Below are 288,358 nucleotides of genomic sequence, written 5' to 3'. Positions count from 1 at the left end.
ATCCTGTAAATAAAAGGCTATTAAATAAAAAAAAAAATGTTAAAAAAAAAAAAGAAAGAAAATGAGAGAATTAGATGTTCTAGGATAGCTGTTTTAACTTTTTTTTGTTGTTGTTCTGTATTTTTTCTGCCAAAATACATGGCATTACAAAGGAAACCAATTATATTGAAATGGTTATCAATTTATTTTTAGCAAGTTCACTAATCCCACGTTATGAATCCCTATTCTTGATTAAAGTAGCTACTTATCCTTGAAGGAATAATAAAGTAGAACTGTAGGTATTATAAAGTAATAGATCATCCAGTAAGGGTTAAAGAAAGAGTAGTAGTGAATGGTGAGTCACTACTAAAGTATACAGGATAGCTATTTCTTAATTTAATAACAATCAGTTGATAAACTAAGCATTTATTAAACTATGTGCTAGTCATTGTAAGTGCTGGAATATGAAGAAAAAGTAAAGACAGTCCTTACCCTCAGAATGATTTTATTCTAATAGAGAAGTAGGGGTAGAGATATCTATAAATCAGAACATACAAGTTAAATGTTGTCTATTCTTTGATTTCAAAGGTCTTCACTTGCCCATGAACTGGATTTAAGTAAGGCAGAGTCGCACAAAGTTGTCAGCTTTACTGTCTCTTCCAAAGTCATCAAAATCTACCTGTAAGACAAAAGTCGAGATGACTGGTAACAGCCTGGGATGCAGTGGATTACATTTGTGTCCTTGATGTCTGATCAACATCTAAACATTCCACAGGATCTACTTCATTTGCCTTCAAGGTCATCAAAGCAATGTTCTTATCCACCCATTCTGTTAGGGAAAGTCTAACTTACCAACAAGCTTAAAGCCTGCTGGTTACCCTCAACCTGGTTTACCCCATCTGCAGAGAGGGTGTACTGGGCTGTGGTCACTGGGCATGGGAAAGCTTTTGGGAGCCACAGGTAAGAGCTGGGTGAATCAGATGAACACCAAAGATAGACAAACAGTCCTGAAAAAGGCTCTGCAAGACCTCACAACAAAGGTGCTAGTTATCCTGAAAAGCTCACCACCACACTACCAGATAAATAGAGTAGACAGAAGGTTGACTTAGAAGGGAAGGCAATATCATGGATTGATCACTGATACAAAATAAATTGACAAAACCTTATTAAAACAACACAAAATAAAGTGGGGCATCAAATTCAATTTCACAGTATTAATGCATTAAATATCAATGGATATAATTCACATGAATAAAAGCTCTTTGGGTAACCTCAAAGATTTTTTTAAGAATGCAAAGAAATAAATTTGAGAATAGCTGATCTGTTTAGACACAAAGGTTTCTTCCAGCTCTGAACTTTTATGATTTTGGGATGATGTGTATCTCTATAAAACTTTATTCTTCAGGGTTCCCAAAAATACAATCCATGATGTGAAAGATTTGTGGACTCTATCAGTGTCTTCCTCTGTCAGCTGCTTGCTTTTGAGATATCTTTATATTTCAGATTCAGTAAATATTTGTGGAAATATTGTACTTTACAACCATTAGTAACATAATACAAGGATGATTTCTAAGTCATGCCCTAAAAATAACTGCTTTTAAGTAACAAAATCTATTAACCCAATCTTAGCACTACCAAGTATCTTAGTGCTTCCAGGATGGTAGGATCATCGATCTAGTGCTAGAAGGGATTTTAAAGATTGTCTCAACCAACTCTCCCATTTTTACAGATGAGAAAACTGAGTCTTGCTGAGGTTAAGATCACACAGGTAAGTAAATGGCAGAACTGGGATTCATACTCAAGTTGTAGGACTAACTACGTAGTCTTTCCAGTTCATCATTCTGCCTCTGCTTTTAGCTAGTTATTCAATGGCCAAAACACCCTGACCCTACAAGATTCTGCAGGTCACAGTACAAGAGTCAGAACAGAATTTAACTCCAGATCTGAAATGCTAACAGTCTTCCACATGGAAGACTGAATGTGGAATTCAGAAGATCTTATTTCCAACCCAACTTCTGCCACTTCCTTTTCTGTATGACCATGGGCTAACCTCCTAATCTTTCTAAACATGTTTCCTCATCTCTAAAATGGTAATATTGGCACTTATAGAATCTGACTCATGGGGTTCCAGGAAGACCTAGGTGAGATAAAGTTTTGCAAACTAATTACTAATGTAGGTGTTAGTTACTCTTCTTATTCAATGAGTCAAAAAACATAAAAGGCTCTTTCAGCTTGGTTAAATGTAGGAGATTTTTTACTCAGCCCAGTATATGCAGGGCACCAAAACTGACAGGTTCCTACGGTGTTGTTTCTTCTTTGAATAATTCTTTTTAAACTTGTTTTACTGTATTTACTTATTTATTTGTTTACTTTTTGATCTTGGCTTCTGTGTTCAAGTAAATAAGTCTTGCACCACAGAACGCTAATCATCTATTTAATTGATAAACATGACACGGATCCCGGGATGCTTTCTCCATATCTTTAAGATTTGATTTTATTCTTCCCCTCAAACAGATGGAGGCACCATTGTTCCATTCTAGGTTTGCTTTTAGCAAGCGTGTTTCAAGGTTTGCACAATTGTGGGTGGAGAGAAAAACACATTTCTCTCCAATAAGAAACATCTGTGTTTATCCTTTTGTCTTTGAAGTCTATAATAATAAGCTGCTTTTCTCACATCAAAAGACTATATGATTAACCTATTTTAGAGATAAGGAAATTGAAGCCTGTAACAATTAAACTATTATTCTTACATAAATATTACACCATGGAGTTGTAAATAGCTGACATCAGCATCTGCAAGACATGGGACCCAGTTCTGTCTCTGACACACTACTGGTGGGGTCTCCCCTCTGAGACTCTCTTCCATTCATACCTCATGGTTCTCATTGAGACATAATTATTTGTACTAATAAGTATCTCTTCCATTAGAATATGAGTTCCTCAAATACAGGAACAATGCTTTTGCCTTCTCTTTGTATCCCTATGGCTTAGTACAGTGTCCAGCACATAATATGCCCTTATTAACATTTGCTGACCGACTGAGCAGATTTGGTAGATTATTCTCTATCCTACTGATTCATTGTCTAAATTACATTTTAAAAATTCCCTTTGCTCTAAGTTGTAATAAAAATATATACCCTCTATTATGTAATACTCCATAATGAAACAATGGCCAAAGGTATTATTATTAAAAAGTTATTTAAAATATTTAAAAAATTATTAAGATATTTGGGCATCTTTTCCTGTGGCGAATCACAGGAATACCTTAATAATTTTTAAATGAAGCTCAAAACAGCCTAAAACATCATACGCCTATTAAAATGTTAAAAATCACCAAAAATTTATAAAATCCAGTGTAGGCAAGGCTATGGAGAAATAGGCATGTTAACACATTTTGGGAGGCCTTCAGACTGAGGCAAATATTTTGGAGAGCCTTATGACAACTGGTAATAATAATGATTACAGAACTAATTATATCTTTTAATCTAACAACAATTCCATTGCTAATATCACAAAAATATAATAAGAAAGAAAAAGGACCTTTTTGGACAAAGAAAAGTTCATAGCTGATCTATTTAAAATAGGGGAAAAAAATCTGGAAATAACATATATTTAGCAATAAAAGAAAGATTGCACAACTAACTTATGGTACATTAATGTAATAGACTATTGTGATGCTCTAAGAAATAATGAATACAAAGCCATATTTTGACAGAAACCAGACAATGAGGCTCCTCCAAATAGCATGATCTGCCTGGACCAGTCTAGAAGTAGTGGAGATTTTGATTCATCCACTGACCAAGCAATATTTGCAAATGGACTTGGTATGATTAATGTTATATAGAAAGTACATTGAGTCCGAGCCCATTTCCCTCAGGCATTGAAATGGTGTAGGAGAAAATATGTCCCTAAGGTATTGGGAGAGATGATTTGCATTTCCTTATCTTACTAGATCCAAGAAGAACTATCTAGCTTTTCAATGAAGATTTAATATCAGTAGAAACAATAAAGGGATCTATCCCCTTACCCAATACACCATTTGAGAAAATGAAAGTGGTTTTTGAGGTAGAATAAGTAGATCACCTTTTTGGCCCCTTTCCATTCTAAATTGTATGATCTTAAGAGTAGTTGAAATTGACTATAAAGAAAGGCATGTTAAAGATGATCAAGGGATATATCCATTTATTGGCTTTTTTCTCCATTAAAGTAGCTCCTAGTTTTATCTATTAGTTTAATGATGTTTTTATTTTCAATTTTATTAATCTCTCCTTTGATTTCCAAAATTTTTTATGTAGCATTTAATTGGGGATTTTAAATTTTCTCTTTTTCTAGATTTTTAATGGCCCAATTCATTAATCTGCTGTAGCTGCTGCCTCTACCTCCAAGGCTAATGTCACTTTTGTTGAATAGAAAATTTGACTTTCAAATACTCAAGAAAAGCATAAAAAGTAAACATGAGTGAGAAATTTGTTTTTTAAAAAAGAAAATCAAATTATCAGTATCAAAAATGAATAGGGTGAGTGTATAATCAATAAAGATAAAACTAAAACAATTATTCAAAGCTATTTTGCCCAACTATATGCCAATAATATTAAATGAATAAATATTTACAAAAACACAAATTGCTCAGATTAACATGAGAGAAAATAAAATATTTAAGATAGGGTTATCTGTCTTAGAAAAAGAAGTTTAACAAATCATAATTTCTCAAAGGGGGAAAAAAAAACTCAGGACCAAATGGATTTACAAGTAAATTCTACTAAATATTTGAAGAACAATCAATTCCAATATTATATAAATTATTTTTTTTAAATAAGTAAAGGAACCTTAGCAAATTCCTCTTATGACATTAATATGGCTTTGATATCTAAACCAGAGAGATCAAAAGCAGGAAAAGACAATTATAAACCAATTTTCTTAATGAATATTGATGCAAAAAATTTAAATAAAATATTGACAAAGAGATTATGTAATATATATAATATATGTATATTATATACTAATTATACCAAGAATGCAGGACAAATTCACCACTAGGAAAACTCTAAGTATAATTGACCATATCAATAAAAAAAATAACAAAAAATATATCAATTATATCAATAGATACATGAAAAGCTTTTGACAAAATTCAATATCTATTCCTATTAAAAGCATAGGAATACATAGAAACTTTCTTAAAATGATAAGTAGTATCTACCTAAAAGCAAAAGCAAGAATTACTTGTAAAGGCGATAAAAATAAAATCAGGGGTAAGCAATGGCATCCATTATCATTATTATTATTCTATATTTCACTAAAAATATTTGCTTTAGCAATGAGATAAGAAAAGAAATTAAAGGAATAAACAGAGGTAATGATAATGATATATAATAATGATAACACACTTTTTGCACATGATATTATTTTGAAAACCTTGAAGAATCAAACAAAAAAAATGATCAAAACAATTAACAACTTTAGCAAAGTTGTAGGATATAAAATATGTAAAGGGCTGAAACTCTGAGTAGATGCACTGGAATCAATCAAACGACCACTTAAGGCTAATTACTGATTGGACAATAAAATGGCCCTTCCCACTATTCTGTGCTGGCTCCATCTTTTGGTGTATACAGATAATTATAGGAGGGATTAGGGGGTGGAGTAAGACAAACCAGGGTCACTTTGGTTATGGATGAGGAGAAGGGAAGGCGGTGGAGAGCTTGCATCCATTCCCTTCACTTCTACCCCTAAAGACCAAGAATAAAGACCAAGGACTGACTCTGGCTGATTATAAGGCATCCAGGATGCAAACTTGGTCTACAAAAAAATAAACCTACAATATTGATTATTTAATCAGTATTTCTATATATGATCAACAAAACCCAAGAGAAAGAAATAGAAAAGAAATTCCATTTAAAATAAGTGCAGACATTATAAAATCACATAACTATATGAACACAATTATAAAAATTCTTTATACAAATACAAGTCACTTAACCACAATTGTCTCACACAAAAAAAGAAGAAATAATGAAGGGAATTATTTCAGAAAAAAACTGAAAAGACTTATATGAACTGATAAAAAGTGAAGTAAGCAGACCCAGGAGAATGATACATAATAATATCAATATTGTAAAGATTATCAATTGTAAAAGACAATGACTGATCCATACAATGATTCCCCCATAATTCTAAAATACTTGTAAAGTATTTGCATATGTTAAATAAATTTGTAAAGTGGAATTATTTGAAGGTGGCATACAATATATATACATAAATTTTGTTACTATGTGGAATTCCATAATATAATTATTTTCTTAATGTCTAATGAATGATTTTTACACCAGGATGAGTTTAAACTCAAGAAGAAAAACAAAAGATGTTGGGTGAAATTTTTTTAAAGACTTTTAAACTTTTTGTTGTATATATTTATTACAACATAAAAAAAAAATAACTATCTAGTCTTAAACTATGATTAGTGAAATTTGCTATTTGAGGTAAAATCTATTGGGACCTCTAATCTGATCTTGTTCTGAGTTTTGAAATCAAGTATAAATGTCTAAGTGAGTCAGTATTCAAGGAAAATGCCACAAGATGCTCAAAGGGAGTACAATCCAAGAACTGCTACTGATATATGTCTGTACCTGGGAAGGTTGAAGCAGCAACTTTGCATGGACAAAAAAATGATTCATCTTCCCCATTATGCTATTTCTTTTTTTGAAAAGGAGTGTTTGCCACCTGGTTACTCCTGAACTTGTGAATAATATGGAACTTTGTTATATATTTGGCTATTCCAAAAAGTTAACTATATAACTATAACTTGAAATCCAAGAGAAGAAGGCTGCTTTATCCTGTTATAACTACATTTAAGTCACTCTGTGCCCTTAGGCTTAGGTCTGAAGTTACAGCCTTGATGTTGTTAACAATCATGTCCTTCTTTCTTCCATTCATAGCAAATTTCTAACCATGAAAGATAAAACTGCAATTTAAAAAAATTGAATAGCACTTCTGAACTGTTATAATAGGATGTGAGTATAAGGTACCTTATTGAGTAGCATACTTTGATGTTCTTCCTATAACTCTGTTGTTTATAAGACTTGTTTTATAAAGTGTGAACTGATTTAAACCACATGAACTAATTAATGGACAGCCAATCTGATTAGATTTTTTCAGATTATACTAAATTATACTAAGTCTTATCATTAGAATTATCTAGAGAATCTCTACAAGTGACCTGGAGCTGGTAAGTTCTCTCCACCAACCTACCTCTATACATACAGATATGTAAGATATATTCAGTTTTCAGTCAGCACTCCAAGACTCATTGTCTTCCTCCCAACAGTCACCAGATACCTGAAGGAACAGATCACTGGCACTAGCCAAAGAACTTGACATCCTAACCAAAAATGAGAAAATCCCCAGGACCATGGTTATAAATCCCTGCTTGGTCCCTTTGCTTGCAGGCTGAGGTGGGATCTGCACCCTCCTTACCTGCTCCTCTGTATGTGAATAGATTCTTCCCATAAGGTTCCCAAACCCACAGCAGTTTGAAGAATGAGTGGGTGGGTGACCTCATAACTCACATTCACTTCATCTGCCCAAGTCACTGAATGACCTGCTTTCCTGAGTCCTCCCTGACAATTGGGTAACTTGGGCAGGGAACATCTTGGAAATGTTGATGATCTTTATCTTTTATGTGTAAGAATTAAGAGAGTATGGTACTTCTTGCATGTCACAGGGCCTTCTAGAACCTAGACAAGTCATTAAGTTAGGTTAATTAGGTTAAGATCCTCCTCTTCCTTTCTACATGAGTCACTGTCTCTGTGAAACCCTCTGACCAAAAGGGACTGTCGCCAGCAGAATTTGTCAATGACCAGTCACAAGTGATCTCCAGGACTAAAGAGTGGATTGTTCTAAGATTGGATTTTGCAGTCTCAAGACCACCATGACAGTTTCTCCTTAAGGGAGGTTGCTCATAGAATTTATGCTCAGATATCTTTGTTATAAGATTAACCCTGATGGTTTTGAAGCCATCATGACAATCTCTCTTTAAGAGAGACCTTACAAAACTTACTCACGGAAAAATACTGACAATAACATTTTTCAAAGGTTGGTACAGCTCTGCCTACCAAATAATACTTTGCTTGCCACTAGTTTCTCTGGGTATTTTCTTCTCCCCAAGTCCCCTTCCCAATCCTTATTAATTTCTGACTTTACTCTTCCTTTTGCCTCTAAGTTTCCTATATTCTAGGGTAAGAGCCCAAAGGAGAAGGAAGATTTTTTTTGGAAGAGGTAGATTATTGGGTTGAGGATTATATGCAGGATACAAAAAAGAGAAATATAGCAGATGGTTTTATCGTTGGGTAAGAATATTACTTTTTATTCTAATTCTGTCCATCTCCCTTTTTTATTTTTGTCACCATTTGTCACATTTGTCCCCTGAGGCAAAAGCCTTGTCCCTCATCCCTAGCATGTCAAAACAAACAAACAAAAAAAAAATTCTCTATCCTTTCTCCCTGGTATTTGATAACTTTTTCTTGCTGATGGTCGCTCTCCCAAGAACTTAAGAGGTTACCCCTGTTTTAATTTCACCCAAAGATAAACAGATAAGATTCCATCCCAATTCCCATCCACCCTATCCCAACTGAGTTGAATCTTCTCTCTAATATTCTTACCCAACGATAAAACCATCTGCTATATTTCTCTTTTTTGTATCCTGCATATAATCCTCAACCCAATAATCTACCTCTTCCAAAAAAAATCTTCCTTCTCCTTTGGGCTCTTACCCTAGAATATAGGAAACTTTTCTTTCCTCATTATCCCAAGGAAACCTTCAATAATCCCCTCAGCAAGGTCTAACCCCTTCTTATTCCCTGAAGAAGACTTGAGCAGCTGCTCTTTTATAATACCTCTGCCTTTAACACCAGGATATATATATTAATTTTCCTGGAAATGGAAAAGCCTTTTTCCCCTCCTTCAACTTCTTCATCTGGTGGAAAGAGGATTCTTTGCCACACCCTTCTATCAGCAATCTCCTCACTTCTCCCCATGCCCTCCCCTAGTTATCCTTCCTCCAACTAATGGAGAAGGTCATTGAAATCAAGGATATATTCTATTGTGGTCTTAACACGCTGCATTGAATGTTGTGTTTATGGGGAAATCACATGTTACAAGAGAGATGAGAGAAAAGGAGAGGGGAGAAGAGAGAAGGGGAGGGAGAGAAGAAGATGGGAGATGAAAGAGAAAAGAGAAAAAAGAGGGAAAGAAAAAAATCAATTCAACTTGTTCATATCTTTTGCTCAATTATAAATTTGAATCCATTCCTTAAATATCTTAGATATGACAGTTTTATCAAAGAAATACGTTGAAAATATTTTTCTCTCGTGATGTTTCCCTTCTTAATTTAACTGCATTGGTTGTAAATGTTTGTGCGAAAAATCTTAATTTTGTATGATCAAAATTGTCACTTTATCTTGCATCATCCCATCACTCATTGTCATGAACTCTTCCTCTAGCCAAAGATCTCACAGGTCATTTCTTCCTTTCTTCTTGAATGTGTTTATGAGGAGCTACATATTTCTTTGGAACTTAGAACAATTAATGAGAGGAATTATACATAGTCAATACCTAATTTCTGCCAGATAGCTCTTCAATTTTCTCAGCACTTTTTTTCAAATAGTGAATCATTCCTCTAATAACTGAGATCACTGAAAATTTGTTGAAAAAAACTTCCATGCTCAGCCTAGAGATGATATATAGAGAGTGGCAAGAAAATGGCCAATGTCCTATTTGAAATGTGAACTATTTTTATCCTATGCTAGGTACTGAAGGAGATAACAAAGATAAAGGATATTAGTTGCTATTCCCATAAAGCTCACACCTAATGATGAAATAAGATATACAGACCAATAATGTTCTGTTTTAATTTGTGAAGCTTTAATACAGTGCAATAATACTGCTGTAAACTATGCAGGTAAAGATTCCATAGGATAAGGGTATTCAGGGAGAGGTTGTGATCTGCACCAGTGGAGGAAGTGGTGATAAATAATAATGATGATGATGATGACATTTGTAGAGAGCTTTAATGTTTCATCATAATTGTCATTCATCATGTATGACCCTTCATGACCCAGGTACCATACTTGCCCATGAGGTTTTCCTGGCAAAGATACTGAAGTGCTTTGCTATTTCATTCTCCAGTAGATTAGGGCAAACAGAAGTTTTTGCCCAAAATCATATTTTATGTTTTAGGTTTTAATTAGAAGTAGGTTTTAATCATGACTAATATGGAAATATGTTTAATATGATTGAACATATATAACCTATATCAGATTGCTTGTTGTCTTAGGGATGGAAGGAGGTGGTAAAGGAGAGAGGGACAAAAATTTGGAGTTCAGAATCTTATTAAAAAGGAATGTTTAAAACTATCTTTACATGTAATTAGAGAAAATAAAATATTATTAAGTGCAGGAAGAGTAGGTTTTAGTTATAGAATTTGGAATTATTCATTTAAATGAGACCCACAAAATTCATGTCACCTTATTTGCTATAAAGTCTCTTTTGCAATCAAGAAATACATCTTTTTTAAAAAACATTTTCAAGTCTCCACATGGAAGCAAGTGATGAGAAAGAGAAAACATAGTCACATTTGAACTTAGTTCTTCCTGACTCTATCCACTGAGCCACCTAGTAACTGAAGTTTTAATATTTAAAGCACTTTACATGCATTATCTTATTTGTTCTTCACAACAATTTTGAGGTAGGCAATAATAGTATCTCCATTTTACAGGATGAGAAAAACAGTAGCTTAAAGTGCCTTGCACAAGATTGCACATCTAGTCAGCATTTGAGATAAGATTCACATTTGGCTCTTCATGACTTTTAAATCTAACACCATCCACTTTGCCACCTACTTGCCTACACCAATGAGATAGATCTTCAGACATCCCTTTAACAAGCAGAAACATTCAAGATCATTCTGATGACCTTCAAGCTAGATTCATAGCACTAGAAGTTGTTATTAATTTTTACCCCCATCCCCCAATAAGAAAGTACATGTGAAGTTATGCAAAACATTGCCATGTGTCATGTTGTAAAAGAAAATATAGATTCTCCCCCCAAAAAAACCCAAACCTTCAAGAAAAATTAAGTGTGAAAGAAAAAGACAGAGACGGAGTTGGGGGGCAGGGGGGAAATAGAGAGAATGCTTTGATTTGAATTCAAACACAATCAGTTCTTTATCCATCTATGGATAGAAATTTTCAGCAAAAGTCCTCCAGAGTAGCCTTGGATCATTGTATTTATGCCAGTTTCTATTGTCTCTCACATGCATTGCCAGCTCTGAGTATATTCCAGCTTTTCTCTATTCATCGAAGAAAATATGCTGCCTTATGATCCTTAGAAAAATCCTAAAAAAGAAATTGTACTTCCCCTTTCCCCACCTATTCTGTACATTTGTTTACAAAATCAAACTAAGTTGACCAGCTTTTATAACAAACATGAAAGATATCTTTCATACAGCAGCCATAGTTTTTTAGTTTTTTAATTTTTCATCATTCTGAATTTGATCAAAAAAACCAACAAACATGAACATTTCCATAGAGAAAGAGAAGAAAAAGAGGGTTGTATGTGAGACTGTGAATCCATTGTGTATAGATTTTTTAAAAAGAATATAATGAATTCATCATGTTGATTTCAAAGCTGTTCTGCTTATTGATATCTCCCTCTAAACTTTCTTCTGGGTTTTTTTTTCAGTGCATTTTTTAATGTCCCATGATATTTATTCTCTCTTTTTTTTTTTTTGTCATCACTATCATTAGTCCAGATCTCCCATCTAAATCTCCCTCCAGAAATAATTTTTTAGAACCTTCCTTATATCAGAAGTCAAGCAAAGGGACAGCTATATAGCATAGTGGATAGAGTGCACTGACCCTGGAATCAGAAAGACTTGAGTTCTAATTTGCCCTCAGAAACTGTGTCACTATCTATGTGACCCTGAGCAAGTCACTTAACCCCAACTGCTTCTCAAAACAACAATGAAAAACAGAAGTTAAGCAAAATAAATCCACTCACTGGCCAAGTCAAAAAAATATATGTTTTATTATGAGCTTTATAACCCATCATCTTTCTGTCAAAGGTTACAAAGAGAAAGTTCTCAAAGGAAGAAATCCCAACTATTAATTACCATTTGGGTAGACATGGTTTATTACTGATCCTCTGGAGTTGTGCTTTGAACTAATTTTCTATGCTTGTGACTAATTTTCTATCATATTAATAAGTAATTGTTAAAGTAAAATTGAGATTTCTCCCCTTTATTTCCTCTTTCAAGTGTCATTCAGTCAGTCTCTGAAGGACTTTGTTGATAGATGAAATTATCCAGGAACCTCCCCACCCAGAGAATATAACCTATGGGAATTCCAGCCCTAAAAGCATTAGACTCACACCCTTGAAATCCACCATTGTTCAATTGGAGAGATGTGGGTGTAGATGGATGACTTTGTCTAGATGGCTGGAAACAGATGAATCTCAGGATCAAGAGAGCTCTAAGCAAGTGGAACTAAAGCTTTCAGCCCATCTTCTTATCCACACCCTCATTAAGTGCTCATCAAGTAGGATTGATCTCTGTCTGCCAGGGGCACCCATTTTTCCAAAGGCATTTAAGCATAAGGTGATCTCCATGATTCTGTCTTTGGTTACTGAGACCACTGACCATCATTTAATTATTTCTAATCTAGTTAATAAATTGTTAATTATCTAGAAACTGTCACTAAGGCTTATCATTCATCTCAGTTTGGTCATTGCATTTATTAGAATTCTTAGTTTTTCAAAGATGTTTTTCTTTACAATGTTATAATCATTTTATAAATCATTTTCCTGTTTTTATTCACTTAACTCTGCATTATTTTATAGAAGTCTTCCCAGTTCCTTCTGAAACTACCTTGTCATTTCTTAAGGTATAAGAATATTCTATTACTTTCACATATCTATATAGGAACTTGATTAAAAAAAAACTACAAATGTTAAAAACAAATTACAAGCAATTTAGAGGAGTTTGAAAAATGATACTTTTCTTATCTATGAAGAGGGAAAGTTTTTGACTGATCGAGAGGTAATAAAAAATCATAAGAATTGAAATGGACAATGTTGATAATATAAAAGCCTTTGAAAATATGAAATATGAAAATTATGAAAAGCCTTCATAAAACAGAATTAATGCATTTAACATTACAAGGAAAATAGTTAATTGGGAAGAAAAATCTTTGTAGCAAATTTATCCTATAAAGAACTAGAAGCCATGAATTATAGGGAATTGACTCATATACTAACAAGACACATTTCCCATATATAAATTAAGTGCACATATACTATATAAATTTATACCTTGGACATTTCTCAATTGATAGATTCTCCTTTAGTTTCTAGTTCTTTTCTATGACTAAAAAGAAAAGTGTTAATATGAATAATCTTATATAGATGAATCTCTTCCCTCTTTTTTGTTATCTCTTTGGGTATATGCCTAGTAGTCGGATTCCCAAACCAGGGAGTATTCACAATTCAGTGGTTCTTTTGTTTTGTTACAAATCGTTTCCCAGTAATGCTAAACCAATTTATAGTTCCCCCAAGAAAATATTAGTGAGCCTGCCCTCCCAAAATTCTCCAACAATTCTCTATTCCTTTTATTATAATCTTTACCATGCTAATAGGTATGAGGTAGAACCTCAGGATTTATTTGTATTTCTCTAATAATTAGTGATATGAAGCATTTTGCCACATTTGGTGATAACTTGTATTCCTTCTTTTGAAAATTGTTTATTTGGGGCAGCTAGATGATATAGTGGATAGAGCACTGGCCTTGGAGTCAGGAGAACCTGAATTAAACTCCAGTCTCAGGTACTCAACATTTCCTAGCTCTATGACCCTGAGCAAGTCACTTAACCCCAGTTGCCTCAGCAAGAAAAGAAAATTGTTTAATTTATATACTTTGACTATCTATGTGAAACGTGTCATGTTAATATATATGAATCACTTCCCTATATTTCATGGCTCTCAGTTCTCTATAATTTAAATTTGTTACAAAGATGTTTCTTCCCAATTAACTATTTTCCTTCTAATGTTAAATGCTTTAATTCTGTTTGTACAAAAGCTTTTCATATTTTCTCTGTCTCTGTGTGTGTGTGTGTGTGTGTGTGTTTGGGACTTACTGTAGTGTCTGGTGTGAGATATTGGTCTAAACAATTTCAAGACTGCTTTCCAGTTTTCCTAGTAGATTTCATTGACTAGCAAGTCCTTCCTAACCTTAATAGTTGTATTCCTTATTACTGTTCTGTAAGAAATGACCAACAGGATGATTTCAGAAAGGCCTGGAGAGACTTACACGAACTGATGCTGAGTGAAATGAGCAGGACCAGGAGATCATTATATACTTCAACAACAATACTAGATGATGACCAGTTCTGATGGATCAGGCCATCCTCAGCAACGAGATCAACCAAATCATTTCTAATGGAGCAGTAATGAACTGAACTAGCTATACCCAGAAAAAGAACTCTGGGAGATGACTAAAAACCATTACATTGAATTCCCAATCCCTATATTTATGCACACCTGCATTTTTGATTTCCTTCACAAGCTAATTGTACAATAATTCAGAGTCTGATTCTTTTTGTACAGCAAAATAATGTTTTGGTCATGTACACTTATTGTGTATCTAAGTTATATTTTAATATATTTAACATCTACTGGTCATCCTGCCATTTAGGGGAGGGGGTGGGGGGGTAAGAGGTGAAAAATTGGAACAAGAGGTTTGGCAATTGTTAATGCTGTAAAGTTACCCATGTATATATGCTGTAAATAAAAGGCAATTAAAAAAAATAGTTGTATTCTTTATGCTTATTGAACACTATGCCACTAAGTACATTTGTTTCTGGATCTTGTATACCTAATTTGTTCCACTGATTAACCAGTCATTAATAGTTTTGATGATTGTGTCCCAGGAAAAAATTATTCTGAAAGCTTTCATTGATTAATATTAGATTCCTTGGATAGTTCTAGTTTCCACAAACAACAGAAGAAAAGCTGTTTTTTAATATTTTAAATACAGCTTTATCAACCACAATACAATATAATTAAAATCAATAAAAGACATTTGAAGAAAAGATTTGAACCAAAACAGAGACTAAATTGCATAATTCAATGGCATACATGATTTAAAAAAAATCATAGGAACCATAACTGTAGTGTTCTTCTTTTCTAAAATATGATCATGCTCTGGGAGCAGGTTTCTTGGGGGACTTCTGGAGGCAGCCTTAGTTTCAGTTCAAAGTAATAATCACCCCAAATGCAGCCAGGAGTTAAAATCCAGTCCTTTATTGTCTCTTCCAAAATAGCCCAGTTAGCTTTCTTAAAGGCCTATCTCTCTCCTTGGTTCTGAGAGCTCTTGTTGCTAGTCCTTTGCCTCTTCCAGCTTCAACCTCTCTTCTCCCGAATCCTTCATTCTGCCCAACTGACTCCTGGCTCAGGCTCCAAGAGCTTCTTATATATGATCTCTTAAAGGCATGAACTCAAAGGCTGACTCCTCCTCTGAGAGAGTGGGATTGTGGGAGCTGTGACTTGTGAATCTCCAACGCTAATGTGTGAACTCTTAAAGGTGTGAAAGGTGTGAACTCTGAACTAGAGAAATGCTAAGCACGATGCTAAAATTAGACAACTGACTTATCACTTTGTAAGAATCCTAACACATAACCAAAAAGAAAAGTTCATCAAAGAAAAAGACAATGAGACGAAACTCCAAAACCTTATTAGGATTAAAGATTACAGGGAAGACCTGTCACTACCATCAATACTTAATAGTTGGGGCAGCTAGGTGGTGCAGGGGATACAGCATCAGCCCTGAAGTCAGGAGGACCTGAGTTCAAATATGACCTCAAACATTTAATACGCCCAGCTGTGTGACCCTGGGCAAGTCACTTAACCCCAATTGTCTTAGCAAAAAAAAAAATTAAACTTCATAGTAATGGCATGTATATCTGACTATATCTTCCATGATAACTAAACTCAGGCAACAATCATTCATGGGAAAAAGCTGAAAGTGTTTAATTTTATAGGAATTTAGTATCTGGTTGTAGAGAATATTGTGTCACAGAAAAGACAAAAAAAAAAAAAGAAAAGAAAAGAAAAAAAGACAAAAAATCAGGTGGAAAAGACATATAGGTACAACTTCTAGGAAGATGGGAGGTAGAGAAAGCAGAGAGCCAAACAGGAACATCCCAATATTGTGACACATGGTCTGCTGATTGGAAAGGAGGGAGGGAACTTCCTTTATCATGTATGCTGGGAAGAGGATAGTAGAAATGCCTTTATTTGGGTAGACTTGCTGAGAATGTGACAGTTTCTGTTTGGTTTTTGTTTTTTAGGGAGCAATAGTCATTTCTACTCCACAAGACCCTAAGATATTAGGTGTTCCCAGCTTTACATTTTCAGTGGGACCTAAAGCATCTACAATATGCTTACCAGAAAATAACTTCAATGAATCCAACTTAAATCCTTGAGAGAGTTATGCTGTTCATCACAAAGATGACTGGGGTCCATTACAAGTCTGAAGTGTCAACTTATCTCAGTTGTCTTCAGCTAGTAGGCGACATTGATTTTTTTTTTAATGTGTTTTTATTTGATTTTTTGTGAGTCAGGACCTCTAGGTTTTAGCACAAATTTGTTCAATGAAAACCTTGCAAAGACAGTCAAATAAGAGGATAGAATCAATAAAAGCATTTAATTGGAATAGAAAAGGAAATGAGTAATATTAAAAACATTCTCAACAACCATTTCCCAAATGAGTGCATCTCAACTTTCTTCTTCCTCACTACAATGTGGAATTATCTGAATTACTATCCAAAAACAAAGGTAAATTGCCATTAGAAGCTTTTGGTCCTCACATTGCAATCTCTATGTCACTTGACTAAAGCTCTCCACAGCTAACTTAACCAACAGTCTGCCCAAGTTCCTGATTAACTTAATTACTTGTCCTTAATTGCCTCCTCTCCAGTCCCAGGAACTAAAAATGAACCAGTATAACAAGGAAGCATCATTGTGTGGCAAGCTTTAGCTATTTGAAAGTTTTCCTTCCCACACTCAGCATTTCAGTCACCCCAGGGTGTGGCTACCTTTTCCAGACCTTCTCTTCCTACCCAGCAGACCTGGAGGGGTGATCTTCTCTTTGCCCTCATTTCTACCTCATTCCTTGATAAGAGATTCTCTGATAAATCTGCATTCTAAATAATATTTGAATACAGTTCAGTGAATTGTTTCTTAGCCTAGAGCTAGGGAAAGAAAAAATACCAGAGCCAGTTTAGTTCAGCTTTTAGGAAGTTTATAAAATATAATCAAAACCAAAAGATTCTCTCTCACTTTCACCTCAAAGACCCCAAGCCACAATAAAATCCTAGTTATATTTGATTGATATATAGCTCTTTGTCCTGTTTTTTATTCTTTTTATTTCTATATATTCACTTACATTCTCCATTACACTTTCCCTACACATACAATTAATATGCATTCTCACATTACAAAGAAAATATAATCTTAGTTTTTATATGATGTAAAATCAATAAAAAAGAAAAGAAACAGATTAAAGGAATAGAGAAAATTATACAGAATGCTCCTATCAGCAATAGAGATGAGTATGAGATTTTAAGAGATTAGCATCTCTGGTATGAGAACTGCTGAGCCCTTTTCAGGACTGTTTCCCCCTTGGTGTCCACTTGCCACCCAATTCTCACCTGTGACTTCAAGATGCTGTAGCATGTGCTTCATCCCAGTAAAACTGTTTCAGCAGATGGGAAAATCCTGGTTGAGGGTAATAAATAGACCTAAAGGGAGTCTATCTAAGGAGATGTCTACTCCAAGCATGTTAAAACTTCCTCTGAAAAAATATAAAGATGTGAACAATTTGTTCCAATAGGTCATGAAGGCAGTGGAAGCAAGTGCTGTGGAGGGCTTAGATCTTGATTTGACATCGAAGACCCCAAAGTCATCCACCATGCTGGGCCATCACTATTTATAGTGTTCTTCTTTTCTAAAATATGATCGTTCTCTGGGAGCAGATTTCTTGGGGGCTTCTGGACGCAGTCTTAGTTTCAGTTCAGATCAATAATCACTTCAAATGCAGCCAGCTGTTAAAAGTTCAGTCCTTTATTGTCTCCTTCAAAACAGCCCGGTTAGTTTTCTTTGGTTCTGGTTCTGAGTACTCTCGTTGCTAGTCTTTTGCCTCTGCCAGCTTCAGCCTCTCCTCTTCCGAATCCTTCATCCTTAATCTCCTGAACTGACTACTTGCTGAGGCTCGTCCTTTTATATGCTCTTTTAGAGGTGTGAACTCAAAGGTTGATTCCTCCTCCAAGAGTGGGATTGTGGATTCCTGACTTGTGACTCTCCTGGACTTGTGAGCTCTAATATGTGAGCTAATGTGTGAACTCTCAAAGGTGTAAACTTAAGTACATAAGCATTGTTTCTATCAATTCCAGTGAGTTAACACCTTGTAACGATTCTAACAACTATTCATCTTGCCTCTCTGCTTGTCACTGGACTTAGATGATTCTAGAAAAGAGAGGGAGGCTGACAACTTTATGCAACTCTGCTTTAGTTAAATCTAGTCAAAAGACTATTTTACTATTTTTACTTGCCTTGAAATCCAGTGGTGATGGGCAAGGAACAAAGAAGCAGGTACAGAAACACAGAAGCTGAAATCTCAACCCTACACAGGAAGCCCAGGCCATCGATAGGGTCATCTTCACATTGGACTGCAGCAGCAGTGAGAGTATCTGAGCAGCCTTTTGGGGGGGATAACACTGATCATCTTCTAGGATGAGGAAGGGGCTACAAAAGATGCCCTAAAGACTGTCTTCACTTAAACTAACCCTGACTTGCTTACTGTGGTGGGTAAGGATCCTATCCTGCAGCCAAAACACCAAAAAAATGTACAAAAACTTTTGCAAAGATAGTTCCACTCAGCATTAGTAAGTGGAATGTGTGTGGGTTTATGGACAACAAGAAATCTACTAGACCTGAAAAACAAAAAGCTCTTGTTGCACAAGAGCTCAGGAATGATTGTACCCAAATAGCAGCCTTGAATGAAACAAGGTTGTCAAATGAAGACAAGCTTACCTAAAATGGAGCTGGACACACATTCTGAAGTTGATGGAGAGTGTTATGAAACTGTTATAGATTTCACAATCAAACCTAATCTATTCAACAAGCTTGTAAGCCTCCCAAAAGAAATGAATGACTGGCTCAGGACATTGTGATTACCAGTTGCAGGAAAGTACCACACCATCACAACATAATATGCTCCCAACATGATGAACCCCCGATGAAATCAAAGAAGAATTTAATGAAGATCTGCAGAGCTTCATCATCAACATGCTAAAAGATGACAAGTTTATAATTCTGGGTAACTTTTATTCAAGGCAATAACAATCTCCCAGACATGGTCCATCTGAAAAAAGAAACAGACTGTGCTGTGACAATCACAGGGAGTCTCTCTCTTAGTAATGTCAAGATTCTTGCCAGAATCCTCCTTCACCTAGAAGATTGATCTTCATCTAGAAGATGGCCAACCACACAAAATTTAACTTTTTTTCTATGGCTTATAGAAATGTACATTTACCTTCATTGTATTCACACATTCCTTCTATGCAGAAGCCTAATTAAATATTTGGGACAAGTTTTAAATCTAAAAAGGAAAAAAAAAAGTTCTAATTAAGCCAGCATTTCTCAATGGAATTTATTACGGCAATAATAACAACATAACTGTAGGTTTATACTATATGAGCTTGGAAGAATCATCAAAAATTTATGCTTTTGTTTATTTTTTTAAAAGATACTACCTGAGAGCCAGTGTGGCTTCAGAAATGGCCAAGAAACAATTGATGTGGAGTTTTCTGTCTGACAACACAAGAAGTGCCAGGAACAAAACAGAGGTCTGTATACAATTTTGTCAATCTCACCAAGGACTTTGATACTTTCAGTCAGGAGGTTCAGTGGAAGATCATCGCAAAATTTGATTGTCTGGAAAAGTTCATCAATATTGTACACTAGTTTCATGACGTCATATTTACACAGTTCTGGATAATGGACTATACTCTCAATCTTTCCTGGTCACCAATGGAATGAAGCAGGGTTGTGTGCTTGCTTCCATACTATTTTTAGCATGATGTTTAGCAGTGATGTTGTCAGACGATTTCAATGAGGATAAACCCAGCATCAAGGTCAAGCTACTGCATTGATTGTAAATTAATTTGAAAAGGTTATAAGCTAAGATTAAAGTGAAATAAGAATTGGTGCCTGACTTTTTGTTTGCAGATGATTGTACACTCAATGTAGCCTATTAGGCTGAGACATAAGAGAATATGGATCAATTCTCTGTTGCTTGTACTAATTTTGATCTAATACTTAACACCAAGAAAACATAGTTGCTCCACCAGCCAGCACCATACCATCTATACATGTAACCATACATTATAGCACATGGAGAAATCCTGAATACTGAGGATAAATTCTTTTTTTTTAAATATGGTAAATATAAATATAAATCCAATATATATTGGCATACATTATACAATTATCTTGCTGCATAAGCAAAGTCAGATCAAAAAGGCAAAAAATGAGAAAGAAAATAAAATTCAAGCAAACAACAACAAAAGAAGCAAAAATACTATGTTGTAATCCACATCAGTTCTCATAATCCTCTCTCTGGGTGTAGATGGCTCTCATCCTCCCAAGATCATTGGAACTGGTCTGAATTGTCTCAGTATTGAGAAAAGCCACATTAAGGATAAATTCTAAGAGAAATTGTTGATAATAAATAACCAGTGATTTGGAATGACGCAGACTTCCCGTTTTTTCTAAAGTTCTCATTTCAAAATCTCAGTCTTTGCCAGAGCCCACTCAACTTTACAAGGAATTTAATCTAAGATGCGGAAGACTATTGTGCTCTACACAAGTTTGAATAGAGATAAATTCTTTAGATTGGCCCAAGGTTGGGCATTTTGGAAGTAAATAACATAATCAAAGTAACATTCTCCTAGCCCCATGTTAGAACACATCTACCTCTCATTGTGATATTCATTCTTCTTGTTAATGGTTAATCAATCGATTTAATTGTTGATTTCTGTCAAACCCACGTAGTTAGGGGCATATAAGCTTTAAGGAGTGACTATGATTCCTCTTTGATGTTGGAAAGGGCAATGAGCCCTTTTTTTCTTCTTTTTAAAATATATTTTAGGTCATACATATACATTCATTTTTTAAATATTTCCATGTGGGTCATGTTGAAAGAGAAAAATCAGAACAAAAAGAAAAAACCTTAAGAAAAAAAAACAAAAGAAAAAAAAAAGGTGAAAATAGCATTGATCCACATTCAGTGTCCATAGTTTTCTTTCTGGATGTAGATGGCACTTTCCATCCAAAGTTTATTGGATCACTTGGATCACTGAATTGCTAAGAAATACCAAGTCTGTCATGGTTGATCATCAGGCAACCTTGTTGTTGCTGTGTACAGTGTTTTGCTGGTTCTGCTTGCTTCACTCAGCATCAATCATGTAAATCTGCCCAGGCTAAAATTAGCCTGTTCATCATTTTTAATAGAACAATAATATTCCATTACTTTCATATACCATAACTTATTCAGCCATCTCCCAATTAATGGGCATCTACTTATTTTCCAATTCTTTGCCACCATAAAAAGAGCTGCTACAAATATTTTTGCACCTGTTGGTCCTTTTCTTCTTTTATGATATCGTTGGAACACAGACCTAGTAATGACACTGCTGGATCAAAAGTATATACAGTTTTATATCCCTTTTATCATAGTTCCAAATTGAATGAGCCCTTTTTTCTTAACCATTTGCTAGCCAGGGTTGATAAAACTGATTATAATTTATCCAAAATATTTCTCCAAATTATTTTTTACTCACTACAGTTTATTTACTCTGGCAGTACACATACCAGAAAAGTATACATAAATGATGAGATTGATGCACACATTGCTAGAGGTTGCTCAGCATTGGGAAGGTGCCAAAGGAAAAGTGTGGGAAAGAAAAGTTATTAAGCTTTCTACTAAACTGAATATCTATAAAATCTTTGTGCTGATCTCATTGTTGCATTATATCTGTGAAACCTGGACAGTATACCAGCATCATGCCAAGTAACTGATTCTGAAGATCACTTGACAAAACAAGACAGTGGATACAATTCCTTCCTCAAACCAAACTGTCAAGCATTCAAAGGCTAGAGCAAAAAGTACAACTGTGATAAGCTGGACACGATGTTTGAATGACAAAAATACATTTGCTTACATGTCTGTTTTACAGAAAATCCACACAAGGAAAGCACTCATACAAGATCAGAAGAATTGATAAAAGAACACTTAAGGTCATTTTGAAGAATTTTGGAAATGATTGTGAGATATGGAAGACACTGATACCGGACCACCCACATGATGTGCCCATGTCAAAGAAAGCATTATACTCTATAAGCAAAACACAATTACAGTAGTTCAAAAGAAACTTGAGATGCATAAATGTAGAGATATTTCCATTGCAAAAGTTCAAATGGAATTATTTGTGCCTAATCTATGGTAAAGCCTTCCAAGTTCATACTGGTCTGAATAGCTGCAGTCTGATCCCAACATAGTGAGAATATTTGGTCTTCTTCAAGTATACAGGACAAGAACTCACCAGCAAGAGTTAAGAGGGAAGGATTTGGGAGAACTAACCCTTTCAGTTTTTCCTTCCAAAGGTCACAGCCAGTAGCCTTCCAGCCACCCAGAGCGCTTTTGTCAGGCAGAGCAGCAAGCATTGGAAAATTCTAATTCAATCAATGATCCATTATTATACTCTGCTGAAAGAAACACAGTTCTGTACCAAACTCCAAACTTGAATGTCTGTTGTTGCAGTCTAATTCAAAAAGTCTTAGCTTAGGAACTCTAACCTTCACACAATGTTCTCAGCACTCTTGGTCCCTCCTAGAATCGATGAGAAAGCTGTATATCTAGAATCAGTATTTCCCTAAACTCACAAATATTTTTCTGAACTTCCCCCCCCCCCCATATGTAATTCCACAAGTATAACCTGAAATACCAGTGACTAAGCAATCTTTAAGCTATGTCAGTGTGCTGTAGGAATCTGGCTGTCTGCCCTTGACACCTTGGGATGTCAAAAGATTCCTTGGGATATATCCAAGACCGTCACCACTTAATCATCCTTTTTATTTTACTCTTCCCAGGGTTTCTCTCTTTCCCTCAAGAACCCTCTCCACTAACTTCCAGTCTCCTGGGAATTAAAGAAATGGAAACTTCTCCCAATGAATGATGCTTCAGTGTAAGCATTCTGGGAGACACAGTCAAATAGCCATGTCCCTATCATGAAAAAAGAGATCAGTATCTCCATTAGTTTCAATAAGGTCACTTACAAGACAAACAATTTTGAGTTATTAGACAGCAAAAGCTCTCAAAATCCGTTTCTAGAAGACAGCTTCCACCTCCACTTTTCCTTCCATCAAGGTTAGCAAACCTGGAATCCTAACTAGTTTCCCTGAAAGTTTCCACTCCAGCTTCATGGTAGTGATTCATAATTGGGTGGGCCCTTACAAAAATATAAGACGTTGCTTAAAATGGGGAATAGTCATTTCTAAACCAACCTGCTTGCTCTTTGTGCTATTTGTCTTAATCTTCTCTGCTGGTTTCATGCACATAGTGAGGCACAAACTTCCTACTGGTACAGATATAGTAGGGCCATGGCTAAATCCAGGCTAGTTTCTTCCTTCACCTCTCCTTTTTCTTCTACAGGAATAAATCCTGAACAAAAGACTCAATTCTGGCTGCATAGTCAACGCAAAGAGGCTGCTCCCGTCACATGGTCCTAGGAGAATTGTCTTCTCCCAGAAGCATTGATCAGTGAGCGATTCCATCTTAGTTATTTGGGCATATGCCAAAGTGCTTTTACATCCATCTGTTTCTTCTCCCTAAAGCAAGTACCTAGTTTAAGATCATATAAGCGTTCATAGACTACTAAGAAATAGGAAATACAAGATAGTGTTACAAGATGTCTTTAAAGTATTGAAACAGTAGCTCACTTTTAAGTAATCTCCTGAATTTTGTAAGAAGAATTACAATAACAGCCAACATTTATATAGCACTTGCACAAACCCTGAAAAATAAATGACCAAAGTGTTATGCAACTGCTGTCAATTCTGAAAAATACCAGCATCGCTCAGAGGTGATTCCCTACCATTAACTCTGAAAAACAAAATGCAGCAAAATAAAACCAAAGCACTAACAGCCATTAGAGGCAAAAAGCATTCTTTATTCCATTGTGCACCAAGGTCTCCTCCTGTGGTGTAGCAGCAGCGGTGAGGCGCATGAGCAGCAGCAAAGCAAGGTTGCCTAGTGACAAAAAGTGCATTTATAGCAGGGCTTCATGTCTGGGGTGCTGTGTTTGTCAAGCTCTGGGACGTTTTAGCAGCATCCAATCAGCTCAGAGACTTGTTGTTACGCAAACTCGGGGCGCGGCTTGCTTGCTGGGCTTTAACAGGGTGTCTTCCAAGAGTAAAAAGAAAGCTATGAAAAAGGAGGGATGGGGAGCCTCACAGTACTATTTCATCCCCATTTTACAGTTAAACAGGTTAAATGGCTGACCCAAAGCTAATAAGGCAAATTTGAACTCGGGGCTTCCTGATTTGGAGCCCAATGCTCTATTCACTGTACCATATAGTCTATATGGCACTTTACTTCCAGAAATTTGGAGACTGGGGGTGGGGAGAGAAAGGGAATTATTGTTTCCTTTTTTTTTTTAATGGAGGGGAGAATCAAACCCATGGTTTCACTTCATTTTTTTATAGGAATTCCCTCTGGTAACCTTTTCCCAAGAAAGATCTCCTGCTCTACCATTTCATCTCAGATTTGTTGGAACATTGAGAAGATACATGACTTGTAGAGGGTCATAAAGCCACTTAATCACAGGCTCTCCAGACTCCAGAATTGGTGCTCTATACCCCTACACCTTTTCATGCCCATTTTACAGATGAAGCAGCTGATATTTAAGGAGATTTGGTCAAAGTTACACAACTCATTGGAATCAGAAGTAATACTATAACTCAAGTCTTCTGGGTTCTTCCAAATCTGGAACATTTTCTAAAATCCCCCAAATCTTCCAGCTTCTAAGGATCAATGTTGTTGAGAATCCAGGGCCATGGAGTATGCAGGCACTAATAGTGGGTGTTTACATCCACAGAGGACTTCAGGAAAAATTAGTATCTCAAAGGGTATCTCCAAAGAGGTCATGGATATCGTCTTACTTTTCACAGGAGAAGAATTTTAAGTCAATGATTAACAATGGCTCCCTTAGGACTACCCTTTATCAGGTAGGCTTTAGTAACTTTGAGAGCAGGAATCCACATTTGCTAAATTGAACCTTGTAAATGTCCAAAAATCTAAGTCAGCCTCTGTGTAACAGTCACATCTGGATCTATGCAGCTTGGACTCATTAAGATCAACTGTGTCAGGATCATTAGTAGCTATTAGTAGAGAAAAGCACCAGTCCCATAAGTAATATCCAAGATTTCAAATGACCCAAACAATAAGACCTTCCTCTGCCAAATGCTATTCTCTAGCGAATAATTTCCTGTTTTAGAAAAGCAAAGGGGAGTTTTTGTTGTTGTCGCTGTTGTTTTGATTTGTTTTCAGAGGTGATGACCTAAGTATACAATATAAGACACATGGTTTGGACATTCATTTGGAAATTCATTTGGTGACCTACATATAATACATACATGTTTATATTTATGCTTTGTAGAACACAAATGTACATCACACATGTATATGCATATATATGTGTATAATACACATTTGTGTGTGTATAATATATACATATATAATGCACACACAATATGTTACATGGGAGTTTTTCTCTAAAACAAAAATCTGATATTCTATTAGCACAGCCTAGGGGAAAAGGGGAAAGGGGGAAAGGAGGGGCCTCATCGGAAGTTTTTCTGGCTACAAAGAACCTTTGAACAAATTTTTTTATTATTCTCCGGCTAAGAACAGATTAAGTGAACATGTGTACATTAAAAAATTACTATCTGTCCTCAGAGTTTATGGTCCAATGGGCAGGAGATAGGGAAGTGAAACCACATATACTCAAATAAGTCTAACAATGGAAATAGGTTCAAAAGAGGAAAAGGCATATATTATAAGATCTAGAGCCTGGAGTCCCCCATGCACATCTGAGCCCCACAGGAAACCTATCCCAAGTTCAAAATGCTCAGTGAAGTAGCAGTCAGTTATTCAATAAACATTTATTAAGAATCTATAGCACCCACTCAAAGTTATTTATGAGAACTAATTGAAATGTTCTCTTTTATCAGTCAGTGGACACATTAATTCAAAACAGAAAACATTTCATCAAATAGCATCACAGATAAAAGTCAAGAAAATAGCTCCCCAAAGCCACCTATGCTCATTGTCTCCACTTCCTCACTTCTCACTCCTTTATGATTTGACTTTCAACCTCATTACTCAACTGAAACCACTTGCTCCAATATTCTCAGTTATCCCTTTATAGCTAAATACATACAAAGGCCTTTTCTTCTTGAGCCAGAATCTTGACCTCTCCTTCTCTGCCATATTTGACTGCCTCTTTCTTCCAGATTTTCTTTTCTCCTTGCTGCATTTTTTTATTGGTTCTCCTGCTACATGCCATGGCCTATCTCCTAACTGTGGTTGTGGCCCAGAGTTCTGGCCTAGACCCTCTTCTTTTGCTTTAATCTTTTTTTTTTTTGTCAACTAAGATAATGAATGTCAAGAGCTTTATAACTGGTAAAGTGCAGTATAAATATGAACATGTACTATTATTGATGTTAGCAACTTCATTGGCTCCTGTAAGCTCAGGTATTATCTCTAATGAAGATGACTTAAAATTTACACTTCTATCCTTCATTCTTCTCTTATGTTTCAATTACACATCAACTCTTGCCCATTGGACATTTACAATGGTCATCTGAAATGCAATATGTCCAAAGCATGATTCATTTTTTCCTACAAATCCATCTCTCTTTCTAACTTCCCTATTTCTTTTGAAGTGACTATTCTTCTAAATACCTAACTTAAATAGCATCTGTTAAGTCTTTCTGGCTCTATCTCTACTATATCTGTTGGTGTCTTTTCCCTGTAATTGCAAATAAATTGTAAGGTAGTGAGGTGGTGCAATGAGTAGAGTGCCGGTACTGATCAGTCTTCCAGAATTCAAATATGGCCTCAGAAACGTACTAGCTGTGTGCCCCTGGGCAAGGCCCTTAACCCTCAGGTTTCTTCATATCCAAAATTAGCTGGATAAAAAAAATGGCAAACCACTCCAGGATCTTTGCCAAGAAAACCCCAAATGGGATCATGAAGAGTTGGACTCAACAGCAACAACAAAGTCTTGTTCCTGAATATAATTCTCTATGTCAGTAATTATTTTTCCTTAGCAAAAAGTGATAGCCATAGCTATGGGAGTAAATGAGATTACCAAAAGAAAGGATTACAAAGAAAGATGAAGTTGTGAGATAGGGAAGCTTTTATGATATATAGCCAAATTTCTCAATAAATTAGGAGGGTAAATTCTCTATTAAGAAAGAAAAGTCTGATTTCTCTTGTTCAGTATGACAAATGTAAAAACATATTTAGGAGAATTGCTCATGTTTTACCTATACTGGATTATTTACTATCTAGGGGAGGGTAGAAGTGAGGAGAGAGAAAAATTTGGAACATGTGATTTTGCAAGGGTGAATGTTGAAAACTATCTTTTCATGTAATTGGAAAAACAAAAAGCTATTATTAAAAAAATAAGATAATTGAAAAAAGTGATGTAAGAGAACATTGTATACAGTAGCAACAAGATAATGTGATGATCAACTGTGATGGACTTGGCTCTTTTCAACAATGGGGTGATTCAAGGCAATTCCAATAGACTTGGGGTGGAAAATGCCAATTGAAACCACAGAGAGAACTGCAGAGAATAAATATGGATCAAATCATAGTATTTTCATCTTTTGTTGTTGTTTGCTTTATTTTTTTCCTTTCTCATGGTTTTTTTCCCTTTTGATATGATTTTTCTTTATGCAGCATGATAGATATGGAAATATGTTTAGAAGAATTGCACATGTTTAACTTATATCTGCTTAATGTTTTGGAGAGGAAGGAGGGAGAAAATTTTGGAATACAAGGTTTTGCAAAGGTAAATGTTGAAAACTATCTTTTCATGTATTTGGAAAAATAAAATACTATTTTTAAAAAAAAAAAAGTTTGAGGAAGATATTGAAGGTCTGATGAGAAAAATTCACGTTGGGTTTTGATTTGAGATTTGATTTGAGATTTTGAGATTCAACCTGGGAAGAATGTTATGCAGCACTGAGACTTCAGTTAAGTTTAGATTATATGGCATAGTTGTATTTCATCCCCCAAAACAAATAGAAGCAATAAAGATAGGAGTTGTCTAAGGCTGAGGATTACAGTGTGGGTGTTAAAAGAAAAAGAGGGGGGGAAAGATCATGATATAATGTATTTCTAAGTAGAGCAAGACCACCAGTTTAAGTCTGGCCTCAGATACTTAGTAGCTGTATGATTCTGAGAAAATTACTTGAACACTATTTGCCTCAGTTTCCTCATCTGTAAAATGGGAATAATAATAATACCTAACTCTCAGAGTTGTTATGAGGTTCAAATGAGATAATCTTTATAAAGCGCTTACCATAGTGGTTGGCATATAACAGGTAGGTGCCTAATAACTGCTTGTTTCCTTTCCCCTACCACAGAACAGATCAACTAGCCAAGGAAAGAACTAAAAAGACCAAATCAGTACTGAATATATAATGAAAAATAAGAAAAATTAAAGATCACAGTGAGGTGAAATAATAGCTTTAGAAAGAATAAGAGAGAGCTGGAAGGACAGGTGATTGTTTATTAATTCAAATTTTGTTTAGTAGATAGTAGGAAGCCATTACATTTTAGAAGAGAGAAATGACATTTTTATGCATAAAAAAGATTATTCTGGATTATCCAGTCCATTAAAAATTGATTAGCAGGAGTAGAGCGTAGAGGTAGAAAAACATGGTAGGAGGATGTTGCAATCCTCCAGGTATGGGGAAAATGAAAGCTTGTGGTTACAACATCAATCATTAGCCTGACAAGAAGGAATTGGTTCAAGTGATGTGCAGAAATAGAATTGGTAGGAATTTCTAATTGATTAGATATGAGAGTCAAGATGGAAGAAAGGCAAAGATTGCCTCAAGATTCCATATATGGAAGACTTCTCCTACATGGAGAATAATTATCTTCCTTTTTCGGTAAACCTAAAGAAGGCTCTCTACAAGTTTTTCCCTATCACACAAACAAAAAAATAATAGCCTTGAAAGAGGCCCCTTTCAAGACTCAGATTGGGAGAGTGATGATATCTTCAGTAGAAATAGATTAAGTAATTTTTTGGGAAAAGATAATGAGCCCAAATTCAGAAATGTTGAGTATGAGGTGAAAGCAAGATATGAAAGAAAGAGGTCCTTAAGGCAGATGGAGATGTGGGTGAGCATTTCAGAAGAGAGGTTGGGACTAAAAATGTCAATTTGGAAGCCATCTCCTTTCAAGATAGCAAAATCTCTGGTTCTTAACTGAGGGCTGAGCTTTATTTTAAGGAAAGATCAGATGGTCTCAGGAACCAATGCTTAAAAGCTCTTTGTTCAAACTATATAAGACTTAGGCTAACAATAAAAATATGAAAGATCAGTTTTACCTTTCCTTTGAAGATACTCTTGTCTCACTCTACAAATTATACATTATTTTACATTGATAATATATTTACATTTACATGGGCATAAAGAAACCTCTTTGTGAAACTTATTCATTGGGGAAAGAATTCTAAATTTCAGCTTCCCTGTCTTTCTTCCCAGTAATTGCAATAAAGTGCCTTCTTCCTGCATATAATTCTGTGTTAGATTTTTTTTTTCTTATCAAAAAATAGTAGCTACAGCCTTGCAAGTGAATGAAATTGCCAAGAGAAAATGATTATACAGTGAGAAAGGGAACATCCACATTAAGGAATAAAGAAAATTGGCGTGCAGTAAAGGAAATAGACAAAGCATGATTATAGAAAGAGGTCACCCTAGAAAGCTAAATATCTCTGAAGCTGAGAGAAAGGAGTATCCGGTAGGAGAAAATGCTCTGGATTACATCAATCAAGATGAATCTTGGCAGGAAAGGAAGGATTTTTTTTCAGTTCACCTTTCTTTGTCTATTTTATCTGGAACCAGATTTAGGCCTCCTCAGATAAAAATAGAAGAAACCCCAGTTCCCTACAAGTACTTAAGCTGATAATGATTGTTTTGTACTGGGTCACTTTTATTTTATCTGACAGTCAGAATACAGAAATCAAAAAAAAAAAAAAATTAGTTCAATTTTTCTGCCTTTCTATTATGTAAACTTCCTCCTTCCCCACTCCATGTGGAACAGTACAATTCTCTAACTTTACAACATCAAGAGTCTGGATTCCCCTTGTAAGGTAAACAAACTTGAGAGATTAGAACAGCACCCCACACTGGACTTGGGCCAAAGTTCAAGTCAAACAACTCAAGTTCCTTGTGGCTCTTCTAGGTCCCAGGCCACATGTTTTACCAAATGAGATAATAGTTGAATTCTGGACATTTCCCCAGAAGAAAAGAATTCAAATTTTCCACAAGTTCCATTTCTTAGACCAAGAGATTATGTTGATTCTTTTCTACCATAGGACCCAGGAAATTCCACCTCCTCTCGACAGGAGGCAAGAGATATGACTCTTTTCTCTCCAAGAGCTACATGATAGAGAGACTTTTCATCTTGTAGACATTTCTACTGGGTGATCAGAGAGTAGAAAATTGAAATACACACATACACACACACACATCTACATACATCTAAATGAAATACACACACATACATGTACATATATAAATCTATATATAGATAGATATAGATATATGTATCTATCAATCTGTATATATACATTTATTTATATGTATACACACATGTATATGGTGGTATTGCTCAGTTGTTCCAATCATGTCTGACTCTATGATCCCATTTTTTTAAATTCAAGCTTTTTATTTTCAAAATATATGCATGAATAATTTTCCACATTCACTTTTACAAAATCTTGTGTTCTAATTTTTTCCCTCCCTTCCCTGGACCCTCTCCATTATACATCAAGTGAGCTAATATATGTTAAACATGTGAAATTCTTCTAAAAATATTTCCACAAATATCATGCTGCACAAGAAAAATCAGATCAAAAAGAAAAAAAAATAAGAAAACAAAACACAAACTAACAACAAAAAGAGTGAAAATGCTATGTTATGGTCCCATTCAATTCCTACTGTTCTCTTTGTAGATGCAGATGGTTCTCTTCATTATAAGGCCATTGGAACTGACCTGCATCATCTCACTATTGATGAGAGCCATGTCTGCCAGAAATGATTATCATATAATCTTGCTGTTGCTATGTATAATGATCTCCTGGTTCTGCTCACTTCACTTCACATCAGTTCACGTAAGTCTCTCCAAGCCTTTCTGAAATCATCCTGCTGGTCGTTTCTTACAGAACAATAATATTCCATAACATTCACAGACCATAACTTATTCAGACATTCTCCACCCGATGGGTACCCACTCAATTTCCAATTTCTTGCCACAAATATTTTTGCACATGTGGATCCCTTTCCCTCCTTTGTGATTTCTTTAGGATATAAGCCCAGTAGAAACACCATGGGATCAAAGGGTAAGCACTATTTGATAGCTCTTTTGGCATGGTTCCAAATTGCTCTCCAGAATGGTTGAATCAGTTCACAATTCCACCAACAATGTATTAGTGTCCCAGTTTTCCCATATCCCCTCCAATATTCATCATTATCTTTTCCTGTCATCTTAGCCACTCTGAGAGGTGTGTATTGGCACCTCTGAGTTGTCTTAATTGGCATTTCTCTGATCAATAGTGATTTAGAGCACCTTTTCATATGACTAGAATTTCATTATCTGAAAATTGTCTATTCATACCCTTTGACCATTTATCAATTGGAGAATGACTTGAATTCTTATAAATTTGAGTCAAATCTCTATATATTTTAGAAATGAGGCCTTTATCAGTACCCTTGAATGTAAAACTTTTTCTTCGTTCATTGCTTCCCTTCTAATCTTCTTTGTATTGGTTTTGTTTGTACAAAAACTTAATATAATCAAAAGTATGCATTTTGCATTCAGTAATATACTTGAGTTCTTCTTTGGCCACAAAGTCCTTCCTTCTCCACAAATCTGAGAGGTAAACTATCCCTTGTTCTTCTAATTTGCTTATAATATCATTATGTCTAAATCATAAGTCCATTTTGATCTTATGTTTGGTATAGGGTGTTAGATGTGGGTCAATGCCTAGTTTCTGCCATACTAATTTCCAATAATTCCCAATTTTTGTCAAATAGTTCTTATCCCAAAAGCTGGGGTCTTTGGGTTTGTTAAATACTAGATTACTATAGTAATTGACTTATTTTATCCTGTGAACCTAACCTATTCCACAGATCAACTACTCTATTTCTTAGCCAGTAACAACTGGTTTTGATGAACACTGCTTTATAATATAGTTTTAGGTCTGTACAGCTAGATCACCTTCATTTGCATTTTATTTTTTTCATTAATTCTCTTGAAATTCTTGAGTTTTTGTTGTTCCAGATGAATTTTGTTATTTTTTTCTACCTCTGTGAAATAATTTCTTGGGAGTTTGATTATTATGACACTGAATAAGTAGATTAATTTAGATAGTATTATCATTGTTATTATACTAACTTGGCCTACCCATAAGCACTTGATATTTTTCCAGTTGATTAGATCTGAGTTTTGTATGGAAAGTGTTTTGTAACTGTGTTCATATAGTTCCTGATTTTGCCTTGGTAGATAGACTCTGAAATATTTTATATTATTTACAGTTACTTTATTTTTTATTATAGCTTTTTATTTACCACATATATGCATGGGTAATTTTTCAGCACTGACAATTGCAAAACCTTTTGTTCCAATTTTTCCCCTCCTCCCCCTCCCCAGATGGCAGATAGACCAATACATGTTAAATATGTTAAAGTATATGTTTAATTCAATATATGTATACATATCCATAGTTATTTTTCTGCACAAGAAGAATTGGACTTTGAAATAATGTAACATGTGAATTAACCTATGAAGGAAATCAAAAATGCAGGCAGACAAAAACAGAGGGATTAGAAATGCTATGTAGTGGTTCACACTCATTTCCCAGAGTTCTGTCGCTGGGTATAGCTGGTTCTATTCATTGTTGAACAAATGGAACTGATTTGGTTTACAATTACTTTAAATGGAATTTCTCTTTGTATCTCTTACTACTGGCGGCTGTTGTAATATATAAAAATGCTGATGAGTTATATGGATTTGTTTTGTATCCTGCAACTTCACTAAAGTTATGAATTCTTTCTAATAGTTTTTTAGTTGATTCTCTAGGATTCTCTAAATATACCATCATATCTGCAAAGAGAGATAATTTGGTTTCCTCATTACCTACTCTAATTCTTTTAATCTCTTTTTCTTTTCTTATTACCAAAGCTAACATTTCCTCCACCCACTGAGATCAAGATCCAGGACTGCAACCAAGTACAGGCAATGCAAAAGTCCTGCCTCTGGTGACAGCAAAGGGAGCCCTGTAAATCTCCTTGTGACCCATAGTTCAATCCCCTTACCACCTGTGGCCTCAGAGGTCTGAAAGCTGCCACTATTGTCACTGATTCAGTTACCCAAGAGTTATTCCTGGTTTGCTAAGACCCAGTCTACACTGGCTCAGCCTACACTGGACTGCATTCCTCTCTCGCCCTAGTGCAAAAAAATCTTTTCTACCGACTTTCTAAACGGTCTTGGGCTGGAAATGTTTCTTCTTGACTTGGTGTCAACACATTTACCTTAATAGCTCCAGTGAAAGTACTACCTCCACTGGATCTATTCCAATGAAAGTACTATCCACACAAGCATTTGCTCACACAGTGGGAATATATAAAACCTATGGGACATTTTTTTTTATTATTGAAGCTTTTTATTTTCAAACATATGTAAGGATAATTTTTCACCATTGACCCTTGCAAAACCTTGTGTTCCAATTTCCTCCCACTCCCCCCCCCCCGCAGTAATACAATATATATTAAAGATGATAAAAATATATGTAAATCCAATATAGGCATATACATTTATACAATTATCTTGCTGCACAAGAAAAATCAGATCACAATTATTGGAATTGACCTGAATCATCTCATTGTTGAAGAGAGCCATGTCCATCAGAATTTTCCTGTAATCTTGTTGCCATGGATAATGATCTCCTGGTTCTGCTCATTTCACTTAGCATCAGTTCATGTAGGTCTCTCAAGGCCTCTCTAAAATCAGCCTGCAGATAGTTTCTTATACAACAATAATATTCTATAACATTTATATACCATAACTTATTCAGCCATTCTCCAATTGATGGGCATCCATTCAGTTTCCAGTTTCTCGCCACTACAAAAAGGGCTGCCACAAACATTTGGCATATGCAGGCCCCTTTCCCTTCTTTAATAATCTCTTTAGGATATAAGCCCAGTAGAAGCACTGCTGGATCAAAGGGTATGAACATTTTGATTAATTTTTTGAGCATAGTTCCAAATTGCTCTCCAGAATGGTTGGATCAGTACACAATTCCACCAACAAAGTATTAGGGTCCCTATGGGAAATTTCTGAAGCTATAGAATTACATTTTGAATTTTACAAAGTTTTTTCTTCATAATGTTGAGTGGTGCAAGTATTATTGTGGATATTTTTTATGGATTAAAAAAGTGTGAAGTTCAGAAAGATTAAATGGCTTGTCCTCTGAGAGCTAATAAGTGCTAGAGTCAGGATTTGGCTCCAAGTCAAAGCATTATAGCTTTAGAAGAAGTAAAGGTTATCTAGTTCCCAGTTTTTTAAATTATGGTTCATAACTCTTTATGGGGTCTTGTAACTGAATGTGGGGGTTATGATTTATTATCGGTAAATGTTTGATTTGTATATCTATTTTATATCCCTATATACCTGGGGTCACGTAAAAATTTCTCCGGGGCAAAGGGATCATGAGTAGAAAAAGTTTAAGAAGCCCTGATTGGTCTAATTTCCTCCTTTCAATCATGAGAAAATGAAAGCCAGAAAAGCTAATACTTGCCCTAGATCACACAGTTAATAAAAGGGAGCATTCAAACTGAGGTCCTCTAGATCCAAGTCCAGTTTACTTTGTGCCATCCTATGATGCCTCATGTTCCTCCTGGCCCATCACACTGCCTCTGAGGTGAGGCTTTAACATATTTTTCAGAATCATTCCCCAAGCATTCCCTCCGATACTGACACAAGATTCAGTCTTTCCAAGTCTGGGTTATTACTGAGTCTTCCTATTGACTTGGAAGATTAGATTTCTCCTTCCTCTGTGTAAAACTCTAGGATAATGAAGTATTAGTATATGTGGGCCCCAGAGGCTGGCCTAAGATTCATGAATACTCAAAGAAGCACTTGAACATTGTGTTAAATGAGGTCAAAAATTAGGTAAGAGCCACTTTGTCATGGTTCTCCTCCCCATCACCTCATTATTATATTATCAACTGATGGCAGGGACCATTTTTATTCCAACTTTCCATCCCCAGCACGTAATGCCATGCACACAGTAGGCATTTAATAAATATTTGTTCAATTAAATTAGCTTTTAGGGTCTTCCCTAATACGTCCTGAAGATGAAACCCTTTCTTAATAGGCCTTTTTACCACTTTCCATCTTATTTCTCTGTCTTTATGTCAAAGGTCTCTGGACAAGACATCTCCTGCCATTATAATTCTGTTTTCATGTCCTCTCACTGCAAGCTGTGCTTCTGCTTTCAGGCTAAAAGAGCTCAAATTTGGGACTGGCAGGGCTCCTGTTGGATTACCAGTGTTGATCTCTGTCCTCTATCCCACTCCAAACAGATCCATGTAAGTGTCTTCTATAGGAATTTATCTTGGTCATATTACTCCAATGCTGAATAGCTGAATTAGCTGAATAGTGGTACCTTGCCCCTTCTGTATTCCAAGAAGAGATCAGATGTCAGCCATCATAATCACCAGTTCCTATGGCTCCAGGTCAAAGGTGAGTGTAATCTAAATGAAATAGGGTATAAAATAATAGATTCACAGATACACAGACAATTACACAGATGGACAGACATATAGATTCACAGACACACACACATAGACGCAGAGGGCCAGGCACTGGTAATGGAATATAATGGGTAAAGCCACTGGCAGAACAAGCCTGGGCTTGAGAACTACTCAACTCTCTTAAAATCCAGATTTCCACATCTCCAAACAGGATTAATCATTGTTGAATCACTTACCTCATAGCATTGTTGTGAGGAAAGTGCTTTTTAAAGTTTAAACGTGAAAACATGTTTTACTACAGTTAAGACCTATAGGAATCAGTGTCCTAATTTTCTGAAGGGGAAATTAGTCCAAGAGCACGTCAGGAGTGATGGTCTAAAAACCCAGCCATAAATGATTCCTAGAAAAAGAAAAGAGAGCCTAAGAATGTGGTCAGTTAGGGAAATCATCAACCAACTAGATTTTTTTAAAGCTATGTATATAAAATGGGAGCAAAGGCAAACGAATAGAAAAGAGAAGCCATGCCCAATAATAACTATGTCAAGTATGATGAAACTCAGAATGAGCTGAGGCACCTAAATGCTAAGGACAATAAAAAGGGCTTTTTTTCTGTTGATTTAGCTGAGGCGAGAGGAGAATAAAAGCGGTTAAATAACCACTGTTTGGAACAGATGGAATAATCATCATGGTTGGGAAGATCTAACTATTCAAATTTGACTTTGCTTCTGTTTTCTCTTCCAAATAAAATGGTTAACAGTAAGTTGAAACCCAAGACCAGTAAGCAAGTAAGAGAACACCTGGCTACCTTCATCAAGTTTGTTGTGGGACAGGAAACAGGTGAGTTAACCTACCACATTACCACAACACTAGCTAGAACTGTTGTGAGCAACTGGGTTGCAGGCTAAACCTGGAGCAATGTGGCATAACATTGCCTCTTAGGAGATTGCTCTGCCCACCCCGCCTCTACTCCCATCCCTGGCCCAGAAACATATAGAAGATGTTTTAGACTTTGGTAAGAATTTCTGAGACTTTGGTCATCAGTAAAGAAATACCGACTTACTTTAACCTTACTAAGTACTAACAACTAGTTTCTATCTTCGGGAATTGGTTTGGTTTTTTGTTTTGTTTTGTTTTTTGAGTAAAGGCTCAATTTGTCCTAACCTTCAGTCTCCAGTAATCCATTGCAACGAATACTAGTATTAAAGCAATGGACAGGTGATTTCTTAGCCCATGTTGGTGATCTTTGAATGACAGAAGAATAGACACTTAAGGGCTACAAAAGGGCAAATGCTGTCCCTATTTTTAAAGGTGGGGAGAAAAAGAGAGAATCTACAAATTGAAGTGTGTGAGAGTCATGGTTCATAGTTTGAAAGAATTCAGAGATCTCTTAAAAGTCACAAAGTTCATTTATGCCATAGCTGACAGGGTAGTTTCTAAAGGAAGTCTAGCAAATTAGAAATAATAGTTCGAGGAGTTTTATATATTGCTCACTAGCAGGCTAACAGTCTACAAGGCTGTAAATTGCAAAAGAGAGATAAGAAAAAGTCAGGCTGTTTTTTCATCCATATAGGGAGACAGGTTGATTTTAGCAAGGTATTGTCAGACAGGATGGGATTTTTCTTGCAGAAAACAATTAAGGAGCAATAGGTAACTTATTGCTCCACATTCCTTAGCTAGGTATGCAATTTTAAATAGACCCTTAGCTTGACCCATCAAAACTATGGATCAATGTGCCTAAGTATTTCTAGCATATATTTTATTTGTTTTTTCCAATTATACACATCAGTTTTTAAAATAATATTAAATTAATATTAATAATAATATTAAAATAAATAAGTAATAGCATTAAAATGATAATAAAATAAACTTTAAAAACATTTTTTTGAAATTTTAAGTTCCAAATGCACTTCCTCATTTCCTTCCCCTCGCTGCACAGCAACTTTATAGGTTACGCATATATAGTCTTGCAAAACTTGTATGAAAGTTTTGTGAAAAGAAAACACAAAACCAAAAAAAAAAAAAAAAACATGAAAAAACCAAAGAAAATAAAAAACAATATGCTTCAATCTTCATTCAGATTCCATCAGTTCTTTGTCTCGAAGTGGATAGAATTTTTCATCATAAATCTTGTTGTTGAATTGTTTCAATCATGTCCAACTCTTTGTGATCTCTTTTGGGAATTTTCATAGCAAAGATACTGGAGTAGTTTTTCATTTTACAGATGAAGAAACTGAGGCAAAACAGGGTTAAGTGACTTGCCCGCAGTCACATTGCCCTAAGCATCTGAGACCACATTTGAACTCAAGAAGGTGAGTCTTCCTGATTCTAAACCAGTGTTCCACCTAGCTGCCCTAAAGGCATGTCATTAAAGAGAAAGTGTATTTGAATTTTAAAAAGGAAAGCTGCTATCTCTAAAAGCCAGTGTGGTTCTAATCAAGATGAGGTTAGACCAGTCTTAATCTCAATTCCTTATTGCCCAGATATTCAAAATTGAGAGATAAAATGCTCAACCAGTTAACAAGTTTTTGTTAAATTTTAATTATACTCCAGGCTTTGTACTAAATCAACTAAGCTTTGGTTCAAAAGGAGGGTACAAAGCATCAATAATTATGTGCATGCAACAGATCTAGGAGTAGATAAAAAATAATCTCTAAAGGGAGACTGAGAAATAGGGGATTGGGAGGTAGGGTCTTTTAGAGAAGTGTAATTTGAGATGAATGTGGAAGGAAGCCAAGGAAGTCAGAAGGTTGAGGTGAGGAGGAAGAGCCTCCAGGCATGAAGAACAGCCAATAAGAAGAGGAGGGGCTGAGGGATTGAATGTTGTAAAGAGCAGTAAAAGGATTAGTGTCACTGGGATTGTAGGTTATAAATCCTTTTTTAGTCATGTCCTACTCTTCTTCGGGTTTTCTTAGCAGAGAAACCTGCAACAGTTTGCCATTTCCTTCTCATTTTACAGATGAGGAAACTGAGGCAGAGAAACATCTGAAGTCGGATTTGAACTTCCTAATTCCAGGCCCAGCATCCAATCTGCTTTGCCACTTAGTTGCTCCTTGTAGAGAACAAGTAATGGAAGAAAAAGATAAGAAAACTGTAACAATAGGAAAAAGTTGTAAAGAACTTTAAATTCCAAATAGTATTTTATACTTGATCTTGGAAGGGATATGAATCCACTAGAGTTTACTGAATAGGGCCTTTTATTGGTTTATTGGTCAAATCTCTGCTTTAGGAAAATCATTTTTGGCAAATGATTAAAGATGTTAGAGAAGCAGAGAGGGGCTAAATGTAGGGAGCACTTCTCCCACTCAGAGACTATTGCAATAGTCTAAGTGAAAATGTTGAGGTTCAAAGGAGACCCCAAAAGGTTGGGGTTGCAGACCAGTGTCACAAAGTGTCTTAAAAGAATTTGCAAGCTTGAACCCATCTCCAAGGTAAGGGATAAAGTTTATTGTAATTGTAAGGCCAGTTGAAGTGGGCTAAGTTCCAAAAGGATTCAGCGAAGAACCAGGAGCAAGAAGATAAATTTATAGGAAATGATGGAGAAATCCAATTCTTCATGTCACTGATATGCTCATTTTATGGCTTAGAGGTAGAACTGAAGAGTGGGGACAGCTAAGTGGCAGGCAGTGGATAGAGCACCAGCCTTAAGTTCAAATCTGAACTCAGACATTTCACACTTCCTAGCTGTGTGATCCTGGGCAAGTCACTTAACCCCAATTGCCTCAGCAAACAACAACAACAACAACTGAGGAGTGGTCTGGTATGCACCTCAATGTTTAATTTTATAGTTTGGAGGTAGGGTTAAGGAGTAATCTGGTATATATCTCATCATTTGTTTAAAAAACCTTATTTTCACTGACCAACAGACTGTTATTTGGCCAACTGCAATGTTTCTAAGACTATAATATAGAATTCCTAAAGACAGGAGACTTTAGGATCACTGACAAACATTGTTAGAACAATAGCATCCTTAAGGGCTGGGGGCCTCTGCATCCTATCAAGGTGATGAGGTCTGCATCGGAGTGATGGAAATGTTAAAGGAAAGAAGGGTGAGCATATTTTGATAATATTACAAAGGCAGAAGTGACAAGACTGGCTAACAGATTGGAGAGGTGAGGGTGGTGAGAGAGAATAAGCAATTGTGTCTGATACCTATGTTAAGAGCCTCAGTGAGTGGGAGGAAAGTGTGCCTTTAACAATGAAATCAAAGTTAGGAAGAGGAAAGGATTGGGGATGGGGGGAGGATAAGAAAATAGAAATATAGTGAGGTAGTGACTTGCCCAAGTGACAGAGCCAGCATTCAAACTCAGGTCCTACAACTTCAAATTTAATGTTCTTCCTGTTGTACCACATTGTCTCCCTGAGTGAGATGTGAAGTAAAAAGTATCCGGTTTACTCATGGAATGTCATAATTTCCTGAAAGATGCTTTAAAAAGATTAAGTAATGTGCCACTAGTCACATAGGCAGTAAGTAGCAGTTGGAATTCAAACTACACCCTCTGACTTTAAATATTGCCAGGATTTCATAAACTGAGGTTAGAAAACTGAGCCTTTGTTCTTATGTAAGGTATATTACCATTCAGTTCAGACTCAAGAATTTTTGGTCTCTGCCAATAATTAACAAGCCCTCTTCTAACTTCAACAACTTCAATTAACAATTGCTTCATTCCACAACCGTTTATTAAGCTCTTAAAATGCAAATCATTCTCAGCCACTTGGTGACTTTGATTTTCTTGGCTTAACTGTTAGAACAGAATTTGATGACATTTAAAAGAAAAAAATAGGAAGATTTCAGAACATTGATCAGTACTATGATCTACCGAAATTTTGAAGTTGTGAAAATGAAACTTCCACCTGCCTCCTTATCAGAGGCCCAGTAATCTCTAAGTGTGAGATGGGGCAAATGTGACCTACATGTTGATTTATTGTGGGCTAAATATATTTCTTTACTGAGTCCAATTTACAAAAAAAAATAAATAAATAAGAGCCATACCCCAATTGATAAATGATCAAAAGACATGCTGTGTGCCCAAAGAGCTATAAATTCATGCATATCCTTTGACCTAACAACTCTACTACTAGGCATGAATACTAAAAAGAGATTAAAAAAAAAAAAAGGAAAATGACCTACATTTTGGGGGAAAATATTCTTGGCACCTCTCTTCTCAGGAAAAAAAAAAGGAAACTGAGGGAATGCTCATCAATTGAGGAATGGCTCAATAAATTGTGGTATGTGTTTGTGAAGGGATATTATTGGTCCATAGGAAATGATGAGCAGGATTCACTCAGAAAAAAAAAAAAATTCTGGAAAGTCCTTCAAGAATTCAAGCAAAGTGAAATGTACTGTATACAAAATAATAGCAATGTTCTAGGATGACTATCTGTAAATGACTTTGCTAGTCTCACTAGTAAAATCATCTATGACTACAGATACAGCTTCTAGGGGAAATATAGCAATGATTTTAAGGTCCCCTGACTTTAGAGTGCTTCTATTCTAACAATCTGTCAATGAGTCTAAAGTCTTTTGGCTTTAGGATAGTCCTACAAACATTGCAGACTGTCAGATAGAAAATCTGCTAGTCAGTGATAACCAAATTCCTAAAACTACTTCTAATCCATAAAATTAGCATATCAATGACATCAAGAACTGGATAAAATTGTTCTCTAGTCCCTGGTTCTTTGCTAAATTCTTTTGGAATTTAGCCTGCTTCAATTGTAGTTAGAATTAAAATAAACTTTGCCCCTTGACTTGGATATGGGTTTAATCTTGTAAATTCTTTTTGAGATACCTCACAACACTGATCTGCAACTCCAACATTTTTGGTTCCTTCTGAACCTCAACACTCTGAAGGACTTATGATGAAAAAGCCTACCCATACCCAGAAAAGGAATTGATCATGTCTGAATGCAGATTGAAGCATTCATATTCATTCTCTCTCTCTCTCTCTCTCTCTCTCTCTCTCTCTCTCTCTCTCAGCTTCTTCTTCTTCTTCTTCTTCTTCTCCTTCTTCTTCTTCTTCTTCTTCTTCTTCTTCTTCCTTCTTCTTCTTCTTCCTTCTTCTTCCTTCTTCTTCTTCTTCTTCCTTCTTCTTCTTCTTCCTTCTTCTTCTTCTTCCTTCTTCTTCCTTCTTCTTCTTCTTCTTCTTCTTCTTCTTCTTCTTCTTCTTCTTCTTCTTCTTCTTCTTCTTCTTCTTCTTCTTCTTCTTTTCTCTCTCTCTCTCTCTCTCTCTCTCTCTCTCTCTCTCTCTCTCTCTCTCTCCTCCTCTCCTCTCCTCTTCTCTCTATCTCTTGTCTCTCTCTCCTCTGTCTCTGTCTCTCTCTCCTTTTTCTCTGTCTCTCTCTCCCTCTCTCTTTCTTTCCCTCCCTCCCTCTCTTCTCCCCCTCTCAATTTTTCTTGAGGGTTTTTATTTTCATTAGAGTGGGAGATCTGTTTTCTTTCACAACTTGACTTTTATGGAAATGTTTTGCATAACTTCACATGTGGTTTCTTAATTGTGGTAGGGATAAGAGAGAAACTAGAACTCAAAAATATTAAAAACAAATGTAAAAAAAAAGTTTTGAATGTAACTGTAGGAAAATATTAAATAAAAATAAATATATATGTATATTGTTACAGGAATGATTCTGTTGGGGTGATGGGGAACAGTAAAGGATGACTGGGTGTCAACAAAAAGTGACAGCAATGTTGTTTAAATAAAACATTTAAAAATGAAATTAAAAGATTGTTGAGCAAAATACTGTCTTAATAGCTCTGAGTTTTTTCATCCCATCCCCAGCCTCAGCTATTTTTCTTGTCGCACATTCCTTGGGGCACATGATTTGATAGTCTACTGAGCAAGGGTTGGTTGGGTTTGATTGTTATTGGATTACGAATTCTGCTTTATTTCCCTAGAGTGGAGTCTCTTGACAATCTTGCTGCTCATTTTCAGTCTAGCGATTCTGCAGAGATATAGAAAAGGGAGATCATCCTGTCCTTACTTTGAGTAGCTACTATTGAGAATCAGTTTGGAGTTAGGAAACGATGTATCTTATTAGGTATAGTCAGTTAGTGACCTATTCTCCATTTCCTGTGAAAGACTTGAGAGAGCGCATTAGCCACATTTTAGCCTAGGGTTTCTGGATCTTCCTCCACTGAAGCTTTTATCAGAGACTGACAAATTGCGGAATTGGCAAATCTCCTTTCCTTAGCCTTAAGTGCTAATGAACAGTGGAAAGATCAAGAGATAAACAACAGGAGGTAGAAGCAAAGACAAAACAACATTTCGGGATTACACAGAAACTTCCTTACCACTTCTCCTGAATAGTATGGATTCCCCTCCTATCAGAGAAGGGAAGAGGATGTACTACAGAGTGGCTACCTTGAAGAGACAGAGGCATGACACTGTGCAAAACCTTACTCTGATAGTCCCTTATCTGCTCTGGGTCTCAGTTTCCTTTTTATAAAATGGAGACATTGTCCTAAATTATCTCTAAGATCCTGGGACCCCTAAGAACGAAGCACCAGCTGAAAGAGGTGACTCGAAGGAGGTTGAAAGGACTGATTCACAACTCTCGGGGAGAAAGGCAACCCTTGGGAATAAAGGTTCGGGTGGGGCTGTAGTCCGGCTTACTAGGAAATGCCAGGCGGGCGAATGGGAACCAGGGAGGGAACAGCTTGAAGCCTTTGACATAGTTCCTGCTGGAGGGGCGGGGTGAGCGCTCACCCTTTAGTTGCTGCCAAGAACCGTGTTTGCTTTGGACCGCTCCCTATTGCGCTCTCCTCTTTCTACTAGGAGGATACCGGCTGTAGCTGACTCAGTTCGACCGCACAGGTAGGGATCTCCGACTTGCTGCCAGAGGAGGAAACGGAGGGAGGGGAGGGAAAGGAGAAAGGGACAGGGCAAAGTGGACAGGGAGCCAGAGGATGAGGGGCGTCATCTCTGGGGTCAGGGGCTCCCAGAAGAGAGTAGACCAAGCTGTTCGGGTCAGAGAGCCCCTCTTTGGAGGATCGGGAAAGAAGGCGCAGCCTCAAGCACGCAGACAACCCTGAGACGGTTGGTAAGAACGCACCTGCTGCTACCGCTTCCCGTAGGTGTCCGGTGATCATTCTCCCGCCATGCCCCTGGAGTCCTGCTCGCACGTCCTCACCTGGCTTCCCCACCCTTAACTCTACCCCGTTCCACAACCGACAACTTCCTCCCCACCACACACCCCACACCTTCCACATCCATCTCCGGACGCACGCACTTGGGCTGGTTGCCGCTTGCTAGCCAAGCTATGAATGAATGTTCCGTGAGATCATAGATTTAGAGATAGAACCCCATCCATCTTACAAATGAGGAAACTGAGGCTCACAAAGTTATTAAATAATTAATAAGCACCTACTGTTTGGCAGGCACAATGCTAAACGCTTGAAACAAAAGGAGGCTCTCTCTCTCTATATGTATGTATGAATGTATACTTGCTCTCGAGGATTTCACAGGCTAAAATTCGGGAAACAACACGAAAAAGACTAACAACAAATAAGTGATATAAAGGGAAAATGATATATAAACCACAGAAGGGAGGCATTAAGGGTATTTGGAAAAGCTTCGTATAGTAAGTGGAACTTTAGCTGAGACTTGAAGGAAGTCAGGGGTAAGCCAGGGAGTGGAAATTAAGAGGGAAGGAGTTTTTAGGCACTCCAGGACACCCCGTGAAAATTCCCAGAGCCAGGAGTGTTTTTTAGCTAGAGTTGGGAAGCCAGTTAGCACTGGATGGAAGATTACATGGAAGGGAATAAGATGTAAAAATAAAATAAAATAAAATAAATTGAAAGGTGGTAGTAAGGCAAGTTATGAAAAAAGCTTTAAAGGAGAAATTTCTTAAGTTAGGAAAAGATGTGGGTTTGAATAAAAAGTTAATGAGTTTGATTTGGGACCTGAGTCTTTCTCACTGTCACACAGTATCAGAGCCAGAATTTAAACTAATATTATTAAATTAAATTTAAACGAAAGTCCTCTGACTTTAAAGACTTTTGTTGTCTTCTTCTCCCCAGCCTGCTTACACACCAATATATGCTGTCTGATCTTCATTCTTGCTTCTGCTTGGCAGCAATGAGAGATGAATGGAAAGGTTTCAAAAGGTAGAAATTGAAATGTTAGGAGAGGTAGAATGTCAGCTTCGTTAGGGCTATCAAAGAACTGAAACGGTCCTTTTTGGATTTAAATAGTCCAAAGGACCTCCAAGTTAGTCTTAGATTTTATTAGAAGTTCAGAAAATGGATATTTCCACTGCATGAAAAGCAAGATAAGACTCAACTTCCCCCGCCCCCTTCTTCTCCACCAATTCTCCTTCTTGTGATCTGGCCCAGGAGTCAAGGACTTACCATTTGGCAAGAGTTCAGAGAAAGGATTTATTTATTTATTTATTTATTTTGCCCTTTTAGCTTTCAGACTCAAAGCTCTTCTGCTCAGTCCTGGTGTTTTGACTTAATGCTTTCTTGTGAGTTCCTAAGGGAATTAGGTTGAAGTCCCAAGAACCCCAGGCCTTGCTAAAGTCTCTTCCAAAGAAAGAAAACATTACTAAGCACAAGTCCTCCAAATTAGGTGGGTGTTTTTGTTGTTGTTTGCTTGTTTGTATTTTATTGCCCGAGGAACCTATCATCTCCTCTTCAGAGACAAATTATAACTTGTTTTTCAGTTGTTTTCAGGCATGTACAACTCTTCATGAACCTATTTAGGTATTCTTGGCAAAGATACCGCATTGGATTGCCAGCTCATTTTACAAGTGAGGAAACTGAGGCAAATGGGATTAAATGACTTGCCCATTGTCACATAGCTAGTTAGTGTCTGAGGCCATGTTTGAACTCGGAAAGAAGAGTCTTCCTCAATCCAGACCCTGAACTCTTACCTACTTGGCCATCTAGCAGCCCTTCATCAATTGCTCCATAAATACCATAGATCTGCAAAAGAATGTGTGTGTATGACCAGACATTCTAAGTGGAAGGATAGGGAACAAGATATCCTTTTGTCTAGCAAGACAGATTTAGGTTTAGATAAGAAAAACTGAAGTGCAGTTCTTTGTAAAGGTTAGAGGATGGCTGAGGCGACCTGCAGGGGGATTTCTGGGCCATAAGGTCATATACATAAAAACTGTCCCACCCCTCCCCCAACCCAACAGAAAGATAAGGGTGTTTGAGGCTGAAGGTTTAGGATCCCTGGATCTTTGAGCAGGCATGTATATAACATTTTCTATCTTCTCCTTTGATATATATTATGTCTTATCTCTCTAACTAGACTGTAAAACCATTCAAGAGAGGGACCATCTTAAGATTTCTTTTGTCTATCACCCAGTAGTATGGAGCACTGAGTACTCAATAAAGTTTGAGGTGTAATGATCAATTGGCTCCATCTTATAAGATATGGAAACTAAGCCAGGTTCTTTTGGTATGGCCCCCAAATTTCTTAGGCTGCTTTCAGCTTTCTCACTGTGAAAATAAGTCTCAAATTGGATCCATTCGGTGAAGTGCCGGGTTTTGGTGATAGTGAAAATTTTCCCAAGCAACACAGGCCAACTGTCATTTCTTTCTACAAACTGCCATGTCTAAAGACTCGGGGATTTGAATTGTGTCATGGCCAGAGTTCCTGTGAGTAGAGGAAGAGAAGGAAGAATTTGCTAATAAAGTTTCTCGTTCCTTCAAGATGACATGAGGAATATGTAGTGGTGTAATCTGACTTAGTTTACCTCTAGAACCTATTTAATATGATTTATCTCCTTAGGGGATGTTCAGCCAATATGACATTGAAGGAAACCTGGGATTAGGATTTTATAATACCCATGGTTTGTGGTACTGGTACACAGGCCCTCTGTGCAGTTTTTAGCTACCTTCCTTGCCCTGAGTTTTAACTCCTCATGGGGGAAAATTGTGAGAGGGGGATAAGAGTTGGTGGCCTACCATTTGAACACACATAATAAGTGACTATATTGAACTGCCAAAGTCTATGGGCTACAGGTACAGGTTCATGAAGAGTTAGACAAATAAGCTTTAGGGTACAGAACTGCCATTGACTAAAGGATCTGCTTTTGGGTTTTCTCTCGAGTGTGCTTATAAGAAATGTGGGCTATTTATGTTTATAATACCTTCCTTGGCACAAATAGCTGCTCTCCAAGCCAATTCCCACGTTTACAGGCAACAGAAATTGGGATGTTGCAATGGAGAATAGAGCACTAATATAGATCTATTTGGGTGTATGGTTAACACCAAGTAAGGGATTGTTGTATAGAATTTAGCTAGTTCTGAGCAAAGCCATGATCTCCCATCCCTCTTTGCTAGGTGTACATGTCAATCCTGTCATAGAGTGATTACAACAGAGTTGTAGTTACAGACCAACCTGAATATAGGAAAGGGCTTCATGCATTTTGATCTCTGAGATAAAAGGTCATGCAAAAACACTGATTAGCACCTTACCTTCCTAGTGTCTTGTATCATCTGTTCATGTGCTTTTGAAATTACCAGTTTTCTTTACCCTCCCATTTACTTTATATGAACTCCTTGTATTTTTTCCATCCCTTTGGATCCATGTCAGATCTGATCTGCTGCCCTAAAATGCCTTCCTCTTTTTTTGATATGACTCACTTTCCTCTTTTCTACCTCTTTAGTTCAATTCAATAAACACATATTAAAAGTCCTCTCTTTGATCCGCCCTATAGCTGCTTCCTGGCTTTCTATGCTATCTTGTGGGTTCTTGAACAAAGTCTGGCATTGAATCAGGGCCAAGACAACTTCATTCAATCGCATAACTATTTGATCTAGGAATATCTAGATTTCTGATCTAGATATTTGGTCTAGATATTCCAGAGCTGGTCCCTAATTTCGATGTTGTTTGCTTTTATATAGGAAGCACTGAAGCCAAGACTTAGAAGAAGCATGTCATAGTGGAGAGATCTTTGCATTTGCAGTCAAGGGAAATCTAGATTCAAATACTTTATATAGAACTTACTAGCTATGTGATCACAAATCAGTCACTTAACATCCCTGAAATTCAATTTCCTTACATTTAAAATAGAGATGATAATTAATACACATAGTGCCTACTTCATCAGGATTATAAGGCTTCCACAAAACAATGTACATGAAGAATCATATAAATGTTGGCTACTGTTATAATTGCCTCTTTATATTATAATTGTAAGAATAGAGGCTAAGCTCCTCAGATAGAGTGGAAACACACAGAGGGCAGGGATGCTTCATCTGTGTATTTTTATCCGTTATTGCCTGGAAAAGTGCCTTGGGTATGATATATTGCTGTTTTGTTCTCAAAAAGGACCACAATGACATCACTATGTTAGAGTCCAGTTACAGTATGTCCAGCTGTGGTTGATGAGACCAATAGGAGCTTGGAAAGCTCTACCACAGATTTGACACAAATGATCCATCTGAACATTTGGGGTGGATTCTCTGAATTTGTGCATCTCACATTTCTTTTGACCTACTTCAAATCTGCTTTGGCTTATAGTGCATAGCACTTTTTCTGATGTGGGGATACCCTGCTCGACAGTCCTTTGCCAGCATCTTTCATGTCATGCAACCAATTCCAAAGTACCTCAGAAAAACCATGAAAGCATCCTTGTATCTTCATGTGAGCTTCTGCTTTGCGTGAGTTTCCCATAAAATAATCTTTTAGTCAAGTATGCATTTGGTATTCAAATAATGTAACCAGCCCATTGGAGTTGCACTTTGTGTAGCAGAGTTTGAATATTTGGCTGTTTAGTTCAAGAAAGGATCTTAGTGTCGGGTGCCTTTTCCTGCTAGGTGATCTTCAAAATCTTCCTAAGATAACAAATCAAAATGATTCAGTTTCCTGGCATGGTGCTGGTATACTGTCCTGGTTTTACAGTGAGGTCAGCACAGGAGCTCTGTAGACCTTCAGTTTGGTAGTCTGTGTAATTACTCTGCTCTCTCACACTTTCCTTTGGAACCTCTCAAATACTGAGTGAGCTCTGGCAGTGTGTCTTCCACTATCAGTATGTACTGGCAAATGAACTTATCCACACTATTCAAAACTTCTCTATTTGTTGTAACCAATGGTTCCACTTATGGATGGGGTGGAGCTGGCTGAGGGAGTATCTGTGTTTCCTTGGTGTTAATTGTTAGCAAAAGCATCAGAGAATTGATCCACACTTTGTTGCATCTCAGCTTAAGAGGCTGCATTGAGTATACAATCATCTGCAAATAAAAAAAAAAAATCAAGCACTAACACTCCTTTCACTTTTAGGCTTGGCTGGTAGTCTTTTCAAGTTAAATAATTTACTATTATTGTGGGAGCTGACCTTGACGTTCTTCCTTATTGAAGGCATCTGACAAAATCACTGAAAACATCATGCTGAGAAGCAGGGGAGCAAGCACCCAGTCTTGTTTCATTCCACTGGTGACTGGAAAAGCACTAGGGCATTGTTCATTATCCAGAACCTGGGCGAGCATGTTGTCATGAAATTGATGTACATGTAATACTGATAAACTTCTCTGGCAAGCAAATTTTGAAATAATTTACCATAAATCCTAACAACTGACAATATCAAAGGCACTGATCAGATTGACGAACGTTGGGCACAGACCTCTGTTCTGCTCCTGGCACTTCTCCTAACGTTGTCAGACAATAAACAGCATATCAACTGTTCCTTAGCCCTTTCTTGTGAAGTCTGGGCTAGCTCCCTGGATGCCTTAGAATCAGCCGGAGTCAGGAAAAGCAAAAGTCCTTGGTCTTTAGGGGAAGAAGTAAAGGAAATGGACAAAAATTCCACAAGTTCTCCACAATCTCCTCTCTCTTCCTTGTCCACAGCCAAAGTGACCCTGGCTAGTCTTACTCCACCCCCTAATCCCTCCTACAATTATCTGTATACACCAAAAGATTGAGCCAGCACAGAATAATGAGAAAGGACATTTTCTAAGCATATACTAATAGAGTATTGTCCAATAGGTAATTAGCCTTAAGTACTCGGTTGTCTGATTCCAGCGCACCTACTCAGAATTTCAAACTTCACACTTTCTGAAGCCATATTGGCTCTCAAGTAGATGTCATCTTCCAGGTATAAGAGGACTAATAAGAAGGATTCTGGCAAGAATCTTGTCAGCAATGACGAAGAGAAAGAACCCCTATGATTGTCACAGCACAGTCTATTTTCTTTACCTTTATAGAAATGATCAACATAGGCATTCTTGAACTCCCAAGGGATAACCTCCTCTTGCCATATAATCTAGAAAATTTCAATCAGTTTTTGTGCAAACAGTGGACCCCCTGGAATCTCAGTTGTAATAAAATCAGCAACAGGTGCTTTGCCACAGGAGAGAAGCCTAATGTATTCAAAACCTCTTCTTCAGTTGGAAATTTGGCTAGAGAAGTTATAATAGGTAATAAATGCTTGTTTGTTGATTATAAAATTAGAAGATTTGACTAAATGATCTTCAGTTCTGAAAATGCAATGATTTTTGATAAGTCTACAGAAATCTTATTGATCATTAGGATTAGGACACAGTTTACTTATGATTTTGGGTTAGCAGCAGGGTTAGACTGTTCCAGAAGAAATTTAGGCACTTCTCAGAATCCTAAAATCTCAGACTTTAAAGAGAACTCAAAGATCATATAATCCAACCCCCTTGCTGGTGGTGGGGATACAGATTTTGAAAATAACAATATAATTTCTCCTCTCAACAAGCTCATATTTTATAGGGTAGATATTATGCACACACATATAACACACAACTATATTAAGAATTAATACAATTTATACCATGTTTAACATATATTGGATTACTTGCCATCTAGTGGAAAGGGGTGGGGAGGAGGGGGGGCATTGCAATATAAGGTTTTGCAAGAATCAATGTTGAAAAATTATCTTTGCATATGTTTTAAAAATAAAAAGCTTCAATTAAAAAAAGAATGAATACAAAGTAAATTGTGTGTGTGTGTGTGTGTATATAATTAAATACAATGTAGACCAGAAGTAGGCGAGCTGTATAAGACCCATAAAATCATTTATCATTTGCATAATCAACTGCAGGTGACGATGAGCTAAAACTAGGTACAGCAACTTCCCACTGCTTGAGTTCTATAAGTTGATAATTTTTTTTTTGCCTATAAATGATATTCATTTGGCTCTTGACAGAAAAAAAAGATTTCCCATCCCTCGTGCAGATCATCAGCAATTAGGAGGTATCAAGGAAAGATTTTCTATTAAAGGGATGCTTAAATTCTATTGAACTTAAATCTTGAAAAAAGAAAAGGGATTCTAGCAAAGAAAGGTGAGGAGGCAATGTATTCCAGGCATGAAAGATGGTCAATGAAAACAATGTGAAAATTAGAGATGAAGTGTCATTTTGAGAAAAAGAAAACAGGCTAGTAACAGAGTATGGGACAGAGAGCTATATCCAATGAAGTTGGAAACAAATGCTGGACTCATTTTGTGAAGGGTCTTAAAAGCCAGACAGTAGAGTTTATATTTCATCTTAAAGACAATGAGGTGCCACTGGAACTTACTGCATAAAGAAATTATATGGGGGCATCTAGGTGTCTCAGTGGATAGAGCAGCAGCCCTAAAGTCAGGAGGACCCAAATTCAAATCTGGTCTCAAACACTTAACACTTCCTAGCTGTGTGACCCTGGGCAAGTCACTTAAGCCCAACTGCCTCTTCAAAAAAAAAAATTTTTTTTTTACATGGTCAGATATATGCTTAAGCGAAAACACTTTAATATATGCAAGAAGGATTGGAATAAAGAAAGATTTAAGAGAAGAAGACTGATTAAAATGACATGAGGAAGGTAAGAGATGATGAAGGCTTGAACTAAATGGTAGCTGTATAACTAGAAAGAAACGGTAAGAAGCAAGAGAGAAGTAAAGTAGAAGCAACAAGATTTGGCAACATATTGGATAGGTGGAGAGAGGGGAAACAATACTAAGGTGACAGAGCCAGGAGACTAGGAAAAATGGTGTTGCCTTTGACAAAAGAAAAAGGAAAGCTTGAATGAGAAAAGAGTTTGGAAAGGAAAACTAATGAGTTCCATTTTGGACATGTTAAGATGATCTTGCTTTTTCGGCCACTCCTTCTGGCATAATATCATTCATACATTTGAAAAGTCTGCTATATATCAAAACGATTTTTTTCTTAAGTGTAGGATAAATTCCATATATTAGTTTCAAAATTATCCTACCTATCTGATTCCCTCTGTGTTCTCTTCTGTGCATCTTTTCGTTATGCTTCAAACAACTTTTCCTTTTCTTTTCCAACAACATTCTCCAATGTAACTTTGGAATTATTTTTTGAATGTTTGATCGAATTTACAGATAAAATCATCAGGTTCCAGTTTTTTTTTTCTCTGAGAATTCATTTACTTCTTGTTCTCTATTTCTGGTTCTGTTATTTGGAGCATTTTTGTTCTTTGCAAATATCCATAAATATTCATCCATATTATTAAGTAATCAATTTTGAGGAATATATTTGACAAAATAGTTTCTAATGATTTCCTTTATTTCTTTTTAAACTTAAATGAATTCTTCTTTCTCATTTTTGATATTGGTAATTTGAGGGTTTTTTTGATCAAATTAGCTCCCAGTTCATTTTTTTCCTCCCCAAAACAGTTATTTTCATTTAATTTTATTCATCTCTTTTCTGATTTTCAGGATTTTTTTAGTTTTTTATTTGCTATTTTTATATTTTTTGTTGCATACCCATAAACTTTGTAATATTGTCTCATATTGATGAAGTTATTTATTCTTTCTAAGATATGCTTTCTCACCCATAAATTTCTTAGTATTAAATTATTTAGCTTTCATTTAAAGTTTGTATCTTTTCTTCAAAGCTTCTTTATTAATACTCTATCCTATATGACTTTTCTAAAATTCTATTCTTTCTTGCCTATTTCTAATGAGTGGTTTAATTGGTACTCACTCCTTCCACTTCTTTCTTAATGTCTATATACACATACCCCAAATTATTAAAAATATGAATTTCTACTCCCTTCTTCCTTTGTTTACTAGATTCCTTTTCCTTCTATTTTCCTCTCTTTTGACCACAAAAACAGAATAAAACCACCCCCAAGGCTCATTCTTATCCTATTTAATTCCTTCTTTATGAACACTATGTTATAAAGGGATAATTGTTTCTTCTCTCCCTCTTAGAATGTGAGCACTTCTTCATTATATAGTTCTTTCCAATTACTCATAGGTATTTATCTTAGTTTCTCTTGATTACTATGTTTATATTTTGGTTTTACTGAGTTATGATATTTTTACCAGCAATGCTTTAAAGTCTTCTATTTCTTTAAAGATGCACTTTTCTTCCTATAATTTTATATCCAGAACAAATTAGTATTGATTGTAATCCTTATTTTGTGACTTCTGTAATACGGTATTCCAAGATATCCACTTCTTTATAGTAGTAACAACTAAGTCATGTGTGATCTGTAGCTTCTTAACTCTTTTTTTCTCTGGCTACTTCAGTATTTTTTCTTTAACTTGGTTTCTCTCAATAGATGATCCATAAGTTCTTTCTACTTTTCACTTTACCTTCAAGTTGTATTTCTTAAATGTCTAGCTATTTCCCATGATGGTTTTGAGGGAGTTTGAACATTCAAAAATCAAAATGGCCTATTTTCTAGATGAACTGTTTTTGATAAGAAATACTTTAGGTTTTCTTCTATATTTATAATTTTATTTTGTTTCTAATATTTGTCACATTGAGTCATTGATTTCTGTTCCACTCATTATAATTTTTAGCATTTTTCCTACTTTTGTGAGATTTTCCACCTTTTGTTTTAAGCTAATAGTTGTTCTTCAAATTCTTTCTAACAAGGCATTTATTTCACTTGTATTTTGCTGTTTTTATCTCCTTTCATTTCTCCTAGGTATTGTAGTTCCTGTTGCTGTCATTGTTTTCTCTTAAGCTCTGCTTATAGATGTTATGTAGTTACATTCTTCTGGGTCTCTTGAGTGCCTCTGAATTCATCCATAATATTTCTTCATAGTATTTGGCAACTTCTGTTTACTACAACTCCTACCTCAGCTCCAGATGTGGAATTTTGGATAAGGTTTAGGCTATTAAGCTTTTTCAAATTTGTTTTTACAATATTGTTCATGTAAAAATTGTTTACCTTATTCTGCTCACTTCATTTTGTATTATTCGTGCCAGTATTCCCAAGTTTTCCTAAAATAATCTTCATCATTTCTTGTAACAAAAAAATATTTCATTACATTCATGTACTATAATTTGTTCAGCCTTTCTCTAACAGATAGGCATCCTCTTAGTTTCCTGCTACCATTAAAAAAAAAAGCTAACTATAAATGCTTTCTTACATATGAGTTCTTCTCCTCTTTCTGTTTTGTTCGAGATTTAGACCTAGAAGTGCTAGAGGTAGGTCAAGGATGTGAACAGTCATAACTTTTGGGGCATAATTCCAAATTGTTTCCAGAGTAGCTGTACCAATTCACAGCTTCATAGTGTATTAATATCCCCGTTTTCCCACAGCATTTTTCACTTACCTTTTTTTTTGTCAATTTTATCAATTTGGTAGATTAAGATAGAACCTCAGGGTTATCTTAATTTGCATTTCTTTAGTAAGAGATTTGGTGCATATTTTCAAATAGGTATTGATATCTTAAGTTTTTCCTTTGAAAATTGCTTATATTTTAAAAACAATTTTTTAAAAATGGGGCAACTAGATGGCACAGTGGATAGAGCATTGACCCTGAAGTCAGGAGGATCTGAGTTCAAATCTGGTCTTGGACACTTAACACTTAATAGTTATGTGGCCCTGGGCCAGTCACTTTACCCAATTGCCTCACCAAAAAAAAACAAAAAAAAACAATTGCCTGTATTTTTGAAAATTGCCCATATGTATTTATATACTTTGAGAATTTATTAATTCTGGTCATTTATCAATTGGGGAATTGTAATGTTCCCTTCTCTAAAATATAATCGTTCTCTGGGAGCAGGTTTCTTGGGGAGCTTCTGGAGGCAGCCTTAGATTCAGTTCAGAGTAATAATCACCTCAAATGCAGTCAGCTGTTAAAAGTTCAAATCCTTTATTGTCTCTTCCAAAATAGCCCAGTTAGCTTTCTTAAAGGCCTATCTCTCTCCTTGGTTCCAAGAGCTCCTGTTGCTAGTCTTTTGCCTCTTCCAGCTTCAGCCTCCAGCTCTCTCTGAATCCTTCATTCTGCCCAACTGAATGCTCGCTTCTCAATCTTTCAAAAGTCTCCAGTGCTCGTCCTTTTTATATGCTTTTAGAGGTGTGAACTCAAAAGTTGACTCCTCCTCCAAGAGTGGGATTGTGGAGCTGTGACTTGTGAATCTCCTCCACTGAACTTGTGAATCTCCTGGACTTGTGACTCTTGAGTACTAAATACATTAGTGAGCTAGAGAACTGCTAAGCATGTTGCTAAAATTAGACAACCGACATCACTTTGTAAGAATCCTAACAGAGAATAGCTCTTATTCTCATACATTTGAATCAATTCTTATATATTTTGGACATGAAACCTTTATTAAGGTCTGCAAAGAATTTTTTCTAGTTAATCATTTTCCTTCTAATCTTAGCTACATTGGTTTTGTTTGTACAAAAATCACAATTTTACCTTCTGTGATTTTCTCCTTCTCTTGTTTGGTCATCAACTCTTCCCCCAACCATAAATCATAAAAGGAATTTCTTTCTTGCTCACTTAATTTGTTGATGTTGCCCTTTATGTCTAAACCATGTATCCATGATACCAAGTTTATAGTGGTATGCATTATGAGATATTGATCTATACATTGGTCTGTCAGACTGCTTTCCAGTTTTCCCAGATATTTTTGTCAAATAATAAGTCCTAACCTTAATAGCTTGAGGTCTTTGGTTTTATCACACAGAAGGCTACTGTGTTTATTTGTGTAGGAGGTGTATTTAATTTCTTCCACTACCCATCTTTCATTTTGTTGACCAGTATCAAATCATTTTGATGATTGCTAATTTATAATGCTTTGAAATTTGGTATTATTGAGCCCTACTTCATCCTTCCCATTTTTTTCATTTGAGATTATCGACTTTTTATTTTAATCTTTCATATTATTTTTTCCTATTTGGAGGTTTGATTGCCATGGGCATTGAATAAGTAAATTAATTTAAATGGTTTGTCATTTTTTATTAAACTGACACAATTTATCCTCCCCTTAACTGTAGCAAGAAAGATCAGAAGACTTTGGGTTTCCAAATGCTTGATTCAGCATCCAAGCTTTCTGGTCTTTTATCTTTCAAGAAAAAAGTGCTATAGGAATTCTGACACCCCTGTATCCTCTCTGGATCATAATGATTGAAAGGCTTTAGATTTGTTTACCCACGGTTGCACTGTGTTTTTCTTAGACAGTTCCCTCTCCCTGTGCCTGAACTTTTTGGCCATCTTTTTGGCAGTTCTGAACTAGATTTTAGTACCTATTGGGTTTCTTAGTCCTTGTGTAGTATGATGCTCTTTTTATATTTTGTTGGAATACTGAGAATAGTGAGAACTGGACTGTGCTGTGATCATTCATACAGTCATCATAAGAAAAAGTCTCTGCAACTCCCCTTTTCACAATTTTTATTCTAATTTTTATTAGTCTGAAAATCATTCTCCTATGAGATTTATGTGGTCCAGTGGAAAGAGTGTTGGGCTTGCAGTTAGTAAGAACTTCTTAAGTTTGAGTCCTCTTTAAACACTAGCTGAGGGATATTGAGCAAACTATTTAAACTCTTTTAGCCTCATTTCCATAATCTTTTTAAACAGATTAAACAATAAAAACACTTACCCAACAGGGATGTTATAAGGATAAATATAAAGTGTTTTGCAAATCTTAACATGCCATATAAATGCAAGCCATTATTTTTTTCCTCAGTAGTATTTTATTTTTCCAAATACATGTAATGATAGTTTTAAACATTCATTTTTGTAAGATTTCGTGGTGAAAATTTTTCCTCCCCTTCTTTCTTCTTCCTTCCCCAAGACAACAATCAATTTGATATAGGTTATGCATGTATATTTTAAAATATATTTCCGTGTTTGTCATGTTGTACAAGAAAAATCAGACAAAAGGGAAAACCAAATGAGAAAGAAAAAGCTAACAATGAAAAAAGGGTGAAAATACTATGCTTCGATCCACATTCAGTCTCCATAATTCTCTCTAGATGCAAATGGCATTTTCCATCTCAAGTCTATTGGAATTGTCTTAAATCACCACATTGCTTTAAAAAAAAAAAAAAAAAAAAAAGCTAACTATCATAGTTGATCATCACATAATCTTGCTATTACTGTATACAATATTCTCTTGGTTCTGCTTGTTTCATTCAGCATCAGTTTATGTAAGTCTTTCCAGGAATTCAGCCTATTCATCATTTCTTACAGAACAATAATATTCCATTACATTCATATACCATAATTTATCCAGCCATTCCCCAATTGATGGGCATCCACTTGATTTCCAATTCCTTACCACTACAAAAAGAGATGCTATAAATGTTTTTGCACATGTCACCCTTTTCCCTCTTTTATGTTGTCTTTGGGATACAAATCTAATGGGGACAGTGCTGAATCAAAAGGTACATACAGTTTGATAGCCCTTTGGGCATAGTCCAAATTGTTCTTTGGGCCAGAATGGCTGGCTCCGTTTTCCTGTCATCTCAGCCAATCATATAGTTGTGAAGTTGTTTTAATTTGCATTTCTCTAATCAATAGTGATTTAGAATTGGAAATTATGATTAAGAAATTAGCATGATTAGTAATAGTATTAATAGTAAGTAAATAAATATTATTAAGAGGCAAAAGGAAAATAGGAGTTTAATTGATAGTTTTCTCTTGGTTATTATCTTCGACATATAGTGATCCTCTTTCTTTGTTGTTGTTATTGTCCTGAGTATATCTTTTGAAACTTCAGTTATCCTTCATATTATGCAGCAATCTCCACTCATTCTGCACTTTACCTTCCCCAGACTTTTCTTAGAGGTCTATACTATTCTTTTATATTTGTTTCCACACATTCTCTTTATGTCATTTTAAAATTTGCACTCATCTGGAAGTTTATTTGTCTAATGATTCATGGTCTGAGGTTTTGACACTTTTTTTTATACTTTTTCAAGAGCTAGAGTAATTACATAATGGCTTGAGCAATCAAAAATCAGCTTTATGGCAGATCCATCAGCTGCAATTGTGGATTAGATGTGGAGATATAGAGTAAACTAATCCCTGACTTCCCATACTTTTTGAATTTCAAAAACAAATCCATTATCTTGGCATTTCTACTCAAATACATGTTAAAATTGTATCTGATTATCTGATCCTTCCTGGGGGCTCCTCTATCCCCAGTGAATTTAACTATTATTTTCTCCATCTCAAGGTTATGGTTATTTGCCATAGCAAATAGAAATTTCCCCTAAGAACTTTGTTCTTGTGTTTTGAGGTTCCTGATCCCTAGGGTATTCATTGACATAGTGCCTGGTGCCTCGGACAAATTGCAAAACCACTGCCTCCGCCTCCTTTGCTAGATACAATCAAAATCTCATCTTATTTTTCTTTCTACCTCCTTCCCTACCACCCCTACTTTGCTATAGCAGACTCTGAAATTGCAATTAGTGCCGAAGGACCAGGGCTTTGCCCCAGGAGGCAAAACTTTAGAATAGTTGAGCTGGGCCTCTCGTTAGCTAGAATAAATAGCTTTAAAAGGAAGCAATCAGCTTCTTTCTGCCTCCATTTCAGCACAGCCCTTCCCCCCAATACCCAATGTTTCTTCTCTTAGAACCATATTTCAGATGTTCCCCCCCATAATTCCAATGTACCTGAGATTTCTTCCCTCTAGAGCCTTGTGCCCCAAGATCTCCACCCCCTTGAGGCAGGTAGGTGGCCCTATGGGTAGAGCTCTAGGTCTAGAATCTCAGTGCAAATCCAGCCTCAGGTCATTCTATTTGTGTGACCCCAGGCTAGTCCTTTTACCTCTGTAGTGTCTCAGCTTGCTCACCTGCAAAGCTAGGATAAAAATACCAGCGGCATCCCAGGGTGGTTGTGAAGATCAAATGATCTAGCATTTATATGTACAAGGTGCTCACCACAGAGCCTGTGGTGCCATAAATGGGCACTTTTTGTTTCCTTCCTTTGTTCTTAGGGTGTTTTCATTCATAAGACCAGAGTCCCGGGGATTTTCTCAGCACATATCTCAAGGTCAAGGTCTCTCCATGACATGCCCTCACCTTCCCTCGAATGAAGGAAATTGAATTAAGGGTGTGTCTTATACTTGAGCCAAACATCCTAATTGCTAGTCATGGCTCAGATGAAAATTAAATTGGCCTTTAAAAATTAATTGGTTTCCAGAATATTTCCCCCTGCGAAATCCTCTATGGGACTGGCTCATGGCCTCTTCTCCCTGGTTTTTATCTTGTGCTTTCTTGAATGACTTCTTTGGCCGCCACAAGCAGTCGGAGCAGTTAAATTATGGTTGGATACAGGGGAACAAAATCCAGAATCCCAGAATACAAGTCAATCAATAATTTTAAGTGCCCACTATGGATCATCCCCTGTTCTAGGTGCTGGGAAATGAAAACGAAGAGTTTCTGACATCCAGGAGTTTATAATCTGCCAAAGAGAGAGGCAAAAGTCAGGGAATATAGAGACATGTAAAAGATATGTAAACAAAACTAACCTCAGCCTTATGCATCATATAAAGTGAAATGTAATTTTTTTTTAAGGCAGAGAAGGTCCAATCTAAGCCCTGCAGGAAACTTGTGGAAGGAGTGCTCATTTTCTACCAAAGGGTTCAGGGAAGGTTTCACAGAGCAGACGGCACCAGAACTGGGCCTTGATAAAACACAACACACAGAAGGGAGGAGGAGGTGCACTCAAGGAATAAGAAGGTTCAGCCTGTGTCGATGCACCATCATGCTAAAAGAGAACAGGATGCAATGATGTCATTGCTGGAAGAAAAGTAGCATAAAACAGGGCTAGGAAAGGGAAGGCCACATTTAGAGAAATGTCAGAAGGCCTGGAATCAGGAGGATCTGACTTTAAATCTGATCTCAGATACTTCCAAGCTGTGTGATCCTGAGCAAGTCACTTAATCCCATTTGCCTCCAGTTCCCCATCTGTAAAATGAGCTGGAAAAGGAAATGGCAAATCACTCCAGCATCTTTGCCAAAGAAAACCCCAAATGGGGTCACAAAGAGCCACTCAAGTCTGAAAACCATTAACAACAATTACAAAGTAAGGGGTTTGTTTTATCCTGAAAGCAACTGGGAAATTGAAAAAAGTTTTTGAGCTAGAAGGGTTCTCCAGACTGCTCCAGAGCAGAAATAATTGGGATTGAATGAAATCCAGGGTTCAGCCCACAATCAAACTGTGTGGCAGGTGCAATGGGGAAAATAGAGCATGATGGACTTTTCCAAAAATTCCATTTTATATCCATTTCTAGAGGAGGGAAACGTGATGACAGCCCATTTGCAAACAGTCTCAGAATAGAAAAACAAGTCAATAAATGGCCTGGCAAAATTACAAAGGAAATGATGTCAAAAGACAAGCAAATGATCCTACTGTAAAGGAGAGACCCAAGAAGTACAAGGTACCAGCATCTGAAAATGAAGGGTGGGCCCTGACCTTGGAAGCTTATCTCCCTCTGAGCTTCATCTTTGCATAGTTTTGAAAGGAAACCCTGGTCCAGGCTCATCTTGCAATTCTCCCAGACCCCCTCCACTGCACCCCTCCCATCCTTTCTACCTTCCCCACTCCCCACCCCGACCCGCTCCAGGGAGTGATGGAGAAGCAGATATGACTATGTGGAAGGACAGTGAAAGATTCTCCACGATGAGCCCAGGTTTCCCTTATTGGTTCTGTTGTTGAATGTCTGCCATGATCAATGATAGATTGAGGCTTTCCAGATTGAGCCTCTACATATAGGCTTCTAGGATCAAGATCTAGAACTGGAAGGACCTTAGAGGCCGTCTGCCCAACTCCTTCATTTTACAGACATGGAACCTGCCCCCCCTCCCCCCACTGGCACACAAAAGTAGGTACCAAGGATGGGATCTGCACTCATCATCTCACTTTAGAGTCATCCCAGTTCTCACTTTGGCCCAAGGTTTATCCAACTGATCCTTCTGTAATCCTTTCATATATCTATCCATGCTCCCCAGCCAGACTCCAGGCATACATACCCTGTCACTTATGAGTTGGTGAGTTCAGGGAGAGGAGTGTGTGGGAATTCCTCATTTGCTTCATTTTGTTAGACTTTGTTAGACATGAGACTAATGATATATAGGAGAATCCCCCAATCCCCTTCCCATAGTTGTTGTTGAGTCATTTTCAGTCCAACTCTTCATGACCCCTCTTGGTCTTTCCTTAGCAAAGACACCAGAGGCGTTTGCCATTTCCTTTTCTAGTTCATTTTATAGATGAGGAAACTTAGGCAAACAGGTTAAATGGCTTGCCCAGGGTCATACAGCTAGTAAGTGTCTGAGGTCAGATTTGAAATCAGATTTTCCTGACTCCAGATCCAGCACTCAATCCACAGTGCTTCCATTTAACTATTTTGTATTTATTCTCCTTATAGTTCTTGTTCTCATATTCTCTCTTTTCCTGTCTCTGGCTTTCTCTGTCTATATATATATATATATATACATATATATATATATATATATATATATATATGTATGTATTCTCTATAGGAATATATATATGACTATATATCTATATTATATATATGTATAACTATAGTTATAGTATAGAGATAGGTATAAATATGTAGACATATACATATATACTCTCTATAGGAATATATATATCTATGTCTACATATTTATACCTATCTCTATAGGTCTATAACTATAGTCATATATATATATATATAATTCTCTAAATAGAGCTATATCTGTATATTTACATAGATATACTTAGTGTATGCTTGTAAGTAGGAGTTTTTTCATTTCTTATATCTGTATCACCAGCACCTAGCACAGGCTTTTAATAAAAACACTTGTTCACTGATTGATAAGCTCTAAGGTTTCTTCTGGCTCTACTTATAATCATATTATCTAGTCCAACCTGTTCATTTTAGGTGATTTGCTCAAGAGCCACATCATTTCATAGTTGAAGGAAATGAAACTTATTAAGTAATTTTCTATCACAAAGGTGCTTGGCTCAATTCAGTAACAATACTTAGGTTCAAATCCAATTTCTTTGATTCCAAATCCATTTATTTTTGAGAAGGGGAGAGTGAGAAAAGGGAAAGATAATTTCTCTAATAGTAGCCTTTTCTTCCATCCATAAATACCAACCTAGGACCCATATGCTTTCTCTGATGCCTCCCAGCCTATTCATTGCAGCTGTAATCATTCCTGCTGACTGTGATACCTCAGATTTAAGGATTCTACATCTCAGTTTCCTCATCCACAAAATGGAAAAATTGGCCTACATCAAGAATTATTAATATTTTTGCGTCTTTTGGGTTAGTCTGATGAAGCCTATGGACCTCTTCTTAGAAGTTTTAAAAGTTAAAAAGTTTTAAAATAAACTTTGGTTAGAGGTTGATGAAAATAGAGATATAATTTTCTCCCATCTCATGAGTGTGGGACACCACATTAAGAACCTCTAGTCTAGATGATATCTAAAGGCTCTGCCATATTTAAATTAATGATCTTACAAGGAGATACACATGCTGTGGTTTTTTTTTCTCTCTCAATAACAGACTCCCACTGTGTCATGTTAATTTATCATAGGAAAAGGGGGGGGTAAATCCCCCTATTCTAACCAAGGTGCTTCTTTCATCCAATTTCCTTGTAATAAAATAAACTTTAGAAATAGAGTTCTGGGTGCAGTTAGATGGTGCAGTGGATAGAGTACCAGCCCTGAAATCAGGAGGACCTGAGTTCAAATCTGGTCTCAGACTCTTTTAGGATAAAGTTTGGAACCAAACAAACCTTTCTCCAACCCAATATTGTTCAAGAGCTAACTGTTGTCCTAAAAGATAGAGAACAATAATCACATTTCATTGAGAAGCTGCTATGGGTAAGGCACTATCAACAACCCAGACAAGAAATATGATAGGTAAATGCCAATAAGAGGGCTAAAATATGAGATGGGAAACCTCCAATTTCCCTTCTGAAAAACCCTGATGAAGAAGAACCAGGGTATGATTGTGACTTGGACTCCTAGATGAACAGACCTTCTCCAAAGCAGGCTGGATATAAATCATTATCATCCAGGACACATAGGCTAAGTATGCAGGAACCCTGTCAACTGCTGTTTTAAGTACAACCAAATAAAATTCAGGGTTGCCACTTAGGCAAAGGAGTAAATCCTCTATTTCCACATGATATAATCCCAACACTAACATGCATCTCTAGCCATTTTATTGAAAATGAACACCTTGAGAATCAGCAAAGGTTGTACATTTAAAGAATCAACAAAGGTTATAAATTTAGGCAGGATTCTTGGGAGATATAAACAAAAAGAAATTAATATAGACCATTGTTGTGTGGTAGTAGAAAAAAAATCTGTGATCGAACTGTTTTCTGAATAATTACATGAACTAGGGCCAAGGCTGAAGCAATTTCATTCTCTTTTCAAAGTACCTGGAAATGAAATGTAATCTACTGTAAAAGACTGGGTGAAAGGAATTGTGGAAACCTTCCCAACTTTATTAGAAGCTGTGCTCATGCATAAGCAGAGGGAAATGTTTAAGCATTTTTTCCAACAAATCCTAATTATCCCATGCATATAAGTTATTTCATTTATTTTCATACCACAGATTTGTGGCATATGATGAGTACATATACTTATTGATAGCTGAGATTTCTTCGCTCAAATCTACCTTTCTGTATACTTTGACTAGTTAGCTATTGGGGAATAGCTCTTGTTTTTATATGTTTGTGTCAATTTCCTATGTGTCTTGAAGATTAGACTTTTATATCATAAATTGGCCACAACACTTTTTCTCCAGTTCATTGTTCCCCATCTAATTCTAATTGCATTAATTTTATTAGTGCAAAAACTTTTGAAATTTTGTGTAATCAAATTTTTTAGTTTATTATTCATGATCATTTCTGTTTTTTGTTTGATTAGGAACTGTCCCCTTTTTCACACTTGAAAAGGCCTCTTCTTTTTACCTATAATGTGTTTATGTCAAATATATATATATATATATATACACACACATATATATACATATATATAAACTTAGATATTAGACCCTTAGAAATTTTTTGTTCAATTTTCAGCTTTCTTTTTTATCCTGTTTGCATTGATTATTTGCATGTTTTTCAAATTTGTGAAATTTAAATAGTCTACATTCTCTATCCTTGTTTACTTAAGGGTTCTCCCTAGTCATATTTTTTAGATACCCGATCTCATTCTCTTCTATTTTTTTTTAACATTGTTACCTTCCAAATTATCAAATTATACATCTGTTTTGATTTATTTTGGTACATGGTGTAGATTTCCACAATATCAGATTTTCACAAGATACATATAGAAGATGAAAGCCAAGTATAAGTAATAAAAGATAATTATGAAATCTTGGCAAAATCCTGTAAGTCTAGTGCCAAGAGTAAAAATGTCTAGAATGAACTGAGTCTAGGAGACAAAACTAACAATACCAACAGCAATAAATCTTTATATTGGAGGAGAGGGGGGGTGTATCATGGAAAGAATCATGCAGCTATACTGACTGGATCCACTACAAATTATCTAATTTAAACCAGGCCCTAACCAGTACCAAGACAATCCTCTTACTCCTCCCTAAGTGATTCTCTCTCAGTTCCCATAGAGGTTTCTCTTTCTTCAAACCTCTGAGAGGGCACACTCCCCTGCCCTCCTCATTTAAGAATCTCAAACTCACAGGGAAAAAAACCAGGCCATTCTCTGAAAGATGCCTCTTCTTAACTTCCTTACATCTCCCAACCTTTGACATCATCTCACATTCTTTTGTCCTCTAGTTTCTGTTGAAGATATTGTCCTTTCCCTCACCAAGGGTTTGCCCTCTGTGTGCTACTCATCACCTCCTGTCTGCTGGGACACTCTACAGAGGGAGGAAGTAATTACCAGGAACAAATCCTGCAAAGCCTGTTCTGCCTTTTTGTCATCTCACATCTGTTCCCCTATCACACAGCCACCACCCTAAGATAGACTTTCATCACCTCTCCCTGGATTATGGCAATAAACTCCTAATTGTTTCCCTTCTTCAAGGCTTTTCCCTCTCTGATCCATTTCCTTTTTTTCTTCCATATAATTCATCAAGTACTTTATTAAATGTCTGCCATTGTGACATGAGTAAGGGATACCTAGAGAAAAACATTCTGTTCTCAGGGACTGTGTATTCTACAATTTGAATTCAACATTGTTTTTTATTATTATAGCTTTTTATTTACAAAACATATACATGGGTAATTTTTCAACACTGACCCTTGCAAAACCTTCTGTTCCAATTTTTCCCTCCTTCCTCCTGCCCCCTCCCCTAGATGGAAGGTAGTCCAATACATGTTAAATATGTTAAAGTATATGTTAAATATAATATATGTATACATATCTATACAATTATCTGATCCATTTTCTACATGAGTCCAAACTGATGTTTTTAAAACACACTTCTGACAATATCAATCCTCAATAAACTACAATGGCTCTTTATCATCAACGCAATCAAAAATAAACTTCCCAGTTTGATATTCTAAATGCTTGATAAATTGGGACCTTGTGCTCAGAGGTTTCTTTCCTAGATTATGTTTGGAAAGGGAGAAAGCTTGAAGCAGTGTTGGTGAACTGAAAGATACCACTATTTCTAAAGCTTTGGGGCTTATCTGACTACAGGTAGTAGATGGATAGCAATTGCTGTAGAGGGTGGTAAGATGATAAGCTCTTCTGTGGGTCTTAAGAGATCAAATAAAGGGGAAGGTACCTGGAGTTATGCTATAGAAAAGTTAGAGTAAGGGGGGGAAACTTGATATTGCTTAATTTGATGTACATGAAAAGAAGGACATATTAACATGAAGTCGGTATGGAGGGAAGATAATAGTGGGGAATGAAATGCTCACAAATAAAACACATTTCCTGCTCTTGAAAAGAGGATTAAAAAGAGGAAAAAAAAGCGGCAAAAATCTGAAAAACTAAATGGATTCCTATCGCTTGGAGAATGGCTGACAAAATTGTGGTATAAAAGTATAAATGGAATGTGAAGGTTTTCTGGAGACAGCCTTAGTCTCAGTTGAAATAAATAATTACTCCAAAATGCAGCTAGCTGGTAAAAATCCAAATGTTTATTTCACCTTACAAATTAGGATGGTTAGTTGAGGCCTATCTCTCTGCCTGGCTCCAAGAGATCTTGCAGCTTTGTCCTTGGCTTCTGCCTCTGCTTTCTTCAGCCTCCAGTCAGCACCAAGTCAGAAGATACGATGGATCTCTCTTGCCTCGAAGATAGGGCTTGTAGGCTTTCTTCCAGAGTCTCCTGTCTTCGACCCCCTTCGATGATCCGGAGAAATTCCCCTTTTAGCTCTAAGAGCTTCCTCCATATATATCATCTCCCAAAGGTTAACTCCTCCTTCTCGAGGCAGGGATTATGGGTTATCTCCCAGAGTGCTCTCTGGTCCTAAGAACTTCAAGGGAGGTGTGAATTCAGACTAAGCCAGCCCTGAATTCTCCCAAACGTGTGAACTCCATTGAGTACTTAGATACTTATGAGCTCTCTAAAGGTGTGAACACAAGCATTGTTTCCATCAGTTCCACTTAGTACCTAGTTTCAAGTTCTGGCCCAAAATATTTTCTTCTAAGATTAAATCAACTCCAATGGCTTAACAGTTTATAAAGATTCCAACATCTCCCCTTTTCTTTTGATTTAGAACATAGGCGATCATAACCTCCTTGACTTCTTAAGGAGGTGAGAACTCCAAAAAAGTGATCATACCTTCCCTGACATCTCAGGAAGGGAGATGAAAATAGCAATAGAAAATCAAATCAGATTAGGGGGTTTCTAAAGGGGCTCACTTGAAACAAGGTGAATACATAAATCCATCAATATGGGAGGCATTACACATAATTACATAAGCACATAGCAATATAACACAGGCTAGTAGTAATGTTAACAAATAACATGAATTAACATGAGAATTTACACATTTACACATTGTCCATTAGTTCATGTGCCAGGAATCCAATGATTCCTGTAAGCTTTGAAACAAACAATTTTTCATAACATGAATCAACATACAGAATTATACATCTCCATAAGTCCTAAAAATAGTCCCAAAGAAATCCATTGTCCATTAGTTAATGTGCCAAGAATCCCAGATGTTTCTTGAATCTTCTCCTTTGTTTTGAAGAACTTTAAAAAGTCTCTTCTTGTGTTAATACTGCCCTGTTTGATTAAAAGGCCTGTATTCTCCCCAACTGTAATCCGGATTGCTTTTCTGTTGGTTGATAATATCAGAGTCCTGAATTTCTAAAGACTCTCTGGGTGTAACCTCAGCTGCTATCATGCCCCACCTGTCCTTTGATTGATACTTAGGAGCTGGGCCCTGCCCCTCATTTCTCGGAGTCAGTCTACATTCAGAGGCCCAGTGAAAGCCTCGGATGCATTTTGGACATGGAGTTTTGGGTTTTCTCTCACCCTGTCTTCTCATTCTATCTCCATATCTGCATTGGGCCCTCAAATGTCCAACTTTTCCACACTGAAAACATCAACGAGTTTCTCTAGAATTCTGTTGCCATTCTGTCTTTCCATGTTCATCATAGTTTGGGTATAATAAGCATTTGTGCCCACTGTGGCGCAGTGTCTTATGATCTCCTCTAAAGGAGCATCTTTGTCTAGTCCTCATTTAATTCTTTTGCAAACTTCATTGGCATTTTCCTTAACCAGATGTCTCGTCATTATTTCTGTAGCAGCATTATCTCCAATGGTTCTGATTACAGCTGTTTGCAAACGTCCCACAAAATCTGCAAAAGGTTCACTGGGACCTTGCTCTATTTTTGTGAAAGCTTTATTTCCATCTTTCTGTCCAGGGAGAGAATTCCAAGCTTTTATTGCAGCCTTAGAAATCTGCTCATACGCTGTTATGGGATAATAAATCTGTTCTGAATTCTCTGCATACTGACCTTCACCAGCTAGTTGGTCAAAAGTGATTTGTCCAATAGTTCCTGTTTGCCTATTGCATTGGGCTTGAATCCTACATAATTCATGAAACTCTGAAAGCCACAACAAATTTTGTCCTGGTTCTAAGCATGTTTTCGCTATGGATTTCCAATCATTCGGGGTTAAGATTTCATAAGACAAATTATCTAGCAACATCTTCACATAAGATGATGTAGCCCCATAAAGAATGCAACCCTTTTTCAAATCTTTAAGTTTTTCCAAATTAAAAGGAGTGTATTGTCTTTCTTTTTGACCTGAAGAGTCAATCTTTTCAATCACAGAATATGCATTTATAAAATCAGATATATCTTCTTCTTTATTTTTTGCTTTAATTAATGCTTCTTCTAATCTTGTCATATTCTGCTTCACAGGAGAAGCTGACTGTGTTTCTGCCTCTCTCTCTTCCTCTTCTTCCTGAGATGAGGAATGATCTAATTCCTCCTGCTGTGAAGTATCACACTCAGAATTGTACTTAACTCCATTATCTGAATTTTCCTTCTTATCACCTAGTTTCGTTGGCACTTTTTCATTTTAACACTTAAATAACTTCTTATAGCCAGCTGTATTAAATTATATGTATTAAATATGTCTTTAGAAATTGAGTTAGGGCCATTTTTATTACAAAATTGACAAAGATCCTCTCTTACTAATTCCCATTCATCCAGATCTAATTCTTTCTCCAGAGAGAAATAAGGACATATATTCTTAACAGTTTGTAAAAGTTCATTGATCTGCTCCATAATTATAATCAAACCTTCACTTTCCATAACTTTAACAATGCTCTCTAAACATTTTCCTTGTACAGAAACAGAAGGCTGTTTTCTAAAGATCTGTCCCATCTTAGCTGAAATTCTACTTTAATTCTTTTAACAAAATTTCTTTGTTGTACTCACTCTAATTTCTGACTTTGAAGAGACTTTTCCACTCAATCAGGGTCACAGGCTTTTCCACTTAAATCAGGATCAGAGGCTTTTCTACTGAAATCAGGATAGGAGCTTTTCCACTGAAATCAGCTGAGGGTCCTGTCAGTCTCACATTCAGGGAGCCAAAATGGAATATTATTGTACTGTAAGAAATTATGAAAAAGATGATTTCAGGCAATCCTTAGAAGAAAGTACTCGTAAAGAGTACCACAAACAGAACTATAGGAAAACAATTTATAAAATGAAAACAAAATTATAAAAATAACTCTGAAAGACTTAAGAATTCTGATCAAAGCAATGACATCTCCAGAAAACCTATGATGAATCCAGAACAATAGAAGTAAAACTAAAATAGAAGGCAAACCTTCCAAGTTTCAGAATAGGGAAGAGAACAGAAGCTGAAAATCATGAGTTAATGAGCTTGCCTGAAGTTACTGGAATAATCATAGAATATGTTATTAAAGGGATGATTGGCAAATATCTAAAAAAGGAAAAGGTGATCACAAAAAAATCAGCATCATTTTATAAAGAATAAGTCATATTAAACTAACCTAATTTTTTATAGAGTTATTAAATTAGTGATTCAGAAGAATGGTATAGAAATAATTTAACTAGATTTTAGCATTATCAGTTGACCAAGCAACTTATACTATCTAATCATATGGGAAAGATTGAGAGGTGTCGATTAGTCAGTATTATACATAGGTAGTCCTAGAATTAGTTCAGTGACCAGGCCCCCAAAGTATTAATAATTCAGTGTGAAATTGGAAGAAGTGTCCCAGGGCTCTTTACTTGACCATATTATGCAGCTTAGCATTTTTATTGGGGCATAAATGGCATGCTTATCCAATTTGTAGATGGGATAACCATAGCCATATGACAAAGTAACAAAAGAATGTGAGATAATGTCAAGGGGTTGGGAGATGTCAGGAAGGAAAGAAGAGAGGCCTTACAAAGAATAACTTGGTTTTTTTTTTTTTTTTTCCCCTGTGCTGAGTCAAAGTTCTGAAGAAAAAAAGAGAACCATAACCATAAAGAGATATGGCTAACATACTGAATGATTCAAAAAGAACTTGAAAATTGAATGCTGAAGTGATTCATAAAAATAAATTTAATTAGGTTCAATATAAGGTACTTCATTTGGGTTAAAAAAATCAGCTTCACAAAAATAAGATGGGGGAAGCAAAACCAACAAATAGTAGTTAATCTGAAAAAGATCTGAAAAACAGCATGACAATGACAGCCAAAAAAAGCTAATATAGTCTTAACCTACATAAAGAGAAACATAGGACATCTTTTTCCCAATGTGGGGGGACGGAAGGAGGCTAGTGGTTGGGACTGGGGAGAAATGAGAGGCCTTTGTGAAAGCTGGCACCATGGTAAAGAAAATGAGGGAGTTGACAGCACTATTGTTGGTGCCCCACTCATGTTTGCTGTTTTGTGCTTTGGCTTTGAATTTGGGGGGGGGGGGGAAACTACAACAGAAGAACCCAGATGATAAGTTGAATTATCTCTAGCTATTTGCAGCTGTACTGTTAGCTAGTATATTCACAAGAAGAATTAAGTGTCTTAGAGATTCAAGCTTCTTCAAGAAGTCTTTGGATTTTGGACTATGCCAAAAACAAAACAAAACAAAAAAAAACCTATCAGGAAGCTGGAATAAGAAGCATTTTCAAAAGAACTATACTATCCTCTTTTGAGATGTTCTTGACAGTAGGATATGACTAAAAAATCTGAAGCTTTGAATCTTCAACTGGATCATGATTATCCCTCCAGAAGTGCTGAAGTCCCTCTCCCAGACTGCCCTACCTAGAAAATACCCTAATGGGGTTCCAAGATGTGCTGAGAAAACTGATCCAAGAAAAAGATATCACACCCCTATATAAAGGTTTTACTGCTGTAATGATCTGTGCCTTCCCAGCAAATGCCATCTATTTCCTTGGCTTTGTCATGAAGTTTCTTAATTGAGTCACACCAGATTTGTGAAACTCAGAAATTTTAAGTCCTACAGACAACAGGAAGAGTACAATGACAAGTGAAGGGATGGAACTGAACTCAATTTGACAAAAGGTTCCATATTGGGGGAAGGTAGGGAAGGAGGCAGGGATGGGGGCATGAAGAAACAAAAGCACTTAATGAATTTTAGGAGGCTTTTGCCTTAAAGACATCCTCTGGCTGTACAGGATGTGCCATTTGGAAACATGAATTCAGTTGTTTTTTTTTTAAGTTTTGAGTTCCAAATTTTATTGCTCCTCTCTTTTCTCCCCAGATAGTAAACAATCAGATTAAATTTGGTGCAATTATGTAAAATATTTCCATATTAGTCATTTTGTGCAAAAATCAAATCAAAGAAAAAAATCAAAAAAAGTGAAAAACATCATGCTTCAGTCTATCTTCAATCAATATCAATTCTTTCTCTGGAGGCAGATAGTATGTTTGATCATTAGTCCTTTTTTATGTCTTGGGTCACTGTGTTGCTGAGAATAGCTTAGTCATTCACAATTCTTCTTCAGACAATACTGCTGTTACTTTGTAGAACATTATACTGGTTCTGTTTACTTCAAACTTCATGTAAATAATTCCAGGTTTTTCTGAACTTATCCCACTTGTCATTTCTTATAGATCAATAAATATTCCATTACCAATATCATAATTATAATGCCACATATGATACCAATGTGGGTATTACAATTTCGCAGTTTGTTTAGCTGTGCCCTGATTAATAGGCCATCCTTTTGATTTCCAATTCTTATCCATCATAAAAAGAGCTGTTAAAAATATTTTTGTACAAATAATAGGTCCTTTCCCCCTTTTTTTTGCATATGTCTTTGGGATGGAGACCTAAAAGTATTGCTGTATCAAGGGATATACAGAGTTTTACAGACCTCTGGAACTATCTAAATTGCTCTTCAAAATGGTTGAATTAATTCACAACTCTACCAACATATATTAAAGTCCAGTTTTCCCACATCCAACGTTTTTCTTTTTTGTCATATTACCCACTCTGATAGGTGTAATATGGTACCTCAGAGTTGTTTTAATTTGCACTCATCTGATCAATAGTGATTTAGAGCATTTTTTCATGTCATTATAGCTTTGATTTATTTGCCTGAAAATTGCCGGTTCATGTCCTTTGACCATTTAACCAAATTTGGGAATAACTTGTATTTTTATAAATTTGACTCTGTTCTCTATCTATATATTTGAGAAATGAGGCCTTTATCAAAGATTGTTAAATCTTGTTAAAACATTTTTCCTGGTTTTTTGTTTTCATTATAATTGGGGTTGCCTTGGCTTTGTTTATGAAAACATTTTTAATTTTATATAATCAAAATTATCTATTTTGCATTTTATATTGTTCTGTATTTATTCTTTGGTCCAAAATCTTTCCCTTATCCATAAACCTGATAGATAAACTATTCCATGCTCTCTTAATTTGTTTATAGTATCACCCTTTGTGTGACTCATATACCCACGTGACCTTATCTTGGTGTGAGATATTGGTCTATATCTAGTTTTTGCTATACTGTTTGTTCTACAGTTAATTTTTGTCAAATGATGAATTTTTGTTCCAAAACCTCAGATTTTGGGGTTTTATCAAATACTAGATGACTATAGTATTTATTGTAATGTAATTTGTGCCTGATCTCTTCCACTGATCCATCACTCTATTTTTTAGCTAGTGCCAGATGTTTTGATAATTATCACATTATGATGTAGTTTGAGATGTGGTATGGTTAACTCATCTTCTTTCACATTTTTTTCATTGATTCTTTTGATATCCTTGAGCTTTTGGTCTTCCAGATGAATTTTGTTATTATTTTTTCTTGCCCTATAAAATAATTTTTGATAGTTTGATTGATATGGCACTAAATAAACAAATTTAGGTAGAATTGTCATTTTTATTATATTCACTCAGCCTACCCATTAGCAAATAATATTTTTCAGTTGTTTAGATCTGGCTTTATTTATGTGAAAAGTATTTTAGTTGTTTATAGTTTCTGAGTTTGTCTTGGTAGGTAGACTCCCACATATTTATATTGTCTACAGTTATTTTAAATGCAATTTCTCTTTCTATCTCTTGCTGCTGGATTTTGTTGGTAATATATAGAAATGCTGATGATTTATATGAGTTTATTTTGTATCCTGCAATTTTGCTGAGGTTGCAAATAATTTCTAGTTTTCTAGTTGATTTTCTAAGATTTTTCTAAGTATAGCATCATATATGTAAATAGTGATAGTTTTGTTTCCTCATTGACTTTTCTAATCACTTTCATTTTTATAGCTAACATTTCTAGTATCATATTACATAATAGAGTTGACAGTGGGCATCTTTGCTTTACTCCTGACTATATTGAGAAGGCTTCTAGCCTACAAATAATGCTTGCTGCTGTTTTTAGAGAAATATTATTTATTGTTTTAAGGTAAGCTCCATTTACCCCTCTGTTATCTAGTGTTTTTAATGGTGTTTTATTTTTCCAAATATATGCAAAGATAGTTTCAACATTACCTTTGTAAAACTTTGCATTCCAGATTTTTCTCCCTCTCCTCTCTCTACCTCCCTCCCCAAGACAGCAAGCAATCTGATATAGGTTACATGTGTTCAAATCTTCTAAACATATTTCCATAATTGTTATGTTATGCGGGGAAAAAAAATCAGATCAAAAGGAAAAAAGCACAAGACAGGAAAAAAAACCAAGCAAACAAACACCCCCATAAAAGGTGAAAATACTATACTTTGATCCACATTCAGTCATCATAGTTCTCTCTCTAGATGTGGCTGCTATTTTCCATCCCAAATTTGTTGGAATTACCTCGAATCATCTCATTGTTAAAAAGAGCCAAGTCCAGCACAGCTGATTATCATATAATCTTGTTCCTATATACAATGTTCTCTTATCTCTGCTCACTTCACTCCGCATTACTTCATGTAAGTCTCTCCAAGTTTTACTGAAATCATTCTGCTGATCGTTTCTTATAGAGTAATGATGTCCCATAACATTCATATTCTATAACTAACTCAGCCATTCCCCAACTACTGATGGGCATCCACTCGGTTTCCAATTTCTTGCTACTACAAAGAGGGCTGCTACAAATATTTTTGCACATGGCTTTCCTTATTTTATGATCTCTTTGGGATACAGACCTAGTTGTTCGCTAGTATTTTTAATGGTAATGGGTGCAATATTTTGTCAAAGGCTTTTTCTGTGTCTATTGAGATAATCATATAATTTCAATTGGTTTTGTTATTGATACAGTCAATTACAGTGATAATTTCCTTAGTCTTGATTCCTGGTCATAATGTATAATCTTTGCTATAATCTCTTTGTTAGTATTTTATTTAAAATTTTTGCATCGATATTCATTAGGGAAATTGGTTTATACATTTTTTTCTCTGTTGTGGCTCTTCTTGGTTTTTCTATTCTATTCTATTCTATTCTATTCTATTCTATTCTATTCTATTCTATTTGTATTGTAAAAGAAATTGACTTAAAATTCCTTCTTTGGCTATTTTTCCAAATAGTTTATGGAGTATTGGGATTAATTGTTCTTTAAATGTTTAGTAGAATTTGCTTGAGAATCCATCTGGTCCTGGGTTTGTTTGTTTTTTTTAGGAAGTTCATTGATGGATGTAATGGGCTGAAGCTCGAGTTGATGCACTGAGGTCCCAAGCACATGAGGCTAAATAGTAATTGGACTATACTCTATTAATATACATGCTTGGAGAAAGAATGGCCCCCACCCACTCTCTGTGCAAGTCCTGATGTGTTGTATAGGAAATGACGATTTTGGTGGGTGGAAACAGAGGGGCAGAGAGAGAAATGGAGACTGCTGGCTGGCTCTCTCTTGTTGCAGCTGCTCACATTGCTAAGAGGTGGTTTGACTTGTTCAATTTCTTTTTCTAAGTTTGTGTTATTTAGTAATTTATTTTTTCGGTTAATGTGGATGGTGTATATTTTTGTAGATATTCATCCATTTCATCTGAATTGAATCTTGTGATTTAAGGTGATGTCATAAGGTTTTGCAGGTGAAAGCCAATAGCTACCTTCAAAACTGTATCTGCACCGATGCCATCACTAGTTTACTCTTATAAGCCTGCTATCTAGGATATCTTCTTTAGTGCTAAAAGAGATACAAATCTCACAATCAGAGATCTATTTTTAATATCATCTAACTTTCAGTTAAGAGACTGTTCAAGCACCAATGAGTACTTAATTCTCAGGACATCATTTAACTTTTAGCTGCATATGTTGCAATGTAACAATAATTTACAGTATTCATTTTTACTGTCTTTGAATGTATGTTTAAGAGCATATCACTAGTTTGTCAACACTCAGGTTTTAATTTTGTGTGTCAGTAATCATGCAGTAGACTAAAATAGCCTAATTCTGATAGGATTGTGTAGGAGAGTGTCCTCCTCCCTTCCCCAACTCTCAGAGAGAGAGGCATAGTGTTGCAGGGGTCCTCAGACTTTTTAAATAGGGGGCCAGTTCACTGTCCCTCAGACTGTTGGAGGGCCGGTCTATAGTAAAAACAAAAACTTTGTTTTGTAGGCCTTTAAATAAAGAAACTTCATAGCCCTGGGTGAGGGGGATAATCGTCCTCAGCTGCTGCATCTGGCCCCAGGCTGTAGTTTGAGGACCCCTGGAAAAAGAGGTGAGAGTTTACCTAAACTCTGACCTATTCATATTACACTTAAGGGTATTATATCCAGTTTTAAACATGACATTCTATGAAGAAAGTCAGAAGCTTAAAAAGGTTTCAGAGGAAAACTACTAGAATGGTAGATCACATGAATAGTGACTAAAGAATTTGGAAATATTTAGCCTGCAGAAGAAATGTCTAAGGGAGACATTCTCCCTTAGAATGCGAAAATTTTCTCACATCTGTCACATCTGAAGGTCTATGCCATGGAAAAGGAAATAGACTGCTTCTACTTGATCTTAGAAGGCAAAATGAAAACCAGAGAATGAAAGTTGCAAAGGGACAAATTTAGGCTTAATACAGAGACATATAAGTTAGAGCTATTCAACAGAACAATGAGTTTCCTCTAGTAGTGGATTTCTTCTAACTGAAGATCTTTAAGCAAAGTGTGTGTAGCCACCTGGTAGGTTCTATGCAGGGGGGGGGTGATTCTTATTCAGGTACATGCTGGATTAGATGGCTTCTTAGGTGCTTTCAGACTCGGAGCTTCTTTTGATTTTATAATTTTCTAGTTTTATTATCAAAGGTTTAGTCTTCCTAAGAGTAGTTGTATAACTCTCTTCTTCCAGATAGTTCTATTTCTAAATATACTTTAATGTTTATTGTAATGAGATCAGCTGGCATTATGTGGAAAGAGCTGCTGTAGGTGTTAGGTAAAACTATCTATTGGCAGGTTCAGCCTGAGGTCTTCAGAGCCTGTGACATGATTACATATCTGATCCTGCTAACCATTACCTCCTTGTAACCCAGGTCTCCTATGCCTGAGTATATTCCTCACCCCTAAGGTTAAAAATATTTTTAAAGGCCTTCAATTAAAGGCTCATAAATATTCCCCCAAATTTTTAAATTTGGGCCACTATATATCATGCCCAGCACTATATTTACTTGATCATTAAAAACCATATATTGAATGCCCTTTACTGTACTTCACTTATAACTGTCAAACTGGCCAAATAATTAAAATGGCTCTAGTTAGCAGAACTGGGTTAATCAATCATAACTGGGCTTGTCTCTGGACCCATCTACCTCTGTGTTCATTATTCTATGTACTGTCAAAGTGAATCTCAGTTTTGTCCTTCATTCTGTTACCTAACAACGCTTTCTTCATCTTTTAGGTCCCTTAACACTGAAATGGCAAACTTCCAGGGCCATGCCCTCCCAGGGAGTTTCTTCTTGATCTTTGGCATCTGGTGGTCATTGAAATACTCATTCCGATACTTAAATCAGAAAGGAAAAAGTAGAAAGATGAACTACTACTATCGGAAGATTGAAATCATCGATGGAGGAATGAGGGTCTTCTTTGCTGCAGTTGGTAAGGGGAGGCAGGGTTCTTAGCTCCTAGGGTTTCTCTGTCATATCCAGGAACTTCTGTTGTAATACGTACTCACACAGAGACCCTGCCCTTCACTCTACCAAGGTCTAGAAAATAGATGTTCCTCCATGAAAAGAAACAATGAAAATAGGAACTGCCAGTCAATCAGTGATATATTCCTAGCACTTAACATAATGCGTCTAAATATTTGTTAGATTTCAGCTATACTACTCCCTGAGAAAAAATTTTAGGGTTTCCACACAGAGTACCAAGAATAAATATTCCATTTCTCTCTAAAGTAGGCATTAGATGCTCCTTAGAAAACAGAAATAAGGACCCTGTTTCTAGCAGCTCATTAATTTCTGATACCTTTTCCCCATCCCCCAGCTACAGGATCACTCTTCTATCCTTTGTTCCTTTCCTTGTTTCCTATCAGGGATCCTTGCAGAGCAGTTTGTTCCAGATGGCCCTCATCTGCACCTGTACAATGACCATGACTGGATAAAACTGATGAACTGGCAACATGGTACCATGTATCTGTTCTATGGGATTTCTGGCCTCATGGACATGCTCACTTTTCTTTTCCCCGTTGTTCCTCTGGGGCTGGACCGGCTTCTGATGTCTTTGTCTGCAGTCATTGAAGGCAAGTAGGAAGAGAGAGAGGGGAAGGAATGAAGGATACTTACCTATGGGGGTCTCCAAAGAGACAAAACATCATAGACCCCATGGATTTTTCACAAAATTGTTGTTGTTACTCCAGTTTTAGTTGTGGCTAACTCCTTGTAACCTCATTTGGGGTTTTCTTGGCAAAGATACTTAAGTGGTTTACCATTTCTTCTCCAGATCATTTTATAGATGAGGAAACTGAAGCACACAGAGGTTAAGTGATTTGCCCGGGCTCACACAGCTAGTCTGAGGCCAAATTTGAACTCAGGAAAATGCAACCATTACTCCCTAGCTGCCCCACCCACAAAATATTGGACTAGAAAAATCCCATTTTCAGGACTCACAAAGGGCTTAAACAGTAGGATGTACATCTTAACACAGTAGAGAAAAAAAAAGATAATTTCCGGGAACTCGGGCTACCAGGTCTTTCCTCCCATCTTACCTCAATTTTAAAAGAAAAGGCAGCAAGTTGAAATCACTTCAAAGGTCACTAAACAAATCTGATTACTTACTGGAAAAGAGCATCCTTAAACACACTTCTCTTTTACAAAGGAAGATGTTTTCTTGGGGGCTACCTGTAGGAACATTCTTTAGGGTTGAGACCATTTAATATTTTTGAAAGGGATATTTAACAACCAGGTTTTCTTACAACCTTTCAAGTCTCCAACTTCCTAGAAGTCATCCAACTTTCAATGAAACTCTATTCCTCTTTCTTTTAGCCAAAGCAGAGAGAGGAACATTAAGAGAAGCCTTAAGTTCTTGCCCTGATTTTAAAATTGGATAGATGTTAAAAGTTCTTTAAAACCCAACTGCTAGGGCCAAGAGATCATTATATACTTCAACAACAATACTATATGATGACCAGTTCTGATGGACCTGGCCATCCTCAGCAATGAGATCAACCAAATCATTTCCAATGGAGCAGTAATGAACTGAACTAGCTACACCCAGAGAAAGAACTCTGGGAGATGACTAAAAACCATTACATTGAATTCCCAATCCCTATATTTATGCCCACCTGCATTTTGGATTTCCTTCACAAGCTAATTGTACAATATTTCAGAGTCTGATTCTATTTGTACAGCAAAATAATGGTTTGGTCATGAATACTTATTGTGTATCTAATTAATATATAAATTATTTTAAATAATTTTAAAAATAAATAAATATAACTATTTAACATCTATTGGTCATCCTGCCATCTGGGGGAGGGGGTGGGGGGTAAGAGGTGAAAAACTGGAACAAGAGGTTTGGCAATTGTCAATGCTGTAAAGTTACCCATGCATATATCCTGTAAATAAAAGGCTATTAAATAAAAATAAAATAAAACCCAACTGCTAGTCTAGAAAGAGCTCTCACTCAACACAAGAGAAAATTAGATAAAGGAACCAGAAGGATTCTGTGCCTATACCAGACTTCTGTATCAATATCAAATCACTGGAGGAGCTTGTGAAAGGGGATTGGAAAGAATAAATCTGAGTCCTTGAGTTTAAGTTTCACTGCTGTCCATAAATCTGACCAGAACATGAATGTAGTGGGCAGAGTAGCAACCCTATACGAAGTCTTGTGCTGTCATCTTTGAGTCTTAACAAAAGGGTAAACTGAGACAAATCTCTGAGCAACTTAACATTTATTAACAGACACATGCTGCCTGCAAATAAAAGGGTCAGTGGCTTGCCTCCATCTATACCAAAGACCCTGAGCAAAAGGACAGTTCTCCTTATATAGGTTTTGAGAAGCACAGAACAAAGAAGATGACATCATGGGATAAAGGACAATATGATTGGTTATAGAAGGGAGACACAGGAAACACATGATTGGTTAGAGACTTGATAACTGGGGGGGAGCAGGGCGGGAGCAACCCCTGCCACTATCTGAGTCTAGCTATGAGATAGCAGGCTAGACATGTCTGCTAGACATGCAGGCTAGCATAGCAAACCAGACATCCTTGAAGGACTGGTTGGTGATATAAAGCTATTAGCCTCCTTTTGTGCTTACATATATTCTCCAGTTAAGTACTTGAGGCAGGAGAGCCGGATTTTAAAACTTAACTCATTTACAAGCCTTTCTGATTTAAGTTCAGAGACAAAGAATCATGACTTAAGGGGTTATGGGACAAAATCAACTACTTGTAAATAAGATCAAGAAGAAAACCATACAGGTTCAATTAAATCTTTTCCTTGAACAAATACAAAGAGAGAGAAGAAATGATTAAGAATGAAGGGTTGGATTGATTAGGCAAGTTCAAGCTTGGGATGGTGTTAGGAGAAAGAGTGGACACTTGAAGAAGAGCAGAGTGGGAAGGGCACTGGTATTGGGAAGCAGCTCAAGTGAAGGCTTGAATGAGGAAACAGGCAGCTCATTAGTGGTTGTGATTCTGTTTTGTGTCAGGAATTCTCTTCTATTATCACGTCCATAATCGGCTACCATTGGACCAGCATATCCACTTTCTTCTGTTAATTACGGTGATTGGAGGAGCCACTTCCACCTTGATTGAAGTTTTCCTCAGGGACAATATAGTCCTGGAGCTCTTCCGAGCCAGCCTCTGCATTGCCCATGGCTCCTGGTTCTGGCAAGTAAGTCCACAGGAGAATGCTTGCAGTAGGATCCCCATGGTGGGCAAGGAAATTAAGGACAGGCATTTTAGGGGAGGGCTAAAGGAATCATGACAACTGGAATCTCAGATCTATCTGCAGCTGTTTGGCAGTACCAACAAACTGAAGTTCAAGCCTATCCCTTGTCCCCATCCCATTTGAATCTTACTTACAATCAGTCTACCACTGTACAGCTAAGTGAGAAGTTTGGGCAAGCCATATAGTTACCCGATCAATATTTACCTTGTCCATGAGGACAGTAATCAAAGACACATCTGTCTTTTCTGAATGTTACAAATAAATTGTTATTCAGCTCAAGGAAGTGACCTTGGAACTTTCTTTTAAATAAGACTTAATTAAAGCTAGCTTCAGAATAAAAAAGTGGGTGGCCTTTGATGATTGGTCCTTGTGTGCTAGGGACAAATATTCAGCAGGTTTCTGAGGATGAACTGGTGATGTGGGTTTTCTCCCTGTGATTTTCCCAGATTGGCTTTGTGCTGTATCCACCTTCTGGGGGTCCTGCGTGGGACCAAACATCTCACAGTAACATCATGTTTATCACCATGTGTTTCTGCTGGCACTACCTGGTTGCCATAATCATTGTAGCCATCAACTATTCTCTGGTTTGTGGGTACGTATAAAAGGAAACATGCCGAACCCAACTACTCCACTACTAGTTGCCTCCCAAGCCTTTTTTTTTTACAGGTCTAACTCCTACCCTGGACAAGGTACCCTTGTCATTCAGCCATAGAAATCTATTAGATGGAAACATTTGTGTTTCTTATTACCTTGCCCCTATCATAAATAACCCTATGTTTAGAGTTTTTATCTGGCTTCTCATGTCCTCAATGCAATGGATATACACCAAATTCTCTTCTAGATCCAGAGTCCCAAGAAAGATAGATAGAAAGGAATAACTGTGGACATTCTATTTTTTTTTTCTTTACTACCTAAGTTCCTTAAGGCCCCTTAACAAATGAAATATTTGTAGAATGCTTAGCACAGTACCTGGCACATAGTAGGTGCAAATGCTTATTCCTTTTCCTCCCTTTGGTGTGGAAGCCAAGGTTCATTTTTCTGGTTGATTTAATATTTCTTATGACTCCTCTCTTGTAGTTTAGTAAATCGTTTGAAGAGATCCAGAGGTGAAGAAAACATTGGGATCCAAAAGTTGACATCAGGTTCCAATCTTCATGAAGCACTTCTGAATGACACAGATGAGGAGTAAGGCTCAAGGATTGAGGAGACCTATGAACACAAGCAGTTGGAGCAGATACCTTCCCTTCCCTCCATGTATCTCATTCTCAGCCATGCAATAACTGTGCAGCTCACAGGAAATGTACAGCCCTCACAGTTGCCCATCTTCATTCTTATACTTTGCAAAATTGTGGAATCCAAAAGGAGAACACTGGCTTTTGAAAGACAAAGACTGAAATTATTCTTGTCTTCTTAAAACACACTGACACTTGTTTGTGGACTGAGACACAGTACAGAAATGGTTACACCTTTTGCACTCCATCTAGTCCTTCTGACTCGCTGAGTCATTGGGATAGGGGCTATTTTGTCTAGTAGAAAAATAGGAATTGTATTTATACTCAGGGATAGAAAGTTTGGCTACCTAATGTGTATTTTTATTCCCAATTATCCAGGACCAGCTTAGGGGCCTTCTGTATGTCTCAGTGAGTTGATTTTTTAAAAAATTACAAACCAAGTCTCTATTGGTGTGGTATCATTTGTATTCAAAGGTTAAAGAAATTATTTATATAAAGAGTAAACCACAGTATGCTGTTTGGGAAAAGAAAGTATTATATTTGGGCTCTCAAAACAAAGATTAGTCAGTCATTCAGTAAGCATTTATTAAGCACCTACTATGTTCTAGACACTATGCTAAGTGCTGAGGAAGGAAAAAAATTCTTTGACTTCAAGGAGTTCACAATCTAGGGGGAAATAACAGCAAATATATACCAACAAGCTATTTATAAAGATAAATAGAAAATAATTAAAGAAGGGAAGGTAAAAGAATTAAGAGGAGTTGGGAAGGCTTCCTGTAGAATTATGGAATTTAAACTGAGACTTGAAAAATGCTAACTAAGGAAGCAAAGAGATGAAGATAGAGAGGGAGAGCATTCCAGGCATTGGGGACAGCCATAGAAAATGCCCTAGAGATGGATATTGCTAGAAATAAATTGACGTGTTCATAGAATAGCAAAGAGGCAAGTGTCCCTGGATCAAAGAATATCCATCTGGCAGTGAATAATTGCAAAAATAGGTGAGAACTAAGTTATGAAGGGCTTTGAACACCAAACAAGATCTTGTGTTTGATTCCAATGGTGACAGGGAGCCAATGGACATCTGCACTTTAGGGAAATTTCTCTGGTGGCTGAATGGAGAATGGGGATAGACTTAAAGCAGGCAGTCCTATCAATAGGTTATTAACAATAGTCCAAGCATGGGGCAATGAGGGCCTACTCAATGTGGTGGCCTTATGAGAAGAAGCCATATTTAAGAGACGCAGAGGTGAAATCAGCAGACCATGGAAACAGATTGGTCATAGGAGTAGGTGGAATAAGAGACTGTGAGAATTTAAGAATGTTAGGTTTTGCACCTAGAGAACTAAAATGATGGTGCCCTCAACTGTAACAGAAGTTTGGGAGAGGCAGAGGCTTTAGGGGGGAAAGACAATGAAGTTGGTGTTGAACATGTTGATATGGATGGATATAGGATGTCTAAAAGGCAACTATAGATGCAAGACACAGATAGATCAGTAGAGAGTTAGGACTAGATAAATATATTTGAAAATCATCAATATAGAGATATAATTAAAACCAGGGGAATAAATGTCATCACCAAGTAAAATAGTGTAGAAGAGAAGGCCTAAGATTCCAGATCATGTGAATAGCAAGATGGGAGACTAGAATTTTTATGATCACCATAATCTCTCATACCTCTTCAAAACGGAAATTATATGTGAAAGGCAAAGCAACTTCAGCAGTCCTGAAAGCCTAGGGCACCCATAATGCCAAATACAGTTAAAGAAAACAAAATATCCCATGAATTTACACTCAGTGACCTCAAACTAACTTAATCCCCTTTCCCTCCCACCCATGACACTGGGAAGGAGGAGACATTAGTAGAATGAAGAACTCAACACATGGGTCAGAGCATGCAACAATCCCTCCCCCATTACGAGCCCCCCTTCCCTCTTTCCAGTGCCATGAAGATACTGCTGCAGACTCTAGAAATTTGGCAGTAATAACTCTACCACAACCTTTCAGAAATAAAAACCTGTCAAGAACCATAACTCTATAGTTACAGTACGGCAAAGCTCTGAACCAGGGAAACAACTCCGTAATACCAGAAAAGCTAGTCCTGGGACAAACAAGCCCATAGTACCAGTGCTGCAAAGCTCAGAACTGCCAGTGCTGGGCCAAAGAACTAAGGAAGAAAGGGAACAAGATAGGACATGACAATAGAACATTGTGTGTATGAAGGTTGTATGGCACTAGACTAAGCCAGAGGAAACCATCACAGCATTAATCTGGGGACAATTCTTTCCATCCAAAAATTATTTGGGGCAGAGACGTAGGCTGGTGAACCATGAATTATTCAGCTATGGCAGAGCCTGGGTCGCTTTGAGATTTACCCCTTAGGTAAATCAAACCCAGAGGAGAGACATTTAGAAAGTGAATGACTAGGGAAATAAGGAAGTGGGAACTGGAAGACTGAAATTTCAAGAAAAAGAAAAATCAAAGACCTTCAACACAAGCAAATAACAAGGAAAGCCATAATAATAGAAGGAGATACGGATTCTAGATCTTGTAAAAAACGTTCAGGAACCTAGAATTGCAAAACATAGGAAAAATGATCCTCCTCTTGATGACACAGAGAACCCTGTGGAATGTGAGAAGAACATGGAACCACAGCACACTGTTCCCTGAGTGGTTTGAAAAAGAAATGAGAATTTAAGAGCACAATTGATGGCTTGCACAGAAAAAATAATGCACAGAATAGAAGAACTGGAACTTGCAATGGCAAGCCTGACAAAAAAAACAAAAACAAAGAGGCAACCATAGATTGGGAATGCAAAAACACAGAAGTAAAATATTTATCTTAGAAGAAGAGAAGCAAAACAAAACTACATTAAAATAAAATATATTCACTATACAAACAAAATGTACTGATCTCAAAGATAAAATGCGTAGAGATATATAAGAATTCTAAGTCTCCCGGAAGGACAGGACAAGACAAGACAAAAAAACAAAAACAAAACACTGTAATAGAGAAAATAATATAAGAGAATTTCCCAGAACTTCTGAACACAGAAAATGACATTCCAATGGAAAGATTTCACAGGTTGTCTGCAGAAGAAGAAAAAAAGTCTACACCATCCAAATTACATAGTGGTTAAATTTAATTTGAGGTTTTATTGTTATCCTTGAAAAAGATGAAAATGATGTCAGAATGTGGAGGTCAAGGACTGTGGATGATCAGACCAATACAAGCTTAGAATTTGTGCCACAGGTCAGGCACAAACAGTCCATGTGAACATTTGGGGTGGATTCTCTAAATGGGTGCATCTCATTTCTTTTGAGCTACTTCAGTTCAGCTTTGCTAATAGAGAAAGTACCTTTCATTGATGAGAGTACACCATGCTGGGAAGTCCTGAGCCATTGTCTTCCAGATCATGCAATCAATTCCAAAGATCTTAAGAAAAATCTTAAGAGTATCCTTATATAACTTCTTCTGACAATCATGTGAGTACTTTCTTGTATGAGGTCTCCATAAAATAGATTTTTAGGCAAGCATCTGATATTCGAACAATGTGGCCAGACCATCAGAGTTGTATTCTTGGCAGTAGTTTGAATGTTTGGCAGTTTTTAGTTCAAGAAAAAACCTGCCAGGTAATCTTCAAAATCTCCCTAAAACAATTCAAATGAAAATTACTCAGTTTCCCAGTATGGTGCTGATATACTATCCTGGTTTCACAGGCATACAACAAAGAGGTCAGCACAATGTTTCTGTAGACCTTCTGTTTGGTAATCCTGTCTAATTCTCTGCTCTTTCACACTTTTCTTTGGAGCCTCCCAAATACTAAGCTAGCTCTAGCAATGTATGTGCCAACCTCCTTTTTTAAAAAAGCTTTTAAATATATATATATATATATATATATATATATATATATATATATATATATATATGCATGAATAGCTTTCAACATTCACCCTTACAAAACCTTGTGTTCTAATTTTTTCTCTCCTTTCCCTCCACCTCCTCCCCTACACAGCAAGTAATCCAATATATGTTAAACATGTGCAATTCTTCTACACATATTTCCATAAATATCAGAATTAGAAAAGAATCAGAAGAAAAACCAGATTAAAAAGGAAAAAAAACAAGAAAACAAAATGCAAGAAAGAGTGAAAACACTATGTTGTGATCCACACTCAGTCTCCATAGTCCTCTCATGGCTTTCTTCATCACAAGACCATTGGAACTGGCCTGAATCATCTCATTATTGACAAGAGCCACATCCATTAAATTGATCATTGTATATAATCTTGCTGTGGCTGTGAATAATAATCTGGTTCTGCTCACTTCACTTAGCATCAGTTCTGCTCCAGGCCTCTCTGAAATCATCTTCCTGATTGTTTCTTGTAGAACAATAATATTCCCTAACATTCATACACCATGACTTATTCAGCTATTCTTCAGTTGATGGGGATCTACTCAGTTTCCAGTTTCTTGCCATTACAAAAAAGGGCTGTTACAAACATTTTTGCATATGTGGGTTCCTTTCCCTCCTTTTTGATCTCTTTAGGGTACAAGCCCAATAGAAACACTCTTAGATCAAAGGATATGCACAGTTTTTGATAGCCCTTCAGACATAGTTCCAAATTGCTCTCCAAAACGATTGAATCAGTTCACAATTCCACCAACAATGTATTAGTGTTCTGGTTTTTCCACATCATCTCCAGAATTCATCATTTTCTTTACCTGTCATATTAACCAATCTGAAAGGTATGTAGTGATACCTCAGAGTTGTCTTGATTTGCATTTCTCTGATCAATAGTGATTTGAAGCACCTTTCTAAATGATTAGAAATGGTTTTAATTTCTTCATCTGATAATTCTGAAATTTAGCTATGATTATCCTTGGAGTTTTCATTTTGGAGTCTCTTTTAGCAGATGATTGGTGAATTCTTTCAAAGGCTATTTTACCCTCTGGTTCTAGGATACCAGGGCAGTTTTCCTTGATGATTTCCTAAAAGACCATGTCTAGATTTTTTTTTCATCATGGTTTTCAGGAAGTCCAATAATTCTTAGATTGTCTCTCCTAGATGTATTTTCCAGGTCAATTGTTTTTCCAGTGAGGTATTTTGCATTTTCTTCTATTTTTCCTTTTTTTTTAGTTTTTTTTTTTTAACTGATTTTCAAGTCTCATTGAGTCATCACTTCCATTTGTTCAATTCTAATTTTTAGTGAATTATTTTCTTTAGTTAGCTTTTCTATTTTTTTTTTGGCCAATTGAACTTTTAAATGAGGTTGTTTTGTTCATTGGATTTTTTTTCCATTGCATAAATTCTGTTTTTCAGTGAATTGGGTTTTTTTCATATTTATTTTATAAGGAGTTACATGCTTTTTCCGTTTCATCAGATCTATTTTAAGGAGTTTTCTTCAGATTTCTGTTTTTCCTTTTCCAAACTCTCTTGTAAAGTTCTCATTTCCTTTGCTCATTTTTCTTCTAACTCTTTTTAAAGACCCTTTCTGAATTCTTCCAACAGCGTCTTGGAGATGAGGACCAAGTCATATCACCCCTTTGGGACTTCATCTGGAGATAATTTGTCTTTAGGATTCTCAGGGTTTGAGATCTGTTCTCTTTCTCCATAAAAGCTATCTATAGTCAGAGTTCTTTTTGCTTTTTTTGCTCATTTTTTTAAAAAAGATTGAGATCTGCACTTAGGACAAAGAGGAGATTATCCCAAGCTTCCTCTAAATGTGACAATTGCTTTAGGCTGCCCTGGGCCAGTGCTGCTGACTGACTTCCATCCTGGCCACATCCTGCCTTATTCTGGGGTTCAGAGGCTCATTATTTGTCTTTTGTATTTGCACTGGATTTCTTACAGCTAATCTGCTGATCCACTGGCTTATGATCAGGACAGAGTAGCCAACAGTATTGTATTTTGACTAAGAGCCTCCCAGTGGATTCCCTGGCATCATGGCTTCCTGTGTTGCGCCTGTGCTCTGCAGAATTTCCCCATTGTACACAGATCTCTGTTTTGTTCCTGGCATTTATCACTTGTCAAGCAGAAAACAGCATATCAATTGTTCCTTGGACATTTCTGAAGCCACACTGGCTCTTGGATGGATGGCTATCTTCCAAGTAAAACATCAGCCCAGTAAGGAGTACTCTAGCAAGAACTATGCCAGTAATGACTAAGAGAGAGATCCTTCTGTGATTATCACAGGTCAGTCTGTTTTCCATTTTCTTTATAGGAATGGACCATGGAGGCATTCTTGAACTTCTCAGGGATAACCTCCTCTTGCTTTCATAAAACCCAGAAAATTGTAGTCAGCTTTTCTATGAACAATGGAACCCCCAAATTGTAAATCCCAGCTGGACTACAATCAGCACCAGATGATTACCACAGGAGAGAAATCTAATGGCATTCAAAACCTCCTCTTCAGTTGGAAATTTGCCTAGAGAAAGATTGACTTTGACCTGAGGTAAAAAGTCAGTAGCTTCAACATTGATTTATGATGGTCTGTGGAGAACACTATGGAAGTGGTCAACCTATCTTTCCAGGATCATGTCCTTGCCAGTAATCAATGTGATTCCATCAGCACTGAGTAGTTGTGATGTACTATGTCTTTGGCTCATAAATAACCTTCAGGGCATCATAAAAGAACTATGGATTGTCACTATCGGCATAAAACTGAATTTCACTTGTCGCCTTATTGAGCCAAGAATTCTGCATTTCTCTAACCTTCACTCGTACTCTTTTGATGGAGTTAAATGCTGCCTTCTAAAAGATGAACTATTCTGATAGTAAACGCTATGGAGTTCTCATTTTTCATTTAGCAGCTTCTGAATTTCCCCATTTTCATCAAGCCACTTTTGATGTTTGGAAGTGTTCTGATCCAAATGAGCAAATGCCTTGCTGGATACCAAATCTTTGAAAATTGTCCACTCTTTTTCTGCTCTGCTGTTGCCAGTCATTTGTCGACTCAATTTCCCCTCCAAATTCGCATGGAACTGTTCCCACTTAGAGAAGTATTTTAATCTTTTGTCATTAAGTCTTCTGATAATCATTTTACCTTGAAGCTGTTGCTTTTGTTGAATGCAAATATTTAACTTAAAGAGTTTAAGTCTATGATCAATCCAGCACCAGAGACCCATCACACATTGCCTTTGTCATTCTCACATCTGTCTCTTCCCCTTACAATTTCATAGTCTCCTAAATGCCTATGTTTGCTATATGGGTACATCCACAAAGTTTTATCTCATTTAAGTAAATGGATGTTTACCTAAATGCTGGGGATAAGGTCATGAGATGAACAAGTCTCTGGTACTAAAGTGACCATTGCTATTGCTGTTTCCAATTCCAATCCTCCCAAGGACTACCTGTTATGTCTGGTAGTCTGAGTCTACTGTAGCATTAAAGTCACCCTGATTTATATCTTGTCCCTTTTTGGCACATCAATGATAAGGGTCTTCAAGTCTTCATAAAATTTTTCTTTGACCTCATCAGGGTTCACCATGGTGACAGCATAGGTACAGATAGCACAGATGATATTGATGTGGCATTTTCCTGCAAATGACAATTGCATTGTCATGAAGCTGTCATTTGCTCCTTTTGGGAGGTATACATACTAGATAAGTTTTGATTGCAAAACTTATGCCAGCTTCATGGCACTCCCCTTTACTGTGGTCACTCTAAAAATTGACGTCTTTAAGCTGGTCTTCTTTTGCCAGCCTTATTTCACTCAAGGCTACTATTTGGATGTGATACCAGCTGAGTTCTCTCATAACCAGAGCTATTCATCTTTCAGATCTATTGGATTTTGTACTGTCTATTTGTGTGCACACTTTCAATGTACTGATGATGAGTAGAATCATCTTCGCAGTTTTTGTACATTTTTTCTATTTCAACCTCAAGATGGGATCCTCACCTGCCATGGTAAACAGGCCAAGTTGGGTAAGCAGACACTTTTTAGGGCATCTTTTCTAGTCCCTTCTTCACATCAGGTGAGCTTTGCAGTCCCTGAAAGGCTGCTCATACACTCAGAAGGCTTCTGAATCCCACTGTTGCTTCCACTGAGAAAATGACATGACCTGGGCTGCCTGAGTACAAGGCTGTGACTACAGTTCCCAGTATATCCATACTTGCTGTTTCATTACTAGCCTGCTCCAATAGGACTTTAGATGAAAATGATAAAATAGTATGGGTGATATCTTTTGATTCATGCATAAATCATATTTAAGTCAGGTAGAGTTGCACAAAGTCATCAGCCTCTCTCTCTTCTCTTTATAAATATATATATATATATATATGTGTATGTATATACATATATATGTATGTATGTATGTGTGTGTGTGTGTATGTAATGTGTCTACTGCTTGTAGGTATCTGATGTTAACTAAGTTCTAAACACTTCACAGCACTGCTTCAGCTGTTTTCATGGTCATTGGAATAAATTGTTCTCATTTGCCAGTCCTACCAAGAGAAGTCTTCACTAGTTTGGAGTAGATACCCCACAACTCAATGATGGATTTGAGATCCCTCAGTTAACCTCAACCTGGTTTAGCCCATATCCCGAAACAGTTTACTGGGGTGTGGTCCCTGTTACAGCTTTTTGGAGTCACTGGTGAGAGTTAAGTGGATCTTGTAGACACCAAAAATGGAAAGTAGTCCTGAAAAGGGTTCAGCAGCCCTCACACCAAACGTCTTCCCTGAACATATCCTACATAGCAATTTGGGGTATCTATGAGATAATGAAGGGCAAATAGATGGCACAACAGATACAGCACAGAACTGGACTTCAAATCTGATCTCAGACCTTTACTCTGTGATCTGTTTCCTAATGAGCTGGGAAGGAAATAACAAACCATACTAGTATCTTTGCCAAACAGGATCACAAAGAGTTGGACATGACTGAATAACAAAAAGCAGACAGCATTCCACTTCTTGTGGAATAATATATATATTATATGTGTGTGCGCGCGCTGCTTCCTTTTGGGATTTTTTGGTAGTGAATCAAATGATTAGTGATTGCCCATAATAATCATATAAAAGAAGCAAATAAACATCAAAGTCTAACTTGAGTATATTTCATCTTAAATCTTAAATCACATAATTCATCTTCATTCAACAGCTTCAATATTTCCACCAAACTCATGAGACTTCATTACAATATCACCATCCAGTGTCAAAGCAACAAAAAAGTCAACACATAACACCCCTCTAGTTTGCCAAACAGGATCACAAAGAGTTGGACATGACTGAATAACAAAAAGCAGACAGCATTCCACTTCTTGTAGATCACAAACTCTAATATAACATTGTTACTCTCTCCTTAGGTTCCTATCCTTTGTATTTCAGCGACTACTTCTTCTAGACTTCATAGACTTGTCCTACAGCTTATGAACCATCAGAGTCTTTACTATCTCTAGACTAACATTGTTGTGTCACTGACATTACCAATGAAATTAAGTCACAACTTAGTATTTCTTATAACTAGAGTTATGAAATAATATTACCCTTTTATTCCTAAAAAAGGAATAAAACATTATGGAAGTATCAAAGTAAACAATGATCCACATAATTTTGGTATATAATTTAATTAGGGAGATGATAAAGCTCTTTTCAGAAAGAAAACAAAAATACCAAAACATTTCAAACTGACCTGAGTAAATGTGAAAACTGAAATTTTCAGTTAATTTTTTAACTGAAAAAAAATTCTCTTTCCATGTATCATGTACATATGGGAAGACTGAACTAGTAATCATATACATGGTAAGGCCTATTGCATATTGTTTCCACAAGGATCTTTGCATAGTAAAGTTTTCTAAGTCCCAGGTTGTTAAGGGGTAGGTCAATTCTCCGAGAGTCTCCACAGCTGTGGATCATAGCATCTGAAGGAGTTGCAGGGCATCCTTTGTTGACATAGGTGTTGCTTGTGGACTGCGAATGAGATAAATTGGAGGCAGAGGAAAGAGGAGAGAAGTCAGACAATGCAACAGCCTCTCAGTCAGGTCAGAGAACAGCAACTGCTTCTCAGTCTCCTTGTATCTTTCTCTCACAAGAGGAGATCCATTCTGAGTTGGATCTCCAGCAGCCACTGTCAGTGGCTCCTGTGTATTTCAACACCAGATGATATAATTACTCCAAGTATCGTTCACTACAAAAAAAGTATCTGGATATTTGTAGTTGGGGGAAGGGAGCTTTTCAGATTTATGAAAGATTGTGCTGACATCTATCTCAGGAAAGCAATTTTCTTATGAACTTGCCAAATTGTTTTTGTCTAAAGAATTCGCAATACTATTTTTGAAAAAAATCTTTTTTTCTACATTCTGAAGATTATAAATAACATATCTGATTCATAATTTTTATAGATCTCAAATATTATGAAACTTTGCTCTAAATCACAAAGAATAAGTGATTTCCATGACAGCCTTGAAGTCAAGACAACTTGGGCCCAAATTCTGCTACTGGCTTATGCTACCTCTGTGACTCTTGAGCAAATCACTCAACCTCAGAATGCTCTAGGACACGTTCTGTTCTCTTAAGTTACAGAAAAGATGCTAACCTACACTGATAGAGGGAGTTTCTCCACCAAGGAATTTCCTGTAATAGTAAAATCCCTATCACTGAACAAAATGGAAAAAAATTATAGAAATGGTAAATGTTGCAGGCTTCGCAACTTAAGGATGGAAAGATGGTAGAAGAGAGAAAGGGAGGTAAGAAAGACAGAGACAGTGAGAGAAAACAGATCTAGAGCTAGCTGTCACTTGTTCCATTGCCCATTGAGAGGAGAGACATTTAGAAAGACATGCTTATCCTCTTAAGGTCAGCTAGGTAGTGTAGTGGATGGAATGCCAGGCCAGGAATGAGGAAGACTCCTCTTCCTAAGTTCAAATCTGGCCTCAGACACTTGCCAGCAGTGTGATCCTGGCCAAGTCACTTAACTCTGTTCAGTTTCCTCACCTGTAAAATGAGCTGGAGAAGGAAACAGTAAATCACTTTAGTATCTTTGCCAAGAAAACCCCAAATGGAGTAACAGTCAGACATGACTGAAAATAACATCCTCTTAAGATCTTATTATTTTGACATAGATCATAAATATCATTCTTACTTGTCTTCAAAGTCTGTTCTTCACTACTGTTTCCCTCCCACCTCCACCTCTTTCACACTAACACACAAGATCTTTTGTAATCTAAACTCTTGTTTCTACAACCTTTATTAGGGACAAGTCTATTTTTAATCAAAGTGATCCAAGAGAATGTTAACAATGTTTGAATTCCAAGTAACTAGAAAATAATACAGTATCAGTTGAAAATTGTTGTTGGTAGGATGATTTCAGAAAGGTCTGGAGAGAATTACACGAACTGATGCTGAGTGAAATGAGCAGGACCAGGAGATCATTATATACTTCAACAACAATACTATATGATGATCAATTCTGATGGATCTGGCCATCTTCAGCAATGAGATGAACCAAATTAGTTCTAATGGAGCAACAATGAACTGAACCAACTACGCCTAGCAAAAGAATTCTGGGAGATGACTAAGAACCATTACATTGAATTCCCAGTCCCTATATTTTTGCCCGCCTGCATTTTTTATTTCCTTCACAGGCTAATTGTACAATATTTCAGAGTCCAATTCTTTTTGTACAGCAAAATCACGATTTGGACATGTATACTTATTTAGTATTCAATTTATACTTTAATATATTTAACATGTATTGATTATCCTGCCATCTAGGGGAGAAGGTGGGGGGAAGGAGGGGAAAAATTGAAACAAAAGGTTTAGTAATTGTCAATTCTATAAAATTACCCATGCATATAACTTGTAAAGAAAAAGCTATTTTAAAAAATTGCTGTTGGGCCAATGTTGGGGTCAGGACACAGTGGGGTTCTATTGTAGTTGATCAATCCATTACAAGTTCAGAAGACTTTACCATAGGTAGGATACAAAGAGTTCATTAGAACATGTCTCTAGATTTGCACAACTCACATTCCTACTGCAATTTTGCTTTGTGTGCTAGTATCTTTCATATGTCTCACAAATGATATTAAAGTTTTTCAAAGAGATCTTCAGAGTGTCCTTGTACTACTTCTTGCCATTAGGCTCAACTTATGTGGAAAAATACCTATGCTGATTCTATCTCAGAGAGATCTACAAAGTGCAATGTCTACTGCTCAAACAGAAGGTGACTGAAATTTTTCAGGTTATATGGTAAGAGGTGCTTATTCTCCAGGAGTTCAAGGATGCCTCCATTGTCCATTTCTATAAAGGAGGCTGTACTGTGAAAATTATAGGAGGGGTCTCTCTCTTACTCACTGCCAGCAAGATTTTTGCCAGAGTCCTTCTTAATTGACTGATCCTTCACCTGGAAGACAGTCATCTACCCAAGAACTAGTGTGGCTTCAGAAATGGCAGAGGAATAATTAATAAGGCATTTGCTGCCCAGCAAGTCCAGGAGAAATGCCAGGAGCAGAACAAAAGTGTGTGCACAACATTGATGGACTTGACCAAGGCCTTTAATATTGAGGAAATACTTCATTTCAATCAAAAAGGCTTGTGGAAGGTCATGGTGATATTTGGTTGAAAATTATACTATTTCAAGGAAAGCTCTTAAAGAGGTATAAATCTTCCAGAGATTATTGCCTCTGTTTGGGACAAAAAGACCTACCCAAATTGACTACTACAGAGATCACTCATAGAAAGTAGAATTATTTATTAGAATCTTGAGAAGCAGACCCCATCCTGGTCTGTGAGCCAAATTTCACAGCAGGATAGGGCCAGAGCCTTGAAAATGTTTACAGCTTTTATACATTTCAGACAAAGAACTTACAAAATCCCACCCTCTATATGTTGTGATTGGTCACATAAGTCTACTGTTCCCCTAGTTGGTCAGTGGAATGCAATAGATGAGGTGATGTATCCCTTCTTTGGACAATGGAATGTAGTCCAGGCCTTACCTAAAAATCACGTTACTCCAGAGAAGCCAAAACTGAGGCCTATAGGCTTGATCTACTTTACCTAACAGTCTCTGATCAATATGTGCTTCATCTGTAAGTCCTTCACCTTTCCACACAATCCCTCCTGTTATTCATAAATATATATTATATATATATATATATATATATACATATATATTATTTCTTCATGAAGAACTTACATTGTGGTCAAATTCAATTAACATCTCTACATATTTCTTGTTAATCTCCTCATCTGGTTCATCTCCTATTACTGCTTCCCATCCCTCTTTCTGTAAAATCATCATTTTAATGGCATCCTCTATATGTAAGATTCTTGACAATGATCTTTGAATTATTCTTGTTACCTATGTAATTATACAGGGTAAACATAGTTGCAACAAAATATTACCACTGATTGCAATAAGTCCATATTATAAGAGCTATTTCCACCAGCCATCAAACCAAGACCACCAGCTATTTGTGAAGGGAGATTTCCAAACTTATACAGGCTCATGAACTATCCTGCAAATGCCCTTAGTAATTTCTTTTACTACCTGTCCATTGTCATCAATTTGCATACAAGAGGTAGACAGGTTTTGTTTCCCACAGACCTTTCCTTCTTCTGCTAACAGATAATCTAAAACTAATCTATGTTATAAAATCACTTTTCTTGTCTGGGTGGCTTGATCAACTAATAGATTAAGAGCCTGATCAGTCTGATTAGTTGTTACATCTAAGACTGCTTGCAGTTGAATTAATCTGTTTAATATACATATATATTGGTATCTGATATCCCCAACTACCATATTGGGCTCATGTCACTGGTCCATATCCCTTGATAATCTGTGCTGGGGGCCATTAATAATCTGTGCTGGGGGCCAGGCAGCTCCCCCACCCATTAGCATCACCAGTTTGTCCTCATTATCCCGTAATGAATACTGGTAGACACAATTAAGCACTGACCCATCATTATAAACAATATTTGACTTGCTCCATCTAGTTCTATGCTCACCACAATATATAATATCTACCCTCTCTGGTCAATGAGTAAAAGGTTCATTCGCACTTATTGTCTCCCGTCGATGGCCCTGCACCTGTTTGATTTAGGCAGTGCCCCAATAAGGTACCCCAGATCAATACCACTATCAAGATTTCACATGCACAGTTCATCAGTTCCTTTTCAATGTTTGTCTCAGCTCGTTCTCTGGATTCAGTTTGGAAGTCCACACCCTCGGAGTGTCTACCAGTCCTTTAATTCTGGTATGCTCACCCTCTTTCCTGTGTAGTACTGCTATATCTGATGTCAAGAGGATCTGGAACGGTCCTTTCCAGCTCAGGGTCAGCTTATCCTCCTTCTACATTCGAACCAGGACCCGGTCTCCAAGCTAGAACTTATTCCCTGTGAATCCTAAGGGAGGAGTCTGAGTAATAAGCCCTTTTAGTTGTAAAGTTTTCAGATGTTACAGTACAGACATGACATTTCCCTAAAAACAAATCCTTGGTCTCAAATATTGGCTCCAAGGAAGAATTTTGAATCCCTTTTGGATAAGGGACCATACAATAATTCATAAGGTGATAATCCCACATTCCTTTGGGGTTTTGGTCTATTCTTAATAAGGCAAGGGGAAGGCACTTGGTGCAGGACAATTGTGTCTCAGCCAATTTAGTCAGTTGCTGTTTAATTTCCTTATCCATCCTTTCCACTTTACCTGATGAGGGTGGATGCCATGGGGTATGTAAATTCCAGGATATTTCTAGAGCTTGGGCCACAGATAGGAGGATCTTAGCCGTGAAACGGGTGCCTTGGTCCAAATCTATCTGCTCCACCAACCCATACCCTGGAATGATATGCTCAAGAAGTACTTTTACGATTACTGAGGCAGTTTCCCAGGCAAGGGGGAAGGCCTCCACCCATAAGGTCAGATGGTCCTCTACAACCAACAGGTATTTGAGACGCCCCACTGATGGCAGCTTGGTAAAGTCCACTTGGTAAATTTCACTTGAATGCTTTGCAAAGGCCTGATACCAGGGAGCCTTCCTCCTTTTTGGACTTGTCGTTGGGTCACCCTATTCAGCCTTTGACAAACAAAACAACCGCTGGCAAGTTGCCTGCTATTGTGTACAAGCCAATGCCACCAACTTAGTCAGCACCACATCACACAGGTCTCGGATACCCCAAGGACTGCCCTGATGTAAATGTTGGAGCACATGTCTCATAACCTCTGTGGTCAGTACCTCTCTGCCGTCTGGGAGGAACCAGTGCCCCTCTTTATCCTCCTGAGCGCCAAGGCTTTGGATTTCCTGCTTCTCTTATGGGGTAAGGGAAGGTGGAGGCATTGAAGGTGGAAATGCCAGAATTAGCACCATCATCTCCTCCAGACTTACAGATTCCTCTTCTCCAGAACATTTCACCTCCTCATCCGCTAAGCAGTTTCCCCTTGTCTCAAATGAATGTCCTCTTTGATGCCCCTGCACATGAATCACTGCAATGTTCTTAGGTAACATAAGATTGGTTAAAATTTCAGTGACCAATGCCCTGTGTGACAATCCCTTACCTTTACTGTTTCCATTCTTTCCCTCAAGTAATTTACAGGATCTAATTTCTTTTTCCCTTCAAGGGTCCTCAAACTTTTTAAATAGGGGGCCAGTTCACTGTCCCTCAGACTGTTGGAGGGCCGGACCATAGTAAAAACAAAAACTTTGTTTTGTGGGCCTTTAAATAAAGAAACTTCATAGCCCTGGGTGAGGGGGATAAATGTCCTCAGCTGCCGCATCTGGCCCTGTGGGCCGTAGTTTGAGGACCCCTAACTTATACAATGACCTAAATATTTTACCTCACATTTCACAAATTTCAATTTGTCTTAAGAAATTCTCAGTCCCTGTGTTCCTAAATAATTTAACAAACTGATAGTGACTTGGACAAGATCACTCTTTTTTCCTCCCTGCCACAAGGAGATTATCTACATATTGTTAGACTTTTAACAGTAAGAAATTTATCCCAAAATATTCACACAATTCTTACATACCCAAGTAGATGTTCCATAAATTGAATATTATATCAATCATTTTGCTTTTAAAATACCCAATATACAGAAAAATCCCAAACTACATACTGTCCATAACAAAAACATTTTCAAAAGGACAAAGGCAAAAACTGTTATACTTGGAGTCCCTTTAAATAATTGGCATCAATACAGTCAATTAAAACTTCCTATTTTCACATAAAAGAATCTGAAAAGTTCTTAAAAACATCAATTAAACTTTTTGAAATAATCCTTTCAAACTATAGATCACATTTATGATCCTATCCTTAAACAAGAAAACCATTATGTTTCAAAGAAATAAATATTCAATCAATTAACACTCTATGAGAGCAGCCTGTCCTTTTAAAAGATTAGACTGCTTTCTTCAGCAGTGCAGCTGCAGCATGAACAAAGGCCCCTTTCCACTGCTGCCCTTCCCCCACTCAATTTCCTACATAGGAATACTTCTCAAGATTTAGGCAGTTTATTTACTTTCTCCCAATATCAAGTTGCTTCCCAAGTCTACCACACTTCCCAACTTTCTCTTTCTTGCTTGCTACATGTCTTAAACAATCTCCAAAAACTTTCCTAACTAGATGCTCCATTGCTAAAATAGCAGAAAGTAGGGGGAGAGGGGATAGTTTAATCTTTACCTCTGAAGACAAAGGATCCTCTTCCTGTTTCTCCCTCCCCCACCTTTTCTTCCTACTCCCAAATACCTTACCAATACCTTCTCTTATTCCCTAAAATCATCCAAACCTTTAATTGGTCCTACAAATCAATCTTCCCTAAATCACTTGCATTCTTCTTTCCAGTTTCCTTCAAAAATTTTAAGATTCACAATATAGCAAATAGCTAGATAACTCCATAAAACATAACTTACAGTGTTAACAAATTACCCAATATGTTTTAGAAGGTAACATACTGAATCAAACTAAATACAGCTGTTTTTAAAAGTTGTTTTTTTCTTTCTTCTGCCAGATTTCTTCTCACAGCAATTAGCATCTTATCTCCAGAGATTTTTATTGCCCAGGCCAGCCTAAGCTTGAATTTTATTGCTTTTTCCCCCCCTCTAACTAGAGCAGGCTGTTTTTTTCCCATTCTTAAAATAGACAGAATTTCTTTCTTTTTCCTCTTTAGTAATAAAGGTATCAATATTCAAACAAATTCCAAGATCTTATACTAAGAATAAACAAATCTAGCATGTAAAGGCAATAGCAAAATTATTTCCCAATAATTTCTGAATCATCCCAAAGTTCCTAATCAAATGTTTTTCTCCTGTCTGAGTTTCAATCAGGTAAGGTTTTATTGTCCTTTATTCTAGCAGGCTCTGAAAACTCTTCAGTCCAGTTTTTCCTTACTTACAAATTAGTACATCAGGTTAAAAAGTTTAAAATCACAAGCAAATTTTATACTAAGTAACATTAAAATAACCAATTTCCAAATTTCTTAATCATCGTCCTTAAAACTTAACAGAGCCTTTAAATCAACAAAACAGACTAGGAGCTTTTCCCAGGACCTCCTCCCCTGGAGAGAACTTTATTTCACCTTGAACATTCTTTCCTCCCAGAATCCAAACAGAGCTTCTCTAAACTTTCAAACCCTTTTAGTGCATCTCTCTGCCTTCACAGAGAATGCAGTCAGTCAGAGACAGAGGGAGAGAGAGAGAAGGCCAAATTAGTTCCCAAATTACTTTTTCATGATTTAAGAGCAATACATTCTGAACCACTCTGAAAGAATTACTACTCTGAATAAATTCCCACTCCCAACAATTCAGTCTGATATTTTTCTAAGTCTGTAACACAGAGGTTGAATTCTTCTCTCTTACAAGCTTGTTAACTTTTTAACACGGAACACAAAATGCAAAGCACACACACACAGACACAGAGCTCTATTTTTCCCTTTTATCTTGAATTCCCTAGTGAACGTCCTGATACAAATTCTTGGACTGCTTTTATACCACCCTGGACCCAGTCCAGGTGTTTGGCAGAGGCCCTCCCTCATGCCTCACAGCCACCCAAGAGCTTCCTCAGGAAAGTCCTTTCGTTGGGGTCTAACGCAGTCCCAACACAAAAACAAATTTAGGAAGGCTAATCCCTCAGGTTCTCCCTCTACCCAGCCAATAGACCCCCCAGACTGCTGAGAGCAGGTACCTTGAGTTTACATGTGTACATATCTTTCAGGCTTGCAGTCCATCAGGACTCTACTTCCTTCAATCTTCAGTCTTCAATTCTGCCTTCCACTGAGTACCTCTGCCTTGGGTCATTATCTAAGAGGGAGGGAGGCTGCACACTCAGAGCCAGAGACCATGGAGAAAACTGCTCCATGGGCTCCTGTCCCTGTCTGGGGTGCACAGCCATCTCCCCCAAAGACCCCATTACAGAGAGCCCCCTGTTGGAATCCTTACAAAGTGCTAATTTAGCATGGTACTTAGCAAATCCTCTAGCTCACTAATGTATTTAAGTACTCATTGGAGTTCACACGTTTGGGAGATTTCAGGGTTTAGTATGAGATATCCAAATTCACACTTCCCTTAATCCCTCCCTCAGGAGGAGTCAACCTCTGGAAGATTATATATATTGAAGCTCTTAAGAGCTTCAAGTTAGTTACTAACATTGCCAGAGGTAGGAGAGGAACTCTGGGAGGAAGCCCGCAAGCCCGCAAGCCTATTCTCAGAGGTGGATTCAGATCCATTCCATTTTTCACCTTTGTGCTGGCAGAAGGCTGAAGAAAGCAGAGGCAGAAGCAAAGGACAAAGCTGCAAGAGCTCTTAGAACCAAGGAGAGAGAGAGAAGCCTTTAAGAAAACTAACCGGGCTATATTGAAGGACACAATACAAGATCTAAACTTTTAACACCTGGCTGCATTTGGGTGATTATTACTTTTAACCAAAATTAAAGCTGCCTCCAGAAAACCTCCCCAAGAAATCTGCTCCCAGAGAGAACCATTTTATTATATTATTATTTTAAAGAAGAAAAACACCACAGCCCCCAACTGTTTGGGACAAAAAGACCTACCCAAATTGACTTCTACAGAGATCACTCATAGAAAGCAGAATTATTTATTAGAATCTTGAGAAGCAGATCCCATCCTGGTCTGTGAGCCAAATTTCACAGCAGGATAGGGCCAGAGCCTTGAAAATGCTTACAGCTTTTATACATTTCAGACAAAGAACTCCAGCTTTTATACATTTCAGACAAAGAACTTACAAAATCCCACCCTCTATATGTTGTGATTGGTCACATAAGTCTACTATTCCCCTAGTTGATCAGTGGAATGCAGTAGATAAGGTGATGTATCCCTTCTTTGGACAATGGAATGTAGTCCAGGCCTTATCTAAAATCATGTGACTCCAGAGAAGGCAAAACTGAGGCCTATAGGCTTGATCTACTTTACCTAACAGTCTCTGATCAATATGTGCTTGATCTGTAAGTTCTTCACCTTTTCCCACACACCTCCCAACTCCCCAGGAACACCAAGAATGATACAGCTGTTAAAAAAAAAAAAAAAAAAAAAAGTTAGGTTTCCAAAATACTCAGAGGTTGATGATTTTCTTATGCATTGGCTTAGAAGCTTGGAGGAAAGTATTCCCAATTTAGTCGTTATAAAATGCAAACAATTGAACAAAATATTATGGTGTCCATATGGCCACCCCTCAACTACAACCCAATCATATCTGTCTCAATCTTACTGCCGCCTCCTTCCTCTTCTAAAATCATAGAAATAGAAAGACTAGATTCAAAGGTTCTCAAAAAATCTTTCTGACTCTGATTTCAGAGAGGCCTGGAGAGACTTACATGAACTGATGCCAAATGAAATGAGCAGAACTAGGAGATCTTTATACACAGCAACAAGGTTATATGATGATCAGCTCTGTTGGACTTGACTCTTCAACAATGAGATGATTTAGATCAATTTCAACAGACTTGTGATGGAGAGAGCCATCTGCATCCAGATATGTATCCATATTCTTATATGGGGATTGAATGTGGATCACAACATACAACATAGTATTTTCAGCTTTTTTGTTGTTTGCTTGCTTTTTTTTTTTCTTTTTAATCTGATTTTTTTCATGATAAATGTGGAAGTATGTATAGGAGAATTGCACATGTTTAACATATATTGAATTACTTGCTATCTAGGAGATGATGTGGGAGTAAAGAGGAAAAAAATATTTGGAACACAAGGTTTTGCAAGGGTGAATGGTGAAAACTATCTTTGCATGTATTTTGAAAATAAAAAGTTATTATTTTTTAAAAAGTCAGGATGACTCTAGGTAAAAGGACATCTGATCCAGCCTAGAACTAAAGTGAAATATAGTTTAAAGAGGTTTCACAGCCTTCCTAGATTACGACTCATTGGACCCATCTTTATCAGGAAAAAATTTTCTCACCTCTATTTCTCTTCTTTTATTCAAGCTTTTTTCATTTTGGATTCTTATTATATTCCAGATATTGGTCATATCCCTGTAAAAGTTTTTTTTTCTTTTTTATTAATACCTCATTGTTATTCAGCCATGTAATTGTTATTCAGTCGTGTCCAACTTTTTGTGACAACATTTGAGGTTTTCTTGGCAAAGATACTGACTGGAGTGATTGTCATTACTTTCCAGTTCATTTTACATATGAGAAAACTGAGGCAAATAAGGTGAATTGACTTGTTCAGAGGTACACAGCTAGTAAGATTCTGAGACTAGACTTGAACTCAGGAAGATAAATCTTCCTAGCTCCCTATTAATACTTTGGCACAGTATAATTAAGCTTGTGAGTTTTTTCTAGGAAACTGCTAAAGTGGGAGCCCAGCAAAAGTCACACCAGCACAGCCCCAGGCCCAGTGCTAGCAATTGATTTAGCACACTAGATCTTATAGCTACAGTGGAGTAGGGATACTCCTATAACTCCAGAGCCGAAAAGAATGCTTGTGGTCAGATTCCTAGAAGGAACTCTGAAAACAATTATACAAAACCTCTGAAGCTTACTAGGACAGGTACCCTCTGCCCTGGAAACAGAGCCCTACTTTAGTAAAGAGCTAAAAGACAAACAACAGGATAGGAAAATGAGTAGAAAACAGAGTTTAAGTTTCTGACCATAGAAAGTTATTATGGTGTCAAGATTTAAAAAAAAAAAAAAACATTCAGAAGAAGATAACAAAGTCAAAGCTCCTAGAGTCAAAGCCTCCAAGAAAAATAAGAATTGAGCTCAGGCCATGGAAGAGCTCCAAAAGGATTTTGAAAATCAAGTAAGAAAGACAGAGGATAAGGAACAGAGTTGAGAGTGGTGCAAAAAGAAATACAAAAAGCTAATGAAGAAGATGCCTTAAAAACAAAATTGGCCAATTGTGAAAGGAGATACAAAAGCTCACTGAGGAAAATAATTCCTGAAAAATTAGAATTTAATAAATATAAGCTAAGGACTTTATGAAAAATCAAGATTCAATAAAGCAAAAAATAAAACAAAAAGAAAAAGAAAGGAAAAGGGAAGGGAAGGGAAGGGAAAGGAAGGGAAGGAAAGGGAAGGGGTGCATGTGTTGAGTCTCAAGTATTTCCTTCTATAATATGACTTTCTTAGACAGTAAAACTATAATAGTGGTAGACCTCAATCTTGCACTCTCAGATTTAGATAAATCAAATCACAAAACAAATAAGAAAGAAATTAAAGAAGTAAATAGAATATTAGAAAGACTAGGTATGATAGATCTCTGGAGAAAACTGAGTGGTGATAGAAAGGAGTATACTTTCTTCTCAGCAGCTCATGGAACCTACACAAAAATTGACCATATATTAGGACATAAAGACCTCAAAATTAAATGCAGGAAGGCAGAAATAGTAAATGCTTTCTTTTCAGATCACAATGCAATAAAAACTACATTCAACAAAAAGTTAGGTGTAAATAAATCAAAAAGTAATTGGAAACTAAATAATCTCATCTTAAAGAATGATTGGGTGAAACAGCAAATTATAGACACAATTAATAACTTCCCTCAAGATAATGACAACGGTGAGACATCATACCAAAATTTGTGGGATGCAGCCAAAGCGGTAATAAGGGGAAAGTTTATATCCTTACAGGCTTATTTGAACAAAATAGAGAAAGAGAAGGTCAATGAATTGGGCTTGCAACTTAAAAAGCTAGAAAAAGACCAAATTAAAAACCCCCAATCAATTACTAAACTTGAAATTCTAAAATTAAAAGGAGAAAATAATATTGAAACTAAAAAAACTATTGAACTAATAAATAAAACTAAGAGTTGGTTTTATGAAAAAACCAATAAAATTGATAAACCTTTGGTAAATCTGATTAGAAAAAGGAGGGAGGAAAATGAAATTAGTAGTCTTAAAAATGAAAAGGGAGAACTTTCCACCAAAAGAGGAAATTAGAGAAATAATAAGGAGTTATTTTGCTCAACTTTATGCCAATAAATTTGATAACCTAAGTGAAATGGATGACTACCTCCAAAAATATAGACTTCCCAGACTAACAGAGGAGGAAGTAAATTGCTTGAATAGTCCCATTTCAGAAAAAGAAATAGAACAGGCAATTAAACAACTCCCTAAGAAAAAATCCCCAGGACCAGATGGATTTACATGTGAATTTTACCAAACATTTAAAGAACAATTGGCCCCAATGCTATATAAATTATTTGATAAAATAGGGAATGAAGGAGTCCTACCAAATTCCTTCTATGACACATACATGGTACTGATACCTATACCGGGTAGGTTGAAAACAGAGAAAGAAAACTATAGACCAATCTCCATAATGAATATTGATGCTAAAATCTTAAATAAAATATTAGCAAAAAGACTACAGAAAATCATCCCCAGGATAATTCACCATGATCAAGTAGGATTTATACCAGGAATGCAGGGCTGGTTCAATAGTAAGAAAACTATCAGCATAATTGGCCATATTAATAACCAAACTAACAAAAACCATATGATCATCTCAATAGATGCAGAAAAAGCATTTGATAAAATCCAACATCCATTCCTATTAAAAACACTTGAGAGTATAGGAATAAATGGACTTTTCCTTAAAATAATCAGCAGCATCTATTTAAAACCAGCAGTAAGCATCATATGTAATGGAGACAAACTGCAACCATTCCCAATAAGATCTGGAGTGAAACAAGGTTGCCCACTATCACCATTACTATTTAATATTGTATTAGAAATGCTAGCTATGGAAATAAGAGCTGAGAAAGATATTAAAGGAATAAGAATAGGCAATGAGGAAACCAAATTATCACTCTTTGCTGATGATATGATGCTATACTTAGAGAACCCCAGAGATTCTACTAAAAAGTTATTAGAAATAATCCACAATTTTAGCAAAGTTGCTGGTTATAAAATAAACCCACATAAGTCATCAGCATTCTTATATATCACTAACAAAATCCAACAGTCAGAGTTACAAAGAGAAATCCCATTTAAAGTAACTACTGATAGTATAAAATATTTAGGAATCTATCTGCCAAGGGAAAATCAGAAACTTTATGAGAAAAACTATAATATGACTTTCTGTTTTGTTAAATAACCTGAAGAAAACAAAATTTTACAAGGATTAAATGTTCAGGAGGAAGAGAATGTTTAAATTTCCTATAAGGTGCCATTTAAAATACTGATATTAGTTGATATGAAAGATTTTTCTTCCTATTTGATAGGTAAAGATGGAGTAAGGAAATGCCATTTGTCATTATCAATCATAACAATTTACATGTAATACTTTTTAACTACTTATATGTAATATTTTAAGATTTGTGAAGAATATACACACACACATACAGACACATACACATACACATTTCATCTCATTTCATCTTCACAGTAAGATAGGTGCTATTACCTTCATTTTACAGATGATGAAATTGAGGCTGCGAGATATTAGGTTACTTGCCAACGTTCCCAAATCCATTAAGTAGATTCAAACCTAGGTTCTCCTACCTCCAAGGCCAGTGCTCTTGTAGCTACATTACACTGCCTCACACACTTCTGTACTGTCTCCTTGGAATAGGTAGTTAGAAGGGACACACTTGCATTAATGCTGGAGATTTGCCTTCCTGTAAACATATGTAATAAGAATTCACATGCACTTAGCTTTTCTGGATGTGTTTCTCCTCCCATCTTTAAACAGAAATGCATCTGGTCAGCATCTAGGCCAATCCGGTCTGGGGAGACCTGTCTTAGGTAAAACCATACCATCTTGTGGTTTGGGGGAAAGAAATTGCATCAGGAAAAAGGAAAAAACCTATCACATATCCCCTATCACTTACCACTTCTTGGTGGCAAGATCCAAAGGATTTCTAGAAGATTTTTTATCGTTTAAATTTTTATAGTGCTTTTATTGAAATCATCCTGGCATGTGAAGTAAAAGGGGAGAGGGAAAAAAATGTAAAGAAAAATCAGTCAGATATCCTGAACCTTTCTTTCCACTTTTGCAGACTCACTTCTCAATCTCCTCCATGTGGTGAATGCTGCCAAATCTCTGCAGAGGGTCCCCTAATGGAGAGTGATGACAAGGAAACAGAGCAGCACCAGGAACACAGATGGCATCTCCAGTAGAGTGGCAGATTTCTTCCCCCCATGTGCGCCTGTGAGCAGCAGTTATTCCAGGAACATCAGGACCATAGCAGAGACACTTCTACTACAACTACTCATCATCACCAGTCAAAGTTGATTCCAAGGCTCTCCCTCTACCACTGCTTACTCTTTTTCCTTGGACCACACACCAAAACCTGTTCCTCCCTGAGAACCATAAAAAGAGATTATAAAATCTTTGTCCCTTAGAGAGGCAGGGAAGGGACTTGTCTCTTCTTTCACAATCTAGTAATTTATAAACCCCCCAAACTCCAGCTTCTGGAATAAGAACTCTGGAATAAGAACTATTTGACAGATATCTGGGAAAACTGGAAAATAATATGTAAGAAAATGGCATAGACCTATGTCTCACACCCTATACCAAAATAAGATCAAAATGGATACATGATTTGGGCATAAAGGATGATACAATAAACAAATTAGGAGAACAAGGGATAGTTTACCTATCAGATCTTTGGACAAGGGAGGAATTTATGACCAAAAGAAGAACTAGAGCACATTATGAAAGGCAAAATGGATAACTCTGATTATATTAAAAAGTTTTTGCACAAACAAAACCAACAGAAACAAGATTAAAAGGGAAATACAAAGCTGGGAAAAAATCTTTACAGCCAATGTTTCTGATAAAGGTCTCATTTCTAAAATATATAAAGAACTGTGTCAAATTTGTAAGAATACAAGTCATTCCCCAATTGATAAATGAGCAAAGGATATGAAGTTTTCAAATGATGAAATTAAAACCATTTATAGTTATATAAAAAATGCTCTAAATCACTATTGATTAGAGAGATGCAAATTAAAACTTTGAAGTACTACTTCACACCTCTCAGATTGGCTAAGATGACAGGGAAATATAATGATAAATGTTGGAGGGGATGTGGAAAGAATGGGATACTAATGCATTGTTGGTGAAGTTGTAAAATGATCCAATTATTCTGGAGAGCAATCTGGAACTATGCGTAAAAGACTATAAAACTGTGCATATTCTTTGATTACCCAAGGAAATCATAAAGGAAGGGAAAGGACCTCCATGTACAAAAATGTTTATAACAGCTTTTTGTGGTAGCAGAGAATTGGAAAATGAGTGGATGCCCATTGCAGGGGTCCAGCCTCTACAAGGCATCCAGGTGGCTGAGCAGGAGGAATAGGGTCAGCGTCAAAGAAAGACAGGAGTTGTGGGGTAGTTTGAGTGAGGAATTGATGGAAGTGATGCTCCCACTTCTCTCAGGCTCCTTTGGGCTTTATTTTTATACTATATCATGATCATGTACTTTTCTTTAGGTCAACAGTCTTCAGACATGTGTCTGACATTGACCTTTATGTTACTACATTTGACATTTAATATTTGAGTAAGTTTTTTATGATTGTGTTAATTATTGATTACATTACTCGAAGCCAATAATGAAAAGGTAAATGTTATACAAAGTTAAACGTCAGTGAATTTTGTTAGTTTACTTGTCTTCTTTGTCAATTCTATGGATTGTTTGATTCCTCTATTTCCCTGACTTGAAATTGTGTACATAGGAATTTAGGGCAATTCCTAGTTATACTTTAACCATCTTTTGGTTCCTAGGTATACTGAACTTTTCTGAGTCTAAGTTGATAAACGCCAAGAAATCTTGGACCTTTGGATTCTCTCCGATAGCGACAATGCTTTCCATGGTGTTCTCTCCTTTATCATTTGTCTCAGTGAAAGATTAGTTTTATTAGGACAGAACATGCATGTGGAATCATTTCTAGTTAACTTGCCCAATTCCCCTTGTCACCAGATTTTTTTTAGATAATGTTTAGTGCTGTAATTAAGCCAATTATAAATAATAGAGGAAATAGTAGTCTACTAAGAAGAATCAGAGAAGGAAATGTTCCTGCATAAGTGCTGTGCACTTTTGATCTCAGTCCTGGGTTTTGCCAATCAGCTTAGAGATTGCAGCTCCCAACAACCTATCAACTGGGGAATGGCTGAACAAGTTGTGATATATGAAGGGAATAGCATATTATTGTTTTATAAAAATGATGAACAAGCTGATTTTAGAAAGGCCTAGAAAGATTTACAGGAACTGATGCTGAGTGAAACAAGCAGAACCAGGAATACATTGTACACAATAACAGCAAGAATGTACAATGATCAACTATGAAAGGCTGGTTCTTCTCAGCGATTCAGTAATCCGAAGCAATTCCAATAGACTTTGAACAGAAAATGACATCTGCATCCAGAAAAAGATCTAAGGAGACCAAGTGTGAAACAATACATATGTTCACTTCTTTTTTCTGTTTTAATCTCTCCCTGATTTTTCTCTCCCAACATGATGCATAAAACAATGTGTATTAAAAAATAAACTTAGCACAATAAAAAAGAGAAAAAAATCTCTTTGGGGTTACATGCTTAGTAGTGGTTTGTTAGGTCAAAGGGTTTGCATGCTTTTTATAGCCCTCTGGGTATAGATACAGAATAATTGGATCTGTTCACTATTTTCTATAATGCATCAATCTCTCATTTTTTCCTGCATTCTCTCCAATTTATCATTTATCATTTTCTGGCCCCATTGGCCAAACTAAGATGTATAATTGTTTCCATTTGAATTTCTCCAATCAACAGAAATTAGGGTTTTTTTTCCACATTTACTATTTCTAACTGTATTTCCCTTTCTTCTGTTTTCCCCATACCTATTTATTCTATTCACTTTCATTCTGCCTCTCAAAAATGTTTTGCTTCTGACAACCACCCCCTCCTCCAATATGCTCTTTTCTATCACCCTCCCTCCCACCTTTTCATATCCTCTTCCCCTTCTACTTTTCTGAAGGGTAAAATTGATTTCTATGCCCATACTGAGTGTTTACTTCCCCTTTGAGGCAGTTCTGATGAGAATAAGATTCACTCACTTGTCCACCTCTCTCCCTCTTTTCCCCGCCACTGAAAAACCTTTCTTGCCTCTTTTATGGCAGGGACCATGCCTTTCCACCTCTCCCTTTCCCCTTCTCCCAGTACATTCCTCTCAACCCTTAATATTATTATTTTAGATGTGATTCCTTCATATTTAACTCACAGCTATGCCTTATGTAAACTCTAATTTGCCCTGTTAATTAGAAAGTTCTTAAGAGTTACATTATCCTCCTTCCCTTCCCTAATTACCTCCTTATATTTCTCCTGAGATCTGTATTTGAAAGTCAAACTTTCTATTCAACTCTGGTCTTTTCATCACGAAAGACTGAGTCCTCTGTTTCATTGAATGTGTAACTTTACCCTTGAAGGGTTATATTCAGCTTAGCTAAATTGGTGATTCTCTCCAGAATATGATATTCCAAGCCCTCCAATCTTTTAATGTAGAAGCTGCTAAATCTTGTATTATATCTTGACTGTGGCTCCATTATACATGAATTGATTGTTTCCGGATGCTTTTTTTTCCTTTGACCTAGAAGTTCCAGAATTTGACTATAATATTCCTGGGAGTTTTTATCTTGAGATTTCTTTTAGGAGGTGGTTGGTGGATTCTTTCAATTTCTAGAATATCAAAAGTTTTCCTTGATAATTTTTTGCAAGATGATATCTGTTCTTTTTTTGATCATGGCTTTCAGGTAGACCAAAAATTTTTAAATTACCTCTCCTGGATCTACTTTCTAAGTCAATTATTTTTCAGGATATGTGTGAATAATGGTTCTGGGAGATTTGAAGGTCTACCTCCAAAGATTCCTTGATTATTAGTTGCCTGAGTTTATATATGTATACATCAGGAGCTATATTAAACTTAACAACAATTTTCCTATCTGTTCCCTCTGACAAAGATATGCAACATATCTGATCTCTCCTTGTTCCCTGAACTGTAATCTAGATTTTTGTTTCCACTTTTTCACTAGAGAAATAGGTTACATTTGAATTGCTAGTGCTCTCTCTAGCATGTCATATCCTAGCCCTTCCTTCTTACACACACACATCTTGAATTATATACATATATACAATTATACATATATGGAATCATTTGTTACATTCTACCCAGGTTTGTTTTTAATTTGTAAAAAATACTCTCTTGCCAGACAGAAGTAATATAGCCATTTGTTTTGTTTTACCTTCCTCATTTCCATTTAGAAAAACTTAACACTTGGATCATTTCTCAGAAATCTGATCCTAACAGTACTGCTGTCTAAGTTTCTGATTACATAAAGCAAAGTGCTTTGTGTACATTTCCTTTGTTTCATAGACATATCTTTTAATCTTCCAGTCCAATCTTTCACCAATAAGAATGACTAAATGCTCAATCTTGTGCTTATCATTTAATTCTTTTATCTAGCCTTGATCTTTTTATAAATTCATTCTCATCGTTATGTACCTCTATACTACCTCAAGCTTAGATCTGCTAATAAGCCATTCTAACATTTCAGAAAATACTCTTAACTCTTAGTCACTCTCCCCACAAGCTCTAGATTAATGCTAGTTCCTTATCTTGTCGTACCTCATCTCAACTGGGTTTGGTTCCCTGAAATTCTTACATACCCAATTATAATTCCACTAAGTGACACCTCTCAATTTTCCAGGTTACAAGTAACTTTAAATAAATATGATCCTTTCAGAAAAAGATGAAAAACGTGGGAACTAAATGACAAAGATGTTGAATATACCAAAATATATTTTAGCAACACTCTTGTAGTAGCCTAAAACTGGAACCAAATGTGGATACCTATCAATTGGGGAGCAGCTAAATAAACCACAAGACATGAATGTAATGTAATATCATGGCATATGGCATAATAATATTACATCAATTATATTAATGTACAAAAAACAAAGAACCTGAGAAACCTAGAAGGATAAATTCATTTGGAAGGGATTTATATTATGTAGTATTAACATTCTAATAAGGGGAGGAAAAATACATTTCTTCAGAAACTCAATGTCATCAAAGAGTACTGAAGAAAGTAGATAAAACAGAGTTCCCAAGGGTAGCCTGGTTCAGATCTGAAGGAGAAAAAACATAGGTAATAGGAATAAATGTGTGGAAAAGAGATAGGATTGGAACTTGATATTTCTCATAGCTGAGATATATGTAAGAAGAGTATAGAACAAATGGAAGGGATGAAGGGAATAAGATTCAGATGAACCTCATTGTAACCTGAAACCAACAGATAGAATTTGTGGTCGAATTATAATAAATTCAAGGTAGCTAGTAGTAACAGTAACAAGAATTGGGCCTAGAGTCAGGTAGATTTGAGTTCAAATCCTACCTAGTAAAACATTTACTAGTACTGGGATACTAGGCAAATCATTTAAACCTCTATTTGCCTCAGTTTCCTTCAGCTGTAAAATAATAATACTTTCCTCTATGAATTGTTGTGAGAATTAAGTGAATTAATATTTGTAAAAACCACTAAGCATAGTGCCTGACACAATGTCTACGTATAAATGTTTACTCCCCTTCCCTTCAAAAGGCCAATATGTAAGCACGAATGGGCAGGAGAAGAGTTAAGAAGGAGGGTAATACTGGAAAGGGAATAGTCACAAGCAAAATAAACCTTCTCATCCTGAAGCAGCATTTAAAGTGCAAGGGGAAGGAGGTGGGATAGGGAGAAGAAAAGATAAGAAGAAAAATAAAGAATAAGAACCTAAGGAGGTGACTGATTACCTATTAAGACATAGGAATGGCTGAACAAAGTGTGGGGTGTGACTCTTAGCCTCCTTCAAAGCTGAGGACTAGCTCTAGCACCATTTTCTACACAGGCCTTTCTGATCCCCTAAGCTCCTAGTATCTCCCCCCATTAGCTTACATGTAATATAATGCCTGATATAGGTGTCAGTTTGCTTTACTTAACTGTTTTACTTTGTTATAAGAAAACTGGATGTGGGCAGACAATAAATACCATTATTGGAAAATAATTAGTAAAAAAACATCAATTAAATAATTTTTTGAAAGACAGGGAGTTCAAGATCAAAAACTACCACCAAATCAGTAGCTACCACAAGAAAATGCATCCACACAAATCCCAAAGCAAACAACAAGGCATATGTTATTAACAACACATTTAATTATATATTACACTTTAAAAATTTTTTTTAAAAGAGCATTGTCAGGCAGCAATAGAGACTCAGGAAGGAAGCATGAGACAGCCAGTATTAATAAAATATTTTGTAACTTCAGGTCAATATATATAAGATCAGTCCTTGCTGGATAGGCTGCTCCTTGGCCCTGTGCCTCCCACTTTCTTCCATATTCCAAGACCAGAAGTGATAGCAGTACCACTAACATGGAATAAAGTTCAGGACCTGACACAATATAGCAAAAGCAGTATAAATGGTGGTGTTACCCTGGAGCCTGCTCACTTTTTCTGGGTCACTGTTTGAAAAGAGGAGCAAAAACTACAGACTAAGTCTAGAGACTTAGTAACAACTTGCACCGTGTTTAAAGTCCTACCCACTATTTTATAGTATAGGCAGTTTCCAACTTTTATCTCATTCAGGAAATCCACGGTAGGCCTTCCATTACCTATATTTTCTGCAGCCATATATCCTTTCCCTCTCCATCATAGTTATAAAAAAAAATCTGTACTAACTTGCTGGGATACCAGCTATTCCCTTAAAAGAGAATATGTGATCTATTTAAGGGCTAAAGCCCAAGTTTTTGTTTTGAGAAAAAGGTGCAATAATGGCATCTTTAAAAAAAAAAAAACACAACACAATAAGTTATATAAAATTATTTTCTGGACACAAAATGTCACTCTAAACCTGGTATCGAATCCACCCGTCACATAAGTGGCTAAGGAATACCATGGAAGGCTAAAATCTATTACTGAAGAACTCCACATACAAGGTAAGGCTTGCTCACAGAGCCTGCATACTCTAAAGTCAGGAAGTCTCTCCTCCAACTTGACTTCAGTCAATACCAAGAAAGAAAATTCTGGTCTGTATGACACAGTAATGAACTGCCTTCCCCTAGATTAATCCACAAAACAGGCTCAGGAATGAGCCAGGGCCCTTTTTAGTATTTTTCACTGGATCCTGTGACTACAGAATCTAGTTTACTGACACCAACCCACTATCTGGTCTCTCTCTCTCTCTCTCCTTAAGAAGGAGAGTTTGCAGGTGTGATGTAGCCCCTGTTTGCTTCAGCTGGGAGAACAGACCCCCAAAACAGTCCTTGAGAAGCCATCTTCTTTCCCCTTCCATGTTCACTGCTGTTCAGGCACCTGTTTGGGGGATGGGGCTGTGGTCACGACAACAGTAGAGACAGCTTTAGAAGATCCAGAAGCTGTTCCTTGTTGGAGGTGGGAAGCCGGGACTGTCTGGATGCGCACCTGTTTACAAAGAGATACTATGAGATGCTGAAAGAACACACAGGATTCAACAATCAGGTTAAACAAGGGGTGGCAATAAGTTTGCTATGACCAGCAGGATTTCCTGAGGTTTTACCTGAGTGGCCTGTCCTTGTTGCTGAAGCTGCTGCAGCTGCTGAGCAGTGAGGAAGCTAACAGGTTTGTTACCAGTGATAAGCTTGGTGCCAGCTGGCATGGTAGTGAGGATGATATTCCGACCCAATCCACTGATACTGTGGAGAGAAAACAGGGACAGCTGCAGTGTACTGATGAACTATTTCTCTGCTCCACAAAAAGAAGCCCACTAATTTAGAACAGTGTAACAGTAACAATCTAAGAATAACAAAACCAGGATCATGTACAGTTTAACTGGTTGAAAAGACTATGTGTCTTAACACAAGGAGCCAGAATATCAAAAAAGAGAATCCTAAGAAATCACCTACCTCCTCCATGATTTTCTTTTTCCTAACTAGAAAAGAGAGCTCAAGCCTCAACTCTACTCTCAAGCCTCCCTACCACCACTCACTTGGCTCCAATGTTGCCCTTGATGATAGGAGCCGTAACCACACTCTTGCCTTTCATGGGTTGGCTAATCACTGACAGTGGCACTGTAATCCGTGTAGGCAGCTTACCCTGTAGAAAGAAGAAAGAAACAAAAATTAATTAAGGACCTATCACATGCCAAGCACTGTGCTAAGTGTTTTACAAATATGATCTCATTGAAAGGAAGAGAATTTTTGTGGGATTAGGGACAGAGAGAAGTACTAGGACAACGTTTTAAAAAAAAGCATAGAGCTGGGGAAGCTAGGTGGTGCAGTGGATAGAGCACCAGCCCTGAAATCAGGAGAACCTGAGTTCAAATCTGCTCTCAGACACTTAACACTTCCTAAATGTGTGACCCTGGGCAAGTCAACCCCAATTGCTTCAGCAAAAAAATTTAAATTAAATTAAATTAAATTTTTAAAAAGCATAGAGCTCAAAGCACTTGGATTACAAGAAAGCACTTGGGATAACCACTTTCATTACCCCTTCCTCTAGGTTTCCAATGAGCCAAGAAACTTAGGTCAAAATCAAAGAAGTCCTAAAATGTAGTTATAACCTATACAGAAAGGTCCCAGTCCTACCCTGCTCCACTTTACCAAAAAAAACAAAAACAAAAACAGAAACACAAGAATATAAAAATGGGTTTCCCACTTAAAAGCCTAAGGGGAAATAAAAAGGAGCTAAAGAGTTAATAATATTGAATGCAATTCTAGTGTTCCACTGGAATGTAGGTTCACTGAGGGGGAGCCAGCAAAAGGGTTGGAGATGGTGATGGTAATTTAATCAAGTACAAGGCAACAGATTATGCATTTCTCAGGCATTTTCAGTTTCTTCCAGGGATATACATATTAAAATAAGGTTTTACAATCAGCCAAGTGAAGGAAATATAGTTTCCAAAGCCCAAAACTAATATAATGAAACTGAAAATGTGTAGTAGGCCTAAGGTTTACCTTCATTTCCAGTACTCATTACTAGAATAAGAAGCCTCCCTAACTTTCCCTCTGACAGAAGCAAATTGGGTTGAATGATTTTAAAAGGGAGTCCAATGAGACAAGCTACACTTAAATCACAATAATAATCAGCTACTTGGCTTTTCTACATTGTTATTTTTCCTTGTAACAAAATTGCTATAGGTATATAATTTAGACAGATACCTCACTAGGTGTTCATGAGTGGCAGCAACATTTCCCCTGGGCAGAAAAGCAAGGATGGGAACAAGCCACCAACACATCTGTATAGCTTCTGCTGTACCTAGTTTTATTTTCTCTTTGTGGCTCACTAGTCAACAAAGAGCAATAATAGCTAGGGATGGTGCCCTGAAGAGATTCACATAAAGTGTTAATTTCCTCTCAAAGATGGGTTACCTGATTAAAACATATTTCAAAGAACCACTAATTGGAACCATTCCTTTCCCTAAACAAATAGTCTTTCTGCTAAAAGAAAGCAGCAAAGTCAATGTCTTCAATCAATTAGCTGCCCCAGATTGTCTATTTAGTTGTTTCTATGAAACACCCTATTAGGGACTACCTTTTTATGTTTAGTAAATCAGCCAACAAATATTTATTAAACATCTATTATGTGTCAAGCACAATGTTAAGCACTGAGAATTCAAAAAAAGGCAAAAGTCCCAATTCTCAAGCAGTTCAATCTAAGGAAAGAGCTCACTGACTCAAAAAACGAAGAGAAACAAATAGCATAAAATTTCCTTGTTAAAAACATCCTGGAGCTGCAAGTGAGACAAATGGTATAAAATCACCTTAAAAGACTTTTCACTCATTAGGAAAAGCCATTCTCAAATCACCCCACCTGCATTCTGACCCCTGCTGATCTTCATACCAAGTTACCTAAGAGTTATAAAGTAACACTAAGACCCTATTGCCACAGTATAATATACATAAAGGGGAAGATTTTTAAATACTATGAATGAATTAAAAAACAAAACTGCTAAAATCAGGTTGAGTAGTGTGGAAATAAAGGATACTTTATCTCCAGTCTTCATCACTAGAATAAGAAGCCTGTCTAACTTTCCCTCTGACATTAAGGATGAATGGTTTTAAAAGGGACTTCAATGAGACAGGTTACACTTAAATCCCAATGTTACTCACAGCCTGGGAAGTAGATACAACTGTGGTGCTCACAGGGACCTGTCGCACAGTGGTGGCTCCCGTCCCGATGCTGATAGGGGTTCCTGTGGCCCCAGAAGCTACTGCCACAGCCTTTGATACAGCAGCACTCATACTGGGCAAGGACACAGTGGAAGTATGAACAGCTCCAGGGCCACCTGCTGAGGAGGAGCCTTGTTTGGCATGAGTGGCAACTGTTATAGTCTGACCTGGCTTAGGAGGCATCACTCCCAGTCCTTGCACGATGCGGATTGTGGCAGCTGGCTTTGCCTCTGTTGAAGCCACTGCAGCTTTGCCTTTTTGGTCTGCCACACTCACACCAAGCGCAGGCATCAAACGGAAAGCTGAACTAGAGGCTTCTGCAGGCTTCAGATCAGGGGCCACTTTGACCACAGTGGTGCCTGCTGGAGTCGATGAAGGGGCACTAGCCGAGTTGGCCTTGACCGGGGTGTCAGGTGCATGCACAGGGTTGGATGTGACATGCAAAGTAGCAGAGATGCCCTTTCCTGCAGCACCACTTCCTGCCCCAAAGAGGTCCTGGGTCAGTTTGACTGTGGTGACCTGGGACTTGGCCAGGGTAGCCATCATGTCAGGAGTTATACGTAGCACTGTCTGGCCCTTGGCATCGGTGGTGATGGATGAAGGAGGCAGGCGCAAAACATCCTTACCCTGGATGCGAAAGTTAGTGGCTGTTAGTGGGATGCTGTTGCTTGTTTGAGGCTTCATGCCCAGCTGTCCAGTAATTGCCACCTGGAGAAGGGAAGAAAGGCACTGATATAGATTGGAAAGATCTCTGCTAAATGGGGGCATGTAAAGACTACCTAAATAATACTATCATGCAAAATTTACAAAGTTCATTTTTCAACAGAAATATTTCCTTTTTATTCAAATCTACTTAAGAAGGTAATACTATTTTTTTTACATTCATTAGCAGTAAATAAAAAGTAGAAAAGGCCTCATTTTTCAAACAAATAACGGATAACTTATAAAAATAAGAGCCATTCCTAAAAACTGGAAACTGAATGGATGTCCATCAGTTGGAGAATGGCTGAATAAATTGTGGTATATGAATATTATGGAATATTACTGTTCTGTAAGAAATGACCAACAGGATGATTTCAGAAAGGCCTGGAGAGACTTACACGAACTGATGCTGAGTGAAATGAGCAGGACCAGGAGATCATTATATACTTCAACAACAATACTATATGATGACCAGTTCTGATGGACCAGGCCATCCTCAGCAACGAGATCAACCAAATCATTTCCAATGGAGCAGTAATGAACTGAACTAGCTATGCCCAGAAAAAGAACTCTGGGAGATGACTAAAAAACCATTACATTGAATTCCCAATCCCTATATTTATGCACACCTGCATTTTTTATTTCCTTCACAAGCTAATTGTACAATATTTCAGAGTCTGATTCTTTTTGTACAGCAAAATAACGTTTTGGTCATGTATACTTATTGTGTATCTAATTTATATTTTAATATATTTAACATCTACTGGTCATCCTGCCATCTAGGGGAGGGGGTGGGAGGGTAAGAGGTGAAAAATTGGAACAAGAGGTTTGGCAATTGTTAATGCTGTAAAGTTACCCATGCATATATCCTGTAAATAAAAGGCTATTAAACAACAACAAAAAAAAATAAGAGCCATTCCCCCAAATGATAAATGATCAAAAGATAAGAATAATTTTCAAATGAAGTAATCATAACTATCTATAACCATACGGAAAGATGTTCTAACTCACTACTGATTAGAGATATGCCAATTAAAACAATTCTGGAGAATTACAACATACCCATTAGATTGACAAATAGGAGAGAAAAGGAAAATACAAATGTTAGAAGGGATGTGGAAAAAATAAGTAATGCACTGTTGGTAGAGTTGTGAACTGATTTTGTAGAGCAATTTGGAACTATGCCCAAAGGGCTATAAAACTACACATACCACTCTACTAAATCTATATACCAAAGAAAATTAAAAAAAAAAAAAAATATTTATAGCAGCTCTTTTCTGAGGGCAAAGAATTGAAAAGTGAGGGGATGCTCATCAATTGGGGAATGGCTAAATAAGTTTGGTTTGCAATTATAACAGAATACTCTTGTGCTGTAAGAAATTATGAGCAGAATGCTCTCAGAAAACCTGGAATGGTTTCCATGAGCTGATGCAAAGAGAAATGTACCATGTATAAAGTAACAGCAATATTGTAAGATGATAAGCTGTGAATAACATAACCATTCTCAGCAATACAATAATTCAAGACAACTCTGAAGGGCTTGTGATGAAATGCTTTCCAAATCAGAGAAAGAAATGATGGTGTCTGAAAGCTGATTAAAGTATATATATATTTTTAAATTTTTTATTTTTCTTGAGGTTTTTTTTTTGTTATTTTCTTTCACAACATGACTATTATGGAAATGTTTTATTACACATATATAACCTATATTAATTGTTTGCATTCTTATTGTTAATTGATGCATTGCTGGGGAGGGAGGAAGGGAAAGAATCTGGAATTCAAAGTTTTAAAAATGAATGTTAAAAATTGTTGTAACCTATAACTAGAGGAAAATAAAATACTATTTTTTTTAAAAGCAGAAAAGGAAATGATGTATATAAAGGTACAAATAGAAACAATTTTAAAAGGCCTAAATCCCAACCAAGTAATCCAAATGGATCTCTACAAAAATAAACACTTGCAATGCTTGCAACTGCCTTCTACTATGTAGTGGCTTGAAATCAATGATAAGTAAAAGATCAAATAAACTTTTCACATCCCTATTTTCTTCCCCAAATATGTCCTAGGTTTCTAGATTTATGGGCCAATTCCATCCAAGAATTGGTAACCTGTTTGATGATATTCTGGCCAGGTACATTCTGGATAACAGTGGTTGTGGAGGAACTTGATGCAGAACTTCCAGGAGAGCTGGTGGCAGGTTTTGCTGCAGGGCTAGTGGTGGCAGTGAGACCTGTCACTGTGAGTCCTGCCTGGCCTTGTCCAGGCCTTTGCACAGGTGCTGGGGCTGGGGTAGGCTGAGTTTTCACTGGAACAGTTGTCATCACTGTCTGGCTCAAGATAAGAGAAAAACATTCATTTAGATATAAAATAGGCACTGGCACCAAGAAGGGTTCTATTCTTAGAATATGCTATAGCACAAAGGATCTTCTGTGCTAAAATTCATTTCTTCCAACAAACCTAGTTGGAATATATCAGAATATTTCATTTCCTCACCACAAAAAATTGAAAATATTTCATCCTGAGGCTACAAATGTCTAAACTCAATACTCAAAGGACATTGAGAACTATACCAATATGGTGCTAAGTTTCAAAATATTTTTAAACCTCATTTTAATGTAACTTTTTGAAATAATAAAGAGAGATTGTATTTTTCCTATGCTGCAGACAAGGAAACTTAAGATATGCAGGATAAAACTTCAGACAAATCACAAATTAACAGATGAACCGGGATCAAAATATAGATTTTGTATTTTCCAGGCTTGACGATCTTTCCAGTAGAATCACTAGCCGTGCTTGGCTCTCCTGCTATCTAATGCCCTTTAGCCTTCATACTCACTTGTGGTATGACTTTGGTCTGTGTAGCAGTGGCTGGAACCCGGATTTGTGGACCCACTGGCATCTGTGGCAGTGTCTGTGTTGAATTTGTAGGCTGTTGAGTGACAGCAGGAAGGCTGGTCTGTGCTACTACCCGTACCTGAGGAAGTCCAGCTGAGCCAGAGTGGGTCACTACCCGGCCAGTGGACTGGGAATTTGGTGGAGTTTGGTTGGTTGGAGCTGGGGAGAGCAATGTTCCCAACTGAGGCATTGTTGGTGAAGACACCAAAAGAACACTATAAAAAAAAGGGGGGGAGGGGGGAGGCGCTTAAAACAATGTCCAAATAAAGAAGCATGGAAGGAAGAAAGTTAGAGAAAAAAGGGAAAAATATACATACCTTGGACTAGATTTAGTTGGCTCTGGGCCCGTACTAGGTGCATTCTTGCCAACTGCTGACACAGGTGGAGGTGATATAGGAGTAGCAGGTAGGGCTGGGGTAGTGGGGGTGACAGGGGTGACAGGAGTAGCTGGCATGCTGGAGTCACTAAGATTTAGCTGACTTGGTTCTGATGTACCACTGTTAAGCATCTTCACAGAGCTCTCCTTATTACTGGACTTCTACAACCAGAGAAAAAAGAAAATATATAGGTTTAACCATGAACTCAATGAAGGAAGGCATAGTTACTATAGCTTCAAAGGCATTTAAAAATGAGTAGTAAAACATATTTGGCTCTTGTTATCACCTCTTAAAATTCTCTTGAAGTCCATAGTCACTTACCACTTTGGCAGGAGGCTTAGGTTTTTGTTGAAGGGCTTTTCTGGCTTTTGCTGCAGCTGCTTGTGCTTGGTGAATTCGCTCTGTGAACAAAAGTTAACTAGTAAACTATGCCAGAATTTCAGAATCCTAAGACTAATATTGTTAGAATTCAACCCCTCAACCTGTGGCAACCACACTATCCTGTCCTTCAACCATCTAACTCTTGTATAAAGTCAAATGAGAATAAAGAGATCAAACTAGTAATTCAGATGATTCTCCACTTGTAGTCTAACTCAGTTGACCCAGAGGCCTCACACACCAAATTCTTCCTCGCTCCGATCACGATGAAGGTAGATCCACAACTTTCGTCCAATATCATATTTTACACATGGGTCTTTTTCATAGTGCAGTCGGTCCAGGGCACCACTTACTACTGTATTCACCTGAAAAAGACAAGCATAACTCAAGTAGGGGCAAAAACCAGATCCCAGGAAGCAGTTAAGCCCTAGAGATAATTTCTTGGTTTTGGCCAATCTGTGGGCCTAAAGTGTTCTCAATAATTCCCTCTAAACTATTCAGTGCTTTTACTCCCAATATCTATCTACATTTATTAAGCACAGTATTCAATAGCTGCCTAGTGTACCGAACTGAACAAGGTCTCAGAATAATACACAATTGTTGAAATTCTAGCAAAAGTGAATCTGAGCTTTCCCAGTAGATCTTAAAAATGTAACAATTGGGGTAATCTCTTCTCCATCTCACCTGAGTGCTGGTAACATCTGGCGCAAGGAATTGGGAATCCTTCAACAATTCACAGATTTCAGCCCGAGTCCCTTCTCCATTGGGCAGTCGGGCTGCAGCATCCCTGACTAGAAAGTGATTATAAAACAGAAGAGGAGACAAGAATTCCAATGCAGCACAATACTTCATTCATTTCCACTTCACAGAAAAGGTCTCACCTTCTCTTGATACTTGTTTAGTATCAAGGACAGTCTGCCCCCTAGTGATCATAGTGATCTCCGACCTTTCCTAGGCTACACATTCTAAATAAGGTTGAAGAATTATTGGCAGAGACTCCTAACTGCTAGCCTCACCAGCACTTTGCTCTCAATTCCTACAAAATAATTTTTTAAGAAACAGATTCAGAAGAAAAAAATAATTCAAGTATATAAGTCTGGGGATAAACCTAGTTCCTCTACCCCACCTGCTCCTCTCACACATACTATAAAATTCCCAACATTCTCTCCCTCACCTCACCACTCCCCATCCTTACCTCTCTATCCCTATGAAAGGTGATATAATTGTCTCAGATTTCTGATGAACCAAATGGCAAATGTCTCTAAAGTCCCTTCCAAGCTCTAAATCAAATTATCATATAAAAGAAAATGTTCCCCAGAAAAAAAAAAATCTAAGTGTCTTACCGAGAGACAGGATGGTGACATAAGCAGGGCGATCTGAGCGCAACAAGGAATGCTCACGGGCCTTATTAAGCGAGGTTTCTTTATCAAAAACACCTTTGACTGGCCCCACCACAGATTCAAAACCATGCATTCGGAAGGTGAAAGCTTTGTGGGGCTGGCTATAACGGAAACGTTCCTGGGGCAAGCAAATAGAAGAGGAATGAACTTCTGTTCCCCATCAACTGAAAGTGTTATCAAAGGTAGCAATTATCCCTTAATTATCAATTAATGCCTTTTTCTCAAATGGCATCTTTCTTGACTCTTCTACAACATTTGTCACTGTTAGTCACTCTCTTCTCCCAGATATCCTCCCATCTCTAGGTTTTTATGACACTGCTCTTCCTAGTTCTCCTATCTGATTGTTCCTCAGACTTCTTTGCTGAATCTTTCTCCAAGTCACAACCACTAACCATGAATGAACCTCAAGGATCTGTCCTCTGCTCTTTTCCCTCTTTAATATGTTAAAGCATGGTGAACACATCCGCCTCCATAGGTTCAATTAATCTATACAGATGATTCTTAAACCTATTTCTCCAAACCTAACCTCTCTTCTAATCTCTACTCACATATCACCAATGGCTTACTGGATCGGATATCTTAAACTTGATGTCCCATAGACATCTCAATGTCAACATATCTAAAGCAAAACTCATAATCTTTCCCCTTAAATCCTTCCTGCTTTCTAACTTTTCTATTACTGTCAAGAGAATCACTATTTTCAGTCCCTTAAGTGCTTGATCTTAATTTTATTTCTAACTTCTTCACTCACATTCACTTTATATATCCAACCTGTTGCCAAGTCTTATTTTGTTTCTTCCTTCACATTTCTTATATTTAGCCCCTACTTGTTAGTCATGGAGCTGCCACTCTTGTAAATCACTTCATACCTAGACTTCTGCAACATGCTGATTGGTCTCTCTTCCTCAGCTACCTCTTGACTCCAGTCCATTCTCCACTCAGCTGCCAAAATGATCTTCCTAAAAGCAAGATCTGATCTTGTCACCCCCCTACTCAATAAACTCTGGTAGTTCATCAAATATTAAAATCCTGTTTGCCTTTTAAAACCCCATAACCAAGCTAGGTGGCACACAGGTGATAGAGCACCAGCCCTGAAGTCAAGAGGACCTGAGTTCAAATGTGGCCTAAGACATTTAACACTTCCTAGCTATGTGATCCTGGGCAAGTCATTTATCCCCAATTGTCTCAGAAAAAAAAAAAAAAACCCACAACCCAAGCTATTCCTACTTTTCAAGTTTCCTCCAGGTAATCTACAATTAAGAAACACTGGCCTTATTGATGTTCTTCAAATATAACACTCCATGTCTCAATTACTTGCCTTTTTCATTGGCTGTCCACCATGTCTGGAATACTCTCCTCACTTCCACCTGGATTCCCTTCTAGTTTCTTTCAAGTTTCAGTTCAAATCCCACTTTCCACAAGAGGCATTCCCAATCTCCATCTCTCCTCTATCCACCATTACCACCACCACCACTTTTGAAATTTATCTCCCAATTACATTGTAGAAGCCCTGAGAGAATTAACCATGTTTTTGTCTTTCTTCGTATCCTCAGCACTTGATATAATGACTAACATAAAGAAATAATATATTTGTTGATAAAGGTTAGAACTGCCCTCAAAAGACCGACTAAAGTAACAATAAAACAAAGGGAGAGGAGTTGATATCATGAAACAGTAAAGAAGTACTGGATTTGGATGGAAAAGATCTTGGGAACTTGTGTAACAAATTAATCTCTAAAGGCTCATTTTATTTGTAAAGTGTTTATTTAGCCCAGTGTTTGGCACATAGTAGGGATTTAATAAGCATTTTGTTTCTTTTCTTTTTCTCCTGTTTTTTCATCTGTAAAATGTGACTAGATAAGCTCCAAAAGTCTCTTTTAGCTCTAAATCTATGATATGATTCTAAGTAGCTTGCTCAATGAAACACAAAAATCAACTTCTTAATCAAAAATATTTCCTTCACTGACCTTTGCACAGCATTCATGCTCTATATTTTGGTAAGCTATAACTCCTTCTTCCTGCCACCCACAAATGTTTTACTTCTATAGGCTCCTTAAGTGAACAGCTTGTGTCTTTTTTTTTTTTTTTTTTAGTCTTGGTATATCTCTTAGCATTCTAACACAATGTTCTTGGCATTTAATGTCTGTCAAAGTAATTTAAGTAGCTATACAAACACTTTTTTGCTGCTACAGATGAAGAAAAAGTGATGAGAGCATTTTCACTTCTAACACAGTAATAGGAACTAAAAGAAGCCATAAAAGACTAGATTTTTCAAAATGAACTTAAGATACAACAACTGGACCTGAGGCTTTTTTCATAAATTTTCACTAATCCCAGGGTTCACACTGTTTCAGGTTCTTCCTTACCTGTTCCTGAAAAACTCGTTTCTCTTCCCCTGTGCTGGGCCGGACCACATAGTCAGTTCTCCTGAAACACAGTTTTCAATCAACTTTAAGTGGCAGGTTCATCTCTATCCACAGTACCTACCAACTATGGACTCTACAATCTTCCCACATTTTCTACCTGAATTTTTCCCATCTCCACGACCCCTCTTTCACAACAAGGACAGAATCTCCCCTCTTCCAAGTCCCACGAAGTATTGTCTCAATGACTTATTCTACAATCTGTCTAACAGATGGGAAGACTGATTTTTGGCACTTATAATAATAGGTAAATCATGTTTTATATCTTTGGTTCCTTATGTGTACATACATGATTAGTATTAAACACATTTTGAGGGCTATATAGAAAGGTTCAAAGAATAATGGGGCTTTAGGCAATACATTTTTTTTTTAAGTTTAGATATTTAGTTCACAAGTATCTTCACTGTCTATTCCTCATTGGGGAAAATTCAATTACACAAGTATAAGATGCAAGAAAGATAGCTAAACCACAATGTATACCAAAAAACTCTTGAGGCTTTTAGTGGACTTTAAAAGCACAATGAATCAACATTGTTGTTCCAGCATTGTGTGGACAGTACCTAAAGGACACTGAGAAACTAGAAAGCATCCAGAGGGCTGGCTTAGAATGGCCATAAGACTTAAAAGACTAAAAGTAAGGCCTTATAAATATCAGTAATACCCAAAAGAGTTAATTATTCTATACTTACACTCGGGGACCTGGTGTTGTGGCATCTGAATTGTCTTCATTTTCCTGCTGGACAACAAAGCAAATGTAACTACTAAAGGGACACTTCTGAAAACTTTGAATAACCTCAAGAGTCAAGAAAATCTTGTGAAGAGATTCTGAAACTTCTTGAAAGTCATACCTTACAGAAAGTTTGGTCTTTGGTTTCTAGCCACAGTTGGAATAAGGCAGATAATTCCTTTTCATTGTCTTGAGATGAACCTATTAGTAGAATCAGAAAACAATAAACACAATCAGATCTAAATACAATACTAAAAATCCTAACTATTACCATTTCACTGAACAATCTGCAAGAGACACTCAAGAGCAATATTCACCAATTAATCAATTTGCTTTTCATGTGTCTCCTATGAGATTTAAGAAATGAGAAAGGGAAAAATTTCCTTCACAAAACAAATATCAATACCATAAACCCCTTTCTTTAGTAAAATCAATTATTGACTTTCCCTAAAATGGATTATTCAAATACAAACCTAGAGTTAAAACTAAAAATTTTTATGTATACATATATTAGATCTATTATGTATTTCAACGTATTTACTATGTATTGGACTATCTGCCAGCTAGGGGAGAGGGTTGGGGGAAAGGAGGGGAAAATTTGCAACAAAAGGTTACGCAAGAGTCAATGCTGGAAAAATTAGCCATGCATATGCTTCAATAATAATAATGTAAAAAAAAAAAAACAAAAAAAAACAAATTTTTTTTTCCACATAAGAGTAAAAATAATTAGGATCCAGAAGAGAGAAAAATGATCATTTCACTTCAATCCACCAAAACTTTTCATTTTCCAGGTATGTGTCTTAAAAAGAATGGTTAGAATAAATCCTTGTAAGCCCAGCAAGGTATTCAAAATGCTGCCAAGATTGGTGAGTCTACTGTACATCCAAAAGCTTCCCTATCTTCCCTTCTGATCCCCAAATCCCAAGCAATCAACCTACCCATTTCTTTACCAGTCCTCTCTGTCAAATTATGAAAGATTAAAGGGAGTAGGAAGATACAACTCAAGGAGATTGAGGGATAAGGAAAAGTTAATTCTTGATTTCTCCAAGCCTCATTTTAGCAATGGGACCTAAATAAAGGATTTTGTTCTTTCCTTCTAATTTGATTCCTGTAGAGTTATACAGGTCTTTTTTTTTTTTTTTTTAAATATAACTAATACACATTGCCCAATATGTAGAATTTTTTTGTATGCTGATTTCCCCAAAATTGGCATGACCCTCTGGCAAGGCAAAGCAGAGCAGAGGCTGAAACTATTCCTTAGAAAATAGATAAATTCATTGTTCTAGAAAAGTTTCTTTTCCCTCAAAAGGATAAAGAAAAAGAAGTTGTGGTTTTTTTGTTTGTTTAAAAGGGAGGGAATTCATCTGGGTTCCTCTCTCATTTATTTTCTCGGGGTTCATGTTTCATTTAGGAACCTACTACGTTTGGGCAAGTTATTATTAATTTTGGGGATGTGTATGAAGCAATTAGGGTTAAGTGCCTAGAGTCACATAGCTACTTGGGTAAGTATTCAAAAGACACCCCTTATGCTCAAACTAAATGAAGGGGTTTTTAAGACCCAAAGGAAAAAAAGGGAAAAACTCCCCTAATATTCTGAATAAACTCCTTGTAATAAGTGGTCAGGCCTAATATTAAAAACTGGTAAGTATATATTTTGCACACAAATACATACACAAAAAAGTTAAGGAGTATTGAGTTCATTCACTTATAGGAAATTGCCTTCGCATGACCTTAATTTTTTTTTTTAATTTTAGGTTTTTATTTACAAAACATATGCATAGGTAATTTTTCAATATTGACTCTTATAGAACCTTCTCTTCCAACTTTTCCCCTCCTTCCCCCTACCCCACCATGGCAGTTGGTCCAACACATGTTAAATATGTTAAAGTATATGCTAAATACAATATGTATATACATATTTATAGTTATTTTGCTGCACAAGAAAAATCAGATCTAGAAAGAAAGTTAAAAAAACCTGAGAGGGAAAACTAAAATCGCATGACCTTTAGAAATATAGGAATGGATGCTGATCCTGCTGAGAACCCTTAGCAAATTCCATGTTTAGAAAATCAAACAAGCCTCTCACAGACCAGTCACACCAGGAAAAGTTCAGCCTTCAAATACCCCACACCATTCCCCAATGCCAGTGAGGGCAAAGAAGAAAAGTGGGTCCTGGAAATGGGTGACACAGGGACAGAACCTTGAGAAGGATGTTTATGTGGGGAGGGATGGGAGGACGATGTGAAGTGAGGGAGGAATTCCTCCTTCAAAAGTGATCCTGAGATTGTGGTTAATATCACAAAAGCATCCTGAAGACAGCAGCTGCCATATACAGCAGTTCAAGTGAGGAGCAATAGAGGACCAGGAGAGGAGACAGCAGCAATCACCACAGGGATTGCTCCTCCTAGTGAGGTAACGTGCTCTACTCTCAAGCCTAGATTTCACCATTCTAGGGCAAAGCTATCTACCCTATGCTAATTTCATAATAGTTTCACTAAAAAGAAAATTCCTACAATTAAGAAAAAAACAATTCAAGGCAAATTCTCTGGGCTGAATAATCATTACAATCCAGTGTTCTAACAGATGGAACAATTAAAAGATGTTTATGAATTCAAAAAAACCCCAAATATTCAGTATAACAGTAAAGCTATAATTAGTCTATAATTGAAGAAATATTTATTAAGCACCTATTTGTGCAAGGCACTGTCGTTTAAACAGAAGGAAAAAGGGACAAAAAAAAGGACAAAAAAAAAAAAAATACAAAAAGCTTCCAGTGAGAAAGACTGAACAGATCAGAAAGATTACACTAGTGGAAATTTCCACATCGGTAACTAAAATCTAAACAATAAAACTCCAGCCTGAAATTATGAGCATACTCTACCAAGCTTGAAGCACTAAAACACACACAAAAAAGTTTTCTCTGGACAAAAAAGGGTTGAGACCAATTATTTTACTCAGTCTTCAGAATTTCATTGATTAAATAGGGAAAAACAACAAAGAGAAAGTGAAAGAGCAAAGGCCATGAGTATAAAGAAGCTAATATACTACTTACCAATCAATTTCCATTGCTGGGTCTTCTCCTTGAACTCAACAAATGGAGAAAAGCTAGAAGGAACAGCTGTAAGGAGACAGTTCAAATCAGCAAATTGCACATGTCAGAAACAGTCTTTTACTTTCTACTGACCCAGAAAGAGGTGAGCCAGACCCTCAGAGTAGGCCAGAGTGGCAATGTCAAGAAGACTTCAAAGGACTGCTATGGAAGCTTATAGGAACATAGCACTGGAATTGGAAAAATCAGCCAAAAATGTGCAGCAGTGCACTAAGGCAATTCAAACCTAAAGCAAAAAATATAAACATATATGTTGTCTCTACTAGAACAAACACCTCACCTCGGCTATCTCCAGCAAGATACTGCAGGGATGGTAACACTAATTCTGCCCAGTTGGGAGCTGAGGAGAACCAACTATTAAGGGTACTGGCAGGAGATGACTGCCAATCGAGGACTCGCTCTTCCAGCTGCAAAAGGAACAAAAGGATCAATCACTCCAGGGATTCTGAGAGGGCAGACAATTCAAGAATAATAGAAAAGTTTGTCCAAAGTCACAAAGCCAGCCAGAAGCAAATCTATATAGAGACTGCTAGAGTTGGATCTCCCAAGCAATCATCTGGTTACTGCTTCTTTCCTCTTTAAAATTGCTTCTTTACATCTCTGATTTCCCAGACATTCTTACCATAGGAAGACTAGCCTGTCCCTCCATGAGCAAGATCTCCAGTAGGAGAGAGAAGAAACTAGATGATATTTCATTGATTCCAAGGCAGGGCTTGAGATCTTCAAGAGGCCTATGAGGAAGTAAAGATAAAAAGCAATTGCAGAGGCCATCATGAATTGATTCCTAGACTGGTCCTAATCCTCAGTACTTCCCACAGCTCTCCAGGTGCTCATTCAAAGACCACAAATTGTGCATAAAGGATTGATCTAAGCCACAAATCCAAGAATCACCAGAATTTCGCATAACAGACAGCTCTGAGAATTAGAGGGTAATAAATTCAGGAGAACATATCCAAGTAAAATTCATTAACATGTCTGTTTAACATTCATCCTTGGGGAGTTACTGTCTCTTTCTTACTCTTCTTTGATGGCAGAGATTGGCAGTGGGGATGGGGCCTCGGATAGGGGTGGAATCCCCTCTGGATTACTCAAAGGTTCAGCTAGATCATCTATCTCGGATTTTATCATTTTCAGCTTCTTCTTCTTCTTCTCCTCTTTCTCTTTCGCCTTTTTTTTGAGGATAGCCAAGTCAAACAGTGCTAGTAAGAAAAAACAAGAGAGGAAGATAAAAACCAATGGTCTCTACATGAGAAAATGAGGTACATTATCTGAAGGTGATATGCTAGTATAAGGAAAACAAATCAGAGGAAGGAGACCTTTAGATTCTAATACTGGAGGTTAGCAGTTTAGCTTTAACACTTATAGAAGTATATCAAAATATAGTTTGCTTTAAAGATACATGAGGTTTTTCTTACTCCCTCCAAATTCTAATTACATTGTGTACATAACTATATAAATACATGCTATATCTCAGGATGCCAAGTGTGTCTTGAACCCAATGACCATTTCTTTTTTGTCTGTCTCTTCAGAGCCTATCATTAGACAATAAATAATAGATTATATTATCCATCATAGTAATTCTGCATTAACTTTTTATATGCATATTTATGCCTAAGGAAGAAGCTGAAAGTTTACTTTTGTAGAGGCTTATTAGGCTGCATGCTATTTAACAACTTAGAAGCACACTTATTTTCACTTTGACAGTTCAATCCCATCATGAAAACTCTGGAAGAAATACAAAGTTATTTACCTGCAAGGGATCCCTTCCTGCCAGCATTCACTCGTGTCATGATGTCATTGAGAGTCAGGTCCCCCGTCAAAAGATCTGGGTGATCCTGGATGAGAATTGTAAAGACTAAGTGATGGTGGGCAGGAAGGAGTAACTTGAATTGTAATTTTTACCAGCCCATTCAACAGATGACTTTAGACCTCATGTTTACTCTGTTCTTAAAGGAGGTGCACAAGAAAATCAAATTAGGATGGATGGGATCTTATATTATAAGCTGTCTAGATGTAGCTAGATGACATAAAGGTTTAAAGCTCTAGGTCAGAGTCAGGAAGATGTGAGTCAAACCTAGCTTCAAACACTTATTGTGTGACCCTAAACAAGTAATTTAACTTCTGCATGGCAGTTTCCACATCTATAAAATTGGGGATCATAACAATACATAACTCCCAGGATTGTTGTGAGGATTAAATGAGATAATATCTGAAAAGCATATAATAAGCTTAATAAATGATTGACTTCTTCCTTCCTTCTTGCTATTAAGACAATGAAAACATAAGAAAGGATTAACTCTCATATTTCTATACTTTCTCTGATTTGTTCCTCATATATGTTTTCTGTCAATGAACTTATTTGTAGCTGTTCTTCTTACCCTCTCTCCTCTAACAATAAAAAAATATATATATAAAAGAATGGAAACTTCTAGGCCTGTGTTCTCCACAGGATTTCATGTCCCAAGAAATTAAATTGATAACCATAGATAATCCCCATGTCTTACAGGTTGGTGTTTCCGCTTCTCATGGTGTTTCTTTAACATCATCTTCAGATCGTTGTCCCCCAGCTCTAGTTTATCTGAGCAAAATGAACCAAACCATATTGGGTGCTTTACTAACAGAGTGCTCAAATTTTAAAATGTTAATGAAATATTAAGTTGTCCTATTAGAAATATCCAAAAAAGGGAAGGTAAAATAAAAAACATTAGGTAAATCATTAACCCAAACTGAGACAGATGGGATTAGATCTACAGATTTATCACATGCCACAATATACTTCAAATGGATCAATAACCAATTTTTCTTATACAATTAATCTATTAAATGAAATATCTATTGTAATTTATAGAAAAAAGAAAAGCACTTATGTAGGTAATAAAAAGAAGAAATAATAGGTTACAAAATGGGTATAAAGGATCTTTTGTACAATACATAGCAATTCATCTGGAATAAAAAGGATTTAAGAAAGAGATCAGGGGAAAATATCTTTGCCATAAATATATATGTGTGTATGTATATATATATATATATATATATATATACATACACATATATATATTTTTAATCTAACATCTAAAACTCTAACAAGAAATTTATACAAATGAGTAAAAGTCATTCCCCAAGAGAAAAGTCTGAAGCTGAATAGACAATCCTAGAAAAATAAATTATCAATAGCCATCTGAAAAAAATTTCAGACTCAAATGATCAGACAAATGCAAATCAAAACAACTCTTAAAAATATGACCTTTCACTCATTAAACTGGTTTTAAAAAATTAGCAAATTTCAGTCTTGATGAAGTTATGTAAAATGCAAATATTATATTACTACAACTATGAATTAGTATACCTTTTATGAAAAGCAGTATGTCATAAAATATCACCTAGAAAATTGTTGATGTTCTTTATCAAAGGATCTCATTACCAGAACTGTATATCATGAATGTTATTGTCAGGAAAAATCTCTTAAGTCCAAAAATATTCATAACACAGATCAAACAAAATGATTAGTTACTAACTTACTACAAATTATTGTATACTTAAAAAAAAACAACTAAGTAGAAAAAGCCTATAGTACACGTGCAATATTCTGTCTTAATTGATGGCTACTAATTTGTTTTTATTAAAATATTTCTTCAATCAAAAATATTAATATTAGCATAATTTGTAAGAATAATGAATGCAAAAATAACCATATAATTTCCAACATTAAGGAATGGCTAAACAAGATGTAATAAAAAAAAAACATAACGGAATATGATTCCATTCTAAGCAATGACAAATAGAATACAAAGAATCTGGGCAGTTCCACATAAACTGAAGGAAATAGAATATGTATTGATCCCAACTATAAAAATAACAGCAGCAACAAAATAAAAAATACATAGAAGAAAAATTCACATGGGGACACAGAAACAAGTATATTAAAACTTAAAAAAAAAAACTGCAAAGAATTTATGATTTCTCAAAAGATCATTTTTTTTTTCTTATTTACATATTACGAATGGCTACCAGGTTTAGACTAAATGAATGAAACATTAAGTAATAATCATTTGTACTCTGTCCTAGTCGGACAATACTTGGTATATGTTCTGGACACTGAATTTTAACAAAAATAAGCTGAAGTACAGTGCAAGAAATCTGACCAATATAGTACTGTGAAGGATCCGGAATTTATAAAATTATGAATATTGTCATTATGAAAAACTGAAGAAACTCAAAAGGTCTAACCTGAGAAAAAGAAGGCTAGGATGGACATTATCACAATCTTCAAATATATGAAGCACTATTACTCATAAGAGGGACTATTTTATATATATATATATGTACTTCAGAAGCCAATATAAAGAAAAGATGGAAAAGCCACAATTCACTATCAAGAAAAAACTAGGTTTTCATTAATGCAAAGAACCACCTTATGAGAATGAGCACCCCCCTTCATCAATTAAATGTTTAAGCAGAGACTAAATCACTCTCTATAAAGGGACAGTGAATTTGTATCCCCAGCGCATTCTACAATGCTTGGCACTACTAAGCCATAATAAATAATTGATGATATTGTGAAGAGAATTCCTACAGTAGGTAGAAGATTGACAATGAATTTGAAGGCCCTTTAAACTAAATTCTATAAAAATGAAAAAATAAAAAAACTAAATTATATAAAAATGTTTCTGCATAATTTGTCAAAAATCTTGTATTAAGAGGAACAACATTTCACCAACATGGCTCAGTATCAGTAGATTTGTGGGCCCAAAAACCAACTGGATAATTCTTTCTAAAATGTTGCTCTGAGTAAAAAAAATAAGAGCTATTTCCCAAGTAATAAATGATCAAAAGATATAAACTATACCCAAAGGGCTGGAAAATCATTCATATCCTTTGACCTAACAATACCCCTACCAAGCATAAATCCCAAAAGAGATTCCCCCCCCCCCCCAAACATATATATCTATTTTCTATATATACAAAAATATTTATAGCAGCTCTCTTCTCAGGGCAAAGAATTGCAAATTGAGGGGATTCTCCATCAACTGGAGAATGGCTGAATAAACTGTGGTATTGGATTATGATGGAATATTATTGTTCTATGGGAAATGATGAGCAGTATGCTCTCAGAAAAACCTGGAAAATACTTCATGAACTCAAGCATAGTGAAATGTACTGTATACAAAGCAATAATAATGTTGTGTGAATGATTTTGCTATTTTCAGCACTACAATGATCCATGATTTCTCTGAAAGATTTATGATGAAAAATGCTACTCAAGGGCAGCTAGGTGGTACAGTGGATAGAGCACCAACCCTGAAGTCAGGAGGACCTGAGTTCAAATCTGGTCTCAGAAACAACACTTCCTAGCTGTATGACCCTGGGCGAGTCACTTAACTCCAATTGCCTTGGCAAAAAAAAAAAAAAAGACTGACTTGGAAAAATGCTACTCATACCCAGAGAAAGAACTGATTGTGTCTGAATACAGACTGAAGCATGTTCTTTTTTTTTTTCTTGAAGTTTTTTTAGGAAGAGGAGGGAGGAGGATATATTACAACATGACTTATATGGAAATGTTTTGTATAACTTCACATGTGGCCTTCTTAAAGGGAGATGAAGATGGGGAGGAAGGCCTCAAGTTTCAAAAACAAATATAAAAAAATTTTATATATAACTGGGGAAATAAAAATACTAAATATAAAATGCTCCTTATTGCTTAAGAAATCAAATAAAATTCATTTTCATTTCACAGATACCTTTAGGAATGATTAAATGTATAGCAATTATTTCTGCTATAGTTAACTTTCAAAAGAGAAAATACAAATTTAAGCACTTGAAAAACATTGGACAAAATCTAATAATCAAAAAAATACACATAACAGAAATAATATGAAAAAATAGTTTAAAATAATATAGAGCAAATTACAAAATTAATTATATTTTAAATCATTGGTTCCACTTTACTAGGAATATTTACTAAAGGGAAAAGATTTTTTGTACAAAAATATTTACATCCGTAATGCTGAAAAACTGCAAATAGACTGTATGTGCCCAATGGGTAGAGAAAGGCTGAATAAATTTTTATATCTTAATGTGGCTGTGGACTCTAATAAAGGAGACTGGGTAAATGGCCATTTGGGTTCAACAGGGCTAAGGGTTCAACACGGAGACCAGGGTTCCACCACTATAATTTTTAAAATTACACATAAGTAATAGAAGGTAAAAAATGTGGAATTAAAAGTACATGTTAACCATGACTACATAAAAAACATTATCAACCAAACTAACTATATTAACTAAAAAAGCATAAGCAAACAGCAAAAATGTTATTAATTTGTTTATTCTGTTAGCCAAATATAAAAAGCTAACATTTTATAACTTATTTGGGTTTTCATTATTTATTTTGTATTTGTCAAAATTACTGCTAAAAAAATTATCTTGAAAAGACATCTCATTTATAGTTACACTACATTGGGCTTTTTTTTGCTTGTTTGCTTTTTTTTTTTTAAAGAAACAGCAAAGCCTACTATCATTCCAATTTCATTAATCAGAGTATGATACTAACACATCAGATAATAAGGGTCAAAATAAAATGGCTGTCTTTTACACTCCAAGATGACAAAATTGTTCTAAACCCTTTCTCAAAACTATTTCACAAACACTATTTACTATTATGAATCTTCCAAAGAAATTCTTAAATTAATACAGTTGTGAAGCTTGCTCCCCAGAGTGCCAAGATCATTCTCTGTTCTCACCTGCAGTTTTCATATCCAGGGTTGAAAGCGTGGGCACCACCCTCAGGGGCACCGCAGGACTAGGAGAACGGGCTGGAGAGCTCGGAAGCCATGAGCTGAGATCTTCAAAAGAAAATTGTTCTTGTAAATCCAACGTGGCTGTGGACTCCAATAAAGGAGATTGGGTAAATGGCCATTTGGGTTCAACAGGGCTAAGGGTTCAACATGGAGACCAGGGTTCCACCATTTCTTTCTGACCCTTCCCCAGATGGACTGGAGCACACTTAGATCATTTAAACGGCTCTTCGAGGAAGAGAGACTTCAATTCAACAGACTGATGGAATCGCATTGCAGCAGGCCAACAGCTACTACTACTCTCCTGTAAGGGGAAAAGCAGTTCTCTCAAGGGGCACAATAGGACCAGACAAGCAGGAAAGGACCCTGCCAAGCAGGGAGCTGTCCATTGGGAACCTAGACTAAACTCAAATGTTAACTTAAGTAAAAAATAGAAAAGATGTAGTAATTTTCCACCTAACAGGAATTTCCAATAGCATCCTAGAGCTGGAAGAAGGTCCTCAAGTCCCATTATCCACCCACCAGAGAAGAAGTTTCTTAGCATGAGAGATCCATGACTATGTCTGGCTCCAAAATGCAAAATAGGCTGCCAGTTTTAAAAGTCCCACCTCCATTTCCCAAAGAATTAGAAAATACTCACCTTCTTCATCAGAAGATAAGGTGCTATCTCCACATTCTTCCTTAACTTCCCGAAGCACCTTCAAGTAGCGCTGCTGAGTGCGTCGCTCTCTTTCCTCAGGGGTACAGGACAGTGAAGGTCGTTTCCTCCGAAGAGGAAGGGCAGGACCACTCGTCTTAGCCATCTCCAATAAATCCTGGAAAGAGAGTTTCATCTGGTGAGTACATAACCTTAAAAAAGTGCTTCATATTAGTTGAGCTGACCATTGTCAGACCCACCAATGAGTCCAAGATGCCAGATGCAAGTTTTGGTCTCTTTCTGGAGGTATGGGGATCATAGCTTATTTCTGACACCCATTTTTGAGACAGCTAGGCAATGTAGTGTACAGAGTGCTGACCTTGAAATGTGTAGAGACCAGAGTTCAAAGCCTATTTCAGCTGCTTCCCAATTGGGTGACCTTAAGTTTCCCTATTTGTAAAATGGGGATAATAACAGAACTTACCTCATAGGCTTATTGTGAGCATCAGATGAGATGAAGTAAATGTTTTCGCAAACTTTAAAACTCTATATAAATGCCACTTATTTTTATTAGCTATTATTCAAGCTATCCCAATTTCTGATATACTACAATAGATGGGGCTATTACTTTTCTCCTTAAATACTGTCTTCTCTTATGGAAAAAAACCCTCAAATGTTAATTACCATTAAATATAAAAGGAATACTTTCTTACAAAATTAAATTCCCAAACTAAACATTTTAATAATATCCCAAAGAAGCTAAATAAAGAGATTATTTATATTCTATTATTTGTATTTGTGAGATAAAATATTTTCCACACCAAGAACTGAGAGGGTCATTTAGAATCAAAACAACTTTGGCTCTAAGAAATGTCAAATGAAAACAAACTATAATAGTCCATTTATTTTGGAGTTCATATCTCTAATAACAGTGGCTATAGGACTTGTTGAGCCTACTAAAGAACAAAAAGTCTTTCTTTATATGGCAACCCCACAGGTTAGAGACATACCACTGAAACATCCTGGTTTTCTTTAATAAGCTACAATGGATCTGATAATCATTCATTTGAATCAAACACTCTAAAAACTACTCATAGGTGTCTAGTAAATAAGCATTTATTATGTACTGGTGTCAAAAAGAGTCAGACATGACTGAGAAATGACTTAATGTACCAGAAACTGTGCTAAGCGGTGGGGCTTCAAAGAAAAATAAAATACAATCCTCAAGTAGTGAGCAATCTAATGGGAAAGATTACATAAAAACAACTACGTATAAACAAGATATAGACAGAACAAACTGGAAATAATCAACAGAGACAACAGAGAAAAGGCACTAAGAATTATGAGGAATTGGAAAAGCCTTCCTATAAAAAGTGGGCTTTTAGCTTGGAACTTGAAGAAAGCCAAGAGGCTTTCTTGATGAGATGAGAAAGAAAAGCATTCCAGGCAGGGCAAAAAGCCCATGAAAATGCTTGAACTGGGAGAGAGGGCATCTTATTCAAGGAATAGCCAAGAGGCCTGTGTCCCTGTATTTAATATATGGAAGGATATAATGTATAAGAAGACTGGGGGAAAGGAGGAAGGGCTAGTTATAAAGGGTTTTATATTTGATCCTAGAGATGACAGTGAGCTACAAGAGGGAACAGAAGGAATAGGGAGGTGACATGATCAGAATGGCTTTAGGAAAATCAATCTGACTGGAGTAGAGTGGTGAGAGACCCAAGGCAGCATATTCAAGCTGTTACTACAGACTAGTCTAACAGGAGGATTAGCACCTAGGGGCAATGTCAGAAGAGAGAAGGGGGTTTATGTGAAGAATATTATGAAGGGAAAATCAACAGGACCTGGCAACAGACTGGAGACAGGGACTGAGGGAATAACAAGAAGTCAAGGATGACACTAGATTACAAGTGGGGATGACTAGAAAAATGATGGTGCCCTTGACAGAAATAGGGAAGATAGAAAGAGGGAGGAATGAAAGGAAAACATAAAAAATTCAGTTCTAGACACACTGAGTTAAAATTGTCAAGAAGACACCCAGTTCAAAATGTCTACTAAACACCTGAAGATACAGAACTGATGGTCAGCACTGAGACAAGGGCTAGACAAATAAATCTGAGAATGATTGACAGAGAGAAACAGCTGAATCCACAAACTGACGAGATCACCAAGAGAAATAGTAAAAAGGAAGAGGATCTAGGACAAAGCTCTGGGGCATACCTATGTTAGTGGGTTTGACCTGGATCAAGATCCAATAAAGTAGACAGAAAAGGAACAGTCAGATAGGTAAGAAGAAAACCAGGAGAGAGTGGTATCAAAAAAACCTAGAGAGAAGAGGGTGATCAATAATGTCAAAGGCTACAGAAAAGTCATGAAGGTTAAGGACTGATCAAAAGTCAAATTAGATTTGGCAAGTGAAAGATCATTAGTAACTCAGAAAAGAGCAGTCTTGGGTGAATGAAATCAAAGCAAGTGAAGGCAAATGGACTCTGCAAATGATCTTCTCAAGGAGTTTAGCCAAAAAGAATAGCAGGTATGAAATACCTGAGGGTTTTTTTTTTAAGGAGGGGGTGGGAGAAAAGAACACAGTTATGTTTGAGGACAGAAAGGAAAGAGCAGTAGATAGGGAGAGAATGAGGATAAGTGAGAAAGTGAAGATGGAAAAGACAGGGTGGGAAAAGATCATAAATGCACTTTTTGTTTTTCTTCCCAGGTTATTTTTACCTTCCGAATCCAATTTTTCTTGTGCAATAAGAGAACTGTACAGGTCTGTACACATATATTGTATGTAAGATATACTTTAACATGTTTAACATGTATAAGACTGCCTGCCACCTAGAAGAGAAGGTGGAGGGAGAGAAGGGAAAAGTTGGAGCTGAAGTGAGTGCAAGGGACAATGTTGTAAAAATTACCCATGCATATGTTCTGTCAATAAAAAGCTATAAGAAAAAAAAGAAAAAAAAAGATCATAAATCCACGTCAAGAGAAGGGTTACCTCTTTATGAGGCAGAGTAAGAGGCAGAAGGCATATGAGTGACAGAAGAGGAGGCTCTCAGCCAACAGCCTCAATGTTTTTCAGTAAACACAAGTCAAATTTTTCAGCTAAGAGGATAAAGAAGGAAGAAACCCTGAAGGATTGATGAAAAATGAAAAGTTCTGGAAGAGCTGCTGTGGTAAGTGGGATAATGAGTTAATGAGCCAAGGATAAAATGATTACCAAACAGCAAGAAGGGGCCTAGTTGAGGTTATATAGGTAACAAAAACTTGCAGTGTGCCCAGTTAGCAGTTTCATGATTTTCTCAAACTTCAATCAAAAATACATGAAAAAAACAGTGAAAGCAGTAAGTGGCAGAAGTGAGGCTTAGCAGGGAAAAAAACTGGCCATGTGAAAAAGAAGTCAGAGACTTAAGGGAAAAGGACAGCAGAGACCTGACCCAGTTCTCCAGGGAATCAGGAAGAAGAAAGGAACAGAGTACAGCTAGTACATGGGTGATGGCCTAGAAAAGAACCTAGAGGTTGAGGGATCTGGAGGTCACAGTGAGGAAGAATTGGGTTTGAGATTGAAGCGAGAAATGGAATGAAAATAGTGATCAGACAAGGGAATTTTAGATTTTATTAACTTGGAAATGGTGCCATTTGTGGGTGATATTGCAAGATGTTAGGGCCACCTTTATGTATGGTTGAGGTGAGGTGATAAGGCTAAATCAACTAAATAAACAATAATGAATTCTTTAAGTTTATTACCTCCTATGTTGTTGTTGTTCAGCCATTTCAGTCAAGTCCAACTCTTCATGATCCCATTTGGGATTTTCTTGACAAAGATACTCGATTGGTTTGCCATTTCCTTCTCCAGGTCATTTTACAGGTGAGGAAACTGAGGCAAACAGGGTTAAGTGACTTGCCCAGTCACACAGCTAATAAAGAAACTCAGGAAGATGAGCATTTTAACCTTTATACCACCTAGCTGCCCTTACCTACTATAATATACACAGTGAAACAGTATTAACCTGACTCACTAAATCCCAGATTTTAGAACTTTAGTATACTCATAAAGTATAAACTCATAAAGGTAAACTTGGGACTAACAAAAGGTACTATTTATTCCTACAACATAGATATCCAAACCTATAATGTAAATAATTCCTGTTATTAATCCCAAATTTACTTCTTGTTATGAATATAAGCATCTGAAATCTGGGATTTAATAAAAGGTTAACACAGTGCCACATTCCTTGCAAGTATTCAAACACTTCAACATATTAAAACTTCCTATACTAGTGGACTTCTAAGATGCATATATTTGCTATCATCAGTATTTAAGATAGAGATGTTATCATCAAGATAGCTACTACAGACATGCTGTGAAAGAAATATATGTTCCAGAGCCATTTTTCCCCCCCACTTTCTGGCTCCCCATGACACTTACGGTGCGTGAGGCAAGAATCTGTTTCAGCAGTCGATGGAAATATTGCTGCTGGGAATTGAGGTAGCGTTTGTACTGAGACTTGAAGCATAGCTGCCGATACTTCACTACTTCTGGGTTAAAGTGCCCATCTAAGGAACAAAAGGAGAAGGACATTAAAAAGCAGAATAAGAAATGAGCTACAGAACAAAGAATGATGGAGTACAGACTCATCCAGCCTCTTGGAGTACAGACTCATCCAGCTTCTATTTAAATATTTTCAATGAGGGGTACCAATCTTATCTCAATTCTATTAGGGAAAATTCTAATTATTAGAAAATAAAAACAATAGGCAATAGGTACTAAGAGCCCAATTCAAATCTCTTAGTAGTGGTATACTGCTCTTTACTTTTCTTTTTTCTTTTTTTTTTGGGGGTGGGGGGGTGGAGGATAATGGGATAGAGCAAGGCAATCGGGATTAAATGACTTGCCCAGGGTCACACAGCTAGTAAGGATTAAGTATCTGAGGTCCTCCTGACTTCAGGGCCAGTACTATATCCACTGTACCATCTAGCTACTGCAGTATGCCTCTCTTTAAAGCTTCACTCTCTAACAACAACCTGGAGGAGAATCACTCTCCTCTCAAATGTGATAAAGGTATAGAGGAAGAAAAAAAGTGTCAAATTTGTATCTTAGCCAAAGGTGATGAGGGGTTTAAATCCAATGAATATGCTTCCTCTACAAGTCAAGGCAGCCAAACAAAAAAACTTATAAGGGTTGGACAAGATGTTTGTTCATGTTGCCACTAGAGCAAACTAATTACCAATTAATATAAGTGGGAGAGAAAGTACCCTCCCTCAATCTTCATTCCTACAACAGATGAACTTCTGAGTTTAGAGAAGTCAAAAGCTTGAGAAATTTAAGACATAAACATATTCTCTTTTGCTATCTATTTCTACAAAAGTGTGCTAGAGAGATTCAGACAAATCAAAGATAATAGAAGATTCCACAGGAATGAAACATGCAAAAAAAAAAAGGATATTCAACTACAGACCTCGAAAGAGTTTCTGGGCAATATGCAATGGGTTCCCAAAACGAAAGTTTTCCCCACTGAATAGGGCTAGAATAAGTTGATTTTGCTGCTCGATGTTATCTTCAGGGAAGTGAGGCAGGAATTGCTGGAGGTGTTCACGCTGAGAGTCACTTAGCACATCTTGCCATGTTGAGAAGCTAACTACATCAAAGAATATCTCAGGCTGGAAGAGAAAAAAAAGGGGAGGAAAAAAAAAAGCTAGCAATAGGAACATCAATTTTATTTTTATAATCACAAGAGCTTGACTTAAATTGCACATTTTCTGGATTGAACAGTGTGACCAAATACAATGTTTTCTATTCAGTAAATGGCTAAGGTGTGTCAGAGAGAAATCTGGCTAATGTAAGAGAAGGACTAGGGAGCTGAAATGGAGAATTATTCAATACCATTCAAGCAAAACTAAAACAAACAAAAAAAGTTATCAAATATTTCATCAGCATCTATTGTGCATAAGACATCCTACTATGGATAAAATGAATACAAAGATAAATAAGAAAAACTCCTTGCTTTCATAATACATAAAATCTAGTTGTAAGACACATAAACAAATAACTAATTCAAGACATGTGACAAGAGTCATTAAAAAAGAATTCAGAGAAGGAAAACTTACTAAGGAGATTAAGGAATGTGACATTAAAGGGGTGATATTTAAGTTGGGCCTGGAAAAAATGAGAATTTTGACAAATGGAGGGAAGGAAGAAAAGTGGTAAGAAAGTTAAAAAGATGTATTTACAAGCAGTTCAGTTTGGGTAAAGCACAAGAAAAGGCTGGAAAGAATGACTGGGTCCACTATTAACAAGGCCTTAACACATTAAGGAGCGAAGACAAGCAGAGAAGTATCAGGATCAGAATGATGCTTTAAGAATGTGAATGAATGAAAACAATTTATTAAGCATTTACTAAGTATAAAACACAGTATTAAGCACTGGAGATACGAACAGAAAGGCAATACAGTACCTGCTCTCAAAAAATGACATTCCAACAAGAGGAACAAAATATTACGTGAAACTGTAAGTCAGATGAAAAGAACTGATAATCCTTGAATACAATGGCAAAATGGATAGTAAAGGAGCATCTTTAATGTTATTTTCATTGATAAATCCCCATCTCTTTCTGATGTGGAACCACCTGAAAGTATCATGCACTTTGGGTATTAATTTTCTATTCTGTAACTTCAATAATTGCTGAGAAGGAAGACTTTAAATCCTTAAATTACTGAAACTCCAGAGATAGCTGACAGGTCCTTGCATCTATACAAAGGTTATTCTCCAAAATCATGGCTGTGGGTGTCATTCTAAAAACAAGATTGGTAGCCTTGGGAAGAGGAGTCTCACTGACAATAATTATAGGGACTGGACCAAGGAATCTGAAGGTGCATCACAGTTCTTGGAAGTCTGAGTCCTGGGCTGTCTCAGAGAAGCATTACTAATTAAGTTGGCACTAATGGTCTGACCATCCCTGTATCTCTCACAATGTCTTGCTATTTCAACTAGGCTGATGTCTGCCCAATCAGTGGCAAGTGAGTCATATTAATAGTAAGGATAGTAGGTCCCTTATCCACAAGATTTGCTCCCATGGTTAAGAGCTGCCAGGCCAGATTGGAAACAGCATGAAAGAGAGGAAATATAAGAGTTAAAAACAGAGAACTCAATTAAGAGGCTATTGCCTAAGCTGAAGCAAAAAATGATGAGCAGCACCTAAAACTTGATAGTGACAGAGAGAATGGAAAATAAGTGACAGATGAAAAACACATTTTAGACACAGAATAAAAAAGATTCAATGATTAAATGGACATGGGAAGGAGGGAAAAGGGATCGAGATAGTAGCGATGGGCAGTGTGTATAAAGGGCAGGGACTTAATCAACGCAAGCTTATAATCTGCACTTACTGGGAATTCCTCGTTCATGAGGAATAATTGCAATTTCCGATCCCCATCACAAATGGGGTTCAATGAGTCACCCATGCCAGCTGGTGTAGGGCAGACACACACTGAGCCAGTCAATGTAGCGCATGTATAGCCCAAAGCACACTCTTGACATTGCTATGAATTAGTCCCTTCTTAGGAAAACAGTTTGGAACTATATCCCAAAAGTAGCTAAATTGTGTATACTCTTTGGCACAGCAATATCATTAGCAAGTATATAGCCCAAAGAGATGAAAGAAAAGGTAAAAGACCCACATGTACAAAAAAATTCAGAGGATTTTTTTTTTTTTTTGAGTAAAGAAATGGAAACTTAAAAGGTAGCCATAAACTGGAAAAATGACTAAACAAATGATAGTATAAGTATGCAATAAAATATTATTGCACTGTAAAAAGAAATTGATTCAGAGACCTGGAAATATTTGTACAAACTAATTCTAAGTGAAAGGAACAAGACCAGGTGAACAATTTGTACAATGACCAAAACATTGCAAAGAAAAACAATTTTCAAAGATTCAAAAACTCTGATCAAAGCAATAACCAGCCATGGCTCCAGAACAATCATGAGAAAATATGCTTCCCACTTCTGGGGAGAGTTATAGTAAATGGGGCAGAAGGAGATAAATATTTTTAGAAATGAACAATATGTGGATGTTTTTTGTTGACTATACTAATTTGTTACAATAGAGGACGGAGAAGGAAGGAAAGGAGGTTAGAAAATTAGTGGGATAGAGATACAAAAAAAAAAAAGGTGAGGAAAAAAAAGTATCAATGAAGTATATTTTTAAAAAGCAGAAAAGAGGTTCAAAGAAAGTTCAGAGGACAACACAAACAAGACAATTTTGAAACTAACATGTGAAATCTAGTATAAACTTTTCAAAAGTTGTCCATATACTGGAAACTGAGTGGAAGTCCAACAGGTGGAGAATGGGTAAACAAGTTACAGTAAATGAATGTTATGGAATATTAGGTTCTATAAAGAAGCGATCAGCAGGATGATTTTAGAGAGGCCTAAAGAGACTTTCATGAACTAATGCTAAGTGAAATGAGCAGAACCAAGAGAACACTGTACACAGCTACAAGAAGATTATGTGATGGGCTTGGCTTTCTTCAACAATGAACTGATTCAAGGCAATTCCAAGACCTGGGATGGAAAGTGATATCGGGATGCAGAGAGGATTATGGGGACTGTATACAAATCAAAACATAATTTTTCACTTTTTGTTGTTGATGTTTGTTTGCTGGGTTTTTTTTTTTTCCCTTTTGATGACTTTTCTTGCACAGCATGATGAATATGGAATCATTTTTAGTAGAATTACGCATGTTAAACCTATACTAGTCTCAGGGAGGGAGTAAGGAAAGAGAAAAAATTCAGAAGACAAAGTTTCGCAAAGGTAATTGTTGACAACTATCTTTGCATGTATTTAGAAAAATAAAATACTATTTTAAAAAAAGTTGTCCATAATGAGATTCAATTTCAAATGCAATTTTCTTTTGATTTTCTTTGTTTATGTAATTATTCATGTTTGTTGATGAATTTTAAACAATGCCTACTACTAGGGCAGCTAGGTGGCTCAGTGGATAAAGCACCAGCCCTGAAGTCAGGAGAACCTGAGTTCAAATCCAGCCTCAGACACTTAACACATCCTAGCTATGTGACCCTGGGCAAGTCACTTAATCCCCACGCCCTTGCAAACACACACACAGAAACAAATAAATTAATTAAGACAATGCTTACTAAGCTTCTATAGTCTAGGAGATGAGGAGTGATGCCAAAAAGAAGGAAGTCAGGAAGAAAAATGCTGGTTTTGAAGGTGAAGATGGTGACTTCTATTTTGCACATGTTCAATCTAAGGTGTCAGCAGAACACAGAAGTATGTAATATTACAGCTCAAGAAAAAGGTCTAGGATGCAGATAAAGATTCAGGAATCAACAAATAGAAGTGAGACTTGAAGCCATTAGATATAATGACTAAGTGAGAAAATATAAAGAAAAAGGAGGATAAAAGACAAAAATCTGTTGAAAAACCTTTGTGTGGAATAGAGAGATAAGGTGAAGAACTTAGAAGAATATGTGAATTCTTTTTCTGTATTTTATTTTCATTATTTCTGTGTTTCCCCTATGACCTGTATAATATGTGCAGGGCCATAAGTACTTGAGACTTAGCCAACTATATTTGAAGCCTGAAGGACTGATTTTCTGTTTCCTAGAAATCAGGAGATTTTGGAGAAACATAAACCTTCCATTCCAATCTCTCCGAATAGCAACAACCAATTAGATGCCTCCCCCTCCCCTTCTCAATGCTCTCTTACTTGTAATGTAATCTCTTGTATAAAAGCTGTGTATCTTTACTATTTCTTTAACCCTCCTACCATGAGCTTTTCTCTTTCCTTATCTCATGATAGAATGGCTCATCCTCCAGAGGTAGAATAAATGACCTTTCTGCTTTCTATTTTGAGTGATCTCTGAGTAGTCATTTTGGGTAAGGGTCTTCTACATCCCACAAATCTATAATTCAGGAGCAGAAGGAAGAAAAGTGAAGAAAATGATAAAGAAGAGATCAGAGAGGCAGAATGTAGTGTAATAGAAACCAAAGAAGCAGAAATTCTCAAGAAATAAAGTGCAATCCACATATATTGTATCTAGGATATACTACGACATATTCAACATGTATAGGACTGCTTGCCATCTAGGGGAGGGGGTGGAGGAAGGGAGGGGAAAAATCGGAACAGAAGTGAGTGCAAGGGATAATGTTGTAAAAAATTACCCTGGCATGGGTTCTGTCAATAAAGTTATTATAATTTTAAAAAAAAAAAGAAGAAATAAAGTGCAATCAACTCTGAAGCAAGGTCAAGGTCAAGAAGGGCGAAGATTGAGAAAAGTCACTGGATTTAGTAATTATAAGCTCACATCAAAAGAACAATTTTGGCAAAGTAGTAGTTAAATTTTTAAGTGTTAAGGAATGAATATAATATAAAGAAGTTGAGCAAAGCCTGCTTATGAAAAGTAAAAATATATGCAAGCAAGATAGAAAGAAGACAGTGAATAAAGAGATCTATTAGATTTTTTTTTTTTTTTTTTAACACAGGGAAGACCTGAGCATGTTTGTAGATAGAAGAAAACAAACCAAGGAAAGGGAGAGACCGAAGATGCAAAAAGAAGAGGGAGTAACTGTTGTAGCAAAATCCAAGAGGTAACAAGAAGAGATATAACTAAGAGCATAGGAGATGATCTTGGAGAAGGAATACTTCTTCCTCTGTGACAAGAGTAAAGGAAAACAGGATTAGTAAAAATCCAGACATTTTGAAGTTAAGAAGGAAACTTGGGAGGCTTCTATTTGGAGATTTCCATTTTCTCAGTAAAATAGTAAACAAGTAATCTACAGAGAATGGATGAGTTGACATGATTTTTTCCCCTTTGATCAGATTTTTATTATGCAGCATGCCAAATATGGAAATGTTTAGAAAAACTGCACATGTTTAACCTATATCAGATTGCTTGCTGTCTTGGGGGAGGGGAGTAGAAAAATTTGGAACACAAAGTTTTACAAAAGTGAATGATCCTAGCATGTATTTAGGAAAATAAAATACTATTTTAAAAAGATAAAGAGAATGGATGATTTAAGATTAGAGTTAGAAAAGTAGAAAAATTCTGGAACAACCACTGTGTACAAGTGAATAGAATAGGAAGATTATAAAGAATTCATAAAAGGGTTACTTACATCTTCTAATAGGTCCTCAGGCAAGCTAACCCTGGTCCCTCCTAGCATGCAGTCCTCCATAATTCTTGTGCCATGGCCATCTCCACATGGCCCCAGGTCCAAAGGATCCGTAAGCATATGATCCAGAGCATCCATTGTTTACTCTTCACAAGTACACTAGACAAAAGCATTCAATAACAAGGGATAAGTGGTCTACCAGTAATCTTAGCTGGCTCAAAAGTTCCTCTATAATTATTAGACTTAAAAAAAAGTTAAGTTCAATAAGACCATCTATATTCTTAAACTCCTTAACTTCTCTGTGGCATTTTAACAGTTTACTTAATGTCTCCCAATGCTACTGATTCTCTAACCACAACTATTTCTTCTATTGTCCAACAGACCTTTTGATTCTAACTATTCCTCCAACAACAGGAGGACAATGAGATGCAACAGAAAGAGTATTGAATTTGGACTTAGAAATCTTAGTTTCAAATCCTAACTCTCCCAATTACTATTTGTGCAATTTTAGGCAAGTAAACCTCTGAGCTTCAGTTTCCTTATCTATAAAATTAAGGAGGAAAGTGAAATAAATGTTCTAAAGTCCAGTCTCTTAAACTGTGGGTCACAACCCCATATGAATGTGTGGTTACAAAATTATGATATGCTATGAGTAAATATTTGATTTGCATATATATTTTATATACCTATATATCTGTGGTCGTATAAAACTTTCTCAGGTGCAAAAGAAACATAAGGATAAAAAGTTTAAGAAGCCCTGGTCTAAAACATCTTTCTAACTTAAATCAATGATCTGACCTCATTTGGACATTAACCAATAGCTTCATTTTCAAAAAGATGGTAATTCCCTACAGAATCTTTGAAGAATCTTACACTTGGGAGAACGTAAATAATACTTCAGTTTCAAGACTATCTAAAGTTGATAAATTCTAATATTAATAAATTCTACAATGAGAATGAACCAAGTACTAAAGCATGTCCCTTTTAAGTTGATTTGACTGAAATTACTGAAAAAGAGAAGCAAAATTTTAATGAAGTCTGACAAGGTGGTATAGCCATGGAACTCTAAATTTCATTAAATTCAGTGTGATCTGGAATATATGTCTCTTTGGAAGCCAATTTTAATGAGAAAAACATTATTATTCCTATTAGGAGCAAGACTTAGGCAAAGGTAAGTAAATAAAGCATGTCTTCAGCATTATGAACTTCCTCTAACCATCAGAATTATGTTCTCCCCGGATTTGTCAATACTCTTTTGAAGAGTATGGTAAAATGGATAAAGGGCATTGTTATTAACACAAATAGGGAAGTTTATCAAACAAGTGATAAAACAAGAATCTTAACTTAAACAACAAACATGACAAAGATCTTTTATGTTAACAGTGTTGTCAAAAGAAGCATCACAAATCCTGGACTTTCTGAGAATTATGATAATCATTTAAAAATTTCTCTAATAAAATTTAAATTATACAGTAGTTTTTATAACCAAAAAAATAAGGTTTTTAAAGAAAGATAAATTCAGAAAGATATCCATTCATTAATCAATAGCATTTAAATCCAATCAATCATGAGTACATTTCATCGTATTATTGTGCACCTAACATTTTCCTAACTTGTCCACAAGAATATCCTGAGAGGTTATCAAAATGCCTTGCTGAAATATAAGTACAATATATCCCCAGCATTACCCTCATAAACATTAAAACATTATCTAATTATGAGTTACTGTTACTAGTTTTCCCAATCTGTCAATTTAGAAGGGAAAAGAACAGGGATTGGATCTGTGATTTTATTGGTATGAGAATTGCCAAGTAAGGAAACTTACCCTCTACCAATGCAGGTCAGCACCTTCTCTCTGCAACTCAGGTTCTAAGAGATCTGTTCAGAGCCATAAAAAACTAAGTGACTTGCCAAAGTCACACAGACAGAATGTGTCATAGAAACAGGATTTGAATCCAAGTCTTCCCAGTTAAGCCTATCCAAAAAAAAAGAAAAAGAAAAAAGTAAAAAAAAAAAAAAAAAAAAAAAAATGAAGTTAATATGTCACAACTGGCCTTAAGTGAAAGCAGTCTGGTTCCCAGTAATCAATCACTATTTTTCCAAAACCTCAAAAAATGTTTTAAAAAATAATTCTACAATTTTGCAAGGAATGAACATGAAGTTCATCAGTCTATACAGAATCCAGTATTTCCTCTACTGAATATCAGGATATTTTATTGATCTACAGAGTTAGAATCACAGAACCTCATTTACAAAAGAAGAAATTGAGGCCAACATCAGACACAGAAATAGTTTTAATCCAAATCTGCTGGTTCCAAATTCAGACCTCTTCACACTACACTAAGATAGTCTCTCTCATTCTCAATGACTTCTTCAAGAGTGTTGATATTCGTCCAGCAACGATGTATAGGCTAAATCACCTGAGTAGTTCGTCTGAACCATGAGACAAAATCAGGTAGAACAGGTAGGTGCCTTCTACCACCTTACTTATCTTGGATACCAATAAATTTTTCAATGCCTTTCCCTTCCCTAATGCTAAACATATGGGTTGTACCAATCCTTCATATTTATCTTTGCTTCCTTCCATCTTCTATACAAGTCCTTTTGAAATCTGAGGTCATGTCATTAATGAAAAAATGACTAACACTCATGGGGCTCCAGGTAATATTTTTTACTTCCAGCTACATTAAAGAAGGATACTTATGGTCCCATAAGTTATAAAATCCTACTCCACAAGAACTCTTCTATAACACTTTTTCAAATGTCCATAGCATTATTTCTTATACTCAGGAAACAAAAAAAATGGCATAAAAGGAGCAGATTAGTAGGGAGGTGGATAAAGAAAAAATTCCAATCAGGATTTCAGGGTTCTATTCAGTCTTTAAATTGCTCCTTTATCTTGAATGTGAATCTCTTCTTTATGGCAATTAATATTATTTCTACTTATCATACTTCATAATATGTTTAAAAAACACAGAAATTTGTCAGTGTCATCACATTACACCATGTGATCCATTGTAACACAAAGAACTTGACCAGATTTACAAACAAATTTTTGGCCAAACCACCATTCTGCCCTTGGTTAATAAGAACAGCCCATTTGATTATAATGATGATAAATGGATAGATAGAAAGACAGACAGATGGAAGGGAGGAAGGAAGGGAGAGAGGAACGAAAAAAGAAAGAAAAAGTAACTACATCAGTAGACACAATTTAAAATTGTTTCTCAATGGTACATAGCTTATGCTTTCTTTTAAGAATGCATTTTAAAACACAAATAGAAAAAACTATAACTGGAATTATACCGTGATTGAATTTATTACTTTTTCATTAATATACTGTGCTCTAAATTAGCTAGCAATATACTAGAAAAGCAGTAGCTAAAATGGCCTAAATTATTAGAAACTAGTTTCCAATTCTTCAGTTCCCAAGTTGTCTAGAGATTCAGATGTGACATTATAAAAATAAAGTACTTTTTTTCAGTGAATTCAGATATCCTGAATAATATTTTCCTCATTACTATAAAATTATAAATTCATTCATTTATACAATGTGTTTTAAACTAAAATCTCTATAAAAATGTGATTTGTTATAAACATTTACTGGATGCTAATATTTACAATATCTTATTCTTTAATAGAACTTAGGCTGGCCTAGGTCTGTTGGGCAGAAGTCACAAGTAAGTTTTGTGAGAGACAGTATTTAGAAACGATCCTGAATTCTGGAGTTAGGAAGCTGGCATTTGTATTCCTGGTTCCATCACTTATTACATGCCCTCGGGTAAATAGGGATCTCTAGGACTTCAGTTTCTTCCAAGTAAGAGAAAGTTAATACTAACCCACCTACTTCAATGCCTGTTCCCCTCCCCACCTTCTAATTACAAGGTAAGCAGGAGCTGTCTTACTTTTTTATTTGTATCAACACTTCACATAGTGATTCATTCATTTATTCACAGGAGTTGTAGCAAAGTCCTCTATAAAAAGCTAATATTTACATAGCAGCTTTACAATAGTCTACCAATTGGGACAGCTAGATGGTACAGTGAATAGAGTGCAGGGCTTGAAGTCAGGAGGGACTGAGTTCAAATCTAGCCTCCGATAGTTAACATGTCCCAGCTGTGTGATCTTGGGCAAGTCATTTGACCCCAGTGGCCTAAGGAGGAAAAAATAGCCTGCCAATTGATCTCTCTGCTTCAAGTCCCTTCACATTCCAGTTTAATCCAATGGCCTACCCAACGAATCTTACACAGATGTGATATCATTCCACATACACTTAAATTCCATTTTTACTTTTTTTTTTTTTTTTTGGCTCTCTATTCGGCTCCCTATTACTTCCGAAATCAAATATACAATCTTCTATTTGGCTTTAATTTATTTCATAACCTGGCCTCTTCCTACCTTTCCATTCTTTTCACACCTACTCTTTGATTTGCTACACTGCATACAAAACATTCCACTTCCCTGAGCGTTTTTTCCTAGAACCTTCTCCCTTCACCTTGGCCCCTAGCTTCCAAGTGGAAGCTCAAGTCCCCACCTTCTGCAAGAAACCTTTCCCCATTATCTATAATCTAAGTGCCTTCCCTCTGAGAGGATCTTATTTAACCCAATGTGTTAATGTAATAACAATCAGCATCTATATAGCTCTTTAAATTTTGCAAAAAGCTTTACAAAAATTATTTGACCCTCACAATAACTTGGAATCTTAGGTGCTATTTTTGTTTTCATTTTTATAGCTAAGGAAACTGAGGCTGAGAGATTACAAAGAGTCAAGGCCAAAGTCACACAGCTAGTCAGTGTTTAAGGCAAGACTGAAAAAAGTTTTCCTTTTTTGATGATAAAACATTAACCTAAATGTATACATATATGTCTGTGCATATAAATGTGTATACATACATTTATAATATAATAAAAATAAATGAAGAAAAATGAGCATAATTAGAGATGAGAAAACCCAAGTGTCACAAAAAATGTGAGTAAATTGCTGTCCATCCTTGAATACCAATATTGGTATCACACATCACATACATTTACATGTGTAAGTAGGTGTATACCTCAATATTGAGCAATTTGCATATACATACATGTAAATGAGGGGAAATCAGAGTATAAGTACAGAAAACAAAAAAAGTGATACCAAAAAAATGTGAGCACCTTTGCTGTCTTTGAATAGCAATAAACATGCTAACCTAAGTCTGTGTATATATACATATATGTACTGTGATTGTGTGCACATACGCATATATAAATGAAGACACAATTACAGATGAGAAAGCTTCAAAGCAATAAACATGAGGGAATCACTGCTGTCCATCACTGAATACCAGCAAGCACTGGCACTGGCATGCACACGCACATGCATTAATTACAACGTACGCGCGTTTCTGCACATACATAATATACACGAGAAACACGGAGCGCACTGCTCAGAGCACGCTAGTGGAAGGGACGGAGCCCTCAGCAGGCAGACTGGGCGTTACCAGGTAAGCTTACGGACCAGGAAGCGCAGTGATTGGCTGGCCGGCCCACAACGCTGGAACAAGAGAAGTGACCCAGAGCAAAGTACCAAGCGCCCTCTCTGCGCTGGCCCCCCCTTTCTCTGTTCCCTGCCTCTCTGAGCGTCCGTCGGTGCCCCTCACAATTTCTCCCCTCTCCTTTCGGTGCGGGGCTTCACTTCCTCATCCACGCTACGGGGCGAGATTCCTAATGGGATAAAGTTCCCTTCCTTTGGGGGTGTCTGGTTAACGCTGAATCCAGACGCGTGGCGTCCCGCCTGGCCGCTGGGCTGACAAGGCACGAGATAACAACATTGAAACGGAAAAGAAACCCGTGGGAGAGGGGCCCACGTGGACTGGAGGGCCAGGACTGTGAGGCTCTGGTCCACTTGGGCGGACACTCCCTCCTCACACAGACGCACGCGCACACACGCGAGCTCACACACACACGCCCCCCCAAGGGGCCTCTTCCCCGCACCCCACCCCGCTCACGGCCCTGCGGCGGCCCCAAGTCCGGCTCTCCCTCGGCCCCACGCTCGGAAGCACGGGGCGGACCTTAAGGGCCCGGACAGCTCCGTGCCTGACCCTGACCTCAACCAGCCCCGGCCCCCCCCCCCCCAACACCCACACCGGCTCGCCGCACTCCCGGCCTCAGTGGCTGGCGTTCCCCGGCTCCCCGGAAGCTCCCCTCCCTAACCCAGGTCCTCCCCGGCGGGCCCACCCGGCTCCCCCCACCCCCAAGCCTCACCTAAGCGACAGCCACAGCCCGGACCCCGGTTACACTTCCCAGGGCCGCAGCCGCCGGGTCTCGGACGGGCTCGCTCCCGCCGGCGCAACGTCCCGTTCGTGCGCGCCCCCGGACTCGGAGCGTCGGGAGGGGCGGGAGGGGTCAGGCAGGGTGGAGCGAGGAGGGGAGGTTCCGCTGTCGAGCACGCCCAGAAGACTCAAATGTCGTCCGGGCCCAATTCCGGCTCTTGTCTGCGCCAGGCCTCCCGAGCGGCGACTCCGCCCTTGGGTCAGCCCCGCCTCTGACATTGACCTTCCCAGGATGCCGTTAGCTTGGGAGTTGTACAAGGCTGGGGAGCTGCTCTCCAGCAAGAGCACCTCTTCTATCTTGTGTGTTTCTGCTCATCCTCAATGTCCCCCCTCCCCGCTTTCCAGTATAAAGCTTCTTGAGGGCAGGAAGTGATTCCACCCTTCTTTGCATCCCCAGCTCCTAGTCCAGCGCCAGATGCATCGTGTTTTTAACATGTCTTTTGTGTCATGAGCCTCTTTGACAATTCTTTGAACCCTACAGACCACTTTTCGGAATGTTTTTAAAGACTTAAAACAAAAACAATTACAAAAGAAACCAATTGTATTTTTAAAATAACTTAAATGTTTGATTCTTTTAATGTCATGGACTGCAGTTTAAGAATCCCTGATCTAGAACCACCTATTTTACAAACGAGGAAACAAGCTGAAAGGGTCCTAATTAGTCCAACCCTTCCATCATTTTACAAGATGAAGAAACTGAGGCTTGAGAGATGAAGAGACTCGAAATTCCACAACTAAAATTTAAACCCAGGTTTTATCTTTGCAGAGAGCTCTTAGTCCCCTGGCTAATGCACCTGTATTCAGCCTAGCATAGAAGTACATGATAAATGCTTGATTTGACTGTACTAGTATTTGCCAATCCCTAGCTTTTTTCCATCTCCTATATTATATCCCCACCCTCCTTGACTACCACCAACCTAGCTGTTAGAAGGAACATTAGAAAAGGTCAAGGGGAAATAAACACAGGCAAAGCCAAAAGAAAATTAGGAAGTAAATTTTTATTTGTATATATTAGATCCATTCGTTGCCTTTTCACTTAACCCCATCCTAACAGGGCCATAACTACAAAAGGGCATTTTGGGGAATGGAGACAAATGAGTGGCTGTTTTAAGTGTTAACCCGACTTTGGTTCCCAAGTTCTTGAATTTTATGTTCCCAAGCTGTTTCTAGGATTGTTAGTACAAAATTCCTGCATTCAACTCCAATTCCTAAGCTTAATATGCCATTAAGAGCAGAAAAGACAAATCTTTTGGACTTCCAAGTCCAGCTGCATGACCCAGGAAAGCTACAGCCTCATGGAGCCTCACTTCTCCCATCTTTAAAATGGAGTTGATGTTTGCACAATCCACCTCACAGCATATAAAGAAAGTGCTTTATAAGTTGTAAATATGATATACATGTGAGCTGGAGGGAAGGATACAAGGAGAAACATAGGTAACATAAGACATCAACTAAATATTTTTTTTAACGTAAGATAGCATTATTAACTTCTTACAATGCTATAGGCACAGTGGTATTTATTTTCTCGGGGATAATGGTTATGCTAGGAATGAAGACTTGAGTGAAATAAGGATTCATATTTGTTGAACATAATGTCTCCATCCAAATTAAGTCACTGGCCCCAAATCTTTATTGTGAATGGTACATAGGTTATACAGATAGCTACCTAATTGGCAGAGGGGCTTAGATCAACAAAGGAATGACCTCTTCTACCTCAATAAGAATCTGTACCCACCCAATTGAAGTATTCCAAATAAGCTCAATATCACATTTCACTACAAATTCCCAAATTTACAATCTTTGTCAGCAGTTTGGGAATCTTTTCAAATATTTTGAGTTTCAAGGAAATCCCATGGCACATGGGTATTATTAGTCTGTGCTTGAGCAAATGACTGAAAATACCTTAAATCCAATAGCCTTTTAAAAAGGTAATGCAACTGTTCCATTGCAACTGATTCTAACTGAAACCAGTTACTGCTCCACAAACACAGAAAGCATCTTGTTTATTAAAAAAAAAGAAAATATTTATTAATTTTACACCTGCTGGATAGCACAAGACTATTAACACTATAACTCACCGAATGTACAATAAACATTCACGCTTAAATAACAGGACAGGGTTAATTTCAACCAGTAGGTCAGCTTTAGCATCTTATGAAATGCCATTTAGTCCTAGATGTCTTAGCAGTTCTTGGAAGAAAGATCCTGTTAAGAAATGAGCCTCTAGGTCCTTGGATGCATATGACAAGTACCTGGTATGGTCATCCCAGGTCTTAAAAATCACTCAAACAAGGTCTAACCCTAAGTTTTTATGTGTCAGCAGTATTTTTACATGATGAAAATGTTTATTCATGTGGGCACAATTAATTAAACAAAGAAAATAATCCAAAATCCCAATGGAAACTCCCTTTAAATTTTCACACTGCAGCTCCTACAGTGTCAAGGGTTGAAAGTGGCTACAATGTTAACTCCTGGGAATAGAGTTTTCTGAACTGGGTCTCTTAGGTCTTTTACTGTCTCCCATCTTCTCAAAACTAAGTCCACTGCAATGGACCAATAAGCAGAAGAGTTGATCTTTAGGGAATGTTATTTGGTTTGATTTCCACCTGCACCACATGTTAATAATACACAAAATAGTTTGGAATTCCTTTGTAATTCCACAAAAGGATAAGCACCTCAGTAAAAGAAAGACAAGACCCTTTCCACAATGTTTTTCTCCTTGTCTGAGTAATCTAAAACTTGAATTAAAAAAAAAAAAAAAAAACTGGCATAGAACGAACATACCATTCAGTGATGGTTTCAATTTTAGCCAATGAAAATTTCTACTTTTGGGCTGAGCCTGGGGAAGTGATGAAAAACAATTCTTTGAAGTAATCAGAAAGGTCAAACTTCAGTTATAGAACCTAAAATTGAACCTATAGTAAGTCTGCAACATTCAGATATGGTTTTGCTAGAAAGTGTAATTATGTGGTTGTGATCATGAAATTTGTGTGACTGTGCAAAACTGGCATTTACCCAATATTTCCATTTGAAAAGACTAATACTGAACCTCTGGTATCCTTAGAAACCTTGGACTTCCTACTTCTACGAATTTATCAAATCCTCAGCATACCAAATTTTCAGGAATAATTGAGTAAGTATAAATCTACATGTCTGCAAAGGTTATTTGAAAGTATCACCAAATTGTCTGTTATCCAGAAGGTTTCCTTGGCACCAAGTAATTTGGCCTAAGCAAAGTAGCTGCTAAGTTTCCTAACAATTTTGTAGTGCCAGATATACCCAAGAAGTCACAGGAAATTAACCAAAATGGAACTTCATTTAGTTACCTTAATGTTAAGGTTATAACTTCTCTGTTCTGGAAAGTAATAAAGAGTCTACTGAAGGATTATTCACAAAAATCTGTCAGTAGTTGTGTCACAAAGGACTGCTAAGACATTCTGATTTCAGAAATAGATTTATACATACAATTCCTGGAATGACTTTTTAAAATAAAATCACCATTCCCTATCAATTTCATATTCTACTTAACCCCATGTAAGACTCCTGAACAGGAGCAAATGCAAGAAAAACTGTCATCAAGACACAGGTTTGTTTTTATTTTTTCCTCCCATGTCAAAAATAACAGCTTAGTCTATAAGCAAACATCAGGTGATCAAGTGTTTCCTGGTGATTACCTTAATGTATTTATTACTAGTGGTCCCCTGACATTTTTACTTTTCCTGAGTCCAAAGTTGGTCATTCAATAAAAAGGTCCAAAAGAATTACAGTAAATTGAAAGTGAAATGTGTAGGAAATTAGGACGGCCAACTTTCCCTCCAACCTTCATGAATGAATGTTCGTTTTAAGACAGCACTAAAAATAATGAAAATGCAATGCATTTCTGTGAACGGCTAGTTGATTGTACAGCTGGAATGAGGAAAGAAAGAATCCATCCTTCAACAATGACCAGGAAATGGATCCTTATGGGCACTGAAAAGGCACTGAAATCACTTTAAAACCATCTAATAGTTTTTGACAATTCAGCCTTTATCTTTGCTCCCTTCCAGATACAACCATAACTGTAGAATGGAAGGCAAAGCACTTCTGTTGGGTTAAAATACTACTATTGAACTTTATTTTTCCAGGAAACCCACTTTCCTGGCAGTAAGACGAATGTCCTGATGCTAGGTAGAGGAGAGGCTCAGTACCACCAGGGCCGACTACTATACCCAGTCAGCTAAACTGGGGTAATCCAGGATAGGTGGAACACTGCCAACAAGCCAATGGTTTTCAAAGGGGAAGTGAAAAAGACAGGAGAATAATTAAAACAATAGTTTCTTCAAAGCTCTACTGTCAAGTCTTTCTATACTTCCACCAATTAGCCAGTTGTGTTCACCAATTGATCTTTGCTGCTCACTAGGCTCCCTTGTTTACAGCATGAAGAGGAATTGAAACCAGAAAATGAAGCAGCTCTGACCTCTAACAAGTCTGCAAAATGCCCCTTGTCTTGTAGCATCAATGCTGGGAAGATACAGGGCATATTCTGCCAACAGCCATTAATGTGGCAGGTTTTTCCCCCTTTGGTATGAATACAATAAATATACTATTTAAGTACTTCCACAAAGGAAAAGTAAGGCTTGTCAAGTGTGTCAAAATCAACTCAGAAACAAGCCAAAGTTTCTGTATTTTCTCCTGCTGCAAAACTCCTTTGCTCTGAACAGTTTCCCTGAAACACTTGGCCTATTACATACATACATGGTAGTATGTCTGTGGAGTCCTAAGAGTCAAATCCTTTTTTGTGATGACTGCAGCTGTAAAGTTAACCTCCTAGCAAGAACTTCAAAACTCCTAGCTTCAAAACTCTGGAGTAAATAATAAATTAAAAAGAATTCCAAGTTTGAGATTTGCTAAGTGGTAGTCAGGAGACACAGTGGGACTGCTTGATTCCAACTCCAGGGACCAAAGGTTAAGTTTTAGTAATATGCACTTCACTGTTGCCATTCCCATTGGTGGTTGTGATGATGTACTGGGTGGTTTGTGGCGGGTTAGACGTTTGGCTCTCCAAGGCATCAGCATGTGTGGATGGCTGTGAAATGCCCACTTGGACTCCACCGGAGAGGGCTGAGGTTTGCTTTTCTTCTATTTCTGGCTGACCTTCAGATATTACAAAATGAGTCTAGAAAATGAGTGGAGAGAGAAAAGAGGTGAGATCTTGGTAAGATCTGGAGTCTAGTTGAAGGAAAAATGAATTAAAGAAGACACAGTGATCAGTCTGGGATCCTGAGAGAAGGAACTGATGATGCAATTAGACATGCAGTTTTTTTGTCCTCTGTTCTTGAAGAGGACCAATGACTTCAGGAGGGTGATGTCTTGACTTGCAGGTAAACTGTATTTAAGTGAGGCAGAGCTGTGCAAAGTCATCAGCCTCATTCCTGTAGATATAACTAGAAAGATCACTTAAATATAGCATAAAACATATTGAAGGACTTGGATACAGAAAGATGCTGTAATGATAACTGACATTTTTGCGGTGATTTTAGGTTTGCAAAGCACTTCACATATCTTCATATTATCTCATTTGAGCTTCATCATAATCCCACTGGGTAGATTCTATTATTATTCCCATGTTATAGAAAAGGGAACTAAGGATCAGTGGCTTACTTATAGTCACAGAACTAGTTAACTGTTAGTAAAGAATGAAGTTTACTTTCCTTTACTCCAAGTATATAATCAACAAGTTAAACAGAAAGCTCTAAAACCCTAAACCAGCACTTTCCCCATTAAATCACATTAGCCTTTATTAGCAATTATGAAAAGGCAAACAGATACTTATAAAATCTATGGGTTGCACAAAACTAGAGAGATAATAACATAATGAATTACAGTGCCAAGATGAAAAAATATCTGTACAAACTATCTGGAAAAGAAAATATGGCCCAGTTGTAGATTACAATAAGTCAATGGAGAAAGAAATGAGTAGAATATGCAATCATAAATCATTCTGCCTACAGCGAAATATAAGAAGAAAATCTGAAAATGAGAGATTCTATTGCAAGTAGGCAAAGTTAACCTTGAAATCACTATCGGTGGAAGTGTTTACAAAGAGCAGGACATAGAGTCCAGTTCAAGTTCTACCTAGACCATGAAGTGACATAGTAAATAAGACACCTGAGCTTGGAGTCAGGAAGACCAAAGTTCTAATTCAGCCTCAGACACTAACTGTGTGACTCTGGGCTAGTCCCTTAACCACACTGTGCCAGTTTTCTTATCTTTAAAATAGGATGGGAAGAGGGAGAGGGGTTTGAACTTGATGACTTCTAAGTTTCCTTCTAATTCCAAATCTATGATCCAATGACCTAGGCTGTCTGTAAGTTTTACTTAAGCTTACAGGACCCCAGTCTACTCTCTAATATTATAAATTCAAGAAAAAAATCCCTAGCTTCTCTGTAAAAAATTACTCAAAGCAAGAGCTAAGTTTAAATACAGACACACATATACATATACATAATATACATATATACATACACATATATGTATGTGTGTGTGTATACCTATCTATCACAGAGATTTGATGGAACTAGATTCATGGTATATGGCTTTGCATGAGTATACTTCATTGTGAAAAAAGATGATAGGGAAAAGGTGAGGGTAACATTATATATTAAGAAGGTATATGGGTTTGTATCCCAAAGAGATCATGAAAAAAGGGAAAAAGGACCCACATGTATAAAAATGTTTGTAGTATCCTTTTTGTAGTGGCAAGGAACTGGAAATTGAGTGCATGCCCATCAGTTGGGGAATGGCTGAATGAGCTATGGTTTATGAATGTTATGGAATATTGTTGTTCTGTAAGAAACAATCAGCAGGATTGTAAGGGTTAAAAGGCCTCTGGGAGCAAGGAATGTGGCTCAAGGCCTTGGGAGGACCTGAGGAATGAGAGGTTCTGAGGTGAAGGCGAGTCCTATGTGGAGGTGGGGCAAAGCCCCAGAAGGTGGTGTCTGACCCCAGGAACCACATCTCCCTCCTTAGTGCTCTCAAAGCCTAGCACGCCTCTCTCCTTCTTCTCGGGCTAATCCCTTATGCCAGGTTCCCAGAGGAACCCTTCCCCCTTCCCCCAGATCTTCAGGGGGGTATAAATATGTGCTATCTAAGAATAAAGCTCTCTTTTGCTTCACCCCTACCTCCTGGTGGTCTGTCTCTGTGGGATCCGGGTTGGTGCCTGAAGACGGGTAAGTGTGGCCTAGCTGTGCCGTTGACGAACGGGCATTAAGAGTAGCTCGAAGAGGAGCTATTGGGTTAGAGTAGTCCATAGGGGCGTAACACAGGATGATTTCTGAGAGGCCTGGAGAGACATGAACTGATGCCGAGTGAAATGAACACAACCAGGAGATCATTATACATGGCAACAACAAGATTATATGATGATCAATTCTGATGGACGTGGCTCTTTTCAACAATGGGACGATTCAGGGCAGTTCCAATAGATTTGTGATGAAAAGAATCATCTGCATCCAGAAAGAGGTCCATGGGGACTGAATGTGGATTACTTTTTTTTGGTATTTCTACCTTTTTTCTTGTAGTTTGTTTGCTTTTTTTTTTCTCATTCTTTCCTTTTTTTTTTTTTGATCTAATTTTTCTTGTGCAGCATAATAAATGTGGAATTAATGTATAGAAGAATTGTATATGTTTAACCCATATTGAATTTCTTGCTGTCTAGGAGAGAGAGTAGAGGAAGGGAGAGAGAAAACTGTGGAGGAACATAAAGTTTTGCAAGGGTGAATGCTGAAAACTATCTTTTTATGCATTTTGAGAAAATAAAAATCTATTATCAAAAAAAAAAAAAAAAAAAAAGAGGAACCTGGGGAAAGAAGAAGGAAACATGATGAAGATTACTTGGGTGAAGATCAAATGAGGAAAAAAAGAGAACTGGTTGTGTCACAGAAATATAGACCATAATACCTGGGGGAAAAAAAAGGGGGGGTGGGGTGGGGGCGGGGGAGATAAATTCAGGAAATGGATTATAAGCCTAGCACAAAAGAGAAGTAGTGATGGGAGACTTCAAACAACCAAATATCTTTTGGAGCTCCATCTCTCACAAAAGGAGAAGCAAGAAATTTCTTGTCATTCAATGACAATCTTGTCATGATGCAAGATTCAAAATGGGAAAATTCTTGCTCAGATTCTCACCAAGCAGGAAGCATTGGTTGCTGACATAGAAATGCTGGGAACTTTGGCAAGGGAGTAACTAGTCCTTCATAGAGTGTGTGACAGAAGAGAGAAAGCATCCGCAGACTGCCATGCCCTTTAGATTTGGGAAGAACAGATTTGAAAGGTTTAAAAGAGGAAGAGGAAGGTAGCAGCCCATCAACTAAAAGTCAATGAGAGAATTCAACCCAAGAAGGATAAAAACTACAAAGAAATAAAATTCTGAAGATATAAAGAAACAATTCCAATAAAAAAAGAAAAAACCAGAATTATCTAGAAGAAACTGATAAAGAAGAACAAAGAACACAACAATAAACTTTGATATAAATAAAGATCTGTAGAAATGATGGGAGCAAAGAGGGTAACAGAAGGGATGAATACAAAAGTATAGAACAGTATAATGAAAATTACACCAGAAGTGCTAAAACTTAAGAGTTTGGACTTTTTTTCTTTTATTTTAAAGTATATTTCTATTGGGAACAAAAGTCAAATCAAAGATTCTATCTAAAATTTACAAAGCATTATTTAAGGTTTACAAAGCAATTTACAAATATTATCTGATTTATTCTCACCGAAATCCTGAGGGATTATTGTATTATCCTATTATAATTTTTATCATAATATTATTTTATATAGATTTTATTTTATAGATAAGGAAAACTAAGACAGGAAGGAGAATATGTGAGTTGCCCAGAGTCACACAGGTAATGTGACAGGAAGCTGTATCTGAATTCAAGTGTTCCTGACTGCTCTCCAGCACTTTATTCACACCACCACCCAGCAGCTGATATTCAAGTATAACTGTTAATATTCAAATCAATACTAACTTTGCTGCCACTGTGGAGGACACTCTCCATTCTGAATTCCTGTCCTTCAGTCCCAGGCTAACTAAAGACTTCTGTGACAACTGACCTGATCCCTCATTACCATTCATGTCAGCCCCATCTCTTCATTCTGTTCTTCCATACCCTTCCAATGTACCCTCTGTAATCTGTTCAACTGTTATACTGCCTTTCATTTTAGCCCCATGCCCTCCTCTCTCCCTTTATCCCCCAGGACTGATAATTAACTCAGCATACATTTTGGACTTAATTATATAATTATACATTTTACATGTTGCTTTTCTCCCAAATACAAGGAAAACTCTCCAAAAGCAGAGTCCACTTTATTTAATCTTTATTATTCCAAGCATCTGCTTATAACAAGTGCTTTATAACTACTTGCTAAATTCAAATAAAGGGTACAATTGCTAAGCAGGGTGAATAGGACAATAGGAAAAAAGTGACAGAAAGCTAGGCCTGCTCAATTCTGATCTTATTCCTCTTTTCTTGCCAAGAAAATGGCCTTTAGATCAGACAAGATGGAACCAAAATGGCTAGTAAGAAGTTGGTACCCACAACAGGCAAAAACATTTGTCCATCAAGTCAATCAAAAAGTGTTTATTCAGTGTAACAACAATATGGTTAGCATTTGCGTTAGGCATTGAGGATACAAGTACAAAAGATGAAATGACCCATACTCTCAAAGAGCTTACATTCTAAAGGAGGGAGACAACATGAGGGGTGTGTGTGTGTGTGTGTGTGTGTGTGTTTGTGTATGTGTGTGTGTGTGTGTGTGTATGCGCATCTATACACATAGACATATACAAGGCATAAACACAAAATTAATAAATACAAAGACATGTTATTGTTTAGTTGTTCTCAATTGAATCCAGCTCTTCATGACACCTTTTTGGGATCTTCTTGACAAAGATAATAGAGCAGTTTGCCATTTCTTCTCCAGCTCTTTTACACATGAAGAAACTGAGGCAAAAAGAGTTAAGTGACTTGTCTACAGTCACACAGATAGGCCACATTTGAACTCAAGTCTTCTGACTCCTGATTTGGCACTCTATCCTCTGAGCCACTTGCCTGCCTTTCTTCCCCTCTTCTACAGAAATATACAAAGTAGGTAGTTTGGAAAAGAGGAAAAAGAATTTGGTGGGAGGAGAAATCAAAAAGACTTCCTGCAGAAGACGATGTCTAAAATACATGTTGAAGCAACAGAACAGACCTGTGGGGCAGAGGGGAGAAGCTGAGGAACAGGCCAAAGAAAAAAGCAACAGAGGCAGGAGATGGAGTGTCATGGGGGAAAATTGAGAGCAGGCCCCCAGGTCAGATCTCAGAGGATAGGTGCAGGAGAACATGCAGAGAGGCTAGAAAGAGGCTGCAGCCAGGTTGTACATAGGTAAAGAGTTTATACTTTGAACAAGTGAATTAAAATAATGTATTAAATGCTTACTGTGTATCACAAGCCAGAAAAATAATCCCTGCACTCACACTAATACACTGTTGGTGCAGTTGTGAACTGATTCAGTCTATAAAACTAAATACACCCTTTGATTCAGCAGTCCCAAAGAGATTTTAAAAAAGTAAAGGTCCTATTTGGAAGAAAATATTTATATCTTTTTGTAGTGGCAAAGAATTAGAAAAGGAGTAAGGAATGGTTGAATAAGTTGTAGTACATGATTGTAATAGAATATTATTGTGCTATGAGAAATATCAATCAGGATGATTTCAGAAAAACCCAGAAAGATTCACATGAACTACTACAAAGTGAAGTGAGCAGAACCAGAAGAACATCGTAATAGCAATACTATACAATGATCAACTGTGAATGACTTAGCTACTATTCTCAGCCATAACAATCCAAAAAAATCTCAAAGACTCAATGAAAAATGCTATCTTCCTCTACAGAAATTTTTAATGGCATCTGAATATACATTGAAGCATACTATTTTTCACTTTCTTTTCTTTTTTCTTTTTTTTTTCTTTTTTTCTTTTGGTTAGAGTTTTCTTCATAAAATGACAGATATGGAAATGTGTTTTACATGATTGCATATGTACAGCCTTTATGAGCTTGCTTACCATCTCAAAGAAGTAGAGAGAAGGGAGGGAAGAACAGAATTTGAAACTCAAAATGTTTTTTTAAAAATGTTAAAAAATTATTTTTACAATTAAATGAGGGGAAAAATAAAATACTACTCAAAATAAAGGAATGAATAGGTGGATGGATAAACAAGTGAATGAATGACAAAGTATGGGACAGAAAAAAAAAGATATTCCTTGCCTTTGAGGAACTTACATTTTAATGGGGGGGGGGGGGAGAATGCACAAAAGAAAGCTAGAAAGGTAAGAGAATGGGGTGCAACATGATATGGCTGGTAAATGGCCTGAAAGTGACAGGATCTCTCTACCTAAGAGTCTAAGTTCCAATGAGCAGAGTTCCAAGGTCTGGTAGGAGAAAAACAAGACCAAGAGTGGTGGCAAGATATGACAATGCATAGAAAGGAGCATGGGCAAGATGAGGTAAAAGCTCACCGATGGAGGCTCAGGGACAGAGTCTGAGGACTGGTAACAGGTAAGTGAGGAACACTTTAAAGTTTATACAGCATTTACAGGCATTGTTTTGTTTGAGAAAAATAAAGCTTTCCTAGATAAATTTAACTACCTGGCCCAAACTATATCCTTGGATCCTGAAAGAATTGGTAGATGTTATAAGTGCAGAGCCACAGTCAGTAATATTTGATAAAGCACAAGAAAAAAGTGAAGACTAAAAGATAAATATTAACCTGATTTTCAAAAATTGAAAGAAAATGGAGCCTGAAAACTAATGGCCAGTGAGCTTGATTTCAGTTTTATACTGTTGACATGGAAGCAAAAACCCAGGATGGCAGCATCAAAAAAAAAAAAAACGAACCATGCCCAAAAAAATGGAGATAGAAGAAAACAAAACTGAACCCTAAATGCTGAGTCATTTCCAACTCTTTATGACCCCATTTGGAGTTTTCTTGGCAAAGATATTGGAATGGTTTTGCCATTTCCTTCTCTGGCTCATCTTACAGATGAGGAACTAAGGCAGATAGGGATAAGTGACTTGCCCTCCCCCTTCTCTCCCTCCTCCCCCCCCCCCCCCCAGTCACACAGCTAGTACGTGAGACTGAACTTGAACTCAGGACTTCCCTACCCCAGGCCTGATGCTCTATCCACCTTGCTGTCCTACAAAAAGGCATAGCTTTCAGTAATAAAGAAATAATAGCCCTTCTTACATTTTGACCTAGGGGGACCACATCCTGAAAGAACTGGTGGATGCAGCCACAAAGCCACATTGTATATTGCGCAGTTCTATGTACCACAGTTTAAAAAGGGCAACTGAAGGACAATTTCTCCTTGTTTCTCAACTGTTTATGCCATTCTGGGACTTCCCTGACTTCTCTGCCAAGTTCCAGGAAACTCATTATTGGGAAAACCTCATTAGCCTCATGAGTAAAATCTCATCAACCCTGGGAGTCCACCTCATTATCTCTGATAGGAAAGTGAAGCCATGATCTCCAAACCCCCATTAAAGGGGAGAGCTCAGCTCAAAACTGTACCACATTGGAAGTTCTCCAGCATCTCCATCGTGCCCCGCCCACCTCCAATAATTAGAGAAAGGACCAGCTTGGGAAGCAGCTGTTGCTCTTCACTAGAGGTCTTTGAGTGAAGGCTAGATGATGTCTTTTTTTTGATAATGGATAGAAGACCGGAAGGAGACTCAAAGTCCACAAGGGTTCTTCCAGTTTGTGAAAGTCCGCTAACAAAACTCAGACTTGATCTTCCAGGACAATAAGAATCCTTAGAAATTCTTGAGCAGGGAAGAATCATGATGGAAAAGGTGACTAAGAAAAATGAGTCTGGTAGGAGTATATAGGACATATTAGAGAAGAAAAAATGGGACAGAGGGAAAATACTGTAGTACAATGGAATGTGCAGGATTTGGAATCAAAGAGCCTGGATTTGAATCCCAGTTAATTTGATAGTAACCTGTGTGTCACTGGGCAAGTTAGGTAACTTCTCTGGATCTCTGTTTTATAATTTGTGAAATGGAAAGTGGAGATAGGATTATACAACTTTGAAGGTCCTTTTGAGCTCTGAATACATGAACCTATGATCTTTTTGATTTGTCTTCCCTATTTGAGTATAAGGTCATGGGATCATAAGATAAGTTATCTTCTATCTGAACTTTTCTAAATCTGATAGTTCTATGAGTATTGTATTAATTTGCCTAGTACTCTAGGGACTGTATAGTGTTCTATAAAATGTTTATTGAGCCTCATAACAATCCTATGAGGCATATATAAATATTATCTCCACTTTATAGATAAGGAGGCTAAGATTCATTGGACTTACTTGCCTCATTGTCATATTGCTAGCAAATGTCAGATGATCAATGTGAACACAGATCTTTCTGACTCTGAGTCAAGCACTCCATCTACCATGCTAGCCTAGCCACTGATTCATAAAAGCCTGTGTCCATCTTTGTGCTCCACAGCAGTCACCAACTCTAGAATAATCACCATTTTCTCCCATAGTTTTACTATTTCTCCTTTACCAACCATGTCTTCTGTGTGGGTCATAATTACATATACAGAGTAGCAGATCTCTTCAACATTGTAATTTACCAGCAAGACAAATCAATAATATTTTAAAATTGCAAATAAAGAATTTTTTCAGATGCCATGAGTATAGTGGCAAATCTAGGAGTGACTACCTATCATCTATTACATCTGCAGCTCTATCTGGTCTCATATTCACAGAACAAAATGTCCTTCCCAGGATAGGCTCCTATGCTAACTCAAGCCTGGGTAGCACCTTCCTCAGTTTCTTCTCCCATGTGATTAGAGAGCTAAAGAGTGGAGTATGGAATTCCTCCCAAAGCCTTCCTTTATTGAGGGCAGATGTAGCTCACTCCACTTTCATCCCTCATCACACTCACCAGATTTGTAGTCTCCTTTTATATATTATTTTCCCCCATTAAGCTCTTTGAGGGCAGAGATTTTTCTTACTCACCCCCAAAACCTACTCCACACTTAGCACAGTGCCTGGCTTAATAAATGCTTAATATTGATGTTTGTCCTTCCTACTTGAAGAGGACCAGGACATCAGGGAGTTGACACTATGACATGCAAGTGAGCTGGATTTAAATGAGGGAGGGTTGTTCAAGGTCACCTGTCTCACTTTCCCCTCCAGAGTCATCTGGGTCCAGTGGCAGATACAGCTCAGGATGACTGTAGTTGGCCCTGGATGCAGTTGGAGAGCTCGGTCTTTTTAAGCTAAGGTCTTCAATAGCTCTCAATTTGACAAAGGCTGCACCCATTCAGTGATTAAGGATATATCAGAAGTGAGACAAAGAATAGCCTCTTTTACCTAGTCAAAAATATATATATATATATATATATATATATATATCCAATCTGGGAGGGGAAGACCCTCAGGGTTTCTGACCCAAACAGAAACAACTGCAATTTATATTCACTCAGAGCCAGGCAGTTGGGACTTGGCCTGGGACCTATGGTTGCCCAATCAATGACAGCCAGAGTGATTTGAATTTAAGGCATGGTTCTTAAGAAGGAAATCTAGCCAGTAAACCCCAAAATGTTTTGGGAGATTTCAGCATTACAAAAATAAAAAAAATATATTGCTTTGGACAGAACAACTTGAAGGAAAGGAAAGAAGGAAGGAAGGAAGGAAGGAAGGAAGGAAGGAAGGAAGGAAGGAAGGAAGGGAGAGTAGGAGGGAGGGAGGGAGAATAGGAGGGAGGGAGGGAAAGTAGGAGAGAGGGAAGGAGGGAAGGAGGGAAGAAGGGTGTTGGCTCAATTAACCACTTCCAGTTGGGTCCCCAGCTCTACTCACAGAGGTTGTTTTGTCCTTCTTTCTTGAAGAGGACCATGGCGTCAGAGATGTTATGCCATGCTATGCAAGTAAACTGGATTTCAGTAAGGGTGAGATTACTGAATGAATTGACGCCTGTCAAAATACCATTTGGGTCTACCTGTAAGCCTGAAATCTGGTCCAATACTCCCACCTGTCAGGACAGGGAGCCACCTCTTTGCTTACCTGAGTAACTGCTTTCACTTGGCCAGTATTCACAGTGGTAACAGGAGTGGTGACAGCTGTCTCTGCAATCACATACTGACCCTGAGGAATGGCCATCATTTGGAGCTCAGATGCTGAAACAGAAAATATGCACAGTTCAGTGGTTTCAGAGGTTAAAGTAACAGTTTACAGTACTAAATGTTTTGTTTGTAACCATATTCCCCATAAGGCTGTTATAAGCCCCTTAGGAAAGAGAGATCTGAAATTCCATTCCCAGTGAGTCATTAGGTGACATGGAATCCAAGAAAAAAGATAAGAGGAAGCAAGAAAAAGAAAGTAAAAGAAGCCATTCAGCCAAGTCTTGGCTGTGGTAAGTCCATAACAACACAGCAGGAAATCAATGGCCCTTCTCCTAAGAAATGGAACACACCATAAAGTAGACACAGGCAATAAACCCTTCAAATAGGGATTCGGAATTTGCCAAAAAAGTTAGCTATTCAACAATTCAAGAGAAGCATGTAAATAATTACCAAAGATTGAACAATCCACAACCAAAAAAACCATTCTGTTCTCAATGGAGTTTACAATAATTGGTAGTTAAAAAAAAAAATTGTTACTTGCAGTAAACAAACAAGTCCACCTATATGTGGGGCTTGCCTTTACCATCTCTGAGAAACAATAAAAACAAGCAAATGATAGCAGTCAGGTAGGCAGAATTAAAAAACCATTTTTCAACCAAGGATCATGAATGAGTGACAAAGGAAGGAATGGCCAGAGATAGAGCATCAGAAGAAAGAGGGGGAAAAAAGGGGGACCCACCATGGGGAATAAAAGGAAAAGTCAATATTTTTTGCTTGCTTAACTTGCAGTCCATCACTCATTCACTTCTCCACTCTACCAATTGTGCTATCATCACATCCCCTTTCTACATCTAGCAGACAAAAGTGTATGATCAGTCCATGCACAGAATAACCAGGACCACTTTCATCCAGCTTAATTCGGCAAAGATAGTTTATGCATCTATTATGTGCAAGCATTGTCTTAGTAGAGGCAATAACCAAATATGCATCAGTGAAACATCTGAGCATTTATCAGAATTCTGATAAAACAACAGATCCTATTCGAAGTATTACAGGAGAAACATAAGGGCACTCTCAAAAGTTCACTAGAGACCTTTGGGACACCCTGTATTAGAAAACAGTAAGACAATGTTTTCTCTTCTTTTTTTTTGATAATGTTTTCTTTTTTTTTCTTTTTTTTGCTGAGACAATTGGGGTTAAATGACTTGCCCAGGGTCACACAGCCAAGAAGTGTTAAGTGTCTGAGGTCAGATTTGAACTCAGGTTCTCCTGACTTCAGGGCTGGTGCTCTGTCCACTGTGCCACCTAGCTGCCCCGATAATGTTTTCTAAAGAGGGTAAAGGGAATGGTCTTTTCCAATTAGAGAAATCAGGGAAGAAGATTCCTTGAGAAGGTAGCCTTTCTCATGGGATTTAAAGGATGAGTAGGAATTCCCAAGGTAAAGAAGGGGAAAGAAGACATTCCAGCTATAGGAAAAGTAAGTGAATAAAGTCACAGAGGCAAGAGAATACAGGTTAAGAAATTGTTCACTTTGATGAGCAAAACTACAAAACACTTTCCATACAAATAAAGTCAGATCTAATCAACTGGAAAAATATTAAGTACTCTTGGATAGGTCAAGCAAATATAATAAAGAGACAATACTACCTAAACTAATCTATTTATTTAGTGCTCTACCAACAGACTCCCAAGAAACTATTTTAATGACCTAGAAAAAATAACAACAAAATTCATCTGGAAGAACAAAAGGTCAAGACTTTCAAGCGAATTAATGAAAAAAAAGATCAAATGAAGGTGACCTAGCTGTACCAGATCTAAAATTATATTATAAAGCAGCGGTTACCAAAACCATTTGATATTGGCTAAGAAATAGACTAGTTAATCAGTGGAATAGGTTAAGTTCAAAGGACAAAATAGTCAATAACTTTAATAATCTAGTGTTTGACAAACCCAAAAACCCCAGATTTTGGGATAAGAATTCACTGTTTGACAAAAACTACTGGGAAAATTGGAAATTAGTATGGCAGAAATTAGGAATTGACCCACACTTAACACCATACACCAAGATAAGATCAAAATGGGTTCATGGTCTAGGCATAAAGAATGAGATTATAAATAAATTAGAAGAACATAGGATGGTTTACCACTCAAGACCTGTGGAGGAGGAAGAAATTTGTGACCAAAGAAGAACTAGAGATCATTACTTATCACAAAAGAGAAAATTTCTATTATATCAAATTGAAAAGCTTTTGTACAAACAAAACTAATACAGACAAGATTAGAAGGGAAGTAATAAACATTTTTACAGTCAAAGGTTCTGATAAAAGTCTCATTTCCAAAATACATAGAAAATTGACTCTAATTTAGAAGCAATCAAGCCATTCTCCAATTGATAAATGATCAAAGGATATAAACAGACAATTTTCAGACAAAGAAATTGAAACTATTTCTAGCCACATGAAAGGATGCTCCAAGTCATTATTAATCAGAGAAATGTAAATTAAGACAACTCTGAGATACCACTACATACCTGTCAGATTAGCTAGAATGACAGGGAAAGATAATGCTAAATGTTGGAGGGGATGTGGGAAAACTGGGACACTGATGCATTGTTGGTGGAATTGTGAATACATCCAGCCATTCTGGAGAACAATTTGGAACTATGCTCAAAAAGTTATCAAACTGTGCATAACCCTTTGATCCAGCAGTGTTACTACTGGGCTTATATCCCAAAGAGATCTTAAAGAAGGGAAAGGGACCTGTATGTGCAAGAATGTTTGTGGCAGCCCTTTTTGTAGTGGCCAGAAACTGGAAACTGAGTAGATGCCCATCAATTGGAGAATAGTTGGGAAAATCATGGTATATGAATGTTATGAATATTATTGTTCTATAAGAAATGACCAGCAGGATGATTTCAGGATGGAATTCTTTCTTTCCACAGGATATTTTTTTCCATCAGGGCTCACTCACATTGCTCTTTGCACTCTCTTATAGACCTATCATATATTATTTTGTATTGCGGATTCCTCTATATACTCCATACATAAAGGGAAGAACTACTTTATCTAAACTTTGTATCTCACCAATTATTTAAGTCAGTGTTCTGTACACAATAAGAACTTAATAAATATTTACTGAATTAAAAATCCATTTTACAAATGATCAGAGATATCAAGTGACTTTTCTGAGATCACACAATTATTCACTTGCAAACTGGGGAATGAGAGAAGTTACTTAGATTCTAAATCTGGTGCTCTTTCTACTACTTATGATGAAATCTTTTCTGTCTAATTATATCTGTGGATCTTAATATCAGAGGCAAAGTAAGAGAAGTCAACAGATACTTAATTTGGGGCAACTTGGTGAAGGTTGGATGAATTGCAGCTAAAAGTAATGTGACTAACGAGACTGTGGAATAGTTGCTTTCTGAAAATTTTCAAATCCAAAATCTTTTTTAAAAGAATAGGGGGAAGGAAGTAGGGAATTATGTGCCACATACAGAATGTAATAGATAAAATATCTAAATCCTTGCCCCCCACAAAATTAGGCTAGTTTTTTCTTTAAACGATATTGAAAGCATTCCTGAGATATAATGGTTGGCTCAGAGGACTAAAAGCTCAGAATGCTGATATTACTTTTTAGTCATCTGAATATAAAGCAACCATGAGAAGCCCCAGATGTTCTGTCTAGTACTTAGCTGGCAAAAATAAGGGCAACTGGGGCAAGCAAAATCAACCCAAGGCATCCTCAATGTCTATTCTTACTGAATAACTTCTTTTGCAGTTGCTAAGCAAATCTCCTTTTATTAACTTCTGAGGGATGTATAAGTGTCTCACTTTGTCACAATGTTAAATCTAAACTATCAGGATACTGGCCTGAGTCAGACTCAGTCCAGAACACAAAGTAATTAATCACAACCAATTCCACAAGATAAAAAGACAGATTCCCCTATACAAGTTTAACTTCATTAGTTAACCAAAAAAAAGTGTTAATAATTATATCACCATTAAGTAATCATGTTTTCAATAAAGTCTATGCATTCTACCCATTCTATATAAACAAAGTGTTAGAATTGTGTGATTCCCCCACAGTAGCAGTGATTCTGTTCAAATCCATCGGGACCCCCAAAAAAGGGACAGATAGTGATTTTGTCCAGCCACAGTGGTGGACAAGGAAATAGGTTGGACTGAAAACATCCTGAATGCAGTAGAGACCATAGTCTACAAGGAATAGAGCATTAAGTATTCTGGGGGAAAAAAAAAAAGCTGAAATTCCAACCAGGAAAAGTCCTTTCCTCCAGATGTTACTCAGGTGACCCCACAACCCCCAATACAAGGAAGGTGGCATTATCCAGAAGTTCAACCTCAGGGATCTGTACAGCAATGGAAGAAGAGGAACCAAACAATAAATGGCAAAGGAAAAAGAAAAGCTGAAACACCAAAATATCAAGAAAGAAAGCCTAAGTAAAAACCTAATATGCAACCAAGAAAAAAGAAACATTAAAAAGAAAAATGAGTAAAAATTCAAAGAGAAATAAACATACTAAACAAATATTATAATATATGTGTGTGTATATATATATATATATATATATATAAAGAAAATCAATATTGACTAATGAAAGTTAGAGTCCTGTGCTCTCCAGAGATCATGGAATGGAATGGCATCCAGAATAATTTAAAAGAGAAATTGAATTCATAAAAGAAATCAGAACTGCATGTAGGCCAAAAAAGGAAGGGTGGAGACACTCTAAATGTATAATTTTAAAATACAGATATATATTATAGCAGGAAAATTTGAACACAATAGAGAATTTTCTCCTAAGAAGTTATCAGAGAGGGACAAAATACAAAAATACCAAAGTAAAATAGAAATTCAACACAACAATATTAAAAGATCATGTGAATTCTATATAATTTAACACATCTGATCTTGAAAATAGGATATACTAAGTACAACTTAAAGATCATAACATTGCCCAGAATAACTGGACTACCATAAGACAGGAAATTATCGAGAACTCTGAATACAGGCAATAAAACACCAACTGAGAGAATCCACAGATGCCACTAGAAGCCCAAATATGTAAAATTCTAAGACATGTAGTAGTTCAATTAACAATTTTAAAGTGTATTATTTTTGTTTTCTCCAATTATATGTTAAAAATTTTTTTGTTATACATATACGTTCATTTTTTATATATTTCTGTATGAATCATGTTGGGAGAAAAAAATTGAAATAAAAGGAAAAAACTACAAAAAAATGAAAATGATATGTGTTGATTTATGTTCAGTAAATTCAATTTGTAAAGTTCTTTCTCTGGAGTGGATGGCATTTTTCATCCAAAGTTTATTGGGTTTGCCTTGGATCATTGAACCATTGAGAAGAACTAGTCTATCATAGTTGATCATTGCACAATTCTGCTATTGTTGTGTACAACATTTCTCTGTTTCTGCTCATTTCATTTAATATTAATTCATGTAAATCTTTACAGGCCTTTTCTAAAATCAACCTGTTCATCATTTTATTATAGAACAATAATATTCTATTACTTTCATATACCATAACTTATTCAGCCATTCCTCAACTGATGGGCATCCACTCCACTTCTAGTTCCTTGTCACTACAAAAAAGGCTGCTACAAACATTTTTACACATGTGGGTCCTTTTCCCTCTTTTACGATTTCTTTGGGATAGAGACCCAGTAATGACACTGCTGGATCAGAGAGTATGTTGTCTTCTAACGCTTTGAGCATAGTTACAAATTAAATTGCTCTCCAGAAAGGATAGATCAGTTCACAACTCCACCAACAATTCATTAGTGTCCTAGTTTTCCCACATCCCCTTCAACATGTATCATTATCTTTTCCTGTCATTTTAGTCAATCTGATAAGTGTGAGGTGATACCTCAAAGTTATCTTAATTTGCATTTGTCTAATCAATAGTGAATTAGAGCATTTTTCCTCTATCTATATCATATATCTATAAATATTTAATTTCTTCATCTGAAAATTGTTCATATCCTTTGACCATTTCTCAATTGGGGAATGATTTGAATTCTTACAAATTTGAGTCAATTCTCTATATATTTAAAAATGAGGCCTTTATCAACAAAGCTAGTGTTAGGGACTTTCCTTCTGAGAATTGCCATGTATGCCATGTCAGTTGGTAGGGTGGACACAGGAGGTAAAAAAGGGCTTGACCTCTGAGGCAGGAGGTTGTGTCTTATAGGTGTTAAAGGTTCCTTGAAAAGGCAAGGGGTGTGTCCTCAGTAAAAATTTTTTCCCATCTTTCTGCTTCCCTTCTAATTTTGGCTACATTGGTTTTATTTGTATTAATTTAATAGAATCAAAATTATCCATTTTGTACTTCATTATATTCTTGTTTGTCTTTGGCCATAAATTCTTCTCTTCTCCAAAGATCTGAGAGATAAATTACCCCTTGCTCTCTTAATTTACTTATAGTATCACTCTTTATGCCTATATAATGTACCCATTTTGACCTTATTTTAGTATGAGGTGTGAAATATAGATCTATGCTGAGTTGCTACCATGTTATTTTCTAGTGTTTCCAGCAATTTTTGTCAAATAGTGAGTTTTTATCCCCAAAGCTGTATCTGGATTTATCAAACAGTAAATTACTATAATTATTGATTATTGTGTCATGCATATCTAATCTTTTTTACTGATCTATCACTCTGTTTCTTAGCCAGTACCAATTAGTTTTGATGACTTCTGCTTTATAACAGAGTTTTAGGTCTGGTACTGCAAGGCCACCATCCTTTGCATTTTTTTTCATTAATTCCCTTGATATTCTTGACCTTTTCTTTTTTGAGATGAATTTTGTTATTATTTTTTCTAGCTCTATAAAATAATTTTTGGCAGTTTGATTGATATGGCACTGATTAAGTAGACTAATTTAGGTAGAATTTCCCTTTTTTTATATTAGCTTGGCCTACCCATGAGCAATTGATATTTTACATTAGATCTGATTTTATTTGTGTGAAAAGTATTTTATAACTGTTTTCATATAGTTCCTGGGTTTGTCTTGGCAGATAAGACACTCAAATATTTTATTTTGTCTACAGTTATTTTAAATAGAATTTTTCTTTCTACCTCTTGCTGCTGGGCTTTGTTGGTAAAATATAGAAATACGGACAATTTATATCTAGCCACTTTCCTAAAGTTGTTAATTGTTTTGAATAGATTTTTGATTGATTCTCTAAGATTCTCTAAGTACATCTGCATATCTAAATATATCGAAGTGATAGTTTTATTTTCTCTTTGCCTATTCTATTCTTTCTGGGTTTTTTTTTTGTTTTGGGGTGTTTTTTGGTTTTTTGTTTTTGTTTTTTTATTGCTAGAACCAATATTTCTTATATAATATTGAATAGTAGTAATAATAGGCATCCTTGTTTCACTCCTGATCTTATTGGGAATGCTCCTAAGCTTCTCTCCATTACAAATAATGCTTGCTGTTTGTTTTAGAGAGAAAATCATTTTAAGTAAAACTTCATTTATCTCTATATTCTCTAGTGTTTTTAACAGGAATAGTTGCTGTATTTTGTCAAAAGCTTTTTCTGCATATATCGAGATCATCACATAATTTCTATTAATTTTGTTAATGATATATGATCAATTATGCTATTAATTTTCCTTATATTGAGCCAGCCCTGAATTCCTAATATAAATTCCGCTTGGTCATAGTATATTGGTATCCTACTGATAAGTTATTGTAATCTCTTTGCTAATATATTATTTAAAATTTTTGCATCAATATTCATTAGGGAGATTGGTCTTTCTCTGTTTTGACTTTTCCTGGTTCAGGTATCAGCACAATATTAGTGTCATAGAAGGAATTTGGCAGGAATCTGTCTTTGCCTAGTTTTCCAAATAGTTTATATAATATAAAAATTAATCATTCTTTAAATGTTTAAATGTTCACTTGTAAATCCATCTAGAACCTGGAGATTTTTTTCTTAGGAAGTTCACTGATGGCTTAATTTCCTTTTCTAAAATGGAGTTATTTGAGTGTTTTATTTCCTCTCCTGTTAATCTGTGTAATTTATATTTCTGAAAATATTCATCTATTTCAGTTGGATTGTCATATTTGTTGGCATACAGTTGGGCAAAATAGCTTTTAATTATTACTTTAATTTCTTCTTCATTGGTGGTACATTCACTCTTTACATTTTTGATACTTGTAATAAATTAACAATTTAAAGAAATTAAACTAAAAGCTAGAGAAGCCCAGGTCCAGCACTAAAGGGTGACTACTTTATTGTTACTCACGATAGCTACGGAAGGAGCTCCAGGTATTAGGTAGATATGTATGCTGCACTGAGGAACTCTGTTGTTGCTGCTGCTGAAGAGTCTGCCCTTGTGCTGAAGAATTGGCTTGCATATGAGAAGGGCTAAGCCCTGGCTGAGGCTGTTGAGCAGATGGACTCAACGGCTGACCAGCCACCTAGAATTCAAAAAGAATATATTAGCTTATTTTCCAGTACAGTTTTAAAACACAAACCTCTGAATTAAAGAAATCCAATATGAAGGAAAATATTGCTCAACATATAGCGCTATTCAAGCAATATTAATTTTGGTAAAATAATAATCAATAATAAACAATGTATTATAATTAAACTTTCAAAGAAATATTCTTTTGAGTTTTAAAAAAAAAAAGCAATAGCTTTGTTAGGAAAACAATGAAAATGTTTATCACTATTATTGAGATTAAATTACTTTAAAGGTTAAGTCATTTAAACATTAACTGAAGTTAAATGACTTGTTTATGTCACATAGCTCAATTGTAAGAGAGGTCAAAACAGAACTCAAGAATCTTGGCTGTCATTATTCTTCTGTGCTCAATCCTCTCATTTAATAGCAATAGAGAGATAGAGTTCAATGCCATTTCAATATAAAGCTAAAAAACAACTACACAAAGATACACATAGAAGGAATATTTTTACACTGGTAAGAAAGAAAACCTATCAATCAATCATAATGGGGGGAGGAATAAGAATCTATTGAAAGCATGCTATGTGACAGGCACTATGTCAAGTGCTTTACAAATATGATCTCATTTGATCCTTACAAGAACTCTGAACCTATTATTATTTTACAGTTGAGAAAACTGAGGCAGACATATTAAATGACTTGCCCAAGATCACACAGCCAGTAAGTATCTAAGGCTAAATTTGAATTCAGAATCTAAGCCCAGCACTTTATTCAACAAAAAGCAAAAAACCAAATTCTTTTCTACCTCCTTTATTGCTTCATTATGGTGTGAAGGTCACCTTGGGTTGCTAAAGAGCTAAATCAGAGGAACATAAGCTCTGATGAGTCCTATCAAAGCAGTTAACCTTCCCAGTATGGTCTGTTTTCTTAAAACTGGCCAAAGTTCAGATAGGCTCAGCACCATTTTGACTAGAGTGATGAATTATTTGATTTCAGTTACTTTCAAAAGTCTAATTTATAGAATAATTACAATATGTGTTGCTGCAAGTACTGACACTGATAAAATTCCATATCTCTGAAGAACTAAATAAAGTCCACCATTACAGTGACCATCTTTAATAGCAGAAGTAAATAATCACATCTAAATGTGTCCATTATCCCAAAGTGGACATCTAATTTTTTTCAGTGGTGAGGCTCTTTAAATAAGATTTAAGGACATCTAATATTCTTCATTAATAATCATGACAAATGAGATCCAAGAATGCCATAATTGGATATGGTATCTCTTCAATCTCATTAAATTACCTCTTCATGGACTCTGAAGCCATCTTCATTTTGACCACCCTGGTGAGTAGATATGGAGAAAGTTACCTGGGATGAAGATGGAGCTGGGGTGGTAGGCTCAGCGACCTGGATGTGCTGCACCTGAATGGCATGTTGGGTATATGTCTGAGGGTCATGGAGCTGACCAACATCCACTGTTGAATGCTGAGACTGATGAGGTGAAGTGGCCTGGAGGAAAGCAAGGCAGTCCCAGCAATTAAATATTTATTGATAAATATGAAAAGTCCCTTTACAAAGAAAAGTTCAGTTTGAAACAATGTTCCTCCAAAAAGATAAAGGTGATAAAGGACCTCAACTATATCTCACTGCCCTGTTCACTTGAGAAGTCTATCATAAGCCAAGATAGCAGGCATGGAAGAGAATAGTGATTATTTGAATAAGAAAGGAGGTTTTTAATCACACATAACCTTAATATTACTTTAATACTAGAGAACGAATACAAACTCCTGCTAAACTGAATAATAAGAAGCAAATAAGGTTCAATGAGGATCATGGAAGATTAAAAGAAAATTTTGTGTAATAAGTTTTTGCATGTATACACAGACACATACATACACACACAAATACAGTTAAAATTAGAAGGAAACAATTAAATGGGAAACAAATTTTTGCAGCAGTTTTCCATAATAAAGATTTCACAGCCAAAATATGTAAGGAACTGATTCAAATTTGGAAAACTGGTGGAAATTTATAAAAGAGCCATTTTGCCAGAGATAAATGGTCAAAGACTATATATGAATGGGCAGTTTTCCAAGGAAGAAACCCAAACTGTCAACAAATATATAAAAAAGCATTCCAAATTATTAACATCAGAAAAATGCAAATTAAAAACAATTCTGAGGTTCCAGTTCATAAGATTAACAAAGACAACAATTATAGGAAGGACTATTAGAAAACAAGCACACCAATATATTATCAATTGGTCAAGCCATTCTGGAAAGCAATTTGGAACTGGGTCCAAAAAACTCATTAAAATGTATATGTGCTGGGGGCAGTTAGATGGTGCAGTGGATAGAGCGCCAGCCCTGAAGTCAGGAGGACCTGAGGTCAAATATGGCCTGAGACACTTAACACTTTCTAGCTGTGTAACCCTGGGCAAGTCACTTAACCCCCAACTGCCTCAGCAAAAAAAAAAAAAAAAAAAGTTTAACATATATTGAATTACTTGCTGTCTAAGGGAAGAGAGTGGGGTGAAGAGAGGGAGAAAAATCTGGAACACAAGATTTTGCAAGAGTGAATGCTGAAAACCGTATATTTTGAAAATTGAAAAAACTATTATTTTTAAAAAGTTAAAATAAAATTTTAAAAATTATATGGGCACATTCCCCAATGATTCACCAATACTACCTACTAGGCCTATACTGCAAAAAGATCAAAGAAAGAGAAAAAGAAACAATATGCACAAAATCATCTGTAGTAGCACATTTAGTTATTTTAAAGAACTGGAAACTAAGAAGGAACCCATCACTGGGGGAAGAGTTGAATGAATTATAGTTTATGAAACCAGTGAAGGCTTATACTGCAAAAAGATCAGAGAAAAAGAAACAATATGCACAAAATCATCTGTAGTAGCACATTTAGTACTAAGAAGGAGCCCATTATTGGGGGAAGAGTTGAATGAATTATAGTTTATGAAAACAATAAAGTATAAGAAATCATGAAAGGGACAATTTCAGAGGATTCTGATAAGTATAAAATGATACAAAGTGAAATGAGCAGAATCAGCTGAACAATTTATACAATAACAATATTGAAAAGGGGAAAAAAAATCAGGCTTGAAAGATATAGAGACTCTGATCAAGGTATGACCAAAACATGATTTCATTGGATGAAAGATGCAATACGCTGCCTACTTCCTGACAAAATGATTATGGAAATAAAATGGATCCAGAAGAAGAGAAATACTTTTGAACATAGCCAATGTGAAAATTTGTTCTTCTATGCACATTTGTTACAAGAGTTTTGTTTTTTGGGTTTTTTTACTTTTTTCTCCATACTAGAGAGAAAACTGTGGAATGGAAAGGGTAGGGATAGTGTAAAGAAAAGAAAAAAGTCATTGAAGCATTTTTAAATGAGCAAAAGAAAGTTAAAAAGAATCACAAACAGAATAGCTTTGAAAGTTACATCCTAAATTTATTATATATTTAAAATGAAAAGCAAGTGAAGATCCACAGTTCTGTGTACAATTTTCTTTTACTGTCCTATCAAGTATATGGAAATATTTGTTAATTTAACATTTAATTTTTAAAAGATTAAACTTTTTTTTTAAATAAACACTATAATTGTCAACTTCTTTCCTACCTACAAACTAAAAAAAAGGTTTGCAGGGATCAAAGTTTATTGCCTTTAATTCCATCCTTCAATTAAAAGAGTTGGAAGGAGAGAATATTACTAGCTTGCAAATAGTAATTCACAGGGCAGCTAAGTTCCGCAGTGGCCTAGCGTCAGGAAGACCCCAGTGCAAATGTGACCTCAGACACATTAGCCAAGTCACTTAAACCTCCTCTTCATCTCAGTTTTCTCTTCTGTAAAATGAACTGGAGAAGGAAATGGCAAACACTCCACTATCTTTGCCAAGAAAACCCCAAATGGGGTCACAAAGAGTTAGACACCACCACTAGACAGTCCAGAAGTAGTCTAAAGCAGTCACCAGTCAACCTAGACCATAAACAGCACCCATTTTGAAAGTCTATTTCTAGTTAAAGTACTTGGTATTATCAGCATTTCAAACAGGGATAAATTTGTTCCATTGTGTCTTGAATTTTTCCTCAGGTCAGTCGGTACAATAAAACCTCTGACAGGAGGTTTTCTTCTATTGTCACACAATAGAAATGGCCTCCTAAATGGTCTCTAATACAGCAATTCTACCATACTAGTAGGATTTTATCTGAATTGCTGAAACCTGATCACAATTACTATTCATAATTCAATAAAACAAAATACCAAATGAATTCTTTATCAATTCATTATAAAAATATAGCATTTTAAAGTTTGCCAAGGTCTTTATAAATATGATCTCATTTTATCCTCCCAATTTTCCAGGAAGGTAAGTTCTTTTATCATTCCTATTTTACAAGTGAGGCAGACAGAGATTAAGTGATTTGTTCAGGATGATGCAGCTAGTACGTCTTAGACAAGATTTGATTTTGGATCTTCCTATCTTCATACCCAGTCTAGCCTCAATTTACCTAGGTCTTTGGAGGAGGAGGATTCTGAGGGAAAATTTGCATATATGTACTTATTCAATAAAACCATTCAAAGCTGCTAAAAGTTAGAGTTGTCCAAAAGTAAAATGGATGACCTTGGCATTAGTCAGTCCCCTGTTCCCTACAAATATCTGAGTAGAGACTGGATGACCTTCAAAGGAAATCTGGAGAGATAGGGATCTCAATGGTTTAAAATTCCCTTCCCCTCTAAGACCCTGTGATAGAAACAGGGCCTCCAAAAACTTCTCAACACTACCATGCTATTAAAAGCAGGAACCTTACAAATCCCTAATGGATTTTGAATAGAATGTTTCTATTTAATCTACCTCAGAGATCTCAGTCAAAGAACATCCTCTTAGAATCCAGTCCCTGTTCCTATTTTGGGACCAGTTTATAGACTGAAATTTATAACAGTCCATGTCAATTTGACAAGTGAAAATGTTGAGTCTACTAGCAATAATTTTATCAGAAATATGCCAAAGAAGGAAAAAGAATAAATGATATACGGAACCTGGGCTACTTGCACCACCTGAAGCTGTATATGCTGAGGTTGCTGCAGACCAGTTGTAGACTGTGATACAGGGATATACTGAATTCTCTGGTAATCCCCCTGTGGGGTTCGATAATCTGTTGTAAGGGTCTGAGACAGTTCTGTCATTGCTTGGGTCAGCAGATCTGTTGTCTAGAGAAAAGCACATAAAATATAGTGATTAGTAATGCTTCACTAGTTCAGAATTATTTCACTGTGCTGGAAATTAAAAGACAATTAGCTGACATCCCTAAGTAAATTCATAGCTTATAGTTTTAGAAGATCTTCTAAACCAAACCTGAGCGTAGGTAGAAATCTACGAGAGGGAGAGGGCATTTGGCTCCCTGTCACGAGTGTGACACTAATAGTTAAAATGAAGGGTCACAGCCTAGAGTGACCTTGCAGTTCCCTCTCTGGAAGGAAGAAAGTCTTGGAGAACATAAGCTGATGATGCAGTCCTGGACACATTAACTTGGATAAAAGATCAAAGGATTCTGGGATCCATCTAAGACCAAAGTAGGGCTAGGATCACTTCTGCTATACTACCGACTGTTGAATAGAAAATATGTAGGAATTCAATTCAATAAGCATTTATTAAGTACCTATTGTGACAATTAGAAATGAGCAATGGACACTGAAGGAAGAATAAGATTTGGAATAGTTATATGCTTACCACTACCGTCTCTCCAGTCGCACTATCGGTAGTTAAAACAGCTGGAGTGGCACTGATCACAGCTGTTGTTAGTGGAGCATGGATTGTATTAGGGAGCTGGGCAAACTCAGGATGCTTCTTTCTGATGTGCTGTACCATCTTAGTCTGTAGGAAGTGAGAAGAGAGTTACTGGCAGATTGAAACGTGAAAGTCTGAAGTGATGTAAGCCAGTCTCCCAAAAGTTCTTCTAGTCTTCCATGCTTAAAAATTGCTGAGAGGGGCAGGCCTAGCATGGATAAGTAATAGAGACTTACCGGTGTGAGAAGAGTTGGAAAAAAAAAAAAAAAAAAGGAAATGATACAACAGGGTAAACCCCCTCAGAACATCTTCCTAAATGTCCATACCTTCCTTGGAGTGAAAACCGTCTTCAACTTTCTTATGTCCTCCTTCTCCACCATCCCCTCCACAAACACTCTCGAGACCCTCCTACCCTGAGACCCAGAGTACTTTGAAAATCACTAGTTTGAGTCCCTGTGAATCGAAGTTCTTTTATGACATGAACTAGGTGCCAACAACTGTGAAATACAGGAAAACTCAAGGTCTAATGGAAAACAAATATCAGAATCAACTGATTATCAAAATTCAGGATCCCAGACCAGTGTTGCAAGGTATCTCAAAATCATTTGCAGGCTTGAACCCATCTCCTAGTCAAGGGACAAAGTTTATTGAAAGTAATTGTAATGCCATTACAAAAGTGGGCTGGAATTCTAAGGGAATTCCACAGAGAAATAGAAGCAAGGAGATACATTTATCCAGCTTTCAATCATAGATATGCTAATTCTAGGGCTCATAGGTAGGAAGGAGTGTTCTCTGGAATTTGGTTCCCTTGACTAGATTATTACTGACCAGATTATCAGTCAGCAATGAATTGAGGAGGTCTATCCACTATCTTCTCAGGAGTTTGATCTATGGGAGTTTCCTGAGGCCAGAAGCTATCTGACCAAGGAGTGGTCAGAATCAGACAGATTGGGTTTGTGAGTTTCCAGAGGCAGAAAATCTAGAATTATTGACTTATTGCCAGAAGAGAAGCCCCCTTAAAATCAGGGAATCATATTATATCATTATTACATCTGTATTGCACTTCATAGCTTAGGAAGTTTTCCTCTATCTATAAGTTTGGTTAAACCTCCCAACAATTCTGTGAAGCAGAGGCCAAGTATTATCCCCATTTTGCAGAGAAGGACCCCAAGACTCAGAAAGTTTAAGTGATTTACTCAAAGTGGACCAACTAGTATGTGTCAGAGCCAGGACTTGACTTCAGACATCCTGAAACTTCGTCCAATATTCTTTATGGAATTAAGACTACCAGAGAGCTCTCATTTCCCTAATAGTCCTAAGTCTTCTTAGATATTTTTCTTATGCATATATGTTCTATTTTGTACTATCATTATTGGTTTGCATACCATCTCTCTTACGGAATTGTGACCTTCAAATATATTCACAACTTAGCTGAGTTTCACCACTACAGTACTCTCAGCGTAGCAGGCACCTAACTGAATCTTCTCTTTACATCCCTAGCTATAAGTAGCCTCTGGTTTCAGGGACAATCTCCTATGCGAAATTAGTTACAAATTAATTAGTAGTTTCCCCTACCCAAATTAAGAGTTATCTTCTGACTATATAAGAAATTTTAGAAATTCTAGTGTGATGCTGATATTAGGACACAGATACAGAGAAAGAGGAGACAAAGACTGAAGTCACCTGCTTCCCTATTAAAGTTATGTAGTTTAAAATAAAAGTGAATCCCAATCCCTTTTACCTTGCTACTGTACTGCTTGGAGCAGTGGGGGCAGCAGACAGGAGGAGTAGCTATTGTGCCAGTCAGCTGAGTATGGGTGCTCAGCATAGGATCTGGTTCTCCAGGGCCAGCAGGACGAAGTTTCCGGATACTTGGTGGGAGCTCAGCTCCAGGATGGTTCTTCAAGATGTGGGCTTTTCGCTTGCTAGCACTTTTGTAAACCTATAGAAAAATAGTTTTTTGACATAACTATAGTAAACACCTTTTGTCTATTTTCTTAAAACTTGCCCACAGACCCATTTAATTATAAAACTGGTATCTGAGAGCAGCTAGTTGGTGCAGTGGATAGAGCACCAGTCCTGAAGTCTCAGGAGGACCTGAGTTCAAATCTGGTCTCAGACATTTAACACTTCCTAGCTGTATGACCCTGGACAAGTCACTTAACTCCAACTGCATCTGCAAAAACAAAACAAAACTAAAAAACCAAAAAACTGATATCTGGAGAATAAGAATAATTTTATGAGATAATAGTGAAAATCTATTAGCAGTTGTAATGAGAATGTAACATAAATTAGAACAACAATATAGGAATTAGACAAGTTTATATCTTTCCTGAATTTATATAACAAAGGCAATTTCAGGGCAAAGTTTAGAGAGAACATACACAGAAACAGAAAAATGGAATTTTAAAATTAAAAGAGACTTAAGCTATTATCTAATCCAGTCCCTTCCTTTTATGTGAGAATATAAGTAACTTAATCATTCTCACACAGCTCTCCTGACTCCCAATCCATTTTCCTGACTCCCAATCCATTTCTCTCCTTCCCTACACATTACTGTCTCCCATAGCTGGTTCTGTCCTTTGCCATTCAGTGCTAATGACTGTAGCTTTCAGATGACAGACATCATATCTATGAGGCACCATCAAAATAACAAGTCTAATGATCTCCTTTCATGTTTCATAGTAGGACTTTTTCCAACATTCATTTTGTGAGGTTTTTCTTTGCAACTCAATGTGAAATCGTTATTTTTTTCTAGAAATCCAATGCAGTAATCACCAGCAAAACTGAAGATTTATCTTAATTCCACAGACATAAAAACTGTAAATAATTTAACCAATGTCCATTAGTAAGCACATGAAACACATATGTACACACACAAACATATGTGTATCTATGTGTTTTACAAAAGGAAGCCCTTTGAAATAGGTTTTCCAAATATGCAAAGTCTCAAATCCATATGTTGTAGAAAAGAACTATGATATTTACTCTCAGAAAAGATCAATGGACTCTTTTTTTTTAATTATGATTTTAAAAAGAATGCAAACATGGGGCTTTTTCATTAAGAGCTTTAATAAGCAACATTTTGCTCTTCTCTTAGAACTAAAAGAAGAAAAAAAAGGAAAGAAATCAAGGAAGACACAGAAAATCAAGTGATTATTTTTACTAGAAATTTTCATTTAAAAGTAAGTTAACCTTGAGGCATTCATTTCTTTATGGAAAACTACTGAGAGACAGAGAACCATCTGCTAAGAGCACTCATATATTTGTACATGCAGACAAGCTGGCTGCAAGCAAGGCTCCCACAGAGTCTACTGGGATGGATATCTTTCCTTTACCTTATCACAATACTGACAAAAATAATCACGGTTGGGTTTGATGATGGGCAGAGTTAACTCAGGCACTTCTTCTATCTTCATATCTGGGTGCCTCTTTGATAAATGGTTCACCTAAATGGAAAAAGCAAAAGAGAGAAGATATCCTATTAGGACCAGCAGCTGAATAAGCATCTTTGATCTTGGACACTAGGAGCTGGAGTTCTCTGATGCAATGCACAAACACAATAATGCATTTGGCCAGAACCAGCAGCACCAGACCCGTCTGACCCCAAGGGGTTAACACTCACTTGCAGCCAATTGCTGAAGGTGAACTGGGTCACTGTGGATCCCATTAACAGTCGTTGGCTGAAAGAATTGCTGTTGGAGAAAGCAAAATTACACTAGCATGAATTTCCTTCGGTGAACTCTCCTGAAGCAAACTTATCTTTCATTATTTAGTGGCCTAGCCCTTCTGAGAATACTGAGTAGGATATAAAGGCCTTTTAAATGCTGCTCCATGATTTTTTGCCTCCTGGCAACATTATTTTCTGCAAGTGTAATAAAGTCAGTAATGAATTATCAGCAACAGAATGTCTATCCTATCTTGGGATTCACACATTCTATCTTGGGAGGTAAGATTTCCCTTCCCAGTACTGTTTCACTTCTAGGAAAGAAAGACTCAAAAAGAGAAAGACAGAGAAAGAGGCAAAAGGAAAATAACCAAAAAGAGAAGAACAAAATACAAAGAAGATGAAAACAGAAGGAAAAAGAAAAAAAGGCAGAAATACCAAATTGGGGCAGCTAGTTGGATAGAACACCAGTCCTGGAGTAAGGAGGACCTGAGTTCAAGTCCAGAAACAGTTACTTAATATTTCCTAGCTGTGTGACTCTGGGCAAGTCACTTAATTCCACAAAGGAAAAACAAATTTTTAATTTAAAAAAAAAGAAGAAGAAGAAATACCAAGTAGTAAATAGTAGCAATTTGAAAGGAAAAGAATGGGGAAAAAAGAAAAAGAAAAAAAGGAAGGAAGCAGAGAAAGGAGTCAAAAGTTAAGACCCCCTAATTTGGTGTAGGTTTTTTTATCAGCTTTCCAGCTCTCCTTGTCCTAAACACTGGATACCTGCAGATAAAAAATAATTTAGTCCCGGAACACAAAAAGCACTGCTGTGAGCAGATAGCTTTGACAATGAGATTGGAAGACCAAAGAGGCCTGCAGATTCCAACACTAACCAGCATGCCTCGTCTCCGGAAGCCCATCATGCATAAACGACACTTGAACGTGAAGCTGTCATAGTCCGTGGAGGCAATTCGAGGCTTAAAGGTCTTGGAGCGGCTGATGCGATCGGCCTTCTTGGCTTCTCTTTCAGGATTGTGCATCCTTTGCATATGCTCCCGTAGTTTGTCTTTTCGCTGTTTCAAGAGCAGCAAGAGAGAAATAAAGTAAAAAAACCAGATCTCAAACTCTATCATTTAGAGTAGTACCTAAATTGTCTACGGCACTTAATATATGCTAATAAACTGACAGACAGTATAAAGGAGAGGGGAGAGACAATCAAAGACAAGGTGTTTATGTTGCTAGGGTCTGAGACTTACTAAAAACTAGTCCAAAGAGCTTGAGAACTACATTGTCAACAAAAACAACCAACTGAGACCCGGCTCAAATCATCAAATTGTTGTGTGAATCGCGATTTTGGGAGGAAACCTTTAGCTTTTAAGCTAAAGTGACTTTGGGAATGAGTCTGCTATTGTAAAAAGAATTAAAGGATATAGACTTAGATTTATAAACCTCCTTTTTCTCCAGATAATAACAAGCATTTTCACAAGTGTCTTTCTTAATTTAACAGAAATTCATGTGATTCAGATATATTACTGCTGTTTACAGACTTAGAAATTGAAGCAAATAGATCAAATTTTTACCCAAGATCAAAAATACTGTCACAGTTGGGGAATAGAGCCTGAAAAATTCTAGGTTTACTCACTCTTTCTTGAATGATCTAATAATCTAGGCAGGCAAATAAGAAAGAAACCAAAGGACTAAAGAGAGGAAGTGTATGGGGGGAATTATATAAAATCTAAAACTATAACATCCACTGTTAATGATGCTCAGTACTATTGAATGCATGGTTACAGTCATACTGAGTAATATCTAATGACATTTTTTGTTATCTTAATATTTTCAGATCTCTACAAAAAAAAAAAAAAATGTAATCCCTTACACAGATGTCTCTCTTTGTTGTGGCCCATAAACACCAAACTGTAAATCACTGGGCAAAAGTACAAACTGGCTCAGAAATTTAAGATACTGAAAACTACTACATACTTAGAAAGCTTTGATGAGGTCTCTAAAATCAGAGTAAATGATGATTTCATCTTTGAAAAGGTAGAAGAGAAAGTAAGGTACTGGTGCTGACCATGAAAGAGGAACCAAATCAGCGAAATGGAAAAAATGAGAACCCTTTGAAGCAAGTAAATGAAACATTTGAGAGTTCATGACAGACAAGAAGGAAGAGAGCAGACATAATCTCATGGCAACCCAGACTGTGAGAGAGCAGAATTCAGAGTCAGGGGAAAAATGGTAAAAAAGACTCCCTGGTCTGATATTCTAAAAAGAGAGTTAGGTCAAAAATAATGCGAGGCTCTCAAGATAGAAATTCTTATGATATAAATACATGAGTCTCACTAGGAAGAAAAAGAGAATGGATTCAAAGAGATTTATAGGGACAATATGGAAACAAATCAACCAACTAATAATTTTATAGAGACATGAACAATTTTGTTCATCCAAAATTGAACTCATTTTCCTATGTTTTTCTTCCTAACTTCTTTCCTAACCTCCTCTCATTGATGATCAAATCACACCTTTCTTTAGCTTAATTTTTTATTGAAGTTTTTGTTTTCAAAATATAGGCAAAGATAATTTTTTCAACATTGACTCTTGAAAAAACTTCCAATTTCCCTCCCTTCCTCCCATCTCCTCCGCTAGATGGCATGAAATTCAATATATGTTAAACATGGTAAAAATATGTTAAATCCAAAATAGGCATGTTTATACAATTATCTTGCTGCACAAGAAAAATAAGATTAAAAAAAGAGAAAGAAAATAAAATTCAAGCAAACCATAACAATAAGAATGAAATGCTATGTTGCAATTCACCCTCAGTTCCCATAGACCTCTTTCTGGGTGTAGATGGCTTTTATCATCACAAGATCATTGGAACAGATCTGAATTATCTCACTGTTGAAAAGAGCTTTAGAATTGATCATCATATAATCTTCTTGTTGCCATGTACAATGATCTCCTGGGTCTGCTCATTTTACTTAGCCTCAGTTCATGTAAGTCTTTCCAGGCCTCTCTAAAATCATCCTGTTGGTCGTTTCTTATAGAAGAATAATATTCCATAACATTTATATATCATAACTTATTCAGCCTTTCTCCATTTGATGGACATCCACTCAGTTTCTAGTTTGTTGCCACTACAAAAAGGGCTGCCACAAACATTTTTGCACATGTGGGTCCCTTTCCCTCCTTTAAGATCTCTTGGGACATAAGTCCAGTAGAGACACTGAGGGGTCAAAGGGTAGGCACAGTTTTATAGTCCTTTGGGTATAGTTCCAAATTGCTCTCCAGAATGGTTGGGTTCATTCACAGTTCCACCAACAATGTATCAGTGTCCCAGTTTTCTCACATCCCCAGCAACATTCATCATCACTATCTTTTCCTGTCTTCTTAGCCAATCTGAGAGGCATGTAACATCACACTTTTTAAAAACTGTCTAAACAGTCTTCCCAAATCCAGGATCCATTCTTTCCAATCCATCCTAAACCATCCAAAATAATCTTCCCAATACCTAATTCCTGAGCACCTTACAGTTCTGCTGTAAAACCTTTGGTCTCTCCCTAATGACTACAGAATAAATTACAAACTCCTAAGCTAAGATAGTAACAACCTACTTTTCCAGACTTATAATTTTCTCTTCCCATATACCTACTTAAAATTTATTTGTATATAGATTTCATTTTCTCCTACTACTAGAAGAATTATACTATACTTTCTCCTTTAGGGCAAATAAAATGCTGGGTTTTTACCTTTATATTATCACCACCTAGCAGATTATGTTTATGTAGTGTAATAAAAGCTGAACAAACTTATATTGAATTGAATTGAAACTGAAAACAAGTCAACAAGCATTTGTTGAAATGCTTGTCATGTTGTCATGTGTTAAACCCTGGAAATACAAAAAGAAAGGCAAAAATTGTCTCCAATGCCAAGGGGCATCATAACAGGGCAAACAACTATCTCCATACAAAATAGACACCTAGTAAATTGGAGATAATCTCAGTGAAGGACTAACATTTGAATAGCACTAGGAAAGTTTTCTTGTAAAAGATGGATTTTAGCTAAGATTTGAAGGGAAATTAAGAGGTGATGATTCCAAAGAATGTAGCTGAGATAGGGGAAGGCCAGTGAAAGAGCATGGAATCAGAGTTGATGAAGGGAACAAGTCATCAGTGTGACTATACCTTAGAATGTGTGGAAAGGAGTAAAGGGCTAAGATGACTAGCAAAGAAAAGAAGAGCATGTGTCCTGAAAGGCTTTAACACGCAGAGGATTTCCTGTTTGGATCCTAGAAGTGGTAAGGAGTCATTGAAGTTTAACGAGTGGGCTCTAAGTCAATCACATAAAGAATTGAGACAGGGAGACCAAGCAGAAAGCTATTGTAGTCTAGGAATGAGATAATGAGGGACTGTGCCATGGCAGTGCAGTGTCAAAAGAGAGAAGGGGACATGTAAGAGAGATGTCACAAGGGCAGGCTTAGCAACAGACTGGCTAGAGCAGGCGAGAGGAAGCTGACGCATCTGAGTGCTGTACAGATGGTGGTACCCTCAGGAACAGCAAAGTCAGGAAGTTGGGAAAGTTCTACAATCACTAGATTAACAGTCACCAGAAACTTGACTGGATAAAAAATATGAACTGTACGAACGTAAAAGAAAAACCAAGATAACCAAGTGGTGATAGAGCAAAGTCTGGAAGTGGCAGCAGGGAGCCAAGAATATTCCAGTTCCCAAACCATGACCAGTGAGGTGGAGAAGGAAAAAGAGTATGAGTGAGAGAATAACTGATATTGGAAAGAATGACGAGGGTTCCTGTGTCATAAGCCAGGTCTCAGTGAGAAGATAGAAGGAATCTGAAAGGGAAAGACTGAAAAAGAAAGCAAGTTTGTTGACTGTGGAGCAGGAGTTCCAGAAAGCCCAATGGAAGATGGATATGGAGGAAGTCACTGATGGGAAGTGGGGGAGGGTCAAAGAGGAATATGGCAGCAAGCAGGGAGGGACAGGGAATGGGGTCTGTACAATGATAGCCAGGAGTTCAGAATCCCTCAGATGGGGAAGAGTATGACAGGGCAGAAAGATGCAAACCACGGAAGAAGGAGTTCAGGTAACAACTGCTGACCAACTGCCACCAACGGGCAAGAAAACACACAAGAGCACTGCGGGTGGGAGCACTCCACGAAAAACCAGTCCTGCTTCCAAGCCAAGATCCCCCAGCCCTCATCAGGGGAGTGGATCTTGCAGATGAAGCCTCAGCCATCCCCCCAACTGCCACCCAACTGCCACCCCAAGGGGAGGCAAGCTCGCCTGGCCAAAGCAGCAGGACCCCCAGAAGAACAAGTGGCAACATGTGCAGGGAGGGTAAGCTGTCACTGCCAAACTCTGACCACCATCTTCTCTCAGATATTGACAAAGACAGCCCAGGACCCCAAACTCTAGAGCCTTGGGAAGAGCACCAGCACAGCACCCTCCGTCATGACCCCAGGAGGCAGCCCCTGTGGAGATGCAGCTCAGTCACTGCCCCTGGCTGCTGCAGCCCCCCCTACTGAAGGCCCCAGGAAAGTTCCTGTGACCAAAGTCCTTATCTGCTTTACCACTACATACCAGGGGTCTTTTGGTCTGAACTGGCAATCAAAGCCTTCCAAATCAGCTTTCTCCATTAGAATGTAAGATCCTAGAGGACAGGGGCTGTCTTAGTTTTCTATTTGTGTCCCCAGCATTTAGCACAGTGCTTTTTTATATTATAAGCATTTAATAAATGCTTTTTAACATTTTTTAATTCATTCATTTATTACCAGTGATTAGGGAGAAGTTCATGAGGGAGGGAGATGACTAGACAGTTTGGTCTTTCATCAATATCCAACTTTGTGACAGAGGTGATGTTCCAGGAAGCTCGTTTTGCAGCAGGGGGCCTAAACACAAGACAGGAGCTGGCAATTCAACTTGACTCTGGTCTGGAAGACCTAGAGCAAAGACAAGCTATAAGGCCGAGATCAGGGCTAATGCAAGGCACTTAGGAAGACAGAGGGCAAGACCACTTAAAATGAAAAGAGGGCTGAGGTTCAAAAGCAGAGGCCCCAGACAGGTGTAGGACAAAGTAGGCCCTTCCCTGAGAAGGGTCAGGGAAGGTACTATCAACCAGCAAGGTCAGTTAAAAGAAAGTGAAAAATGGCATCATCATGCAAGAACATCAAGAAGGAAGACTCACATCCATTTTAAGTTGAGGGTAAAGTTGATGCTAATCAAAGGTGGTTTCTCTAAACCATATTGGGTCTAGATACTAATCAGTCAATTGACAAACATGTGCCAGGCACTGCATTAAAGTGCTAAGGATACAAATATACAGAATGAAACCATCCCTACTCACAAGAAGTTTGCATTCTAATACATACCTGTATATAAAAATAAAAAGAATAAATACAGAACAGTGAAAAACATAAGGCAGTTAGGGAGGAAGGGCATTAGGAAAGGCTTCATGTAGAAAGTAATAATTGAATTGTCTCTTGAAGAAAGAGTGAGATCCTATGGGGCCAAGGGGAAGAGGGAGTGTGTTGCAGGAATGGGGACGGCCAGTGAAGAAGCATGGACATAGGAGACAGAGGGACATGTATGAGTGAGAGAGCATAGGCAGTTTAGTTAGATCACAGGGTATACAAAGAGGAGTGTTCAGTAAAACTAGAAGAATGAGTTGAAGACAAGTTGTGAAAGGCTTTAAAAGCTAATTTATACTTTATCCTAGAGGCAATAAGGAACCACAGGGAAAATCTTACTGGCAACATTGTGCAAAATGGACTAAAATGGTGAGAGATCTGAAGAAGGAAGATCGATAATCCAGGCAAGAAGTGATGGAGGCCTGATCTAAGGTTATGAATATGGGAGTAAAAAGAAGAGACTAGATGCAAGAGACACTATAGAAGCACAAATAGCAAACTCTGATGGCAGATTTGATATGACGTTTAAGGAAGAATAAAGACTTCAGGAAAATGGAGAGATGAAATTGGGAGACTGGGAAGAGAGGGATGCCTTTAAAAGAAAGAGGGAAAGATTCGGGTGAAAAAATAATTCAGTTTTGGACATGTTGAATTTGAGATGCCTCCAGGACATCCAGTTAAAAATGTTTAATAGGCAACAGATTACATGGGTCTGAAGCTCAAGGGAGAGACTGATACAAATATAGGTTTGTAAGAAATATGCAGTAAAACTAGAGGAAACTGTTAATATTACTGAGAGAATGTGTAAAAAAGGAGACCTGGGATAGAGTCTTGAGATATACCCACAGAAGGAAGATCTGATACAGATAATGAGCCAGTAAAAAAGACAGAGAAAGAATGATCAGATAGATAGCAGGATTATGTCATGAAAACTCAGAAAGAAGAAAGTATCCAGAAGCGAGGACAGTCAACAGTGTCAAATGCAGCAGGTAGATGGAGAAGAATGAGGACTTAGAAAAGAACAATGGATATGGTCATTCAGAGACAGCTGGTAATCTGAGAAAGAGCAGTTTCAGTTGAGTGAGATTACAAAGGATTGATTCAACAAGTGAAAAAAGACAAGCTGGGGAAGAGACAGAACTATTGCTTGAGATGGACAGGATGGTAACAATAGACAAATGAGATATAGATTTTTTTTCTGTTTTTTCTAACAAGGAAAAATATTTTCAGGCTGGAAAATATAAAAGAAAAATGATAAACATGAAATTGAAATCCCAAAATAAGAGAGAATGATATGAAGTCACTAAGCCCACACAAACTTGTGGATATAAAAACTGAATTATGTATCTGAATTTTTAAAATCAAGGGAAAAGTGCTATAGGATTGAAGACTAGTAGATGCTATCACAATTTTCATAAGTAACGTAACATTATTCAAATCATAGACCGGTGAACTTCACTTTTCATGGCAAAAACTATAGAGTACATTATTAAAAGATGATTTGTTAAGTATTTAGAAAAGTAAAAAGATTAGTATTACAAACGAGCATGAGTTCATTAAGAACCAATTATCCACACTAAAGATTATTAGATTGGTAAAAAAGGGAATGGAAACCTGGATTACAGCAATATAATTATTTCTCTCATGACATCATTATTGATAAGATGGAGAAATATTGATTGGAAACTAATACAGTTTGATGGATTCTCAGCTTATTGAACAACTATATTTATTGGTGATGATTAAAATGGCTCAACCAAAAGGAAAGCATTGAGCAGAATAACACAAAGCTCTGTAATTAGCATTGACTTAGATGAAAACATAGATGAAATATTTATCATATTTGTAGATAATATGAAGCTAAAAAAATATATACTATAAATTGATTTAATACTTTAAAAGATTATAACAGGTTAGAATAAGCCTACTGTAATGAGTTTAAATTAAATAGAAATAAATATAATATAATAGTACTATACTTGGGCTCCAAAAATCAATTGCACATAAATCCGAAATTTGTTTAGGCAAAAATTTGTATGAAAGATAATTGGAGTTTCAGTAGACTCTTAATTCAAAAATAGTATGTTATGGCAATCCAAAAGGTAAAGCAATCTTAAGGTAAATTAATAGAAATTAATAGAATTTTAAAAAGATCTATAAAGCTGAAGTATAAGCAAAAAATTAAAATACTAAAATGCTAAATTCTATTAGGCTAAGTTGAAGTGTTCCTCCTATAGCAAAATATTTAATGTCTGAAATGAATTCTAGAATCAACCAAAGGTGATTTCTACAACCACATAGTCAATGATCCAGGAAGGAAAATCTTCAGACAGTGCTTGATTCTAGTACCTTAAATTGCTTTCCACAGGTAGAGCAAAGGAAATCTTTCCGGTCTGAATGTCGGAGCATATGGAGCCTCAGTTTGTCAGGACGACAGAAGGCTTTGTCACACTCTGTGCACTGGTAAATCTTTTCTGAGTGGAAGCTGCGTACATGTTTCTTCACCTAGGAATAAAGATTCCCAGGAAAAACTCAGTGGATTTAGTGGTCAAAGACATTGCAGAATGAGAGGAATAAAGCAACACCAGAGGGAGCTCTTAACTGGGACAACAAGACTTAAATCAACCTGGGTATACAATCCAATCATACAGATTGTTAAAATGGTGTCAAATCCCAATTGAAACATACACACCTTCCTCTTTCTCCTGCTCATCTCCTGCACAAAAAACACTTTTGCATATGGACTCAGAATTAAAGCATCCTCGCTTAAAACAGAAATGGACTAATTTCTGAGTCCCTCAAAATTAACGGGACTACAAGTAAATTCTTATTTGCCTTAAGCAGTGGTAAAAGAAACAAATTTTACACTTACACCTATCCAGTCATCTCAAAGGTTAAGAAATTAAAGTTTTATTTGTTGTTAATTTATTTAATATTCGGTTTATTTATTCACAAAAAAAGAGTATGAGTGATTAGAAGTATAAGATTTATTCTAAAGAAATTTTGCTAATTTATCTTGGACCACCCTGCATCATCACTGAATATGACTTGGGAATGTTATATTTCTGTTTCAATTTTCAATCTATTAAGCAGAAAAACTATATCCCTCTAACTGAACAGTCATGATACAATAGCAATAAGGATGCAACATTAGTAAATTAGAGTTAAGTTCTTAGAATCCTGATGTATTTTATATTTTAAATGCCCTTTTGGGGTAAATGTTAAAAGTCTAGGATAGTTTTGTAGGAGTATTTTTTCCCTTATTGCTTATCTTATAATCTTAATTTATCTAATATATGTTCTAGTAAGATTAGTGAAATGAACATTTATCTGTGACTTAATGGAATAAAAATGTTTTTACCTTGACAAAAAGACATTTTTAAAAAAAAGCAAGGGAAATGGCATATGCTAAGGAGTCTCAAACTCCTAAGAAAATCTTGGGGTTTTTTTTGTTTTTTTTTAAATCAAGAAAGAGGGAGTTATAGTATTTTCTCAGTGCCTCAGCCTCACCTGAATGAAATCTGGAAAGCGCTTCTTACATGTGGGACAGGTGAAATAACCATCATTGATATGAATAGCTACATGGTCTTTTAGCAAGTCCAAGCGGTCAAAGGATTCTGGACAGAAGATACAAGAATAAGTCTTCTGATCTGAGTGGAACTTCATATGACTCTCCAGGGATGTGCTGCTGATGAAACCCTTGTTACAGATGTCACATGTCAAAGGACAGTTTCCTTCTCTCCCATGGAAGCGTAAGTGTTGATCCAGCTTATCCTTTTCACGGAATGCCTTTCCACACTGCAAGCACTTAAAAGGTCGGAAGGATTTTCTAATAAACAGATGCTGAAGAGCTGCATTCTGAAACACAGAAGGTAGCATAGTTATTTAGTAGAATAAAGTAAGTATACAAGATGCTTTACAAGCATGTGGGCAACCTGGGACTTGTCTATTAACAAACAAAAGGCACACTAATATCTCAGAAGGAAGTATCAAATGAGATGACGCATGAAGTACTTTATAATCTTTACCTTGCAAGTCAATTATTAACATTATCAAAACAGATTTTGCTAAAGAAAACACTAAGAATAAAATCTTCTAAAAAAAATTTTTTTTAAATAAATGTTTTCTTAGTACAGTTTTATTCTTATTTATTCATTCCACCCTGATCTATCACTACCTCCCTGCCTGGAAGAGGCAGGATGTTTCATCATCAGCCCCCTAATATTGATTATCCCTACATGAAACACACTAGATATAGCTTAAGAAAGGATTTCAAAGAGACACAGAAAAGCATTCTCATTGTAATAATCACATAATACAACAAATCCCAGAATGTTTCTGAAATAAAAATGTAAAGGCTAGAAGAAAGCACTGAAGAAAAGTCACCTGTTCATGGCTGAAGCTAGAGAAAAGCAACAAGGAATAAAAGAAGAAATGCAGAGCACAATTCACTTGGTGAAATTCTTGAAGAACATATGGCAGAGCTAAGGAAAAGGAGAACTAAAACATATAATGCCATTGGCAGAGGGAACTTCTAGGAGAGTAAACTTCTAACAAGGCAAATCAGCAACTTCTTTGCAGTTTGGAGAATGGCCTAGAGGAGAAATGTCAAAAACAAAACGTATGGGCTTGAACCAGATTGAAATTTAAGGAAAAAATATTTAACAAAATAAATGAAAATATAATAAGGGGCAGCTAAGTAGCATAGTGGACAGAGTACTGGAGTCCAGTCACAGACACTTATTAGCTGTGTGACTCTGGGCAAGTAACTTAACCTCTTACTACCTCAAAATAAAATAAAATACATATGATAAAATGCAAATAATCTTAATATATGATTTTTTTGCAAATTAAGACAATCTAAGGTACTATTTCACATCTCTCAGATTGATTAAGATGAAAGAAAAAGATAATGAAAATATTGGAGGATATGTGGGAAAACTGGGACACTGATACATTGTCGGACTTGTGACTGATCCAACTATTCTGAAGAGCAATTTAGAATTATGTCCAAAGGTCTATAAAACTGTGCATACCCTTTGATCTAGTAGTGTGTTTACTGGACCTGTATCCCAAAGTGTTTATAAAAGAGGGGAAAAGACCCACATATGCAAAAATTTTTGTAGAAGTACTTTCTATAGTGACATGGAACTGGAAATAAAATGAATGTACTTTTATTGGAGAATGGCTGAATAAATTATGGCACACAAATGTAATGGAATATTATTGTTCTATTAGAAATGAGGAAGAGGCTGATTTCAGAAAGCCTGGAAAGACTTAACATGAACTGATGCTAAGAGAAATGAGCAGAACCAAGAGAACATTGTAGACAGTAACAAGATTATATGATGATCAACTTGTGATGGAATCGGCTCTTTTCAACAAAGGTGATTCAATGCAATTCAAATAGATTTAGGATAGAAAGTGCCAGCCACATCTAGAGAGAGAACTATGGAGATTAAATATGGGTCAAAGCATAGTATTGTCACCTTTTTGATGTTGTTGCATGTTTGCTTGGGGGTTTTTTCCCCCTTCTTTTTTGATCTGATTTTTCTTGTACAGCATGACAAATATGGAAATATGGTAAGAATTATACATGTTTAACTTATATTGGATTGCTTATTATCTAGGGGATGGGGGAGGAGGATAAAGTTGGAGAACAATTTGGAACATAAGAAGATGAATGTTGAAAGCTGAATTTGCATGTATTTGGAGAAATAAAATACTGGGTTTTGTTTTTTGTTTTTTTAATTTCTAAGGTAATTATGTTGCCCCACAGGTATCCTTATATATGGTTTAATAAACCCTCCCCCTCCTTTCTATTTGAGTTGAATACCACTGGTCTAGACCCTGACAGGTTAAACATCTTGCCCAGGATCACACAGCCAGTGTTTGTCAAGGCAGAATCTGAACCCACATCTTCATGTATCAAGGGGCAGCTCTCTTTCTGCTACAACAAACTGCCTCTGGAACTGAGAGTATCATTAAAATGTCTAACTTAGTAAAGTTTTGAAAAAGTCTTGAAAGAGAGGTGATATACATTTTCATAATGTATGATCAGATTGATTTATATAACTTTAAACTAGTTTAAGGCACGGTGGAAATGAAAAACTTTAAAGCTAAGTAGAAATTTCTGCCAAGATAGCTCAAATGGGAGGCTAACTGCCCAACTCCCACACCTTCTCCAGCAAAACCCTGATGTTTGTACCACACCAAACAATGATTAAGAAATCCAAAAAAGAAACTATAGAAGTAATTTAGTAGAAAAAAAAAGAGAACCAGAAGCATGTGGGAAATAGGAAAAGAGGCCATCTTCACAGGAAAGCCAGCACTAATCTAGCACAGTTTCCCAAGTGAAATACTATGCAAGGCTGTCTCCTGAGGCATCAAGAGAATGCAACTCCCCAAAGAAAGCCCCAGAGTGGTCAGAAAACTCTAGAGTAAAGCTCTTGGAAATTCCAGAGGAGTAACAACAGTCATCTACAATACCTAAGTGTCTAGTCCTAAGACATCAGAGAAGGCCCTGAAGATCTAGCAATCTAAGCTTCAAAAATCAAGAGGAGTATAACCCCAAGAAGAGGAGATTCAACAGGGCCCCGGGTGAAAGCAAGCAGGGATGACCACCACACCCAAATGTGCAGCAAGGGGCAAAAAATACAATTCAGGAATTAAAACTCAAGATGAGTAATACTCATATTAGACAAAGAAAATACTGACAAGGATGAAAAATTATTGCCTATCTAGAGATCCCGTAAAAGGCGATCGCAATTCTCTAATAATTGCCAGTAGATACTCAAGGAAAAGTCCTTTTCTGCAAGGACTGCATCAGTACCTAAAAGAAAGGAAGCAAGAGATTTCTTTTTTTTTTTTAATGAAATAAAAGTTTTCAAGGAAAGAACTGGAAGGAGAATAAAGAGCTTAAAAGAGAAGTGACAAATCTTACACAAGAATTGAACTCCCTTTTAAAACCTAAACAGACCAACCAAATCACTTTATGAGGCAAGAAATATTAGAAAAAAATAAAATGATTGAAAAAAAAATAGAAGAAAATGAAAACTATAGAGAAAACAAGTGATTATAAAACTAGGCCAAAAAGAGATCACTTGCATTCCTCAAAAACTATAATTTTTTTTCTTAAGACTGGACACATTTCAAGAAATAACAACTGAAAATCGTCCACATCTATTTGAACCAAAAGGCAAAATAAACATAGAAAGAATCCACTAATCATCTCCTAAGAAATCCAAAAGGAAAAGTCTCAGGAATGCAACTATAAAATTCCAGAGCACCAATATAAAAGAAAAAATACTGCAAAGTCAAGCAGCAAGAGATCACAATAAGAAACAAATAAGCTGACAGCTGCTACTAACAAGCAGTAAACAAGAAAAAAATATCTCAAAAGGCAAAAGAAAGGCTTTACAATCAAGAGTAATTTATTCTACAAAGTGGATGTGTGATCCTAGAGGAGAAAAAAATGGATCTTCAATGAAAAAAAAAAAAGGATTTTCAAACATTTTTGCTGCAAAGATTAGAGCTGATTATGAACTTAGAAATACAAACACAGAAGTCCAGAAAAAACTAGGAAAGTGAAATTAACCAATTGGAAAGAGCTGTATAATGATGTCATGCCAACATTCTTTCTAAAAAGGAAGAAGAAACAAATGTCCCTTCAGAATCTTGCTGTCTTCAATGTGTACTGAGGAAATTAAATTTAAAGGGATATCTTATATAATCTCCTAGATGACAAGAGAATGTCTGAACAAATTGTGGTATATGAATATAATTGAGTATTATACTATAAGAAATAAGAGACAATTTCAGAGAATCTTAGAATACAAGATGAAGTGAAGAGAAACAGAGCAGAATTAGAAGAACAATTTATTCAAGGAAAGCAATATCGTACAGAAAACAATTTGCAGAAACATTTCTGCACATGTCCACCACATATGAATTTGTTTTTGACTATGCTTACTTGTTAAAAGAATGTTGCTTTGCTGGTTTTTTTAATTTTTTGCTTTTGATTTTCAGTGGAAATTTAACAGTAATGATACCAAAAATGGTAGAAATTCAAAGTTTGTAGAATGCACATAAAAGAAGAGAAAAAAGTTCAGAAGGAAGCAAAGTTAAGCTGGATAGTTCTGAAAGTAACATGAAGAATTTCCTATCTGTATTTTAAAAAGCAAATGGTAAATGATGGCAATTCAAAGTTTCATAAAGAATCTTTTTGTGTGTTCTGTGTTCTTGGAAAACTTTTTTTTTTTAATTTTTAAGTTCAAAACTTGAAGGAAAAAAATTTAAAAGGCTAAATAGAGAAATTTATTTTTGATCCTAGAGGCAATGGGAAACCATCAGAATTTGCTGAGGAGAAACATGATCAGATGTGCACTTCAGAAAAATCCCTTTGGCAGCTGTGTGAAATAAGGATTGGAGAGGGGAGAAAGATGAGGACAAAAGACAAATTAGGGGAATATTGCAAAAGTCCAAGGGAGAGTTAATGAGAGCCTGAACCAAGCTCATATCTGTGTGAGTAACAAACAGGCAAAGACGGATTCCAGAAATGTCCCAGAAACAAAAATCATGAGACCTGATTCTGAATGATTATGTGGCATGGAAGGCGTTGGCAATGCATATGGGTCATCCAGACTGAAATATATCATTTGCAGCTGCACAATCTAATGCAATGCATTGCTGTAGCTGTTATTGTTATTATTCAGTCATTTTCGTTAAGTCTGATTCTTTGTGAGGCCAATTGGAGTTTTCTGGATAAAAATGTGATTTGCCATTTCCTTCTCCAGCTATGTAGATGAGAAAGCTAAGGCATACAGGATTAAGTGACTTGCCTAGAGAAACATGGCTAGTAAATAGTTGAAGCACATTTAAGCTCAGGAAGATGGGTCTTCCCGACTATGAAGTCCATCACTCTCTCTATCTACAGCACTATCTCACTGCCCAATGCAATCTACTAGAATAAAATAACATGTATCTATTAAGTGATGACTATGTACCAGGCACTGTGTTAAGGACTAGGGTTAAAAAAACAAAAGTGACTAAGACCCTTTCCTCAAGGAGATTACATCCCAATAGAGAATGCAACATATACATGTAATCATATATGGAATGTGTACAAAATGAAAATAAGGTAGCTTTGGGCTGGGGGGGCCGTGATCAATTGACTAATAGGCAGTTGTACAATACAGTTAGAAACTGCTAGAATAAAGTGAACGTATGTGAATTTACAGACTCAAAGAAAGGAATTTCAATGTGATTTCTTTCTAGCAACATCTAGGAAACTCACTAGTCTCTCAGGCTAATCAGGCAAAGAATTCCAAAGGTTTCATTTCCATATACTCTCTGATCAAATAACAAATACCCCTATAATTTCTGTTCACATGAACACATCAAGCAAAGGCTCATACCACCTGGGCTGCTTTCAACCTTTACCCCAGGCTCCTTGTAACATTTCACAAAGTTAAGACTATATGGGGTTTTGGAAACTCAGCATTTGAGGAGCCTCAAAAATCTTTCCTTTCATCCAAGTTCAATAAATTTACCAAGCACTGTCAAAAAGCAATATTTAGACAACTGATCTCAATTCCTTTGGGGATTACATTTTTCCTTGGGTGCCAAATTCAGTACTCAATTTTGCTTTGGTCCATTATGCTAATCAGTCTTCTGTCATTTCTGATTAGCCAGAGTACCCACAGACAATGATTTAAACTGAGCAGCCACCTGGCTCTGCACTCTCAATTCTATCTATAAATCTTGTTCTTGTCATCTTTTTAGTTTCCATGGAGCCCTGAACACTGTCTAACCACTCAAGAACTCAATTGTGGTTCCCTGATCTAATAATCTTAATTTGCCACTCATGTTTCACAGTAGTGAAAGTAAGTTAAATTTTTCTTATCCTTTGACCCCTAAGAGATTTGCAAAAAGATTCTAGCTTTGAATTATCTTCTGTGATTTGGCCCCATACTCAAAAATTCATTCCACAAAAAGCATGGAAAATTTCCAAGCCAATTCAGACAAAGCTAATGTCCCTTCAGAAACCTTGGGGTCCAGCCAGTCAGTTATACCATACAGTATGGTGTATCAAGTGCTCTTAGGATTTCTAAATAGAAAAGAAACTAAATCCTACAGCAGTGAGTTCTCACGGGCTAAAAATCATGCTGAATTTAAATATGAAAAATCAAATGCATTACTGACCAAGTTAAGGAAATGTTTGCTAAAGAGATTCACAACTGCAGATCAAATTCTTCTGCCCAGTATTTAGGACAATGTCTATGAGGACTCTGAATAAGTAAGCATTTTTTAATGATTTCCTCCTCTTCTTCTTTTGCCTGATTATTAAGGCCCTTCAAAATGCTAGGTTTCAACCTATATATATATATATTGAAATTTTTTGCAACTCAACAATTAAGTGCCTACTATGTGTATGGTCCTTTGAAAAAGTGCCCTCTTCCACTTGTAAGAACTTAGAAAGAGTAAAATAAACAGAACAAGAATTTACATAATAACCCAAATTATAGAAAATTATAGGAAAGCAACAATAAAATACTGATAGATGCAATAACTAATCATGATTTCAGACAATGAATTGTGACTCATCCCCTTCCCCCCCGGACTCCTCGCACAGAGGTGGTTTACTTGAGGAATGGAACTAGACACACATTGCCAGCATTTGCTCTATGTACCCTTCCCCCAGTCAAGCCTCTTCAGTGTTCCATAACAAAACATGCATATTCCCCCTCCATGACTTGGCTCACGTTGTTCTGCTCACTGAAATGTCCTCTGCTCTTTGTCTCCTATCCAAATCCTGCTCTCTGATAAATATCAGAGAAAGCTTTAGAGAAAAGCTGATCGCTCCAGCACTCTACAATATATATACTACTCTAATATAACTGTTATTCTGGGGACCTCAGTTAAATTGTAAGAACCTTCAGCTTATTCATATATAATTTATATATAGTACTCAGCACAGTGTTTGGTAAATAGTAGGCACTAATAAATATTTGTTAACGGAGAGATAATTTCAGAGCTAAGATGGCAGCTTAAAGCATCTAGACCACTCCTTTGATTTTACAGAAGAAGATAATTAGGACCAGATGGTTCATTGATTGATTAATCTGGAAATAAAATTTTATTTTTCCGTTTGCTAATTCATCTAAATAGAAGGGTCAGCTAAGATAGAGTAAAATATAGGTACAAAAGAACAGTGGATCAGGTAACAGGAAATAAAAGAAACAAACCTACCTGCAACTCCAACTGCGCAGGCAGCATTAGAGGAAAGAAAAATAGTTATATTACCAATTGGATTGGAAGACTTCATTTCAGTTCATTACTACTACTCTTGGATAGAAAAGATGAAAAATATACACCCTCTACTTCCTATGGGTAAGGCAGGAAAATTCAAACTATTCTCTGGCCTCCAAAAGTCATCAACATTGGTAAAAGAAGGCCTATACAAAGAGAAAGAGAGAAAAAAAGAGAGAGAGAGAGAGAGAGAGAGAAGAAAAAAGAAATCTACCCTTTCTTCAAGAAAATATCAAAGAGCTATCTGGATATATACACCAATTTCAAGAAATTTAGATGATAGACCATTTAATAAGACTTTTACTTGTCTTGCCAGGTACTGTGCTAAGTTGAATACAGGATTATAGTTTGGGCTTTTTTTTTTACTTGGTAAAAATAAAATTAACAAAACAAAGGGAACAACAGGAAAGGCTAATTGCATATGTGAATAAATTAATGAATAAAAGAAAAGTAGTTATTTGTTAAATTTACATATCTATTTTGAATATTATGTGTTTCAGTTCCAAAGATACCCAAGAGGGATTATTTCACAAAGGCTTTCCAAGTTTCTATATAACTAATGAAATGAACTGGAATTCCTTTCAAGACCCTTCTAGAAACAAAATTCTAGGCATAAGAAAGCCAAGAGAAATGTAAATTAAATCAATCTGTTATAAGTCTAGAAGATTATGTGACTGAAAAGTTTTCTCCATCTAACAGAAGGAAGTTCTCCAATAAGAGCTGTCAGCTGCCATAAACATGGGTAGAAAACACTATCCTTCTTGAAGTAAATGCATCCTACAGGCATTAATTCTGCAAGATCGTAATCCTAATGCCAAGAATCCCCAACAGCTCTATCTCTTGACATATATGAGTCAAGAAAATAATTACAACAAAGCACATCTGAGTACAAGTCCAGTGCTACTGTCAACAAGAATATTTAAAGCCAAAAGATGAATTATATAAGTGAGATATAAATAGTACCAGAACTTAGGCTTTTACTTTACATTTTCCATATATGTTCAAAATGTACCTGGCTCACATGTCAATTTATGCACATGTCCTTTATATGAAAAATGACAGGTATCTAATGGTCTTTTCCAGGAAAATACAGAGAATAACTTACAAGTACATTAAGTCATCCAGAGAGACACAACTTGACTCCCACAAATCTACTTACAATGCAAAGAATATGCTTAAAAATGTAAATAAATTTTTGTAATTAAATGTTCTAATTAGTCAGTTTCCCATCAGTGAGCCTGAGAAATTAGAAAGCTGTTTTTCTTTAAATACACTATCAAACAAAAGAATCTAATGGCCAGTACTGAATTGTTCTAATCAAGGATCCATCACTCCAATTTATACAGTTTATAACATGCTTTTGAGAAATCATGTACATTTCTGCTCCAACTAAGTCGGCAAACAGATCAAAGAGCTGGAAGTGAACCCAAGTCAGAACGACCTCCCTGAGGAGAAAAGGCACATTGGCCATGGCCCACTATCCCCACTCACCCGGATGCGTTTAGCTCGGCGCATGTCATCAGCTGTCATCGTGCTCTGGGTGGGCACTGTGCTCTCCTCATGTTGGGGCTGCAGATGCACTGGGTGGGTTTCTGGCGGATGTTCCAAAGCAGGCTGTGTTTCCGATGGAAGCTGAGGGATTGGCACAGGAGTCTGTTCCTGCTGGTCCAGCCCATTTAATGGAGCTTGTCCATCCTCTTCAAATTTCTCGAGCCCCTTGCTAGAGAAAGGCAGCAAGTCCTGAAATTGAAAATCATACAGTGATAATTTTCCCTATCCATAGAAGAAACCTGCAGAAGGACTTTACAGACAGAAGAGAATTACTGCACATTTCCAAATGAGCACACTCATTATCCATTGAGAAAATGCCCTCTCTCTGGGAAAGTTAATTAGGTAAATAAGCATTAAAAAAGCAATATCACAGCAAAAACAATAAGCTATTTGAACCTTGGCAAAGGAAAAAACCATTATGTGATTCTTCTGGAGTTTCATCATCAGAATTCAAAAACATTTAAAAATTAGGTCTAATTCTATTCTGCTACTTTACATTATCACCCATAGGCAGGAATGACAATTTTTTGTTGCAGGTCACAAGAGGACATATATTCCTGCTTGCTTCTCTCTGATCATTATCATTATCAAAAGCACATAATCAATACAAAGACATGAGCATGAATTTTTTTAACCAGTATTAAACCTTTACATAACAAAGTTAGTACATAAGAAACATATTCTATTTTCAATTCTCTATCTATAAGTACCTGTGTTCCTTCCTCACATTTTTCACCATTTTCATTGGTGACTTCCAAACGCATGAATTTTGGAGGCCGACCTGGCCGTCTTCCAGGGCCAAATCTCCTCTTGCCTCTTCCTCTGCCTCTGCCTCTTGCTCTGTGAAAAAGAAAGGATATTTGATTTAAAATATTCACATCATTTTCCAGGATTGCCATAATTAATGTTACCCTATCTTTTAGCTAACATGTCCCCTAACCTGATTATTTAATTCTGTAGTGGATAGGATTTTAGGATAGGATTTTAGAGAGTGTTTATCCACATTTATCACCTCTGCCACTTATATAGCTCAAAGAGATCTTTGAGGACAAACAAAAATATATGAAGAACCGTTTTAAATGATTCAAAAGATGTTATCATCACCAATTTAGCTTTTTACAAAGCTCTAACACTGCCCAAAATTAAGTATTACTTTAGAGAATGTGCTTAGGAGGCATCTATTACCTGGAATCTATGGAGGATTTAATTACTTTCCTTACTTTTAAAATCGCTTTTCCCAGATCCAAGTGAAACATAACAATGCTAAACAATTCTCTCTCCTTAAGACTTCCAGTTTCTAGAAACAATTTCCTAGCTCATTTTTTCCAAAGAGAACTCAGTAACTATTTATTAAACAAGCAACCTTTATCACCTGCCAAAATTCAGCAAATTTCCGAACCACACTATTTTATGTGGGAATAAATAATTTTTGTACAGAATTATTTCTCTACAAGAAACATGAAAAGTAACTTTAATACCTATGAAACTATAAGCAAGAAACTTAAAGCACAGGATCCAAGGTGCCTTTTCATCTATTTTTCCAAATGAACATTAGAATTGGAGGGGGAGTGCAGGAAAATATAAGGCTATATAAAACTAAGAACTGTCAAAGATCAGTATTCAGTATTCTGGACTATGAATTAAAATAATGAAAGACTGGGCTACTAGCTAAGAATAGTATCTACATTTACAAAAAATGCTACCTACTCCTAAAGAAGTGTTTCACTGGACTAATAGGTTATTAGATATGACCAAATATGAAAAAGACATTTACTTGACGATGCATATTTGTTGTAAGGATTTTGTTTCTTATTTTCTTTGGGAGAAGGGAAAAGTGTGATTAGGATGAAAAAAATATACATTCAATTGAAAAAAATTTTAACTTGGAAAACAAAACAAGAAAGGTATTCAATATTAAGACAGTTAGGAAGAAAATAACTGTCCTGAGATTTGTCAATCTGATCAAGAGGACTTTAAACTGTCTAATGCTAAAGTGAAGTAAGAAACTTTAGAAGGGATAGGTAAAACTGATATACAAGATACCATGGAGGATATAACATAATAACAAAAAGAATAATGGAAGGAAGCCCAGACATGACATAAAAAAAAATTAATATTGGAAGAAAGCAAAGGAATTCATGAAATATAAATATTTAAAAGGTTAGGAATAAGGAAGGCCTGGAAAGTCCATATTCCAAAAGATAGAACATGAATAATATGAAATATGAACTTGAAATTCTAACTCAAAAAAATATATGTTGTTAAAAGATGAGCATGCTAACACAATGCTTGTGGTATTAAGAACTGAAAAGGCAATAAGCATTTCTAAAACACTACATTGTGCTAGACACTGCCGATACAAATAAGTGCAAAAATACCTGCTCTCAAGGAGCTCGCTATTTAGTAGGGGAGACAACTTGAGGACAATTACATACAACAAGCTATTTTCAGAATAAACTGGAGATATTCAACATAGAAAAAGCACTAGAATTAAGAGGAATTGGGAAAGACTTCCAATACAAGGTGAGGTTTTAGTTGGGCCTTTTTTTTAATTAAAGCTTTTTATTTACAAAGCATATGCATGAGTTATTTTTCTTTCTTTCTTTTTTTTTTTTAAATAACTTTTTATTGACAGAACCTATGCCAGGGTAATTTTTTACAACATTATCCCTTGCACTCACCTCTGTTTCTATTTTTCCCCTCTCTCCCTCCACCCCCACCCTCAGATGGCAAGCAGTCCTATACATGGTAAATAGGTTACAGTAGATCTTGGATACAATATATGTGTGCAGAAGCGAACAGTTCTCTTGTTGCTCAGGGAGAATTGGATTTAGAAAGTATGAATAACCCGTGAAGAAGAAGAAAAATGCAAGCAGTTTACATTCATTTCCTAGTGTTCTTTCTTTGGGTGTAGCTGCTTCTGTCCATCCTTGATCAATTGAAACTAAGTTAGATCTTCTCTTTGTCAAAGAAATCCACTTCCATCAGAATACATCCTTATACAGTATCGTTATTGAGGTATATAATGACCTCCTGGTTCTGCTCATTTCACTCAGCAGCATGAGTTATTTTTCAACAATGACCCTTGCAAAACCTTCTGTTCCAAATTTTGCCCTCCTTCCCTTTAACCCCTCCCCTAGCTGTCAGTAGTCCAATACATGTTAAATATGTTAAAATATATGTTAAATCCAATATATGTATACATATTTATACATTTATCTTGCTGCACAAGAAAAATCAGATCAAGAAGGAAAAAAAATCTGAGAAAGAAAACAAAATTTAAGCAAACCCAACAGAAAGAATGAGAATGCTATATGTTGTGGTCCACAGTTCCCACAGTCCTCTCTCTGGATGTAGATGGCTCTCTTCATCACTGACAAATGGAATTGATTTGAATCATATCATTGTTGAAGAGAGCCACAATCATCAGAAATAATAATCGTATAGTCTTCTTGTTGCTGTGTACAATGATCTCCTGGTTCTGCTCATTTCACTTAGCATCAGTTCATGTGTGTTTCTCCAGGCCTCTCTGAAATCATCCTACTGGTCATTTCTTACAGAACAATAACATTCCATAACACTCATGTACCATAAATTATTTAGCCATTCTCCAACTGATGGGCATCCACTCAGTTTCCAGTTTCTTGCCACCATAAAGAGAGCAGCCACAAACAATTTTTGCACACATGGGTCCTTTTCCCTCCTTTAAGATCTCTTTGGGATATAAGTCCAGTAGAAACTTAGTTGGGACTTTAAGGAATCCAGAAGACTAAGATACTTAAGTAAGGAGAGCATTCCAAGTATGAGTCAACCATGAAAATGCCCAAGGTTGGAAAATGTAAGGTCTCTACAACAACAAGGTCACTGTCAATGTACGGAAGGGTAAATGATGAGGGAGAAGGGAAATATAAAGTGTAAGAAGACTAGTAAGGGGTAGACAGAGGGGAACATTTTGAAAAGCTTTTAAAGGGCTTTATATTAGATCTTGGAGGGATAGGGAATCAAAGATCTGTGATTTAGGAAAAACATTCTGGTAACTGAGTGTAAGGTGGATTCACAAGGGAAAGAGGCTTATGGCAGGCAGACCAAACAACAAATTATTTCAACTATTAGCATGAAATGATAAGGGTCTAGATGAGGGTGACAGAAGTAGTAGAAGAGAAGAGAACATAATGCAAGAGAGATAATATAAGGTAAAATAAATAGGCCTTGGCAACAGATTGGATGAGACTTGAGAATAAGGAGTAGAGCATAACACGTGGGTGCTGAATTTGGGTGACTAAGAGCAGGACATCTTAATTTTTTTCCACTCACAACCCCTTTTCATCCAAGAAATTTTTATGTGACCCAGGTATATAGATAGGTATATAAAACAGATATACAAATCAAACAATTAAATCATTTCATGACCCCTACATTGGGTTACAGGACCCCATATGGAGTCATAACCCACAGTTTAAGAAGCTGGGACTCAGAGGATGGGGGCACCAAAAACAGTAATAGGGATGTCAGGAAGAATAGAGGATTCAGGAGGAAAGATGAGGTCATCTTTGGACCTGTTGAGTTTAAGCTGTTTCCAGGACAGTCACTACAAGATGTCCTATGGGCAGGTGGGGAGATGGGAGAAGAGAGGTCAGAGAGACCTCTTAAGTCTTGGGACTTTTAAGACCTCTTAAAATCTTAGGATTTTATAAGCAGATTTAATAACCATCTGTAAAGAGAAAATAACTGAAACTAACAAGTGAAATAGTAAAGAAAGAGAAGAGAAGAGGGTCAGGACAGAGGTCTGAGGGCCACCCTCCATTGGTAGGCATGACTTGGAGGAAGATCTGGCAAAAAAAGACTGAGAAAAACTGATCAGATAAGAAAGAGAACAAGGAGAGTCCTAGAAACCCAAAGAGAAAAGAATATTATCAAGGAGAAGTTGATCAATGGAAAAGGCTGCAGATGTCACAAAGAATGAGGATTTTTAAAAGACTGCTGGAACTGGCAACTGAGTGATTATTAGTCAACTTACAGAAAGAATAATTTCAAGTAAAAAACGAATTTGGAAACCAGAATGTTGAGTTAAGAAAAGAGAAGAATGGAAGAAAAAGCATCTATTATAGACAACATTTATAGAAATTTAACCACACAGTTGGGAAATGGCTGAATAAGTTATAGTACATGAATGTTATGGAATGGAATATCACTGTTCTATAAGAAATGAGGAGCATGATTTCAGAAAGTCCTGGAGAGAGTTATATGAACTGATGCTAAGTGAAATGAGCAGAACCAGGAAATCATTGTACATGGCAACAGAAAGATTATATAATGATCAATTCTGATGGATGTGGCTCTTTTCAACAATGAGGTGATTCAGGCTGGGTTCTGTGAAGGAGAAAGACATCTGTATCCAGAGAGCGGACTGTGAGGACTGAATGGGGAATCACAACATAGTATTTTCACCTTTTTGTTATCGTTTGCTAGCTTTCTGTTTTCTTTCTTATTTTTTTTCATTTTTGATCTGATTTTTCTTCTGCAGCATGATAACTGTAGAAAAATATATAGAGAAGAATTGCTTATGTTTAACATATGTTGAATTACTTGCTGTCTATGGGAAGGGATGAAAGGAAGGGAAGGAGAAAAAATTTGGAACATAGGGTTTTGCAAGGGTGAGTCTTGAAAACTATCTTTGCACATCTTTTGGAAATAAAAAGGTATTATTTAAAGATTTTTTAAAAAGAAATTTAGCCATTAAAAAAATTTTTAAAAAAAGGAAAAATGATAGGAAGAAAGAAATTTAGCCACAAAGTAGAAGAGTGATATGATATGATAGCTAGCAGGAATAGACGGATCAAATGAGAGTTGAGGATAGAGGACATATGAGCATCTTTGTAAGGCAAGAGGGAAGCAGCTAGTAAAATAGGAAGAATCAGTGAGACAGTGAGAGCCAATCTGCTAGAAAAGACAGAATGAAATGTAATTCTATGAGCATGTGAAAAAGGGCCATCTCATGATGTAAGACAAGCTTGCAGATGGAGATAGTAGCAAACAGTATTAGGGAGTTGTGAATTGAGAAGGGGAGGAGATGAGGAAGTTCTTAGTAAATGACCTCGATTTTTTGAGTATAATAGAGGCAGGCAGGTCTCAGTGATAACCAGACACTGGAAGGAGTGGAACAGAAAAAGATTTAAGATGAAAGTAAATATTTTATCTACAGATCACATATTCTAGAGAGCACAGTGGAAGGGTTGGGTAGGATTAAAATCAGTCATTGATGAGACTGAGTTAGGGGGATAGTAATAACGAAAAGGACAGTGGGGGATGAAGAATGCAGTTTGTATAACAATGGCCTGGAAGTCAGGATCACCAGAATAGGGGAGTCTATTAACCACTGCCAAGTGAGTTCCAGATGGTTATTAGAATAACCAGGAGTTCATCTTCAGGTTAGTATCCTCTCAGGGGGGTAGACAATTCATTTGAGGGGTCCACTGAGGAAAGCAGATGGAATTGCATTTCTCTTCTATCTTTATAAGCAAGCCAAACCAATAGATGGGTAGAAGCAGGAAGAAAGGGATTCTCTCTATTTATTGCAGAATAGAAAGATCCTCTATAGGCAGAAATGATTCTTTGCAACCAGGAAGGAATCAGCCTAGGGAACTGGCAAGGGACGGAATAACAATCTTTTGATTCTTGATTGGCAAAAAGAGGCCAAGTCGGGAAAACTACATGTAATAGAATGGTATCCATCTATTCCCTGTAGGCAGATACTTTTCTGAAACAAATAACAAAAATAGCACAAAAGACAGTGATGACAAGAGAGTTTAAACATTTGGACTTCATTCTGCTAAAAAGAAAAAAAATCTGAAAAAAATTCTTAACTTCCCTTGACATCAGTTTCATCAAATGTGAAGTTAAGAAAGCAATAAGGTTATTTAATATGGTTCATTCATAATAGACTGAAGGAGAAGCAGATGAAAGAAACCACTAAGCATGATAGCTGTGACCAAGTATTTGAAGGACTACCTTATGGAACAACAATCAGACTTGTCTTCTTGGCCTCCAAGAAGATAACTATGATCAATAGGTAAAAGCTGCAGGGAGGCAATTGACTCAGTATATGATAAAACTTTCTAAAATTAGATATACCCAAAAGTAGAATGGGTCACTTCTGAAAGAAATGGATTTTTATCACTTAAGATAAAGCAACTCAACCATATTATATAAGGATCTGCTACAGGAACTGGGAAGGTTAGCCTAGAAAAGGTAAAAGCAATAACACTTTTAGTGGCATATCCCAAGAGTTCTGTTCTCAAGTCTATTCTAGTTTACATTTTTATTAATAATTTAAATAAAGACCCAAAGAGATCAAAAATTATGAATGACACAAAACTGGCAGAAACAATGGTCCAAAGTTAATAAGGCAGGGGCAGCTAGTTGGTGCAATGGATAGAGCTGAAGTCAGGAGGACCTGAGTTCAAATCCAGACTCACACACTTAACACTTCCTATCTGTGTGACCCTGGGCAAGTTACTTAATCCCAATTGCCTCAGCAAAAAAAAAAAAAAAAAAAAAAAAAAAGTTAATAAGGCATGTAAAACTGATAAATACAAAGATCTGACTTTAGATTTTTTTGAAGTCCATAGGACTAGTATAGGATGATGAAATTTGTAGCCAGACAGGACTTCAAATAAAAAAATAATAAGGTTAAGTAGTAAATAAAATGACCTAGCTTCTAAAAAACTGGAGAATACTAGGTTGTACTAATACAAATCTAGTTTAAAGCAAGAGAGTTAATCTCACTGTAATTTTTGCTGGTCAAAACATATCTGGAATACAATGTTTAGTTCTGGCCCCAATTATTGAAGATCTATGGCAAATGGCAAGAACAATAAGGACAATGAGGCAACTTAACCATGTTATATAAAGATCAGCTAAAGAGATTAGGATGTTTGGCTTAGAAAAAAAAGGTTGAGGAATACATGATAGCTGCTTTTAAATATCTAAAGGACTGTCATATGGAAGAAGGGCTGAAGCTATTCTATGCAGCTCCAAGGTTAGAATGAATAGCAATGGTTGGAGGTTAGAGAAGGCAGAATCTAATGCAACACACAGATGAATATGAGTAACAACGAAAGTTGTCCAACAACAGAATGGACAGCCTTATGAGGTGGTGACTTGGCAGGACTCAAAAAGAGAATGAATGGCCACTTATAAGGGAGGTTTTAAAAAATGATTCTTATATAAGGCAGGAGACTAGATTATATGAGCTACAAGATCCATTTTAATTTAAAATTCTATTAGAGGCAGAGCGGTATGAGGGAACAAATGCTTATGTAGGAGTCAATAAATACCTGGATTAAAATCCCTCCACCAACACTTAGCTTTGTGCTTTGTGACTACTCACTTCACTCTGAGCCTCGGTCTCCTTATCTATAAAATGCGGATAATAATACCACCTACCTCACAAGGCTGTTGTGAGGATCAAATGAGTTAATATATGTAAAGCGCTTTGCAAATCTCAAAGCACAATATAAATGTCAGCTATTATGATGATGATGATGATGTTCTACATAGGCTTTCTGGCTACCAATCCCTTATTAATAAGACCTGGAAAAAAAAATGAAATGGAAGTGTATTTCAGAGCTTGATCAAGCTTCCACATGCATACCTTTCCTCATACAAAGTGGCTATAATATTCTTGGTCCAAATTCTTCCTTTGCTTACAAATGGTATGGTTCTGACAAGTGGAAAAAACAATAGATGTGCCAGTCAGCTTGGTGGTATGACTTTTGTGAGGCTCCCTAACCTGTGTGTGTGTGTGTGTGTGTGTGTGTGTGTGTGTGTCTTTTTATTCTCATCTGTAAAATGAGGGAATGGATCTAGATGATCAAAAATATCCACCCTTGCTCTGCAATTCCAACAGTCTGTCTAGGAAACACATTCCTATCTCAACAAGTTCTCCACTTGTTGGTATTAATTTAGTGAAAACTAGGGGGAAAATGGACTACGAAGTTTCTCACAGCAACTCTTGTTGTTCTCTATAGTCATGGTTAGATATTAAATACTGGGGAGCCATTCATAGGAATCTTTTAATCAGAAAAGGCAATTAACAGATAATTAAGAAAAGATTCTGAGTCCTGGAATACCAAATTTCGTTTTCCATTCTGTGTATACCAGATAAATACCTGCTAAAGAAGTCCAGCTTCTCATCATGGGAATTGAGGTGTTGCTGAAGTTGCTCTGAGCTTATGAATCGACGATTACATTCATAACAAGGCCAGTTCTTCTCTTGCTCTCTAAGAACTGTATTGAAAAAAGAAGAAATGTTAAGGTACATGATCACTAGTCGTCAGAGAAAAACACATCTTATCAGGGTTCCTAGAATTTCCATCCACATTTAACCTGCCCTGCTGAATCATGTGGTACCTATATTTATTTGAATTATAAGATGCTTTGCCCAATGATCAAGTGATGACTCAACACATAGTTATTGTGGTCCTTATCCAATTCATGCTAGACCTTCAATGGCACAATTACTTATCTCATTACACTAAACAAGAGCAGAAGTACTACCATTTAGAAAAATACACAAGTAATGCAGAGATTTTAGATCCAGTGATAATGGTTTTAAACAGAGGTTTCTTAATTTTTTGTCTCATAAACCCTTTTGGACACCCAGTTTAGTCTATGGACCCCTTCTCATAGTTCTAAATGCATGTTTTTAAATGTATTAAATAAAATATGCAGGATTATAAAGGAAACCACTTAAACTGAAATATGGTTATCCAAAAAAAAATTTTTTAAGTAAATTCATGGGCCCTTCTTAGGAACTCTTGTCTAAAAGGCTCATTACATCACAATACAGGCACTTAAAAATCAATATCTTTCTTACAGCTCTTCAAGGCTAATAACATCTAGGCAAAGACTATTCTCTGACTGGGGTTTATATAATTTAATATTTGTAAGTTTTCATTACATTAAATGCCATTTTCCAGAATCCATGAGAGAAAACAAAATTCATCAATATAATCTGATGCTAACATTAAAAAGAGACATGTGGCTCTGAATAACTTTATTGACATATCATATGATATAAAAATTTTTTTGTGCAAATAACATAAAATACAAAAAAAAAAACAAAACAAAAAAACAAATTACCTTTTCTTTCCTCTTCAGAAATGTCATGGATCTTCTGATTTACAAACTCAGCATAGGACGCAGCATACCACACCTGCAGGACACACACATAGATGAGCAAGATTCAACCTCCATCCCTGGATCTTTATGATGTGCTTTAACCATTCCTTCCACTTACCTGAATAAAAGAGTTTCTCCATGGCCCACAAAACATAAAATGACAAATTATCAGTTATGAAAATTATCTACTGGCAAATGGCCAAGTAAAACTGCATGTTTTCTTTGCTGTCTTCCCTTTTTACCTGCTCTGTGGGAAAACATGCTCTACCTTTTAAAATTTCATAGCTTCCTATCAAAAGATAACCACTCAAAATATCTACCAAAGATGTTATATATGGCATTTAATATCATTCTAGGCATTATTCACATCAGAACTTTCATCTGTTAACAGTAATTCACAGAATAAATGCTTTGGTTGCCTTCATTAACAAATATGCTTAAAACAAAAGTGGCACTATTCCTCATTTTTTTAGAGAAGAGAACGAAACCCAAAAAGATTCCACAATTTCCCCAATGTTATACAAGCAGAAAAAAAATCAGAGGTGGGATCTGAACCCTATTCCTCTCATTCTAGAGCTGGTGTTCTTTTCACAATATTATAATGAAGACCTAGAGTTCAGGCTTAAGCCTAGACCCAGAACTCTGGAAGTCATCTCTGTTGGGATCATCAAACCCATGGAAGCTAATAAAAGACATTGAGGTGCTTAGGGAGAGAGAAAAGCCCAGGGAAAGCCTTCTCAGACCCCCCACAACTCTGGGACAGCCTGTGGATGAGGAGCCATCAAAAGGAGCACACAGAAAACAGGCAGGGAAAGCAAGAGGGAAGAGAAAGAAGAGCCAGGAGGGGACTGTGGACAGCAGAGGCAAAGAAGACTAAACAGGGAGTCTGGCACAAAGAGATCGGTCTAAGTTGGAAAAGAGAGTTCCGCTGAGCAAGAAGGTGGGAAACCAGACTCTCAGAAACCAGCACATCAATCAAACACATGGACTTTCTCTCTGAATATTATATAATATATCAAAGAGGGAGCAGTCTTACCAGTACATTTAAAAATCAATTCACAAAAGATCAAGCATAATATCATTCACATCTTCACTCATACCCACTAACTCACAAATTCATCAGCCCTTTCCTCTCAGGCCCACAGTAGTAATGACACCTTGTGAGGATATGGAAATCAGGGCTTCTTCACTGCCTCATCTTTGCATTTAAGACTTTGTCATCAGAACAGCAAAAAGAATTCCAAAGAGATTATCAAGGGGAACTACTTTATTTGTGACCTTTCCTATCCAGAAAGGGCACCACGAGGACCATGCCCTACCTTGAGCTCCTGTTTGGGTTCTACGTTCTTTATTGTTGTATAATAGACATGGTGACCATATTGGTAAGCCACCAGGTTCTGTTCCAAGTGATTCTGTGCTGGACGTACAAACATCATCCAGTTACAAAGTGCTTCATCAGACAACTCAAACCACAGGTCTTCATGTATGTCTCTGTCTTTCCTCTCCCCCTTTTCAAGAGAAACCTGCAACCAAAAAACATGAGGAAAAAGTCATCAGAAACTTTCAAAACTATATGCATCAATCCAATAATATAATGAATGTACATCTTTGATAAAGGCAGCTCAGCATGCTGATTGTACTATTTGCACTGCTATCACCACAAATTATCTAACTATATAACCTGAGACTTTACTCTCCATTGCAGGGCTTAATCAAATTGTTGCCAAAACTGAAAGAACTGCTCAACTAGTGTTCACTTTTAAGTTCCTTTTGAACCATTTTTAGTCAGATTATTTACTTTTAAGTCTTTACCTTGAAATAATAAACCTTGTCAAAATAAATTTATCCTCTATACTATGACAGTAAAGTTCAATGTGCATTATTACACTCTTTACACCCTGAAAGTACATGGGTTTCATGATATTAGTGGTTCAGAGTTATTTTTCCTCACTGTCTAGATCTCTGACTAGCACCTGATTTCTTAAATACTATATTCTTAACTCTTATCCACTCACAGTGGAGCCACAAAAAACATGTAACTAAGAGGTAAAATTTTTAAGTGATAATCCAATAGATTAAATAACATGTAAAGTGTTTTGCAGACCTGAAAATATTATATAAATACTGGATGCTACAATTATAACAGACAAAAATCAAAGAAGAGACCAGATTAAAATGCACTTCCTCAGCAAGTAAAGGAGTTCAATTCTATCTGATGTTTATACATTCCACACATGATAGAATCCGGAATAAATCACATAACTTTTGCATGTACCCAAGTAACTCTCTAAGACTAAATTACATTCAAATTGCTCATTGGTGGAAGGAGATTCCACAATAGGAATTCCCCCATTAATGGAATAACAAGTTTGAACAAAAAACAAACTAACAAAAAACCTTGTACAGACATCAAAATTGTCAACAACTGTGAAAACTAGAAGAATCTAGATCTGTACAATAAAACTCCTAAAGCAGGTACTTGGAAAACCCTCAAAACAACATGCAGTCTGCATCTCAACACATTGAGAAATGTTCTTCCCAACCACTTTGTGCAGAAAAGGCTATGTCTAAACATTTAAATACCACTCCATAATTTGTATTCTGCTAAAGTACATGGAAATAGAAACAAAAATTTATTTTAAGGATCACATCCCCATAATATTTCAAAAATTGTATTTCTCTCACTATTCGGAGATAATAATAAAAACTAAATAGTCTTTCTGAGGAGGAAAAAATATTTCCATTTAAACATAAAATCATTAGAGACAGGCAAAAATTCTGGAAAACCACTACTATGTGACCAAGACAATAGAACAATTAGTAGCTCTTTCAAAGTGCTTTAACCTAGAAGCAGGAAGGAAATACATTAACAAAGCATGCTACCTTTAGATGAATATAACAGTCTTTCAGTTCTGATTGTGTGACAAGAGGCCCCTCCACAGGGCCAAACTGGGTACGTTTGGGAATGCGCCTTTTGGAAAACACTCCTCCTAGGAATCGGTCTATGTAGAGTACCAGAGGCAGACTGGCTCTTGCTCTGGTAAGGACTGGACGATTGGGGATAGGATGTAAGGGCCCATGCTTTGGACATACTGAAGAATGTGCATTATTGCACTCTTCACACCCTGAAAAAGACAGAAGAACTTGAGGAACAGGTAAAAATTCCTAAGCACATGCAATGGAAACATCACTAGACAAAAGAGCTCACTAGCCCCCTGAGAGAAAAAAATTCTAGCCTAAAGACTTCCCAAATTCAGTCCATGGTACCAAGATTTTAAAAGTTAATCAGCTTGCCCAACTTCACTTTTTAGTGCTTGCAGCAGATTAGACAACTGTTATAGCAAAATAAGTAAATAAATAAAATGACTTTTTCTTTAGAATCAAGCAGGATTTTTTATGCCTGCATAAAATAAAATGAAAGCCAAACAATATATAAATTTCACATTGCTGTCACATCTCTGGGCTACATAGCAATTATGCTGGAGGTCACTAAAAACACAAATCAATTCAAACTATATCTGGAGAACAAAAAGAGGGATTCATTTGGATCACACAAACTAATGACATTATTTATTCAATTTCCTCCAGGGAAGCTGAAGGAGAAGCGCCATTGTCTGTGACATGAACAACTCAAACAGAAAAGGCACTGAACAATATAAGAATTCAGTGAATACCATCTAATGATAATAGGCAACATACTGTGGAATAAGGAACTACTATACTGTAGTATATTTAGTACATGATGATGACAATGGATACATAATGAACTAAAACTCAGAGGAATGGAAAAACCAATGAAATGAATGAAGGTTCTTGAAAAGAGATAATACAACATACCTCCTCCCTCACAGCAGAGAGGTGGGAGACTACTAGGACAGAATATGTATACAATGTCAGAGAAGGTTTCCATATCAGATTCTTTTGTTTAATTGGTTTTTCTTTGTCATAAGGGAAGGTTCGATCAGGAGGGGGGAGGTGGCAAATGACTGTGATGTAAAGACAAAAGGCATCAATAAAACAATTTTTAAGATGATATAGTAGATTAGCAGTGTCATTAGCATATGTGCTTTGAAATGTTTTTCCAATAATGACAGTTTTGCATTGATTTATTCAAATTATTTCCCTGATTCTTCCTTCTTGACCAATGGCATACAAAGTATACTGGCCAGAGATAACTGGCCAGAGTTACATATAGTTTTTGGCCGTAAAACAGAATAAAAAACTATTAGAATATATAGGGAATATCACTGGCCTCTAGAGCCAATGTTCTAAGCAAGAGAACTAAGTAATTTAATCTCATTTTACTCAACAGTTTCTAAATAGTTGTCTGAATAACTTAGAAGAAGATATTTTCTATTTCTATTACCTCAAATAATCAAATATACATACATATATATGTATGTATGAATATATGTTTATCTTAAAATAAAGCAATGTTTCTATCACCTTTAAAATGGCTATAAAGGGACTGTTTTGAAAACCTTTGGATTCAGGTAAAAGCAATGAAGTTTCCAAAGGGCAAATATTTATTTTGGGAAAGGAAGATCAACATTTCTCATCGGCAAAATAGGCACCAAATGAAAGTCCCTGCCATAGTCAATGAATAATTATGGTGCCATTTCAAAGCCCTGAACATTCCTGATTCCAAAACAAGAACAGAAGCATAAAATCAATGGCATAAAGATACGATAAACATCTGTAAACAGAAAAATGTAATGATCTTGTACTCTGGAGTAGCCTGCTGAGTAGCAATAAAGTAGAACAGGATAAAAGCAGCAAAGCAAGTATGGGGAAATAAAAATGTCCCTGAGGGTTCTAAAACATTAAAGCAAGAAAGCATTCTCTTGAAAAACTAGAGTTCTTTTACTTACATAAATCATGAGGGTCAAAGGGCCGAGGTGGATCTGGCTCCCAATCATCCATATCTGTATCTTCACCATCTTCCTCCTCCTCATCCTCTTCCTCATCATCTTCTTCTTCTTCTTTTGCCTCCAAGCTACCCATGGGGTTCTGCAGAGGTGCTAAAGGATCTGAGCCATCCACACCCTCCATAGGAGGTAACACCTGATTATGGACGGGCAATGAGGCCTAAAGAAAGTGTAAGGAAAAATGAGAGGGCTCATATATATGGCTGATGATTACACATAATATAAGACTTTCATGGTGTTTATCCTTTAGCTCAATTTATTTCAATATCCAACAAAAACTACTTTCTTATCCACAGGGCACATGACCTCAAAACATTCCTCTAATAAAATAAAATCTCTAAATTCCTGACTGCTAAGACAAAATAAGTCATTTAGATCTTTCTTTTAAAATGTAAATAATTAGGGGCAGCTAAATGGTGCAGTGGACAGAGCAACAGTTCTGAAGTTAGGAGGACCCGAGTTCAAATCTGACCTTAGACACTTAACACTTCCTAGTCATGTGACCCTAGGCAAGTCACTTAACCCCAATTGCCTCAGCAAAAATAAATTAACTAATATAATAAAATGTAAATGATTTGGGAGTTCAATTACAAAAGGAAAAATGTCAAAATAACTGATAGATAGGACACAATTTAGGACTAGCACTTATCTCCAAGGTGTATATATTTTATCTGTATAGATACACTAGCAGGAAACAAACATTAGTTAAAACAAAATAGCATTTTAATTTCTGAATAGGTATTAAAGATTTCTATATATTGCCCTAAACTCTTCTATTCAGTTTTATTTCTACTACTCTATAACAAGCGCCTTCCACTGTAGTCAGACCAATCTGGCCCTTGTTCTGAGTGCACCATATTTCCCAAAAGAATGTAAACTCTCTTGAGGGCATGGGCCCTTTCATCTTTGAATAGTGTCTGGCACTTAAGAATAACAACCACCACAAAGGCAGCATTTATATAACACTTGAAGGTTCACAAAGCACTTCAGAAACATTTGTCTCATTTTATCTTCACAATAACATTGTGAAGTAGATATTATGGTCATTCCCATTAAACAGATGAGGAAACTGAGGAAGACAGCACTTAAGTGACTTGTCCAGAAGTCCAGTAGTTAGGTAAGTATCCAATTTAAAGTCAGGTCTTCCTGATTCTATCCACTGTGCCAGGAGAAAATTAACAAATTCTTACACCTCAAAGTGAGCATATCATGATCACTTCCACTTAAATTACAGGCTGTTTCTAGTTGAAAGTGATCTTAGAGACTACTCTCTAAACCAACCACTCATTTGCAGTTGAAGAAAAAGACCCAAAGGAGCTCTTGGCTTGCCCAAGGTCACATAGGAGGAGACTGGGAGAGACAGAGGTCCTTTAGCTTTGGAGTTGGGGTGAGTTCTTCTAGACCATGTTTCTGAACCTTCCTTCATTTCTTTTTCTTTTGGTCCAGACCTATGATCTCAATGGTGCAAGTAACTAACTGAAGGAATGCCCTCTTCCATCACATGTCCAATCCTTCTGAAACTTCACCTCTTGGTCACCTGCAGCCCTTAGAGATTAAGTGACTTACTGTTCTGGGATGTACAACACCTTCTTGCATTTTCCCCCTCATTTCCTTGGAAGACCCTCTTTTCTCTTCCTTCCATCTCCTTAAACCTTACCCATCTACTAAGGTCTGACTTAATTGCTGCTGGGGCAGTTAAATGATACAGTAGCTAGAGAACTGGACTGAGCCTTGACTCAGGAAGACTCATCTTTCTGGGTCTGGCCTCAGACACTCACTACCTGTGTAAGGAGCCTGGGCGAAACTTTGCCCTGTTTATCTCCTTTTCCTCCTCTCTAAAATGAGCTGCAGAAAGAAATGGCAAACCCCTCTAGTAGCTCTGCCAAGAAACCCCCAAATGTGGTCAAGAAGGATCAGGCAGGAATGAAACAACTGAGCAGCCCACTGAACCCCACAGCTGGATTGTACCACCTGTCTCTGAGCATCTCAGAAGGGGCAGCAATCTCGAGGGACTGACCTGCTCTCAGCATCACTGAAAAGAGATTGTAAGGTCAGGAAGGGCAGCAAGTGTCCTTTATCTTTTTTTTGTATCTCCAGCACTTTATAGCATGTCTGGCAAATGGCAAGTGCTAAATAAATGTGTATTGATTGAAAATGCTTGTTGAAAATATTAGATTACTCATTGTCTAGGGGATGGGGTGGGGGGAAGGAAGGGAGAAAAAATTTGGAACACAGGGTTTTGCAAGGGTAAATGTTGAAAACTATCTTGTGTGTATTTTGAAAATAAAAAGCTATTATTGAAAAAAAAAAAGAAAAGAAAAGAAAAAGAAAGAAAGAAAGAAAATGCTTGCTGATGCTGAGAGCTCAATGAGAAAAATCCAGAGAGAATTTATGGCAATGGCAATGGCAATACTTAAAAAGGAGACTTATATGTGGAGTCAAGAATGACTGGAACTCAATCCCAACTCTGATACTTGCTACATGTATGCCCCGGGGTGGGGTAGAGAGGGTCACATCTTTTCTAAACCTCAGTTTCCCCTTCTGTCAAATGGGTATATTAATACACTACATAACAAACAGGCCATTGTGAGAAAAGCAAAACTATAAAGCACCGTGTAACATAAAACACTAAGTAGATTTGTGCCACACCTTTGACCTCTGTGTGTTAGTTTTCTCATCTATAAAATAGGAACAAGAATGCCCAAGTACATACTGTTCAGGAGTACAGTGAGAATAAAATGAGAAGATGTCTGTAGAGCACTTTGCAAACTTTAAAGCCCTATATAAATGTCATTTACTATGATTCTCCTCATTAGAATTTTAGTGTCTTATAGTCTTCCCAGTGCAAGTGAGGGTTCAGTTAATCCACTCAGGATTCTGAACCACTCAGAATAGATTGTTCAATATGTGCTTAAATTAATCACTAAGGATAGCATAAAGTGGAAGCGCATATATACCTATATACTCATCAATTCTTCATCTTGTTGCAAAGCCCAACTGGGAAAGACTGTATAAAGCAACTGTGTGTTAATTTTACTCATTATTTTGAAACTCTAACAGCCAAAATATTATTCCCAGAAGAAGCTACTGAAAAGACACTGGTTAGACAAGATTGTTGCTGGCTACTGGTTGCTGCCGAGAAAACCGATACAAAAATAGGTGGTAACATGCAGCTATTGTAAATACATTGGAGATTTCTGTAAAGACTGAATAAGTGCATCATCTTGAAAGACTGCTGCCAAAGCAAGGCTAGAGCATCAGATGCCAGGAGTATGCAAGCTGTTGATGAGGAAACCATGAAAAGGGTGAATCATTTCTAGGTACAACAGATACATTTCATATCTATTTAGGGGAACCCACTAAACTAGTGAATTAAGTTATATAGATTCCCTAAAGATCAGAACCAACGAGCCTATGTATTATGTTTATGGAGACAGCCCCTGTTCAGACTATGATAGGCAAGCATTAACAATGTAATGCATAAACCTGCTAGAAAATATAAAGTCTTTTTTCTGTCTTTTAGCATGCCAACATGGCCAAAATAATTTCTGCTGCTACAACTTATGGAATATTAGGGGTTTTTAATTTCTTTTAATGCCCATTTTCTACAATTATCTTTTGAAACTACATAAAAGTATGTGAAGACCCAGTTTCTCTGAAAGATGTAATGCCAAATTATATTGGATGACAGCAAATGCAAACAAAACACTCCATGAGTCCTACAGAGGCCAATTATCAAGGCAATACATTCTCTTTTCAGTGTCTATAGGGAGTTGGACTTGCCTATCTCAAAGTACAAAGGAGAGATTGTGTTCCTACCTCTATCTGGAGGATACAGATGTCTTCCCTAAGGATTAGGAAATGCATATAATGAAACAAGATTTCAAAACTATTTTTCTATTACTAAGGGAGAAAAAAAAAATCAAAAACAGAAATCTGCCATAACTTAAAAGAACAAATCCCTTACCTAGCTTTGTAAAACTATGTCTTCAGATTTCTCTCCTAATTTATCAAGTTCAGTCAAGAAAAAACTTGACTTTCTAGGGCAACTAGGTGACATAGTAGATAGAGCATCAGCCCTGAAGTCAGGAGGACCCCAGTTCAAATCTGGTCTCAGACACTTAACACTTCCTAGCTGTGTGACCCTGGGCAAGTCATTTAACCCCAATTACCTCAGAAAAGGAGAGAGAGAAAGAGAGAGAGAGAGAGAGAGAGAGAGAGAGAGAAAGAGAGATGCCCTTCCAAACAAAAGCAGGACAGACTGATAGTGTGTGACAATGAAAATGCTGACCTGATAGTTCCTGATACTGTTTTATAGAAAAAAATGCAATTCAGTGGAATTAAAAGATTATAATAATAATTAATAATAGTAGTTACCCTTTTTACCATGCTTTAAGATTTGCAAATCACTTTACTTATTTAGTCTCACAACAACCCTGAGAGAGATACTATATTATTCCCTTTTACAAATAAGAAAACTGGTTCTGAAAGAGGCTATGACTAAGCCTGGGTTACAGGGTTAATAAATATGTGAGAAAGGATTTGAATTCAGGTCTTCATGACTCAAAATCCAAAACTCTATCCACTCCAAAATCTACAGTTTAATTTCTTTTGTTGTTGTTCAGTCATTTCAGGGCTGTCCAACTCTTTGTGACCCTATTTGGAGTCTTCTTGGCAAAGATACTGGATTGGTTTGCCAATTCCTTCCCCAGTTATTTTTACAGATGAGGAAACTGAAGCAAACAGAATTAAGTGACTTGCACAGAGCAGAATTGCTAATAAATAGTGCTGGATTTGAATTTAGATCTTCTTGACTCCAAGCCTGGTGCTCTGCACTGACATTGTACCACATAGCTACCCAAAGACTCAAAGTTTACTCTAGTCATGTTGCCTTGGTCAAGTCCCAAATTCTAATCCTCAGTTTCCCCTTCTGTCAAATGGGTATATTAATACTACATAACAGGCCATTGTGAGAAAAGGAAAACTATAAAGTACTATATAAGATAAAACACTAAGTAGATTTGCGCCATTACTGCTACTTACTATACTCACCAATGACTAGAGTACAAATTTTCCTTAGCACCAAACCAAACCAAACCCAAGTAGATTTCTATTAAAATTTGAGAAACAACAAGAAAGAGAGAGAGAGAGAGAGAGAGAGAGAGAGAGAGAGAGAGAGAGAGAGAGAAAGGAAGGAAGAAAGAAAAAGAGAGAAAAAGAAAGAAAAGAAAGAAAGAAAGAAAAAGAGAGAGAAAGAAAGAAAGAGAGAAAAATTTGGAGAGTTCTTGGAACTCCATAAGCACCTGAAGAATTTCTAATTGAACTTATGCATCAGTATTTATGGGTAAAATTCCATCATATTAAATACCATTACAAAGAAGTCTTTGTACAATAAAGTAATTTCCCAAGCATGATTTCAGATAAACCTGAAAAACCTATATGAACTGATGTAAAATGAAGTGCTCCAAAGTGAGCAGAACCAGAAAAATACAAAGAAAAGCATTTTTATACGATGATAAACTGTCTATTCTCAGAATACCATGATCAAAGACAATTCCAGGTGGGCATAAATATAAGGATTGGGAATTCAATGTAATGATTTTTAGTCATCTCCCAGAGTTCTTTCTCTGGGCGTAGCTGGTTCAGTTCATTACTGCTCCATTGGAGATGATTTGGTTGATCTCATTGCTGAGGATGGCCAGGTCCATCAGAACTGGTCATCATATAGTATTGTTGTTGAAGTATATAATGATCTCTTGGTCCTGCTCATTTCACTCAGCATCAGTTCGTGTAAGTCTCTCCAGGCCTTTCTGAAATCATCCTGTTGGTCATTTCTTACAGAACAATAATATTCCATATGACCAACAGTACAATAATATTCCATATGACCAACAGGATGATTTCAGAAAGGCCTAGAATCCTGCCATCTAGGAGAGGGGGTGGGGGGTAAGAGGTGAAAAATTGGAACAAGAGGTTTGGCAATTGTTAATGCTGTAAAGTTACCCATGCATATAACCTGTAAATAAAAGGCTATTAAATAAATAATAATAATAATAATATTCCATAATATTCATATACCACAATTTATTCAGCCATTCTCCAACTGATGGGCATCCATCCACTCAGTTTCCAGTTTCTAGCCACTACAAAAAGGGCTGCCACAAACATTCGTGCACATACAGGTCCCTTTCCCTTCTTTAGTATCTCTTTAGGATATAATCCCAGTAGTAACATTGCTGGATCAAAGGGTATGCACAGTTTGATAACTTTTTGAGCATAGTTACAAACTACTCTCTAGAATGGTTGGATTCGTTCACAACTCCACCAACAATGCATCAATGTCCCAGTTTTTCCGCATCCCCTCCAACAATCATCATTATTTTTTCCTGTCATCTTAGCCAATCTGACAGGTGTGTAGTGGTATCTTAGAGTTGTCTTAATTTGCATTTCTCTGATTAATAATGACTTGGAGCATCTTTTCATATGACTAGAAATAGTTTCAATTTCTTCATCTGAGAATTGTCTGTTCATATCCCCAAAGAGATCTTAAAGAAGGGAAAGGGACCTGTATGTGCAAAAATATTTGTGGCAGCCCTCTTGTGGTGGTCAAAAACTGGAAACTGAGTGGATGCCCATCAATTGGAGAATGGCTGAATAAATTGTGGTATATGAATGTTATGGAACATTATTATTCTATAAAAAATGAACAGTAGGAGGATTTCAGAAAGGCCTGGAGAGACTTACGTGAACTGATGCTAAGTGAAATGAGCAGGACCAGGAGATCATTATATACTTCAACAACAATACTATATGATGATCAATTTTGATGGACACGTCTCTCTTCAACAATAAGATGAACCAAATCAGTTCCAGCTGTTCAATAATCAATAGAACCAACTATACCCAGCAAAAAAAAAAAAAACCTCTGGGAAATGAGTGTGAACCACTACATAGCATTTCCAATCCCTCGGTTTTTGTCCACTTGCATTTTTGATTTCCTTCATAGGTTAATTGTACATTATTTCAAAGTCTGATTCTTCTTATGCAGCAAAATAACTATGGATATATATATATATATATATATATACACACACATATATTGTATTTAACATATACTTTAACATATTTAACATGTATTAGTGTACCTGCCATGGTGGGGAGGGGTCTGAGGAGGGGGAAAATTGGAACAAAAGGTTTGGCAATTGTCAATGCTGAAAAAAATTACCCGTGCATATATCTTATAGATAAAAAGCTATTAAAAAAAAAAAAAAAAAAGATTGTTCCTGAGAGGAATTCGTTTTAATCAGTTTTGAAGGATCTAGTTGGCAAAAAAAAAAAAAAGACTAAATTTAATGCTTTCAATCTATATGAAATGTATCGGGGAAAAAAAGCAATCCTAGCTCTTATCAATACAGATATTTAGAGCTAGTATCATTGGCAAACCATTCAAAAATGACTGCTGCTAAAAACAAAAAACAAACAAGAACTGGATTCATACAGGATGCTAAGCCTTTATATAAACTGAAAAGACCACTAAATATTATAATCAGCATGTCATTTTCTCTAAATTTTCTTCATAATCATATTATTATACAATACATTAGAGGAAGACTAACGTTCTTTGAAAACATTAGGATTATAATATTCTAGGAAAGAGAGGTGTTAAAGCCCAATTCCCCAAAGATCTAGTTCTGTTCAATTGGTTCCTCTGATTACTACTTGAAAAAAAAAATAACCTGACTACCACTCTGTCTTCCCTATGTTTCTATTTATCACCAAGGGCAACCATCCTTTCAGTGACGAGGTTTTCAAATTCAGCTATCTACTCTTCCCTCTCCCTTACCTTGATGTATACTCAATTTCCAAGTATTACCAATTCTAACTCCACAATAATTCCCCTATGAATCCCTTTCTCTCCACTCATAAAGTTAATACCCCCACTGAGGCCCTTATAACTTCTTGTCTAGACTATTCCAACAGCTTTCTAACTGATCTAACTGATATCAGTATCATGATCCTATTTCAGCTGTTAGTGCAATCTGTCTCCTCAAATTATTCTGTAGCTGCTCACCTAGAATACTCCCTGACCTACCCCTCTCCTTAGAATGTAAGCATCTGAAGGAAGGGTTTGCTTTTTTTTTTTTTTTTTTTTTGTCTTGGTCTCAACAACACCTAACAGAGCTCCTCAAACATATTTCAACTGTAATCAGACCAACAATATCTATACTGTTTATAGTTGCACATAAATGGTGTTCAGCAAATGCTTGAACAGAATTTGTTGGTGGCTATTAAACCTATAGTTATATTTTTTCAAATAAATGTTCACCAAAATATTTTTTATTTAAGCTTTTATATTATATTATATATATTATAGCTTTTTTTATTATTGCTTGACAGAACATATGCATGGGTAATTTTTCAACATTGTTCCTTGCACTCACTTCTGTTCCAGCTTTTCCCTTTCCCTCCCTCCACCACTTCCCCTAGATGGCAGGCAGTCTCATACATGTTAAACATCTTAAAGTATATCTTAAATACAATATATGTGTACAGATCTGTGCAGGCTCTTATTGCAGAAGAAAAATCAGATTCAGAAGGTAAAAATAACCTGGGAAGAAAAATAAAAATGCAAGTAGTCCACATTCAATTCCCAGTGTTCTTTCTCTGGGTGTAGCAGATTCTGTCCATCATTGATCAATTGGAACTGAATTGGATCTTCTCATTGTCGATGATATCCACTTCCATCAGAATATATACTCATTTGGTATTGTTGTTGAGTGTATAATGATCTCCTTCACCAAAATATTTTTAAAAGGTCTCTCATCTGGAACTTTTTCCCTTTTCATCTCAACCTCCTGGTTTTCCTGGTTTTCTTTAAGTCCCAGTTAAAATACTACCTTCTATTGGAAGCCTTTCCCAATTTCTCTTACTTCTATTGCCTTCTGTTGACCGTCAGTTTATCCTTTATGGTCTTATTTGTGTATTGTCGTTTGCATGTGGTCTCTCATTAGACTGTGAGCTTCTTGAGAGTAAGGATTGTCTTGTACCTTTCTTGTATTCTTCATGCTTAAACCAGTGCCTGGACCCAATAGTTGATTAATAAATGTTTATTGACTAACTGACAAAGAGATGAAAGACATTTTACAAACATTTTGGTGAATATTTATTTGAAAAAATTTAATTAAAAGTTTGGCTAGAAAGTAAGAAATACCAATTCAACAGAATTGTGGCATAAGGTCTGAAAACAGGTTAAGAATTAAATTACTATGAAAGCACAATAAACTGAACTAGCAAACTGATTTTACACTGTCGAGAAAGAGGAAAGAATCAGTCTCTGAGGTTTGAAATCAGGACTAGATGAATGATGAAATCATCAACAAAAAAAGATAAATCTATAAAAGTAACAATTTAGTTGTTAGAAATATTTAGCTTGAGCTGATGCTTCATGGCTCTGAGTCATAGAATCCTCAGTCTCAAAGGAATTAAAATTGACAACCACCTACAGACAATGACGAGGTGGATGTGATCAAGCTGCAGCATTTAGTGTACACAACTCATCTTTTTTAATACTATGTCATCAGAAATTGTATGACCAGGAAAAAAATAGAAATATTCATATATCAAGAACAATAGCTGGACAGTGGGATAGGCCACACGCTGCACTAATTACATCCATACAATGTTAAGAGATCTAGAAAAGGACTTCCAGCAGGCTAGGTAGACCCCAATCCTGTGGTAAAGGATAGCACTATAAAAGTCTAAGGGATTCATGGATTATCCAAAGGAAGGAATCTAGTAAACAGGGAAAATTACAAAGCAGGAATTGAAGGCAAAGATTAAGGCTAGATATATAGATCTAGAAGTTATCTACTCAAATGCAATGTTTTACATGAGTTTACCAAGCTATTAGACCCAAACAAATAATATCCAAGGATCTGAAAGAACTTGCAAATGTGAACCTCTGAGAGTTGTAGAATTGTAGAGAAGAGGAAAGGGATAATACATGCTTTACCAATCTTCAAAAATGGGAATGTAGATTCTGAAAACAAAAGATCAGTATCTTACCATCCCTCCCCAATTAAGTTGTAGAAGATCTTCTTAACTGGCATTTAATGAACATATTATAAATTAAGCAGAGAATTTCTGATCACCAGAAGTCAGTATGAGTTTGTATAGAACAATTCATGTCAAAATAATTTCACTTCCTTTTGTAGCAGGTTTATCAAATTGGTAGATCAATGGAATGATGTTAACACAAAATCTGAATTCAGGCAAGGAATTTGACCTCTTCTCTCATGTTATTCTTATAGGAGAGTTTTAGGTCAGACAGATAATTCACTTAGATATAGTCAGAGTTAACAGTTTATTCTGTTTCAATCAAATTACTTCAAGTAAAGAATTGTGATCACTCCTGGACACCCTATTTAATGAGGAGCACTGTTAGCTAGAAAATGTTAAAAGAAGAATGACCAGGAATATGGGGAGACTTAAAACTAAGTCACATAAGGAAGGACTAGTTGAATATGTGGGTGTTTAGTGTGGAAAAAGAAGACTTAGAAAAAACATCATCAAAAACACTCCCTTAAATAACTGTGCTGGACACAGCTTTCTTCAACTTTTTGAAGAACTATTATGTGGAAGAAGGATTAGGTTTATTCTGTATAGGTCCAAAGAGAAGAAATAGGATTAATGTGTAGAAGGTCCAGATACACTGTTTTTGCTTCAAAATAAGGAAATGACGTCCAATAATTAAACCAATCCAGTAAAATAATGGATTTACTTAATGAGAAGGGCATTCAAGTAAAAGTCAGATGATCACCTGTCAAGAATGAAGTTCCTTTTTTTTTTTTCCCTTGGTTAAGGCTACTAGGGTTAAGTGACTCACCTAAGGTCATACAGCTAGGAAATGTTAAGTGTCTGAAATCAAATTTGAACTCAGGTCCTCCTGACTTCAGGGCCGGTGCTCTATATACTGTGCCATCTAGCTGCCCCAAGAATATAGTTTCAATGATGGGGATTAACATAGAGTCTAAAAAAACACCTTCAAATCTGAGGGGATATGACTCTACACCAAGACAAAATTATACCTCAATGCAAACTGAATGATAGCAACTAAAATGAATAGAACTGGAAGAATGCCAATGTAGAAACATCTAGACCAGGGGTCCTCAAACTTTTTAAATAGGGGGCCAGTTCACTGTCCCTCAGGCTGTTGGAGGGCCGGACTATAGTAAAAACAAAAACTTTGTTTTGTGGGCCTTTAAATAAAGAAACTTCAAAGCCCTGGATGAGGGGGATAATTGTCTTAAACTGATGCATCTGGCCTGCGGGCCATAGTTTGAGGACCCCTGATTTAGTTCATGTATTCTACACAAATTCAAGGCACAGGTATAAAAACTGCTCATCAGTAATAATTTGAAATTTGATAAATCAATTAATAAGCATTTATGAAGTACCTGCTATGTGCCAGGCATTGTGTTAGGTGCAGGGGATACAAAGAAAAAGTTCTCATCCTCAAAAATTTACATTCTATATTATATAGACACACACATATACATATACACATATACATGTATGTGCATATATATACTATATGTATATAGAGACTTCCCATATATAAAGATTCCCAAAATATATACATATATACATATTTATCCCTAAATATATCTATGTGTATAGAAAACATACACAAATATTTATTATATAATATATATGTAAAAATAAATAAAGGTAAAAGTTTTGTAGATGAATTCATTAGGAATTAAGAAAGGTTTCAGTAGAAGGTATATCTAAAGAAAGCAAGGTGTTCTGTGAAATAGAGATTAAGAGGAAGTATATTTTATTTGTGGGAAATAGCTCATGCAAAGGCAAAGAGATAGAAGATGGAAGGTCATAGAAACTAAAAGACAGTATGACTAGATCATAGTGTACATGAAAGGGAATAATGTATTATAAATCTGGGAAAGTAGGTAGAGGTCAGGTTGTGAAAGGCTTCAAAAGTTAAAACAGAGAAGCTTTTATTTGATTCTATAAGAAATAGGAAGCTATTTCAGTTTTCTGAATATGGAAATGACATGAAAAATATTATAGAAAAAAAAAAACATTTTGGCAGTGATGTGTAAGTTAGATTGAAGAACAGATTTGAAGTATTGAGACCATTTAGAAGGCTACCATGATAATTCACAAAATAAGTGAAGAGGGCCAGAACTGAGGTATTGAGTAGAAAAAAGAGAATATGTGGGAGAAAGATTGTGCAGGTAGAACTGGCAACTGATTGGATATAGAGAATAAGTAGGGGAAAGCCAAGGATAATGTTGAGGATACAAAGCTCAATAAGGAAAGAAACTATGCCCTCAACAAAAAGAGAAAGGACCTGAAAAGACTTAAGTAAACTGATTCAAAGTGAGGTGAACAGAACCAGGAGAACATTGTACACTATAACAGCAATAGTGTACAATGATCCACTGTATGAATGATTTAAGCTATTCTAAGCAATATAAAGATTCAAGACAATTCCAAAGGATTTATCATGAAAAATTCTAACTGAGAAGAATCTAAATACAGATCAAAGCATACTATTGTTCACTTTATTTTTTGTGAATGTATTTTTCTTTTGGTTTTCTTTTACAACATGATTAGTCATATGGAAATAGGAAAATGTTTTGCATTACTACTCATAAATACCTTTATCAAGTTGTCTGCCTTACCAAGAAAAAGGGAGAGAGGGGAGAGAAGAAATAAAGAGAGAATTTGGAACTCTAAAACTTTAAAAAAGTAAATGTTAATGTGCAAAAATGTTTGTAGCAGCCTTTTTTGTAGTGGCAAGGAACTGGAAACTGAGTGGATGGATGCCCATCAGTTGGAGAATGGCTAAATAAGTTATGGTCTATGAATGTTATGGAATATTCTTGTTCTATAAGAAATGATCAGCAGGATGATTTCAGAAAGGCCTGGAGAGACCTTCATGAACTGATGCTGAGTGAAGTGAATAGAACCAGGATATCATTGTACCCAGCAACAGCAAGATTATACAATGATCAATTCTAATGGATTTGGCTCTTTTCAACAGGGAAGTGATAAAGGTCAGTTCCAATGGACTTGTGAGAGAGAGAGCCATCTGCATCCAGAAAGAGGATTGTGGAAATTGAGTGTAGATCACAACATAGTATTTTCACTTTTTTTGTTATTTGCTTGCATTTTGTTTTCTTTCTCATTTTTTTCCTTTTTGATCTGATTTTTCTTGTGCAGCATGATAATTGTGGAAATATAGATAGAAGAATTGCACATGTTTAACATATACTGAATTACTTGCCATCTGAGAGAGAGGATGGGGAGAAGGGAGGGAGAAAAAAATTTGGAACACAAGGTTTTGCAAAAGTGAATGTTGAAAACTATGCATATGTTTTGAAAATACAAAGCTTTAAAAATTAAAAAATTAATAAAAATAAATGTTAAAAAATTGTTTTCACATGTAATTGGAAAAATAAAATTAATTAAAAAATAAAAAAGGGAAGTTAGAAGGTGGCTTTGGGGAAAAAGAATGAGTTCAGCTTGGAAATAGTGAATTTTAGATGTCTGCATGATATCTCTGAAATAATCTAATAGACAACTGGAAAAACATAATTAGAGCTCTGGAGAGAATTTAAGATCGAAAATATTCTGAATAAAGACTGAAGAAGTAATCAAGAGTAAATGCACTATCTAATTGATAGCATATTGCTTGGCTTTTCAATATGCAGGAATGCTACTGAAGAGAGGAACAGAAGTTGGAAATCAAAATTTCAAAAAAGAATGCTATCAATTAATTTATTTATTTTTTAAAAGAGTCAATGCAGAAAATAATAGAAGGCTACAGTCTTGAGAATACACACAATATTGAGGGACATAATATAAATGACATAGCAACAAAGGAGACTGAGGACAATTAAAGGGGATAGATTAAAAATCAGACAGATTAAAGGAGAAGCAGGAGAGAATAATGCTTAGAAAAATACAAAAGAACAAAGTATCTAAGAAGAGAGGGTACTTAACAGTTTCAAATGCTACAAAGATGTCAAGAAAAGATGTGGACTGAGAAAGGATCATGAAAGGATCATCAAATTTGGCAATTAAAGAGATCATTCAATAGAGAAATTAAATCAAGAAAAAAAAAAAGATTGCAAATGACTAGCAATAAATAAGGGAAGAGGAAATACAGGTAATGGATACAAATAGCTCCTTCCAGGCATTTGGCCATGAAAAGGAGGAGATATATAGAAAATCATTCTAATAAATTGGTTTCTATGACCATGAAACAACAAACCGCCTTCCTATACAAATAAACATTTCAGAAAAAATCAAGGTGAAACAAAACAAGGTTCATGTTATCTCTTAGCAGCAAATTAGCCTCCTTCTTATGTACAAGGTGTGGGTATTCCAGTGTCAGTGGAATTTAAAATTACTTAAGTAAAAAATAAAAAGGGAAAGTTAGAAGGTGGGTTTGGAAGAAAAGATAATGAGTTCAGTTTTGGACATAGAGAATTTTAGAGCCTGCATGGTATCTCTGAAATAATCTAATAGACAATTGGAAAAACAAAACTAGAGCTCTAAAGAGAATCTAAGATCAAGAATTTTTTAGGACTGTTTTAGGAGGTAATAGAGTAAAAAATGCTTGTTTTCAACAGGAGAAGGAGGAGGATGGGGAGAAGAAAAGTGGGGTACCTTTGCTCTATTAAGTGTTGTTCTATTAAGACATAAGAAATGTCTTAAAGATTATCTAGTAAGAACTGAAGGGGAAAAAAAAGGCAGAAATATCAAGTTTCAAAGATTCATGAAAGGGGCAGTTAAGTGGCACAGTGGATAGAGCACCAGCCCTGAAGTCAGGAGGTCCCGAGTTCAAATCTAGCCTCAGGCCCTTAACATGTCCTAGCTGTGTGATCCTGGGCAAGTCACTTAACCCCAATTGCCTCAGCAAAAAAAAATAAATAAATAAAAAATTGGAATACAAAAAAAAAAGTGTTTGGAATACAAAAATTAAAGATATCTCAAGAAATGTGCAGAAACAAGTAATTTTACAAAGTACAATACATGGAATCACAGTATAAATCCATACACACAAAATGCTCCTAAAAAAATTCAAGAAGGGAACAAATACTGTCACCTGAGAAACAAGAAAAATGTCACAATGATGATCGTGGCTATGTAAGGAGAAAGAAAAGCATAGATCTAAACTATATTTGAGAATTAGAATCAACAGAACTTGACAGTTGATAAAAAGACAGGATAAAGGGTCAGCTAGATAGCTCAGTGGATAGAGAACTGGCCCTGATGCTATTATGGAGGACTGTCCAAGAAATAGAAAAGTGATATTCTACAGATAATAAAGTCTTCCGGAAGATCTTGCAGGCAGGTGATGTTGCACTGAATGTATAAAAAACATAAAACACTATAGAACCTTCTAAATGAGATCTGCAATCACTCAAAAAAGTTTCATCTAGCCATTCTCTAAAAATCAAATAGATCAGCATATGCTTATTTGCCCAGTCTAAGGTATTCAACTAGAGAGACAACTCACAGAGGTAATCTACCACTGTGTATGTAAAGGGAGTAGGGGGAGGGGAGAGGGGAGAGGAGAGGAAGGGAAATGTGTGTATATGTTTTCTAAGAACTCACACAGACAAAGTTCACCCAGAGTCAGACAGGTAGCCGGGAACATCTAGGGAATGGTTCTATGTTTTTAGTCACTCCAACCTTAGGTATGATTCAGGCCAATTCCAATATACTCATGATAAAGCCATATGCATCCAAAGAGAGGATGAGGGGAACTGAATGTGAATTATAACTTAATATTTTCACTTTTGTTGTTGCTGTTGTTTGCTTGCTTGTTTATTTTTCATTTTTTCCCTTTTGATCTGATTTTTTTTGTGCAGCATGATAAATGTGAAAATATGTTGAGAAGAATTACAGATATTTAATCTATATTGGATTATTTGCTATCTGGGGGAGGGAGGAAAGGAGAAAAGAGAAAGAAAAATTTGGAACACAAGGTTTTGCAAGGATGAATGTTGGAAACTATATGTATTTTGAAAATAAATTTTTTTTAAATAATAATAATATTCAGGGCTACAAGTCATGAAATACCACACTTTAGAATTAAAGTTGAAGGTGACCCAAAGGACAAAGGAGAAGCACATGGTATCTATATAACGCCAAGGAAGGAGGACATCCCCACACACATCTGTCAAGCAAACCCCACTGTGGAAGATTACAGGAAGTCATAGACAAAAGTCACACCTGATAGACAAATATAGATGGTGTATAATTTGTACCACTGGAGGAAGTATCCACATCAACGAAATCTCAAATCCATTGAAGTAGAGAAGTAACTTCATGGATAGAAGGTGATCAAAAGGGAAAGAAGCTAAAAAAGACTAATATCCAGAAAATTCTGAAGGAAAAATGTCAAATTTCAACAGATCTGAACTCTATAGAAAAAATATCTCTAAGTCCCTGCAAAAAAATAGAAAAGCAGGTGCTTTTAGAAAGTTATAAAAACAGTGAGCATAGAAGAAATATCTTAAAGATTATCTAATAAGAATTGAAGGGGGAAAAAAAAAAAGCAGAAATATCAAGTTTCAAAGATTCATGAAAGAGGCAGCTAAGTGGCACAGTGGTTAGAGCACCAGTCCTGAAGTCAGGAGGACCTGAATTCAAATCTAGCCTTAGACACTTAACACTTCTTAACTGTATGACCCTGAGCAAGTCACTTAATCCCAATTGCCTCAACAACAACAAAAAAAAAAATCATGAAAAAGAGAAACTAAATGGAACAATTGGAGAAACTTCAGTTTTAGAGTCAAAATGGAATGTGAGTAGAACAAGCAAGTTCTCCAAACAAAGTGAGTCCAGTTAATGGAGAAGCCATCAAACAAAACCTAATGAAAACTTCAAACTGACTCAAACTGCAAGGATCTGCTATCATACATAGAAAACCTCTGGCACAGGACTTATGAAATGTTATATATATATATAGTTCATTCTAACAAGTTACTTTTATTTCTGCTGTTTTAGATTTCATTCGTTTTACAATTTGTGTGTGCATTTTTTAAACTGACAACAGTAAGGAAGTAATTAGGAAGTAACCTTCAACAGGATCCTCCAAGTTCTCAATCATATTCAACAACATATAAATTCAACTAGTGACCAATACCTTAAAGGTATTACTTAGGATGTCACAGTCTTACATAGCAATGTTCAATATCATACCTTAGTTTATTCATTATCCTTTAAATCTGAAAACAAAGGCATCAAATTCCTTTGGGAAAATAACATAATAAATCAATCTTATTACCCATCACCCAAGACATAAAGTAGCTGAGCTATATAGGTACTATACTACTTAAAATGAAAGTGTTTGTTTTTAGCTTGAATTCCCACTAGTCTAACACTTTTATCTTCCCTCTACACTTTCACAATCATTTTTATACGGCTTCTAAACAATTTGACACCATGAAAAACCTCAAACAACCTACTCCCCAAATCCCAGAGTTAATACACTATATTAGATATAAAAGAAAAAAAAAATAAGGTTTTTTGAGGTTTGCCTTAGGAAAAAACAAATACCCTGTACTTTCAGCAAACTGCATGGTACAAGCCAAGACTGTGCTTTATGTGCGGGATATAAATAGAAATCTAGTCCTTTTCAAGGGGAATACCACTCTGAAAATGCTTCCAAAACCCAAAGTGAACTCTTAAAATTCAGAATTGTTTCTTGAGGCTTTAATCAAAAGTTACTTTACCGGTTAATTTTTTGAACTAAACTATCATATTACAAAGCTGTTCTAATGTGGATTCCCTTATTACTAGGCAACTTGGAATTTAATTTTCAACTGACTGATTTAATTTGAAGGAGCTAAAGAAATTACACAATGTTTAAAAAAAAAATTACCCTAGAGCAGTGGGGTAAAATTCAAATAGAAATGGGGACCACTAAACCATACATAAGGATCCCTGTGGGCCAAATGCTGGCTTAATTTTAAAATGTAATATTATCTATATTTTATTAAGTTTTTATTTATTTGGGTATATCCCAATTACACTGGTTGGGACCATGCTTGGGACTATTGTAAGATACCTCTGACCTAGAGAATACAAACTATGTATGAGGGAGAAAACATAAACCAAGTCAGGAAATAGTAGTCATGACTGGATTGTTCAGAAGCAAAAGGAAAAGGCTACCTTCTTACCTGCTGAGCTGTGGCATCCTGCTGGACATAAGTCACCTGGCCTGGGTCTGTAAACAGAGTCTAGACAAAAGAAAAAAATATTTATCAAATAGATCTTTAGGTAGATTACCTACAACCCACACTGAAAATTATACTATGCTAAGTACCAATTCCTGGGAGAATTCTTTCTCACCATAGCCACTCATAATCCTACATGAATAAATAAAACAGATAACAATCCTACATTTGGCTAGAACCTTTTATTTGGGTGGCTCCAAAGAGATTTTATGAGATGACTATCCCAAACTAAATATCATATATCACTATTTTACATCCAAGTAAAGCTACCTCAGCGCCTTACCTGAATGTAGCAACTAATTAAAACGTTTATAAAAATTCTGAACAGGAAGTACAAAACATTTCACATCAAAATGAAAATATGATAGGGGATCAGATAATGCAAAGTACTCTTAGGTCAAGGCAGTTTCATTAAAAACTTAAGACTCTACTAAATCTTCCAGATAGTTTTATCAGTTAATCATGGAATCACAGACTCTTGGACTCCCTTGCTCAATGCATGAATCATATCTATAAGCCAATAAATGGTAATCTTGCCTCTGCTTGAATTCCTTCAGGGGCAGAGAACTATACATGATGAGACAGTTTATTTGGTTATTGAACAACTCTAATAATTAAAAATGTTTTCATTATTTTTACTTAAAATCTATCTCTCTGTAACTTGAAGGCCTATATTTGGCTCCTTTAAATTAAAAGGGAGTCCCCATACGCAAACTAGAAGACCTATATTTAATGACTCATTCAAACAAGGTCTTTGGCAACAAACGCTACCTGAAAAAAACCAACAAAATAGATAAACCCTTGGTAAATTCGATTAGAAAAAGTAAAGAGGAAAATCAAATTGTTAGTCTTAAAAATGAAAAGGGAGAACTTTCCACTAATGAAGAGGAAATTAGAGCAATAATTAGGAGTTACTTTGCCCAACTTTATGCCAATAAATTTGATAACTTAAATGAAATGGATGAATATCTTCAAAAATATAGCTTGCCCAGATTAAGAGGAAGAAGTAAATTGATTAAGCAGTCTCATTTTAGAAAAAGAAATAGAACAAACAAATGCTACCTGAAAAAAATTATGATTCAGCCCTAACTCAGGGCATTTTAAGATTTTTCCTCTGGATTTATCAAATTTTCTAGTACATATCTTGAGAGTTAATGTAATATATAATAATAAACAGACTCAACAATCACAAATGTGACATGCAATCTTATTTATATAAACAATTCTACACTAAAAACTGTAAGGGTTAAAATATGCAGGCGTGCCAAAAACAGTCTTGCCTATTTTATTTTTCATGAGTATTAAAAGTATTGCATTAAGTGGGTCCCTCTAGAAATTGACAGTATGCTTTCTTCTTAGGAGCAACTTGAGCTCTCTCTTGAATGTTACATAAGGGAGAATTAATATTACCAGAATCTTAATGCAAATGAAATGGTATTTATTTTGATAACCACTTGCATAAAGAATGCATTCATGGGCCAGCATGAAACTTATGAAAACAAAGATAGTTAATAGTTCTGTGTCATTTGCTAGAACTTAAAAGACTAATAGAATGGTTTCCAAAACACTTGGGGAGACATATGAAATAGTATAAAATGAAGTAAGCTGAACTAAAACACTGAATATAATAACAACAAAGGATGATCAATCGTGAAAGCCTTAGCTACTCTAATAAAGACAATGATCTAAGACAATTCTAAAGGAACCCCGATTATCCACTTCCAGAAAAAGAGCTTATAAACTCTGAATGAGGATGAAAGGGAATTATTTTTATTTTATTTTACTGTTTTCTTTTATTTATATTTTCTTTTGCTAAAATGAAAATACATTTTTCATAGCATCACATGCATAAATGTAATCAAATTGCCAGCATTCTCAAGGAGGGACAAGGGTAGGATGGAGGGAGAGAATTTGGGATTCAAAAATTTTTTTTAATTATTGTAAAAAAAATTTAATATTGAAAAATATTTAATGAAGTAAATTTTCAAAAATATTTTAAGATATTTCAGTTTTTGTTATAGTAGCTGTCATGCAATCAATAAATCACCAGCACAATTTGAACATGTTTTTTCTTTCCATTTATGTTTGGCAACAATTATGCAGAGCCTCTGCAGACCTGAGTTTTTGAATACCAGTTGCCTAAAATGAAAAACAATTTTTGTATTTTCTAGCTTAGAGCCAAGAGGGAGAAATCCAGAAATCTTATTTGACATACCTGTGTGGCTTCCACAGGGTGGATATAAACTAAGGTGTGCTCTGGAGCATCCACTGAAGTATAAGAAGCCCCATCTGCTGTGTAGACCACCTGCTGGGGTGGACGGTCCTGATCATCACCATACACAATCTGAGCTACTGTTCCACCATCAGGAACAAAGTGCACCTGGGGTAATAAAGCAGACAAATATATTCTTACAACCAAAGTCACTTTCCCAAAGACATATTACTATCCATGGACTATATATAGCTGGTTTTCTTGAGTAGGGATAATGAAAGAAGAATTTGGATTGATAGATCTATGTCTGCATTAAATAGCAGACTAGGAAGGTCTAATGAACTAATTTTTTTACATTATACAACTAGATTAAACTCACAAGGCCCCAAATTGAAGATGGGCCATCACTCCCTGAGAATTTTAAGGATTTGGTTGACAAATGTTATCAAATGTGTCTAGATTCAAGAGTCAATTTCTCTCAAAGACATAAAACTACTTGTTTCAAAACTGTTGGGATATATCTTTATAGCACCACATTGTTTGTAAAGTCATCACAATTGGAAGATAAGTCAAGTTCTTTAGAGCTAATCAAAACAAAGAATTAGAACATAAAAAGGAGTCAATTTCTCAAAGAAGTTTTATTTATCAGCAGATAGAATATTTCCCAAGGATCAAAGACTTAAAAAATATAAGCCTAGTTTTCATTATGCAGTATTAATTCCTAAGGGTAAAACGACATTGAACCAGATCTCTGATATTCATACAAGGACATGTCTAAAGGAGAGGGAACCAAGGGGATAGTAGATAGGCTGCCAGGATTGGAATCAAGACCAGAGTGCAAACCCAGTGTCAGACACTTATCAGCATCTGAGTCTGTCCCTGAACCTCTCAGTTTTCCATTTGCAGTCTTCCTCAGTTTCCTCTACTGTAAAATGGAGTTATCACCCACCTCCCATGGCTGTTCTGAGAATCAAATGAGAATGTTTGTAAAGCACTTAATACAGTACCTGGAACATAGTAGCTGCTTTAAAAATGCTTATTCTCTATCATCTACCAAAAGTATAAACTTAGGGAAAGAAATGCTCTATGGAATCATTTCAAAGTCAGGATCATAAGTGAAATCTTAACTATGATACCTATTTGGTCTTAATCCAATTCAAAAAATAGTTCAAAACACTTACTAAGTAACAGAAAAAGCAGGACCTTGGCATCTGGGAAAGATGGGTTCAAAGTCTATTTCTGGTGATCCTAGACAAGTCACCTAATCTCAAAGTGGCCCAGGAAGTCTTCTAAAGCTTTTAGCTATAGAACAATTGCTGATCTCCACTGGTGGAGATAAAGCTGGAGCTCTAGAGTCAGGAAGACCCGAGTTCAAATCTAGTTGGGTAACCCTGGGCAATTTTTTTACCTCAGTTTCCTCATCAACAAAATAGGTTGGAGAAGGAAATGGCAAGCCACTCCACTATCTTTGCCAAAAAAACCTTGAATGAGGTCAAGAAGAATTGAAAATGACTGAAATGACTGGACAACAATAATCAGTAAAGGGAATTTCCTCACCCCTAGCAGTAAAATCACAAGGCCAAACCAAAAATTAAGTGTTTGGAATACAAAAATTAAAGATAAAGATATCTTAAGAAATGTGCAGAAACAAGTAACAAAGTACAATACACGGAATCACAGTATAAGTCCATACACACAAAGTGCTCCTAAAAAAATTCAAGGAAGGAAAGAATACTGTCACCTGAGAAACAAGAAAAATGTCACAATGATGATCGTGACTATGTAAGGAGAAAGAAAAAGATGGCTCTAAAATATATTCGGGAATTAGAATCAATAGAACTTGACAATTGATAAAAAGACAGGGTAAAGGGGCAGCTTTATGGCTCAGTAGAGAGAGAACTGGCCCTGAAGTCAGGAGGATATGAGTTCAAATTCAGCCTCAAACACTTAATAGCTCCTAGCTGTATGACCCTGAGCAAGTCACTTAACCCTACTGCCTCAGGAAAAAAGAAAAAAAAAAAAGACAGGGTAAAAGAAGAAAGTCAAAAATGATGATAGGGATTCAAACTTTGGTGACTGGAAAGATAATGTTATTGTCAACAAAAACAGGGAGATTATAAGAAGGGCAAATTGGAGAAAGTCTGGAACATGTTGAATGCAAGGTGTTGGTGGGCTATTTGAGTGATGTCCTATATACAGGTTGAGATGCAAGACTAATTAGTATTAGTATTACTATTGCCCATTTAGTATTTAGTATCTCTTTGGGATATAAGTCTAGTAGTAGCACTGCTGGATCAAAGGGTATGCACAGTTTGATAACTTTTTGGACATAATTCCAGATTGCTCTCCAGAATGGTTGGATTCGTTCACAATTCCACCAACAATGTATCAGTGTCCCAGTTTTCCCACATCCCCTCCAACATTCATCATTATTTTTTCCTGTCATCTTAGCCAATCTGACAGGTGTGTAGTGGTATCTTAGAGTTGTCTTAATTTGTATTTCTCTGATCAATAGTGATTTGGAACATTTTCATATGAGTGGAAATAGTTTTAATTTCATCACCTGAAAATTGTCTGTTCATATCCTTTGACCATTTATCAATTGGAGAATGGCTTGATTTCTTATAAATTAGAGTCAGTTCTCTATATATTTTGGAAATGAGGCTTTTATCAGAACCTTTAACTGTGAAGATGTTTTCCCAGTTTGCTGCTTCCCTTCTAATCTTGTTTACATTAGTTGTGTTTGTACAAAGGCTTTTTAATTTGATGTAATCAAAATTTTCTATTTTGTGATCAATAATGATCTCTAGTTCATCTTTGGTCACAAATTTCTTCCTCCTCCGCAAGTCTGAGAGATAAACTATCCTATGTTAGGAAGCATTTTTTAAGTGGTAATAACTAACTCCAGTAAAACAAAAGCTTCCTGATAGATGATCTTTCCCAGCCCAATATGATAGAAGCTGTGGGACTCAGCAGACTCAATACTCAGAGGCTACGAATTAGGAGCACAAGACAAGGTTTGAGGCATAGTTTGAGAAGGAAGGAAAAGCACAGTGCCTTGCACAAATTACCTGCTTACATGTCCACTGAACTCCTCAAATGCACAGGAGCAGTAAGGCACCAATGACAGGATGCCAAAGGGAACAAGAAAGAGAGCTCCGACTGAAGAGAACACAGGGCAGAGGCAGGAAAAAGGAGCAACAGAGCACAATGTGGCCCAAAGGTCCAGCAAGGCCGAGGCGGAGCCTGCACCATAGCAGGCCAAAGCCAGGCTGCCAAGGGCCGAGAAGCGTGGGGGAGGGAGCAGATCAGGATCTCCATCAACAAGCACTTAGGAACAATAGGCACTTGGAGCAGGAGTTATGCTTGGTGCCCAGGCTGCACAAACATACACCAAACAGTCCCTGCCCTCAAGGAGCTTGGGTCTTATTGGGAAAGATAACCTGCATCCATATGGACACATAGAAAATATAAGGAACGCAGCTGGGAGGCACCGGCATCAGGAACATCCTGAACCATGGCAGGTCGGCTCCTCAGCTCTTTGTGGCTCAGAGTGGGGCCCACAATATGGAGGGTTAGGTGACATGTCCAGGTCACAGCCAGGGGCCCGACTTGAACCCAGCTCATCTTATGGCTCTAAGGCCAACTCTAGGCATCCTGCAGAGCAATTTCTGCAGATACAAATAATACAAATAACACAAAATCACATCCAGTTCTGAATGGGAGGGGAGACCCTTGCAGTGAGCTTTGAAGGAGGTGGCAGAGGGTAGGAAGGAGGGCATTCTGGGCCTGGGGGGATGTGTTTGGGAAGGCACTGAGATGGAGAACTTGGCCTGAGAATCCACAAGAAGTCCCTAAGTCTAGAATACAGATTTTGCAAAGCAGAGTAAATTACAAAAAGCCTGGAAATAGGCTGGCACCAGATGCTAAAGGCTTTGAATGGCCCATCTAGGTACTTGTGGTTTATCTAAGAGACATGGAGAAGTGGCAAAAACCTTTTCAACAGCTGAGTAATGGCTCAGCCACTCGCGTTAAGAACAACAGCAATGAAGATCAAGGAATATGGTAACTCAGATTCACCATGTGTGAGACTAAGGGTGAAAGAGGGAAATGATAGGATAACAAAGTAAGAGAACAGATCAGCATTCTACATAGTATCAAGGATGAGCTGTTTTCAAGAGAAAGGCATATTTCTTTTAGTGATAAAAGATAAGAAAGCATAAGAGGAACAGATTGAGGAATTAAGGCAAACATATTACCAAGAAAATGAGGTTCAAGAAGGAACAGAGGAAGAAAAGGATACACAAGAAAAAGAGACTATGAAAAACTAGAACTGGGCCTATGGAGTTGGAAGAGTAAACAGGGGGCAGGAATTTTCCCTTAAGTAGATGGCAATCCTGAATCACAGGAATAAGGAGAAGTAGGAATCTGCTAATTATAATGTAGGGAGATCACCAACTGGGGAGAAACCCGTAAGAATAAGTTAGCTCTAAGGTTTCAACTAAAATGGTAATATGAAAGAATTTCTATTAGTAGTATTTCCCAGGAGGAGTTCCCTCACGGACTTCAGTGGGGACAGAAGGGATAGTGGAAGCAAATGGTGGCAAGAAGAGTTCTGAACATGAAGAAAAAAGTCCTGATGTTCTCTTCTACTTAACATATTCTAATTTGTATTTCTGTGTCCTCAACAACCAGAACACAAGTATTTAATGTTTGTTAAAATGAACTACTGTAAGATTTTAGCTTAAAAGTTTTAGAAAAAAATTAAAAATACTTTCCTTAAAATTAAATAGATTTCCAGGTCTTTAAATCTGAAAAGAATAGGACAATAGGTTTACTGAGTTCTGGTTAAGCCAGTTAAGCTAAACTAAATTGCAACTAGTTTTCAAAAAGCATTTTTTCAAATATGCTTTGAGTAATAGCAACATCACTGAAATAAAGAAAGGGGATAATATTAACTTTAGGAGTTGTGTTTGGTTTTTCTAAAATTAAAATTAATTTATATAGTGATATCTTGTATTTTTATGCTCAGTTCAATATGCCATGGCTAATTTTGTTGGGTATTCCTACCACCAATGTATATCAAAACACCTTAGCAACTAATTATGTGATTTTAAAAAAAAAATTTTTTTTTGATTCAGAACAATGTAGCCAACTTCATAATAAATCTTGAGGCAGGTCCTTGTCCTTAATCAAATAAAAATAGTCCAACATCAGGCGTACCAGAATTTGCAGTCTTCTGATATAACTGACCAGAGCCCAGAGGCACCTTCAGGCCAGAGAGACAAGACTTTTGTGAACAGTTTTTGTGTATAAAAAGTCATGATCCTCAGTCATTAATATGTAACAAACCAAACTAAGAACTTACAAACAAAAAGGCCATGTTAAGCAAAATGCCAGCTTGGTATCATGAGTGGCTAGAAAGAGAAGATTGGCAGGAAATCACTGAGAATCCTACAAATGGTGAATTCATTAATTTAGCACAATTATGTATTATTATCCAACTAAGAAATTTCCATAATAACGAAATCATGAAGTACTTTCTTCACCTGTGCAGTATTCTGTCCATGTTCAGCAGACGTAGCCCACACCTGTGAACCTTCAGCTTTGGAATCCATCCCACTGCTTTTTTGGAGACTCCAGGACAGCTGGTTCCTAGAGTGACATTAGGCAGAAAAGCCTCATTTGACTGCCATATATTTAAATCATGGAAGATCCACTGACACACCTTTAGTGTACCTAGAAAGAGGAAAAGAAATTAATACCAAGTAGACTAATAAATCTCAACAAATTATATCTTTGTAGAAAAATAGGAAGGAGGGAAGGAAGGAAGGAAGGAAGGAAGGAAGGAAGGAAGGAAGGAAGGAAGGAAGGAAGGGGGGGGGAGAAGAAGTTTCATTTACAGAGTACATCTAAGAATAGAGATTTTTTTAAAAAAGAAAAATGTTTTAAGTCACCTTCTGGACCTGACTGACGTCCTTTCCCTTTACCAAAAGTATGTAGTAGAATGGAGAAAATCAAAAAATGAGGACAAATATGAGGAACGTCTGAAATTGCTGAATCTCAACTTGGGGGAGGCTACTGTAAAATTTGTTTCACCATCTGTTGGAAGAATATTTCATTTCTAACTCAATCAAAAACCTTTCTAAAAATCCAGATATATGAGATCTATCTATGATCTTTTCTAGGGTATGCAAATTGATTTTGCTCCAGTTATTGATTCCTTTTGCCAAATAAGGAAGTTAAACGTATACATTTTCACTTTTTAAGTCATTCTTCTGCCTTTCTAATGATGATGAAATATTGAAACCTATAAATACATTCGGTAATTTACAGACTTGAGTTCCAGGTTTCTCTATTCAATATACCTGCCTTGTGACCAAAAACAGTACTATTCTAATTTGATCGCCAAATTTAGTCATCAGACAGCTGAAAATTTAGCACTATAAACTTCCACTCTCTAGGACAAAGTCCTAGCACTAAAAGATATTTAGAATTATGTATCATAGACTTTGAAGGAAATTTTCCAAGATAGAATTTTTTTAGGTAATTCATTTCCCCATACCATATATCAGATTCTTTATATACAAATGTCTTTCAGCACTAAAGAAGCTTTAAAGAAAAAAAATCATAACTATGATACATAAAAGGTTTTCTTTATGATACAAGATAAATCTCAACATAAGGAAACTCTCAAAATTATTTTTTGTATTGAAATTTTGTTTAATACTGGTTTCAACAATTGTATTTTAAACTAGGGCATGAGGTCATCTGGTTTCAAGAATTATTTCCATCCTGGTTTTTTTGTTTGTTTGTTTATTTTTTTCTTTTTTCCAGAATATCTTGAATGCAGAAGGTGCTTAATAAATGCTGGATGAAATGAAATATAAACTAGTTCAAAACTGAAAGCTCAAAAATTTTAATACTTTCCAAATTCTCTTTTAACTGAGATTCTCAATATGACTTTAGGTGAAATAGGGAGATATGTTTTCTAAAGGATTATGTCTGCCATCATCATGGAGATTGTCCAGTAAAGTCCAAACTGAAGAATTCTCTGTATATGGTGAAGCTCCTGTTTATAGATTATCCTATACTGATTCTACCCTTGGAATATCACAAGAGCCTTCTGAATGGGATCTAGAACTGTTCAAAGAGAGATTAGCCAAACCACCCATACAGAAAAAAACAAAAAGGCTGAAGACTGTCTATCAGAGATTTGCCTCATCTATGTATCTTGAAAACATACTAAATGAGCTCACAGAGAGCTCAGACCACACTTGAGTAAGAGAAGACTGACTTTAAGTTTAGAAAACTACACCATAAATTTAATGATTCCAAACACCTCCCTGAAACAAAGTGTCATATTTTTAACAACAATATTCCTTCAATGATGCTTTATGGCTGCTAGTCAAGAAATATCACAGTGTCCTTGGATTTAAGGATCATCCAAAGGACAAAGGGAAAACACAAAATGGTCAATAGTCTATTATGCATAACAGAAAGAGAAAAGCAGGGGAGCAGGGGAGAAAAGCAGAGCAGAACTGGGGGAATATTGTACACAGTAATACCAACAGTCTATGTTAATCAACTTCAAATGACATAATTATTCTCAGCAACACCATGATCCAAGGCAATTTCAGAGGACTCATGATGAAAATTGCTTCCAGAAAAAGAACTGGTGGAATCTGAACACAGATGAAAACATATTATTTTTCATGTTCTCTACTTTTTTCATTTTGTTTTTGTCTGTGTTTGCTTTCACTAGATGACTAAGATGGAAATGTTTTGCATGATTGCACATGCATAACCTATATCAAATTGCATATCATCTCAGGATGGAGGGAGAGAATCTAAAATTCAAAAAAAAATTTTTTTTAATGTTAAAATGAGATGATTTAAGACAATTTCAGGAGACAGTAGAAAGTGCCAGCCACAACCAGAGAGAGAACTATGAAGACTGAATGTGGTTCAAATCCTGTATTTACACTTTTTTTGTTATTGTTTGTTTGCTTGCTTAGTTTTTTTTTTTTGTCCTTTCTTGTGTTTTTTCCCTTTTGTCTAATTTTTCTTGTTCACATGATGAATTAATGTCTAGAAGAATTGCATATATTTAACCTATATCAAATTGTTTGCTTTCTAGGGAAGAGAAGGAGAAAAGGAGAAAAATTTGGAACAAAAGGTTTTGCAAGGGTGAATGCTGAAAACTATCTTTGTATATATTTGGAAAAATAAAATACTATTTAAAAAAGAGAGAGAGAGAGAAAGAGAGAATCAAAGTCTAAGGAAAAATTGCAAGGTCATGAAAGTTTGTCTTTGGTATCCTCTTCTCTTCTTCCCCAGCCCCAAGGCCTTTGTGATGCCCTTTAATCAAAGCTCCTCAGTATACCACCACCCAGACCTGCTTCTCATATCAGTGAACCATGTTCTAAAATTATCCTTCTTTCTTCTCCCTCCTCCCCTTCACAAAAATAAGTCCTATACTCTCAGTGAAATTATCTTAATTGTAGAGTATGAAGAATGAAATCTGATTAAAGTAATTCACACAAAGATATGAATGACTGATTAAATCAAGGTTAGGATCTTTGGCCTTGTAAAAGATGAGCTTGAGTATAAGTTTTAAGGAAAATGAATGAAATTTTATTAAACCTGTACCATATGTCAGCAGTAATGCTGAATGGAGGGGACATGGATACAAAAAGGACAATCCCTGTTCTCAAAAGGTTTACATTCTAATTTTTTTTAAAAGGGCAACTCATACAAGGAGTATGTGCAATTAGAGATGGGGGACTAAAATTCTACATGTTTTCCTGCAAAGGATAAAACAAAACAGAAATCACTGTAATATATATATTTATTTGTTTGTTTGTTTATTTGTTTTTGCTGAGGTAATTGGGGTTAAGTGATTTGCCCAGGGTCACACAGCTAAGAAGTGTTAAGTGTCTGAGGTCAAATTTGAACTCAGGTCCTCCTGACCTCAGGGCTTGTGCTCCATCCACTATACCTCCTTGCTATCCCTCTAACATATTTTAACATATTTAACATATTGGATTGCTTGCCATCTAGGGGAGGGGGTGGGGAAAAGGAGTGGAAATTTTAGGACACAAGGTTTTGTAAGGGTCAATGTTGAAAAATTATCCTTGGATATGTTTTGAAAATAAAAAGCTTTAATAAAAAAAAATGGTTGGGGAAGAAAAGAATTTATATGCATATGTGAATTTATATATATATATATATATATATATATATATATATATGTACATGTCAATTAAAAAAAAAAACAGAAATCACTATGCTTGCAAAGGGCAGGGAAGTACATAAAGACTCAAAAGATCACATACAACATGGGGATACTAAAGTAGTATTGCCTTTCTAAACTGTTAGCCTGCTTTTTCATGTTGGTTCCTCCTCAGATAGCCCTCGACTGATTCTATCAACTACTTGTCAACTTTCTGCCTTAAAAAGAATCAGCATTACCCCAAGCAGCCATGCTGATTGCCAACGAATGCCTGCCTGTTTCTTTCACCCAGCTGCACAAGACACCACACAGTTTTCATTATAGAAAACTGGTATACAATATGCCTAATCTGCAGAAAAGCCTACCCTTAGAAGCCAAGATAACAAGATTTATAAATTGAAAGATAGCATGAATCTCTCTTCTACTATCTTACTTCCTTTGATTTCACAATCCCTTTGTTTTTGTCTCTTCTGCATATGCTTCAAGGCTGACAGTGGCATCTGTAGGTGACTATTATCCAACTGGTAGCATTCAAACATTGCTGACCAATAACCTGATATAACCAGAATAAGGAAGTAGATATTAAAACAGTAGAACTACATCAGGCCTTTATGTGCCAAAAATAAAGGCAAAAAAAAAAAAAAAAAAAAATGGGGAAGGGGAAGAAATGAGAACTCAGTAAAAAGATACAAACACAAATACCAATTTGGGTATAGGAAAGTCCTCTCAGTGAAATGTGGCAATATGCATTATTGCCCAGTATGATAATTCACAGGATACTCAAGAAACTAGAAAGAGCAGAACCAGCTCCAGGATGGGAAATTAGCTATTTTGTGCATGGAGGTCCTGAAATAAAAATCACTTCCATGAGACCTTAAGAAATACCCTGGAAATGAAGTTGTGGTTATAGAGTAACATATTTAAAAACAAAAAGAACAATAAGGAAAGCTTCATAGGAGTACTAGATTTACAATTTAAAGGCCTGTGTTTTGCTATGATCTTGGACCAATCACTTCATCTCTTTGGGCACATTTCCTTATCTCTAAGTGGCTGGACACACATGATCTCTAAAGCCTGTGAGCTCTTAAGACCTGAATAAGGAAGAAAATTTCATTCATTCCCCCACTTATTTTCCTCAGAGCAGAGCCCAAGTCATTCTGTGCCAACTGCTTCTAAAGGTAGAGTGGCCCATTTAGGGGACTGTGCAGGATCATGGCCCTAGGGAATCCACAAAGCTAAAGGAAAAGGAATGATGGCTTCTCTTCTTCCTTTCCTCCCTGAGAGATACTGGAAGTAACAATCGAAAGGAAGAGAGGTGGAAGTCTATGTCAAGACAGATACCTCCCTCACACCCGAACACTCAGGTAGGTGACTTCCAGGCACCTTAACAACAATAATACTATCTTATATTCTCACAGCATTTTTTAATTCAAAAGACACTATTGGAGCAGCTGGGTAGCACATTGGATAGCATCCCAGTCTTGGAGTCAGGAAGAACTGAGTTTAAATGTGACCTTAGAGGCTTATTTGGGAGGTGACCTTGGGCAAGTCACTTCAACCCAACTGCCTCGAAACAAAACAAAAAAGCACTTTCACATACCTTATTCCATTTTAAAGATTAAAATAGAGAAGTATTATTTACATTGCTCAGGAAAAAAAAAAAAAGCTGAGTCTCAGAAAAGTGAAATGAACTTTCTCAAAATCTCAGAACCCAAATCCAGGATTTTCTGATTCCCACTGCTAGCGGTCCTTCCACTATGCCATGTTGACTCCACAAAGATAATTGGCACTCACTAGTATAAACAAATAAGCCAACCACTCAGAAACTTTCTTCTAAACATTAAACAGGAGACTCTAATGGTCTGTTGGAACAGCATGATCAAAGAGAAATAGTTCTAGATTTGGCAGCCAAAGGCTTAGGTTCAAATCCTGACTCTGCTAGTTAGGATAGGCAGGACCTTACTATACAAATCACTTAATTCCTCTGGACCTCAGTTCCTGTAAAATAAGGGTATTTGCCTAAATGCCTTTAAGGTCTCTTCCAGCTATAAATCTATACTTTTTTATTACAAAATGATCCAAGCATGAATCAATAAACAACAAAAAATGCCAAACTCAATGTTAAGGATTTGGTATCAGTCACATCTTCATTATAAATTATGTTTAAATTAACTTTTCATATCACAGACTCACCTCCTTTAAAAAAAAAAGTTTTATTGTTGCATTTATTTTGATAGAACAGTCATTGCTGGAAATATTCTCTTCTACCCATCCACCCACCCACAAACTGAACCCAAACATTTCAAAAAGCAGTGGTTGCTTGAGAACAGCTGCCACAACGGCCTCCTCTGACCATGTAGCAAGCATTCTGCCCTGGAAACACCTCATTTCTTTACTAAAAGGGGAAAGGTATAATCGATTTTCTTTTGGAACCACTAATAGTTTTTCAATGACTAATTTTACTCTAAGTCCCTACATATGACATCTACAACTTAAACTTATGCCTCTTGTTTCATTCCTACCTCTTGTCAAAGTTTAGTAACAAAATAAAACACAATCATTCTAAACAGAAAGATATTTCTGCCTTAGTATGTGGGACCTATAACATGATGTGCTGAATTACTCATTTGAGTATGAATTAAAGTGCAAAACTACTAGAACTGATTTTTGGGACCTTCCCCAAGACTTCCATGGTCATAAATTAGACTCTTAATTGCAGTCCCCCATTTCACAAATTCGAATGAACCACCATAAGAACTAGAAGAAACCTTAAACATTAAATTAGGCTAAACTTTCATTTTGTAGACTTGGAAACTGAGGCATAAAACATTTCAGAAATTTTTCAAGGGCCCTGATATTTAATACATGACAGAACCAGGATTGAACTCAGATACTCTTAACTGCAAATCCAGGAGTGTTCTCAATGGCATCACACTGCCTCCCATGATACCAAAATAATATATAGTACATAGTACATAGTATATAATAAGACAGCCTTTTCAGTACAAAGAAAAAATACAAAATACTCAAAGCCAAACTGGGAAAAAGATAAGGGTACTCTGCCCAAAGAAGTATAAATTTTTTTTTTGATTACTGAATCCTCCCAAGATATCTTAGGATTTAGCACCTAGATTTCTCTTTTAAGGACTGTATCTTAAATCCAAATCACACTGGCTCTTATTGATTGGTCAACAATAAGTCTCCTGGTTAGTTTAGTTTGTTTTGTTTTGGTGGTTGCCCTTAATTCTCAAAGAAGACCAAAATGATGTCACAATATTAGTCATTAGTGTACCAGACTGGCTGATCAGACCTATGGTCATGCCCTAACTAGTCAAAGTTTGGGCCCAGATTGACTAAGAGTAAATATAAATAGCAGACCCTGAGGGTCTTCCCTTTCAGTTTGAAATTTTTTTTTGATTAGGCAAAAGAGACCATTCTCTGCCTCATTTCTTACTTAGCCTTAATCACTAAATGGGTTTCGTTTTAATCAAAATGAGACCTGTTGAAGACCTTAAGTTAAAAAGGTCGAGGTTTCCCACTGCACCTAGAGTCATCTCCAGTTGTCCTGATCTCTATCTGGCCACTGGACTCAGATGGTTCTGAAGGAGAAACTGAGGCAGGTGCCCCTGTCCAGCCTCCCTCACTCAAATCCAGCTCACTTCATGTCATGGCGTCTCCTCCCTGATGTCCTGGTCCTCTTCAAGAACAAAGGACAAACAATAACAACAACAATTCCAAAGAGCAACAAAACTAATGAAAAGTGCAATGGAGAACATTAATGTTAACAAGGAGCCCCAAACTTGGGAATGAGATCAAACCTCTCAAAATGACATGATGGATAACTATGCTTCTCCACATGCTGAACATTGCAAACAGCATCAGACAGATTCTCTTGAGTTTACTCTGGCATCAAAGACTCCTATTTTAACTCACCCTGAAGATGAAAAGCAGTATAGTTATAAGGTGACAAGAGCACTCAACTTGGAGTCAATAAATGTCAGCTCAAATACAAGCGTGGAAACTTATTATTTGACTGGCTAGTTAATTTCTCAGCCTCATTTTTCCAATATATGTAATAATTATACAGCACTATTTTACGTAAAACCCTTTGTGAGTTTAAAATAATATAAAATATGACCTATTACCATTTTGTTAATAAGAGATTTTAATTAATAAATTTTTATTTTTAACAAGTATATAAAATGTGCAAAAACTTAGTGACTCTTCATGTTTGTATACTTCTGTATTAATACCTTTACTGAGTGAAGAAGTTTTATATATCTGAGAAGAAAATGGAGAGATCTTTTGAATAAGATCAGTTAGTACTATGAAGAATTGAACAGAAATGTTCATATAAGAGCCTGGTGTTTAATTTTAAAATAACACTTATTTATCTATCATATTTACAGGGTGTTTGGAAGCAATGCTTTTATGCAGGATGCTTCCTGGTTTTGTGGATAGTTAAACAGCATACGTAAAACAATATGCAATAACCCAAAGCAACTGTGATATCATCAGTGTGGGAATCTCCAGATTGAGAAATTCCTTTACCACCATTTATGACCTAATAAAGACATCCTAGAATTATCGGAAGGAACATAGATGTTGAAAGACTTGCTAGGGGGTCACAAAGTTACTAAATGTAAAAATTAGGATTTGAATCCATCTTCTTAACTCCCATCTAAGGGCTCTATCCACTATCCCACTATACCTCTTTATAAAAATGAGGACATATTTAATGGAATACAGCTGAAGCTTATTTTAATTGAGCTGTTCCTAAAAGTAAACAGTCAGTGGAACTTCTTCCCATTCACTTGAATTTTATTTATTTTTCTCTGTCTCTCTCTCTCCATTTCTGTCTCCCTGTCTGTCTCTCTGTTTCTCTCTCTCTCTCTTTCTCCCTCTCCCCCTTCTCTGTCTCTCTGTCTCTCCATCTGTCTCCCTCTTTGTCTGTCTCTGTCTCTCTCTTTCTCCCTCTGTTTCCCTGTCTCTGTGTGTGTCTCTCTGTCTCTGTCTGTCTGTCTCTCTTGTCTCTCTGTCTCTGTGTCTGTCTGTCTGTCTCTCATATACACACACACAAACACGCGCACATACACACGGACAAAAATACCCAGAATAGGTGTGATCTGGATTGAAGATCTAGAAAAGAATCTAGAAATGAATGAGAATAACAAAATCTAGAACAAATGTTCTCTGGATTGAAGATCGTGAAAAGATTCTAGAACCCAATGAGGACAGAAATACCCAGAATAGATGTGATCTGGATTGAAGATCCAGAAAAGAATCTAGAAACGAATGAGAATAAAAAAAAAGGTTACCGCTAAAAAAAAAAATCTATGTGGGATTATGAGTAAAGGCAATTACCAAATGGTGTCTAATGAAAGGATCTGTAGTCTCTCTCTCTAGTCCTTATGAAGGATGAAACAGCCAATTCTCCAATAGATTAAGGAAGGGAGGGAGGGAGGAAAGGAGGGAGGAAGGAAGGGAAGGAAGGAAGGAAGGGAAGGAAGGAAGGAAGGAAGAAAGGAAGGAAGGAAGGAAGGAAGGAATGAAGGAAGAAAGGAAGGAAGAAAGGAAGGAAGAAAGGAAGGAAGAGAAGGAAGGAGGAAGGGAGGGAGGACAGAAGAGAAGGAAGGAAGGAAGAGAAGGAAGGAGGAAGGGAGGAAGGGAGGGACAGAGGGAGAAAAGAAGAAAGGAGGGAGGGAGAAAACAATAAAATGATCAATTATGACACCAGAAAACCAATTAAGTATACTTCTTACAGATGGGATAAATAAATCAAATAAGATAAATTTTCAAAGAAGATCAACATGTAGCTTCACTTTACTTGACTAACATTAGTTATAAGAAAAGGTTTCTATTTGGTGGGGTCAGGGAGAAGGAATCAATGAGTAGTCATAGTAATACAAAAAAATAAAAGAAAGAAAAGAACATGAATAAAACATTTTTTCAATGCAGAGAAACTAAAAAAAGGAAGATATCAACAAAGTAATTTTATTATACTAAATCTGATATGTACTTCAAAAAAAAATCTTTTAGAACAGAATCTGTTCAGTGTCATATACCATGTTCTTTTTTCTATTCTTTTTCATATAATCAAATGTTTATGCTTGCTAATATTTGGACATACAATGAAGGTTTTTTGGATGGTCTAAGTGTTAGAAAGTTTACTTCAATAAAATACAAAGGTTGTAAATAACTAAGTATTTTGTCAAATTGAATTGTAAAACTTCCTAAGAAAAATGTCCACACTTATCTATGGGTATCTATGCATATATGTATACATATATATATATATATACATACATACATAACATACACCCACACCCACACACTTTTTTTCTAATTTGAGAATCCTAGCTACAGAAAAGGAAAGAAACTGTCAGCCAACACAAAAACCTATCCAAGTGAACACTTGCTGACAAAACAAGAAAATGTGTAACCTCTATTTAAAACTAATGTGATCTGAGTGGGCAGTGATCTGGATAGAATGCTTGTGTAAGACCTTTGAATGATGGTCACTAAACAGGAAACAAAGGTCACAAATTCTAAAAGCTAAGCTCCCTCTTAAATAAAGCTAACTGGAGAAAAGCATTTACCAAGAAAGGGAATACAGGGAAAGTTGGCAGGCAGCTGGAGGTAAAAAATGATATGTTGAAAAGTGACAAAAGACATGAATAAAACTTTTTAAAGAATATCAATGTAATATGAGACCTATATATTAGATAACTAACTGAAAAGTCAAATAAAAACAATGTACAAATATGTATGAAATATATATATGAGAGAGAGAGAGAGAGAGAGAGAGAGAGAGAGAGAGAGAGAGAGAGAGAGAGAGAGAAGAAATGTGGTAATCAAGAAGTAATCAAGAGTACTGGGTACAGTGGTAAACAACTATAATCTCTGCTTTTAGGGAGGCTAAAGCTATTGGATTGCTTGAGTTTTACGTAAAATAGTGCTGTATAATTATTACATATATTGGAAAAATGAGGCTGAGAAATTAACTAGCCAGTCAAATAATAAGTTTCCACGCTTGTATTTGAGCTGACAAGTAGCTTGAGGAAACTCTAAGCTACAACAGGGCTAAAGTCTACCCAAAATCTCCACCAAATTCAACCCCTATATTCAGAGTTCCCAACCTCTCCCTGGCTGCCTAAGAAGGAGTGAACTAGGCCAGGTTTAAGATATAACAAGTCAAAGTTTCCATGTTGATCAGCAGTGGTGCCAAGTCATGAGTGTCCCCAGCACTTCTAAACTAGGTGAGATAGAGACCCAGGCTCAAAAATAAAAATAAAAATTTATAAAGAAAATACTCAAAGAGGAAAAATGTAAATGTGTGAGTTGAAACCCTTGGCAGCAAATGATATAAAATTTTCATTCCCAATAGAAATGTAAATTTTGTGGAAGAAGAGTTTATTTCATTTTTGTCTTTTGGAGATATATTACCTAGCAGTGTCTTGCTCATAGGAAACAATAATAATAGAAGGTACTTAATATTGCTGAACTGGATTAGAAAAATGATAACTGATGAAATTCAAAATTTATATATAATATTTTATAGATGACAAGTACAACATTGGGTAATATAAGGCAACATAAAAATTACCTTCATGATTCCATGTTTCCATTCCATTCCATAATTCCAGGTATAGATCAATGGTCCTTTCACTAATATAGGCCATAATCTTTGATCAATTTCTTGTTCTTGTCCAAGTTTTCCCTTAAATCCTCCATATAGAATCTACCAAAATACCTGCTCCTTGGGATCTCATTATCTAAGAAGTACCCATGAACTTATGCCATCTATTCATCTCCTCTCCCTTTTTAATATGGCCAACCCAGTTAACTACATGTGTTCGTAGCAATTTTTTTTAAACACTTCTCTTGCATGGCATTGCATTCACCTCATACCCTCTACTTCTTCTGGGACCACTATAAAGCCTATTATCTATATATTAGCAACAACACAGAACATGTGAAGTTGTTTGTTTTTTTTCTTTTTTAATAATCACGATTTCCCACAACTAGCATTTCAGAAAACAGAAGTAGAGAAAACACACTGAACTTAGTCCTAAATATTGGGCAGGAACTGGCTGAGGAAGTAGCAGTTAGTAATCTGCCACATGATGATTTCAGCAATATTAAGTTCCGAATTCTAGTCATAGAAGAAAAATCTAGAAAATTCTCCATTATTCAACCTCATAAAAGAAAACTGTAACAATATAGACATTAGTAAAGAGGTTTAAAAAAAAAAACCTCACCAGTATAGATAGCCCTTTATGGCAATGATAGGGATTTCATGTCACATATAAATTTATTATAAAATCTTAAGAGTTGAAATGAACTTCAAACATCATCTAGTTTAACCCCTATTAGAAACAAGAATTCTCTCAATGACACTCCTGAAAAATGATCATCCTGTCCTGAAAAATGATCATCCTGTCTTCACTGGTAGACTACCAAGGTCAAGGCAATTCACTTTCACCTCAAAAATCCCGATATATATATATATATTTTTTTTTAGGACAACTGTTGGAACTTCTTTCTTTTATTGAACTGAAAATTGACCTCCCCAAAGCTTCTACCTACTGATCTAGAGGTCCAAACAAAATACACTTAGTCCCTCTGCTGAAAGTCATCAGAAAGCATTCATTAAATATCTACTATGAACCAGACACTACCTTATGCTAAGGACTGGGGATACAAAGACAGGCAAAAAACAGTCCCTGGTCTTGGGAAGCTCCCAATACAGTCTATTGGGAGAGAAAACAGATAAACAATTCCATACAAACAAGATACATACAGGATAAATTGGGATAATCTCAGAGAGACACCATTAATATTAAGGCAGACTGGAAAAGGCTTCTTGTAGAAGACAAAATATTAGGCAGGAAAGTTAGGAGCTAGGGAAGAGAAGAAATTATTCAAGACAAGGAGAGCAAGTAAAAATGGAGAAATGGAAAAGACTGATTTACTCAAAAAAAGCAAGGAAACCAGTATCACTGAATCGGAGCATCACTAGAAGGTCACAAGTTTTATGTGGGAAGGCTTGGAAAGGCAGGAGCTGACCAAGCTCTGAAGGGCTTTGAAATCCCCAAAAGACCATTCTGTATGCTATCCTGAAGACAATAAGAAACCATTAAAAAAGGAGGTGAATGAAGGGTGTTGAGAGGTGGATGAAGGCTGGACTGACGTGGGGAAGAGATGATTACAAATATTCAAGAACCAAGATCTGGATGAAGGGAACACCAAAGATAGAGGAAAAGAGGTGGCACAAGAAATGTTATGAAGGTAAGAGCTGGAGACCTTGGCAAGAGATTGGAAGGGGGAGTGAAGGTGAAGATCTGAGAATGCTGCCCAGGAAGTGAGCTGGGAGCCCTGGAAGATGTAGTGTATGCAGCAGGAACAGCTAAGCTGCAGCCAGCCCTGGACTCATGAGTTCAAATCCAGCCTCAGACCTTCAACACCCCTGGACAAGTCACTTAACTCTGATTGCCTTGGGGGGAGTGGGGGGGAAGAAGAGTAGGGGAGTGGAATTAGTAATGGTAAAGTTGAATGAAAGGAAGAAAACAATTCAGAGGTTAGGTAAATGTCTTCCCCAGGCACCATTCTAGGCTCTTTCTAATATTATCTAATTTGATCATCACAACCATCCTGAAAGGTAGGTGCTCTTATTATTATCCCTGATTATAAAACAGGGATAATAGTAAGAGGCAAGAGGTCGAGTTACTTGGCCAGGGTCAAACTATCTGGGATTGGATTTGAACTAAGTCTTCTAAAAGGAAAGATAGAGTTCTCTTCTAGATACATGCAGTGTAAGATTTTTCAAATGTCTGATCAAGTCTTTCTTAAGTCTTCTCTAAGCGAAACACCTTTATCAGCTTTAATGTTAGCACAAAGATCTCCACTAAAAGATCTCTATCAAGGGTGAAATCAATGTTTGTCTATGCCCAAAGGGCTATCAAACTGTGTATAAAGGAGGGAAAGGCACCCACATGTGCAAAAATGTTTGTAGCAGCCCTTTTTTGTAGTGACAAGGAACTTTAAAAAGATGATCAGTTCATCAGAACTGATGATCACATAACTTTGTTGTTGTTGCATACATTATTCTCCTGGTTCTGCTCATTTCACCTAGCATCAGTTCATGTAAGTCTCCCCAGGCGTCTCTGTGATCATCCTGCTGGTCATTTCTTAAGGAACAATAATATTCCATAACATTCATATACCATAACTTAGTCATTCACCAGTTGATGGGCACTCATTCAGTTTCCAGTTTCTTGCCACTACAAAGAGGGCTGCCACAAACATTTTTGCACCTGTGGGACCCTTTCCTTCCTTTAAGATCTCTTTGGAATATAAACCCAATAAATATTACTGTTCTGTAAGAAATGACCAACAGGATGATTTCAGAAAGGCCTGGAGAGACTTACACGAACTGATGCTGAGTGAAATGAGCAGGACCAGGAGATCATTATATACTTCAACAACAATACTAGATGATGACCAGTTCTGATGGATCAGGCCATCCTCAGCAACGAGATCAACCAAATCATTTTAATGGAGCAGTAATGAACTGAACTAGCTATACCCAGAAAAGAACTCTGGGAGATGACTAAAACCATTACATTGAATTCTAACCTATATTTATGCCCACCTGCATTTTTGATTTCCTTCACAAGCTAATTGTACAATAATTCAGAGTCTGATTCTTTTTGTACAGCAAAATAATGTTTTGGTCATGTATACTTATTGTGTATCTAAGTTTTATATTTTAATATATTTAACATCTACTGGTCATCCTGCCATTTAGGGGAGGGGGTGGGGGGCGGGGTAAGAGGTGAAAAATTGGAACAAGAGGTTTGGCAATTGTTAATGCTGTAAAGTTACCCATGTATATATCCTGTAAATAAAAGGCTATTAAAAAAAAAAAAAAAAAGAATATAAACCCAATAGAAACACTGATGGATCAAAGGATTTGCACAATTTATTATCCCTTTGCTTATAGTTCCAAATTGCTCTCCAGATCCAGATCCAGATCCAGATCCAGATCTGTTCACAGTTCCACCAACAATGCATTAGTGGATTGCATCCCCTCCAACATTCATCATTATCTTTTCCTGTCATCTTAGCCAGTGTGAAAAATATGAGATGGTACCTCAGAGTTGTCTTACTTCACATTTCTCTGATCAATAGTGAGTTAGAACACTGAAATGTCTAGACTAACTTTCTGGAGATGCTTCAGACAGGTCTTTGTCTCAGCAGGATAGTCACCATGAGGATAATAAGGAATAGAGTCTAAAGTTTTTATTGTCTCCTTCATAGTCTGTCCCAGTCTGACTCAGTCTGTGTCCTTGACAGTCTGCATCTGCCACAGTCTGTCTCCTTCACAGTCTATTCACTCTGACAGACTGACTTTGTCCTCAGTTCTTCAGTCCTTAAATACTCTATTACAATTACATCATTATAGCATACTGAGTATATACCAAATCAGAGCAATTATATCATTATATCATACCAAATATATGTGAACGAGAACCATTATTTCATCAATTCCACTGAGTCAACACCCTGCTATAAATATCCTTATTTTAAGTATACTATACTTTCCAGAGTTCTGGCTCTCTATAGAGCACCTTTTCATATGACTAGAAATGGAATCAATTTTTTCATCTGAAAATTGTCTCTTCATATCCTTTCATCATTTATCAATGGGAGAATGTCTTGAATTCTTATAAAGTTGAATCAATTCTCCATTTTAAAAATGCAGTCTTTATCAGAATCCTTGATATAAAAAATTTTTTCCCACTTTATTGCTTCCCTTCTAATCTTGTCTTCATTGGTTTTGTTTTACAAAGATTTTTTAACTTAATATAATCAAAATTTTGTATTCAATAATGTACTTGAGTTTTTCTTTAGCCATAAATTCCTTACTTCTCCATAGATCTGGAGGTAGACTATCCTTTATTCTTCGAATTTGCGTATAATATCACTCTTTGTGTCTAAATCAGAAACACATTTCAACTTTATCTTGCTTAGGTGTGGTCAATGCTTAGTTTCTGCCATACTAATTTCCAATTTTCCCAGCAATTTTTGTCAAATAGTGAGTTCTTATCCCAGAAGCTGGGGTCTTTGGATTTCTCAAACACTAGATTGCTATAGTCATTAAGAATGGGAGGTATTCTAGGGCAACTAGGTGATGTAGTAGACAGAGCACCAGCCCTGAAATCAGGAGGACCTAAGTCCAAATCTGACCTCAGACACTTAACATCTCCTAGCTGTGTGACTCTGAGCAAGTCACTTAACCCCAATTGCCTCAGGAAAAAAGAATGGGACGTATGCAAGAGACATTGCAAAGTTGGAATCATCAGGCTTTGAAAATAAACTGGATATTGAAGGTAGTGGGGAAAGGAAGATGAGTGAGCAAGGAGAGAGGGGAACCTGACACCTCAGCTATAATCCTGGGAGACCACCATGATAAGTGGTAACCTCACCAGTAATAATCAAGCTTGGAAACAGGAAAAGTTTAGGGGCAAAGAAAATGAGTTCAGTTTGGGACATACCAAGATTAAAATGTCTACTGACCATCCATTTCTACACATCTGCAAGTCAGTAGAGACTAGAAGTCAGCATCCAGCAAAGGCCATTGGGGAACGTCTGATAAATAGGGCAAGAAACAGGAGACTATCATCCATAACTAGAGAGAAGGGAGTATCAAGGAACAGAGGGTGATCAAGTGTCAAAGGACAACAGGAAGGAGTACTGAGCAAAGGCCACTGCATTTGGCAATGCAGAGATCACTGTAACTTCAAAGTGCATTCTCTGTAGAATGAGGGGATAGGGAGCTAGTTTAGCAGGGGTCAGGCAGCGTGAAAGCTACCAGACCTGAATCCCAAAGAGATCCTGAAACAGAAAAGGACCCATACGTGCAAAACTGTTTATAGCAGTCGCCCTTAACGTGGTGTCAAGGAATTGGTAATTGAATGGATGCCCAATAGCGGGGGAATGGCTGAATAACTTATGGTATATGAATGCTATGGAATATTATTTTTCTATTAGAAATAATAAACAGACTTATTTCAGAAAAGCCTGGAAAGATTTATTTGAACTGATGCTGAGTGAAGTAAGCACAGCACTGTACACAGCAACAGCAAGATAATGTGATCAACTGTGATGCACTTGGCTCTTCTCAGCAATGTGGTGATTCAAGTCAATCCCAACAGACTTTGAAATGCTATCTGCATCCAGAGAGAGAACTATGGAGGCTGAATGTAGATCAAAACATAATATTTTCACTTTTTTGTCTGTCCATTTGCTTTTGCTTTCTTGTAGTTTGTCCTTTTCAAGTGATTTTTCTTCTTCTTTTTTTTTTTTTTTTTTTTGCTGAGGCAATTGGGGTTAAGTGACTTATCCAGGGTTACACAGATAGGAAGCGTTAAATGTCTGAGACCATATTTGAATTCAGGTCCTCCTGATTTCAGTACTGTCCTGAAGCCCACCGTGCCACCAAGCTGCTCCCGTCTGATTTTTCTTGCACAACATGACAAATATGAAAGTATGTTTAAAAGAATTGTATACATTTAACTTATATCTAATTATTTGCTATCTTGGGGAGCAGAGAGGTAAAGGAATGAGGGAAAAAAATTGAAACACAAAGTCTTACAAAAACAAATGTTGAAAACTATCTTTACATGCATTTAGAAAATAAAATGCTATTAAAATTTTTTTTAAAAGAAAAATAAAATACTATTGAAAATTCAAAAACAAAAAATATTTAAAATGAATGTTGAAAACTATCTTTACATATATTTGGAAAAATAAAATACTATTGAAGATTTCTTAAAAAGAAAGGAAAACTGTTAGAGGAGAAAAGACAGAATGGGATTGCCCAATTCTAAGTCATTCATAAGTTTTCATTTCTTACATTTTTTTTCAGAAGTCATTGTTTAAATCTTTTGAACTCCTGTTTAGTGAAAAAATGCTTTTAATATTATAGTTTATGTCATTTCTTTATATATCTTGGCCATCAGATTTTTATCAGAAATATTTGAGAGATCATAAAGAAGGGAAAGGGACCTGTATGTGCACTAATATTTGTGGCAGCCCTCTTTGTAGTGGCTAGAAACTGGAAACTGAGTGGATGCCCATTAGTTGGAGAATGGCTGAATAAATTGTGGTATATGAATATTATGGAATATTATTGTTCTGTAAGAAATGGCCAACAGGATGATTTCAGAAAGGCCTGGAGAGACTTACACGAACTGATGCTGAGTGAAATGAGCAGGACCAGGAGATCATTATATACTTCAACAACAATACTATATGATGACCAGTTCTGATGGACCTGGCCATCCTCAGCAACGAGATCAACCAAATCATTTCCAATGGAGCAGTAATGAACTGAACCAGCTACGGCCAGAGAAAGAATTCTGGGAGATGACCAAAAACCATTACATTGAATTCCCAATCCCTATATTCATGTCCACCTGCATTTTTTATTTCCTTCACAAGCTAATTGTACAATATTTCAGAGTCTGATTCTTTTTGTACAGCAAAATAACAGTTGGGTCATGTATACTTATTGTGTATCTAATTTATATATTAATATATTTAATATCTACTGGTCATCCTGCCATCTGGGGGAGGGGGTGGGGGGTAAGAGGTGAAAAATTGGAACAAGAGGTTTGGCAATTGTTAATGCTGTAAAGTTACCCATGCATATATCCTGTAAATAAAAGGCTATTAAATAAAAAAAAAGAAATATTTGAGATAATCTTTTCCCATTCCATATCTAGTTGTTATTTTCATATTTGTATTTATTTCATTTGTGCAAAAGATTTCTACTTTTATATAATCAATGTAGGTTTATTTAATCTTTTATAATGCTCTAGATTATTTTAACATTCTACAAAATATTATTACATCATTTTATATAATATTCTTCCATAATTTCCCCCCATACCTAGAATATTTTCTTCACCTTACTTCTACTTCTTTTTCCTTGGTTTCTTTCAAGTTTCAACTAAAATGAAAGAATAAAGCATTTTTAAGCACTTGGCAATTATACAAACTGGGATATAAATTCTACTTTCTATAAGAAGTTTTTCCTGGTCCCAGTCAAATCTAGTGCCTTTTCTCTGAAAATGCCAATTTACCTAGTACCTATATAATGGTTTGCAGATCATCTCTCCCATTAAAATGTGAGCCCTATTGCACATTTTGCTATACTTATTTCCCACACTTAGCACAGTGCCTATATGTACTAGTTGCTTTAATAAATGCTTACTGAATTGACTGTCACAGCTAGCTATATATGTACTCCCTAAGACAGACCATTGCCTCATTGACATTTTCTAATGTCTTTGCAAATTCTCATCCATATTCATCTTCTTGATTTCTTCCTTCAACAAACTCATTTCAAATACTATCAATATAACACATTCCTTTTTGTGTTTTACCATAACTCTAAGTCATTCCGGAGGTTCTTACGTTTGGTCTATTCTCTTCCAGAGGTGTCAGTAACAAACTGAAATCTTTTACCTCATAGCACCTATTCATTTATATTAAATCATTTTTGGTTTTCTCAGTTCTTCAAATATCTTTTTTTTTCTCTATAGGTTTCTTTCCCTTCTCTCCTTTTCTTTGTTCCCATTCTTTTATTTTGGATCATTTGTCATTATTTTGAGCTGGTCCAAATAAGCTGGACTTAACTACATTAAAATACTGTAAATCTTGGAATATTATACATCAAAGAGCAAAATAACTATGGTTGTGAACAAAAATCATATGTAGCAAAGTTAAACATAATCTTGAAAGGGGGAAAAAATGGACATTCAAGGAACTGACAGACTTTCAGGATTTTAATGCAAAAAAAAAAAAAAAAAAGAAAGAAAAAGAAAACCTGACATAAAAGATCCAAGAGAAATAAAAGGTAAACAATAATACTAATTTCTTTTTTTTTTAATTTTCGATACTATTTTATTTTCCCAAATAACACTTAAAGATAATTTTCAACAATCATTTTTTGTAAAACTTTTAGTGTTCCAAATTTTTTGCCTTCCTCTTCCTTCTCTCCTCCCCACAACTGCAAGTAATCTGATATAAGTTAAATATGTGCAATTCTTTTAAACATATTTCCATATGTCATGTTTTATAAGAAAAATCATACCAAAAGGGAAAAACAACACATTAAAAAAAAAGCAAACAAATGAAAAAGTGAAAATACTGTTGTTTTGATCCATATTCAGTCTCCATAGTTTTCTCTCCGATACAGACTGCATTATCCATGCCAAGTATATTGGAATTACCTTTAATCATTGCATCATCAATACTAATTTCAAGGAACTCATTAAGAACAAATTGTTTATGTTTTATATGTGGAAATGTAAACTATACATCTAAGATTGTTATTAGTAGTTAAGTAATTTGAAAAAAAAGATTAGGATAAAGCAAAGTATGATTATGCTTCTAAAAAGCAAAACTATGTAGGAAGAGGTAAAAAGAGTGATTATGATATATGAATGAGATATGAGAGCAAGAACTGACAGAAAGGAACCAGATGGAGGAGGAGGGCTGGGAATCCTGGAATCTTACTTACATCAGGAATGGGTTAAAAGAAATACACACACACACACACACACACACACACACACACACACACATATATCTTCCATATTTATAAGGAAATAAAAGGGGAAAGGAAGATAAAAGTTTGTAGATCAATGTGTATGTGATAAAGAGAGAGAGAAAAGGTGGGAAGAAAGGATAAGGGAGGGATCTTAGGAGACTAGGTAGGTTAAGTAATAGCAAGGCAAGGTAAGGAGTAGAAATAAATAAATATATATATATAAATAAAATCAGGAATAGAATTTATTAGAAAAAAAAGGCAGTGATAACAATCATTGTTCTCAGATAAAGTCAAAATAGATTTAATAAAGAGAACAATAGGGAAACCATAAGCCACATTAATCTATATAGTCTTAGACTATTTAAAATAACTACATAGTATAAAGTTAGAATACTGCTATGATGTGGGAAATATTAAGTTGGTACATGTAAAAAAAAATGGAAAGACTTTATAAAGAATGACATTATCTAACTTCAGAGAAATGCATACAAATATGTATGTATACATGTGTATGAGTATAGATAAATATGTGTATATGTAAATACATATATTTATATTTATATGTGTATATATAAATGTACTTGTGCTTAATTCTAGCCTTCTTGAAGAAGGTGCAGAGGAAGAAAAGGGAAAAAAAGAATAAAGTAAAAAGTACAATACAGAACTAAAGAAAATCTACAAGGAAGCAAAGAAAAGATAGATAGCTCTGAATACAATGTGTAATATTTATTATGTAGGCTTCTTGAAATGGAAATTTATTGTCTCATATTTTGAAAAACCTCTTAATGTTCTTGTACATAGCAATTTTTTTCCATTTTCTATTTAAGTTTTAAATACACACAAAAATTTTTTTAAGTCTTCCATCTTTCAAAAAGAAAGTCTCAAAATTAATCTGCTAATCACCACTCTTTGGATTCAGCTATTCAACCAGAAACCACTTAACTGTTTTACTTCATGGTCCACATGTTGATGATCGCCCCATCTTATTTCCTTTGAAGGAAGGAAGATGCCACTATTTCTTTTTAAAATAACAAAAACAGAAACAGAAACAAAATCTTAAGCTCAGAGTTGACCCAAAGTACACAATTTGAGTCAAACCCAGGTCTTTCATGAACTTCTACAGTATTGCTAGCTTGTTTATACATTACTTTTCTTTCATCAGGAAGTCTGAAGGAGACAAACATAGGATAAAGATACTTGAGCAATTTAGAAGTTATTAAGGGAAAGTAATATGTTTTTACTAGGGGAAATTCTTCCTAAAGAATTAGTGTTTCTTAAAGAGTAAATAAAAAATAAAATAAAAAAATTTAGACTTTCAAAAGTCTTTTTTATAAATATCTCATCATAAAACATTTTGATTTTTCATCCTAATCATGGGCTTTGGAGGATATTTTGTATGAATAGGGAACTTTTAAGGAAAAAAGAAATAAAGGATAATAACAGAGTCCTGTAAAGATTAGTATAAATCAGTTTTATTTCATAGTTTTGTAAGAAAAAGCATAAGGGGCAGCTAGGTGGCAGAGTGGGTAGAGCACCAGTCCTGAAATCAAGAACATCTGAGTTCAAATTTGACCTCAGATACTTGCCACTTCCTAGCTGTGTGACCCAGGGCAAGTAACTTAACCCCAACTGCCTGGGGAGAGAGGGAGGGAAGGAGAAGGAGAAGGAGATTGTGTGAAGATGTTTGAAGAGGCAGAAAAGTGGTAAATGAACTTTACTGTTGTTTCTTGAACACAATTCAGGGCTACTAGAAACTAGAGGTGAAGGACTCGAGATAGATGAGCTAGATCTGAGTAATGAAAAATGACAAATATTTGTTTCCCCTGTGCTTATGAGAACTGAACAATTGTGTCTAAATTTTCTTTCCCTCTTTTTCTCCTTAATCTTTCTCCATTTCTTACCCAGGGCTCTAGAATGAACAATATTCTTACCAGATTTTCTATGCAAATTAGGGTTTGATGTCTGTCAACTAAAAGGGTTTTTCTACAGAGAATTTACCCCTTGGCCACACCCAGTCATACAAAGTTCCTGCTTTCACTTACTTTAAAAACAACAGATCCAAGACAAATTCTATTTGTTCTCTTCTACTCTCACCTTACCATCCATTACAATGAAAACTGCTTTTAAACTACAAAGTACAGATAAAAAGTACTCAACCATGATTTCACTTAATGATAATAAATAATCCTGTATCAATAAGAATATTGCAATATAGAAAATATTGATAATAAGAAATAATATTATTAATAAGAAATAAGAATAAGTAGATTATTAATATAATAATAAGAAGCATTAATATATATTAAGCAATAAGAAAAACTAGAAGACAGCTGGGTAGCATAGTGGACAAAGTATTGGACTTGGATTATTAGGAGTAGGTATTATTAGATATCTAGAGTGGATTTTAACTGAGATCAAGAAGATCCTGGGCAAGACATTTAACATAGCTCAAATTACTCAATCTTCCAGATTTCACAACAGTAATGATAGCAGTCTCTACCTCACAAAGCTTTTGTAGGATCAATTGCAATGACATGTAAAGTACTTTGCAAATTTTAAAAGCAGTATGTAAATGCTACCTACTACTGTTAAGATGATTTGTTTTTCATAGTATACAGTAACAAGAAAATTATGTGATAATCAACTGACAGGCTTGGCTCCTCTCAAAAATGCGGTAATCCAAGGCAATTCCAATAGACTCAGGCTGCAAAGTGTCATCTGCATCCAGGGAGAGAACTATGGAGACTGAAGCTTGATCAAAGGAGATAGTATTTTCACCTTTTGTTTGTTTTTTTCTTTCTTGTGGGGTTTTTTCTTTTGGTTCAATTTTTCTTGCACAACATGACAAATATGAAAATAAGTTTAAAAGAATTGCACATATTTAACCTATATCAGATTGCTTGCTATTGTGGAGACATTACTTATGTATCAATGCACCATACAATCTATTTATCATCCTTCAGGTGACTAACTGCTCCACCTTCTCCTTTTCCAGTAATACATGTATTTGATAATATTTTTAACACTCATTTTTTGCAAGCAATTAGTCTCTAGCAATATGCTACAGATGTTTTGACCCACCAAACATCTCTCCATTGTCCTCAGTATAAAGTCTATTGGAATCTCTTGAAAATTGCAGTATTCCATAATTCATAGCTACAGTTAGACATTTTAAGGGGGGAAGGAGGATTTTTCCAATTGCACCCTTTTAAGATATGGATTCTTCATGTAAACTACAATGTGTCATAAAGAAGCTTTAGGAAATAAGACAAATTCTGTAATTACAACACCACAAGCAAGTCCTAGACCAAAGTTCCACAGCCTCTCCCATATCTCCACAATAAGCCATCTTGTAAACATACTTTACTCTAGCCGCTCACATTTCTTGAACTATTTCAACTTGTCCCTGAACAATCTGAATATTAATGGAGATGAGGGGAAAGTGAGTCCTGCTTTCTAAGCTTCTTCAGTCAAATGAAGATAATACTTACCCTGCATATCTTAAAAGATTCTGAGGATCAAAAAAGATCCCCAAATGAAAGCCTCTTATAAATTGTAAAGGGCTATATAAATGCAAGGTGTTACAATCATTTCAGAGCACTAACTTTGTCATTTCCTTAGTTTTTTAGTAACAAGCAGTTAAGGTACTTCCTACAAGATTATAGTAATTTAATTAAACATTTATTAAGTGCCTACATGTGCAAAGCACTGGGGATACAAAAAAGGGGGGTAAGAAGAAGGCAAGCCCTGGCCTCAAGGAGTTGACCATCTAAATCTACCTTTGGAATATATAAAAAAAAGATTTTTCCACTTACTAATGAGGAATTTCTATAAATTAATCAACATTTTTTTTCATTTCCTTTTCAACCAAAGGAATTAATTTGTAAGCATAATCAATGACCTACTATAGATTATCTGGGATAATTCTGAAAAATTTGAATCCTTGGGACATTCTCTTTAGAATATGTTCCTATCTAAAAACAAAATATGGCTGGTGTTGGGGTCTCTACAATAAAAAGGAAAAACGCATTCAAGCACTCTGGCTGGTGTTTTTTTTTAATTGTCTTTTTTTTTTAAAGTAATTTTCAATAACATTCTATTTTTGAAATATATGTAAAGATAGTTTTCAACCTTCATTTTTGTAAGGAAAAAAAAGAGGAAAATTTAATTTTGAGGGAAAAAAGGGGGGGGGGGGAAGGAGGGGCCATAATCAGAAGAATCATCCCAGAGTCCATATCAATCAATAAACATTCATTAAGTATTTACTATGTTCCAGGCAAGCTACTAAAGGAGATACAAAAAGAGGCAAAGGACAGTTTTGCCATCAAAAAAGTTTACCACAATCTAATTGAGGAGAAACAACATGCAAATATATACAAAGGAAGCTATATTCAAGATAAGTGGGAAATAACTGAGATGGAAGGCACTGGAATTAAGAGGGGTTAGGAGTTAGTGGATTTTAGAAAAACATGGAAAGACCTGTATGAAATATTGAAGAGTGAAATGAGCAGAATCAAGACAATGTTGTATACATAGTAACAGCTATATTCTTTGAAGAGCAACAGGGTATAAATATTCAAATTAAGTACAAAGTACCTACAAGGAATATGCAATCCACTTCTCAAATTCTCCTCCAAAGAAACAGGTATGTATAGTAAAGGGGTGTGTGTGTGTGTGTGTGTGAGTGTGTGTGTGTGTGTGTAAAATGGTAGCCTCTAATTTGGAAGTTCATTAATTAAAATGTAACAAAAAAGTACATTAAGAAATACATTTAATTACATTAAGAAATAAAATAAAAATTTTAAAAGAGGGTTAGGGAAGATTTCCTATAGGAGGTGGGATTTTAGTTAGAACTTAAAGGAAGTCAGGGAGGTGAGCAATTGGAACAGAGAAGGAATGCTTCAGGCATGTGGGACTAATCAGAGATAGTGCACAAAGCAAAGATGAGCAGTGTTCTGTTTATGAATGCCACTGGATGGGCAGAGTTCAGAAAAAGGCAAAAGACAGTCCCTTTAAGGAGCTCACAATCTAAAGGGAGCCAATAAGCAAACAATGTACAAACAAGCCATACATAGGATAATAAGGAATAATTGAAAGGGAGGGCACTAGAATTAAGGAGGCTTGGGAAAATCAGATTTTAGTTGGGATTTGAAAGTAGTTAAGCCAGTAAGCAGAAATGGGGCAGGAAAACATTCCAGAGAAAAAGCTGGAGTCAAGAGGCAGGCGCCAAGTTTATAAAGCACTGAGGATGCTGGCATTCCTGGTTCTAAGAGTCTGTCCTGGGTCTTGAGGTATAAGACTGGAAAGATAGGAGAGTTAGGCTACCAAATGCTTTGGGTGCCTTTCATTGTGTATTTGACCCTGAAAGAAATAGGAACTCACTGGAATTTACTTAATAGGGAGGGTGATACAATTGGATTTGCATTTTAGGAAAATCACTTTTGTGGCCAAAGGACAGATGAGAATATGGACTTGAGGCTGAAGGCCCCCCAACAAGCCACTGTAGGAATGGGCCCGAGGTGATAAGGGACAACAACACCAGAGTGGTGGGGCTCCCAGGAGGGAGGTGAAGTTGAGGGTTTGGGGACAGCCTGGATGAAGGGGAAAGAGAAAGCACAACTCCCAGGTTAGCAACCTGAGGGGGGGGGAGGGGGGAGTAGGGGGGGAAGGGGGGGACAGCATCACGTGGCCAGCATCACGTGGCCTTCTAATAGGGGAAGAGAGTTTATGTCTTTTCTCCAGAATTTCAGGTGGATTGGAAGCTCCTTACCTGGCTGTGGGCAGAGCACGTGACATGGGTAACCGTGAAGGATAATACCCAGGTTCTTTCCTCCTCATGGGGTGGCTCTGATTCTGGTTCTGAGCCTGGACCTGAGCCAGGTCCTTTGTGGAGCAAGGAATTCTATTACTTGAGCACAGCCATCATGCTTGAGACAATGGACTGAGGGGCAGGAGGGTGGTGAGGGAATGGTACCCTACTGCACTGCTTCCCTTCAGGGAACGGTTTATTCCCATGTGGATCCCCTTTCTCCTCTCTCTGATCTCTGCTTCTTTTTAAAAGAAAAGCCGAGATGTGGCTCAGGCATGTGAACCAGTCCGGAACTTGAGACTGGGCCAGAAAAACGGCCTCATAGTGCAATGAGTACCTTATAATTTGTCAAGGAGCCACAAAAGGGAATGAGGGACTGCTCCTAGGAAAAGATTAGAAAATTGACTAGATTGCTGAGTAAAGCAAGCAGAACTAGGAAAACATTGTACACAGCAATAGGAGGATTGGATGATGATCAACTATGACAGACTTGGTTCTTCTCAGCATTTCAGTGATTCAAAAACAATCCCAATAAACTTTGAATGAAAAATGCCATCCACATTCAGGAGAATTATGAACCAAATGTAGCTCAACACATAGTATTTTCACCCTTCTTTTCTATTTTTTTTCTCTCGTTTTTTCCTTTAGTTCTGATTAGAAATCACTGATCTGAGATTTCAAACTCAACCATATAAAAATTATTTTAGATGTGTATATGCATATACATATATGTTTTTATGTATGTGTTGTATAGTATGTATATTTGTGTCTGTGTGAATTGGGATAAAGACATACATACACACACATACACATGCGAGTGAGTACACATATATCCATACTTAACTGCAGCCTGCTTGGGGGAGGTTGGGGCAGGGAAGGAAAGGAGAAAAAAAGAATGAAGTACAAAGTTCACAGCAGAGGACAAAAGAAAACTCGCAAAGAAGCAAAGAAAAGATTATGACAGTTATGATTACAATATCTTTTATTATATAATGCTTTCTTGAAATGAAAATTTATGATTACATTTTTGAAACCTTCATGTTCTGCTGGGTACATGACAATGTTTTCAGTTTTCATTCTTATTCTACTTTGTTTTCTTCTTATTTTTGTAATCAAGTTTTAAACAAATAAACATTTTTTTAAAAAGTTGACAGGGATTTAAGAGTTCAATCTGTGACCATATGATTCAATTCAACAAACATTTAGTAAATTTTTACTATATGCAAAGCACAATATTAGGTCCTAGGGTGTGAGGAGAGGGGGAGAACTAAATATAGATTAAGATCAGATCCCTTCCCTTATGGAGAATCACTGTCTAAATGTTTCAAAATGCCATTTAGAACTCCAAGCCTCACCAAAGTTGTTTCAAAGTAGTTCTGCTCCTCAGTTTTCACAATCATAAAATGATGAAAATAACATATGTATACACTACGTAGCTCTCAGGGTTGTTGAGGAAATATTTTATCAACATTAAAATACTAAAATAAAAATGCAACAACCAGATTTAAATTGCATGTTCTGCAGAGAATTAGCAGTGTTCTATTAATCAAGAGATTCTAGGTTACTGGCTGTGTAACCAAAGGCAGTCAACTTTACCACCATGAGCTGTTTGTTTCCTTATCTATAAAAGGGGAAATACCAATACTTAATACCTGCTTCATAGGACTTGTTAAAAGAGGTTCAAATAATATAATGCGTGTGTGTATATATGGTTGTATCAACAAGACAGCTGATCAGTGCACATGACCTAATCTGTGACTTATCTGAGGTACTTGGCAAGGCTCTATAGAGCTGTTTATTGATGAATAAATAGGATTAGACAGAAATGAGCCCCAAGGTCCAAACAGCCCAGACACTGTAGTCTAATTAAGCAAAGCTAGATCTAACCTTCATCCTTCTGACTCTGAAGCATGCTTCTTCAAAGATATAGCCAATCTCCAGTTTATTCCCCCTTCTCCAATCCATTGTTCACTCAGCTGTCACAATAGATATCCCTAAAAGCACAGGTCTGACCATGTCAAGTCCCTTGCATTAAAAACTACATTGGTTCTCTATTCTCTCTAGGATAAAATAAAACTCCTTTTGTTGTTACTCAAGTGTGTCAGGCTTTTTCTGACATTTTGAACTTTTCCTGGCAGAAATATTGGAGTAGTTTGCCATTTCCTTCTCCAGCTCATTTTATAGATGAAGAACTAAGGCAAACAGGGTTAAGTGACTGGCCCAGGATCACACAGGTTGAGGTTACATTTGAATTCAAAAAGATGAACCCGATTCTAAGCCTAGTGCTCTATGCTCTATCCATTGTGCCACATAGCTGTTACACAAACTCCTAAGTTTAGCATTTAAAGTCAGACTTCATCCTTTGTTTCCATACTGATTTCATTTGACCCCCATGTACTTTAGAATCCACCCAAACTAGTCTATTTCTGCTTCCCCACATATATTCCATCTCCCAAACTCCATGCTTTTACATTGGTTTTTCCCTATGCCTGTTAAGCTCTCCCTTCTCAAATGTCGAATCTTAAAAACTCACCTCAATGCATTTATATACAAAAGCAATTTGGATTAAAAGCTATTGATAGTAACTTCATCTCCTGGTTTAATATTGTGTAAGGTACCATAGGGGAATAAGATTTGTGATTGGAGATTTTTTCTTGTTGCTGAGGTAATTGGGGTTAAGTGACTTGCTCAGGGTCACACAACTAGAAAATATTAAGTGTCTGAAAACCAGATTTCAACTCAGGTCCTCCTGACTTCAGGGCTAATGCTCTATCCACTGCATCATCTAGTTGCTCTTCTTCTCAAAGGAATCTTTTGGCAGCTTATCGTTGTTGACTCTGACACCCCATTTGGGGTTTTCCTGGCAAGTGGCTTGCCATTTCCTTTTCCAGCTCATTTTACAGATGAAGAACTGAGGCAGGGTCACACAGCTAGTAAGTGTCAGGGATCAGATTTGAACTCAGGAAGTCTTTGTTGACTTCAGGCCCAGCACTCTATCCACTGTGCCACCTAGCTGCCCCCTAAAGGAGCTACAAGATGACAATAAATTTACCATACTAAGGATCATGGACTCAGGTACTAAAACAATCCATGAGCTACTAATCTTCTGCAGACCTCTATAAAAAGCCTTAAGGTGCTATGGATATAGTTTATGTTATAACTTACATCTATAAGTCATATAAGCTCAATTGTACTATTTGCTGCTAAGAACTTAAGTGACATAATCTCAAACTGCTTCCAGAACAACTTAAGTGACATAATCTCAACTAATAAATTGCTTCCCGAAAAAGTATAAGTATGTTTTGAACTTTTATAACAGCCAAAATTCTCTTAAAGGGGTAAATAATTCTGGAGAACAATTTTCACAAATCTAATCTTCATTTTGATATAAAAGGAAGCATTGCTGAATATCTGTGTCAGTTCATCTAAACTCGTGAAAATATTCCCAGTTTTTGTTCAAATGGTTTAAAACATGATTAAAGGATAAACTGAGAATCTATTTGCAAGTTCATTTAATCTCTATTTCTTCATCCCTTCCCTTAAAGTTAAAAAAAAAAAAACAAAAAAAACTTATGTTTTAATCATGCCGAATACGTAGAAAATAGAATGGTGCCATCAATTTTTGGTCATTTCATATATATATGTATGTATGTATGTTTGTATGGCAACTGCCTAATTAAAAAATATCCATTTCTAAAACTTAAACTGACTTATTTGTAAATTTAGTTGAGGAGCAACAACCCTCCGGGCAAAAAAAAAAAAAAAAAAAAAAAAATGCATCTCTCAACATCTTTTTTTTAAAAGTATTATCAAATCTCTAATTTCCTACATATTGAACACTGCAGATTTATTACCAAATAATTTTTTAAAACAGGAAAAGCAAAAGTCAAGTATAAGATCTTTCAACAAATAATCTGTGGCTTTTAGTTTGGCAAAACCGTTTCTTTGCTTACAATAATGGGGGTAGAAGGAAAGAAATACATACATCCCCAAAAGGAGGTAAGCTAAACCTGGGCATTGATTAATGAAATCCAATGAATCTAGGAGAGTCACAAATTATAATGAGGTAATTATAGGAAATACATTCACAATAAGAGGGATAAAATACCAGGAAGTAGGTTTACAGGAATTGATTTAAAGGAGCACCTTTAGGAAATATATTGGAATACTTTATATCTACTAAGCATTTAACAGGAAAAGGGATCTCAATGCGTGTTCTAAGTATTAACTTTGCATATAAATGCATACCTCATACTTAAAATCTTGAAACTATATCATTATATTCCCTTCAAGTATGCAAAATCTTAACCCATCCATGATTGTTCATCCTATGTGAAGCTTTTCCATTTTCTTTGATAAATAAGCAAGTCAATCAAACAAGCTAGAAGAGCTTCCTTGGTCTCTTGACATAAGTGGAGCATATAGGTTATTCATAAGTTATCCCTCTCACCATATAAGCACAGCCTATCATTTTCCCCTCATACATTTCTCCACTCTGGGAGTTTTCTTTCATAATTCCTTGTTTGTGTTACAGCCAGATAATAACCAGAATGCAGATCTCCACTGTTCAGAGACTAGAGTTTCATGACTCATAGCCATATGCTGAATAAAGGTGTATTCCTCTCTGTGAGGAAATCCAGTCCAAAGTCCAAAACAAAGAAAAAGATTGTTGCTTATATCGTGAGTCCTCCAGATGCCCTTGTTTACAAATGAATTGTGTTGGCAGCATCAAACACAGAAATACTGTAAAGCTTCTGAAATGAGATCCATCACCATTCAAAAGGGTATGGTCTACCCATCCACACAAAAAAAGTTATGAGGCTGAAGAATGGCTATTGTGCAAACTATGATTTGCATGTAAATGAAAATCATAAAGCCTATATAAATGTGTATATAATCAGCAAACGTTTAAAAGCACTTTTCTTTTTAATGCCAGTATTCCAACAGTGTTATATACCGTAAGATGAGAAAAAAAGCACATATACATGAAAATGTCATGTGACATTTAGCTTATGTCAAATTTATCACACATTTTTAATCTTTTGTGGTCTAACCCTAAGATTTCTCATTTCCTATTCAAAAAAAAAAAAGATTCCTTATTGAGAAAGTACTAGAAATTTTATATACTTCTAGGGTTTTTTTTTATTATTTTAATAGTATTCTATTTTTTCAAATATATGCAAAGATACTTTTCAACATTCACCTTTGCAAAACATCGTGTTGGTCCAAATGTCTCTCTCCTCTCTCCTCCCTAAGACTGCAAACGATTCAATATAGGTTAAATATGTGCAATTTTTCTAAACATATTTACATACTAGGTCATACTAGAAAAATCAGATCAAAAGGAAAAAAAAAAAAACACAAAAAAATGGGAAAAAAGCCAGCACACACCACAAAAAGGCAAAAATATTCCACCCCAGTTGATCATCACAATCTTACTGTTGCTGTCTACAATGTTCTCTTGATTCTACTCATTTCACTTAGCATTAGTTCATGTCAGTCTTTCCAGGTTTTTTCAGAAATGATCCTGCTCATAATTTCTTATACAATAATATTTCTTAATTCATATACCATAACTTAAGTCATCTCCCAAATGAGGGGCATTCTCACTCCACTTCATTTCTTGCCACTACAAAAAGAGCTTCTACAAACACTTTTGCACTTCTAGTTCTTTTCCCCTTTTTTATACTCTCTTTAGGATACAAACCCAGCAGACACACTCCTGAATCAGAGTATGCAATTTTATAGAAGTTTAGGCATAATTCTAAATTGTTCTCTGGAATGGGTTGATCATTCACCACTGCACCAATAATTCATATCATTGTCTCCCAGTTTTCCCCAATGCCCTCCAATATTTCAGCATCTTTTCCTATTATCTCAACCAATCAAAGATGAGTGTTGTGGTACCTCAGCGTTGTCTTAATTTGCATTTCTCTAGTCAATAGTGATTTAGAGCATTTGTTTATTAGAATTGGCTTTATTTTCTTCATCTGAAAATTGTTCATGTCCTTTGTCCATTTATCAATAGGGAAATGGCTTGTATTCTAATAAATTTGAATCTTTACATATTTTAGAAATGAGGCCTTTATCAGAAACAAATTTTTCGCAGATGTTTCTCTTCTAATCTTGGCTGCATTGGGGTTTTTCAATTTTTTCTAATTTAATGTAATCTAAATTATCCATTTCACATTTCATGACGTTCCCTAGTTGTTCTTTGGCCATAAATTCTTCCTTACTCCACAGTTCTGAGAAGTAGTCTATCCATTTATCTCCTAATTTGCTTATAGTATCACCCTTTAAGCCTAAATCATGAATCCATTGTGACCTTTTCTAAGTGTGAGGCATTAGATATTGGTCAATGCCTAGTTTCTGCCATACTATTTTCCAGGTTTCCTGGCAATTTTTGTCAAATAGTTATTATCCCAGAAGCTAGAATGTTCAGGTTTATCAAACACTATATTATAGTAATTGACTATTATGTCTTGTGAATGCAACCCTATTCCACTGATCTACTGCTCTATTTCTTAGCTAGTACCAAATGGTTTTTGATGATCACTGCTTTATAATGTAGAAACTTTGTATATTTCACAATAATTCAATGTATTTATTGGAATTTTTATCTATAATATTTAACTGTCTAAACGACAGAATAATGGGACGTGAGGAATTATTAAGCATTCATAAATAAAATCCTAGTGTCACATGACTAGTGGGGAAACAGGGACATGAATCTAAGTCTTGTTAAGTCTCAACTCCAATGCTCATAAACTTTTATCAATTTTCCTTGTCATACCATTCTACCATGCCAGTTTTTCCATATTCAAATGTTTCTTATACAAACATCTGAATATGGAAAAAGTGGTATAGTGAAATGGAATGAGATAAGGAAAAGTAAGGAGCCTTACTTTTCTTTTTAGGGAAAATGATAATACTATATCACTACCTCCTTTCCAAAGGTGTTATGAGAAAAATACTTTGTAAATAGTAAAGTGCTATCTTAAAAAGTGATCAGCTATTTTCTCCCTATTGTAGAAACATTAATTAGAACATAGGCAGTTATTCAGACACTTATCTGTGAGCAAATGTTAATACTAGGTACTTTTCTAGGTAACTGCTATTCATGTTAAAATTGTTTTTTAAATCCTTAGATAATTTTTTTATATAAGCAAGTATTATAACAATTCATCATTGTCCTATCAATAGCACCAGTTATGTACATTAGAGTGTGTATGTATTATATATATAAAGCACATATGTATTATGTATACTTCAAGGTCATTTTTTAATATCTTCTCTCACCTCCCAAATCCAGTCAGTTGCCAAATTCTATTAAATCCATTTTAGGAAAAAAAATTTTTTTGTAAATTCCTTCTACAGCCATCACTCTAATGTTTAGCCTTCATTATCACTCGCTTGAACTAATGAATATGTACCTATTGTATGTAAGATTCTGTTGGGGAAAATAGGAATCTAAATAAAATATCAGTTCCTGCCTTTTGGTTAAGATAAAATATGTACACTAAAAACACTATTACCAATAACACAAAACAACATCATATAACAGCATAGACAACTTCAGAAAGGGATATTTATAAGTAGGGCAGTCAGGAAGAATCAAAGAAAAAAGAGTGTTCTTATAAAGATGGAGAGAAGGGATGGAAGAATAATGGGAAGATTATAGGAGGAAAAAGAATGTAATTGAAATCACTGAAAAGGGAAAAAAAAGCATTTTCAGGGATAGTGACACTTGTTGACACTCTGTTTTCAAAGTTGACACTTTGAAATAAAGGTTACCATATAGAAATAGGTGATCAGACTACATAGGTAGATTGGTCTCAAAATGGATGTCAGACACTCTTGAGGTACCACTTCACACCTCTCAAATTGGCTAAGATGACAGGAAATGATTATGGGGATTTGGGAAAATTGGGGCACTAATATCACTGTCAGTGAATGTTGTCAACTGATCCAACCATTCTGGAGAGCAATTTAGGAACTATACCCAAAGAGGTATCAAATACTGCATACCCTCTGATCCAGCACTGTCTCTATTGGGTCTATATCCCAAAGAGATTAAAGAGGGAAAGGGACCCATATGTGCAAAACGTTTGTAGCAGCTCTTTTTGTAGTGGCAAGAAACTGGAAACTGAATGGATGCCCATCAGTTGGAGAATGGCTGAATAAATCATGGTATATGAATGTTATGGAACATTATTTTTCTATTAATAAAATGACCAGGCTGGTTTCAAAAAAGCCTGTAAAGACTTAATATGGCAGCCCTTTTTGTAGTGGCTAGAAACTGGAAACTGAATGGATGTCCATCAGTTGGAGAATGGCTGAATAAATTGTGGTATATGAAAATTATGGAATATTACTGTTCTGTAAGAAATGACCAACAGGATGATTTCAGAAAGGCCTGGAGGAGACTTACGAACTGATGCTAAGTGAAATGAGCAGGACCAGGAGATCATTATATCTTCAACAACAATACTAGATGATGACCAGTCCTGATAGATCAGGCCATCCTCAACAGAGATCAACCAAATCATTTCTAATGGAGCAGTAATGAACTGAACTAACTATACCCAGAAAAAGAACTCTGGGAGATGACTAAAAACCATTACATTGAATTCCCAGTCCCTATATTTATGCACCCACCATCTTTGATTTCCTTCACAAGCTAATTGTACAATAATTCAGAGTCTGATTCTTTTTGTACAGCAAAATAATTTTTGGTCATGTATACTTTTGTATCTAAGTTATATTTTAATATATTTAACATCTACTGGTCATCCTGCCATTTAGGGAGGGGGGGGGTAAGAGGTGAAAAATTGGAACAAGAGGTTTGGCAATTGTTAATGCTGTAAAGTTACCCATGTATATATCCTGTAAATTAAAGGCTATTAAATAAAAAAAAAAAAAGACTTAATATGAACTGATGCTAAATGAAGTTAGAAGAACCAACAGAACAATGTAACAGCAACAAGATTATGTGATCATAAACTGGGATGAACTTGGCTCTTTTCAACAATGAGGATGATTCAAGGCAATTCCAATAGACCTGTGAGTAAAAGTGTCATCTGCATCCAGAAAGAGGACATAGAGACCAAATGTGGATCAAAGCATAGTATGTACACCTTGTATTCTTTTTTCTTTTTTAGATAAGATTTTTCTCGAATAGCATGACAACTATGCTAATATGTTTAAAAGAACTGCTGTCTATAGAAGGGAGAGGAGGAGGCAGGGAGAAAAATTTGGAACACAAAAGGTTTTACAAAGGTTAATTTTGAAAACTATTTTTGCCCATACTTGGAAAAAAAAATTTTTTTAATGGATGTCAGACTAAGAAATACAGTTTTATTAAAAAAAAAAAAATGGGTGAATTTTAAGCAGGTTTAAGTGGTGTGACTAAAATAATTTTTTAAAAATTAACCTAGTAACATTGTTATATATAAAAATGGAATGAAAAGGGAGGGCCAGGAGACCAAGTTGAGACAGAATGCTATTGGAAAAGTTCAGGTCTTAGCAGTTAAAATTGAAAAAACAAAAGAAACACTAAGGATTCTACCTACCATAATCTGGTGATTGTCTATAATGATAATGAATCTGAAAGGAAAGCATCAAAGATGACTAAGAGTTGGGGATATTTAGATTACCAAAAACAAACAAACAAAAAAAAAACCTTGAAGAGAGCTGAATGGCTCTCTTTCAAGTATTTAAAAATAGGGTTAAGATTTGTTTTGGTTGGCTCTAGTGGACATAGGATAGCTAAGTGGTACAGTGAATGGAAGGTCAGCCTTGGAACCAGAAGGATCTGAGTTCAAATTTCACCTCACACAGATACTGTGTGACCCTGAGAAAATCACACAATCCTGTTTGCCTCAGTTTAATCATCTACAATGAGTTGGAGAAGGAAATGGCAAATCACTCCAGTATCTTCAATAGCTGATGACTGAACAACTGTAAATGGCTGACTGAATAAGTTACAAAGGATATAACACAGAGCAATGGAAAGAAATTTCAAAGAAAAATTTAGGTAATGGGTTCCTTCTCAATACATCTTCAAGGAAAGATTTGTCAATAAATTCAACAAGAATTTATTAAGTGCTATGCACCAGGGATCAAGTTAAGCACTATAGAGACAAAGGCAAAAATAGGCCTTGCCCCTCAAAGATCTGACAATTTAGGAGAAAACATGCCAACAGGTAAAAACAAGATCTATAGAAGATAAATTTGAAATAATCTTAGAAGGCACTAAAATTAAGTACTATAACAGTGAAAAGTGAAATTCCAGATGAGACAAAGAAGGAAGAATTCCAGGCATGAGGGAAAGGAAGCAAAAATGCAGTTGATATAAATGGAATGTCTTGTAAAGAGTGAATATGACTGAATAGATATGGAGCTAGCTTATAAAAGACTTTAAAAAACAGGATTTTATATTTTATATTTTTTATATTTGATCCTGGTACAACAGGGAAGCACTGGTTTAATTGGTCTTGAATGGTCTTGAATCAGGGAAGCCAACCAAAAGGTTACTGGTATTCAGGAATGGATCAATGAGAGTCTACCGTAGGATGGCAGAAATGTAAATGTTGCAAAAGTATAATCAACAGGACTTAATAGACTGGATATTGGTTGGACTGGACTACTTTTCAGTTATAAGGTACAAATTTTTGTTCAGGTACAGATTGGATTAGATAATCTCTGAGGTCCCTTTCAAATCAAATTTTGTCATTTTGTGAGAATGGTGAGACCCTTAATAGAAATAAACTTAAGAATAATTAGTTTGGGAAAGGAGGAAATTCTGAATTAGTGCCATTAATACCAAGTCCTATTAAATAAAGATTTGATATCAAAGCTTTATTATTTCCTTGACTGCTTCTTAAATAGAGATCATATACTTATTCACCAGACAACTATATTATTTCCCTAGGGAAAACTATCAATATCAATAATGTCTCCTGAAAAAAGCTAACAACAGACCCTCAATAAATTAGGTGTCTTTATCAGAGGAAATCAGAAATACTAAGATTACTTAAATTGGAATAGGCTGGGCTTGTACATAACATTTTTAATCACTAGCACAATTCAACCATCACAATCACAATACTGACAGCTTTCAATTCAATTCAACATTTATTAAATGCCTTTAATAAGACAATGGTTACAATGACAAAAAAATAAGTTATTTCTTGGCAGTGCTTACAATCTAATACAAATAAAGTTAGTTTACTTTCAATTGAGAGTAAAAAGATGATTTCATGAAGAAAATGGCGTGTGAATCTGGTCCTTAAAGGAACAGAAAAAATCTGAAGCAACAGATAAAATACAGAAAGCATGACGGACAGTCTGCACTAATACAGAGAAGCAGAAAAATGCAGGATCATAGTGAGAAATAGCTAATAGGTCTTTCTGGCTAAAAGTACAGTTCATAAAGGATAGCAAATGCAAAATTGGCTTAGAAAGGTAAATTGAAACCAGATAATAAAAGTTAGTCACTTTCGATTAAATTATAAACTCTCTGAGGATAGAAAAAAAGTTTTAATCCAGTAACTCGCAATGTTTTAGAAGTTTTATCGCTCAAATTTCTTTTGAATGTTTGACACGCACAACCCCATCTACATTTCCACTAACAATAATATTTTTAATTGAAGCTTTTTATTTTCAAAATCTGTTGTTAAATCGAACTAAAACTCACTGTGCTTTAAAAAAATTTTTTGTCTTTCATGACACTCTTAGCAATAGAGTATCTCTTGGTTTTACAAATCAATGTTGTATGAAATTGACATTGAACAAAGAACACACCAGGAAAAGTTAAATGATAATTAAGGAGGCTGAGATACAGTGTCAGTCAATTAAAAAATAAAAAGCATTTCTTTACTGATCTATCAATCAGTTTGGTCTCCATTTTTAAAAAATTGGATAACATCTTTGGTTCTTTAAAAATAGGAACTACACATATTCTATAATACTGGTATAATTATTAAATTCCCAGGTACCTTTCAGTGCCTCAATGAATATTAAATATTAATTGATTTAAAACCAGTTAAGTCTAAATGAAAAGTGGATAAAAAAGCCTATGGAATATATCACTAGCACACTAATAAAAATTTTTTAACCCACAAGATTAGAGAAACATGAACTTTAAGGTCTCTGTAAATATAAAGGATGTTAAAAGTTTACATAGTATTTTGCTCCAAGGCAGCTGGGTAGTACAGTGAATAATAGCCTAGCTGAAAAAGGAATCAGGATGACTTTAATTTAGATCTCTCTAGTTCAGTTCATTTCTCTGGAAAATAGGGATGATAATAGCACCTACCTCCCAGAATTATTGTAAGGATAAAAACATATTTGAAAATGCTTTGCCTTAAAATACTATTATGTAAAAAGTAAGCAAATATTAATCTCATCTGACAGCTTCAGTATTAAGCTTAGAATTGTTAAGTGAGTTGCTCAAGGCCATACAGCCAGGGAATGTTAAGATTTGTATCTTTATACAATAAACACTTTACCAAAGATTTTGTCCATTTCGATATTTATTAACACCTTAAGGAACAGAGTGCACCATGGGGGGCACTAGGAGAGAGTAAATATTTAAACAGCATCATTACAATTCATGGATCTTTTCAATATGCCTGGTACCAATATTAAATTAACTCAATTCACTGAACACTTATTAAAGTAGCCAGATAACCAGATGCCCTAGGAAATACAAAACCCAACAATTGTGAATCTAAACATCTCATTAGATACATAAGACATAAACACGTGAAAAGACCTAAACAACAGTTCAAGACAAAGGCAGACAAGATGACACGAAAATTATAAAATTAAATATAAAATGATTTAGGTAAATTTAGGTTTAGGTTTAAAGATAGATTTAGATAAAATAATGTAGATCTTAAAAGGCCACAGGAGACCAGGAGAAAAAGATATTAAATCAAACTGAGGTAACAAGGAAAGAGGACTTCAATGAGATTACGGGGGATGTGGCTCTTCCGAGATGTATGACAGATAAATTAGACACTAAAATTCCAGGATATACAGTGTGTCTACACTGGCACTCGTGATGCCTGTAAGATTAATGAAAACGCAAACTGCCCCCAAATCCCACCATCATTCCCACCACACAGCAGAGCCCTCAAGGTCTCAAGAGCGGCGTCCATTCTATTTGCTTTGTCCAGTACTCGGTACGAGGCCATAGAGCCGGAGATGTTTCCTTCACTGTCCTGTCCGCCTAGACAGGCACACACATTTCGGAAGGAGAGAACCCATCCTTTACACGAGCAATAATTCATCAAGGACACACTGCGTTTGAGGGCCCCGGGCTCGCAGCTTTGCCCTTTGCACTGTGGGGAATTCAATAGCCTAAGAAACTTGGCCTCCAGCAACACCATCCCTCCCACGGCCGCGTTCCACCCCACGCCACACACCGCCTCAACCCCACCCACCCCCTCCGGACCCCCCCCCTCCTCGGAAACAACCGCTACCTACAACGCTAAGGGCTATCCTAACCTCCGGCAGAGCAACCGCTACCGGCCCTCGCGAAGCCAGACCGTTAGGGCACGGCAGCAAGCGGCCGAAGGGAGGCCAAAATGGGAGAGCCGCCTCCACCCAACTGACTGCCCGGCGAGCGAAGCCCTCCCGGCCCCGCCACGGCGGGCGGGCGGGAGCGAGAGGCCAGGCCTCCCGCCCCCCACACCGCCCCCGTCTCCCCAGGTCTAGCCACACTGAGGAAGAACGGAACGGAGCCGAGCGGCCCGAGCCGCCGCCGGCAGAGCTCCACCGCGCACCCGCCCAACCGCCACAGCTCCGTCGGGGCCGGGCGCTCAACCGCCGTCCCGGCCCAACCAATGCGGGGCAGGGGGAGGAGAGGTGCGCGCGGCTGGAGGAACGAGCCTGGGACTCGGTGGTCGCCGAAGGGAAGGGTGTGATTCAGCAGAACGACGGGCGAAGGGGCGCCGCAGGCCCCAGCTGAGCGGCGCCCCGGGGCTGGGATCCTGCGGGGATCCTAGCCCCTTTCCCCCTAGAAGGTGCAGTTGGTTTGACCCCCCACCCCGAGTGAGGTGCCTTGTCCCAGCCCCGGCTGGACTGTACCATCGGGCGGTGCCGCCGGGATTTCTCCCCCCCTACTATTAATCCCCCCCCCACCCGGGTCCGCGGTCGGTTGGCCCCGGCCGGGCTATGAGACGCGGAACGAGCTCGGCGCCATTTTGGGTGGGACTAAGCGGAGGCTAAACACCCTCCCTGGCCACAGGGTGCTCTGAGTCCCGAGTTAGCCCGTTCCCTTGGTCCCCTGGGTACTTACACGATGTGGGGTGAGGGGAGCCAACTAGCCGGTGGGTCCCCGATCCGTTCTCCCCAGGGGTGATGGAAATCAAACCCCCCCGCCGCCTCCAGGTGGTTCTTCCCGCCGCAGAGTGGGAGCTGCAGACCGGGCGGGGGCTCATTAGCATACTCTGCCTGGCAACCTGGGATAGGTGTTATGTGATTGGCTGAACTGTGCAAACCCTCAGCAGGGCCTTGAGACGGGTACTCTTGGGCCAAACAGATAGACCCGGATTTAACAGTCATAGTGAAGTTCCTAAAATACCTAATTTCAATGAGCGGAGAAACCCAAATGAACAGTCATAGAGCAGCCCAATGACCAAAGGCTTCTTTATTCTGGGCTCTGCGGTTAATGGAAGAGCCAATCGAGGACCGAGTTGGTGGTGGTGGAAGGCTTCGTTTGCCCCTGAAGCCAATCAGTGAACGTCTGTCTTCGGTGGGCGGGGCGGGGTTTCCTATGCTTGAGAGGTCGCCTTTCAGAAAATTCAGCTTCTCGGCAAGCGCTGGAGTCTTCTGTGCTCGCGATCTGGGGCCGGGGCCGCCCTCGGAGAAAACGGTGAAAGAAGGGGTTTACCTTCGCCCCACCCCCATTCCCAAGGCTCCGCCATCTCCATTGGACGTTGCGCTCAGAAAGCATCCCGGGGCCGGGTGCTGCTCTGTGACTGCCTGAGTTTAGAAAAGAGGAAAGCGGAGCCTCGGCCTACTGGGAGCCTACATTTTACTGGACTGCTCCAGGAGGCCGAGCCGTTTAAAGTCTTGAACTCCTCGCCCATCTCTAAAGCCTCCGGATCCTAAAGGAGGAATCGGGGATTGGAGTTTCAGACCACGCTGGGGGAGGGGAGCCCTGGAGGGCAGAAGGCTCTACTTTTCTTTGAAGCCTACTGTTGGAATCACCAAATTTCTACGCCGCGAAAAATACCCTTCCTGCCGGTGGGAAAGCCTTCCCCTGATTGAGAGTTAACCTCTTTTGGTCATTGACCTTCTCTTTGCCCTCACCGTCGCCCAGGAGCGAATATCCCATCGGCTCCCTGCTTCTCGGCTCTCCTCCGCCTCCTCCCAGTTTTGGTCGTTTAGAGCCTGGAGGTCTTTTTTTTTTTTTTTTTTTTTTTATTTGCGCTCCACTAGCGAACACTCCCCCCCCCCCCCCCCCCCCCCGAGTTTTTCTTAACGTACGATTTA

The 288,358-nt window shown here is 36.5% G+C and overlaps 3 protein-coding genes and 2 long non-coding RNA genes across 13 annotated transcripts; 2 read left to right on the top strand and 3 right to left on the bottom strand.

Moving 5' to 3' along the window:
* Window positions 1-35,168: 35,168 nt before the first annotated feature.
* On the bottom strand, window positions 35,169-44,732 carry LOC111719820. The gene is made up of 3 exons (XR_002769785.2): window positions 44,251-44,732; window positions 36,441-36,604; window positions 35,169-36,204 (listed from the first exon to the last, which is right to left on the bottom strand). It is a non-coding gene; the product is annotated as an uncharacterized LOC111719820 (long non-coding RNA).
* Window positions 43,574-84,578, top strand: TMEM45B (transmembrane protein 45B). 4 transcript variants are annotated; one of them, XM_031960902.1, is made up of 7 exons: window positions 43,574-44,012; window positions 60,611-60,757; window positions 77,055-77,251; window positions 77,688-77,894; window positions 80,309-80,493; window positions 80,997-81,142; window positions 81,628-81,910. In XM_031960902.1, exons 3-7 carry the CDS (start codon window positions 77,071-77,073, stop codon window positions 81,737-81,739), a joined length of 831 nt encoding a protein of 276 aa, XP_031816762.1. In that variant the 5' UTR covers window positions 43,574-44,012; window positions 60,611-60,757; window positions 77,055-77,070; the 3' UTR covers window positions 81,740-81,910. The 4 variants fall into 4 exon arrangements, with proteins under 4 accessions (XP_031816762.1, XP_031816761.1, XP_031816760.1 ...); XM_031960901.1 differs by lacking the exon at window positions 60,611-60,757 and adding an exon at window positions 45,677-45,767; XM_031960900.1 differs by lacking the exon at window positions 60,611-60,757 and having other exon boundaries at window positions 81,628-84,578.
* A 27,731-nt stretch (window positions 84,579-112,309) lies between these two features.
* Window positions 112,310-153,342, bottom strand: NFRKB (nuclear factor related to kappaB binding protein). 2 transcript variants are annotated; one of them, XM_031960892.1, is made up of 27 exons: window positions 153,154-153,342; window positions 148,739-148,888; window positions 146,917-147,072; window positions 141,235-141,436; window positions 140,205-140,332; window positions 135,782-135,956; window positions 135,088-135,189; window positions 130,855-130,928; window positions 130,101-130,185; window positions 129,369-129,549; window positions 128,973-129,081; window positions 128,631-128,757; window positions 128,294-128,359; window positions 125,363-125,442; window positions 125,204-125,250; window positions 124,458-124,518; window positions 122,035-122,209; window positions 121,376-121,482; window positions 120,933-121,056; window positions 120,635-120,714; window positions 120,254-120,474; window positions 119,878-120,151; window positions 119,150-119,368; window positions 116,280-117,047; window positions 114,158-114,264; window positions 113,729-113,864; window positions 112,310-113,613 (listed from the first exon to the last, which is right to left on the bottom strand). In XM_031960892.1, the coding sequence occupies exons 3-27, from the start codon at window positions 147,049-147,051 to the stop codon at window positions 113,488-113,490; spliced, it is 3,909 nt and encodes a 1,302-aa protein (XP_031816752.1). In that variant the 5' UTR covers window positions 147,052-147,072; window positions 148,739-148,888; window positions 153,154-153,342; the 3' UTR covers window positions 112,310-113,487. The 2 variants fall into 2 exon arrangements, with proteins under 2 accessions (XP_031816752.1, XP_031816753.1); XM_031960893.1 differs by having other exon boundaries at window positions 125,204-125,247.
* Window positions 153,343-157,351: 4,009 nt separating this feature from the next.
* On the bottom strand, window positions 157,352-287,449 carry PRDM10 (PR/SET domain 10). 5 transcript variants are annotated; one of them, XM_031960895.1, is made up of 23 exons: window positions 287,160-287,449; window positions 246,733-246,838; window positions 241,187-241,351; window positions 238,915-238,974; window positions 220,634-220,850; window positions 218,646-218,887; window positions 217,082-217,285; window positions 215,724-215,796; window positions 214,751-214,868; window positions 206,291-206,420; window positions 205,521-205,769; window positions 203,970-203,981; window positions 196,230-196,577; window positions 195,069-195,224; window positions 187,189-187,368; window positions 185,979-186,089; window positions 184,382-184,582; window positions 182,584-182,727; window positions 181,893-182,063; window positions 178,203-178,343; window positions 176,670-176,844; window positions 168,320-168,432; window positions 157,352-158,376 (listed from the first exon to the last, which is right to left on the bottom strand). In XM_031960895.1, exons 1-23 carry the CDS (start codon window positions 287,423-287,425, stop codon window positions 158,167-158,169), a joined length of 3,792 nt encoding a protein of 1,263 aa, XP_031816755.1. In that variant the 5' UTR covers window positions 287,426-287,449; the 3' UTR covers window positions 157,352-158,166. The 5 variants fall into 5 exon arrangements, with proteins under 5 accessions (XP_031816755.1, XP_031816754.1, XP_031816756.1 ...); XM_031960894.1 differs by lacking the exon at window positions 203,970-203,981 and having other exon boundaries at window positions 178,137-178,343; XM_031960896.1 differs by lacking the exon at window positions 203,970-203,981.
* On the top strand, window positions 191,318-196,076 carry LOC116422490. Its single transcript, XR_004233173.1, has 2 exons — window positions 191,318-191,649; window positions 195,088-196,076. It is a non-coding gene; the product is annotated as an uncharacterized LOC116422490 (long non-coding RNA).
* Window positions 287,450-288,358: the final 909 nt, after the last annotated feature.

The sequence above is a fragment of the Sarcophilus harrisii genome, chromosome 3 (assembly GCF_902635505.1).
Source record: "Sarcophilus harrisii chromosome 3, mSarHar1.11, whole genome shotgun sequence".
In the NCBI taxonomy this organism is placed as follows: domain Eukaryota; kingdom Metazoa; phylum Chordata; class Mammalia; order Dasyuromorphia; family Dasyuridae; genus Sarcophilus; species Sarcophilus harrisii.
Note: the sequence above shows the minus strand (reverse complement) of the source record. Positions and strands in the feature narration are given on the sequence as shown.

Coding starts and splice junctions, on each gene's coding strand:
- NFRKB (XM_031960892.1), bottom strand. CDS start 147,051: ATGGATGCTCTGGATCATATGCTTACGGATCCTTTGGACCTGGGGCCA. Junction 135,190..135,781: donor CTTATCTTCTGATGAAGAAG/GTGAGTATTTTC, acceptor TTTCTTTTGAAG/ATCTCAGCTCATGGCTTCCG. Junction 128,758..128,972: donor GACAGGCTAGTCTTCCTATG/GTAAGAATGTCT, acceptor TTCCTTTTGCAG/CTGGAAGAGCGAGTCCTCGA.
- TMEM45B (XM_031960900.1), top strand. CDS start 77,071: ATGGCAAACTTCCAGGGCCATGCCCTCCCAGGGAGTTTCTTCTTGATC. Junction 77,252..77,687: donor GGTCTTCTTTGCTGCAGTTG/GTAAGGGGAGGC, acceptor GTTTCCTATCAG/GGATCCTTGCAGAGCAGTTT. Junction 80,494..80,996: donor ATGGCTCCTGGTTCTGGCAA/GTAAGTCCACAG, acceptor TGATTTTCCCAG/ATTGGCTTTGTGCTGTATCC.
- PRDM10 (XM_031960894.1), bottom strand. CDS start 287,425: ATGACTGTTAAATCCGGGTCTATCTGTTTGGCCCAAGAGTACCCGTCT. Junction 215,797..217,081: donor AACCCAAACAGGAGCTCAAG/GTAGGGCATGGT, acceptor TGTGTCCTGCAG/GTGTGGTATGCTGCGTCCTA. Junction 178,344..181,892: donor AGGTGGTGCAAGTAGCCCAG/GTTCCGTATATC, acceptor GCTTTCCTCCAG/GCCACTTCACCTCATCAGTC.